This window comes from Pagrus major, chromosome 11, assembly GCF_040436345.1.
Source record: "Pagrus major chromosome 11, Pma_NU_1.0".
NCBI classification, from domain to species: domain Eukaryota; kingdom Metazoa; phylum Chordata; class Actinopteri; order Spariformes; family Sparidae; genus Pagrus; species Pagrus major.
The window spans coordinates 28,737,262-29,008,878 of record NC_133225.1 but is presented as its reverse complement, the minus strand read 5'-3'; the positions used below and the strand labels follow the sequence as shown (position 1 = coordinate 29,008,878).

Genomic DNA, 271,617 nt, shown 5'->3' with positions numbered 1-271,617 from the left:
AAATTTTGCCATGACAGAAAGCCCATATTCAGCCCATAGTAGTGAACTTGAGGTCAGGTGTGTGTGTGTGTGTGTGTGTGTGTGTGTGTGTGTGTGTGTGTGTGTGTGTGTGTGTGTGTGTGTGTGTGTGTGTTTTGATGGTGTAATGACCCGCCCGTCTTGCCAGTAAAAGCTTTAGTTGACTGGAAGTGACATGAGCTGGCGGGACAAACATGTAAATGATTAACCAGAGGAAAGAGGTAAACAAATACTGTAGAACAGTTCGCCATCAATCATCTGTCCTCAGTTCAGAGTTGTCATATGTGACAGTTTGAATCAAACTTACAGTAAATTAACTGTTTTCTGCTTTCTCAAATGGATTTCATTGTCTCTGCAAACATTTATATTTTTCCTCTTTAACAATACATCTAAAGACTTTCTGGATATATATTATATATTCTGGCAGCAGGTGGGTTATATAAATAAATACTGTGAAACAACAGAAAATAACAGTAATTGTCTGTAATTAAAGTCAAAACTGGTATGACAGTTTTTAGCTTTACTTTCAGGGGAAATCTTGGCCTTTTAATGTTTTATTAGGGATATTTTTGCTTGGTCAGGCATTTAAAATCAAATTACAGAAGGGGTTGTTATTCGTTTTATTGAAAAGTTCCATGTGTAAAACCTAAATTTAATTCACATTTAATGTAATGAAATTATATATCTTGAAATCTGGAGTAATTACAACTTTGCGCTGGTACTCAGCAAACTTTACAGCCAATATTAGCATGTCATCAACACATCAGTATTATGGTACGTGTCCACAGGATCCGTCGTTTCCACACTTTCCATTCATTGTCTATGTAAGCAGCCGTGCAAAGCATTCTTTCAAGAGACAGGGTGTGTGTGTGTGTGTGTGTGTGTGTGTGGTAAAGGGAGGATTTGCCCCATGTTCCCAAAACTGTTTTCACTGCCCATGTGTGCATTAGCACTGCACAGGAAGATTTTGATCCGTAGAAGTCAAGGCAAAAAACACTTTAGTGAAACAAAGTGATTATTATTCCTAAAACCAGCAGTTCCCGGATCTTCATAATGAGACTCTTTCACCTTCTTTGGCTTTTTATCCTGTGGCTGAAAATGGAAAAGTCTTCACAGAGGGACGGTAAGATTGCCACATTTCAGGCCCATTTTCTCGGCTGTTTCACTGCAGTTAGAAAACAAAACAATCATTTATTGATTTTGTCAGTTAATGCTTTGGGCCATTTGAGAAGGAAAAATGTTTTTTTATTGCAAAACTAACTTAAGCCTGCTGTTTGCTATATTCTACTCCGGCAAAACGGTTAATGCTCCCTTCAGCTCTGGCAAAACAGTCTTTGCTGGTTGCAGCACAGGAAAGTTGCCACCATGAATGTAAAACAACAAACTGTCTCCATCACTCAGAATCTCGATAATTAAGCTTTGATCACTGCTAGACGCTCAAGAGAGTAGTGTGTGTCATATAGTAGGCTGACTGAAATACTCACATGGTGGAAAATATTTCATTGGCATAAGGAATTGTTGAAGCCCACATTTGTCAAGCATGAATTTGGCATATTTGGCATATTTTTCCTTGGTTGTTCCATGTGGAATCAGCCCTAACTAATCATTTAATGTACATTAAATGGGCAGAAAGTTTTTTACATCACTGAAACTGCTCCGTCTGTCCATCCATCACTTTTCTTGTGCTCCAGGTCGTATAACACAGCTCACTCACTTTGAAATACTGAAAAAATTGAAATAGTACATCTGTATGTACTAATAATTTTACATTAATTACAAAAATGGCAAAGAAAATTGTTGAATATAAAACAAATAGTGAGACAATGGCAGTCTTTCTATATAACTTTCTGTATTTTTACAGCAGTAAAGGGCTACAGATGAACTCAAGGACAGACAGTTACAGACAAAGACAATCATGAGATAAGATACAACTTTATTTATTATCCTTATTTTATTATGGTCATATGCCATTATATCATTATAGTATCCACTACACACTGTTGTTGCTTGCTTTGTTGTGTTTTTATATATATAAATGCACTTACATTTAACATGATAATAAGCCTGATTGGTTTGGCCTAACTCTCAGTTTTTTCTATAAACAATCACAAAGATTACTCCAGATAATTATTATTAAGTACCTGTCATTTCTGATATTTAATCTGTTCAATGTTCAAACTTGGCACTGCAGCCACTGAAGGAACAAAGGTATGAACCGGCTTTCAGAACAGATCTTTTTTATGAACATTGTAGTTATTCATGTTTCTGTGTTTTTGTCAACAGCAATAAAATGCACAGTACCTGTGATTGAAAATGGTAATGTGCCTGGAGACACCCAAGAGTACAATGAACATGAAGTCCTGTATTTTGAGTGCAATCCTAACTATATACCCACTGATCACAGACCTACAACGTGCACAAAACAAAGAGGTAGAGCCGAGTGGATCCCCACACCTTACTGTGAAAGTAAGCATAAACTGAGTAATCAGGTACATTGGCAGGTGATTGGTGAAAATGAATACTGGATGGATGTAGTGAAGTCTGTGTTGTTACAATAAACTAAACTTATGTTTAATTTCCCAACAAACGCAGCCACAAAATGTAGACTGACACTGCCGCCACTCGAAGGGACCATCTATGAACCTGCTTACAGAAATGTGTTTAAACCTGGTGACACAGTAAGAGTCATTTGTGGAGAGAGGTACGGGATTTCTAACACTCAGAACACCTCAGCAACAGTTACATGTAATGATGATGGAGACTGGACTGTCAGACCGCTATGCAAAGGTAAAAACCTACATGAGCTTTAGTACCAGAGACAGATTACAAGATCTTCTCTACTGTGACGATGATGATGATTATTCTCAATTAGCTTAAAAGTCTTTCTCTCATTCTAGAGGTTACGTGCAGTGTTCGACGAGACCCTCTTGTGGGTAATTGGAATGTGCAACGACTAACACTGAATGGTACCGCAAGATATACTTGTAGGTCAGGCTACCGGAGTAAGGATGGCACCAACCTGGCCACATGCACCAGAGATGGATGGAGACCAAAACCACTTTGTCAAGGTATTGTGAAGTTAATCTTGTGTTTATGACATTAATGGGTTTTTCTATTTAGGGCCCGAGCAGGGAACCTGCGAGGACCCTATTGTTTTTCGAATGATTATTATTATTAGGGCCCGAGCAGGAAACCTGCGAGGTCCCTATTGTTTTTCGAGTGATTATTTTTTTTTTTTTTCTTTGTCCCAAATGATCGCATTTTTCACTGCCTGAACATACCCCAAAACTCACCAAACTTGGAATATATGTCACACCTGGCGAAAAATTTTATAATCTGTTGTCGTTGTGAATTTTCACCACTAGGTGGCGCTACAATCAAGGAAAGTGCTTTTTGGCTAATAACTCCCACATACTTTGTCCCACATTCAAAAACCTCATATCCACACGTTCAGTGAATTGTGCTGAATCTTTTGATATAGGCCACGCCCATTTCCGCCTACCGTTTTTTTTCGCTAGCTCGCAAAATGTCGCAACCCTACTTTTTCGAACTCCTCCCAGGCAATTTCACCAATTTGCACCAAACTTTGCACACAGCATCTGTGGACCCTCCTGACAAAAAGTTATTAAAAGAATTTTGCTATTCCAAACAATACTCAAGTTATTAAATAACAACTTCCTGTAGATTTGGGTCAAAACAGGAAGTGTTGCATATCTCCACATTGGTGTGTCCAAATGACATGAAACTCATGATACTACTTCCCTATGAGCCCCTAAGGCTCTGTGCAAAATCTTGGCCCATGACCACTAGGTGGCGCTATTTAAATTCAAGTATTTTATATCTCCACATCGGTTGGTTGGATTAACACAAAATTTGGTACAGTCATTGCCAATGACCTCCTGAGGACAACTGACAAAGGTGTTACTGATCTGACACTAGGTGGCGCTCTGGTGGCAGTTTCTTTTTATATTTGGCACTGTGCCCACACCATAACACTTATGGATATGAAATTCATAGGGGTGGTATAGACTGGCCCCTGTAACTCACACACCAAAAATGACCAGCAGGTGGCGCTATTATCAAGAAAAAACGTTTTTTGCTAATTACTCCCACATTATATGGTGCACATTGTTAAACATTATATCTACGTGTTCCCTGAACACAGCCGAACAGTGTGATGTAGGCCACGCCCACGTTCACACTGAATTTCCATTAGCATATTCGCCAAATGTCTCAAACCTACTTTTTCGAACTCCTCCCAGGCAATTTTTCCAATTTGCACCAAACTTTGCACGCAGCATCTCTGGACCCTCCTGACAAAAAGTTATTAAAAGAAATGTGCTAGTCCACAGAACGCCCAAAATATAAAACAACAATTTCCTGCACATTGTGGTCAAACAGACATTCTTGTGTATCTTGATGAAATACAATCCGATTAACACAAAACTTTTGCCAATTGTGTTCCATGGCACAATGAGCATTTCTCCAAAATTTCGTGCAAATCGACCAATAGGTGGCGCTATTATCAAGAAAAAACGTTTTTTGCTAATTACTCCCACATAATATGGTGCACATTGTTAAACATTATATCTATATGTTCCCTGAATACAGCCGAACCGTGTGATGTAGGCCACGCCCACGTTCGCACTGAATTTCCATTCGCAAATTCGCCAAATGTCGCAAACCTACTTTTTCGAACTCCTCCCAGGCAATTTTTCCGATTTGCACCAAACTTTGCACGCAGCATCTGTGGACTCTCCTGACAAAAAGTTATTAAAAGAAATGTGCTAGTCCACAGAACGCCCAAAATATAAAACAACAATTTCCTGCACATTGTGGTCAAACAGACATTCTTGTGTATCTTGATGAAATACAGTCCAATTAACACAAAACTTTTACCTGTTGTGTTCCATGGCCACATGACAATTTCTGACAAATTTGGTGCAAATCGGCCAATAGAGGGCGCTCTTATTGCTAAATGACTAAATAACAACTTGACTGCCTTCACTTTTGATTCCTCAACGGAAGTTGTTGCATGAACAAGCACCGACAGCAGCATGTAACGACGGCAGCATGCCGCGACAGCAGCATGCCCCGACGCGCGTGGACTGCGAGGGCCCGTTCATCGCTGCTTGCAGCTTTAATTAGGGCCCGAGCAGGAAACCTGCGAGGTCCCTATTGTTTTTCTAGTGATTATTATTAGGGCCCGAGCAGGAAACCTGCGAGGTCCCTATTGTTTTTCGAGTGATTATTTTTTTTTTTTTTCTTTGTCCCAAATGATCGCATTTTTCACTGCCTGAACATACCCCAAAACTCACCAAACTTGGAATATATGTCACACCTGGCGAAAAATTTTATAATCTGTTGTCGTTGTGAATTTTCACCACTAGGTGGCGCTACAATCAAGGAAAGTGCTTTTTGGCTAATAACTCCCACATACTTTGTCCCACATTCAAAAACCTCATATCCACACGTTCAGTGAATTGTGCTGAATCTTTTGATATAGGCCACGCCCATTTCCGCCTACCGTTTTTTTTCGCTAGCTCGCAAAATGTCGCAACCCTACTTTTTCGAACTCCTCCCAGGCAATTTCACCAATTTGCACCAAACTTTGCACACAGCATCTGTGGACCCTCCTGACAAAAAGTTATTAAAAGAATTTTGCTATTCCAAACAATACTCAAGTTATTAAATAACAACTTCCTGTAGATTTGGGTCAAAACAGGAAGTGTTGCATATCTCCACATTGGTGTGTCCAAATGACATGAAACTCATGATACTACTTCCCTATGAGCCCCTAAGGCTCTGTGCAAAATCTTGGCCCATGACCACTAGGTGGCGCTATTTAAATTCAAGTATTTTATATCTCCACATCGGTTGGTTGGATTAACACAAAATTTGGTACAGTCATTGCCAATGACCTCCTGAGGACAACTGACAAAGGTGTTACTGATCTGACACTAGGTGGCGCTCTGGTGGCAGTTTCTTTTTATATTTGGCACTGTGCCCACACCATAACACTTATGGATATGAAATTCATAGGGGTGGTATAGACTGGCCCCTGTAACTCACACACCAAAAATGACCAGCAGGTGGCGCTATTATCAAGAAAAAACGTTTTTTGCTAATTACTCCCACATTATATGGTGCACATTGTTAAACATTATATCTACGTGTTCCCTGAACACAGCCGAACAGTGTGATGTAGGCCACGCCCACGTTCACACTGAATTTCCATTAGCATATTCGCCAAATGTCTCAAACCTACTTTTTCGAACTCCTCCCAGGCAATTTTTCCAATTTGCACCAAACTTTGCACGCAGCATCTCTGGACCCTCCTGACAAAAAGTTATTAAAAGAAATGTGCTAGTCCACAGAACGCCCAAAATATAAAACAACAATTTCCTGCACATTGTGGTCAAACAGACATTCTTGTGTATCTTGATGAAATACAATCCGATTAACACAAAACTTTTGCCAATTGTGTTCCATGGCACAATGAGCATTTCTCCAAAATTTCGTGCAAATCGACCAATAGGTGGCGCTATTATCAAGAAAAAACGTTTTTTGCTAATTACTCCCACATAATATGGTGCACATTGTTAAACATTATATCTATATGTTCCCTGAATACAGCCGAACCGTGTGATGTAGGCCACGCCCACGTTCGCACTGAATTTCCATTCGCAAATTCGCCAAATGTCGCAAACCTACTTTTTCGAACTCCTCCCAGGCAATTTTTCCGATTTGCACCAAACTTTGCACGCAGCATCTGTGGACTCTCCTGACAAAAAGTTATTAAAAGAAATGTGCTAGTCCACAGAACGCCCAAAATATAAAACAACAATTTCCTGCACATTGTGGTCAAACAGACATTCTTGTGTATCTTGATGAAATACAGTCCAATTAACACAAAACTTTTACCTGTTGTGTTCCATGGCCACATGACAATTTCTGACAAATTTGGTGCAAATCGGCCAATAGAGGGCGCTCTTATTGCTAAATGACTAAATAACAACTTGACTGCCTTCACTTTTGATTCCTCAACGGAAGTTGTTGCATGAACAAGCACCGACAGCAGCATGTAACGACGGCAGCATGCCGCGACAGCAGCATGCCCCGACGCGCGTGGACTGCGAGGGCCCGTTCATCGCTGCTTGCAGCTTTAATTCTTCTTTGTTATTTGTTTTTCTTTGTCCAAAATGATTGCATTTTTCACTGCCTGAACATACCCCAAAACTCATCAAACTTGGAATATAGATCAGACCTGGCGAAAAATTTTATAATCTGTTGTCGTTGTGAATTTTCACCAGTAGGTGGCGCTATAATCAAGGAAAGTGTTTTTTGGCTAATAACTCCCACAAACTTGGTCGCACATTCAAAAAACTTATATGCACGCGTTCAGTGAATCTAGTTGAATCTCCTGATCTAGGCCACGCCCATTTCCGCCTAGCGTTTTTTTTCGCTAGCTCGCGAAATGTCGAAAACCTACTTTTTCGAACTCCTCCCGGGCAATGTCACCGATTTTCACCAAACTTTGCACACACCATCTGTGGAGTCCCCTGACAAAAAGTTATTAAAAGAATTTTGATACGCCAAAGAATACTCAAGTTATTAAATAACAACTTCCTGTGGATTCGGGTCACAACAGGAAGTGTTGCATATCTCCACATTGGTGTGTCCAAATGACGTGAAACTCAGGATAATACTTCCCCATGAGCCCCTAAGGCTCTGTGCAAAATCTTGGGCCATGACCACTAGGTGGCGCTCTTTTAATTGAAGTATTTTATATCTCGACATTGGTTGGTTGGATTAACACGAAACTTGTTACAGTCTTTGCCAATGCCCTCCTGAGGACAACTGACGAAGGTGTTACCGATCTGACACTAGGTGGCGCTCTGGTGGCAGTTTCATTTTATATTTGGCACTGTGCCCACACCATAACACTTATGGATATGAAACTGATTGGGGTGGTATAGACTGGCTTCTGTAACTCACACACCAAAAATCACCAGCAGGTGGCGCTATTATCAAGAAAAAACGTTTTTTGCTAATTACTCCCACATAATATGGTGCACATCGTTAAACATTATATCTATATGTTCCCTGAATACAGCCGAACCGTGTGATGTAGGCCATGCCCACGTTCGCACTGAATTTCCATTCGCAAATTCGCCAAATGTCGCAAACCTACTTTTTCGAACTCCTCCCAGGCAATTTTTCCAATTTGCACCAAACTTTGCACACAGCATCTGTGGACTCTCCTGACAAAAAGTTATTAAAAGAATTGTGATAGTCTAAAGCACGGCCAAAATATAAAACAACAATTTCCTGCGCATTGTGGTCAAACAGACATTCTTGTGTATCTTGATGAAATACAGTCGGATGAACACAAAACTTTTGGCAATTGTGTTCCATGGCACGATGAGCATTTCTACTAAATTTCGTGCAAATCGACCAATAGGTGGCGCTTTTATTGCTAAATGACGAAACAGCAGCTTCACTGCCTTCAGTTTTGTTTCCTCTACAGAAGTTGTTGCATGAACAAGCCTCGACAGCAGCATGCCCGGACAGCAGCATGTCACGACAGCAGCATGCCCCGACAGCAGCACGCCCCGACGGCAGCACGCCCCGACCCGCGTGGACTGCGAGGGCCCGTTCATCGCTGCTTGCAGCTTTAATTAGGGCCCGAGCACGGAACTCCGTGCGAGGACCTATTGAAATCGTAAGAATTCTTATTATTATTATTAGGGCCCGAGCAGTGAAACTGCGAGGACCCTATTGTTTTTGTAGTGATTATTATTATTTGTTTTTTTTTTTTTTTTTCTGCCAAAATGATCGCATTTTTCACTGCCTGAACATACCCCAAAACGCATCAAACTTGGAATATATGTCACACCTGGTGAAAAATTTTATAATCTGTTGTCATTCTGAATTTTCACCACTAGGTGGCGCTACAATCAAGCTAAGTGTGTTTTGGCTAATAACGTCCACATACTTTGTCGCACATTCAAAAACCTTACATCCACGCGTTCAGTGAATTGTGCTGAATCTACTGATATAGGCCACGCCCATTTCCGCCTACCGTTTTTTTTCGCTAGCTTGCGAAATGTAGAAAACCTACTTTTTCGAACTCCTCCCAGGCAATTTCACCGATTTGCACCAAACTTTGCACACAGCATCTGTGGACACTTCTGACAAAAAGTTATTAAAAGAATTTTGATACACCAAAGAAGACTCAAGTTATTAAATAACAACTTCCTGCAGATTTCGTTCCAAACAGGAAGTGTTGCATATCTCCACATTGGTGTGTCCAAATGACGTCACTCTCAGGATCCTACTTCCCCATGAGCCCCTAAGGCTCTGTGCAAAATCTTGGCCCATGACCACTAGGTGGCGCTCTTTAAATTTAAGTATTTTATATCTCCACATCGGTTGGTCGGATTGACGCCAAACTTGGTACACTCATTGCCACTGCCCTCCTGAGGACAGCTGATAAAGGGGTTACCGATCTGACACTAGGTGGCGCTCTGGTGGCAGTTTCATTTTATATTTGGCACTGTGCCCACACCATAACACTTATGGATATGAAATTCATAGGGGTTGTATAGACTGGCCCCTGTAAGTCACACACCAAAAATGACCAGCAGGTGGCGCTATTATCAAGAAAAAACGTTTTTTGCTAATTACTCCCACATAATATGGTGCACATTGTTAAACATTATATCTATACGTACCCTGAATACAGCCGAACCGCATGATGTAGGCCACGCCCACGTTCGCACTGAATTTCCATTCGCAAATTTGCCAAATGTCGCAAACCTACTTTTTCGAACTCCTCCCAGGCAATTTCTCCAATTTGCACCAAACTTTGCACGCAGCATCTGTGGACCCTCCTGACAAAAAGTTATTAAAAGACATGTGCTAGTCCACAGAACGGCCAAAATATAAAACAACAATTTCCTGCGCATTGTGGTCAAACAGATATTCTTGTGTATCTTGATGAAATACAGTCAGATGAACACAAAACTTTTGGCAATTGTGTTCCATGGCACGATGAGCATTTCTACAAAATTTCGTGCAAATCGGCCAATAGGTGGCGCTTTTATTGCTAAATGACAAAACAGCAGCTTCACTGCCTTCAGTTTTGTTTCCTCTACGGAAGTTGTTGCATGAACAAGCCTCGACAGCAGCATGCCCGGACAGCAGCATGTAATGACAGCAGCATGCCCCGACAGCAGCATGTCCCGACAGCAGCACGCCCCGACAGCAGCACGCCCCGACCCGCGTGGACTGCGAGGGCCCGTTCATCGCTGCTTGCAGCTTTAATTATTATTATTCTCCTTCTTCCTCACAAAGGATCGCATATTTGGCGGCCGCAACATACCCCAAAACTCACCAAACTTGGAATATAGATCAGACCTGGCGAAAAATTTTATAATCTGTTGTCGTTGTGAATTTTCACCACTAGGTGGCGCTATAATCAAGGACAGTGCGTTTTGGCTAATAACTCCCATATACTTTGTCGCACATTCAAAAACCTTACATCCACGCATTCAGTGAATTCTGCTGAGTCTTCTGATATAGGCCACGCCCATTTCCGCCCCAGGTTTTTTTTCCGCAAATTCGCAAAATGTCGAAAACCTACTTTTTCGAACTCCTCCCAGGAAATTTCACCGATTTGCATGAAACTTTGCACACAACATCTGTGGACCCTTCTGACAAAAAGTTATTAAAAGAATTTTGGAATTTCAAGTAATACTCAAGTTATTACATAACAACTTCCTGCAGATTTCGTTCCAAACAGGAAGTGTTGCATATCTCCACATTGGTGTGTCCAAATGACATGAAACTCAGGATACTACTTCCCCATGAGCCCATAAGGCTCTGTGCAAAATTTTGGTGGATGACCACTAGGTGGCGCTCTTTAAATTGAAGTATTTTATATCTCCACATCGGTGGGTCGAATTAACACAAAACTTGGTACACTCATTGCCAATGCCCTCCTGAGGATAGCTGACAAAGGGGTTACCGATCTGACACTAGATGGCGCTCTGGTGGCAGTTTCTTTTTATATTTGGCACTGTGCCCACACCATAACACTTATGGACATGAAATTCATAGGCGTGGTATAGACTGGCCCCTGTAACTCACACACCAAAAATGTTCCATGGCACGATGAGCATTTCTTCGACGTTTTTCAAACATCTCCTAGCTCTGGCCTACGTTCACCTAGAAACACCATTCAAACTTTAAAATGTAGGCACGGGTCTTGTCTATTTAAGTCGTATTTGAACTTTTTTCCCACAATGTTTCGTTTTTGAACTGTGACCCTTTAATGATGCTGAGTGAATTTTAAAGAATTTTGAAAATTTTAGTTTTTCAATGATTGTGTATTGCGGAATGTTCGTGCAGAACCAACTGCCAGAGTGTGGGAGACTCAAAAAAAACTCTCAGAAATTCTCTTTCTCTGACGATCCCAGCCACAAATTACACAGTAGAAATGTGATTTTTTCACAGAGTTGTAGCCACACTTGTCTTCTTTCTCCCAATGTGTCTTCTTTATCAGTAGGATTTACGGTTTTTGATTTATCTGCCCCTAACCAACAAGAGTAGCTCTCAACTGTTCCATTTACTCCAATGTTAATCGGGAGGAGGATTTTCCAGGATTTTCCAAACTGCACCTGTTTTGAACTCGCTCCTATTACCACATTTTAGAAGCTAGGACCACAAAAAATTATGGCTGTGTTCTTTAAGGCCTTTCTGGCTTGACGGTGAAGAAATTTTGCCGATATCATGTTTGGTTTTGAAGATATAGCAGTAGTTTGAAGTCCTACTTCTGAGCCAGAAATCACTCTCAGATCAGCTCTGTCACAGACAGCAGCTGTGGTCACAGGCCATTGCTAGGGAGTTCCGACAACCCTCGCCGTAGCAACCGAGATCAACTGGGCCAACAGAGACACACAATTAATATTCCCCCTGTCTTGGAATATAGATCAGACCTGGCGAAAAATTTTATAATCTGTTGTCATTGTGAACTTTCACCAGTTAAGACATGCGCGCACAATAACGGGGCAATGGGTTCGGGTAAGGAGCACGCCCCGACAGCAGCACGCCCCGACCCGCGTGGACTGCGAGGGCCCGTTCATCGCTGCTTGCAGCTTTAATTATTATTATTCTCCTTCTTCCTCACAAAGGATCGCATATTTGGCAGCCGCAACATACCCCAAAACTCACCAAACTTGGAATATAGATCAGACCTGGCGAAAAATTTTATAATCTGTTGTCGTTGTGAATTTTCACCACTAGGTGGCGCTATAATCAAGGACAGTGCGTTTTGGCTAATAACTCCCATATACTTTGTCGCACATTCAAAAACCTTACATCCACGCGTTCAGTGAATTCTGCTGAGTCTTCTGATATAGGCCACGCCCATTTCCGCCCCAGGTTTTTTTCCCGCAAATTCGCAAAATGTCGAAAACCTACTTTTTAGAACTCCTCCCAGGAAATTTCACCGATTTGCATGAAACTTTGCACACAACATCTGTGGACCCTTCTGACAAAAAGTTATTAAAAGAATTTTGGAATTTCAAATAATACTCAAGTTATTACATAACAACTTCCTGCAGATTTCGTTCCAAACAGGAAGTGTTGCATATTTCCACATTGGTGTGTCCAAATGACATGAAACTCAGGATACTACTTCCCCATGAGCCCGTAAGGCTCTGTGCAAAATTTTGGTGGATGACCACTAGGTGGCGCTCTTTAAATTGAAGTATTTTATATCTCCACATCGGTGGGTCGAATTAACACAAAACTTGGTACACTCATTGCCAATGCCCTCCTGAGGATAGCTGACAAAGGGGTTATCGATCTGACACTAGATGGCGCTCTGGTGGCAGTTTCTTTTTATATTTGGCACTGTGCCCACACCATAACACTTATGGACATGAAATTCATAGGCGTGGTATAGACTGGCCCCTGTAACTCACACACCAAAAATGTTCCATGGCACGATGAGCATTTCTTCGACGTTTTTCAAACATCTCCTAGCTCTGGCCTACGTTCACCTAGAAACACCATTCAAACTTTAAAATGTAGGCACGGGTCTTGTCTATTTAAGTCATATTTGAACTTTTTTCCCACAATGTTTCGTTTTTGAACTGTGACCCTTTAATGATGCTGAGTGAATTTTAAAGAATTTTGAAAATTTTAGTTTTTTCAATGATTGTGTATTGCGGAATGTTCGTGCAGAACCAACTGCCAGAGTGTGGGAGACTCAAAAAAACTCTCAGAAATTCTCTCTTTCTCTGACGACCCCAGCCACAAATTACACAGTAGAAATGTGATTTTTTCACAGAGTTGTAGCCACACTTGTCTTCTTTCTCCCAATGTGTCTTCTTTATCAGTAGGATTTACGGTTTTTGATTTATCTGCCCCTAACCGACAAGAGTAGCTCTCAACTGCTCCATTTACTCCAATGTTAATCGGGAGGAGGATTTTCCAGGATTTTTCAAACTGCACCTGTTTTGAACTCGCTCCTATTACCACATTTTAGAAGCTAGGACCACAAAAAATTATGGCTGTGTTCTTTAAGGCCTTTCTGGCTTGACGGTGAAGAAATTTTGCCGATATCATGTTTGGTTTTGAAGATATAGCAGTAGTTTGAAGTCCTACTTCTGAGCCAAAAGTCACTCTCAGATCAGTTCTGTCACAGACAGCAGCTGTGGTCACAGGCCATTGCTAGGGAGTTCCGACAACCATCACCGTAGCAACCGAGATCAACTGGGCCAACAGAGACACACAATTAATATTCCCCCTGTCTTGGAATATAGATCAGACCTGGCGAAAAATTTTATAATCTGTTGTCATTGTGAACTTTCACCAGTTAAGACATGCGCGCACAATAACGGGGCAATGGGTCCGGGTAAGGAGCACGCCCCGACAGCAGCACGCCCCGACCCGCGTGGACTGCGAGGGCCCGTTCATCGCTGCTTGCAGCTTTAATTATTATTAGGGCCCGAGCAGGAAACCTGCGAGGTCCCTATTGTTTTTCTAGTGATTATTATTAGGGCCCGAGCAGGGAACCTGCGAGGTCCCTATTGTTTTTCGAATGATTATTTATTTTTTGTTATTTTTCTTCTTCCCAAATGATCGCATTTTTCACTGCCTGAACATACCCCAAAACTCATCAAACTTGGAATATAGATCAGACCTGGCGAAAAATTTTATAATCTGTTGTCGTTGTGAATTTTCACCACTAGGTGGCGCTACAATCAAGGAAAGTGCGTTTTGGCTAATAACTCCCACATACTTTGTCGCACATTCAAAAACCTTATATCCACACGTTCAGTGAATTGTGCTGAATCTCCTGATATAGGCCACGCCCATTTCCGCCTACCGTTTTTTTTCGTTAGCTCGCGAAATGTCAAAAACCTACTTTTTCGAACTCCTCCCAGGCAATTTCACCGATTTGCCCCAAACTTTGCACACAGCATCTGTGGACCCTTCTGACAAAAAGTTATTAAAAGAATTTTGATATTCCAAAGAATACTCAAGTTATTAAATAACAACTTCCTGTGGAATCGGGTCACAACAGGAAGTGTTGCATATCTCCACATTGGTGCGTCCAAATGACGTGAAACTCAGGATACTACTTGCGCATGAGCCCCAAAGGCTTTGTGCGAAATTTTGGCCGACGACCACTAGGTGGCGCTATTTAAATTGAAGTATTTTATATCTCAACATTGGTTGGTCGGATGAACACAAAACTTGGTACACTCATTGCCAATGCCCTCCTGAGGATAGCTGACAAAGGGGTTACCGATCTGACACTAGGTGGCGCTCTGGTGGCAGTTTCATTTTATAATTGGCACTGTGCCCACACCATAACACTTATGGACATGAAACTGATTGGGGTGGTATAGACTGGCATCTGTAACTCACACACCAAAAATCACCAGCAGGTGGCGCTATTATCAAGAAAAAACGTTTTTTGCTAATTACTCCCACATAATATGGTGCACATCGTTAAACATTATATCTATATGTTCCCTGAACACAGCCGAACCGTGTGATGTAGGCTACGCCCACATTCGCACTGAATTTCCATTCGCAAATTCGCCAAATGTCGCAAACCTACTTTTTCGAACTCCTCCCAGGCAATTTTTCCAATTTGCACCAAACTTTGCACGCAGCACCTGTGGACCCTCCTGACAAAAAGTTATTAAAAGAAATGTGCTAGTCCACAGAACGCCCAAAATATAAAACAACAATTTCCTGCACACTGTCGTCAAACAGACATTCTTGTGTATCTTGATGAAATACAGTCCGATTAACACAAAACGTTTCCCAGTTGTGTTCCATGGCAAGATGAGCATTTCTACAAAATTTCGTGCAAATCGACCAATAGGTGGCGCTTTTATTGCTAAATGACGAAACAGCAGCTTCACTGCCTTCAGTTCTGTTTCCTCTATGGAAGTTGTTGCATGAACAAGCCTCGACAGCAGCATGTAACGACAACAGCATGACCCGACGGCAGCACGCCCTGACGCGCGTGGACTGCGAGGGCCCGTTCATCGCTGCTTGCAGCTTTAATTAGGGCCCGAGCAGTGAAACTGCGAGGACCCTATTGTTTTTCGAATGATTATTATTAGGGCCCGAGCAGGGAACCTGCGAGGTCCCTATTGTTTTTCTCGTGATTATTTTTATTATTTTTTTTCTGACGAAATGATCGCATTTTTCACTGCCTGAACATACCCCAAAACTCACCAAACTTGGAATATAGATCAGACGTGGCGAAAAATTTTATAATCTGTTGTTGTTTTGAATTTTCACCACTAGGTGGCGCTACTATCAAGGAAAGTGTGTTTTGCCTAATAACTCCCACATACTTTGTCGCACGTTCAAAAACCTTATATCCACGCATTCAGTGAATCCTGCTGAATCTCCTGATATAGGCCACGCCCATATCCGCCTGGCGTTTTTTTTCGCTAGCTCGCAAAATGTCGAAAACCTACTTTTTCGAACTCCTCCCAGGCAATTTCAGTGATTTGCACCAAACTTTGCACACAGCATCTGTGGATGCTCCTGACAAAATGTTATTAAAAGAATTTTGATACACCAAAGAACACTCAACTTATTAAATAACAACTTCCTGTAGATTACAGTCAAAACAGGCAGTGTTGCATATCTCCACATTGGTTTGTCCGAATGACGTGAAACTCAGGATACTACTTCCCCATGAGCCCCTAAGGCTCTGTGCGAAATATTGGCCGATGACCACTAGGTGGCGCTATTTAAATTGAAGTATTTTATATCTCAACATCGGTTGGTGGGATGAACACAAAACTTGGTACACTCATTGCCATTGCCCTCCTGAGGACAGCTGACAAAGGGGTTACCGATCTGACACTAGGTGGCGCTCTGGTGGCAGTTTCATTTTATATTTGGCACTGTGCCCACACCATAACACTTATGGATATGAAATTCATAGGGGTGGTATAGACTGGCCCCTGTAACTCACACACCAAAAATGACCAGCAGGTGGCGCTATTATCAAGAAAAAAGGTTTTTTGCTAATTACTCCCACATAATATGGTGCACATTGTTAAACATTATATCTATATGTTCCCTGAATACAGCCGAACCGTCTGATGTAGGCCACGCCCACGTTCGCACTGAATTTCCATTCGCAAATTCGCCAAATGTCGCAAACCTACTTTTTCGAACTCCTCCCAGGCAATTTGTCCAATTTGCACCAAACTTTGCACACAGCATCTGTGGACTCTCCTGACAAAAAGTTATTAAAAGAATTGTGATAGCCTAAAGAACGACCAAAATATAAAACAACAATTTCCTGCACGTTGTGGTAAACCACACAGTCTTGCATATCTTGATGAAATACAGTCCGATTAACACAAAACTTTTTTGATTTGTCTTCCATCCCCACATGAAGGTTTGTGCCAAATTCGGTGCATATCCACCAATAGGTGGCGCTTTTATTGCTAAATGACGAAATGACAGCTTGACTGCCTTCACTTTCATTTCCTCAATGGAAGTTGTTGCAAGTAGAAGCCCCGACAGCAGCATGTCACGACAGCAGCATGCCCCGACAGCAGCGCGCCCCGACAGCAGCACGCCCCGACGCGCGTGGACTGCGAGGGCCCGTTCATCGCTGCTTGCAGCTTTAATTTTTTGTTATTTTTCTTCTGACGAAATGATCGCATTTTTCACCACCTGAATGTGAATGAAAACGCGATTTTATTTGGCAAAGTCATTAGGCTTGGCGAAAAATTTGATAATATGTTGTCGTTGTGAATTTTCACCACTAGGTGGCGCTATACTCAAGGAAAGTGTGTTTTGGCTAATAACTCCCACATACTTTGTCGCACATTCAAAAACCTTATATCCACGCGTTCAGTGAATCTTGCTGAATCTCCTGATATAAGCCACGCCCATTTTCGCCTACCGTTTTTTTTCGCTAGCGCGCGAAATGTCGCAAACCTACTTTTTCGAACTCCTCCCAGGCAATTTCACCGATTTTCACCAAACTTTGCACACAGCATCTGTGGACGCTCCTGACAAAAAGTTATTAAAAGAATTTTGATATTCCAAAGAATACTCAAGTTATTAAATAACAACTTCCTGTGGATTTGGGTCACAACAGGAAGTCCTGCATATCTCCACATTGGTTTGTCCAAATGACGTCACACTCAGGATACTACTTCCCCATGAGCCCCTAAGGCTCTGTGCAAAATCTTGGCCCATGACTGCTAGGTGGCGCTATTTAAATTGAAGTATTTTATATCTCGACATTGGTTGGTCGGATTAACACAAAACTTGGTACACTGATTGCCAATGGCCTCCTGAGGAGAACTGACAAAGGTGTTACCGATCGGACACTAGGTGGCGCTCTGGTGGCAGTTTCATTTTAGAATTGGCACTGTGCCCACACCATAACACTTATGGATATGAAATTCATAGGGGTGGTATAGACTGGCCCCTGTAACTCACACACCAAAAATCACCAGCAGGTGGCGCTATTATCAAGAAAAAATGTTTTTTGCTAATTACTCCCACATAATATGGTGCACATTGTTAAACATTATATCTATATGTTCCCTGAATACAGCCGAACCGTGTGATGTAGGCCACGCCCACGTTCGCACTGAATTTCCATTCGCAAATTCGCCAAATGTCGCAAACCTACTTTTTCGAACTCCTCCCAGGCAATTTCTCCGATTTGCACCAAACTTTGCACGCAGCATCTGTAGACCCTCCTGACAAAAAGTTATTAAAAGAAATGTGCTAGTCCACACAACGCCCAAAATATAAAACAACAATTTCCTGCGCATTGTAGTCAAACAGACATTCTTGTGTATCTTGATGAAATACAGTCCGATGAACACAAAACTTTTGGCAATTGTGTTCCATGACACGATGAGCATTTCTACAAAATTTCGTGCAAATCGACCAATAGGTGGCGCTTTTATTGCTAAATGACGAAATGATAACTGGACTGCCATCAGTTTTGATTCCTCTATGGAAGTTGTTGCATGAACAAGCCCCAACAGCAGCATGTAACAGCAGCAGCATGTAACGACGGCTATCAGTTAAGACATGCGCGCACAATAACGGGGCATTGGGTCCGGGTAAGGAGCACGCCCCGACGGCAGCACGCCCCGACCCGCGTGGACTGCGAGGGCCCGTTCATCGCTGCTTGCAGCTTTAATTAGGGCCCGAGCAGTGAAACTGCGAGGACCCTATTGTAATTGTAATGATTATTATTATTATTATTATTATTATTATTATTATTATTTTCCTTTGTCCGTAATGATCGCATTTTTCACTGCCTGAACATACCCCAAAAGTCACCAAACTTGGAATATAGATCAGACCTGGCGAAAAATTTTATAATCTGTTGTCGTTCAGAATTTTCACCACTAGGTGGCGCTACAATCAAGGAAAGTGTGTTTTGGCTAATAACTCCCATATACTTTGTCGCACATTCAAAAACCTTATATCCACGCGTTCTGTGAATTCTGCTGAATCTCCTGATAGAGGCCACGCCCATTTGCGCTGGCGTTTTTTTTCGCTAGCTCGCGAAATGTCGCAAACCTACTTTTTCGAACTCCTCCCAGGCAATTTCACCAATTTGCACAAAACTTTGCACACAGCATCTGTGGACCCTTTGGACAAAAAGTTATTAAAAGAATTTTGATATGCCAAAGAATACTCAAGTTATTAAATAACAACTTCCTGTGGATTCGAGTCAAAACAGGAAGTGTTGCATATCTCCACATTGGTGTGTCCAAATGATGTGAATCTCAGGATACTACTTCCCCATGAGCCTCTAAGGCTCTGTGCAAAATCTTGGCCCATGACCACTAGGTGGCGCTATTTAAATTGAAGTATTTTATATCTCGACATTGGTTGGTCGGATTAACACAAAACTTGGTACACTCATTGCCAATGGCCTCCTGAGGACAGCTGACGAAGGTGTTACCGATCTCACAATAGGTGGCGCTCTGGTGGCAGTTTCATTTCATAAGTGGCACTGTGCCCACACCATAACACTTATGGATATGAAACTGATTGGGGTGGTATAGACTGGCATCTGTAACTCACACACCAAAAACCACCAGCAGGTGGCGCTATTATCAACACAAAACCGTTTTTGGCTATCAGTTAAGACATGCGCGCACAATAACGGGGCAATGGGTCCGGGTAAGGAGCACGCCCCGACAGCAGCACGCCCCGACCCGCGTGGACTGCGAGGGCCCGTTCATCGCTGCTTGCAGCTTTAATTATTATTATTATTTTCCTTTGTCCGTAATGATCGCATTTTTCACTGCCTGAACATACCCCAAAAGTCACCAAACTTGGAATATAGATCAGACCTGGCGAAAAATTTTATAATCTGTTGTCGTTCAGAATTTTCACCACTAGGTGGCGCTACAATCAAGGAAAGTGTGTTTTGGTTAATAACTCCCATATACTTTGTCGCACATTCAAAAACCTTATATCCACGCGTTCTGTGAATTCTGCTGAATCTCCTGATAGAGGCCACGCCCATTTGCGCTGGCGTTTTTTTTCGCTAGCTCGCGAAATGTCGCAAACCTACTTTTTCGAACTCCTCCCAGGCAATTTCACCAATTTGCACAAAACTTTGCACACAGCATCTGTGGACCCTTTGGACAAAAAGTTATTAAAAGAATTTTGATATGCCAAAGAATACTCAAGTTATTAAATAACAACTTCCTGTGGATTCGAGTCAAAACAGGAAGTGTTGCATATCTCCACATTGGTGTGTCCAAATGATGTGAATCTCAGGATACTACTTCCCCATGAGCCTCTAAGGCTCTGTGCAAAATCTTGGCCCATGACCACTAGGTGGCGCTATTTAAATTGAAGTATTTTATATCTCGACATTGGTTGGTCGGATTAACACAAAACTTGGTACACTCATTGCCAATGGCCTCCTGAGGACAGCTGATGAAGGTGTTACCGATCTCACAATAGGTGGCGCTCTGGTGGCAGTTTCATTTCATAAGTGGCACTGTGCCCACACCATAACACTTATGGATATGAAACTGATTGGGGTGGTATAGACTGGCATCTGTAACTCACACACCAAAAACCACCAGCAGGTGGCGCTATTATCAACACAAAACCGTTTTTGGCTATCAGTTAAGACATGCGCGCACAATAACGGGGCAATGGGTCCGGGTAAGGAGCACGCCCCGACAGCAGCACGCCCCGACCCGCGTGGACTGCGAGGGCCCGTTCATCGCTGCTTGCAGCTTTAATTAGGGCCCGAGCAGGGAAACCTGCGAGGTCCCTATTGTAATCGTCGTGATTCTTATTATTATTTTTCTGCCAAAATGATCGCATTTTTCACTGCCTGAACATACCCCAAAACTCATCAAACTTGGAATATAGATCAGACCTGGCGAAAAATTTTATAATCTGTTGTCATTGTGAATTTTCAGCACTAGGTGGCGCTATAATCAAGGAAAGTGTGTTTTGGCTAATAACTCCCACATACTTAGTCGCACATTGAAAAAACTTATATCCACGCGTTCAGTGAATCTTGCTGAATCTCCTGATATAGGCCACGCCCATTTCCGCCTAACGTTTTTTTTCGCTAGCGCGCGAAATGTCGAAAACCTACTTTTTCGAACTCCTCCCAGGCAATTTCACCGATTTGCACCAAACTTTGCAAACAGCATCTGTGGACACTCCTGACAAAAAGTTATTAAAAGAATTTTGATATGCCAAAGAATACTCAAGTTATTAAATAACAACTTCCTGTGGATTCGGGTCACAACAGGAAGTGCTGCATATCTCCACATTGGTTTGTCCGAACGACGTGAAACTCAGGATACTACTTGCTCATGAGCCCCAAAGGCTCTGTGTCAAACTTTGGGCGACGGCCACTAGGTGGCGCTATTTAAATTGAAGTATTTTATATCTCAACATCGGTTGGTCGGATTACCACAAAACTTGGTACACTTATTGCCAATGCCCTCCTGAGGACAGCTGACAAAGGAGTTACCGATCTGACACTAGGTGGCGCTCTGGTGGCAGTTTCATTTTATATTTGGCACTGTGCCCACACCATAACACTTATGGATATGAAATTCATAGGGGTGGTATAGACTGGCCCCTGTAACTCACACACCAAAAATGACCAGCAGGTGGCGCTATTATCAAGAAAAAACTTTTTTTGCTAATTACTCCCACATAATATGGTGCACATTGTTTAACATTATATCTATATGTTCCCTGAATACAGCCGAACCGTGTGATGTAGGCCACGCCCACGTTCGCACTGAATTTCCATTTGCAAATTCGCCAAATGTCGCAAACCTACTTTTTCGAACTCCTCCCAGGCAATTTCTCCGATTTGCACCAAACTTTGCACGCAGCATCTGTGGACGCTCCTGACAAAAAGTTATTAAAAGAAATGTGCTAGTCCACAGAACTCCCAAAATATAAAACAACAATTTCCTGCACATTGTGGTCAAACAGACATTCTTGTGTATCTTGATGAAATACAGTCCGATTAACACAAAACTTTTGGCAATTGTGTTCCATGACACGATGAGCATTTCTACTAAATTTCGTGCAAATCGACCAATAGGTGGCGCTTTTATTGCTAAATAACGAAACAGCAGCTTCACTGCCTTCAGTTTTGTTTCCTCTACGGAAGTTGTTGCATGAACAAGCCTCGACAGCAGCATGTAACGACAGCAGCTTGCCCCGACAGCAGCATGTACGACGGCAGCATCCCGCGACAGCAGCACGCCCCGACCCGCGTGGACTGCGAGGGCCCGTTCATCGCTGCTTGCAGCTTTAATTATTATTATTTTTCTTTGTCCTTAATGATCGCATTTTTCACTGCCTGAACATGTATGAAAACGCGATTTTATTTGGCAAGATCATTAGGCTTGGCGAAAAATTTGATAATCTGTTGTCGTTGTGAACTTCCACCACTAGGTGGCGCAATAATTAAGGAAAGTGCGTTTTGCCTAATAACTCCCACATGCTTTGTCGCACATTCAAAAACCTTATATCCACGCGTTCAGTGAATTGTGCTGAATCTCCTGATATAGGCCACGCCCATTTCCGCCTAACGTTTTTTTTCGCTAGCGCGCGAAATGTCGAAAACCTACTTTTTCGAACTCCTCCCAGGCAATTTCACCAATTTGCACCAAACTTTGCACACAGCATCTGTGGACACTCCTGACAAAAAGTTATTAAAAGAATTTTGATATTCCACAAAATACTCAAGTTATTAAATAACAACTTCCTGCAGATTTTGTTCCAAACAGGAAGTGTTTCACATCTCCACATTGGTTTGTCCGAATGACGTGAAACTCAGGATACTACTTGCTCATGAGCCCCAAAGGCTCTGTGTGAAATTTTGGGCGACGGCCACTAGGTGGCGCTATTTAAATTGAAGTATTTTATATCTCAACATCGGTTGGTCGGATTACCACAAAACTTGGTACACTTATTGCCAATGCCCTCCTGAGGACAGCTGACAAAGGAGTTACCGATCTGACACTAGGTGGCGCTCTGGTGGCAGTTTCATTTCCATATTTGGCACTGTGCCCACACCATAACACTTATGGACATGAAATTCATAGGGGTGGTATAGACTGGCCCCTGTAACTCACACACCAAAAATGACCAGCAGGTGGCGCTATTATCAAGAAAAAACGTTTTTTGCTAATTACTCCCACATAATATGGTGCACATTGTTAAACATTATATCTATATGTTCCCTGAATACAGCCGAACCGTGTGATGTAGGCCACGCCCACGTTCGCACTGAATTTCCATTTGCAAATTCGCCAAATGTCGCAAAAACCTACTTTTTCGAACTCCTCCCAGGCAATTTTTCCAATTTGCACCAAACTTTGCACGCAGCATCTCTGGACCCTCCTGACAAAAAGTTATTAAAAGAAATGTGCTAGTCCACAGAACGGCCAAAATATAAAACAACAATTTCCTGCGCATTGTGGTCAAACAGACATTCTTGTGTATCTTGATGAAATACAGTCCGATGAACACAAAACTTTTGGCAATTGTGTTCCATGGCACGATCAGCATTTCTACAAAATTTCGTGCAAATCGACCAATAGGTGGCGCTTTTATTGCTAAATGACGAAATGACAGCTTCACTGCCTTCAGTTTTGATTCCTCTATGGAAGTTGTTGCATGAACAAGCCTCGACAGCAGCATGCCCCGACAGCAGCACGTAATGACAGCAGCATGCCCCGACAGCAGCATGTCACGACAGCAGCATGCCCCGACAGCAGCATGTCACGACAGCAGCACGCCCCGACGCGCGTGGACTGCGAGGGCCCGTTCATCGCTGCTTGCAGCTTTAATTAGGGCCCGAGCAGTGAAACTGCGAGGACCCTATTGTAATTGTAATGATTATTATTATTATTATTATTATTATTATTATTATTATTATTTTCCTTTGTCCGTAATGATCGCATTTTTCACTGCCTGAACATACCCCAAAAGTCACCAAACTTGGAATATAGATCAGACCTGGCGAAAAATTTTATAATCTGTTGTCGTTCAGAATTTTCACCACTAGGTGGCGCTACAATCAAGGAAAGTGTGTTTTGGCTAATAACTCCCATATACTTTGTCGCACATTCAAAAACCTTATATCCACGCGTTCTGTGAATTCTGCTGAATCTCCTGATAGAGGCCACGCCCATTTGCGCTGGCGTTTTTTTTCGCTAGCTCGCGAAATGTCGCAAACCTACTTTTTCGAACTCCTCCCAGGCAATTTCACCAATTTGCACAAAACTTTGCACACAGCATCTGTGGACCCTTTGGACAAAAAGTTATTAAAAGAATTTTGATATGCCAAAGAATACTCAAGTTATTAAATAACAACTTCCTGTGGATTCGAGTCAAAACAGGAAGTGTTGCATATCTCCACATTGGTGTGTCCAAATGATGTGAATCTCAGGATACTACTTCCCCATGAGCCTCTAAGGCTCTGTGCAAAATCTTGGCCCATGACCACTAGGTGGCGCTATTTAAATTGAAGTATTTTATATCTCGACATTGGTTGGTCGGATTAACACAAAACTTGGTACACTCATTGCCAATGGCCTCCTGAGGACAGCTGACGAAGGTGTTACCGATCTCACAATAGGTGGCGCTCTGGTGGCAGTTTCATTTCATAAGTGGCACTGTGCCCACACCATAACACTTATGGATATGAAACTGATTGGGGTGGTATAGACTGGCATCTGTAACTCACACACCAAAAACCACCAGCAGGTGGCGCTATTATCAACACAAAACCGTTTTTGGCTATCAGTTAAGACATGCGCGCACAATAACGGGGCAATGGGTCCGGGTAAGGAGCACGCCCCGACAGCAGCACGCCCCGACCCGCGTGGACTGCGAGGGCCCGTTCATCGCTGCTTGCAGCTTTAATTATTAGGGCCCGAGCAGTGAAACTGCGAGGACCCTATTGTAATTGTAATGATTCTTATTATTATTTTTATTTTTATTGTTCCCAAATGATCGCATTTTTCACTGCCTGAACATACCCCAAAACTCACCAAACTTGGAATATAAATCAGACCTGGCGAAAAATTTTATAATCTCTTGTCGTTGTGAATTTTCACCACTAGGTGGCGCTACAATCAAGGAAAGTGTGTTTTGGCTAATAACTCCCACATACTTTGTCGCACATTCAAAAACCTTATATCCACGCGTTCAGTGAATCTTGCTGAATCTCCTGATATAGGCCACGCCCATTTCCGCCTACCGTTTTTTTTTTGCTAGCGCGCGAAATGTCGCAAACCTACTTTTTCGAACTCCTCCCAGGCAATTTCACCGATTTGGACCAAACTTTGCACACAGCATCTGTGGACCCTCCTGACAAAAAGTTATTAAAAGAATTTTGCTATTCCAAACAATAATCAAGTTATTAAATAACAACTTCCTGTAGATTTGGGTCAAAACAGGAAGTGTTGCATATCTCCACATTGGTGTGTCCAAATGACATGAAACTCAGGAAACTACTTCCCCATGAGACCATAAGGCTCTGTGCAAAATGTTGGCCGATGACCACTAGGTGGCGCTCTTTAAATTGAAGTATTTTATATCTCAACATCGGTTGGTCGGATTAACACAAAACTTGAAACAGTCATTGCCAATGCCCTCCTGAGGAAAGCTGACGAAGGGGTTACCGATCTGACACTAGGTGGCGCTCTGGTGGCAGTTTCATATTATATTTGCCACTGTGCCCACACCATAACACTTATGGATATGAAATTCATAGGGGTGGTATAGACTGGCCCCTGTAACTCACACACCAAAAATGACCAGCAGGTGGCGCTATTATCAACATAAAGCAGTTCTTGGCCAATAACTCCCACATAATTTGTCACACATTGTTAAACCTTATATTTACCTCTTCCCTGAATTCAGCTGAACTGTATGATGTGGGCCACGCCCATGTTCGCACTGAATTTCCATTCGCAAATTCGCCAAATGTCGCAAACCTACTTTTTCGAACTCCTCCCAGGCAATTTCTACGATTTGCACCAAACTTTGCACGCAGCATCTGTGGACCCTCCTGACAAAAAGTTATTAAAAGAAATGTGCTAGTCCACAGAACGCCCAAAATATAAAACAACAATTTCCTGCACATTGTGGTCAAACAGACATTCTTGTGTATCTTGATGAAATACAGTCCGATTAACACAAAACTTTTGGCAATTGTGTTCCATGGCACGAAGAGCATTTCTACCAAATTTCGTGCAAATCGACCAATAGGTGGCGCTTTTATTGCTACATGACGAAACAGCAGCTTCACTGCCTTCAGTTTTGTTTCCTCTACGGAAGTTGTTGCATGAACAAGCCTCGACAGCAGCATGCCCGGACAGCGGCATGTAACGACAGCAGCATGCCCCGACAGCAGCATGTAACGACAGCAGCATGTAACGACGGCAGCATGCCGCGACAGCAGCACGCCCCGACGTGCGTGGACTGCGAGGGCCCGTTCATCGCTGCTTGCAGCTTTAATTATTATTATTTTCCTTTGTCCGTAATGATCGCATTTTTCACTGCCTGAACATACCCCAAAAGTCACCAAACTTGGAATATAGATCAGACCTGGCGAAAAATTTTATAATCTGTTGTCGTTCAGAATTTTCACCACTAGGTGGCGCTACAATCAAGGAAAGTGTGTTTTGGTTAATAACTCCCATATACTTTGTCGCACATTCAAAAACCTTATATCCACGCGTTCTGTGAATTCTGCTGAATCTCCTGATAGAGGCCACGCCCATTTGCGCTGGCGTTTTTTTTCGCTAGCTCGCGAAATGTCGCAAACCTACTTTTTCGAACTCCTCCCAGGCAATTTCACCAATTTGCACAAAACTTTGCACACAGCATCTGTGGACCCTTTGGACAAAAAGTTATTAAAAGAATTTTGATATGCCAAAGAATACTCAAGTTATTAAATAACAACTTCCTGTGGATTCGAGTCAAAACAGGAAGTGTTGCATATCTCCACATTGGTGTGTCCAAATGATGTGAATCTCAGGATACTACTTCCCCATGAGCCTCTAAGGCTCTGTGCAAAATCTTGGCCCATGACCACTAGGTGGCGCTATTTAAATTGAAGTATTTTATATCTCGACATTGGTTGGTCGGATTAACACAAAACTTGGTACACTCATTGCCAATGGCCTCCTGAGGACAGCTGATGAAGGTGTTACCGATCTCACAATAGGTGGCGCTCTGGTGGCAGTTTCATTTCATAAGTGGCACTGTGCCCACACCATAACACTTATGGATATGAAACTGATTGGGGTGGTATAGACTGGCATCTGTAACTCACACACCAAAAACCACCAGCAGGTGGCGCTATTATCAACACAAAACCGTTTTTGGCTATCAGTTAAGACATGCGCGCACAATAACGGGGCAATGGGTCCGGGTAAGGAGCACGCCCCGACAGCAGCACGCCCCGACCCGCGTGGACTGCGAGGGCCCGTTCATCGCTGCTTGCAGCTTTAATTAGGGCCCGAGCAGTGAAACTGCGAGGACCCTATTGTAATTGTAATGATTATTATTATTTTTTTTCTTCTGCCAAAATGATCGCATTTTTCACTGCCTGAACATACCCCAAAACTCATCAAACTTGGAATATATGTCACACCTGGTGAAAAATTTTATAATCTGTTGTCGTTGTGAATTTTCACCACTAGGTGGCGCTATAATCAAGGAAAGTGTGTTTTGGCTAATAACTCCCACATACTTTGGCCCACATTCAAAAACCTTATATCCACGCGTTCAGTGAATCTTGCTGAATCTCCTGATATAGGCCACGCCCATTTCCGCCTACCGTTTTTTTTCGCTAGCTCGCAAAATGTCGAAAACCTACTTTTTCGAACTCCTCCCAGGCAATTTCATCGATTTGCACGAAACTTTGCACACAGCATCTGTGGACCCTCCTGACAAAAAGTTATTAAAAGAATTTTGATATTCCAAAGAATACTCAAGTTATTAAATAACAACTTCCTGTGGAATCGGGTCACAACAGGAAGTGTTGCATATCTCCACATTGGTGTGTCCAAATGACGTGAAACTCAGGATCCTACTTCCCCATGAGCCCCTAAGGCTCTGTGCAAAATCTTGGCCCATGACCACTAGGTGGCGCTATTTAAATTGAAGTATTTTATATCTTGACATCGGTTGGTCGGATTAACACAAAACTTGGTACACTGATTGCCAATGCCCTCCTGAGGATAGCTGAGAAAGGGGTTACCGATCTGACACTAGGTGGCGCTCTGGTGGCAGTTTCTTTTTATATTTGGCACTGTGCCCACACCATAACACTTATGGATAAGAAATTCATAGGGGTGGTATAGACTGGCCCCTGTAACTCACACACCAAAAATAACCAGCAGGTGGCGCTATTATCAAGAAAAAACGTTTTTTGCTAATTACTCCCACATAATATGGTGCACATTGTTAAACATTATATCTACGTGTTTCCCTGAATACTGCCGAACAGTGTGATGTAGGCCACGCCCACGTTCACACTGAATTTCCATTTGCAAATTCGCCAAATGTTGCAAACCTACTTTTTCGAACTCCTCCCAGGCAATTTTTCCAATTTGCACCAAACTTTGCACGCAGCATCTGTGGACCCTCCTGACAAAAAGTTATTAAAAGAAATGTGCTAGTCCACAGAACGCCCAAAATATAAAACAACTATTTCCTGCGCATTGTGGTCAAACAGACATTCTTGTGTATCTTGATGAAATACAGTCCGATCAACACAAAACTTTTGGCAATTGTGTTCCATGGCACGATGAGCATTTCTCCAAAATTTCGTGCAAATCGACCAATAGGTGGCGCTTTTATTGCTAAATGACGAAATGACAGCTTCACTGCCTTCACTTTCATTTCCTCAATGGAAGTTGTTGCAAGTACAAGCCCCGACAGCAGCATGTCACGACGGCAGCATGTAACGACGGCAGCATGCCGCGACGGCAGCACGCCCCGACCCGCGTGGACTGCGAGGGCCCGTTCATCGCTGCTTGCAGCTTTAATTCTTCTTTGTTATTTGTTTTTCTTTGTCCAAAATGATTGCATTTTTCACTGCCTGAACATACCCCAAAACTCATCAAACTTGGAATATAGATCAGACCTGGCGAAAAATTTTATAATCTGTTGTCGTTGTGAATTTTCACCAGTAGGTGGCGCTATAATCAAGGAAAGTGTGTTTTGGCTAATAACTCCCACAAACTTGGTCGCACATTCAAAAAACTTATATGCACGCGTTCAGGGAATCTTGTTGAATCTCCTGAAATAGGCCACGCCCATTTCCGCCTAGCGTTTTTTTTCGCTAGCTCGCGAAATGTCGAAAACCTACTTTTTCGAACTCCTCCCGGGCAATGTCACCGATTTTCACCAAACTTTGCACACACCATCTGTGGAGTCCCCTGACAAAAAGTTATTAAAAGAATTTTGATACGCCAAAGAATACTCAAGTTATTAAATAACAACTTCCTGTGGATTCGGGTCACAACAGGAAGTGTTGCATATCTCCACATTGGTGTGTCCAAATGACGTGAAACTCAGGATAATACTTCCCCATGAGCCCCTAAGGCTCTGTGCAAAATCTTGGCCCATGACTACTAGGTGGCGCTATTTAAATTGAAGTATTTTATATCTCCACATCGGTTGGTCAGATTGACGCCAAACTTGGTATACTCATTGCCACTGCCCTTCTGAGGATAGCTGACAAAGCTGTTACCGATCTGACACTAGGTGGCGCTCTGGCGGCAGTTTCATTTTATAATTTGGCACTGTGCCCACACCATAACACTTATGGACATGAAACTGATTGGGGTGGTACAGACTGGCATCTGTAACTCACACACCAAAAACCACCAGCAGGTGGCGCTATTATCAACACAAAACCGTTTTTGGCTATCAGTTAAGACATGCGCGCACAATAACAGGGCAATGGGTCCGGGTAAGGAGCACGCCCCGACAGCAGCACGCCCCGACCCGCGTGGACTGCGAGGGCCCGTTCATCGCTGCTTGCAGCTTTAATTAGGGCCCGAGCAGTGAAACTGCGAGGACCCTATTGTAATTGTAATGATTATTATTATTTTTTTTCTTCTGCCAAAATGATCGCATTTTTCACTGCCTGAACATACCCCAAAACTCATCAAACTTGGAATATATGTCACACCTGGTGAAAAATTTTATAATCTGTTGTCGTTGTGAATTTTCACCACTAGGTGGCGCTATAATCAAGGAAAGTGTGTTTTGGCTAATAACTCCCACATACTTTGGCCCACATTCAAAAACCTTATATCCACGCGTTCAGTGAATCTTGCTGAATCTCCTGATATAGGCCACGCCCATTTCCGCCTACCGTTTTTTTTCGCTAGCTCGCAAAATGTCGAAAACCTACTTTTTCGAACTCCTCCCAGGCAATTTCATCGATTTGCACGAAACTTTGCACACAGCATCTGTGGACCCTCCTGACAAAAAGTTATTAAAAGAATTTTGATATTCCAAAGAATACTCAAGTTATTAAATAACAACTTCCTGTGGAATCGGGTCACAACAGGAAGTGTTGCATATCTCCACATTGGTGTGTCCAAATGACGTGAAACTCAGGATCCTACTTCCCCATGAGCCCCTAAGGCTCTGTGCAAAATCTTGGCCCATGACCACTAGGTGGCGCTATTTAAATTGAAGTATTTTATATCTTGACATCGGTTGGTCGGATTAACACAAAACTTGGTACACTGATTGCCAATGCCCTCCTGAGGATAGCTGAGAAAGGGGTTACCGATCTGACACTAGGTGGCGCTCTGGTGGCAGTTTCTTTTTATATTTGGCACTGTGCCCACACCATAACACTTATGGATAAGAAATTCATAGGGGTGGTATAGACTGGCCCCTGTAACTCACACACCAAAAATAACCAGCAGGTGGCGCTATTATCAAGAAAAAACGTTTTTTGCTAATTACTCCCACATAATATGGTGCACATTGTTAAACATTATATCTACGTGTTTCCCTGAATACTGCCGAACAGTGTGATGTAGGCCACGCCCACGTTCACACTGAATTTCCATTTGCAAATTCGCCAAATGTTGCAAACCTACTTTTTCGAACTCCTCCCAGGCAATTTTTCCAATTTGCACCAAACTTTGCACGCAGCATCTGTGGACCCTCCTGACAAAAAGTTATTAAAAGAAATGTGCTAGTCCACAGAACGCCCAAAATATAAAACAACTATTTCCTGCGCATTGTGGTCAAACAGACATTCTTGTGTATCTTGATGAAATACAGTCCGATCAACACAAAACTTTTGGCAATTGTGTTCCATGGCACGATGAGCATTTCTCCAAAATTTCGTGCAAATCGACCAATAGGTGGCGCTTTTATTGCTAAATGACGAAATGACAGCTTCACTGCCTTCACTTTCATTTCCTCAATGGAAGTTGTTGCAAGTACAAGCCCCGACAGCAGCATGTCACGACGGCAGCATGTAACGACGGCAGCATGCCGCGACGGCAGCACGCCCCGACCCGCGTGGACTGCGAGGGCCCGTTCATCGCTGCTTGCAGCTTTAATTATTATTATTTTTCGGCCAAAATGATCGCATTTTTCACTGCCTGAACATACCCCAAAAGTCACCAAACTTGGAATATAGATCAAACCTGGCGAAAAATTTTATAATCTGTTGTCGTTGTGGATTTTCACCGCTAGGTGGCGCTGTAATAAGGAAAGTGCGTTTTGGCTAATAACTCCCACATACTTTGTCGCACATTCAAAAACGTTGTATCCACGCGTTCAGTGAATTGCGCTGAATCTCCTGATATAGGCCACGCCCATTTCCGCCTACCGTTTTTATGCTAGCTCGCGAAATGTCGAAAACCTACTTTTTCGAACTCCTCACAGGCAATTTCACCAATTTGCACCAAACTTTGCACACATCATCTGTGGACCCTCCTGACAAAAAGTTATTAAAAGAATTTTGATATTCCAAAAAATACTCAAGTTATTAAATAACAACTTCCTGCAGATTTCGTTCCAAACAGGAAGTGTTGCATATCTCCACATTGGTTTGTCCAAATGACGTCAAACTCAGGATCCTACTTCCTCATGATGCTCTAAGGCTCTGTGCTAAATTTTGGCCGATGACCACTAGGTGGCGCTCTTTAAATTGAAGTATTTAATATCTCGACATCGGTTGGTCGGATTAACACAAAACTTGGTACACTCATTGCCAATGGCCTCCTGAGGACAGGTGACAAAGGGGTTACCGATATGACACTAGGTGGCGCTCTGGTGGCAGTTTCATTTTAGATTTGCCACTGTGCCCACACCATAACACTTATGGATATGAAATTCATAGGGATGGTATAGACCGGCCCCTGTAACTCACACACCAAAAATGACCAGTAGGTGGCGCTATTATCAAGAAAAAACGTTTTTTGCTAATTACTCCCACATAATATGGTGCACATTGTTAAACCTTATATCTACGTGTTCCCTGAATACAGCCGAACAGTGTGATGTAGGCCACGCCCACGTTCGCACTGAATTTCCATTTGCAAATTCGCCAAATGTCGCAAACCTACTTTTTCGAACTCCTCCCAGGCAGTTTTTCCAATTTGCACCAAACTTTGCACGCAGCATCTTTGGACCCTCCTGACAAAAAGTTATTAAAAGAAATGTGCTAGTCCACAGAACGGCCAAAATATAAAACAACAATTTCCTGCGCATTGTGGTCAAACAGACATTCTTGTGTATCTTGATGAAATACAGTCCGATGAACACAAAACTTTTGGCAATTGTGTTCCATGGCATGATGAGCATTTCTACAAAATTTCGTGCAAATCGACCAATAGGTGGCGCTTTGATTGCTAAATGACGAAATGACAGCTTCACTGCCTTCACTTTCATTTCCTCAATGGAAGTTGTTGCAAGTACAAGCCCCGACAGCAGCATGTCACAACAGCAGCATGTAACGACGGCAGCATGTAACGACGGCAGCATGCCGCGACCCGCGTGGACTGCGAGGGCCCGTTCATCGCTGCTTGCAGCTTTAATTATTATTTCATTTTGTGAAATTGGTTGAGGAGATTTTTGTCCTGTTAGGATCAAAATGTTTTTGACCAAAAAGTCCCAGGAACTTCATTTCCATTATATACAGCCACTGAAAAAGAGTTCCAGTTTGTTAAATGTGAGGAGTTGCTGATTTTGTCCTCATTTCTGACAGTAAACGTAGAATCTTTGGGTTTTGGACTGTTGGTTGGACAAAAGAAGCTGAAGACTCTAGGAAACTGCAATGAGCATTTTTCATAATTTTTTTTACATTTTACAGTCCAAAATATTAATCAATTAATTAATCAATCATGAAACTAATCTGCAAATGAATAGATAATGACAATAACTGTCTGCGGTTGTGTTGCAGCAGTTCTCAGCAGAAAACAACCTGTAGACAGTCGTATGGACATCATGCCAGCATTTTACTACAGTTTTAATGTCTGTATGTGTAGAATATGTCACAGACATGAAGAGAATACACACAACAGGTGAGGGACAGTGTTTTCCTCTTTTTCTGTCTCTCCCTCCCTTCTTCTCTTTCCCCCCTCTGGCTGATAATAGAACTGATAAGGCCCCTTGAATGAGAATCGTGGCCATCCTTAAACATTTTAAAAAGCAATAGTTTGACATTTCAAAATTGATGTCAAGCTGCTCAGGTCCAAGCTAACACAACGAGCCACATCCATCCATCATCATGACACACAGAGGGAAATGTCACTCTGTGTTAATGTCTTTGTTACTTCTCTGCTTATAGGTCAATACATGTTAGTCTTTTGGTTATCTAATTTATTTATTCATCATGTTTTTCCTTCCAGCTCAACAGTGCCCAGTGATTCGTGTCGATGATAATGTCCAGGTGAATGGGGACCCAGAAGAAGCAACCTATGGCAATGTAGTTCGCTTTAGCTGCAAATCTAACACTGAAATCCTGCTCGGGCCAACGGAGATCTATTGTGATGAAAGTGGATTATGGAGTGGCGAAGCTCCAAAATGCAAAGGTAAAGCAAGCTTTATAAACAGAAGGAAAACAATGAAGCACAGGAATGTCTTCCTTTCAGAAAAGAAAGGATGATAAAAACAGCAAAGGGAAAGAAACCAATACAGACATGCATAAAACACCATATCAACTACAGTGTAATCACCCAGCAACTAATGAGTAACCCCATAAACAACTACTGACCACCTAGTAGCCACCATGTAACAACATAACAGTCAACAGAATTCAGTCAAGTAAACCCCAGGTTTCCCCGAGTTAAAAACTGTTTTCACACCACAGCCTGTTGAACTGTAATCCTGCTAAAACAAACAAACCAACAAACAAATGGACAGGGGCAAAAACAAAACCACCTCCTTGGTGGAAGCAATGACATAAATTTCCATTTGTACATAACAGAATTTTTTTTAAGATAAACATATATCAGAAAAAAAATATGCAGAAAAAGTGGAACTAAAAGGAAAAGCTGGTTCTAACAAACAATTCCACCTGTTTTCTGAGTTTTCTGGTATAAAAGCATAACTTTGATTTTGCTACGATTTGCTGTGATGCAAACTCAACACTCTGTTTTACACTTTAAAATGTTAATAGTGGTCCAGGAGGGATAATCGCTTTTTTAGGCATTCTTGGCTTAACTTCAACAGCAGAGATGTGACAGGAAATGATAGAGATGACATGCATCAAACGTCCCCAGCTCAAGCCGGGGACGTTGCCAACACAATGTTCAGCGTCTTAAATACAGTCAGATTTTCAGCAGGTTAAGTTCAATTACTCAGAATAAATCAATATGTTAGTGAATCAGAACAGTCGTTTGTTTTCAGGAATTCATTTTATAAAAGTGAAATGTTTGTAAATGGGAAATGTCATGTCATTCATGACTTTTACTTCTGTATTTAATCCTATACTACTCCATAATATTTGTCTTCCAATGGACACATGTTGTAATTCTGTTCATGCTCGCTTGTTTTTTTCAACAGCGATAAAATGCAGGGTTTCCTCTACATGTAATTGATTGTGGCGCACCGCCACGGCAAAATAAAAGCCACCACACCTTCAGAATGGGGTTTTTTTACCTTGTTTTTATGTTGTTTTATGTTTATGTTAATGTAAATTATTCTATGAAATGTGAATTTTGGCACAAAACATGGTGTTTTTCATGAAATGTGACGCTACGCTGCAAATACCCTTATTTTGAAAAACCAACACCGGAGTCACCACCTGCCTGTCTGGCTGCGGCACGTGAAAGACAAAGAGAGTAGAGACGACAGTCCGACGTGGAGGGAGAGAAAAGGGTGAAAGAAAGGTACCTAAGCTAGGTTATATTTGATATAGTTTTGTTCAAACCCGTGAAAATGACCCTAATGTTATAGATGGATTAGGCTACAGAAAAAACCCTGAGTCGGGATAAATGTGTTATTGATTGGTTGATACAGGATACGCATTATTTCTATCATTATTTCAGAGAGATTCTTATTTTTATTTTATTTTTGTACCATTGACACTTGTTAAAGAGAGATTACTTTAGGCCTAATAAAGCATGTTGAGTCTTTGGTTATACAGTAGAGAGAGATATTATTTTGTTGTAGATTATTTTTTAACTGTAAAACTTAATTTTCTATTGATAGAGGAAACCTGTTACGTTTCAGATGTACGTTTTGAACAGCACGACATAATGTTAGCTTAGGTAATGCCCAGGTAATTTTCTGCCATGACTCTTTTGTGGTTACATTTTCAGATGAGTATATTAAACTATTTTCAAAAGAAGAGAAAGGTTCCAGAGGAAGAGAGTCAGGTAACATAAGGAGAGGCTCAAAGTTCTTGATTTATTATCGTGATGTTATTCCCTCAAGTCAATAGAAATGATAATGATGTGTACCGTGAATTCTATGCAGGAAGAGATGTTTATTTGACTGTATTCAGTATAGACTAGTTTAGTTATTTAACTTTGAAATATATCTTTAATTTGTTGTTGTTGTGTTTGTTGTTTTGGCCTAGTGATACTGCAAGATCCTATTTTCAATTATTATTTTCAATTCATGTACCGGAAACCCTATAGTAAATAATGGATTTAGAAAAATATTCAGTTTGAAATAGTCATAATTTCACATTTCAAAATTCATGTTGTCGTCGTCGTTGTCACCCCCCCTCTTCCACCGGGGCAGACCTCCCCCACGGTTTAAAAAATTCTGGAGGAAACCCTGAAATGCAATGCACCCGAAATTGAAAATGGTATTGTGCATGGAAATATCCGTGAGTACAACGAACATGAAGTCCTGCATTTTGAGTGCAAACCCAAATATAAACGCACTGAAGACAGACCTTCAAAATGCACAAAAATCGGAATAAGAGCAGAGTAGAGCCCAACACCTATGGGTGAACGTAAGCACGAACTGAGTAACCCAATTAATTGGTTATATCACACTGCTTCTGAAAATAAGTGCTGGATGGCTGACATAGTACTACTTTGTGTCTTGGTACAACAAACTGACAGATTGTGTTTAATTTCCCAACAAATGCAGCCTTAAAATGTAGACTGACACTGCCGCCACTTGAAGGAACCAGCTATGAACCTGCTTTCAGAAATGTGTTTACACCTGATGAACAAGTTACAGTCACTTGTGGAGAGAAGTACTGGATTTCTAACCCTCGGGACACCTCAGCAGTGACTACATGCACTGCCACTGGAGACTGGACTGTCAGACCTGTATGCAAAGGTAAAAAACTACATGAGCTTTAGTGCTGCTGATGATTATTAATCTTATGTCAATTGACTTAAAATGCAAAGTTTCATTCCAGAGGTTACATGCAGAAATCAACGCGAGCGAAATGTGAATTATTGGGATGTCTACTGGGGGCAACGAATAACACTTGGTGATACTGCAAGATATAGGTGTAGGTCAGGCTACAAGAGCACAGATGGCACCAACCTGGCCACATGCACCAGAGATGGGTGGAGACCAAATCCACTTTGTCAAGGTATTGTGAATTTAACCTTGTGATTATGACATTAATATTATTTTATTTTATTATTTAATTTTATGACATTGGGTGAGGAGATTTTTGTCCTGTTAGGATCAAAATGTTTTTTACCAAAAAGCCACTGAAAAAGAAGCAGCATCAGGGAGTGAACTTATCAAGCATCGTACAGCTGTTTATTCAAGTTCATCACAGACCTGATCCTTGTCCCAGGAGTAATTGAAGGCCCAGACACTGTCAGGGGAGAGTTTGATGTCCTGAATGTCTCTGACTTGTTGAACTACGACTGAAGAGCAGTCATTCACACAGTTAGCAGTTACTGGGAGCCAGCAGTGTAAATATTGCAACGATGAGAAAGAAAGTTAAAAGTCAGCTTCTAACATCTAATCTTTACCACCAAATTACCACAAAGTAGTCAGCTGATCATTACTGTTTTGTACACAGCTGTGTCACGACTCTAGCCTTTCAGGTCTGCATTTCTAACCTGTAATTCTACCACTACTACCAGCCTGTTGCTTACAAGTTCATACTCTCCTCACGGCCAACGAATGTGAAACAAATGTGTATGGTGGTATATAAATCAGGGCTCCAGACAATCTTTTTCTACTGGGAGCACAGTAATTTAGGGGCGCACACCGTAAATCAACATGCAAAGAATATATTGACATTTCCTCTCATTTTTACTGTATTACTGATAAATACTTTGATAATGAATGCAGAAATTACAATGTCTTGTTTTTAAATTCTGTCACATTTTATTGTGATCTTTTGAAGAAGCAACGTAAGAGAAATAAGGTATACAGACAGTACCATTACTGTCATTACAGTTCAATATTAACGAACATACATTCAGAGTCATAAATGCAAAGCTATGTTCAGAAATTTAAAAAGTATGTGCTCAGTAAACTTCCTATCCTTTCACAGTACACAGACCACAACTTAACAAATACTTTAAATGTATGTAAACATTTGGGGCACTGGTCAATAACTTTAATGCCACTACAGAACAAGTAGGCCTAAACAGGGGTAAAAGAGGGTAGTTCTACCTTGGCAATGGAAAAAGGCCGTGTTAAACTTAAATATTAATTTGGCCTCCTCAGCACACTGACTAACAGCCTCTTGGCTTCTAAATGCAACTGACAGTGGAGTTGCATTTCCATTGGAGTACAGGTCAAGGCATATTTTATGCCTTAGACTAGCACTGTGTTTATTTAATGTGTTATGTTTTAACTGTGTAGTGCCGGCATTACCTGCACACCTCCATACTTTCCATTCATTGTCTATGTAAGCAGCCGTGCAATGCATTCTTTCAAGAGACAGGGTGTTGTGTTTCCTGCTCCTCATTTGCATAAAGTTGAATTCTGGCTACTTTTGCAAATCAGAGGTGTCCGGTGTGACACGCCGTCTCTGGAGTCCACAGGAAAACTATATAAACTAAGTACTGTGGAGTTAAAATTAGGACACATTCAGAAACTGGGAGCCAGCAGTGTGAATATTGCAAAATTTGATTTAACTATGTAGCCCACTCACCCACGGTAGAAGCACAAATATCAAGGAAAATTGACCAAATGAAGACAATCTGAGCGGGCTTAACACTTCACTTCTGAAACGCTCCTGGTAGGATATGAACCCAGAACAACAGAATAGAATAGGACAGAATAAAACAGGGTCGCACACACCAGGTAACAGAGACATGCCCTGTGGGATCAAGGTGTAATACTGTACATGTTTTTGTCTCTTGCAGATATTGCCTACTGCAATTCACCACCAAGAGTTGAGAACGCATTTCTTTTCACTGCATATAAGAATAAATACTTGTCTGACTCTGAAGTGACTTATCAGTGCCATGATGGCTACACAATGGATGGAGAAAACACACTTCGATGCAGAGAGGGGGAATGGGAGAAGAAGAATATTAATTGCACAAGTATGTACATCAAAAGCATCTCACAACAGATACAGTTCCAGGATAACTATAGTGTGATTGGAGTCTGTGTGTTTTAATAGCTAAAAATATGTGGTATATAAATATATAAGGTGACAGTAAATTTTAAACTGCATTATTAGGTTAATTACATGTTTACAACTATAACTATCTTAGTTAAGCATGTTAGCATGCGAACATTTGTGTTCATGCCAATCTATCAGATAGCCATAGATATGTGACATCAAACTTGATGAAAACATAAAATTCAAATTTTCAAATTGAAAAGTAATCTATCGATAAATAAAAAAATTGACAAATTATTGAGAATTATTATATTATGACAGAGCCTTTCCATTTTAATTGGTGCAGCTTTTCCAGCCTTTACGGTACTGGTCAGGCAGGCCCCAGGAAACTTACCGACAAATTGCACGCGTTGCAGGGAAGTTACATTAAAACCTGGACACAGTGTTGCAAGCAGAGCCCCATTCATTCCTATGAAAGACTTCCTGGCTATAAAATGACCTTAACTCCCAGTTAAGTGCACGGCTAACTTGAAAAGAGATAAAATTATTTAATCTTGTCTTCCAGACTTTTCAAATTTTATTGGACCGAATGACTCATTATGATTTTTCGCGAGGTTGTGATGCTCAAAACGCTGAATCCACCATTTTAAAGCTGCTTCTTTCATAAAGGTCTTTTTGGGCCCCAGTGCATCACATGACATTGTAATTACACATTTTGAAAGTAAAAAATGTGTAATTACATCCCACCCCCCTCCCTCCAGAGCCACTCCTCAAAATACTAATACTGTACATGTTTCTGTGTCTTTGCAGCTATTGCCAGATACTGTCATCGCCCTCCTAGAATTGAGAATGCATTTGTCGTGACTTCATACCAGGAAAAATACTTGTTTGACTCTGAAGTAACTTATCAATGCCATGATGACTACACAATGGTTGGAGAAAACACGCTTCGATGCAGAGAGGGTGGATGGGAGAAGAAGAATATTAAGTGCACAAGTAAGTACATCAAAACGCATCTCAACCATTTTTTAGGAAACATTTTACACGTGAATTCAATAATCCTAGAACTTTAAAATATTTGTTGTATGTCAGAGGTTTAGGAATGGATAAATCAGCGTCTTGAGATCATCAGCATGTAAATTACATGTAACACTTTTGGTAATTCCTACTTTCTACTCTTAAGGTGATAAATAAATGGTTTAATCGCTTAGTCAAAGAGAAAAGGGGGCAAGAGCCAATCCTGTCTGGTTCTTTAAAAAAACTTTCCTGCATTTCTTTAATGTTATATTTTCTTTTTCCTTTTCACCATTTTTCAGATTCACATTTTCCATGACTTATGCAGCTGAATTAGCAGAATATATCATTGTGATGCGGCCAAACTTTTAAATTATTTCACAATTTATTGTTATCTCTGCTTATAAGTGTCATTCAATTTTGTTCATTTTAATAACCTGCATTTAATTACAGATTCACATTTTTTAATGCCCAAGTTTAGTGCTCATACTGTCGTGTCTCGACTTCTTCTTCTTTGTTTGTTCGAAAAGGTTTTTTCAGAGTTTCAAAAAGACACCAATTAAAAAGGAAATAATCTCCAGGAGTCCTCAAAAGCTGAGTGCAGTTGAGCTTTTATTGCCGGCAGTAAGAGCTGAGATCATACACAGACAATGTCCATGAACAACTGATCTGATCTAATACATTTGATATCTTCCCTTTAAGCCTAAAAACTGGGCATGGCCTTTTGGTCTCAACCAATCATTACTCTTCCTCACTTCTGCTGACACGGGTATTTTTCCCTGGAAAGTCCCGAGCTTTCCAATGCACCTGCCCATGCCCTGCCGTTCCTGACACCAATAGCTATACACCATTAGCTCTGATCACTCTTTATCACTCAATCAACTTTTCTTACAAATAGCACCTTTAAACTGTTATTCCACTGTATAGACAATCAATATAGATTATATTCATCATAAAGTTTTTGAATAAGTATTTCTATAGAAAGTAAGTATAAGAAATCCCTAAACAGGGAAAGAACTTCCTAAATTAAGACCAACTTAAAAGCAACTATATGTTTGAACTATAATAGTATCATACGTAACACTAAATCTTGTGTATTTATCAAGTCGTAGGTTAATATTTAGCATTTTATTGCTCTTCACTCTACAAACAACAAATATACAGTAGGTAATATTATCCTTCAGGGAAAAACATGAGTTGTCCTAAATAGGTGGTACAAATATGCCTTTACAATAAACTCTGTGAACTTTTTTGTCCTTTTAGCAACCAAGCTAAGTTGACAGAGCTTCATTTTAGCCAATTTTTTCCTGAATAATTTACAATCATGAAAATAAAGTTACATTTTTCGGCTTGTTCTTGGTCAGTCCTGCCATTGACAAAATGTTCTTTGTCTTTTGTCTCTTGCAGAACCCTGAGTTGTAAATGCAGATGACATTAGACAACACAATATTATTTTAAAATCTAGAGCCAGTAACTGAGTTGAGATTTGCCAGAGGAATACTGCCAGTACAGTGGTGATGCATCAGAGGGGTAACAGCAGTGTCATTCTCCTGCCTACTTGCCAATGGGAGTTTTTGTCAACTGAAATATAAAGAGCAAAGAGGTAATGTAATTTTAGTACAGTTACACATCTCAACTTTAATGTTGTCAACTGTGAACATTTTTAATAAAAACAAATATGACAAATATGGTCTCTCAGTCTGTTTTCTGCCTCCACATACAGTATAACCCTGTTTTACCAGATGAGTTAAATTCAGCATTTCTCTTTTAAGCACAAACTAAATAGATGTATTATTACTATGTTTATTATTATTATTATGTTTGAAAAATCACTTTATTTAAATTCATGGAGTTTAACTAATACTGCAGAAATACTTTGTCAATTTGTTTTTAATGAAATTCATAATTGCCCATATAAAGGATTATGTTCATATACTTTGCATTAAACAGCCTCTTTTCTGCAAAGTTTGTGTTTCGTAACAGCTTCCAGTGTTTGGTGTGTGGTTATGATCTTAGTTCACAGTTGAGGACCCAGACACAGAACACAGTGTACGGTATAATGAACCAAAGTTTTGTTTACTTGAACACAGGGAGACACGCAGGACAAGGGAGCCAATGCAGATGAACTAACAATAGGGGAACACATGTGGGAGCAAGTTGTTTCCTATTTTATTGCTCAGACTGTTTAAACAACACTATGACAGCTGTTTCCAGTATTTGAGTGATAAGGAAGAGCAAAGGAAACAATACAATTGTGGAGCCATTTTTGTAATGTGTTCATTAGTATGTATATGGTGTGGTGTGTGTGTGTATGTTCACTGGCTGTAATTCCCTCTTTACACAGTGAGTGGTATGTGGAGTATGGGAAAAGGTACAAGTTGGTGAGGCAGTAATTACAGAGCAGGTGGGTTGTTTACCAGAGAAGAACACAGTTTTTGGATGTTTCATGCCATGCAGTCATTTGGTTGTTTCGCGCAAGTCAAACTGATATAAGTGCATGTGGACACCGTGTACACTGGGTGGACCTGATGGTGTACAAATAAATACACTCAAGTATGGCTCTGGAGATTTGCAAATGTGAATTTTTTAAGAGACACACATGGGCGATGTGTCAACCAGGCAAGTACCGGTATAACAGCCCCTCAGTGGCCTGTAGGTTTTTTGTTTTGTCAAGTAAAGCCATTATAACAATGTCTATAGAATCTATGACTTTGGCAAAGGTTTCTTAACATCAACACAATGTTTATTTTTGTCCGCCATGTTTCAGCATCATATGACATCAACTCTGCAACTAGTGTTCCAAAATTGCATGGTAGTGAATGGAGAGAGACAAATATTTTTTTGATCCCACTGGAATTGTGACATGAATCACACATATGATGTTTGTCAATTTAAAAGACAATTTTCCAAGTCATGAAAGTCACAGCTTGTGGTAATTAAACTAAAATATCATATAGTTTTGTGTAAAACCGATCAGTGAACTACATCATCTCACTCAACATGTATCACCAATGCCAACATGGCCGCCAACTCAGCACAGAAAAGTAATGTTTTAGTCACTAAAAAAGATATAGAATAGAATAGAATAGAATATAGAATATCACAATTAAACTGGTCATATTGACAACTGCAGTTATGTGCAGTTTGTGTTTTTTGAGCTGCTAAAGTACATGACCAGTTCTACAATGTTTAAGTTACAGGTTTTGGTTATCTGTCTCTCTTCATTCACCACCATACACACCATAATTTTTTCTGAAATTAGGTCCAATGGGGCAAACCAGAAAGGCCATGATTTCGGCTCTCTATGAAACACAGGTGAACAGGAAAAATTCAGGAAAGGGACAATGACAAGGAGTGTAGAGCAAAACATGCCACAGGAAGAGAGTATTTCAACATGAAACGGGAAAAAGAAACAAAGTCTCAAAAACTAAATAACATAACTAGAATGACAGCATTGGGCCCAAAGCTACCAATGGCACCCTAAAATGGTTAGGAACATTTTCTTTAACTTTGTGCTTTTTAATAATGTTTTTCTAAAAATCCATGGGCTGAAATGTCATCACAGTGCTTCATCTGTTATGAGTGTCTCTGGGCCCCCCTTCAGTCCCACTACATTGAACTATTCCATCTTACGGCGCATGTGCAGAAATGACTCAGGAAGACCGTAACAAAACAAACTTGGCACGATGTACAAGCGAAAATTAAGCGAAGTTACCCCAACAAGGCAGAAAGACTGATGAAACCCTCATGCAACTGGTAAAAAAGAAAAAAAATACTCTACTAAAAATACTATATATTAATTTAATTTTCAACTTTCCCTGGGTTGTTTTGTAACAATCCTGATAATAACTACCAAATGTCATTAATTTACAGGATTTTAACCTTACAAGCTCTACTTGCTGGACTTTTTGTTGTACACCTTGCTGACCTGGCCTAAGAGAAAAGAGTTCCATCATCTCTGCAGAAATTATAATAATTACAGAAAACTGAACAAGGATGGAGAACTAAATGTGTTTGTAGGACATTAAAGTTACATCTGAATGTGTTTATGGGGCATAACAATGTTAGCGATTCTCTTAAAGACAACACAGGACTGTTGCTATGTAAAAAAAAAAAAAAAAAGCTTATGTGATGGGTGGCAAGCAATTATTTATAGGGATTGTTAGGTGCATTCTGTTTCCCACATTCTACTGTGGCCAGCTGACAGCCAGATCGTGAATTGACAAGCAAAGTCTATTTTCTTAAAAAATGTCTAATATAACTAATATGCAATAGTCTCAAGCAGTAGGCTAACATGTGACTGCTAGGACCAGTACTTGAAGCATTTTCCTGGTGCAGCTAAAGAAATGATGCCATTTCTTTTTGTATTGTATCCCTGCTAAGAAGCACATTCTTGCACATAAAGCAAACCAACTTGATATGTAAGAAGGACACATGTATATATGAAATGTATCCATCAAAGAGACATACTACATGAATAACAGTGGTCTGATCCATGTTGCTATCAGCATCAAGTTACACTCACCTGTCAGAGAGAGAGAAACTGCAGAAATAGTGGAAACATCAGGGCATAGTTCTGTCAGAACTGACGCTTCAAGGCTGGAAGTTGATGCTTCCCTCTCATAACTATAGGACACAGAAATAGGCAACATCAGCACATTTGTAAAACATCCAGTTCAAAGTCTATATGAATGAACGTCACACAAATACCACCTAATGACATCTGCTTACAAATACAATGCAAACTATATTCACAGATATATGTAATCTTCCCAGGACCTCTGAACGGTGGACTTGGCCTTTCACACGTGTAGCACACAAGAAGTAGTCCGCCTCTCACATACAGCTCGTCTGGCTAATGTCCAAACAGCCCAGGGTAGCAGTGAATGTGAACACTGCTATATAGATCAGATCCACAGTACGTGTAAATGTTAGCCTGCGTGTAAACAGTGACGTTATATGTAAATATGTCTCAAACAGCAGCAGTCCATCATAGCTAGCTAGCTAACGTCAGCTACAAACTGCTAACGTTAGTGTTGGGTGAATACATACAACAGCGACATAAGGAGCTAACGTTAGTTACGTTAACTACATAATGCACAGTAATAATACATTTCCCCAACAAAACAAACCAGCTCATTACCTGTCCAGCAGAGACACAGCTACCATGGAGTCCTTCCTCAGGTCTTCGACTGCTTCAGTTGTCGCCATCGCTGAAAAGCCACTCCAATGTTGACTCTCGTTTAACTTCTTTTTCGGTAGCCTTCTCGACTTCAGCCTTTCTTTTCTTTCTTTGTTCAGCAGTGTAGGCTGCTGTAGGTACCGCTGGTGATGAGAAGTGTGGCTGTAGTTTCTCTGCCATTCTTGTCGTATACAGTCCGCCTCAGTAGCTCCAGCAGTGTGTTTAATGACCCCGGTCACGCGTAATGAGGGATGGGCGGAGTCAGCACAGGGTGATCAGGTAAGGGCAGACTGATTGACAGGTAGTCTGTCCATACAAAATCTTCGGGCGCTAAAATTGATTGGATGAAGTTATTACAGCCCTGTTGCTGCCAGACATTATGGATTTTTTTCATTTTTTTTATTTTGATTGCTGTCTGGATGTTAAGACATTTTATATGATAAAAAATACTTTTGAACAGAATTACCTACCCCAGCTTTAATGGCTCATAATATGTAAAACATTTTTAGCTGTCTGTCTGTAATATACACAGTGTATTACAGACACATTATATGAGCTGAGGTTGAAATTTAAAAGAAAAATAAATGACAAACACCTTTGCCAAAATGTATGCTATATGTATTAATATAGCCAAAATGATCCAAAAATTAAATTTAAAAAAACATAAAATGTATTAACACTTGCACGTCAACTTTCCAGTGTCAGTAAAACAGCCTGTTTCCATCTTTGTGACTATGCAGTTTTCAGCTAATCCGAGAGGGATTTTATCCTTCAGTTTATCATAAACATTCATATTCAAATCATCATTTGGAAATACATGGCTTTCACTGGAAAGGAAGGAGTAAAAAGTACAGTATTTGCCTCTGAGATGTAGTGGAGGAGAAGTTTAAAGTTGCATAAAATGGAAATATTCAAGTAAAGTACAAGTATGTCAAATTTGCACTTAAGATCAGTACTTGAGGAAATGTACTTACACTACTGGGTACAAGACTTGCACTGTGTTCTGTGTGTGTGTAGAAGATAGAAGGTAACTCAACTTTATGTATCACATATGCAGTCATACAAGTACAACTTTAACAGTAACATGAGTTCTCCATGTTTTACCCATCCCATCCTAAGTATTCTATCAAGCAACCAAATTAAATGATGACCGCCAATGACAGATCTGTCATGTGAATGGACAATGAAGTATAGTCTTACCATACAGAGGCCATGTTATTTATGAAAATAAGATTCTACCATGGGTCCATCTGTTAAAATGAATGTGTTTTGTTGTTTTCAGGAATGCAATTGCAGATGTCTGGACATGATTGTCGTGTAGGTGAGGGTGAAGAGAAGATCAAGCTTGAAGAGAAGACATTACAAGTGGGTGTTAATAAGGATACAAAAACAGGGAGAAATTAGGATGTGGAGGGCCCCAATGCCTATTTTTGTGTCAGGCCCCCAAATGACTAAATCCAACCCTGGTTACTTGTAATGAGTAACTTAATGTGTTAGTTTTGCAACTGAAGTCATCAGGTTTTTTTGTTTTTTTTCAAATAAGCAATTTGTTGCTGTTAACATTTTACCCTATTGACCGGTTCCCTTTGTCGCTACAAAAATACAAAAAAGAAAATCCCACATTTGCTGACACATTCACACATTCACATCTTTTTCTTTTCTGCTTCTGGGGCGTAGCTGTGTACTAATGATAATTAGCCAATTCTGTGGTTGTCAGTGTGCGTCAGCCTCCATGTTGTGAAAGTATTCTCATTATTTTGAATTTGTGAGTGAAAGGGACAAGGACATTACAGTGAAATGCAAATTATGCCTGGGTGAATTGTGTCTGTCGGCTGCGAAGCACAACTCCTCAACACTCAAGTACCCTCCGTTTGATTTACTTTCATGTACTTAAAATAATTCAACTTTTTTCATTGCCGTTGTATGAACTTGTTGGCTATATGCAGTGAGCCTTAACATTGATTTGGCTTTTGTGTGTGTGTGTGTGTGTGTGTGTGTGTGTGTGTGTGTGTGTGTGTGTGTGTCACTGTTGTCATTGTAAATATGTTTATTCTTCCCTCCCCCGAGAGACTTTGATCTGTAAAAGTCTAAGGGTAAAAACCTTTACTCAGCCACAAAGGGATTATTCCTAAATCCAACAGTTCGTAGATCTTCACCATGAGACTCTTTTACTGTCTTTGGCTCTTTGTCCTCTGGATGAACACGGAAAAATCTTTTCAACAGAACGGTAAGAATGTCAGATTTCAGGTTCATTTTCTCTGTTGTTTTACTGCACTTAGAAAACAAAACAATCATACTGACATATTTGTCACTTAATGCTGTGGGCCATCTGTAAAGAAAAGCTATGTCTTTTATTCCAAAAGTAAAAGTCCACAATGCATATTTCTCCAAGAAGCATATTTCTCCGCCTGTTTTTGTATTGATTAACATTTGCAATATTTCACACATCTATGAAGCATGGGAGAAGATTTGAAATTCTATTGCTTTAGTGGATAAAACCTTTTGCTCACAGTTGTGATTTGTCCGTTTTTGTTGCTTCCTCAAAATCCTTTCCCCACATACGAACATGGAAAAAGAGCAGCTGTAAAGAATTTTATGAGCAACACAAAGAACCCAAAATGACTTTATCTGTCAGAATTTGATCAATTTGGCTTAATAACATGACAGTTAATGAAGACTGTGAACAGAGTATAAATAGTGATATCCAGCCCATGGTATAGCTCACGCTGAATAATTAAAGTTTGAAACTAGAATGCCACTCAGTAGAGTGCATACATCCACCTGGGACAGTCTAATCCAATATCAAACATTTAAATCAGCTAGAACTGGATTTTTATTAGGATCCACATCAAAGTGTATGTGCATAGATACCAGTCACCTAAATAAGCCAGATTTTTTCATTAGGTCCATGCATTATTCCCTGAGAAATTAACAAAAATGTGGAATCTCACAATGTTCTACAAAAGAGTGAAAAAATTCTGGATCCGTCCCTTTATCTGGATCTGTACCAGAAATGAATGGGGTCTATTCTGGGCTGAAATCCATCCTCCATCCAAGTTTCATGGGAATCAATTGAGTAGTTTTTGTGTAATCCTGCTGACAATCCAACCAACAAACAAAAACAAATGGACATGGGTGTGAACATAACCTCTTTAGTGGAGGTAATTAGATAGATAAATAGATGTCAGAGTGTTGTATGCTGTGTGCTAACAGTTGATATGTTTAATTCCCCAACAAATGCAGAAGTAAGATGCAGACTGACACTGCCGCCACTCGAAGGAACAATGTATGAACCTGCTTACAGAAGTGTATTTTCCTCTGGTGACACAGTAAGAGTCACTTGTGGATCGGGGCACTGGATTTCTAACCCTCAGGACACCTCAGCAGTAATTACATGCAATGATGATGGAGAATGGAGTGTCGGACCAGAATGCCAAGGTATAAAATATATGAGACAGGTCACCTTACTGTGTGTGTCTTGGTCATTAAAGGGACACTATGTAGTGTTGGAGGAGAAATTAAAACTCAGAATTTGAATATTTATAATATTAATGAGGTAATAACACAAACACAGAAATATTTATCTTTTACATAACTGAATAAACAAGCTGTTCTCAGAGGAAAATAAGGTCCACAGATCGCTGTTTGAAGCTAGAAAGGTGGCAGGGTCCGCCACATATAAACAAAGTAAAACAGAATGAAACTGTGTTGTCCTTTAAGCTCAGTTTGTTTATTCAGTCATGAAAACAAAGAGAGTTTGTTTATGTAGTTTGTTAAGGCATAAAAAAGTCAATGAAGCTCTTTCTCTTCTGATTAAAATGTCTTCCCCAAAACTGCATAGTGCACCTTTGAACCCAAGATACAGATATTTAATTCTATCTTAATTTACTTAAGATACAAAAGTCTTTCTTTTATTCTAGATTTTTTATGCAGCAATCCACAAGACCCACTTGTGCATTTTTGGTATGTTGAATTGGGGCAATTTCGAAAATTTGGCGAGTATGCAAATTATAGGTGCAAGTCAGGCTACAAGAGGACAAATGGCATCACCCGGGCCATATGCACAAGAGATGGTTGGAGGCCAAACCCACTTTGTCAAGGTATTGTGAAGTTAATCTTGTGTTTATGACATTATTGTTAATTAAAAGTTAGTTAAAGTTAAAACATTTTTTTTTGTACTTTTTTCCACTAAAAAGTCTTGGAACTAAAAGTCTGCTTTCCACTATATACAGATACTTGATCAAACTACTGTAGGGTTCTCTAAAAATGGGTAAAAACATTCATTTTTATTTTACTGTGTTTCTGTAATCTTAGTGATAGCAAAAACATGCAGTCTCTTCCTTTATACTGCTTCTAGAACACAGAGTAGAATAGGACTCAATTTCCCAGAATCCTCTGTTTTCCTGGTCGTACAAGAGTCGTGTTTAAATTAATATTGTTTTATATTAACTCTGTAATTCATGTCTTATATTGTTTAAAAGTATTCTATTGTCTTTTAAAACTTGATAAAGGTTAAGTTTTTTTGTTTAATACTAACTATGGTTTTTTCCGCGGGAGGAAGTATCCCAGAGTTCCCCGGGACACAGGAGAGCTGGCGGTGTTTTTTTCCTCGGCAGAGAGAGAAAAAGTCAATGTTTGGAGACTTGAACTTAATGTTGGCCCAGATATTAGACTGCCCAGAGAGACTTAATCGTGCAGAGTATTCTTTTTCACGTATCTCAGTCGACTGTGTTTAGTGTGGACGACGGCAAAGTTTTCTTTTCTCGAGCCAGGACTGCGTGGTCTCCGCCATTAGCTCCTACATTAGCTCTGTTAGGAGTTAGCTCGGTGGCAAAGAACCAGCCTGCTGCGCAACACGGACTTGAGGACGTTTCCAGTCGACATTCGTGAGGGTCGAGAGGACGGAGCGGACGGCGGACGAGGTGACGCAGATAACGAGGACGTGTCGGACGGTAGCCTGGGCTACGGGAGTCGTCACGGGGCTGTCTGGACATCGCTCTGCTACCTAGCTGGCTAACGCCATTTTGCATCTACAACGGGAGGTTGCGTGAGTACTTGACATTGGAAACGAGTGCAGGATAGCGGCACGGGACTGTGTTAAAGCAGACTGTGAACTGTCCCGGTTTCTAAGTTTAACTTCTCATGACTGGATAACAATTTTCATGTGCACCAACGCTACGAATGGGCCCCAACGGTTAGGAAAATTATCCAAGCGCTTGGGTTAGACTTTTCATGGTAACATTATCATTTGTTTTATTTCTATGTGAACTGTGAAAATACTCTGGTACAGGTGTGGGTACTATTACTGTGTTTTGAGTACACGAAAGCACTCTCTTCTGATTTTTCTGATATTTCTATTCATTCAGGTGATTGATATTATATGTTGCACATTCAATAGGTGTGAATACGGTTAAAATATTAGGAACACATCTAATTATTTCATAAGTGAATGGTTTATTAAAGGAGAACCACAATTTGATTTAGTTTACAAATAAGCTAAAAACCTCATAGGTTTATTTTCATTAAAAAGGTTGAGTTTGAGCTCAAAGTAAAACATTTCAATTCATTGATGTGAGAGAACAGTAAGGGTTAAAAGTGTACTCTTGAGTAAAAATTACATCTTTTGAGTAAGAATTATATCTACCTACATATTTCATTATTGGTGTGTTGAAGAAAACTTAAACTGTTCTATTGATCTAAAAGGGTAAGAGGATGAGCATTTTAATGCTTCAGGTAATAACTGCCTTGATTTAAAGCATACAAGCATTTTGTTTGTTATTTTCTATTTACTATCCATCTCTGAAGCATTTCTACTTTAAAGGTATTATTCCAAAGATCTAGAAGGGTTTAAAGAAAATAAATGTTTGTGTTCTACCTTTACATATTGTGGTTTAACATTCTTTTAGAGTAAACTATGTTTACATGAGTTCTGAGGGCTTACATGATTTTTGCTAGAACATAGCATAGTAAGTTTTCAGTGGAGGCACCGCGTTATTTACATGATATTTTCCCTTTCTTTTTCCACTCAAGTGATAAAGTCCCTTGCTTAATTCAGTAGAGAAGAACCACAGCAAATTCACCATCTTTAGCTGAGCACCTAGGACCTGTTTTATTCTTATTGGGTGTGACCTCAGTGTAGAATTATAAACACTAAGGAAAAAGGGGTTACACTACTAATACTAAACTACTAGTAATCCATCACATTCATACACCACTCACCCAGAGACATAAATACATTAAAAAAAACTTGTAGTTCAAATTCAAAAAGGAGCATTATCAGGTGCCATATTCAACAAGCATTTAATAGCCCTTTTTTTGTTGCAGGAACTTATTAAATGACCCAAGAATATTTTCAGGAACTTAAGTAATTTAAGTAATTTAAGCGGCTACAAGGAACTTTAGTTTGTTGTTGATTCTGGCGGGCCCTGTGGACAAAAGCAGTATGGGCATCACAGCCTTGTGTTGTAAAGATCTTGATCCTACTTGTGGGTTAATTTGTTTTGGAAGCCAGTTCTGTATTTATTGGAGCCTGTTTTTGCAGGATGCATAGTGATGAAGTGATTCATCTGTTTGTGGCAAGATATATTATAAGGGGCTCCATTTATCCATTTGATCTATTAATCACTTTCTTATTGACCATATGTGAGCATATTGTAACATGACAGCAAAAATTAGACCTTCCCTGTCTATCTCAGTTGTCCTGTGGATGATCTGTTGAAGTTGTTTAATGCTGCTGGACTGTGGATTTCTTTGAAATTGGATTTTCCGCAACAGTCCAAAACATGGAACTTTGTGCACGTTCTCGAGTGCCTTGTCTCAGTGGCTCTCTTTGCTCCAGTAACATAGACAACAGCGGTTGCTAATGTTTAGAAATTTAGAGCAATGAGATATAGCTTGGTAGTGAGGCTAACATACAATGTTAAGTTACAAGCCAGAAGTACAGTAGTCACTGCCGTTCCACCAGAGTACAAAGCAGCTTCTTTCCTTAAACTGAATGACTCCTCAGTTCTCCACCATCAAAAATAGTTTAAAAATTTCATAATCGGACCAGCTGACAGGCATAAAGAATAACAATAACAACAATGTAGAAGCAACCATTCTTACTGCTGACAGTAACAGAGTTGACATGTACAGTAATGTATAATTGCATTGTTCATTTGTTTTTGTTTTGTTTGTTTGTTCAGAAATAACATGTGACAGACAGGATATCCAGAATGCACATATTGTCACCAATAACAAGCTGAAATACAAATACAGCGAACGGGTCAATTATGTCTGCCGTGATGGTTATCAAGGAAGTGTTACTCGAACCTGTGGGGAAAATGGTTGGATCGGGGATTCACAATGTACAGGTGAGGAAGTACAGAACAAAGCATGTTTTTTTAATTTTATTCAGTCGCTTATCCATTTTTTTTCCTGTCTTTCCATCAGAGTGATCGAGCAGTTTTGTTAATGCTAGAGGGCCAAGTAGACCATCTGAATAATTTGTTTTTATGGCAAAAGAAAAAGTTGCTAGTTTGTGACAGACATGATTTCCAGACTGTAGACACTGTCCACAATATGAAGCAGCAATACAGATCCACTGACCAAGGATGTTGTAGACTCATGGTCAGCATCTGTACTGTCAGATTTATACTGTGAAAATTCAACAGTAGTTTACCTCTCAGGAATTCTTTCCATGAAAGTAAATAGTAACAAATAGAAATATTCAATCTGACCTGTGGTATGCTCTCATCATGGTTACAACCTTTGCATTTACTCCTATACTGTTCCACAATGTTTGCTTATTCATGAACACGTAAGTGACAACGGAGTTAAATTCATGCTCACTTGTTTTCATCAACAGATACAAAATGCAGAGTACCTCTCATTGAAAATGGTATTGTGATTGGAAATATCCGTGAGTACGACACTGACATCCTGCATTTTGAGTGTAATGTCAAATATAAACGCACTGAAAACAGACCGTCAGTATGCACAGAAATTGGAATAAGAGCAGAGTGGAGCCCAACACCTATGTGTGAACGTAAGCATGAACGGAGTAACCCAATTAATTGATTATATTACAGTAACTAGTGAATATTAGTGCTGGATGGAAGGATGTCATAGCATTATAGTGTGTCTTGTTACAATAAACAAACAGATAATGTGTTTAATTTCCCAACAAATGCAGCCGTAAAATGTAGACTGACACTGCCACCACTTGAAGGAACCAGCTATGAACCTGCTTACAGAAATGTGTTTACACCTGATGAACAAGTTACAGTCACTTGTGGAGAGAAGTACTGGATTTCTAACCCTCGGGACACCTCAGCAGTAACTACATGCACTGCCACTGGAGACTGGACTGTCAGACCTGTATGCAAAGGTAAAAAACTACATGAGCTTTAGTGCTGCTGATGATTATTAATCTTATGTCAATTGACTTAAAATGCAAAGTTTCATTCCAGAGGTTACATGCAGAAATCAACGCGAGCGAAATGTGAATTCTTGGGATGTCTACTGGGGTCAACGAATAACACTTGGTGATACTGCAAGATATAGGTGTAGGTCAGGCTACAAGAGCACAGATGGCACCAACCTGGCCACATGCACCAGAGATGGGTGGAGACCAAATCCTCTTTGTCAAGGTATTGTGAAGTTAACCTTGTGATTATGACATTAATATTATTTTATTTTATTATTTAATTTTGTGACATTGGGTGAGGAGATTTTTGTCCTGTTAGGATCAAAATGTTTTTTACCAAAAAGTCCCAGGAACTTAATTTCCACAATATACAGCCACTGAAAAAGAAGCAGCATCAGGGAGTGAACTTATCAAGCATTGTACAGCTGTTGATCCTCTGCAGGAAGTTCACCACGGACCCTAGAATCTTTTTAGGGACTCTAGAGGACTAAGGGACCCAGCATCCTCTTTCAGTTTCTCAACCAATAGTTTCTACCCACTAAAAATCCTTGTCCCAGGAGTAATTGAAGGCCCAGACACTGTCAGGGGAGAGTTTGATGTCCTGAATGTCTCTGACTTGTTGAACTACAACTGAAGAGCAGTCATTCACACAGTTAGCAGTTACTGGGAGCCAGCAGTGTAAATATTGCAACGATGAGAAAGAACATTAAGTGTCAGCTATTTCAATAATGGATTCATTGTTTCAGTTATTTTTCAAGCAAAAATGTCAAACATTTGCTTGTTCCAGTTTGTTAAATGTGCAGATTTGCTGATTTTGTCCTCATTTCTGACAGTAAATGTAGAATCTTTGGGGTTTGGACTGTTGGTTGGACAAAAGAGGCAATTTAAAGACATCACTTTAGGCTCTGGGAAATTGCAATGAACATTTTTCATATTTTTATGTTTTATAGACCAAATGATTATTCAATTAATCATGAAACTCATCTGCAAATAAATAGATAATGACAATAAGTGTTGTGTCGTCCATAGTTGTGTTGGTATTCTAACCTTTTTAGTCTCCTGTTCTACCTTTTAGTAATGATACTACTAACATCACTCAAGTCACTCTATGTATATTTCGATCAATCGATAGATAGATAATTCTCTCTGCATAAAATAGTAAATAAATAACTGCATTTGTTTTTAGAAATCATTTGCGAAACAGAGGATATCCCAAATGCAAATATTGTCAACCCCAAGTGGAGATACAGAAACAATGAACAGGCCAATTATGAGTGCAAGGAAGGTTATGAAGGACGTCCAACTCGAATCTGTGGGGAAAATGGTTGGACCGGGGATTCACAATGTACAGGTGAGGAAGTACAGAACAACAAATTCATTGTTGGCATGTTTTTTTAAATTTTATTCAGTCGCTTATCCATTTTTTTTCCTGTCTTTCCATCAGAGTGATCGAGCAGTTTTGTTAATGCTAGAGGGCCAAGTAGACCATCTGAATAATTTGTTTTTATGGCAAAAGAAAAAGTTGCTAGTTTGTGACAGACATGATTTCCAGACTGTAGACACTGTCCACAATATGAAGCAGCAATACAGATCCACTGAACAAGGATGTTGTAGACTCATGGTCAGCATCTGTACTGTCAGATTTATACTGTGAAAATTCAACAGTAGTTTACCTCTCAGGAATTCTTTCCATGAAAGTAAATAGTAAAATATAGATGGAAATATTCAATCTGACCTTTGGTATGCTCTCATCATGGTTATAACCTTTGCATTTACTCCTATACTGTTCCACAATGTTTGCTTATTCATGAACACGCAAGTGACAACGGAGTTAAATTCATGCTCACTTATGCTATGAACACCAGCCAGCTATGAACCTGCTTTCAGAAATGTGTTTACACCTGATAAACAAGTTACAGTCTATTGTGGAGAGAAGTACTGGATTTCTAACACTCGGGACACCTCAGACACATTAATGTCAATTTTGTATTGATTATTGTGAACAGGAGGCATAGCACTATAGTGTGTCTTGTTACAATAAACTAACAGATAATGTGTTTAGGTGCTTGTTTGGAAACATTCTCTTATTACAAAAATAGCTAAACACAATGTGTTTCCGTATGCATTTTAGGTGAGAAATAACAGCCACAACAGAGGCAAGACGACGTCGGTGTGTAAGGGTAAGCCAGAAGCGTGGAACAGTGTTGTGACGGTCTGATGGCGATGCCGACAACTAAACAGATCCTTCACTCATCAAATAGGAGAAATGTCCCACACTTCGACCCACTAAAGCAACATTACAAGACCCAACAACAGTAATGTAGTAGCAGCCAATGTCCTTGGCAAACTGAGGAAAAAAATACTGAATTTATACTTTGAAAAGTCACTTTCATCCCGTCTGTCCTACCGACTCTTCGTCACACTTCCATACTGGAATGATCGTTGAAAAACATGAAGAGCTTTCTGTGAGTGACTTCTTGAATCAAGTCGTTATTTTTGTTTTGTTTTTTTGCTTTCCTCACTGTTTCTCTTCTTGTGCATCAATTTGCTGAGCTGAACAACCAGTCAGAGATTTCTCTCACCATGCTCATTCAGCTGTAAAGCTGACAACAAGGGTCACACCGCAAAAAAACTAGGGCCACAGACGCTCATCAAAGGCCACTGGCTGACAGCAGACTGTCCACCTGGTGTGTCAGGGCCCTTAGTGGTGTTACTTGGGAGCCACACATGAGAAATGATTTATTTTTTTAAATTACTGGCTTTACCTGGCTTCCATCTGCCAAACTCCACACACAGATTTTTGGCCAATGAAAATTATGCTGACACATTAGAAAGACACATGAAACTGGCCCATGTTAAAGAAACAAATCCATTTTAATATATACACAGGAAAAAATGGAAATGTGCTGGTAAAAAAAAGACGACTTTAAACAATACATAAAAGAATACTTTTTGAAGCAAAAAGATGAGATGACAAATAAAAGCTGGTCTATTTACAACAAAATGGAGAGTGTGTTTGCCACCATTTGAATCGCCCTGAGAGGGTCCACAATATCTTTTAGCTTGTCCTTTCTGAGAACCCAGTCCGGTGCAAACCTGAAAATCAAAAACAGGATATCAATTACCACTGCGAACACACACATGATTCTGTATATCCCAAACACATACAGTACTGTATTTATTTATGAATATACTTACTTCGGCACAGGGCGGGTTTTGCGAGGCGTAGCTTGAACGAAGAAGCTCCCGTTGATTGATGCGTTCATCTTCTGTTTGACAACAGTTCTTTCTGCGTCCATCTTGTGTTTGCGAGCGGTGAGCCGGTAAATACTGTGGATCCTATCCAAGACCTTGGGTAGCTTCATAACCTCCTAAAAGAAAATTCAAATTACAAACACATTTAGAAAACTACAACAGCTGTCTTTTTTATAAAATGAGACTTTGATATCAGTATTTCAATTTTATTAAACTACTGGAATAATATATTTCAAAAGTCTGTATGTTAGAGTAGCTACGAACCACAGCACGGTGTTTGTCTTGCAGGAGCAGAGCAAGAAGGAAGCAGGCCTTGGTGAAGATGCTGCCGCCCTTTTCTGCCACTTTATCCCCTGCCTTCTCCCGATATCTCTGCAGCAGGTCCAGCAGCGTTTCCACAGAGTTTTCCACCAAATACACTGCCTCGATCGTCTTGTGGTACTGAGGGAGGAAACCAAGAGGCAGTGGGTAAAGGAGAGGGAATGAAAGAGGGACGAAACTACAAACTTTGACTTGAAATTAATTTTGAAAACTGCCTTTGATGCTTATATTACATCATGCCTGAATGACTGCAACACTTTGTTTAAATCAATGTAATCTGCTGGCATTTTGCTGTTTTATAAACATGACATTTCTTGTTGTCCTTTTCTCTTTTGCTCTTCTTGCAAAAATAAAAGCTCTCAGGCCAAACTCGAGCAATTTCCTTTTCCTTTACAGCTGGAGGACAAATGGCCGATTGTGGTGCAGTAGCAATTGTCATACAATAAACAAAGCACACAATTAATATATCCAATATCTTTGTGCGATGTAGATCAAATCCAGTTATCTTTTGTAGTCATTTTTTAATAGAACTCATAGAATCACTTTGCTTTAAATATAAATAGTATGATGCATTTCTCTAATCCGGATTTTGCACTTCCGAAAAAAAAAAAAAAAAATCTTTCATTTCTTCATTTCTTTGTCTTCTCATGAATAAAAATGCAGACTATGCAGAATGTTCGAGCGTTAACCACAGTGATGTGCACCAAATTGTGGGAACAGGAAACACTAAGCGAAGAACACAGTCAGACAGATGTTGGCCTTGGGTCTGAACTTGGTTTTGCAGAAGAGAAACTGAGGAACAGTTAGTTTATATTAAGGAACAGAAAGTCTGTGGGGAAGTGAGATCAGAGCTCCTGAGGAAACGCTCTGACCTCTTCTGTCCATCCTCAGTGGCACTAAACACATAAACTTTACTTGTGTCACACAAGTTACTTGTTGTGAACTTGTTACTCAGCACCATGTGCAGGATTTCTACTGTAACATGAACTTATCAATCGGATTAATATATAGATAAAGGAAAAGTTTGACATTGTGGGAACACATTAGAATTACAGCAGGCAATCAATACCAGTCTCGTGTGTGCTAAACATTAAAGTACAGACTGGAGACAGTTAGCTTAGCTTGGCCTGTCTTTGTCCATTTACCAGCACCTTAACTTAAACTTTAACATGTTGTATTTATTTTGTTTAATCCCCCCAAAAAAATATATGTCAACTGTAAACACAACAAGTTAACAAAATGTCACTGCACACAGCCAAGATATACTGTAGCTCTGCACAAAATCCTCTAAAAACTGCTACTTGCTGTTTTGGATATTAAAGGCGCTCTATCTAAAATGTATTAAATCACTTTCTTGAAAAAGATTGAAACGTAACTGAAAAATGAGACCTTCCCCATCTCTTTCAGTTGCCTATAAAAAAAAAAAGCCTGTGGACGATTTGTTTGAGTCCTTCACAAAGGATGTGACTTTATGCACATTCCCTTAGATTTAAAAAAAATGTATTTTTAAAAATTCTGGAAGAGAGGGTTCTAGCAGAATCTGAGGTTGCAGAGATAAGGGATGATGTGACAATACCGGTGTTACCTTATACAGCATTTACATTTATTTGGGGGGAATACAATGTGCAAGCCATGCTTCAACCAGGCTGAGGTAGTTACAGTTACTGCAACTTGACCTGACGTTCAAGGACAGCAGAACAAACAATACCTTCCTGTTTTCAGGCGACAGGAAAAGCCCTCTACAAAGTCGACTAATCATTATATTTCCCACCATCTTCAAGTTTGACACCCTGAACATGACCGATGCATGATTTCTTTAAATGGTTTTGTACCTTGGAGAGGTTGAGGAGGATCTGGACGGAGAAGGTGATGACGTCCATGCAGGGGACGCTCCGGTTGCAGCAGCGGATGAGTGTAAAGATGACGTTGGTGGCTCCGCTCTCTACCAGCCGCTCACAGCACTCTGGGGACAGCCTGGTGGCGGTCTCTGCACGCGCACACACAGACACACACAGACACACACAGGTAAGAACAAAAGCAACACACGGGTTCTCCTGTTAGTGCTCAGGACAACCTGCACAACTGAAAAGGCAGAAAACATCTGAGATCATGCTCACACAAAAAGTAGTTTGGATTTTAGATTCCATACATCGGATTTTGGGGACACACAGAAACCACCTTTATATGTTATGAACTCTGTCTTATCTGGACAACGCAGGCATTTAGCTATAACAACACACAACCATAACCAGCAGAAGAAGAGGAACTTTTTCCCCCCACACCTGCTAAAAGTCTTGGCATTTCTCTTGTTCAACTCTATTATAGAAAGCAGAATGACGGTGGGTACAGGTCAGGGTCAAGTTTTCTTTCAGAGGTTCAGGGACTAAATAATCAACATCATTAGCTTTCCTGCTAAACTGTGTATGTAGCAGGGAGCTGTAGTTTTTTCATATGGGTGAATAACCAGAATTGGCAAAGCCTTACCAAGGTTTTTCAGGGCCTCTAGAATGTAGGAGAAGTGTTTATATCGAAGGAGGTAGTCCAGGGCAGATGACGTCTTGTTGCACAGTTTGTCCTCCTCCCGGACCTCAGCTGAGACTTTTCGTAAGCGGTGTCTCAACTTCAACACCTTGGGATTGTCATTCAGTCGGCGGGAGCGATGTCCTCTCCACAGAGCCTGGAGGAAGATGGTGTGGAGAAAAATTAAATAAATAAAAAAAAGCTCTAATGAGTTGCTAATCCCTGATGCATGAGATCACAGGATGATTACCATTTTATGAGAAAGTCAAAAAGTGTATACCATCAACGCCAATGAATGATTTTGTTCTAATAAATCATGGCAATGATAATATTCAAGCAACGGCAAAATGAAAATAAATACACAGAATCATTTACACTGAAAGAACAACAGGAAGGAATCTCCTAATGGTCAATACGAACAGAAGGAATTGTTTAAAACCTGACTATCTTTTTTTCTTTTTTTTAAGCACACTTAGAAATTTTTCTTTGATCTGTCTCAAATTCATCAGTAAATCTAGTACCTGAGCTTTGACAATGCCCTTTTGAACCCTCTCCTGGCGCCTGCGAAGGAGGAATTCCCGGACGGTCTGCTGGATGACAGTTGCAGCCCTGTGACGACGGGCTAACCAGCGCTTGCCCGCTCTCTGGGCTATAACCACCTTCCTCCTGTCCTCCAGATACCGTCTCCTCTGCTGCCTCGCTCTCACCCATCGCTAAGATAAAAAAGAGGAATCATTTTAAGAAATGTTGTGCTCATCACTGATTGATTTAAAATAAATGCATTAGATCAATAAAGTGCTTTTCAGTGACAGATTTTGTTTTGAAAAATGGCACTGTGGGACACTGTACCTGTATAGAGATGACAGAATGGATCTGTCTTTTGGCCGACTCCAAAGCCCAGTGGGCTCTTAGCGCTCTTTGGATCTTTATGGCACTGAGATGGTGGAAGACTGCTGACGTAAAACGGAGCCTTCGCTCTGATTTGGCTTCCTCTAATACCTGAAACACAAAAGCATGCAAAGGATAATGAGCTTTGTTGTTCAGCAGTTTTTAGCCTGTTTACTTCCATATTTTTTTTGTTTCTTCGTAAACAGACATGAAGTCTGCTGCGATGGATCACCATACACAAATTTCAAGTTTCTAAAAAGGTTGGTGGATACTAACCAAAAGCTGTCTGGTAGGCAGGAAAAAACATTCAGCGAGTATGAGCTTTAAAGGTGTAATTTGTAAAATATGGTCAGAATTCAAAAGGTAGCTCCAAAAACATAGGGGGCAGCATATCACCAGAATAACCGGCAACTGTTCTTTGCTTGCAATCCTTTGCTGTACCTAACAACCATCAGTTAATTAGCGAGTTGCAGCAGTGAGCAGTGGAGCCAGTGACCCTATTAGTTGACTGGAGTTTGCAGCCTCAGATGGGGGTGGAATCATCGCGGTTAAAGGGCTCAGCTTAACACGGCTGGACACCTGGGACTGAACACAGCTTCCGAGACCAACAAATGCCAGTCTGACGGCAGGAAGTACAGAGGCGATTTAACGCTTCTCTGATCAAGACTATGACTGAGGACGAAAAGACACAGCAGGCGGGGACAGGAGAGAGGTGAAACGGCAGAGACGTGAGAGAGTCGGGTATCATTAGAAGGCTAAAACAGCGTGTAGAGCCAGAATATTTTCACATCTTACTCAGTGAATTGTGCATTTTTCAAAACTCTTGGTTCTTACATTATGTTGTTAATGAATGTTTTAGGCAAAAATTCTGAACACATCTTACAAATAGTCCCTTTAATTAAATTGCCATTTAAAGCATTACCTGTCGTCTTGCAATCCAGGCTCGGCAGTGCCTCTGAAGTATGACAGCCGCTTGCCTCATCTGGGTGTAGTTGTTCCTCTCCAACCTGCTCAGCTGCACTGCCCGAACCCTCCGCTGAAGTTTCACGGCTGCCTCCCTCTTTCTTTGGAAGACACGCCTATGCACTGAGCATCTCCAGCGCGACTGGATCACAATGACAGCTCGATTTTGTCGGCTAATGTCCCTCCTGACACACCAGCCTCTAAGTGCTGCCTGAAGGAAGACGGTGGATTTTTTCATTTTCAGGAACCTTTCTCTGTCTCGTCTCTGAAGTACACAAGAGCGATAGTATCTCTGGATAATAATGGCAGACAGACGCATGGCGTGGAATTTGACTTCCTCTCTGTGCCCTCTGAATGCAGACTGGATCACAGTGGCAGCCTGCTGTCGACGAGCAACCTCTCTCCTGACCTGCTGGCCTCTGTATGCTGCCTGAATCATGATGGCTGCGCTGCGCATTTCCAGGTATTGTGTTCTTTGGGCTTTGGCTGCTACATTAGCACGATACTTTTGCTGAATGGTAAGGATGGATGATTTCAATTTCAGATACTGCTTGCGTTCAGAGTAGGCTCTGTAAGCTCTCTGGATAACACTGGCAGCCTGATGCCTTTGTTTGATGATTCTTCTGGATTTCATTCCACGAAATGCAGCTTGTAGATTAATGACAGCTTTCCTAACCTCTTTATATTGTTGTTTTTCAACATTTCTCTGTCTCTGAGCTCTAAACCTCCGCTGTAAGACACATGCTGCCCAGTGTTGTCTCCTGAAGGCTGATTGTTGTTTATGCCTCTTGAAGTTTGCTTGTATGACAGTAGCTGCCCTGTGCATTTTGCCGATGTTGGTCCGCACACGATGACCTCTGAAAGCTGCCTGAAGAACGATGGCAGAAAGTCTCACTTTCAGGAACTTCTCCCTTTCTTGTCTCTGAAGGAGACACGCCCGATAGTATCTCTGGATGATGATGGCAGACAGACGCATGGCCTGGAATTTGACTTCCTCTCTGTGCCCTCTGAATGCAGACTGGATCACTGTGGCAGCTTGATGCCAACCAGCAACTTCCTTTCTGACCTGCTTCCCTCTGTATGCTGCCTGAAGGATGACTGCGGCTCTGCGCAGTTTTTGGTATTCTTGCATTTGTTCCTTTGCTACTACAGTGGCCCGATATCTCCGCTGAATGGTGAGGATGGAGGATTTCAAGGTAAGATACTGTTTGCGCTCACAGTGTGTTCTGTAAGCTCTCTGGATAACACTGGCAGCCTGCTGACTTTGTTTGATGATTCTTCTGAATTTCATTCCACGATATGCAGCCTGTAACACAACAGTGGCTTTTCTGCACTGTTGGTAATGTTTTATCTCAACATTTCTCTGTCTCTGAGCTCTAAACCTCTGCTGTAAGACACATGCTGCCCAGTGTTGTCTCCTGAAGGCTGACTGTTGTTTATGCTTCTTGAAGTTTGCTTGTATGACAGTAGCTGCCCTGTGCATCTTTGCAAGGTTGGTCCGCACACGATGACCTCTGAAAGCTGCCTGAAGAATGATGGCACAATGTCTCACTTTCAGGAACTTCTCCCTTTCTTGTCTCTGAAGGAGACACGCCCGATAGTATCTCTGGATGATGATGGCAGACAGACGTATGGCTTGATATTTGACTTCCTCTCTGTGCCTTCTAAATGCAGACTGGATCACTGTGGCAGCTTGATGCCAACCAGCAACTTCCTTTCTGACCTGCTGCCCTCTGTATGCTGCCTGAAGGACAATAGCAGAGTGCCTCATTTTAAGGAAGTTTTCTCTGTCTCTTCTTTGTAGCACACAGGCCCGATAGCTCCTCTGAATGATGATGGCAGACAGACGTATGGCTTGATATTTGACTTCCTCTCTGTGCCCTCTGAATGCAGACTGGATCACTGTGGCAGCTTGATGCCAACCAGCAACTTCCTTTCTGACCTGCTTCCCTCTGTAGGCTGCCTGAAGGATGACTGCGGCTCTGCGCAGTTTTTGGTATTCTTGCATTTGTTCCTTTGCTACTACAGTGGCCCGATACCTCCGCTGAATGGTGAGGATGGAGGATTTCAGGGTAAGATACTGTTTGCGCTCACAGTGTGTTCTGTAAGCTCTCTGGATAACATTGGCAGCCTGCTGACTTTGTTTGATGGTTCTTCTGAATTTCATTCCACGATATGCAGCCTGTAACACAACAGCAGCTTTTCTGCACTGTTGGTAATGTTTTATCTCAACATTTCTCTGTCTCTGAGCTCTAAACCTCTGCTGTAAGACACATGCTGCCCAGTGTTGTCTCCTGAAGGCTGATTGTTGTTTATGCCTCTTGAAGTTTGCTTGAATGACAGTTGCTGCCCTGTGCATTTTGGCAATGTTGGTCCGCACACAATGACCTCTGAAAGCTGCCTGAAGAACGATGGCAGAAAGTCTCGTTTTCAGGAACTTCTCCCTTTCTTGTCTCTGAAGAACACAAGAGCGGTAGTATCTCTGGATGATGATGGCAGACAGACGCATGGCCTGGAATTTGACTTCCTCTCTGTGCCCTCTGAATGCAGACTGGATCACTGTGGCAGCTTGATGCCAACCAGCAACTTCCTTTCTGACCTGCTGCCCTCTGTAGGCTGCCTGAAGGATGACTGCGGCTCTGCGCAGTTTTTGGTATTCTTGCATTTGTTGCTTTGCTACTACAGTGGCCCGATATCTCCGCTGAATGGTGAGGATGGAGGATTTTATGGTGAGATACTGTTTGCGCTCACAGTGTGTTCTGTAAGCTCTCTGGATAAGACTGGCAGCCTGCTGACTTTGTTTGAGGATTCTTCTGGATTTCATTCCACGATATGCAGCTTGTAAGACAACAGCAGCATTCTTCTTGGCACTCAGGGCATGCATCTCCTCTCTCATTTCCTTGTTAGCTCTGTAACATGTTTGCAATACATTGGCAGCCCAATTCAGCTTCTTGTAGTAGGTTCTCTGCTGGTACATTCGGAAGTGAGCCTGAATTGTTACAGCTGCTGCATGTTGGATACGCAACTGTTTTCTGACCTCATATCCTCTGTAGGCTGCCTGCAGAATAATGACTGCCCTGCGCTTTGACAGGTAGTCCAAGCGGTCTTTTCTTGCCAGGAAGACTTGTCTGTACCTCTGCTGACAAACCAAAGCTGCTGCCTTGATAGCTAGGAAATCTTTCCTTTCATGAAAGGTGAGAAACTTTCTCTGAATGATTGTGGCAGCTTGGTGCATCTCTGCGATCTTCTTCCTGGCCCTGTGGCCACGATATGATGCCTGGATATAAACAGCTGCAGATTTCATTGTTCTGTACCGCTGCATCTGTTGATCCCTGAGCATTTTGGCCCTGTAGCGCTCCTGAATAATGATGGCCGCACACTTGGTGGCAAGATAAGCCACACGTATTCTGTGCATCCTGAATTGAGCTTGGATTGCTCTGGCAGCACTGTGCCTCTTCTTTAGGTCTTCTCTCACTCTAAATCCTCGGTAGACAGCTTGTATCTGTATGGCAGCCTGCTTTAGCCCTCTGTATTCATTTTGCTGTGCCCTGCAGACCACAAGAGCTCTGTATCGGCTTTGGATAACAATCACAGCACTTTGTAGGAGAAAATATCTTTTCCTACATAAAAACATCCTAACTGTAGACTGGATGACAGTTGCTGCCCAGTGTTTTTTCTTCAGCTCTGTCCTAACCCTCATGCCTCTGAATCCAGCTTGGAGAGTAACACAGGCTTTTCTCATGTGCAGGTATGTTCTCCTCATCTCCTTTCCAATCACATAAGATCTGTAGTGATGCTGTATGACTATAGCAGCCGCCTTCTTTAACCTGTACTCTGTTTGCGCTTTGTGCCGGCGGTAGTAAGCCTGTATCAGTGCTGCACACTGATGCCACTTCTCTATCCTCTTCCTGTCAGCTCTGCCTCTCCAGTTAGCTTGTATAATGAGTGCAGCATTCCTAAGAGCATCGTAATCCTTCTTTGTCTTACGAGCCAAAATCGTGGCTCTGTGCTTGTGCTGAATCACAGCTGCTGCTTTTCTCAAGAGAAGGTAGCGCCTCTGGGCAGCACACTTCCTAAATGCTGCCTGGATCACTGTGGCTGCCTTGTGCTGTTTCTCCAGGGATTTCCGAGCCACTTTTCCACGATAAGCTGCCTGTATGGTAATGGCAGCACATCTTGTCCTCACAAACATTTGCCTTTCCACGTCTCTTTCCAGAGATGCCCTAAACCAGCGCTGGATTATGACAGCAGCACATCTCATCTTTTCCACCTGTTTTCTGACAGCATGCCCTCTGAAGGCACTCTGAATGGCAACAGCTGAGTGATTCTGAAGCTTCAACATCTGAAAGCAGCGCCTCTGTGCGTGACCTCTGTACTGGGCTTGAATGAGCACAGCACTTGTTTTGATTATTCTGTATTGATGTAGGCACCTCTGCATTCTATACCAAGACTGAATCCTTAAAGCAGCCGCAGTTTTTTCAGCCATTTTTACCTCATACCATTTCCTAAATGCAGCTTGTATCACTTTGGCAGCACTGTTTTCCTTTATTGTTTTCTGGGTTTTCCATCTTCTGAACCCTCTTTGTATTTTCACCACTGCAGCTCTAAGTGAGAGGTAATGCTCCCTATCTCTTCTTACAAGAACCCTGGCTCGCAAGTGCCTCTGAATGACGGTTGCCGCCCAGTAGATTCTTCCATAGGCAGAGGCCGCCCTCCTCATTCGCCATTGTGCTTGGACTACAATGGCGTAGTATCTGAGGCGTTGGTAAGCTCTCATGCTCGAAAACATCCTCCATTGAGCCTGTGAGGACAAGATAAGAACCATCTATTCAAAGACCAATTACACAAGAGGGTTACAAAATGGCCAGACATTGAAATTGTCGACAAAGAAAAAAAAAAAAAAACACATCTTGATGACACATGTTGTAAATTCAGGACCAACATCAGTGTCTCTCTTTTACAATTAAGATCACTGTCTGAGGTAGGTGAAACTAAATCAGATCAACAAGTCAGAACCATCAACGATGAGGATGATGAAACTTTAAACTCTTATGTCTACTGTTGCTTCTGTTATGTGATATTTTTCATTTAGCATCAATTCTAGATAGTTACTCAAAAACTTTGTCATTGATGTTTTTGTTAACAGCCCATTTCATCCTTACATATGTAACAAACACCTACCTGGATGAGAGTTGCCGCTTCATGCTGCAGAGCCCTAAGTTGAGCCGCTTTTTTCAGCCTCAGCCTGTTGCGGGCTGCGTAACCCCTCCAGACTGACTGGATGATAACGGCAGCATGATTCTGTCTCTTAGCTCTGCGCTTCTGGAGAAAACTCCTCACAAGTGACTGGATTTTCGCAGCAGCCATGTTCCTTTCCTGTATCCAAAAAAACCCCCCATAAATTAAAGCAACAGGGAGAACTTGGTCAGCAAAGAAAACTAACAATGAAACCCAATAAAAGAGAAAAAAACAAAAAAATGAAAGAAGAGCACAAAACACTGACACAGAACCAAAACTGCAGTTGCAGATTATTATTTTTATTTTTTTTAAGTCGCTGTACACTGTGACACCAATTAATTTTGGATTAATCTAATAGATCGGATCCATAAAACCATCCCTTTGCAGTTGTACCTAACATTGAACCAACCTTGTAGAGCTGTAGATCTTTCTTTAATCTGTATTTCCTCCAGGCGCCCTGTATGACCCGAGCTGCTCTGGTTTCATTTCGCAGGTCCAGAAGACGAACACACAGGAAGGACAGGTACGACATCACAACCTGTAAATAAACAGATGTGGATGAGGGAAGAGGTTCAGCATTTCTCTCTGGTCTTGACACTTGTTGGGGAGTTGTGTTTATTTTTTAATCATTCATTCATCATCAAAAATCCCCCAAAATATTAAGTGAACATTTTTTAATTTAGTTGAAAAGACAGATACAAAAAATGTTACTGGGTCGGGTCTCAGATTTGACTTTACCATGAACAGTGAATTTTTCAAATTACAAAAACAAAGGGAGCTGTTAAATCCATAACCAACTTGACCTCTTGGATGAATTGCTGCTGAGGGTAAAGAAAACACCTCCATGTCTGGTCTCACCTTCTCATTGGGGATGGTGTTGGACATGTCGGCCGGGTTGATCATGGCAGGAACTCCGCCCAGGAAAGACACAGCAGTGTTGACCAGCCTGAAGTTGTTCTTCTCATTCTCCAGTAGCACTTTAAATTCCACTGATGGAGAATCTGGGCCTGTTCACAAAAATAAGACAGATACCATCATCACAAGCCAGTTACAGTCTCTTCATAATCTCTTTTAAAAAGGTGTCATTTGGAAGAAGTGGCCAGAAGGTAGCTCGAAACTATAGGGGGCAGCATAACTCAGAACTGTTGCTCACTATACTCTTTGTTGTTGCCATCTTTGGCTGTAGCAACAACTAGCTGCCATTAGCCGTGGAGATAAGTAGCCCTATTAGCTAATGGCAGTCTGCTTGGATCGCAAGGCCAGTATGGAGGCGATTTACAGCAGCTCTGACCAGGGCTATGACTCCAGGGACGAGAAGACATGGCAGGCGGCAATAGAAGAGGCATGAAGTGGCAGAGGAGCAAGAGTTGGGGGCAATTGAGCTCGTCTTAGTTCAGTTAAAAGAGAGAGGCTGAAGTTCAGGCAGTGTACGGTTGTATTTTTTTGTTTAGTAAGATAAATGGGTGTAAAAAATAATTCCTTTCTGTCAGTTTTTTTTGTTTGTTTTTTAACTTTGACTAAGTAGCAAACTCACTGCTGCATAAATCTCCCAGTCGAAACTCAGGGTCACCTCTTGTGGTACAAAGTGGTATTACGAGACAGGACAGGCTGTGGCTAGCTATTTAGCATGCTAACTTCAGTAGACATCTCTGCAAAACATTACATAGCCGTTGTTCCTCCACTCTGTTGCTAATGTAAGTTTTTTTTGTTTGTTTTTTAACTTTGACTTAGTAGCAAACTCACTGCTGCATAAATCTCCCAGTCGAAACTCAGGGTCACCTCTTGTGGTACAAAGTGGTATTACGAGACAGGACAGGCTGTGGCTAGCTATTTAGCATGCTAACTTCAGTAGACATCTCTGCAAAACATTACATAGCCGTTGTTCCTCCACTCTGTTGCTAATGTAAGTTTTTTTTTTTTTAACGTTTTAAACAAAATCTGGCCATATCTTACAAGTTGTACACGCAAGTTTACAAACATACATTTGGCTTCACACGCTGCCAATCACTTTCTGCCAAAAACTTCTGTCACTATAATAAAAAAAAAAATCTCGAAAAAACAGGTAGATAGGATGTTGAGTTAATTGTTTTTAACATTTCGATGAATTTTCAGTTATGTCAATGTACTTGAATAACTTCTAAGACTCTCCTCTTTAATGTTTGTTTCCGATAGACAGTCTAGATTTCACAACTGATGGGTTTACTGTGGATAAAGCCAGCTGAAAATCCCCAGCTAATGCGATGATTGTATGTTGGACAAATATTCTGGTTTATTCCTGCATCAGCATTCATAAATTTCACTGAATTCCTCATTTTCCTCTAAATGCCTCAGACGTCTTTATAAAGTTCCTTGTATTCCACACTCTAATGCACCACAAACGTCTTTGTGATGAATAAAACATTCACTAGGACATTTTTTTAAAAAGTGCATCCAAACAGACAAGTGCACAGAGCCAATGAGTACCATTCAGGCCTGTTGGCCAGGAGTCAAAGGAGTTGTCAGAGTCGCTGGCTGAGCAGTTGAGCTCCAGGCGGCCCCTCGGTGAGCACTCGACAGTCTGAGTGGTGCCATGACTGACAGCCTCCTCTGGCAGGAGACTGGGGTGGTAGTGGTGGATAAGGTAGCAGAGGACACGGCCATCGGAGAACGCCACGGTGAAGTTCTCCACCTGCAGACAGACAACACACTTCAGTTACAGTTTTTTTTTAAACTTGTGGGGACTTTTGAAAAGTGACAGTGATTCAGGGCTATAAAAATAAGCACCACCATAGTGAAACTATTGTTTGTTGTGCTTTGTTGATATAGACGCCAAAGGTTAAACTGTGTTGATGTTTGGTCTCGTGTCTCATGAGTTAATTAATGTTGATTGCAAACTGGACGACTTGTTGTGAGTGACTACATGATTTGACAAAGGCTGATGTTTAGTTTGAGGGACATTTTTGGTTCACCAACCTCAATACAAGTTATGCCATTAGATTTGGTACAGACATTTATTTTCCCCACAGGATGAATCCTAATGACCAGGGCTGCAACCAACAATTACTTTCATTGTCGATTAATCTGTTGTTCATTTTCTTGATTAAAAGCACAGTATGTCATTTCTGTAAGTGTGAAAGTAGTGTGCCGATGAAAATCTATCTAGTTGACTGTTCATGGACATGGTAATGTTTTAAAGATGTATTCACCTTATGTTCAGTTACATTCACACACTTCCTTCCTCACTCTCTAACTCTCTCCCTGAAGTTATAGTGGCAGTTTGAATAAAATTACAGATTTCTCCTGGTTCCAGCATTGATGGAAACATTTGGGCTACTGCATTACTCAACTGAACAAAATATATAACAAAGGTCTAGTTGTATTTAGACATTTAAATGCAGAAATGATAGATATTATATCAGAAAATGGTGTTGACAACCAATCGATTAATCATTGCAGCTCTAATAATGACTTTGATGACTGATAAATTGTAGTTTTGAATGAAAAGTCGACTTTCTTTTAATGGTTAATAAAATCTGGTTCACGCAATCATGTTCCACCCACAGTCCAGGGAAATTTGGCTGCCTATATGCATTTGACATGTCAAGACAATGTGAACACGGTGGAGTGTACGTTTCCAATATCAGTGATGTTTTGTTTAGCAACCTGGCATGAAGTTTATTTTTCCTCTTTTTCAGATCACCCCACCAAAGGCTACAACAATTATACATCATAGATACATTTTCCCCTTTTCAAGGATGTATTAGAGTAAAGTGCTGTAATTATCTGAGCTTACCAGACCGTTCTACTTGTTCCAATATTTGCCTTTATCCACTTAGTCATTATATCAACATTACTGATGCCTATTCATGAAAAATATCATTTTTAATAAGTACAAATAGTCATCCTTACAATATTGTTCCAATATTGATAGAGGTAACCGTTTAAAAATATTGTGACATTTGGTTTTGTCATCCAGTATGAGCATTTATGAAGTGATTTTGAGGAGATTTCTAAAAATCGATGTATATATCGCCCAGCGCTGATTCATCAAATGACAAAGTACAGAAGGTGAACGAATTAACGACGCATACCTACCTAAAAAGACTAAATAAAACCCTAATCAATACAATCACTTCAACTCCAAACATCAAAAGCATTTTCCCTGTAGGCTCAAATCATTTTCAAACTCACCTTCAGATTGTAGAAGTCACACACAGCTCGGACCCAGTCCAGCAGCAGGGTAATCTTAGTGCTGCTGTGTTCATATGGCACCCTGGTCTTTGCAGGACTCTGCTGAAGGCCCCGATCTGCCCTCAGCGACGCCAGCCTCCGTTTGGTCTTCAAGGTTCTCTTCAGAAAGCCAATTTCCTCTCTCAGCTGATCCTCGTCCAAAATCACTTCCAACTAAACCAATTATTTGATAACAACACATCAATCAACAAATCTTTCCACAGTTTAATAAATGACGAGAATGTTCTGAACTACCAGTGACAGGCAAGTTGGGATACGCACATGAAAGGCAAAGATGATTTTCCACAAGAGGCTCAGGGTCTTCTCTCTGTGTCCATCCACAATGTCTCTGGAATCAATGACGGAGCCTGAAAATAAAGACACATTTAGTGATGCAGGATAAACACTGGCCAGATATTTGGGAATTTATGTTATCGGTTATGGAAAAATTATAGCCGATACATTTTATCAAAATTATGAAGCTGGATTTCTTTCATTGACATAACAAGTGCAGTATGTACACCTTCTGATAGAGTAGGTGGCAGTATGCTCTTCTGAAGTTAGTTTGCAGTGTGTCAAACACAGAGAGGACGAAGACAGGACTGAACGATGTGCAAAAACAACAACAAAAAAAAAAAAGACAGACATAGACGTTGTAATTGCGATATGTGTCACAATTTTAGGGGGAAATGTAACTTTTGCATTACATTCTTACCTGCTAACCACCAATAATAATTGATAAATTGACTTGTTAGTTAATAAAAGGTATTACCCGTTTAGATATTAAAACACTTAAGGCATTTCAAGATTTAAAAAAGCCAATTTAAAGCATCAGGTCTTGTTTTTGTGATCTATTTGTTAAATCAGGGAAAGCGATTGCATTGACATCTATGCGTTGAAACATCGAGACATAAAAGAAATCCTGGTTCGGCTTCATTCTGGCTTACTTAGTCACTCTGACACATGTTCACTGCACAGGCACAAACAATCATATTGTCACATGAAGTTCACACACATCCAACACAGCGTCATAAAGGGCAAAGCAATCAGTTATGTCGCTTTGCAGCCATTTGTGATCCAACACAAAAGGTGTGCAGTGAAAAGACAGGTGTTCATGCTCAAGTGAAGCGGCACAAAATTGCCACAGTGGTGAAAAATACAGCCCAGTATGAAAACACAATCAATATGTAACACTTCTGTGAAAGAAAACACTTCACAGAACATTCAAAAAATATGATCTCATTCTGTGAAGGGCAAACACTTTTTCAGGTTGAGCGTCACCTCGTTTTACTGTTAGTTCGGGGATAAAAATCATAATTACCGCGTTCATCCTTGAGGTCGACCCCTTTGCTTTTGAGCACTTGCAAAGCAATGTCAACATTGTGGACCTTTTGCAGGCGGCTGATGGCTGGCAGGCGGAGCTTGGCCGACAAACTCCATTCCTGGATGAGGAGCTCCATCACGCGCCTGGAAGCAAACCCCACATGAGAATCATATTTAAAAACATACATCTATAAAAGGTGATACAATAGCATCTTTCTTTGTTGCTGTAGCACTTACAAATACTCAAATTACAAATGACAGGGTTCAGACAGATTTTTAAGAGTAAAATCCACTTTTCTCCTCTAATTTCATCCATTGCAACTCCCTGTACACATGGCTCTCACATGTCTCAACTCATACAAAATGCAGCAGCGCATTGCACTGGAGAAGAGGTTTGCTCTGCAAGCATTTGCTGGATCCATTTACATGGTTACATTTTTCAACCTGTAATTCTGTACATCAAAGGAAGGAAAAACTTGAACAGACACAGTCACAAGATTGAACTCTGACCAGCAAGCAGCAGAGCTGTCAGAGGGAGCATCCTTCACTGAGAATCCCAGAAAGGAAATCCCCAGAGTGATGCTACTCCTAAACACTAAAGCTGCAGGGATTCTGCTGTGTGGCTGAGCCTAACCTCTGAGAAAAACGATCCCAGCGGAGGATCACAGCATCACATTGAAATTCATGACGTCTCACTCACACTAGACGAATGCCGCATTTCAAGTCAACTGCCAAATTCTTCACAGCGAAGTTGAACTCGTCCAGGGGCGTCTGCACGTGGGAGACGGGTAACCCGAGATAGCCAAGGTGCCGAGGGAGGATCCCCTCTCCGCTCAGGAAGTCCCTGGAGAAGGCCAGGAGCAGGTCTTTACTCGTCTGTAGAAAAAAAACAAAACAAGAAGAGCACAGTACAGAAGAGGTTAACACACCCCGAAAAGATGTAGATGTGGTTCAAACAGCCTGACCGAGACCTCTTGAAAAGGTGGTTCTGCTTCCGAGCAGACACTGGTGCAGTTTATTTGTGGTATGAAAGCAAACAGATCCACCACAGGATTTTTGGATATTAGTGATGTGATTTTAGCATCTGTGTGTATAAATAAGGGGTGTAATGCTACATGTATTCATCCTAAATCTGGTTGGTACGGAGGTCACAGTTCGGTGCACGCAGTCGTGCGACGAATACGTCTGACTGTCATTTGGGGGGCGGGATTATAACTGTTCTGATCCCGATCCAATCCAGTAAGTGGCGCTAATATGCCATGGCTAATTCACAAGAGACAGCGGAGCTCGAGGACCTGCCGGCTGCTTTCAAATCAGCTGTGTGAGAGCGTTTCAGAGAGCGCGTGGTGGATTAGACGAGGACGGTGTGTTGGTGATGTGCGTTAATACGTCAAACACGCCAACACATATTAGACGGCATCACTCAGGTGTGTCCATCACTGGAGCAAGGCAAAAATTAAATTAATAAATTAATAAATAAATAAATAAAACACAGCAACGTCCATGCTGTTTTCAGGGTAGGGTCGGCTCATTTAGCCTAAATCAGGGCTTAAAACATTTACTGTGACTTTCTAATAACTTAAATACATAAACTCTTTATAATCCATTCACTTGCTTTTGTTATCGTCTTTTAAAAAAGGCAATTTCTTTAAACTTAAACCATTTATTTGCTGAATTTTGCTTTGTTTTATCTTCTTTTTAAATGCAATTTTAAAAAAATATTATGTCTAGGTTGAATAAACTATAGCTGCACTATGATCAGTTGAAAATTAATGAAAAGAAACCTGGTCATAGCTTTTTTCTGCTTTACATTGTAATTATTGTTTAATAAAAATAAGTCTAACTCCTCCTAAACACAGCATGTGTTGTTGTCTTCACTTAAACAGCCACCACTGCTGATCACTTCTACTCAGGCAGAAATGTTCATGGATAAGGTAATGTTTTAAAGATTTATTCACATCATGTTAGTTGGCTTCCTTCCTCACTCTCCGACTCTCTCTCAGAAGTTGAAACACACCATTATCTTAAGTATAATTATGGCTATCTCTGGTTTGAACATTGTTCAAGGATCTTGATAAGTACACAACTCAACAAAATATATCACCAAGGTCTGGTCATTTTTAAACAATTTAATGCAGCAATGTTACATATTATATCTTTAATTTGGTAAAAAAAATAATGACATCCTGATAGATCTGAGACAAGAGATCAAAACTTTTTTTTTTAAATAGATGAAAGTGTGTGTTTATTTTGACATTCACCAAGTGTATGATTGTTATGGTTGTACTTGAGAGAGGGATTTAATATTTTAATGCATTTAATGATGACAGAGTCCTTGTACGTCTTCGCCTACCTTGAACTCTGCATCCAAGCAGAACAGACAGGGGTTGTGCTCGATCAGCCGGGACTCTTTGGCTTTGTCCAGGAAACACACCAGCAGGAGCAGCTTCTTCAGAGTAAAGCGAGACAGCGCCTCCTCGTGGCCTAACCAAGACAGGGTAAAGAGATGTTTAAACATCTGTTTTGTTATGGTATAGTATGATGTACAATGCAGTTAATTTTAATTTTCCAACTAAGGACCACAATAACCATCCTGTATAGATTGTGCTCATAACTTGCCAGTGGGATTCAAAGAATTCCAAACTAACAGAAAACCTGAAAAATGCTGACCATTATCTTCTGATCTACAGGAAAGGAGGATATTTGGGAGGTTAGAAACTTCACAGTATAGTCGAGAAGAGTCTCGGATAAAATTACCCAAATGAAAAGCTTTGATTTTTTTCTCAAAAAGGACCCAATGGTGACCTTAATCTCTTTTGCAAAATGTTGCAATGATTAGCTGATTAATCGATCAGTCAGTCAAAAGAAAATTAAATGGCAGCTACTTTGATGATTGATTAATGGTTAAATTATTTTTTTAGACAACAAATTATTTGGTTCCAGCTTCTTAAAGATGAAGATTTGCTGTGTTATATAATCATAAATTTTAACACTTTTGGATTTTGACTGCTGATGTAATGAAACAAGACGTTTGAACACGTCCTCTCAGGCGCTGGGAAATTGTGATCTTCATGCTTTTCTGACAGGATCCAAAAGAATAATGGCTAAACAAACAAAACATTATCAAATAATGACAATAATCTTAAACTGCAGCTTTAAATTTCAGACAATTCCAGACATACCATTAATGGAAGATCAGTATATCTGCAACCGATTGCACACACTGCATTCTGCCTTTAGTTGGCAAAACTTTTATCGTATATTTACAGACACACCGATCCACTGACTAATAAAGTATATGACTGACAGATTCCATACTCCCACTGTTGTTTTGTCCGCAGGAAATGAAAAGGTTTTGTTTACATCAGTGCAAAAAAGATGTCGAGTCATTTAATTAAAGTTCAGCTCCTACCCACATTGTTAAGTTTTAATTTGCATCGTAATGGTTTGTATTTCTGCCTGGTTATGATATGGTACAACAGGCTTATGTTTCTCAAATGGGAAATACAACCTGAGCTGATAACACGCTCAAATATCCCTTTATTAATTTGGATTCATATAAACTACATGCAGCTTCCAGGGAAAGTTTCCACCTCAGAATATTGCTGATTTTTGTTTTTGTTTTCAGCCCTGACAGTAACACCACAGACAACACAATAACCGATGCTCTTAAATTACCGTCTTTATAAAGGTGAGGCACTTTGGCGTGTCTGTACTCAGCGGCGATGTCTGGGTTCCAGAGCAGTCTCTGGAGGATGAACATAGCCAGTCCCACAGCGTCACTGTTGCTCTCCAGTGAGATCATCTCCCCGTAGATTGTCTGAGAATTAGAAACGTGTTTAGCAAGCACAGCATGGTTGGTGAGGAAGCTAACAACAATGTTTGAAAAGACAAATGTTAAAACACAGAAGAAAACACTGTTGTTTTAGAATACCTCAAGCCCAATCCGTAACCACAGCGGATTGTATGAAAGAAGCCAGTTGAGGACTTTTCGGCGCTCACCTAAAAGACGACAAAAAATACTGTTACTTTCAGGCTTATTCAGGGTACGAGAGGAATACCTACAGGGCTCCAGGCTAACTTTTTCCCCTAGTGTCCCGAAAAATGCTTGTAACCATCCTAAAAATCAAAATGTTGATTCTTTACCCTTTTTTTATATCATCTAACCCTACAAACTGTTTTTTTCCTTTCTATTTACTGTAAACAATTCATAGAATAGGCAAGCATCTTAATGGACTATGCAGACATTGTGTCAAACATGTGCCGATAGATTACAACAGGTATGACGAAGAAAGAAGGAAATTAATATCAAATGATGGAAAAGACAATTGGTTCACATTTGGTTTTAGCATCAGTCCCGAGTGATCCGATCACAAGTAGGCAGCTTCAAGTCCATCAGTTCACACCTGGTATTATATGCATCTTGAGTGACCTCTTGTGATCAGATCTCACTTCCCCACTCTATATGCAAATGTACACACATATCACTAGAACAAAAACCTATTTTTTCATCAAAATTGAGCGTTTTTTTAAGGGAGTCTGGTGACTTTCTCCACAGACGACAAAGAAGTAGCCTGTATTAATGATGGTGAACTGTATTTGTAATGTTTGACATGTTTACCATCGATAGGTTATATTCTTTGATACATTTGGTGTAAATGGTGAAATCAGTTGAAACTGTATTAAACAGAGCCCTGATCACCTCCATACAGATTCCATAACACAATGTTCATTTACCGATGTCCTTCCAAAGATGGCGGTCTTTTCGGACGAGCAGCCTCTTGGCCTCCACCTCCAGTTCGAGCCTCTGAATAGCCTTGACCATGGCATCAGATGTGAAGAGCTGGCAGGCAGAACGTCGGAGGCGATTTAGCTTCCGGCGGGCCGTGTAGGTGCTGAAAGACATTTCCTCTTTGGTGGGAGCTTTGGGCACACTGAACTTGTCGTCGCTGCCCATGACAATGGACACTGCATTCACTACACAAGAAACAAATTAAATGGGAATGTTTTAGACTTTTGCAGACTCATAAAAAGATACTGTAGCAGTTGTAATGTGTTCAGACTCAACAAATGATCTCCTGCCTCCTATTAATACAGAGCCTGCTGAACGTCTGAATGTCTGTTACCTTTAGCCACTTCCGTGTTCACTTTAAAGTCATCTGGGGTGAGGACGTAGTTGATCCACCATGTAAATCCCCGCTCCTGCTTCTCAATCCACCTCTCATCATAGAACATGTTCTTTGCAGCAAACGGCATCGGGTGTCTCGGTATGGCTGGAAGAAAAGAGCAGATGCACAAAATTAAATAAAATTTCAGGATAAACAAAAGCAAAATGCCTTTTCACACACCACAGAAGTTGGTTTGACAATAATCTGCCATCAGATACCTGTTTGCACTGGCTTAATAAAGGTCAGCTTTGACTGCGCTACAGCGACAATTCTTGCCGTCTTCATAGATGGAGCACCAGATGACTTAAGAGACTGGGCACCTGTGAACAATGGATAAAGAGTCATTTCAATTCTCACCATTAATTAGGCAAATTGGCAAAGATCTGATATAAGCAGCAGCTTATACATTTTACCCCTCATTCACCAACAAACCCAAACTACAAGTACAGCAATTAACTCTTACTTGAGCAATTATACATCATTTAATACCTCGAGAGGTGAGTTTGGAGCTCGACTGCTTTGCCTGGGCAGGAACCACAGACCGTGCAGGCTTTACAGATGATCTAGCCATGGAGCGCACCGAGCCTACCGAGCCTGGGGAGCAAAAGCATTAAAGTAAATACAGAGGGTCCAAACACAAGGCAGATATTTAACACAGTTTTGGACAATGATATTGAAGATTTCTCATTGAATTACCCACAACCATCAGTTTGGACATGCACACTCAGAAAACTACTTGCACCTTTAAACTGTACTTCTGCAGCCCAGTTTGAACTTGGCACAGGCCTAGTTAGGGTAAATAAAATTAAGTATTTTCCATGGCCTTAGCTTTTAAAATGCTCCAAACTCTTAACCTTTGTGTTGTGATGCTTAAAGTGATAGTTTGGGTCTTTTGATGAGGGGTTGTATGAGGTTACTATCCCTAGTCAGTGTATTTCTTGCAGTAGATGTGTCAGAAGAAATATCCATGGCCAATAAAAGAAAATAATCTACAGAGTAATGGTTGTTTTTGGCAAGTAAATGGACAATGTGAAACTCAACCCAGCAGAAACAACATCTGCTGTACTTTTTAAGTTCTCCTATAAAGCTACATGAAGTATTTCACATCTTCTTACATACAACATGAACATTCTTCCGATTGGCTCACCTGCTGCTCTCGTCTGTTGCCTCTGTGATGCACTTCTCCTCTCCTGGACTGTTCTTGAGGCCTCGGTTTTTCCAGCTACCACCCTGCTCCTTTTGACACGCTCTGTCTTCCCAGCTCCCTCAACCTTCACGTCACTTTTCAAAAACTCCTCACTCTTCCTCTTCTTGCTCTTCACCGCCATTTGAATAGGGAATGAGTCTTGTTGAGGGGACAGCGGTGCGGACACAGCCGGAGACAGCTCCCACACATTTGGTTCTGATGTGAGGCTGAGGCGAAGAGAAGATGAGCCCGCGGGTGATAGAGAGGTGAACGTAAAAGCGATGGGAGCAGCGCCTGCAGGAGGCGGGGGAGTGGCTGAGAAAGAGAAGCGACCCGAAGCCACAGATGGAAGGGAGGTGACAGGGAAGGTGATGGGTGTAGGTGAGCCGCTGAGTCGTGGAGCCGGGCTGGAGGAGATAAACTCCTGGGCTTGATGTCCGTCCCCGCACAGGGAGTTGGCAGCCTCAGAGTTTTGCCATCCCTTGGTTGCTGTGTCTGGGTCTATAACGGGAAGGATTGGAGTGCCCGGAGCAGACTCACACTGACTGTTGCCATCAGACAGCTCAAGTGTTTTATCTAAGAGCCTCCGCCTTGACTTCTTTATTTTCCTTCCACTCAAACATTTTGCCTCCACTGGTGCTTTGGTCTTGGTCACCGTGGCAGATGTAAAAGAGGCCTTTTTTACCCTCTCCATCGCCTTATCAGACTCTGAATCAACAACATTTTTGCTGACAAAGAAAGTAAGTCTGGGTAAGTCATTTTCCTCAGGTCCACAGCCATGATTCCCACTCTTGGATTCCAGTGAATCTGAAAAGCCACAGCTTGAACTAGTGTCTCCAGGACTGGTGGTAATGTGGGACAGATCAGAGTCAATGATGGCCAGTGCATCTTTCAAGGATAGAACTGGGGTTCCAGGTAACACACTGTCTGCACCATCGGCAACGGCTTCAGACTTTACAGCCGCAGAAAGTGGGCTATCTGACTGAATATGAGGCATGAGCTTTTTAAATCTCTCTGGTGTCCCGATGGGCGACAGCGTCCTGTTGAGCAGTTTGGTAAGATTCCCGTTTTCAGGTTTGTTCACCAAAGCATCTGGGCTACCAGACATGTTGCCAGAGTCCATCAGCTTTCCGGCGGGGACGAGTAGAACAAGAGGAGAATTCTTCTGAACATGATGGAGATTCTCCTGCTCCGACCAGGCCAGAGACAGTTTGCTCTGGGTGGAGCTCAAGTTCTTCTGCTCTTCTGATGTCCGGATAGAATCTTCAGTGGGACTGTGCTTGGTGAGGGACCTCTCTCTGACAGTTTTGCCCTCGTTGAGAGAAGCAAGCGGACTGCGAGGCTTTTCCCGTTTGTACTGCTGCTTTCGGGACACTTGGAAGGTTTTATTGGCTGCCATCTTCAGCGGTTGATCCGTTTTGTTTCTCCTGGGTGCAGTAACTCTTTCACCCTCCCTTTTGTTTTTGATTGTGTCCCATAAGCTTTTCTGTAAGAAAAAAGAAGAACATACAAGATATATTCCATGTCAAAATCACGATCTTAGATGTAGTTGTTAAGGTCCCTAATTATGCTTGAATGAGAACTGTGTGATCAAAGGTTTTCTAGAGAATTTAGGAAAATTTGTCCAAGTCTCAAGCAATTCCCAAAGTCATTTTACTTGAGCATGTCAAGTCACAGGTTGTGTCAAGTCAAGTGGAATCCTTATTTAAGGAAAGTCAAGATAGTTCTAGAGAGGCAAAGTCAAGCCCCTTCCAGTGGACTACCATGGGACCTTATCTCAGAAAAAATATGTATGCTAGTGAATTGTGCCGTGAATTACACATATAATGTTGCAGTTTGTCATAAAACTAAGGAAATATGAGATGAAAATAGGTAATAAAAGACACAACAGATGTGTAAGGGATGTCGTCTAGTTTAACGCTCAACAAAGCCCCTAACGATGATGATGATGTAGTTCACTGAGCGGTTTTACACAAAACTAAATATTTTACTATCTTTATGACAAACTGCGACTTTCTTGACTTGCAAAATTATCTTTTAAATTCACCATGTGGGATTTATAGAACAATTCAAACAGGACCAAATGTCCCATGGGGCACACCAGAACAGGCAGGACTTATAACTTATAATAGGAGAAATAACAAAGTATTAGTACAGACAGGTGTTATAATATTTTTAACCTGTTTGAAAAGCATGTCAAGAAATTGAAATTGTATTAGAATTAATGATATTCAGTGAAATTAATTAAACAAATAACTTCATTAAAGCGTATTTTGGTCTTAATTTTCTCTCACTCAGAAACACTTGTAATGTCAGTGTTGACCATTTTTTAAAATGTCCACATAATTAAACATAAAATGAATACAGACGAGTCATTGGAGTCTTCATGTCTCCAGTCAAGCCACAACTCTGTAACTTCCAAGTCGAGTCTCAAGTCATTTATTTTCAGTCGCGTTCACAAGTCATCATAACAGTGACTTGAGTCGACCAGAGAGTCCAAGGCAAAGTCTTAAACATCTCTTTTTGGCCGACAAATAGTCCAAAATCTTCTAATATTCAATTTGCTATAATGTTAAGACAAGAAAACGCAGCACCTTTTCTCACTGAGAAACAAGATAGTTTTTACATTTTTTACTTAAAATAACTACAACACTAAATTGATTATCAAACTAGTCGCAGACTATATTTTCGGTCAGTCAACTTGACTATTAAAAGGTGAAATATGTAGTTTTGTGGAAGAAATTGTAGTCAGAGAAGAAAGATCTTCATTGACTGATTTTGTTATGCCAAAACAAACTAAGGTCAATTTGTCTATATACTTTATTCAGTCCTGAAAACAGAGTTTGATTACTTAAAGGACAACACAATTTCATTCTGTTTTACTCTGTTTATATGTGGCGGACCCTGCCATCTTTTCTAGCTTCAAACAGTGTTCTGGGGACCTTATTTTCCTCTGAGAACAGCTTGTCTAGATCCATTTGAGTGCATTGAAGCTGTAACAGCTTCTGCATTAGGCTCAGAATATTCACCTTTTTCTTCTTCGGTGCTTCTGCTCTCCCCAGCATGACAGCCTGGTGCTTGAGGACTCCATTGGCATTGAAGATGATGAGCTCTCTAATTCCTCCTTCTTCTGTTGGAGTCCAGGTCACTGTTAGACTGAATGAACCCTCAGGCTGCAACACAAGGCACAAGACAAGACGTGGACCAAATGCAACAGGAGGACAAAACACAAACCATTAAGGGCATACTGATGTGTGTTTCAGCTTAATACTGCTCCTAAACATGACTACAGCTTCCACAGGCTCGGTGGGACGTGAACTGTGTCCATTTCAGCAGAGAAAAGCCGATAGCTAGGTGAGGACATACCTGAATAGTGAACGTGCCGTGGTCCACAGAAAAGCCTTTACTTGAGGGGATCTTTTCAACAGTAACCTCCGCGTCTGCGTCCTCTGTAGGGTTCTCAATTAGCAAAACAGCCGACTTGGAAGTTCCCAACTTCACTGTTCCAAATGTCATGAAAGGAGCCTTAGAGAACTGGATCAAACTCAACGTCGGAACATCATTCTCCTTGTTGTTGCCGTCGTCTCCCCTCACCGGACTAAAGTCCAGAAATCCTCTCCGTGTTGACGCTATCGTTTCCGACATCTTAATTTTTTTAAAAGAGCCGCAGTTTAACAGACGACATCACTTACATGTTATTTAAACGTTCAGTTATTCACCTCAGCTACTACTGCTGACTGCTCACTGCTACTGGCTCTGTCCTAATGCTAGCCAACTAGCAAACGTTAACACACGCTTCCTTCAACAACATGAGGACCGTTTGAAATTCGGTGTGTTGTTTAATCAGCCAATGGTGAGCGAGTTATGGTTCCGTCTTGTCCAATGGGTAAAGAGAGTAGATTGAAACCGTATGAATACACCGCTATTGACCAATAATTTGTCGACTGGATTTTTAAACTGCCATAAGCCACGCCCATAGTCGAAGATACAGTAAAATGAAGGCGTATCACTCTGATGTTATTTTCTGACAGCACCAAAGAAAAAGGACTAATTTGTTCTTTTACTTATTTAGATCGAATTCTACACAGGCTGAAATTAATGACAAAAACATAATTAAAATGTATCAATTGAGAATTTCCGTAGAATACAATCTTTGCTTATTCGGGTTTTTAGCTGAAAGTGTTTGACACACATAATACAATAACTCCATTTTGTGCCTGATTTATTCGCGTTAATGTATAAAAGGGTATTTTAATCACAACATGTCACAAAACAAAAGTTGTTCACTATTAGAAGACTGATTTTGATCTGTGGAAATCCTGGCAGACTCGTCCGACGGACAGCTCGCCGTGATCGTATAGTGGTTAGTACTCTGCGTTGTGGCCGCAGCAACCCCGGTTCGAATCCGGGTCACGGCAGTTTTTTGAAGAGACATGCGGGTTTCCCCTGAGAGCCCCGATAAGTTTTGACAAAACAAAACAGAAATCTATATGCAAACACGTCCACAATGTAAAATGACATTGCTAGTAAGAGCGCAGCCTGTCTCCTTTTTCTGCTGCTTCTACTCCACCACAATTGAGGGAAACGTTGTACTTTTATTCCACTATATTTGTAACCGTTGTCACTTTGCAGATTAAGATTAATAATACAAAAAAATATCAACAGAGCATTTCAATATCATATTAGGTTGATGAGATAAGACTTTATTAATCCCTGCAGGGTTAATAAAGTGTATAAAATTAGCTCCAACTTTACCACCTGCAACACTGGTGTAAGTATTAAAGCGTCAATCATTTTAGCAGTGATAGAATGTAACGAATTCTTAAGTACAAATTAGAGAGATACTAGTAGAATTTCAATTTTCTGCTACCTAAAGCTGTACCCCTTTTCCACTGGTCCAAAATCCCACTTAAACCCAAAGATCAGGCTTTTGTGTGCAATGGGAATGCATACACTCGGCATTTACACCGGGTCAATTGACTCTGCGGTAGACATGGGTTTCTATCACCTTGGCTCGGTTTTGATTGAAACGTAAGACCCGGGTGAACATGCTAAATTCCCACAAAAGTGATGACGCATTATCAACATCCAGTGGTGGTGCATAAATAAATTTGGGATGCGGTCTATTAATGACTTTTTATTACTGGACACAGTGTTGGAGGTGGAGCCCCGTTCATTCCTATGAAAGCTGCTCAGTGGTGTTTTGAAGCCAAATAAGCTCGACTTCATGGCTATGAAAATACCTGGATCACCGGCCGAGCCGGCTAACTTCCGGTTTAGGGCCCAGCTAACTTGCAGGGGGATAAAATAATTTAATCGTGCGGTTTTTCTAGACTTTCCAAATGTTATTGGACTGAATGGCTCAAATTATGAGAGTGAAACGAGTCATTTCTTAAATAATTAATGCACCGTTTTACAGACACTTCTTTCACAATGGGTCTGTTGTTGTTTTCTCTTCTGTTACAACTGTTTCCGGCGCAGTCGTGACGTCAAACGTGACGTCAGTGATGTACAATGCTTCACAGACAGGCTGTCTTCCCTGTGGGAAGTGGGAATGGGGTAAATAGGCAATTTTAAGTGTGTGTACCCGCATTTGAAATACCCGTGTAGACCTGCTAATTTTGGTGGAAAAGCTGTATTGGTTGGTTGGTTGGTTTGTTGGTTTGTCAGCAGGATTACACAAAAACTACACAACGTATTTCTACAAAACTCGGGTGGAGGAAAGGTCTTGACCCAGAATAGACCCTGTTAACTTTTGGTGTGGGTCGGGACAAAGGGACAAATACAGAGATTTTTAAAATCATTTTCTTTGAAATTGTCCGAGAGGTGGGTTGTTTTTTTTTTTGTTTTTTTTTTTTTTACATTTTTGTTCATTTCTCAAGGAATAATGCATGGATTTATTGAAAAAGAAAATCAGGTATATTGAAGTGGCTGGTTTCTATGAGTGAGTGCGTTTTACTGCATAAAGGGGACTGCTTGGCCCTGGCAGAGTTATGCACTATACTAAAAAATATATATGCTTAAAAAAACACGAAAAAAACAAGATTCTAAAACTCAACAAAAGTCAGTAGATCCATAGTATACAGTATAAACTACTATACATGTAAATATAGTATAATTACAAATCTTGATTTTGTATTTTTGAATGTAGAACATCATTTAATTAAAAAAAATAGTACTAAAATGTATTTATAGAGCACTTTCTCAAAGGCAAAAGGACCTTTTCATGAACAGTAAGAGCAGGTTGATACATAAATAAAATCCACACTGTTAAATATTCAATGGGATCATAACTTTCTAGACAGGACTCAGTTTTATCCTCCCAAAATATTACACATGGAGTGGCTGAAGTTCTAAACTAAAGTACCCACAATGACCAGCTGGGGGCAGCCATGCTCAGGAGTTCAGTATAAGCTTGCACAGTGCATTGATCCAAAGTGTGTAATGGTCTTTCAATGACTTAGAACTGATTCTAGAAATATTGATTAAGCATTGAGCCACTGAGAGAAGAGACAATTTCCCTTGAAAAAACATGTAACTCAAACATGACTTAAACACATGGGATAAAATGGCACAAAGACAACACAAGAAAAACTGTTATTATCACTCAAATAACTAAAGTGTTTTATGCTGCTTCGGTTCAAATGAGTTAATGTGTCAGACACGCCTGTTGGACATCGCAAGTCACATCAAAATAACACACACTAGATTGACAAATGTTTTCTTTCTATTAGCTGTTTACATGCATTTGCAAAGAAAAGAACAAACTTTCAGGTCTGCATACTGAGAGACAATACACACTACATGATGTTTTTAAGAACCCTTCATTTGTACACATTCCCCACAGTCCAACGAGTGAGAATGTTTGTGATAACAGCTTCATTCATCCAAACTATGTCCAATTCTGACAACGCATTCACATGTCTCTCCATAACCACACACATACTCTGTGCATCTTGTGTCTCTGTTGTTGCCTCTCTGCTTTAGTCGTGATGAGCAGTAAACTACCACAGCTACTCAGGTGAGTGTGAATTCAAGTGAATATCACTCTAAAATCATTTATCCATGTCATATTTAACTTTTACTGTGCAGAAAGAAGGACGTGCAGAGTTTGAGGTAAGAGGGAAGGTTTCTCTGCATTGTTTTCACAACTAGCTGGGACACTATTTCAGGATGCAACTAAAACATTCCCTAAGAATAGACTTTAGAGTGAAGTAAGAGGCATCTTGCACCCAGTAGTTACATTTTTGAAGTGAACATGTTATTTGCATGTTTAAAGCTTGTAGATTTATCAACGGAAAAGAAGGACAACGGGATAGTTAGTTGGACTTGGAAGAAAACCCATCTTAGAAAAAAGTTTAAACATATCTGGAGAAAGCTGGATTTAAAGCAGAAAGATGGATTTATTTTGTTAGTGTAGTGTTTGCAGTCATTAGCATGTCTATAGCAGTGGCTTGAGTTAAACCCATCCTCCCAGTATCTATCCCTTTGGAAATGTCTCTAACCTCCACTGTCTTTTTGTCAGACCCCCCACCACATTCTCTCTTTGCCTTTAACTGATGATCGCCACATGAGACCTGTTAAGAAATGCTAATGTAAATTCCTTGTGAGTGAGAGTCAGAAACTCCATACTTGCTGACACTGCAGCCCCTTGACTGTTCCCCATAGATGCATTATGTGCCATTAGGCAAATTTATGAAGGCCCATTTCTGCCAAAGTGATCAGGGAAAAGCCAAACCCTCATTATTTTGAAATAACACAAAGTCATTACTTTGAGAAAGTTTCTGTTTATTTTCAGATACTAACTTCTTATTTTCAGATACTAAGTCATTATTTTAAGATGAGTGAGTCATTATTTTGAGTTTGTCATTGTTTTGAGATACCAGCTCATTATTTTTGAGATATTAAGTCATTATTTTGGGGAAATATCTCCTTGAGATGCCAAGTTATTATTTTAAGTTCTCATTATCTTGAGAAAGTTTCATTCATTTGAGAAGTCATTATTTTGAGATACAAACTTCTTATTTTGAGATATTGACCTTCAACATTTACATTTTATGAACATTTCTCATTATGACTACAGGATTATCTTTTACTTTTTTCATCAAAATTGGTCGAAATGAGCTTCCATACAAACTAGAGCACAGCAGACGGCGTCAAAGAAGGGGTGTGCAGCATAGACATATATACGTATATGTCTATGGTGTGCAGTAGCTGAGAGCAGAAGGGTGTATACTGAATAAATAACAGACTTCGTACAGTTTGCTAGAACACACTCTGCTTCCGTCCATTTGTTTTGATTCTCCACCCTCCTCAAGTCGAGGCTGCCCACGTGACCGGGCGCCGTCCAATCCCGTGCCAGAAGAGCACGGCTCGTAATTTTGAACAGACGGAGTGCAGCCAGGCAGAGCCGAGTCTCATCGATGCTGCCATTCACGGGCTGGTAGCAAAACATCCGTGAATACTTAACCAACATAAGGATATTTGCACTTCTTACATCTGATGAAGTCTAAACTTTAGCGCTGTCTTTTTTGGGATGAATATGAGTTCTCATGTTATCACCCCTGGACCCTACCGAGCCACAAAACTGGTAAGTTAACGTCGGCTGATCGGGTCTTTAGCTAGCTAGAGCTTGCTAACAGCTAGCTTAATTAGTTAATGCGAAAAGTTATGGTCAACGGCACCGCTGTAGTTTACTGTCAGCCGTGTTTAAACAAACTTTACACTTTATCGTGAAGATGTCGAAAAGAAATCAGGACATTAAAACAACTGTTAGTTTGTTAAACTACTTTTATTATTGAAATACCGTTAACTTAGCTACGTTTCTATCCAGTAAAGTTACGTGGCTGTTCCTCTAAAATGGCCCTAAAATGTTTTTGAAACTGCAACTAACGATTATTTTTATTATCTTGAATTCACTACGCAGCGTTGTTCTCTCGATTAATATCTTAGTCTTTTGGTCTTAAAATGTTTTGTCAAGCCATATTGTCCAAAACCTAACAAATATTAGCTAAATTTGGCTAACAAACGTTACTGTCATAGAGGACCAAACAAATCGTAACTGACAGGGTAACCTTTCAGTCATTTTTCCTTACTAAAATTAAAGCTCCTTAATGAAAGCCAGTAGTCATCAAAATTGTTAGTAACACTAAATACGTTTCCATCAGTCAACAAACCGATTTCATGCAATTGTATCAGCCCAAGCTAAGTTTAATTCCCCAAATTAGACTTTTTTCTAAGCAGTTAAAGTCAGACAACTAAATACTGAACAGTGAGTCAGAATGTGAACTGAGGCAGGCACTGATCACACATACAGTACATGGGTCAGATGTGTCTTGCTCCTAGGGCTGCAACTAGCATAATTTCCATTGTCGATCAATTTTTGCATCAATCTTTTAATCTGTGTAATATCCTAAGATGATGGGAAAGTTTCACAGGTCAGGTATTCAACCTCATGTACTTCCAGGTTGCATAGAAGTGGAAAAAGTCTTTAAATGGTCAAAATTCCACTTGTAGTAGGAGGACAAACTTTACAATGATCTTTGACCTGTGGCTCCTGGATGACCCTGAGAAAGGCCACAAACCAAGACTGTTAGTCTCACAATAATGTGTTCTTTATCCTACAAGTGTTGCTGGAGTTTTGACCCTTTTGGACCTCTACTCAACGAATTGACTAATAATACCAGCACTGCTTATTTGTCACTATTTTGCTTGTCTTCATTGTTTGTTAACTTGTTTATCCAAGAGTTAGAGCTGGACAATATATCTATCATATTGTGATGAGAGACTATATATCATCTTAGATTTTGGATATCGTCATATGTCGTAAGTGTTGTCTTTTACTGGTTTTAAATGGTTTTAAAAGTGATGTAATTTTCTGAACTTTTCAGACTGTTTTACTTGTTTTAATACTTGCCTTTACCCACTTAGTCATTAACAATCTGAATCTGCAAATAAATATAGTGGAGTGAAAAAGGACAGCATTTGTCTTTTAAAATGTTGTGGAATTGAAGTATAAAGTAGCAGAAAATGGAAATACTCAAGTGAAGTACAAGTACCTCAAAATTGTACTTGTGTAAATTATATGTATTTTAATTCCATCACAGATTATTTTGATTATTACTTTTCACTAAGATTTTCATTTTTACTGCAAATGCAGACCTTTATCAGTTCCAAATATCAGCTTGATTACTAATAATCTGTGTCAGCCCTGAATAAAACCATGTCAGTTGATACCTAATTATCATAAACCCTTTTGCTAAAGTGCACCAAATTAAATTGGACAGTGTCATACATTATGTACTAAACTATCTGTCCTGTTTCAGTGGAATGAGGTGACTCGCTTGTTTCGGGCTGGTATGCCCCTCAGGAAACACCGCCAGAACTTCCGCCACTATGCCTCCTGTTTCACAGCCTCTGCCGCTGTAGATTGGCTTCACCAGCTGCTCTGCAGCAACAGCAATTTTGGCCCCGATGTCACCAGGCAGCAGACGGTTCAGCTCCTGAAGAAATTTCTAAAGAACCATGTGATCGAAGACGTGAAGGGTCGCTGGGGCAGGGAGGATCTGGAGGACAACACCACGCTGTACAGGTGAGCGTTTCGGAAAAAAAATGTTCTTTTTAGTTATTTAAATAAACATTTTAAAGCATCCAAAACATTTATAAAGATTGATGTTGATTATGCTCTCATCCACAAAATTAAAGTCCATTTCATCTCCTTTCCTCCAGATTCCCCTCCACTTCTCCTCTGAAGCCCATTCCTTGTCCAGCTCAAGCCTCGGCCCCTGGTTCTATTAAGAAAAGGCCTTCATTCAGGGACAAAGAAGGTTTCTTCAAGTTTAGGAGTTTCAAGAAGGAGAAGGAGACGCAGGTGAGTTAGATTGGACATAGAGTATTGTATCTATATTGTGTGTCTATAAAACGAATCTTAAAAGTGAGATGTATACTGACGTAAATACTTCCCCAATCAGTCGAATGGATGTGTGTAAAGAAAGAAAAGAAAAAAAACAAAAAAACTGTGTGGTGGTTCATGCTCTCTTTATGACTTCCAGGAAAATGTAGATCCTGCCCTCCAAGCAGGGGGAGAGAATCGGCCAATAGAAGAGCAACAGGGGCAACGACGAGTGATGACTGTGGAGGATGAACAGGAGATCTGGAGAGATATCACCCTGACCCAGTATAAACACACACATTGAACTGAAAAACCTTTTTGTGTCAGACATTTACAGCATGTCTTATTATATTATGATTAGATTGAAACGCAGGTTTTTCACAGAGCAAATGTTTTCTTGCGTAGAATCAGTAAAGAGAGGATATCTGATGCATGAAGTCCAGAAAGCAGATACCACGAGAATCTTTGTGAGTCACTAAATCTTGTGTGTTGTGTTTCAGCCTGCAGAGGATTCTGGGTTGTGCAACTCTTGATGAAGTTTTAGACCAACGATATGTAAACCCCCAGAACATCATCCATAATATGACCAAAGTCAACAAGCATGGAGTGGTCACACTGGACGACAAGACAAGTGGGTTTATACATCAACAATAAACTAGCATTGAATATGAGCACAAAAATCCTCATAAACTACAAGTGGTATTCAGGTTTGTCCTATTCAGCTCCCCTAACCCGCAGATTCCATCAGACCTGTGTGCGGCACATTACGGCCGCAAAAACTGCCAGAGCTGACCGCAGCATTCGTAGGCAGTGATTCTGTCTCCACCAGCTGCGCCACAGCACATTTTTCAGCAGTGTCCCAGAAGCAGCTCTCTGCTCTGGTATGAGATTACGCGTCGAGTCTATTTTTTCGACGGAAGCAGACAGCAGTTGTGTCAAACTGCACAGAGCAGATCGAGCCAGACAGGAAGTTAGACTGCAGAACAGCATAGAGCATCCAGTCAGTTTTCAAAATAAAACACCCTGTGCAGACTCTGGAGTCGGAAAGATTAATATTAATAATAATAAAAACTCCTAAAACAACAAAACAATCTAACTACATAGTCTACTCACCCATGGTAGAAGCAAAAAAATTACGAAATAAACACAATTTAAGCAAATCAACATCATGAGACATGAACCAGAGCAGCCTTAAATCGAGGCTGGATTAGCATGGTTCTTATCCAGGCTGTCTTCCCTCTCCTCCCTGAACGGTCCTGCTGGTCAGGTTGAAAGGTCCAAAGATGCCGTGGGCAGTGAATGTCTCAAATTCTGCTACTCTTAATCCAAAGCCTGTGCTTCCAATGCTGATGAATGTAATGGACGGGTCCGCCATCCACTAAAATACGAGCATAGACTATATTACTTACAATCCACAAGGAGTAAGATGTACCGTAACTGGCAGCCAGTTTAACATGTTAATTATCTCTTCAGATGACCTTCCACACTGGGTTTTGTCTGCCATGAAGAGCCTGGCCAACTGTGAGTACCAACGAGCTTCTTAGACATTTCTGTCCTGTCTGAATACTGCTAAGAATTGGGCACTTCATTTTCACCTTCCAAAGCTTGACAAAAATTACGGAATTCCTTTATGTACCACATATTCACAGTAATTTCATCGGGTTTTAATATAATTTGATTCTGTGCAACATTTAGTAAAGTAAACACTTGAACAGTATTTGTTTATTTAGGATTCTATGTAAAATTAGAGGATTGAAACTCATACCTAAGTCTGTGTTAGGATTATGAATGTAGTTTGAAGTGTGTAAGCTGTTTAACATCCTTCACTCTCATGAACGCTGCAGTAACCGGCTGTTTGTTTTAGGGCCAAAGTACGACAACGCACAGCCGTCCTATCCCGGCTTTGAGAGAGATGTCTTCAAAACAGTGTCTGATTACTTCTACAGCCTTCTGCAGCCACTACTCACATACGAACTGTATGAACTATTTATCAACGTCCTGGGTAGGTATTGTGGGCTGATTCCATTAGGCTAAAACCTGGAATTGTTGTTCGGAGGCTTAGTTGTAGTGTTACAAGAAAAAGATGCTCAAACTCACAGGGTTGTCTGCAGGATCTTGTTGCTCATGATAACATGCTGTCCCCACAGTGGGGTTCCAAGCTTTGACCTCTAACGGTGCCTTTTGACTGCTAACAGAGGTTTTGGTTGTTGTCTCTTGTTTGTGGAGTCCTAACAGCAGTATGAGCAGCTGTACTCTCTGTGTATGCCTGTTACGTGTTTGTTTCTGACCAGCTGATGGTTCTGTATGAACAGTATATGTTTAAAGTAACTAAACCCTCTCCCTCCCCTTCACTGTCTGCTTGCACTGACCCTCTGCCTGCACCACTTTGCTCTCTCTGTCTCTGCATCCGCTCTCAGTGTTTTGTGGGTACGTTGCAGCGCCCACGATACACCAACGTGGGAAACGCAAGAAGTCCGACCTCCCTTCAGCTCCCCCTCCAGCCAAGGCATCTTTCCGCTCCACAGAGTGTCTCCTTCTGTCGCTAATCAGACAGGGGACATGTGATGAGACAGAGTCGCCGATGAGAGAGGTGCTTGGCGGGAAGCTTCAGTCGCGGCTGGCAGCGCTGAAAGGAGGCATGACCAATGAAGGCGATGGTCAGTTTGGAGGCAGCTGCATGAGCCTGAGTACAGCTGGTTCAATGAGGCCTCAAACCAGGAGTTGCTCACTGGAAACTATGTTAGATGACTCTGCCCCTCTCACCCGGCAACAGCTGTTCCTGTCCAATGACAGCCTGGCATCCTATAGCAACAGGAGCCAAGATGACGGCCCTGCCATCACAACACTCCACAGTCGTACAGACTTTACATCTGCATCCAAAGCAAACCCCATTACGTATGAAAATGCTCAAGGAGGTACATCTAGAAATAGGCTGTCTGTAGCTTCTGTAGCAGGACTGTCAGTCACACGGAGGTCACGCGCCTTCCGGCCACGCAGCGTAGGCAGCTGTCTGGACATTGTCGTAGAAACCAGGGAGGAGGATGTCAAGGAGACCAAGTGGCGGGGCCGAGCAACCAGCTGTCTTAACGTGAACACTCCTGCAGAGCCGCATCACTCCTCAGCTTTACTTCCTCCCCCGTTGCCTTCCCGTCATCCCCCCTCTTCCTCCTATCATCCTTTTCTCTCCTCTTCATATGCTATGGCCAAAGTACAAGGGTCTCAGGCTACTACAGCGTTCAGTGGGCCCAGACCTGCCTCCAGTACCTCTAATCTTTGGACGCTTCCTCCACCTGCTGTTGTACGACGCTGCCTCAGCTCTCTGGATGTGTCGAAGCAGTCTCGACCTGCTTCACTGTTCAAACCGCCTGTCTGTGTGCCCACCAGCAGCTCCAAGCCCCCACAACCCAAACCTGAGCACAGTAAGACCCCTCCCCTCTAGCTGTCTGTGTGTCTGCTTGTCTATCCATGTCTAATCAAACTAACTCCATCTAACATCTAACCATTACTGCTATGCAAGATGTTTTATTAGAAATGTAGTTGCTGTTAGTGAAAGAGTGAACCCGAGATGATTTACTCTTTGGTCTTCATTATTTAACATTTCCAAGGTTCCAGTGACCGAGAACAAAGGAATCAGTGAAAGTAATGGTTTAAGGATCATAGAGCTTGTGTGCAAGCTTGATTGGACCATTTAAGATATGCAGCTTATTATAAGTTGCTTGCTTTTGTTACATTCTGTCATTTTTCCTTTCTGGTTCTTTTGATTTTCCTTTATTATGTGCTCTGCCACATCTTCCTTGATTTACGCGAAATAATTTTCAAACTCCTAAAGAAAAAGGTCTCCATATTTTTCTCCAAAAGATTTGGATTTGGATTCCAAAAGATCTCCCCACAAGTAGAGATTCTATCATGCAAATACTAAAGCATAGTCAAGTAAAAGTGGTTGAAAAAGAGGATAACTAACTTGTTTGCACCATGCAACTTTATAAAGCTTAAAACAGGGAATATCAATGGTGAAAAAAAAAAAAGCTTTTAGAAACAATGGCTGTAGCGACACACATAAAAAGAACCTGAGGGTTTCAAAGCCATTCAGTGATTTTTTTAAAGGAATAGATACTCTATCTTTTAAACAAGCCATGCAGCTGGAAAAAAATAAGCCTCTGACCATGAGATGTTAGTGTTGTTCTGTATTAAAGGCAATGAACCAGATAGCCCTGATCCATTACTACATACTCTGTGCATGTCTGTAGCCTGGGACCTGTAGGCCATTTGCAAATTTTTTACAGAGACCAATTCATTCTCTACCTGCAAACGTCCAGAACATCATATTTTCTAACATATTACATTTTATTTCCTGTGCCCTCAGGCCAGATTTGAGCGGGTATGTTCTCTGCTGCCTAGCATTACATTGCTGCTTTTAATAACCACCGTGGTCGCAGATATGAGACGTACTGTTTTTTAAACTGCAAGTGTACTGAATGTCCATTTTTGGTTAAAAGCTCTGTTTTTCTCGACTATTCTCGCCGACTGTTGTCTCTGGTTCCATTGTAGGTTAGGATAGGGTGGCATCTGGGTCCGGATTTAGACAGCGGTTCACGTATAAGTGATCTCGGGAGGGATGGAGAGGGTTAGCAGGTTAACAAGGGAGACACATTCTGGTCATTTTGCTAACAAGGGGGATGTTGCCCCCCATTCCTCCCTTTACAGACTGTATGAATGGATCTGTTCCAGGTGAATCCTTGTATGCACAGATACTTTCTTGGATCAGGGCTATGAAATGGTATGCTTTTTAAGAGCATACTATAACATATAACACAGTTTGTAAGTCTTACCTTACTCATGTCGCTCTATAGCTGTAATATTAGTTGATTAATCTTCCATCCATCCATCCATCCATCCATCCATTCATCCATTCATCCATTCATTTGTCTAATCTAGTGAATGTGATGTAGCAGTGATGGATGAATGTGGCCACAGAGTGATTCTACCGCTTTTTGTTTCTGTACTGTTTGCACTAAAGAGCTCATCTGTTTCCATCATCATTACTGTGTGACCGTATGTGTATATAGGCCTCCTGCAGCCTCAGTGTGAGCGTGTCGCCATCGAGGCCCTGCAGCTTTGCACCCTCCTCCTCCCCCCCGCCTCCCGCAGAAAGCTGCAGCTCCTCATGAGGATGATGTCACGCATCAGCCAGAACGTGGACATGCCCCGCCTCCACCCCGCCATCGGCACCAGAACACTGGTGAGGAACAAAACTGATGTGATGGAACTAACAAACAAACTACATATTTGTTTTTGTCTGTTCCCCTGTAAGACTAATTTCCTTCCAGGGGACCAATGACATTTCATCCTCATCTTTCATTTCCTCTTTGCATTTCTTTTGTTTGTCTTAGTGTTTATTTACCTGTGCCCCTCTCTCGCTCTGTTTTTTGTGGTTCTCCGTCAGATGGTTCACACGTTTTCAGGCTGTGTCCTGGGCAGCGCTGTGGAGTGTGATCTGGACGAGCTGTTGGCTACCAGACTGGTGTCATTTCTAATGGACCATCACCAAAGCATCCTGTCAGTCCCGGAGTACCTGCTCAATGCTATCAATGACCATATACAGTACCTGCGCACAGTACAGGTACACCCGTAAACTGTTACAGTGCATACACTACTCAAAAGTAGTTGTTGGATATTGTGATATGGGTGCATATATACAGTACATGTGCATGGAAATGCAATAAAAGTCAAATGAAGTGGGTCCAAAAATATCCACAAAACACAAAATAAAAATTCAGGTATGTCCTAGAATAAACAATCAAGTGAAACACTAAAATATCCCTAACTAATTTTAAGTAGTTTACATCAGCATCCAGCGTGCATATGGACAATTAGAACCAATTAAACCATATACACAGATAACTCATGCAGTAGTAGAATATGTAAGACAGTATATTTGTAGAAAGGCACCTCAGTTAGATTGTTTGGTGTAGAAATACAGTGTAAAAAAAAGTAGATACTCAGCATAGTTTTGAGTTTGTTTATCTACTGTAAGTGATTTTATGTTTGTTTTGTAAACCTAAATGTTGTGAAATGTTGTATAAAATGTGTACATATGTAGCTGAAAGTATTGCAGACCATGTAATTTGTCATCAGTTGCCTGTGCCAAAATGTGAGTGATGTAAAGGCTTGAATAGCTTCATGAAAACAAAGCTTCAACTGCTTTGAATATATGGTAAATCAGTGCAGACAAAGATGCTCTTTTCACTCTCCTGACCCCAGGTTCCCCTCGACGGTGTTTCTAATGTTCATGGCAGCGATCCGGTTTGTGTTCCGATGCCCATCTACGCGTTCTGCCATCAGATTAGCGGCGCAGAGTTTGAACAGCAAAAGCTGGAAGCTTCCCAGAAGGCGATGGAAGAGCTGCTGGAGATGCTGCTGACAGACCAAAACATAAGTGAGAAGGACAGACGCAAGAAACTGAAGCAGGTAACAAAGTAGTCCTTTAATGTTCAGTCAGAAACGAGTATTTCACATTATGTTCAGTTTAAAAGATATGAAAGATATGGATGTTATCTGTCTTTTGTTAAAATAATGTGGCAGCTCTCGCTGCACTTATTCCAGGTCCTATTTTAACCAGTGTTGCACATGTTTACTGCATCTGGAAGTGACCCTTTTTAAATGAATTTTTGAGCAGCATAGCTTTCCCTGACATATCAAATCATAAATGACAACTTTTTGTTGGCCATATACGAAAGGCGGGATGAAAAGATGGTCTTTACAGAGAGGGCTGGAGATGTGATTTTGTTTAAATACGGAAATAATGGCATGTTCAGACCGTCTCTCCTGGAACACATTCCATAGTTTTGGACTCACAAATGAAAAGTGACAAATAATTGAGTCAAGACTGAAAAAGCTACGTGTAGAGAAGTTAAAACCCAGCTCACTTTATTACCTCCACTCAGCTGGCCAATCGCAGCCTGAAGTTGGTGTGAATTTCAGATTGTTGGATTTGGAAAGTTACAGAAATGGTCAGCACAGCCCCGTAGAAACTGACAGTTTATCTTGTAACTTCATGCTGTGATGAAAAGGGAACATCACTTTTGGGTGTTATAGGTGGGCTGGAGGGGCAGTGAAACTCTGCTGTTCAGCTCGGTGTGAAGTTACTCTTTAAAGCCCTGCTATACAGTACTTAAAAGAGTGGGCGCAGTTGTGGTTCTGTTCATACCAAATTGGGTGTCTGTATAAATGTCTTCACACATGCAGTCATTGAAGACCAACCTCTGCATTGTCTGTGTTGTTTTGCATGCTGCTCTGGTAGTAGCAGCATGTATTCTGCTCAGCAGCACCGAGCCACACGGATGCCTCTCTGGATTTGACGTCGCCGCTGTGTCACAAAAAACGCGTTGAAATCCGATATGAGCGTCCAGACTGAGACGCATCTGTAGAAATCAGATTTGAATCGCATTTCACTCGACCTCCAAATGTGGTTTGGATCTGATATGTAAAAAATCACATGCCATAAATTGGCCACTCTGTGAACCCGCATGGAGGTGGGTGTGAAAAGTCAGTCACTCAGTCATAAGTTTCTTGTGTTTGCTTTAGTTTCAGAAGCAGTACCCAGACATCTACAGTCGTCGGTTCCCCTCCTCAGACAGAGAAAGCAACAAACCAAAGATTAAACCTCCCCTCCTCAACATCAAGAAGACCAAAACTTTCAGCATCAGGAACTAAACTAACCTTACCAGTGTCACTGTTGTAGAAGTCACAGTCTTCACCTTGTTTTTGCTGCACTATTACTGCACTGATACTAAGAGATTTGGAAAATTCACTTCTCTTTCAGCCGTCAACTTTTTCTTGTTACATTTGATTTGCAGTTATTCCTGTTGTGTCTCATTCATGTGCCAACATGAGTCAATTCAGGCGTGAAGACTTCTACAATGGTTAATGTGTGTGTATACATTTGTGATTTGTGTTGACAGCAGAGCAGTTCACATTAGTTAATGTGTTCAAGTATAAAGTGTTTATATGAAGCAGGGTGTCTTGTAAAATGTTGTGTATTTAGTAACATCTGTGTTCATTTGGATCAGTCATCTTTACCTGTTTTATGTTCCTCTGACCTGTCATCTCTATTGCTACTACTGACGTCTGTGCGTGTGCGTGTGTGTGTGAACAAGCTTCATGTTGGGAGATAAAATAAGGCTCAGTTCTCAGATCACTGATCCATATGGGAATGATTAGATTATAGATTTCTTAATTTATATGAATGATGACATTGGGAGAAGTGCTAGATATTGTCTTGAAGTGTTTTTGTCATGTTAACTGTTTTTTATAGACTTTACTAAACATTTTACGTCATAGAATCTCAAGTTTTATTTAAAGTGATGTGTAGACATTTCATTCTTGTCCCTTCACTTTTTTTTCTTTAGCTTGCTTTTATTTGTGTGGTACGTTTTTACTTTTAAAAGCATTTTACAGTCATGTTTTAGGTTTTCTCATAAACTTTTCTTTTCAGGAGCTCAGCTTTTCCAGATACGACTCGATTATCTTCAACTCATCCCTGCTTAGTTTTCTGGAATTGGAAATGTTGTGCACTAGATGGAGGTATTGTGAATGGCCAGTAAGCTTATTCCAATCATCAGAATTGTTAATTTATACATATTTAATGCATATTAGACTTCCTAAAGAAGGTTTCACCAGACACCGGTCATGTTTTGGGTAAACAGTTGCTACTGCTATTGATCGAAGTCCTCATAAAGTGTGAACAACTACAGCACTAACCATTTGAAAGCAATGAAGCAGCGATTGGCTGTAACAATGAGGTGCAATACAAAGCCCATCTTATGTCAAGTGTCTGAGGGAAATGTAACAAGCTTGACTCAAAAGATCAAGTTGTCCTTTTTTTTTTTTATCTTATATGAAGAATTAGTTCTACCCTAATATGTTTGTCTATACCTCAGATCAGATGATGTTTGTGTGTGTGTGTGCGTGTGTGTCTAACCATAAATGCACTCATTAACAGTGTTTTTGGCAAAGACTTACAGAGGAGTGGGTATTGTACTCAGTTCAACTCCTCCTCTACATTGTTTACTATGCAAAGCCCTGGGAAATAAACCTTTTCAGCTGTTCTATTTATATTCCTCAGTCATGTGTCTGTCTGTGTGTGAAATGAACTGCAATGTGCCCTAAATAATGTACATATATATATTAAGTATTCCAGGCTTGTCAGACTGGCACATATATAACTTGTATATATATTATAGAGACTATACTCATATTAAGCTGATACCCTTAACAGTGGCACCTTCAATTGTGATATACTGAAAGTGACTAGTCCACTCTTAATACTCAGCCTCAGGTGCAGGAAGTTTGGTCGAAAGGTTGGCAGGGTGTTTTTGTATTTATCAGCTTAATTGTGGAGGTATGAGGCCAGTTTAAGCCCAGTTTAATCAAATTATCCAGGTTGCTTGTTTCAAGAGAAATAATAATGCTTAACACCCAAAATGACAATGTCAAACGGGCTGCATTGTAAGAAGAGTTGGTCAAATTGAACGAAAAGTAGATTTGCAGAATATAAAGTTGATGTTTAAATGGGTGTTATGTTTACTTAATTAAAAAAAAATGAACTGACATCAACAGAGTGTGAAGAAACAACAGTGTTGACATGTCAAAGATGTCTTTGTAGTGTGTTGCAGAGTTATCTCCTGAGGTTAGCATGCTAGTCTGATGGTATATCCCTGTAGTTTTAGCCGTGAGATGTATGCGAGTGGCAAGTTCACTACTTAGTCTAATAAGCAAAACAAAATAAACTCACAAAATGTAAAGAAAGCAAACATCTTTACACCTTTTTTCCTGGCTAAACAGAAAGAATAGGCCACAACCGTACACCTTGTGAATTCAAGTTTCTCTCTTTTACCAAACTAAGATGAGCTTAATAGCCTTGTTAATTCATCATAAAACACACTTTTTCCGAATAAATATCCAGTGTAGAACGGCATAGTGACAGTGAACTATGGCATCGAAAATTTAATTTGTCATTGAAAACTAAACCTCAACTAACAAAGGACACGTTGGTCTTCAAACATTTGTATTTGAAAAAGTTGTTTAGTCACTAAAACAAATATTTCACACTGAAGAAAATGACATTAAAAAATAAAACAGACATTAAAAAAAAAATCATTTTATTTTGATATTTTTTGGATTTTGATGTGTTTTCAATTACAATCATCGTAAAAATCTTGTCACTGAAAAAAGACAGGTGTGAAGGAAAAATCATAAGGTTGTCATTGAAAAACACATCAAAATCCAATTAATTATCAAAATATTTTTTTCAGTGCCAAAAATAGATACAACTTTTCAAACACAAATGTTTCAATGCCAATGTTACTTTGTTGGTTCAGGTTTTGTTTTCAATGACATGTTTTTATTTTTGATGCCAGCAGTAGATGTCACTGCTCTGGCTTCATAGCTCAGTGGCTAAGCTGCATCTTGGGTAATGTAGGCTCCAGGTTTTGAAAAGGAAGAGGAATGTGTGGAATAAGAAAGGTGATACCTCTGGTTCTGCTGGATCGATTTTGATCCTCTGGAGCTACAAAAGGCTTTTTACTACTTTTCCACATATGCAGTACTCCTTAAGACCTGTAAACACACTTTAATGTGTCAAATTGTGGAGTTACCCAGTGGAGTTAAGAGGTCAAAGTTAGAACATTTAATCCAGCTGGAAACATGAACATCTGCACCAGATTTAATGGAAACCAACCAAATAGTTGATTTTTTCACTCAGAACCACTTGGTGACTTTAGATGAGTCAGTTGATTTAGGAATCATCCTCTGGGAACCATAAATTAAAATACAAAAGTTAATGGAAATGTATTGAATAGTTGTTGCAGTAGTCATTATGTTTCCCTTTCTTTGTTGTTTATTTACTTCCAGGCAGGCACCAACCTGCACTCTACAATAGATTACATACTACTGCTCCTTTAGACCCTCATTAATGCAATTTTTTATTTTTATTCTTCTACTCAGCTTCATTTATCAAAAGGACAAAATGGTTAATCATTCACTCTTTTTTTTCTCTTCTTCCTCCCCCTCCAGACCCAGCCTATTAAAATAGTCTGAGTGTTTCTCGAGGCTGTCTGGAACTAATTAGACAGGGTACTTTCTACACGCATGTCCATGTACAAACAACAAATCCCACTACACTGCCTTTAAAAGCGAATTTTATTAGGTTGACCCACATCATCGGTAGGTGAGAGAGTGGTCGACAAAGACCTTGTTTTAGGGCCTGGAGAACATTCTGCGTGGAGCCGAGGGCCAGACGGCTGAAAGGAGAGGAGACAAAGCTGGCTTGTTTAGGAGAAGGAAGAAAGGGGGGAGCAGGGCAGTGAAAGGCATGAACGAAAAGCAGGACTAGAGAAAAAGGAGGTGAGGGAGATGCCGAGGAAAGGAGGAAGGACTGGGGGAAGCAAGGAAGGACGGAGAAGGGGAGGAGAAAATGAGAGAAGGGGGTGGATGAGAGGTAAAGAGAGGAGGGAGGAGGGGGCCCAGTTTCCATCTTTCGCCACAGGAAGTCTGTGGTTTAAATGCAAGTCTGACAATCCTTTCATAGGTTGCTGGTGTGTGAGTGTGTGCAGAACATACAGCAGCATGGTCAGCTGGTGAGTAAAGCTTTCTTTTCTCTGCACGTTTGAGGTTTAAAAGTGTTAAGACAGAACTTATTTCTAAAAAAAAAACTTTTAAGGTTTAAATGTATTGGTTTCTCAGTAATGACTGAAGAGAAAGCAACTTGTAGACGCCTCTCAGAGAACTTTGTTGTTTTTCTTGTGAGAGAAAAGATTTGGTGGTGAGTCAGCGATGTAGAGTTTCAGTGCAGCAGAGTTTTCCACTAGATTTTTTATTGTAAATGGGAGAAAAACTGAGCGAGACACTGATTTTCAACATGAGATTAAAGACAAATGTGATTGCGGCAGCTGTGAAATATAACACCTTGAAAAGATTATATCTATACCCTGAGGAAACGTTGCAGCCTTTGCACTCCTCAAAAGTCCCATAACTGATTATTATTTGGATTGGCATTAAATGTTAAAGGTAGTTAAAGGTGCACTATGTAGATTTTGGAAAGATTTTTTAATCAGAAGAGAAAATTATCAATGATTGATTTTCATGCCACAAAACAAACAAAATAAACTCTCTTTGTTTTCATGACTGAATAAACAAACTGATCTTGAAGGACAACACAGTTTATATTGTTTTACTTTGTTTATATGTGGCGGACCCTGCCACCTTTCTAGCTTCAAACAGTGTTCTGGGGACCTTATTTTACTCTGAGAACAGCTTGTTTATTCAGTTATGGAAAACAAATATTTCTAAGTTTGTATTATTACCTCATTAATATTGTAAATATTAAAATTCTCATTTTGAATTCCTTCCCCAAAACTACATTGTGCCCCTTTCACAACTTTAATTCCGTAAAAAACTGAGCAAACTCCATCTGTTCAGGAAAATCTTGTGATGTAATCAAAAGCTCCAAAACAGCTGTGAAATGGACTTTAGGGTAATGTTGTTTTGTCAACTCCATGGTCAAGAATGAACTTGTAATCTCAGTTAAGTAATTAGTCCCTGTGCATTTGAAATGTATAAATGTTTTTAGACAAAGTCTTGATTTAAAGTTTTCATACAGCGCAAAAGAAAAACAGGTTTATAGAACCATCTTTCTGACTTGATCATGTTATAGAAATGTTCCTATAGGGGGCACTGTGTCGTTTTGGAGAAGAAATTCAAACTCACACTAGCTGTTCTCAGAGGAAAATAAGGTCCCAGAACACTGTTTGAAGCTAGAAAGGTGGCAGGGTCTGCCACATATAAACAAAGTAAAACAGTATGACACTGTGTTGTTCTTTAAGGTCAGTTTGTTTATTCAGTCATGAAAACAAAGAGTTTGTTTATTTAGTTTGTTAAGGCAGAAAAAAATCAGTCAATGAAGATCTTTCTCTTCTGATTAAAATGTCCTCCCCAAAACTACATAGTGCACCTTTAAATTTAGTTTTAATTTTCCTCTCCAGTGTGGAGCATCCGGCTGGAGGCTACAGGAAGCTCTTTGAGACGGTGGAGGAGCTGAACGAACCGATACCTGCTCAGATAACTGGTAGGAAAAAGAGCAGGCTATTCAAGTTTGTTTTGGTTGGTTTTTTGGCATCTTGCTTTTATTTCTAAGCTGTCAAGTCTCTACTTACACTAACATGGCAATTCCATAGTATCTACTTTAGATCACCAGGCTGTGGGGATGCCTTTTAAGCTATTTTGCAGGATAACCTCCACATAGGTTTTCTTAAAGGAGTAGTTGACTGTAACAACTTCTTGGACATAGTAGCTGTGATAATATTACCAAAATCTTTTTAAAAAACTGAGACCTTTTTATTTTTCTGTGTGTGCTTGCAGGTGTCATACCGTCATGGCTGGGCGGCAGTCTTCTCAGGATGGGTCCAGGTCTTTTCGAGGTGGGAGCTGAGCCTTTCCACCACCTGTTTGATGGGCAGGCTATCTTGCACAAGTTTGACCTGAAGGACAGTCAGGTGACCTACTACAGGAAGTAAGAATACTAGTCATTACAATACAACTTCTTAAAACTTGGTAAAACACACTTTCATGATGGGCATACAGTGCTGCAGGAATGAGTCATGAAACCTGGAAATAGGTTATTTTTGCACGTTCCCTCGTCCGAAGTCAATGGGCTATTGGTTGGATGCCTGAAATAAGATAAAGGATAAGTTCACCCAGAAATAAAAATTCAGTCATTATCTCCTCCCCCCATACTGTTAAGTAAAGTTTTGTAGTCCATAGAACATTTCTGGAGCTTCACAGCGAAACAGCGTTGCAGCATTCTGCTATACACCTGAAATAGACGGGGACTTGTTTTAAAACATTCATAAAACTACAAAAATAAAACATAAAATGGTTCCATACAGCTCCTCAGCCATAAGTTTCAGGAAGCCCCCACATCCCAAACTGATGTAAAAAAAGATGTTATTTACACCCTGTTTTAAGCTGAAATCTGTAGCTGCTAAGCTAAAAGCGTTAGCGTGCACCTCCCCTGAAGTGGATGCACGAGCTCACCTGCCAGCTGAGGGTGTAAATAACATCTTTTCAAATCAATTTGGGATCTCAGGGCTTCTGGAGACTTATGGCGGACGAGCTGTATGGAACCATTTTCTGTGTTGTTGTTGTTGTTGTTTTTTAACTTCTTTAAAGAAGTCCCCATCCACTTCAGTTGTTTAGGAGAATGCTGCAACGCTGTTTTGCTGTGACGCTTCAGAAATGCTTCGCGGACTACAGAACTTCATCTGACTTTCCTGCGGTGTCTGAACTGTTCCTTTAAGAGATTTTCTGGTTTGTTCTTCATCATAACATACGTCAGTAAATACCCCACGTTGGAACTGAAAAGCTGAGCTTATATCTCCCCTCTGCTTTTTGTCCTGGGAACCAAAACAATGCAATCTTGCAGGCAGCCTACAAAAAAAGGGCATCCCTGCAGCATGTTGTCTTATCTGTTTGTTTGATGTTGTAGCTCTCTCTTTTCTTTTGTCTGTTTCCATGAATCACTATTTTTATTTTTAAAAAAAAGGTCCTTTCTTATGTTCTCCTGTGTTTTTCTTGATCTGGATCTGGGCATGGATCCCGGAATTTTTAAGGAATAGCTTAACATTGCCATGAAGTGCATTTTTGAGCATGAAAAACAAAACTGGCACACGTATCCTATCGTTTGGCACTTTTATTATCACTTTTGATGCAGATCCAAATCCTGCTGCAGACCTTTTTTATGACATCTGATATTTGTTAGTGCAGAGAGGGATGTAGTTCTGTGCAGCTGGAATGCTGCAAGAGAGTAGAGAAAAACAACGGAGACACAGACACAGCAGCTGCAAACCACAAGAATCCTTCATCCAGCTCCTTTTGAAAAGAAGTTTTGCCTATGGGGCAGAAATAGTAATGTGTCTTATGGAATTCAAAAGAACATTGACAGTTTGATTACTATTAATATAGATGATAATCTCTATGCTTAGGTTTATCAGGACGGATACATATGTTCGTGCCATGACAGAGAACAGAGTGGTCATCACTGAGTTTGGAACAGCAGCCTACCCAGACCCCTGCAAAAACATCTTCTCCAGGTAACTCCAAACACCGACTTATTCAGCATCATTGAAGCTCACAGCTGAGGTTTGATTGGTCGGATATCAAGTCGTGTGTTAAAGTAATATAGTTGTTGACATTTTGGGAAACACATGTATTTAATCATGATCAGTGTAACGTGCAGACTGGAAGCCCTGGAGTTATGTGTTGGAAGTATTTCTTGTCCAGGCTCAAAAAACACAAATTGTCGTGTTAATATTTTGGTTTTCGTGCATTAATGTGGAAATAAACAACCTCACAACCCCCCACCTTTTACAATAAAAGTCCTATCAGGGGGGAAAAGACAGATCCAGAAGATTAATCAGCTACTGTTTTGATAGATGAGGAATCATTTAGAGGTCTGATTTGTAAGAAAAGTTGATTTTTTCCTCCTCCTCCTCCCCCTTGTCAAACGCTGGTGCTTTGGAATGGTAGGTCGGGGCGGACAGCACTCCAAAGAGTCAGTATTTGACGAGTTAGGAATGAGACTCAAAAATCAACTTTTCTTACAAATAGGACCCTTAAAGCTATTTTTAAGATCTTTAATATGTTGATTTAAATAGACAGATTTTTACATATTAAGCACAAATACCAACAATTGAATATTTGCTTGTTGTCTTAGTTTTTTGAGATTTTAAACTGAATATGTTCGAAGCTACAAGCTATTTTAAAATCTCAGCTTGATCTCTGGTCATTTATGATGTGAATTTCTTTTCTAATGTTTTAATGACCAAAAATATATCAGTTAATCAATAAAGCGACTGGCAGATTAATCAACAATGAAAATAACTGTTGCAGCCCTAAACTTAACTGCACTGAAATAGAAAGGTTGAGTTAATCCCAATGTGTGTCTGTTTAATGATGATGTTACCTACAACAGCATCCACTGCCCCACAGCATTAATATAACCGTAATATTATTATTACTCATATCAAACCATATAAAAGACGTTGGGTTGGATATAAACTGTCAGTTTTCCTTGTTTCTGTGTAGATTCTTTACCTACTTCAGAGGGGTTGAGGTGACCGATAACTGCATAGTGAACATCTATCCAATCGGCGAAGACTTCTACGCTGTCACAGAGACCAATTACATCACTAAGGTTGATCCTGATTCACTGGAGACTTTGAAGAAGGTGAGAGCTGACTGGTTTACATCAGGCCAACTCTTTGGATGTGATAATGATCATATCTTTAAGCTGTTTTTTTTGTTAGGATTACTTTTAAGACGTAACATGTAACATTTTAACTTCAGAATGAGGCTGTTCACACTTGATGTTAACATCCGTCCTGAGTGATCCGATCACAAGCGGACAGCTTTAAGCCCGTCGGTTCACACCTGGCATTAAATGTGTCTCCACATACGTCTCAAGTGACTTCTTGTGATCAGACCTCACTTCCCCACTCCATATGCAAATAAACAAGTACATCACTGAACAAATGGATACTTTTTTTATACAAAGAAAGAAATATCTTCATGTATAACGTATGCCAAATTAATAAGCAGGTCCAAATAGTTCAGAATATGTTGTAGACAGCATTTCACAAAGTTTATAAAGTTACTCCTAATGCAACAAGTCTCAAAATTGAGCGTTTTTTTAAGGGAGTCTGGTTACTTGCTGTTTTTTTCTTTGTGACAACAGGAAGTATGTTCAGTCTGGGTTCCTGTCATCTCCACCATGGTTTGATTTACAGGAATTATGTATTCAGGTTTTTCTTGTAATTGCCTATATAATTAAAAATAATGTGTTCTTATAGAAGCTTTCTACACTTTCACGATAGATGCATGTTTTTTGTCTTAATTCTCAGTGTTCTATGCATATCTTTATATCAGGTGGACCTGTGTAAGTACCTCTCAGTGAATGGGGTGACTGCCCACCCCCACACCGACACAGATGGTACAGTCTATAACATCGGCAACTGCTTTGGCAAAAACATGAGTCTGGCTTATAATGTCGTCAAGATCCCACCTGCTGAGAAAGGTTAGTTTTGTTCAAAGTTTATTTCAGAACTTTCCCAGATTTGTTTATTATAAGTGATGAATGTTGAGAGTGTTGTTTTTCTGCTGGAATTTGGGAAGTTTCAAACTGAAGGAGCTGAGTTTATTTGCGTTTATTTTAACACAGATTAGGCTTGGACACACATTTTCTTGGACTTTAATACAGTCTTTGCCTATTCAAAAGCACATCTTGAGTTAGTGTGAAAGATGTATCGAGGATAAAAAGATAAATGACACAAGTTTGAAAAAAAGGAGGAAGAGTTTTGGAGGAAACCAAAGGAAGAAGAAAAAGAAGAAAAAAGAAAGAAACATGGATATTTTAAGTAAAATGAGAGACAAAAATAGAGATAAGATTAAATAGAGAAAGAAAGAAAGAAAGAAAGAAAGAAAGAAAGAAAGAAAGAAAGAAAGAAAGAAAGAAAGAAAGAAAGAAAGAAAGAAAATGAGAGAAAAACAATCAATTAATAGGTGAATAGACCAACACAAAGACAAAAAGAGACAAAAATAACAAGACAGACAGACAGAAAGAAACGGGTAAAAAAAAGAGTTTTGCATTGATGCGACACGGATAAAAAGACACCACTAATATCACTCTGCACTCTCTGTTTTAAAGTTTATGCTTCCACTCCCATGCTGTCTCTGTGTTTCCAGACAAGTCAGATCCCCTCGAGAAATCACAGGTTGTAGTTCAATTCCCCAGCAGTGAGAGGTTAAAACCCTCCTACGTCCACAGGTACCCAGTTAGTTCTTCAATTTCTCACAATGAATACAGAGTACAATGAATTCAGCAGAAAATATGCTTTGCATCTGAACTTGTTTGCAAAAAGCTGCTAATGTATCTGTGTCTGTTTGTCTCTCTGCTTGTCTGTCTGCAGTTTCGGTATGACAGATAATTATTTTGTGTTTGTGGAGCAGCCGGTGAAGATCAATCTGCTGAAGTTCCTGTCGGGTTGGAGCATCAGAGGAGCCACATACATGGACTGCTTTGAATCCAATGAGACTATGGGGGTAGGCCAGGGGTGGGGCCGGGTGGTGACAGGGGTCGCACAGGCCCATCCTGTGATCCCCCTTACAGAGTCAGAGGGTGGTAGGTAGATGACTCATAGATGGATTACAGACACCAGGGCCTCTGGACGTGAACCTCTGGATAACATTTCTTATTGGAAAATCAATCAAACACAATCACATAGAGATGCAAAACAACCAAAAAGAGACACGAAAAATAACCACAACGAGACATAATGACCACAAAGAGACAAAACAAATATAGACAGATACAAAATGACCACAAAGAGAAGCTCAAAGACCACAAAGAAACACAAAATGGGCTCAAAGAGACATTAATCAGCCACAAAATGACCATGAAGAGACACCGACCAACCACAGAGACACACAAAATGGCCACAAAGACATATAAGACAATCACATGGGGGCCGCCAAGGGGCATTGGGGGGGAAGATAAGAAAAAAATGCATTTTTTAATTTTATTTTTTAATAACTATTTGTCCTGAACCGCACAACACGTAAACTGCCGTAATTGTTTTGACAACAAATAGACCGAAGGAGCAGCCCAACAGCCCTGCTGTGGAGGACTCTGCTGCAAAAAAACCTAAGAACTCATGGCCAACTAAAATCCGAAAATATGAGGCAGCAAACATTAAGTATGGCTTTACAGCCATACAGAAAAATGGCCATGATTGCCCGAAATGCATCCTCTGTCTGGAGACCCTCTCAAACGATAGTAATAGTGAATAAAAGTAAGAAAATACATTATAAAAGTTGATGTTTCTTTACATATTTTGTCGCATTGTCTGTGGGTTTGGGGGTCCCCAGCCAGAAGCTAATGCTGTTTTGGGGGCCTTGGCACGGAAAAGTTTGGGAACCCCTGGTCTAGGTTACATATAGCATCTTTTTATTGATATTATTACCCCCCTTTGAACCCGTGGCAGGTCTACCCCCCTCATTTAGATGTTTCTAAACCTGCCCCTGGGGGTGGGAGGGAAAGTGTGTGTTTGACTGATTACATATGAGTGCCTGTACATTTCTGTTCATACAGTCTGTGTGTTTGTGTCGTAGACATGGTTCCACTTGGCCACTAAGGACTCGGGAGATTATCTGAGCAGCCACAAGTTCAGAACGTCAGCTTTCAACGTCTTTCACCACATCAACACCTATGAGGATCAGGGCTTCATCGTTGTAGACCTCTGCACCTGGAAAGGGTGAGTGTGACCGTGTGTGTGTCGTATGATCAGTATAATTGCTTCATCCTGACATCGCTCTCTCTTTCTCTGCAGGCATGACTTTGTGTATAACTACCTGTACCTCGCCAACATGAGGGAGGAGTGGGAGGAAGTGAAGAAAGCAGCGATGAGAGCTCCTCAGCCCGAGGTCAGACGATACGTCCTGCCGCTGGATATACACAGGGTGAGTCCAAACGCACACAAACACCACTTTTCTAACACTCCTGTGTAAAGAGCTTGTGTATTTATCCATGACTGTACTTGTGTGTGTTTCCAGGAGGAGCAGGGAAAGAACCTGGTGTCTCTGTCCTACACTACAGCAACCGCTGTTCTTCACACTGACGGCACCATTTGGCTGGAACCTGAAGTCCTCTTTTCTGCACCAAGACAGGGTAACACACACCCACACATCCAAAATGACAGCATGTTATCTCATAAAGGTCTCCAATTACATCAATCTATGTGCAGAAAGTGCACAAATTGTATTGTCTTCTGCGTATTTTATGTTATAATGGCCACTTTAATGTCATGCAAAATTATTCATATCGTAACAGTACAATATGAACAATATCAGCTAAAATGTAAAATGTACATTTCACTTTAATGTTACATTTAAAGATACGATATGTCTGAATCCTGAACGTTTAAAATTAATCTCTGAGCTCCCCTCCCGTCCTAAAACGGCTCTGGATCGAAGCAGAATGCAATACGACTCCAGGTGTTTATTCTTGGAGAAGGTCTGGCTCTGCACTCGACCCCCGCTGCTCTGCCCGGCCCTGACCACACAACGCTCAGCAAACGTCTTCTGTTTTGTTTTGATAGATATGGAAGCCCTAAAGGGCCATGCATTCATACATTTTATTTCCTCCGTTTTCCCGTGATAACGAGTTAATTTCATTTGTTTTCTCGAGATCTCGAGTTATTATCTCGAAATAACAACTGCCGTTTTCCCAAGATAATGGGATAATTTTCTCGAGATCTCGGTATTATCTTGAAATAACAACTGCCGTTTTCCCGAGATAACGATATGATTAATTCGAGATCTCGAGATAATGACTGCGATATGATAGGCCTGAGATTATGGAGATGCCCGGGACCTCGTAACTGGTCAGCTATGTAGTTAACGACGACATCAGGCTCACTTAGATTGCGCCGCCGATATAGCTGAAGCCTTGCTAACCGTCTTTTTAGATTACGCACACTAATGTGTATATTATCTGTAATAGCAAGGCATAATGCTATTTCAGCCTGTGTCAGGCCTTGATTGAAAAGATATGTGACGCGGTGATAGATACGCTCCTGCTCCTCTGACTTTGCTACACTGAATGATGTTTCCTGCAATGATTTAATATACTACACTATACTCTCGAATTAATTATATCGTTATCTCGGGAAAACAAAGTTTCGTTATCTCGAGATCTCGAGAAAATTATCCCGTTATCTCGGGAAAACGGCAGTTGTTATTTCGAGATAATAAAATGATCCCGTTATCTCGGGAAAACGGCAGTTGTTATTTCGAGATAATAACTCGAGATCTCGAGAAAACAAATGAAATTAACTCGTTATCGCGGGAAAACTGAGGAAATAAAATGTATGAATGCATGGCCCTTTAGGGCTTCCGTAGATAGAGCCCCCTAGTGACAGAAGTTAGATATTGTCTGTTTACTTCTTTCTTCAAAAAGAAGTGCCTGGACGCTTTCTTAAATACTTGAGTTATGTATTGATTTAACCCCCTTAAAGTTTTTTTTTTTTTCAGTTTTATCTCTATTATAAGGCTTTCTTTACTGTTGTTCTTATTTATTTGATTGTTTGTTTTTATTTTCTTCTTGCTAAATATGCTGCTTGGAGGTGTGTTTAACAATGATAATGCCTATTTGTTATTTAAAGACTATAATAATACATCATAATTTATTCGTTGATCATATTTTTTTAATTTGTAACTAAAGTTGTCAAATAAAAAGTACAATATTTGCCTCCAAAATGTTGTAGAGTAGCAGTATATAATACTTAAGTAAGGATAGGAGTCTCTTTGTTTAATATCTTTCTCTCTCTCAGCCTTTGAGTTTCCACAGATTAACTACTCTCTGTGTCGTGGAAAGAAGTATTCCTTTGCCTACGGCCTCGGACTCAACCACTTCATCCCTGACAAGGTATGAGCACTTTTATCTCCCCAGAGGAAAGAAATCCAGAAAGTCTTTGGTGACACGGATGTTTATAATAATGAGGACTGTCTGACTGACTGCTTTCTTGTTGACTTGCTGTAGATTGTCAAGCTGAACGTACAGAACAAACAGACCTGGGTGTGGCAGGAGGAAGAGTGTTACCCATCAGAGCCTCTGTTTGTCCCAACACCTGGAGCTACAGCGGAGGACGATGGTAGGACACACACATAATTACACGTGAAATATAGAGCAATACTCTTCCCCCCCGAGCTGAGCCTGAGGAAGCTGTCACACCGGACAAGTTTACATCTTAAGAAACATAAGAATTACAGTAGATTTTAGTTCATTTACCAAGGACTATCTTTAAGGGAGCAGTTGCAGCATTCTCCTAAACAACTGAAGTCTTGTTTTAAGACATTAAAAACAACCAGAAAGGATCTTTATTTTATTTTAAATATATTAAAGTAATTCTTATTAAAAAAAATGTATAAGTGTAATAATCTCACAATTGTAAGTACCAAAAATGTTCCTGAGAAAAATTAAAAGATTTAAATTTTAACCACACATGTATTTTGGTTGCACATATTGTGTATCGCTCACCTTGATTACTAATTCATACTGATTACTGATAACTATCTGATTACTGTTTCCTTTCAGCCCTGAAGAAAACAGTCAATCTCTAATACTTGTTCAATGTTCAATGTTCCTCATCATGTCATACTGACCCCGTCTGTGTGGCTGTTGCAGGTGTGCTGCTGAGTATCGTGGTGAAGCCGGGTGCAGAGAGACCAGGCTTCCTGCTGGTGCTGGATGCCATGAAACTGACGGAGCTGGCCCGGGCAGAGGTCGACACCATCATCCCTGTGACACTACACGGAACCTATAAACCATGAGCCTCAGAAAATACAACACGCTCACTCTCCCGCAAGCTGACTAGACTTAGTCTCCAAATAGTGTCGTAGTCTTTTAGTAGTGGGAAAGAGACGTGACATTGTTTTACAGGCAGAACACATGACTGGATTGTCATATAACAAATGCAAAGAATTTTTTGGTTTTGTTAAAATGTATTGTTAAATAGATGCACAATGTGACTAAAATGGTTCATTTCAGTTGGACTTAAAGGGGAATTGAACAGTATCTCGTAGCTGGTGGAGAAAAACATTAGATGTTGACAGATAAATGACCTGCTGCTTGAGTTTACTTCATACAGTTTATTCTGCTTTTGTTAAAACATTCACTGCAGGGAAAATGTTTGGTTTCATTATCAAAATAGCACCTGCACATTTGTTAAATCGTCCTAGTTAAGCAAAGGGCAACAATAAAATAAAAACAATATTTTTGCAACAGACATTTTATTTTCAAAGGTATTTACTAGGTTTAATCCACAATAAAAAAGCTATTTTTTCTTCTTTTATACAAATAAATCAGTTAAATAACAGTGATCATTTGACATTTTGTGATTATTACTTGTTAAAGTGTTACAGTTGGCATTACTGTAAAACAAACGTGACACATCAACGCTCCCATGAGCTGCTTTTAGAGAGAAAATTGTAATCTTCCATCTCTTGACTGTTGACTGTTTCTGACAGGGGAACTAGAAGAGCGGTGACTTCTGTTTGACTGCTGCCCCCTAGTGGCAAAAAAAACAATTACTGCAGCTTTGAGTTTAAACCTATAAGCATTATTTTTCTCGCCAGGTTTATTTGATCAATATTATTTAACATGCTACATTTAGTCTTTAGCTGTCATACAATTTCCATTTTTCCATGTAATGAATTTAAAGGGGCGCTGTGTAGTTTTGGAGATTACATTTAAAGTTAGAATTCGAATATTTACAATATTAATGAGGTAATAATACAAACTCAGAAATTTCATAACTGAATAAACAAGCTGTTCTCAGAAGAAAATAAGGTCCGCAGAACACTGTTTGAAGCTAGAAAGGTGGCAGGGTCCGCCACATATAAACAAAGTAAAACAGTATGAAATTGTATTGTCCTTTAAGGTCAGTTTGTTTATTCAGTCATGAAAACAGAGTTTGTTTGTTTCATTTGTTTAATAGGCATAAAAAAGAATCAATTCATTTAAAATTTCTTCCTCAAAACTACACAGTGCACCTTTAACAATAGGATGCTAGCTTCAACCAAACAGCACTTTACTTTTTATTAGTATAACCATCGGGAGTTACCGCTGTGATTTAAAAAAAAGAAATCTGAATTAAAACATCGCCAGCATATTTGCAAAATCATCCACAAAGCAATTAAAACAACACATTAGTTTTGCAATTGAAACATTTATTTACATTTTTTTCTATTATTTTATACAAAACAATACATTACAATGGTTCATTTACATTTATAATTACAGAAAATCATGAGTTGAAATGTATTTTTTGATGACAACAACTAAAGTAATTTAAAAAAATATTCCACTACATGGTAAAGCTCCACTGACGTTCAAATAAATTTTACTCATTCAAGCTCGAAGGCTAAAACACACCACTGGGCTGCAGGAGGTCATACCCCAATGAGAAGACACTTTTCTCCAGCACCTGTAATTTGCCATCAAAAGAAATCTTCCAGCAGTGTATTAATGACAATCTTTCTCTTCTTCTTCATCTTGAATTGTAGCCCTGGGTGCTGGTCAAGGTGTAGAAACCTTTATGTACCTGAGGCGCGATGGCAAAACCTGATAATGAGGCACTTTTTCATGATTAACCAGAACTCTCTCTGGAGTGTCAGGTTTTATTAAGCCAACATAAGGTTTGTATTCCTAAAGTAATTACATTCCTGTGAGTGCAAGTCTTAATATCAGAGACCCTTAAGTTTTTTAGAACTAGAAGAACACTTCATCAAGTCCATCATGTGTTCGTAAAGGCAGCATCATACAGTGTTATGTGGTAGTATTACAAAAGCCTTTTTAATCATCAGATAGAAAACAGATGAGTGTGGACGGAGGTAGCTATTATTGTTTTAGATAAAAACACACTAACATTACAAATGTACCTATTTGTTCTCATGGTTATAACTGCTCATGAAGACCCAAGATTTCCTAATTTTGCTGCTTCCTAATAAAAACTTTTCAATAACTAATTAATGGATGACTTTTATTATGAAGAATTTAAAGGAAACGCAGGGAGGAAGAGTGTTTTCAGCCGCTCTGTTAACCACTAATTAATATTTAAAGACATGCTTTTATGCAGGTAGCCCTGTTGTAAAGGAAATGCATTTCCCTGACGCACAGGGCTGACAGTTGCAAGTCAAACCATGTCAAGCTAACTGAGAGCAAATTCATTATTGTGGGTCAACACTTGAAACAAGAAAAAATATAAATTTTTGCAAACTATGCACCCTTTCACAAAGTCTGATCCATCAGTCACCAAATGTGAGAAGAGGACGGCAATGAAGTCATCTCTCCCTTAAAATCTGGTATTCAATATGTCCAACAATTAAAATTATTATTATTGTTAAAGTAAGAAGATTTTCTCTGTTTTCAGTCATAGGATGATCATGGTCATCATCACCCACAGGTATCTATTACACTGAATGCAGGCCAGAGCTTTCTGTGAGTAATCTTGGAAAATCTTGTGACCAGTGGGCTACAGCAACCAGACTGCATTACAAACAGCAGTTTAATTGCAGAGATGGAACAGATGTTTCCAGATGTAGTTTCCAGACAATGTGAGGACAAGAAAGATAGAAGCCTCTACACACGCAGAAGTGTTGATTGAAGTTTCTCTGTGGAAAGTTGATACTGCTGCTGTTTGATGATGTCCAGGCAGTCTCTCAGAACCTGCAGACAGAAACAGAGAAACAGCTTTTAGACCAGGTCAAAACCTCGGCCGGACCGTGACTGGTCAAGGTGCAGAAACATGGCCAGTTCATTACCGAGATCAGTAGAGTTTATTATTTGAATTTTGGGATATTAAATGCTCTTGTGCAACTTTGTGTAGTCCCAGTAATATTTGTTGTTAGCGTGCACTGAAGAAGCAGATCACATCACATTATAATGCATTTAGTCAAAAAAGGTTATATTGCAGACATGTCAGACTTAGAGCAAAAGATGATCCCAAACTGATTTAAAAAGACACCTTTATTTACACCTTTTAAAAAGCTGAAATCTTCACTGTAGCTGCTGAGCTAAAAGCATTTAGCATGCACCCCATCTGAAGTGGGTGCACGAGCTTGACTGCATGTCAAATGTGTAAATAATGCCTTTTTAATTCAGTTTAGGATGTTGTTGTTTTTTAACATTTTGAAACAAGTCCCCATCTACTTCAGTTGTTTAGGAGGATGCTGTTTGATGATGATAATGATGTTTAGCTGTGAAGCTTCAGAAACGCTTTGTGGACTTTAAAACTTCCCCCAACTTTCCATCAGCATGGGGGATGAATAAATAATGACTATATTTTTATTTTTGGGTGAACTTTTCCTTTAAACGAAATGTTGTTACTTTACCTTCCTGGTGTCCTGAGGCAGAATGACTCCATCGTCCCAGAGCCTGCCAGAGGAGAAGAAAGCCGAGCTCTCCTCTGTTAACCTCCTGTTGAGGTCGTCCTCCTGCTTCTTCTTCTTCTCTTCCTCCTGCTCACTGTCAGAGGGAAGCAAAGAGCCGCAGTGACCCGGAGCCACCACTGACACTCTGGCGTTTGGCCACAGGAACAGGAAGTTAGGGTCAAAAGCCCGTCCACACTAGAGACAATCAGGAAACAAAGTTCAAATTATTGTGGAACTGACCTCTTGTCCTAAACCCAACATGAGTATGGGTAAAATCTCTCTAGCTTTCTTTATTAAGCTGTTTATATTTGTTGTTCACATCCAACTTAAACTGACGAAAAATGAAGGACGGACTACAGCACAAAGGAAGTTGCTATCACTGAGTAGTGCATGCGGGAGTACATCTGGCATCTTCAGCATCTTCATCTTCAGCTAAGGGCAACATCACTTGGACCAACCACACACAGAACTGCAGTAAAACTTAAATATGTTAGGTTAGTTCATGATAAGAATTACATTTGTTAATAATGAATGTTTCAGATGGCAGTATGTGGTTGTCCGTCATAGCATAGCATATTTTTTGTTGTTCATTTTGTTGTTTACTTTACTTTCAAAAATATTTGGACAAATTCAACTTTTATGCTGCGTCAATATTGTTCTCATAATTCTCATGTCAAAAATCAATACTGAAGCTCAAACAAATGGAAAGGCACACATATGTTATACTTTTAATGGTACCAAAGGCCGTCAGTAATGTTTGCTGAGTCTCTCACCATGGCGTAGCTGTCAGCACCATGGCAACCACCAATCACCACAGTGATTTTGGGGACGGAGGCGCACGCTATTGCTGACATCATAGAGCCCTGAGCCTTCAGGCGGTTACTGTTCACCTCCGCCTAGAAGAAAGAGAAACAGAGAGAGAAAACACAGGCATGAGACCACAAAATGTCACTTTGGCTGACAGATTTTCCTTCATCCTGCCTTTAGTTGCATCATTCACAATTTTCTTATATTCAGGAGGTACAACTTCAGCATGATGTCCCAAAACTGTCTGTTTTTTAAATGAATGCTATTGGAAACATAAATACAAGAAAAGGCAGAAGAACTATTTTTGAGTTAGATGATGTATTTTGAAACGTGCATTTAAACAAGCCTGTGTGTGTTTTACTGGGGGTGAATACCTGTGCTGTGGAGAGTGTCAGAGCTGCTGTGGGTGCTGTGTTCTGGAGGAAGAGGAGGGGGACGTCTCTCTGGTCACACAACTGGACAAAATGGCTGCCTTTCAGCGCGGCCTCATACGACAGCTCTCCGTTGTTGGCTACTATTCCCATCAGGTGGCTAAAGATTTGTGAAAACAAATACACATAATTACCAAATAAAAGAAACAATGACAGCTGGTAGATAGGCTGCTATGCCGACAAACCATACATACTGTATGAATGTGGTAGGATTTGTTCAGGTTCAGCAGTGCTCCAAGTGCTGCTGTTTAGTAGATTATTATTTAAAATGTCTATTTGTGGTCACACGTAGGTGTGGAAATATACAGTATCTTGGCATGATAATGTGCAATATATGACAAATATGCTACGTGGAGCTAAAAATTAGTCGCAACATTTATTTAATTTATCAGTTACGATCCTCAGTGTAAGTGCTACTTTTTGTTCTCAACATTAAATATCAGAGGATGCAATTCAAAATCATTACCCGTGTGAACTGTCAGAGGTCCCATCTGCTGTCTGAAGCTTGTGTATGAGGGATGATGGATAAGTTAGGAGGTGACTGATGCAGCTCTCGTTTCATCCATGTGTAGTTCAACTCTTTGAGTGATTATGCAGAAAGTTTGAAGTTAATAACTTTTGGGGTATTTTTGAAATATATGTGAGATGATTGCTTGATACCAGTAGATTCAGAGGGACAGTCTAGGCTACTTTTAGCAGCTTGTGTGTTACAGGCGCCTTCCTGTGGTGACCGGATGAGAATGCACTGAAGGACAACACAGCGTTGTAAATAAGAAATCCACAAATTCTTTCCATTTAATTTATATATTTAGCTAGCTAGTGCCAATGCCAGTGTTTCCCACACATACATTTTACTGGAGCAGACCGCCCAGCCCAGGTATACTAACTGCAGCCCAAGTATATTTAGCAACCCCTATAAGCATTTTATAGGATACTTTTATTCTTTTAATCCATCTGCAAGAACGACACCATCCGCGATTGTTTATCTGACAATCTATCCTCACTCTTCCACTCATGCCTACTGTCAACCACACATGCTCTGCAGAAAGAGAGATGCTCTCTGGTACTACATCCCTCCTGTAAACGCACTGATTGTGATGCGACCCTTTCTTATTTCACATAGGCCTACTAATGCCATTGTTTTGTACAAACATATGGATGCATTAAGGTGTACAACTAAAGCAACACTATGTAGGACTTATGTAGGCAAACTCAAACTATTCTGAAGAAAGTTAATTTTTGAAGTCTTCAGTTTCACTGGAACTACTTGAGTAATATGTGTCTGTTTATCAGGACTTTACTGACACCCTGCTGCAATCAAAATTGATTATTCACAGACCATGGTGTAATAATAATTTTTCTAACAGCATATAAGAATAAGAATCTATGAGTGTGTGTGTTTGTATTTTACCCATGTATCTTTGCAAAGCCAGTGATGAGTGTGGTTCCATATCGAGCTTTAAACTCCTGGAAGCGGCTCCCATCTGTCAGCCGGCTGACTACCTGGACAGACAGACAGACAGACAGAAACAACCATTAGCATGATATTAATTCTGGACTCCTTGAGACATTAATATGACAGGTGTGACATCAAACCAACCAAGTCATGATTTACCAAGAAGTTTGTAGTGATAATATCAACCTTCCTAATTTCTGATTTGTCTTCTTTTGATGCCGATCGCTCATCATTGTTGTGTTTTTGCAAAACAATCGTTAAACTGCTGTGTGTGCTTCTTTTCCCTGACTGTTAGACCAGAAGGACTATATTAACTCCTCGTGCTAACTAACACTCTACAGAGCAAATAGCTTTGTTTATTTGTGTTATTGCATACTTTACCATTCTAACATCCAGACTGTAGTTATAACTTCTGGGAGCGAGCCCCGGAAGCTCCTCTAAACTATGCAGAGGCTCCTCCTCTGCTTTCCTCTTCTTCGTCTCCACCTCATCCTGCTCTTCTTCTTCAGGTAGGTGGAAGTTGAGGGTGGATATGATGTTTCTGGTGTATTCATACGCCTCCTTCTCTTCCCACGCAAAATGGTCCACACAGCCACTCACCCTGAAATCAGAAGATAAATTGACAGACTGGACAATGTTTATTTCTTTAATAACTTTATATTAAAGGATGGGTCCGTTTGGTGTGTTTTTGTAATGTTTAAATCATTCTGTGGCTACCAAGTAGTGTTCCTTATGTATTCAAATCAGAACATTCTAATTTTGGTCCAAGTATGTATGTTTTCAAGTCAAAATGACATATTCTGTGATATTCTGCATGAACTGCAACAGAACGTCACTCAAACTCGCAATTCCTACTTGTAAATGCGGGGCACATCCATCCATCCCGACTTCACGAGGGATCAGTTTTCTGACCTCACACAAGGATGCATTTGTAGACGACAGTATTTGCATTAGGGGAGTGAATGGAATATTCAGATACTTTTCCAGGTATAAAAGTGTAGAAAAGAAAACATATAATGGCGAACCCCCGGAAAGCAGCAGGCCCTGATAACTTCCCGGGCCGTGCACTGAGGGTCTGTTCAGCGGAGCTGGCTGAGGTGCTAACAGATATTTATGATCTGTCCCTCTCACAATCTTCTGTGCCCACCTGCTTCAAGACCACCACCATTGTGCCCCTCCCTAAGAAAAACAACATAACCTGCTTAAATGACTACCGTCCCATCACACTCACTTCAATCGTGATGAAGTGTTTTGAAAGGATAATCATGGCCCACATTAAAAAGACCATCCCGGACACGCTGGACCCCCTACAGTTTGCGTACTGTCGGAACCGGTCCACTGACAATGCAGTTAACACCACCATCCACACAGCTCTCACACATCTGGTGAACAAGGACACGTATGTTCGAATGCTATTTATCGACTACAGCTCAGCATTCAACACGGTCCTCCCAACCAGACTAGCTGAGAAGCTCCTCATCCTCGGACTGACACCTTCCCTCTGCAGCTGGGTTCTGGATTTCCTCACAGACAGACCCCAGACAGTCAGAGTTGGTACCCGGACATCGGGCACAAGGACGGTGAGCACAGGGACCCCCCAGGGCTGTGTGCTGAGTCCTCTTCTGTACACCCTCTTCACCTACGGCTGTGCCTCCACCCAGCGCACCACCATCATCAAGTTTGCGGATGACACAGCAGTCATCGGACTGATCACTTATGGGTTGGAGACAGACTACAGGGAGGAGGTGGCTCAGCTGGTGTCCTGGTGCCACACAAATAATCTCTCCTTAAACACAGAGAAGACTAAGGAGATGATTATCGACCCGAGGAAGAGGAGAGACCAGCACAGCCCACTTCACATCCGTGAGACTCAGGTAGAGAGGGTGAAAACCTTTAAATTCCTCGGCACCCACATCAGCGAGGACCTCTCCTGGTCTCACAACACCCAGCAGATTGCCAGGAAGTCTCAGCAGCGGCTGTACTTCTTAAGAAAGCTGAGGAAATTTGGACTGTCCCCAAAACTCCTCAGCAACTTCTACAGATGTACAGTGGAGAGCATCCTGACCAACTCCATCACAGTGTGGTTTGGGAACTGCACAGTACAGGAAAGGAGGGCTCTCCAACGTGTGATTAAAACTGCACAATACATCTGTGGAGCAACCTTCCCATCACTTCAGGACATTTACACCACCCGGGTCACAAAGAGGGCACACAACATCACCAAGGACAATAAACACCCCCAGCACACACTGTTCACACTGCTACCATCTGGCAGACGCTACAGGAGCGTGAAAGCCAGAACAACCAGACTTAAAAACAGTTTGTATCCACAGGCCATCAGGCTGCTGAATGACTCTGTAACACACTCATGACAACGCTGTATACACAACTATTCAACACTTGGAACTATATTTGCACTATATTCAATACTGTGAACTATATTCACCTGTGAACTACATTTGTACTATGTACATATCCAATGCATATATTATATACATATCCAATAATAATACTCATGTCCAATGTATATATTCAATATTCTTATATTTCAATGTCTTTCAGTGCCTTCTGCTATATGCGAACATTGCACATGCTAACATGCTTTTTTTTCCTTTTTTTTTCTTTATAATTTAGATTATTTTTCAATTTTTTTTCTTTTAAGTATGTTTTGTGTGAAGGGAAACTAGCAAATTAAGAATTTCATTGCCTGGTGCAAACTATGTTTCCACTGTGTATATGACAATAAACATCTTGAATCTTGAATTTTGAATCTGTTAACTCATGTGTTATTTTTCCTCCTCTTTTTTGTTTATATATGCAAGGAGGCTGCATTGCTGAGGGTTCGATTGTACGCTCACTCGCCAAAGACACATCATTTTGTTACAGACAGCCACGTTTTTGTTAACTTCTGGGATCTTGCATCTGGAATGCTTGGAGGTTGGAAGTTGGAAGGTGAAAACCACAGGATTGTTTTTGTGCTTTAGAACTGATAAACTGCTTTGTCTGCGCTTCCGCTCTCACTCTCTTCATTCACTCTGTACTCCACCAAATTCTACTCAGTTCATCATTGAGTCATAGTGGACATTTGTACCAGATTTGAAGAAATTCCTCAAGGTGTTTCAGAGATTTTGTGTTCACAAGAATGGGAGGGACGGGCAGACTGACAGACAACCCGAAAACATAAAAAACAAACAAAAAAAACCAAAACATAAAAAGCATCATCTTCCACCTCCACCTCGCTGCCTTTACCAATAGTGGAGTGTCCATTTTAAAAACCCAGAAGAAAACAAGGATAAACATTTTATTTATGGACCTACTCAGCATGAAGCCTGGCTCCTCCCAGGTCCTCTGGTGTCACTTCCTCTCCCGTGGCAGCCTTGACAAGCGGCGGTCCTCCCAAAAATATGGTCCCTATCCGGTGCACCATCACTGCCTCTTCTGCCATAGTGGGGATGTAAGCTCCGCCCGCCGTGCACGACCCGCACACCACCGACACCTTGATTGACAGGAAGTTTCAAATAACACGCAACCTGGCTGCTAAAGTCTTAAAGCATAAACTGCATGCATTTCTACTTTCAATAGGCTAAACACTGATTTAATATGATGTTGTCAGAAAGGTCATTTATACACCCAACTTTAAAACAGGCTACAAAGAACAAAAGCACTTGAAAACAGTATCATACAGTTCATTAAAATATATTGTATAAATGTTTAATCATTGTGTTTTGTCTGGTTTGTGTTTTGCATGGCGTTAATGTTAATCACAACAAATCAACTCATTCACAGCCCTTTTTTTTATCTGTTAAAGCAGACCTGTTCTACTTTATATGTCTTTACCTGTGGGATCTTCATGGCAGACATGATGGCTTCATTATAGAACGTCCTTCCTCCCTGGTTCTTATCAGGAAAGATCTCCGACTGGATAATTAAACACACAGAGAAGTAAAGTAAACATTCAGATGAAACACCCTAAGCACTTATTATGGAGGTGGAAAGACGTTTTTTTTCACTGCAGGTTATGGCTCAACACAACTCGCCTATTTCCCTTTTCCATTGTGGATTTTTTTGTATCACCTTGATCAAGCTTCCAAGAGAGCTGAGCAGATACTAAAAGGTGATCTGAAAACACTGCCGACCACTGATTGGTCAATTCATATCCTGTTATTAGAATACCTTAGGTCCCTGGTGTGCGCTGAGTGAGTGTGTGGTTGAGTAAGGGCCCTGACACACCAGGCTGACAGTCAGCCAATGTTGGGGCTGTCGGTGAGCATCTCTGGCCCTCGTTTTTTGTAGTGTGTCCCACATTGTTAGCACTAATCATTCTTTGTCAGCAGAAGAATCAGCGGTGGAGCCCATTGGTGAGAGAAATCACTCCAATTGGCTTTTTAGCTAAGCGAATCAGATGAGAGCAGAAACTGGGAAAAGAAAGGGAAATCCCCATGAGCCTGTCGCGTTAGTATCCATGATTTCACCTATTAAGTGCGGTTTCTCCTTCTTTTCAGCCTTCGCCTCCTACGCCAGTGCCACTTTGCCATGCAAGTGGAGAAGTTGATGTAAAATGTACAGTGTAGGTTACAGTTTGTCGGTGAATAAGGCTGCAGCTTCCCAAGATTAAAGTAAAGCTCCCGAGTGTTATTTCCCAACTACTGGAAAAGTGAAGAGGACACTGCTCCACTATTTAAAAAAAAGCAGCTAAGAATTCCACCTACACTGAGGGGTAGTACCAGCAGTGGAAAATGGCATACTAGTGTGTGCTCGAACCTGCAGTGGCAGAAAAGCTCCTCCAGAGTCGACCAGGTAAACACAAGGCAGGCGGTTCTGAATTGCTACTTCCTGTGCCCGCAGCTGCTTCTTCACTGTGATTGGATACGCTGTGCCGCCTTTCACTGTGGCATCATTGGCAATAAACACACACCACAGGCCATTGATCCTGCCGATGCCTGGATGGATACATTTACACACACAGATAGCACATAGGGGGATAAGTCAGTGGCACGCATGTGTGCCACAATTACATTGTCATTAGGTGGGAAATAAATTGCTGAACTAAAAAAAAAAAGACAAGAATCTGAGACACTTTACTATGGTCAAACTAGTCAGATCATACAGTCTATAGTTAGTACCAAAGTTACAGGATTGCAGCGAGTGGTTTCTGACCAGTCAGGCAGCCAGCTGAAGGGATGTCACCATACGGCAGACCCAGACCAGCCAATGGTGACAGCTCCAGGAAGTCCTCGTCATCCAGCAGAAGGCGCAGCCGATCCCTGACCAGTAACTTCCTGTTTCTCTGAGTGTGTCTGGTGATGGCATTCTCCCCTCCACCTATCCTTACCTTCTCACTCAACTCCACATACCTTAGAGAGTGAGAGAGTTCATGAATGGCATGCATTAAAAAATATATTTCGATAATTAACCTGAGTAGAACCTACTTCTTATGGCAGGCATTGCTGTTTCGGAGGTTAGCTTCATACACGTGTTGGTGGATGGGCTGGAGGGGCTGCTCCAGCACCGGGAAGGCACTGCGCAGAGCTCTCCTCTGCCTGGCTGCAGAGCTCATACAGCGGGCTGAACAATGCCAACGCTGCTCAGCCAGTCTGCAACATAAGATTCATACAGTACATGAACAGTGTTAAATCTGATATCAATAGTCAACTGTTAGTCAGAAAAACTGTAGGATAAAAAGGTACAAGTAAAGAGCATGTTTATGGCCATCACACCCACTTTTCATAGCATTAAGCAAGTTCTAACTAATTGAACCAAACGTAACACAATAATGAACGAGGACCAGGGTTCATGATCTACACTAGCAGGGGGTGAAACTATCAATTGATGATAACATGATGAGCGAACATTCCAAGCATGTCTCCAGTATATCATCAGCTCTTGTGCTCCATGCTAACAATTTAACATTTGCCGCATTAAAGGATAGTATGTCCATAACATTGTCAAAAAAGTAAGCAGACTTTGTAGAAGTGAAAATGTCCTGTTCTTATATCACATATCACATTCACATATCTTTTCATTCGCAAAATTTTAAATCAAAATTATTACCTTACATGACTAGTGTAGCCGCGGTTATTTTTTTTAAACTGTTCCTGGAGAACAAACAGGCGTTCATCCACCTTGCATTGATTTTTAGCAGTGTAACAGGGCTGACCAATTAATTGATTTTACTGTATATAAAAATCACATGAGTGATTGTAAACTACATAATTGACAGTGTGCTAACAAGCTGTGAAGTAAAAGATTAAGCTAAGGATTTCAGAGGTTATAACATCTTCAAAGCCACTCAGCTGTAACTATTTAACATTATTTTTATTATTGAATATATATTTAGCCAATAGTCCAGCAAATCACAGGAGTCCAGGTGATGTACTCACCTGTGATGTCTCTCCTTTGTCGTGTTTCTCAATGTCCATGATGGAGGTACGAAGGCAGGAGACACTCTTCCTCCGCTACACACACTCCTTTTATGCACAGAGAGAGAAATTAGAATCTGAAATAAGTTTGGAGAAGTTTGACATTGTGAAATAATGTGTAGCTAGGTATGGGTCAAATGCAGAGGACAAATACAAAATAAAGATTAAAAAAAAAAAAAATTGATCAAAGGAACTAAGATTAATATTTTGTCCAGACACATAGAACAAGATGGCATCATCTAGTTACAACATACCAACACTCTCACATAAAAAATCTACAGTATGAATATGTTAAAAGGTGGGGTTTTCAGCTCTGAAGCTATATTTAGCTAGATGTGTGGCACAGTTTTGTATGCAGGACCAAACAACTGCTGGATGTGATCGAACTATATTAATACTACACAGGATCGTTTGGTTGCAAGAAAGTAAAAACTAGTGGAGATCTGACTTTTTGAAAATGACATGGTCCTTTGTTGAGGTAAAAATGATATATTGTTATTGATATTTTTCCCTTAGAGGTCAAAAACTGAAACTGTATAGTGGGCCCCAAGCAAAATGTAAACACCTATTGTATTGTATTGAAAATACTAGGGTCCCAGCTTCCCTGAATTGACCCACTTCCTACACATGCTCATTTTTTTTTTAACCTTCCTGTTGTCTCCCTGTCAACGATGCAACTTTTGTCTTCCCGGGTCAAAACTGACCCAGTTGGGTTTGACCGTTCATAAAGCACAAGTAATAAATTATCACTTAATTCTCTGTTACACCTTTTTAACCAACTCATTACCACAAGTTTTCTTCATGGAACCATCAATGTGAATTTTACGGTCATCGCATGAAAGAAACCCACATTTCTGAGGGGATTCATGATTCATGACATGAACTGGGAAAAGTTCTGAGTTCTGGGTGAGTTGACCTGGAATGATCCATCCCAGAGATTCATGTCAGAGATTCATGTCAGTGCCTTGAAGTTCAACCATAACTATTCACCTCTTGTCCCTTTGAGGTCGCTTTCACCTACATACTCACCTGAGCCGCTCTTTTACGTTAAGGCTGCATCACTGGCTACTCAAAGTTTCAACATAGCATGACAGGAAACACATTCGTGCACATATATAAACATAGCCTCAGTCAACAACAACAACAATGTACAGACACATTTTTGCGGATATTTCGTCTATTTAAACACACGAAAGTAAGTGAAATATTTTGTGGTATTGTATGGGCAGCCTTTGACAGGTGTATAAATCGTTAGCTAACGTTAGCCGCAAGCAGTATATACAAAAACAAATGTATGCCAAAGGTCGTGAAGACGTCTGAGTGTCATGTGAGAAATAAATGTATGGGAAGATGTAAAGTCTCTTACCTGGCCATGCAGCGGTACATGTCTGTGTGTGTCTGCTGTAATACAGCTAATTATAAAACTTTACCCGCTCACAATAACCCAAAAACAGCACTTTAACAGCTTTCAGTGGATCGGGATGGAGAAGTATTCTTCTTCGAATACAATTCCGGCAGGCTACACGCTACGAGGCGTACTGCTGCCCCCCATCGTTAGGACAGAGTCACTGCAGTTCATATTCAAGTGTAGGAGCCGGTTTAGGGCAGGCCTATTAACTACTTTACTAGAAGGACCAGGTTTAAAAGAAGTGTAGTGCCAAGGGGTCGGACTTTAAAATCTTTTTAGTTTTTTAACAATGAGTAAATACAAAACAGACAGAACAAATTATAAAGAGCTAGATAAACATATTGAAACAAAACAAGGGCGTTTCGGGGGAAATATACATTTTCCACTCTTCCAAATTTGTTTTCCTGGAGCCTCATTGAAAAGGTCATTCTTTGCATTGCAAAGATTTCATGAATAATATCGTAACAGTTCTCTATAGATCTGGCTGGAGCCCTTTCTTTGTAATTGCTTTTCCAGCAGCAACACTTAACAAGTGTTTTGTTTTAATATTTGTAGATGTTGAACATAGAAGTCTATAGAGGAGTTCATCCCACTTGAATATCATTTTCGTCCCAAATATAGTCACTAATTCTGTGTAAATCTTATGCCAAAAAGCATGAACTTTTGGACAGGCCCAAAACAAGTGGTAGCTTCCTGGGAGCCAAATTCCTCCAGCAACTGGAACTGCCTGAGTGATGAGATTTCTGAGCAGGTGTCCACAAAGCCTCCTCCAGCCAAACACTCTCCATGCAGTTGAGCTTGATACCCTCCACTGAAATTCACAATACTCTTTCCAAACTTCTTCTGAGATACAACTGTTAGTTTCCCTCTCCCATTTCTGTTTTATAAAGCTAGTAATGTAAATGTCTTAAAACATTTTCACAACTGAAAAAGAAACACTGCATGTACGAAAGTACAGGGGGAAAAACAGTGCATCTTTTTAATCTTAGAAGTAGGTTGTCAGTTTGATTCTCGTAAATTCCCCCTGCTTAAACAGCCTGGGTTAAAACATTTTAATGAAATTACAGTTTTTTTTAGTTTGTTTTTTTGCTTGGCAACGGGCACAACTAATAAATGGGCTTATTTGCCTACTAAGAACAAACTATCTATCTATCTATCTATCTATCTGACTACATCTGTAATGATACGTCTTGGCCACTAGAGGGAACTGTTTATTCATCAATTAATGTGATGGGTCTCCGTCCAAAGATCAGTCATCATCAGAATAACAATTTAAAGTGTTTATAACATAAAACAAAACCCAAACTAGACCATGACCCAGTGAATTAATGTAAGTAACTCACGGCAGGTAGATTCTTATGGCAATAATATGACCCATAGAGTCTGTTTAGCCTCACAAAGAGATGCAATTTAGCTGAAATAAAGCTTCATTTAAAAAGAACAAAAAACATGCCTTTAGTGTCAATTTTGGTTGTTGTGCTTTATTCATATCAGGAGATATCTGAAAACGTTCTGTAGGTGCTGCTGACCTTAATCAAAAGTCCCTGATGATTCCTGAATTATTACTGCAAGGCACAGAGTACAGTCTAATGTTTCAGATCACTTGTTATAAATATTGTAATAATGTCATATGAGATTGAAAAACAAGCACCCTATTATAATTTCATAAGAGTAATAAGATGCTACAACAGACCACAGACCAACTCTGTCGGTATAAAGGCTCCCCTGACAGCAAATTTATACTATATAATTTAACATCTATTCTTTCCATGATCTTCATGGATCATATCTGTTTATTTTGCTGTTTGTAGGGTTTGTTTCATGACTTGTCAAGTGGCACAAACTGTAAGTGTTATGGGCCTGTGGTTGTAAAAAATATATGTACTTTAAAGGGGCTCTATGTAACAATTTGTAGCAATTTACATGTATTAATCACTTTTTTATTGGCCATATGTGAGTGAAATGTAACGTGACGTGAAATATGAGACCATCCCTGTCTCTCTCTGTTGCCTATTCAAGCCTGTGGACGATTTGTTTAAGTTGTTTGATGCCGCTGGACTGTGGATTTTCCATGACAGTCCAAAGGATGTGACTTTATGGACGTTCTCGAGCGCCTCGTCTCAGTTCCTCTCTCCGCTCCACCAACAAGAGAGCAACAATAGTTAAAGTTAGTTGAGAAATGGAGTCCACGAACATTAACAACCGGCTTCCAGCACAACACAGTAGTTCTACAGAGCCTCTTTAAAAAGAAGTTCATAACTGTAATTTATACATACCTTCAAGTGGATATAGAGCAGGAGGAGGATGTTGGACCTGCCATTCACATTATCCATTCAGGTTTTCTTCCCTTTTTTTCTTCCCATGAGTAGAAAATAATCAGCAGAGTCAGTTTGTGTTCCTAGACAGCCAGATGGAGAGACTGGCTAGTTAACATCGGTTTAAAACTGGAAGATACACTTTTTTTTTTTTTACTGATTAGATATTATTGAGCCTGTTTCTGAAGGTGTGAATGTGGTTTCAGATAATTTCTTTATCTAAGGTCTAAGGCTTTTTGGCAAGAAAGTTTCAAGAAAGTAAATATGTATATATATGTAGATAGTCTTATATATATGTAGATAGTCCGCCCTCTGGTGTGGTCAGAACAATTTGGAGCTGAACACGCTCAAAACTGTGGAGATGACAGTGGACTTCAGGAGTAGCCCCCCTACACTGCTCCCCATCACCATTTTCAATAACTCTGTGTCTGCTGTGGAAACCTTCTGGGATCTTCCATCTCCCAGGACCTAAAGTGGACTCCCAACGTAGACTCCATAATCAAAAAGGCCCAGCAGAGGATGTACTTTCTGCGTCAGCTCAGTAAGTTCAACCTGCGCCAGGAGCTGCTGATCCAGTTCTACACGGCAATAGTCCAGTCTGTTCTCTGCACCTCCATCATCGTCTGGTTTGGATCAGCCACCAAACAGGACAGGAACAGACTGACACGGACAATCAGGACTGCAGAAAAAATCATTGGTGCTAAACTGAGTCAGGAAATGGGCACGAAACATCTCTGCAGACCCATCACACCCCGGACACAATCTGTTTGAACTTCTCCCCTCCGGCAGGCGCTACAGAACACTGTACGCCAAAACAACCAGACACAAGAACAGTTTCTTCCCCCAGGTCGTCACACTGATGAACACTTGATCAGTCACCCAGTGTCAGTAACCCCGTGACTCCAAAATCATCCACTCACAGTCTTTACATTTACAGACTAAATTGCACTTTATATGTACATAAATCCTCACTGTAAATGATATAATATATATACTTAAATATATTTATAATAGACATGACCTCTGAACACTTTTTTAACTTACTGTTCTTTGTTGTTCTTGTTCTTTCTAGTTGAATGTTTGTTATGTTATATTTATGTTCATGTTTATGTCTATGTACATCGGGTGCTAAGAAAAAAACGAAGTCAAATTCCTTGTATGTGTTTCACATACTTGGCCAATAAAGCTGATTCTGATTCTAATTAATTTTCATTTTTATTTACAATAGTATTTTATTCTATATTTCTATTATTCTATTGTGTATTCTGTCTTCGCTTTATCTTTTTATCGTTTTATTTTGTTCAATTTGCTTATCTTTCACTCAGTCTGTAAGCTGCTTTAACAGCTGAATTTCCTGGTGAGGGATCAATAAAGTCAATCTAAGAAACTATTTTTCCGAAGCATGAAGGTACAAATATTAAGGCAATACATTAAAAAAACAGGCATATAAGCAATGAGTAAATTAAAAAGAAATCATTAGAAAAATGTCTAATTCACATAACAAACTGAACAATATTTTTGGGGCCACTGTGGTCCAGGGCCCCTGGTTTGAGCGGCCCTGTTAATCCCGGCGGATAGGGAGCAGCAGCAGCAGCAGCAGCAGGAGGAGGAGGAGGAGGAGGAGTGTGTTTGTCGGCAGACAGGCAGTCAGAAGGACCGGAGTCCCAGCGGCAGTTTGGGAGAGTCTGAGCGGGGAAAACTGCGTCCAATACGGGAGAAGTCACAAGGGGGATACCGCAATGAGTTGGGGAACGGAACTCTGGGTATGTTTAAACTCTTTATCGTGTGTTTCTGACTGAATGCTCGGCCTGTTCGCGTTGTGTTTGGACGCGGTCAACCCACCGACTCGTGGAAGAAAGGTGCCGTGTTACCTTTTAGCTTTGTGTGGAAAAGGGCGAGCGGCTAACGCTAGCTGGCCGGCTGTGGCTGTTAGCCGGCGAGGCTAATGAAGCTAAAGCTAATCCGCGGTGCACCTTAACGGCTGTGACAGCGGCGGAACAATAGGCAAGTCTGCAGGCAGCCGGGGCGGGGGTCACGCCGCCTTCTCCGCCACATTACACGTCAATTTGTATAAAACCCGTGCTGTTCAGTGGATGTTTTTGTTCGACTGGCAAGTTACGAAGTTGTATGTTGACGTTTTTTTGTGTGTCACACCCTGTTTCAAAGAGAAGCAGGCAGGGAGTCCCGGTAGCAGGGTGGAGAAACGGTGTGAGACCACCATCCGGCTCCATCTGCTTCAAATGAACCTCAACTTCACAGCCGGTTGTTTCACTCTCTGATTGGCTTTGGGTGCCTCTTTGTTGCCTGCTGTCCAGTCTTTTGTCTTAACTTCCATGTGAAGTGAATGGGAACTGAAGACGAAATAAAAGCCTACACCTCCTGTCTTTTTCTTAGCTGTTATAACACAACGGTTCGTTGAACACAAACCAGTCACATTGGATTTTATTCCTTAAGTCACTCAAATATGAGCTGCTGCTGCTTTTTGTCAAGTACAGTAGAAATGAGAGTGGGTGAGTGTCTCCTTCTGCATCAGCCCCATGTCTCAAATTGGTTATTATGATGTGGTGTAATTGTTTGTTTCAGCATGGGGTTAATTTATTGAATATTTGACAGGGTGGTGAGCTCCAGCCTGCATGGTTTTGGGGTGTTGGCCATCATGGCAAGCTGTTGTAACCAGATGCAACCAGCAGCATCCCCTCTGACTGTGTGTGTGTGTGTGTGTGTGTGCGTGTGCGTGTGTGTGTGCAGAGAGGAGGGGGTACTTGAGCTCCCTGAGATGATACTCCTCCAGCTGACCTCAGTGGTTATTATCTGCAGTTTAATATAAGCTAATTTTTTGCCTGCTCAGCCCTCAAATGTAACATGACCGTGCTGCCACAGACAAAGAAATAACTGTGTGCTTGTCTGTGATTCCAAAAGGATTGTGAAATAGTGGACACGTGAACGCAGATTTTTCTTTCTCGGATATCTGTATTTTTTTTTGGTTCTCCAGTTCATGTTATCCATTCAGTTTTCTTTCCCTTTTTTTCCTCCTATGAATAGAAAATAATCAGCCGAGTCTGTTTGTGTTCCTCGATAAGCAGATGGAGAGACTGGTTAGTTAACATGGGTTTAAAATTGGAAGAGAAATTTTATTTTTTTTACTGATTAAATTTGTTTGAGTCTATTTCTGAAGGTGTGAATTTGTTTTCAGGTCATTTCTTTATTGGAAAAAGATTAGATAACCATAATCCATTAGATAGCTGCAACAGGGAATCACTTAATCTATCGGTCAATGAAAGAAAATTCATCTGCAGTTTCAGTAATTTTGCTGCTTTTCTTTGTCATTTATAATACTAAATGAAGAGTCTTTGGGTTTTTGACTATTGCTTGGCCAAAGAAGCAATTTGAAAATGTAACTCTGGGCTTTGGGAAACTGGTTGAGATTTTTTTTTTTTTTTTTTTTACGTTTTTGGACATTTTATAGACTAAACAATCATTAAATTAATTGTGAAATAATCCGCGTATTAATCAATTAGAAAAAATAATTATTTTCAGCCCTAACAGTCATATAACGTGTACAAATCTGTCAGAATTCTTTCGAAAAATCAATCATTTACACTAAAGGAAACGGTTGAATTACCAATCACAAGCCATTGTTTTCTGTTGAACAACTAATCAGTTAATCGACCTCAGTATCAGTATTGACAATTTGTGCAGAGCTGTATCTTTAAAAATATCATGCTAATGATACTCGCTAATTAAAAACCTGTTTCCTTCACCTCTGCATCGTCTTCTTGTCAGCGCTGAAGCAAAGCAAAGCACGCTATGATCTGCTGAGTGGAGACACTGGTTGACGGACTGTCATAATCCCCTGATGAGATTAATATGTTGGCTGTCTGATGTCAGATTACACTTGATTGGCTGTCTGATGTCAGATTACGGATTATTGTCCGGAAAATAAGATGTTAAACAGCTGATTGGCTGTTGTGTTTTACGAATGACTGACTAGTGAGCAGGTGTTTGGCTGTCTGATGTCTAATGAAACATCATTGGCTGTCCAACGTGTTGGCCAGATACCATTAATATAACCACTTGTGCAATTGGTTGACTCATGTATGACTATGATGGCTGCATTGAATCAGATGACATTCAATAGCTGTGCATAACTGCAACACATAGTCAATTAACCAATTAGGTCGAAACCCGACTGTTTTGATAATCGATTAATTGTTTCAGTTTTTTTCAAGCAAAAGCGTCAAATATTCACTGGTTCCAGCTTCTTAAATGTGAGGATTTGCTGCTTTTCTTTGTCATTAATTAGTCCTTGTGTTTTTTGACTGTTGGCTGGACAAATAAGCTATTTTAATATGTATCTTTGGGCTCTGGAAAATGCATTTTTTATCCATTTCTTTTGTAACTTTTTGTATGACTAGACAATTAATCATGAAAAATTTGTCAGATTAATTGATGATAGAAATAATTGCTACTTGCAGTCCTAGTGTCTATCTGTTCTGATTTCCTCAGAGCTAAAACTATTATTTTCACAATCAAACAATTAATTAATTGTTTTCTTGATTAATTCTATAAAAATACAGAAAATATTGTTAGAGGCCCATCAAGTTTTCAGTTGCCTGTTTCATATCAAAACTCAAAGATATTTAAATCTTTATTTTATTTAAGGTAACGGCAAGCATCCTGTCTTTACTTTTTCAAAGCTGGAACCAGCTAATTTTTGGCATTTCTCCTTGAAATATTAATGAAATGATTGCTCTTTTATCAAAATAGCTCCTAATTTTCTGTTGAATGATTAAACCAGTGATTTCTAATCTTTGTGGACTGTGACCTCTTAAAACTCAAAGCTATGTCTACTTGTAATAATGTTTTAAGGCTTGTAGAAGGTAAGTGTTGCAGAAATGTTTTTCTTTCTGCTTTCCTATCCGTTTGATTATCTTTTAAGCCCCTCAGATTTTTGTTGTGGATGTACTAGCTAAATTCAATCAATAGGTCTCTTTTACAAATAGCAATATTACTATAAAAAACCCATCTAGCACTCAAGTTAGCATTAGTATATTCATTGAGGCTTGGCGCCTCTGCTTTTGCCCTGTATTTTGGCTCTAACCCAGGTCTTTGAGACTCAACAAAGCAAGCGAGGAACATCCTATTACCGCGCTGGCTTCCTGCCCTTCGAGACACACACATAAAGTAGGAAGTGTTTGTCTGAATTAAAGCTCTGTGTGCCTTGTGTGTGTGCGCTTAGTGCCAGGATGCTGCCATGCTGTGCTCGGGTCTGTCTGGTTGAGGTGAGCCGGAGGCCAGCAGAGTGGAGCGGCCAAGTCTGGCTGAAGGACAAGAGGCTGACAGGCAGTCGTCTCTACTGATCAGCCAAACTGAAAGACAAGGATAAGGGGATAAAGGCCGTAAAGGTGGAGAAGAAGAGGACAGGCACTAAACGGCTGGCTAGACACTTGATTTTTATTTTGAAGCCTGTTGAATGAATTGGAGACTTTAGACCAATTCACAGTGAGCTGGTTTTTTACCCTCCTGCAGATCAAGAGTTCACAAGAGTTTGCTTTTCTTTCCTTGATGTGTTGTGTGGATTTCGAAAAGGCTTATTATTGTGTTCCCTCAGGTGTCCTATGGGAGGTGTTGTTGGAGTACGGGGTACCCGGGTTACATGTGGATCATTTGATACTTGGAGCAAGAGGCGTGTTTTTATTCTTGGCATCAGGTGGCCATCGGACTCAGACAAGGGTGCTCGATTGCCTCTCTCTTGTTTGTGATATTTATAGACAGTAGCCTTTAGTATATCAAAGCCTGGACTGATTCCAGTTTACTGACTGTAGGGTAGCATCTCCACTGCTTTGTAATTGTGTTTTCTTACTTTATGGGCCTGTCTTCTGAGATTTGGATGAGGATTGGGCAATAAATTGAATATTAAAGATACATTTGCAATGTTTTTGTTGGTGATTCAAAAGTCTCAATGTGTTCTTAATTGTGTTTAATGAAGACTGGGTCAGTTCTATTGGTCACACAACACAAATAGAGCACCAACTAACAATTACTTTCACTGTTGATTATTTTCAGGATTAAATGATTAATCATTTAGTCTAAAAAATTGTAAAAAAAAAAAAATGCTCATTATAATTTTGCAGAGCCCAAAGTGACATCTTCAAATTGCTTCTTTTGTCCAACCAAATAGAGCCTGACTGATATATCAGTTGGCCAGTATTACTGGGTGATACTGCCCTATAAGATATGTTGGTATTGCCGTATATGATGTTCGATATGCACCCACATGAAAACTTTGTTTTTTAGCGATGATTTTAGATGCTGAACCTTGCCTCCCCTCTCACATCTACAGCATATAAAAGTAATGTCTAAATGTTCGCCCACAACTCAATGCAAGAGAGCGACGTTGCAACAGAACTTAACAACTTAATTGTCCAGCTACTGAGTGAAAGATTTAGACTGATTTAGAGATGGCTTCGCTTTTAGAGATGAGATGCAGAACACTGCGCTATGTGGCACAGAGCGAGTCTTGATCCACTATTGTTGAACCTTCTCACTGGCTTGTGGATGTGTGACAGTAGAAGCTCTGATAAAAGAAGTTCCTGTTGTTTAGTAAGCCAGGAGTCTGCGTCTTAGCAGGTCACAGTGGGTGTGAATGAAGTCATGTCGAAGCTGAGGGCACTGGCCTGGACACGACAAGCTGTTATATCCAGTCAAGCCAAGCGTTTCAACACATTATGTGTATGTGGAGGGGGGTGTTTTTGTAGGTGTGAGTCGATGTGTGGCAGTAATAGTTGAATCCCACGTTACTTTGTGTGTGAGGGTGGATGTCTTTCTTAATTAACAAAATTGTGCTAACACACATCTGCAGGAGACAGTGAGGGAGATGAAAAGGGAGGGAGGGGGTGTGAGAGATGATTGAAGGAGAACAAAGCCCATAAAGAGGAAGCGAGGGAGGAGGTTTAATGATGGAAGAGATGTTTTCATATGGTGGGAGAAGGCCAGTGGACTGAGAGATGAGTAGAGTTTATAGACATAATGGATTAGATGAAACTTTAATGTTCCCAGTGGGGAAATCAGCTGCTGCAACAGTAAGTAGTAACAGCATACATCGAGAATGAATAGGCTGTCAGTCAGAAGAGAGAAAAAACTGTTTGCATCGTAGAAACAGATCCAAACACTAACAAATACAGCAAAATGTCAGAGTGAGTAACTGAAGTACTTCATCTACATCTTTCTTTTCTTTGCAGTGAAAATCTCATTTTGTTTTTGTGCGTCTGTGTCCATTTACAGTATTAATTATCAACTGAAACATCTGATTGGATCGTGATAATGACCCACACAGGTGACTTAACTTGTGTTGGTTGTTTAGGCCACATTTAGACAAACAGCCCCCTGATTGATCAGGATAATTGAATGATTAAATGGAGGATGGTTTTCTCACTTGCAGATACACACATCACATTCAGTTTGGTAAACTCACGTAATACCTAGCATAGCTTTGTGCTTCAAAGTGAGCAGAGGTCTAATCAGAATACCTGAAAACACCTGAAGTGAAGTAATAGTACAGTAACAGAGCTCATAAATCAATTATTAGTATTTTTTTTGTTTTTTTTGTTTAGGCAAGTGTAGCATACTCAAAAGCCAGGGTGTAATTTTTGAGATGTTTTTTTGTAATGGTGAGATGCATAAATTCTCAAGATTTTAAAAATATAATATGTAAGATATCTGCATACAAATGTTTGACCTGTGTACTTACATTATCCCAAATATTTCCAATAACAAACCCAGAGAAATCCAGTCTGAAGTTTACTCAAGGTGAAGTACGTTTCATTTGGTAGCCTGTTGCTATAGCTTCTGGGAAAGAGATCCAGAGAGTGAGGATTGAAGTTGTTGAAATGTAACGTGAATTAACTTTAAAGCATTACCTCGTCCTCGAACATTTTTCCCTGAGTCAAGTCATAGTATGGTAGATTTGCATTAACAATGGTGGTTGTTTAATGGTGTGTTCACCACCAGCAAAACACCAGCAAAAGTTTGAGCGCTGTTTTTATTTGCCCCGAACAGCCAGATTACTATATTGTGAATTAGCCCTAAACTAGAGCAACAACACACACAGAAGGTGTGTTTGTTTGTGTGTTTGCTTTCAGGTCAATCACTAAACTCATTACTCACCAGACACTCTGGTTCTCGCTCTTCTTTTTCCCCTCTCCTCTCTGTAACGTTACGCTCATTAAACATAACAGAACATTAACACTGGAAAATGCAGATCTCCTCAGTGGATCACTGCTGCTGATGAATGGGAGTAAGGATAAATCCAGTTTTGAATCCCAAAAAATAAAAACTGTCCCCAAGCTCCTCCTGTTTGTAAAGGCTCTGGATGCAAGCCGAATCCGATTGTGACTCTGGGTGTTTATTCTTCCAGAATGTTTTCCTCTGCACCCAACTCTCTGCTTCAGAGCTCGATGGCTACGAACAGCTGAGCAGCGGTCTTTTGCAGTGTATTATGTTTCATTTTGATAGAGAGACTAGCAGAAGTGACTTATTGTACATTAAACGAGAATCTGATTAATGTGTCTATCCCCGATGACATATGGACAACAAAAGGAAGGCAGCGACAAACTGCTACCAAAAGGAAGAAAAAATTGATAGCATGACCAATCCATAGTCATCTAAACCTAATGTAATTCTGGGGGGGACTAGCACTGAAACACACAAACACAGAGCTGCAGACTCCTTCCTCTGTCCCCACTGCTCCTCTCTTCCCTCCCTCTCTCCCTTCCTCTCATCCTCCCTGTCGACCCTCTGGAAGCGGTCATAGCTGTATCCACCCAGCCAGCTGTTTGGCAGTCAAGCTCTTCCTGGATTCAGACACCATTACACCTGTACTCCTTTCAGACCGATCCAGTGTCCCTGGATAAACCCGTTTGCCGTCAGTCTAAATAGGTCAACACGTGTTACATGACCTGACTTTGTGACCCCCTTCCCAATCATTGTCAGTGTGATACTGCTTTTCTTTGGTATAAAAAGGGTGAACAGGGGTATCTATAACTCTAGGATTACTATGGCCTCCATTTGTACCTGCAAGGTTACTGTCAGTTTGTGTTATGAAACTTTGCAAAGCATCTGGTGAAAGTGGCATTTTTTTCCCCTATTCTTGAGAGTGAATGAAGTCTGACCTATTCTGAAATATTTGACTCGTGGCAGATATCTGCTGCATGTATTTTTACTTTTGGTTCATTGTTTTTCACACCAGTACTGAAGATAAATTATTATCATTTTTTTAAAAATTATATCTATTTTTGAAACATCAGTGTTTATTAAAATTTCTTTCCAGGAAGTAAAAACTGAATCAGCAGAGACAGAAACTGTTCCAGACGTCTCAGAGTCACGACTTGTTTAGATGCAGGGCTTTGGTCAGAGCTGCAGCTGAGTACACTGTTGTGCTGTCTTCCAGGAGTCAGTCTGTCTGTCAACTGTTTATTAGTCAGTTTCTTTATTAGCCAGCGGATAAAAATGCAGGCTCTAGGACACGTGGAAAATTGGAAGATGTGGGGAATTTTTCTGGTGAATTTTCCCTAGATCTCCAACCCAGTCATTACCCTAAGCCTCTGCTGGATGGCTGGCTGCTGTCAATCTGAGGCCTGCTTGTGTAACATGCTCACAGTTATAAAATGGAACTGTATGTATACCTTTAAAATCTCAGGTTTTATTAGGCTGTTGTGGGTAATGTTGCAAGTCAATGATCAGAACTCCTTTTAAAAATATTGGATTTTATTATCTTTTTGCATCAATAATAAGATGAACCTTAAAAGATCCAGTGTGTAGGGTTTAGTTGCATCTAGCAGTGTGGCTGCAGATAGCAACCAGCTGAACACTCCTCATCTCACCCTCCCACACCAGACCTTTAAATTTTCAAATACTAAATTAACTGGATTAGCCAAAAACGGAAACCTGTCTGGCCATTTTCATCAATCAAAAATCTCTCAGTAGATTTCACAGAAAATGTACTACATCATGGTATACATTAACTTTGTAGGTTTCCTTAAGCCAATAAGTTAGGCCTATTTTATTTGCGTTTTACACATTTTTAAAAACACTCACAAACATTAGGCTTTAGGAAACTGGAATGGACATTTTTCTATAGACAAGACAGATAGATAATCCCTGGTTTCCCTTATATGGCTTTGCATAAAATAGATACAGTACATTTGGGGCTGCATTATATGGTAAAAAAAATAATATAGCAATTCTTTTTGAGAGATATTACTATTGCAATATGATTCATGATCATTTTTGTATCACGATTTTCATTTTCTCTGAAATAACAAACATGATTTCTTACAACAACTTTTCAAGTTGGTGACGTAGAAGCAAGATGTCCTCCAGCTGATGCCCTTTGGTTGCTGTGTACAAAACAAATCAGCTGCCTGTTAAACCTGCTCACCCCTGCTACTCTGATGCTATCTACTCTGTGGATGGACACAATACCAAAGTACTGAGTGACATACAGGGATAACATAACAGTCAAGATGAAGCTCTTATTGTGCAGCAGTGTCCACCTATTGTTGGTTCAGTTCCATGTTTTGTGATCTGGTTCTCTGTCTCTACGGCACCATTACTTCCCTTAGCTACCAATGTTAGAGCATGCAGAATAAATCAAGCATGAATGAATCAGGCACCTTTTTGTTCTCTGTTTCTGTGTGTGTGTTCATGTGAGCAGCGACCAGCGGGTGTGTGTTTGCCATGTGACGATGGACCATTAGCTCCTCTTATCCCATCATGGAGTTGATAAGTGCACGTCTCCCTTCCACTCCATCCTTACGCCAACTCTCTTCATCTTCTCCTCATCTTCCCCCTTAAAAACGCTGCCTCTTGTCCCTCGAGATCAGGCAGAATTCTCCAGAACACACTTTTATATATGGGTTTCCCACAGACCAAAATAAAATGTGCAGTGTTTTAAAAGGGTTTAATGTCACAGACCCTGAAATAGACTTCAGTGATGTGGAGCTGCTATTTGAAAAAATGTTTTTCTCAGGGGCCACATTTGGATTCAAACTGGATATGATAGTGGTCGGAGTGAAACTGTACAAAACTGAAGAATGTTTGTGAAACCTCATGGTTCAATTCACCCGTCACATCCATTCTTCAATTTGAGACTCAAAGTCAATTTAGTAGCTTTTTAGTGGAACTTCTTGTAGCCTTCATAATGTGTCGAATATTTTTGCATCCCAAATGTTACCTTCGATTTTTTTGGTTTGGTTTGACCAAAAAACCAAAACCGAAAGATATTCAGTTTACAATGATATTGTTAAGAAAAAAGAAGCAAATATTCATACTTTACAGGCAGGAACCAGCTATTGTATGGCATTTTTGCTTTATCAAGAACGATGATGCAAATTTCAAAATTGTTGTCAATACATTTAATGTCGATCTACTTTGCATGAGATTATATGAAAATTTCTCATGATTATCCTGGTCAACAAAAAAACAAACAGTATTAAATAAGGTAATTATAAATCATAAGGTCCCTCTGCATGAATAAAGGATAAATAAATGGTGGGTCCCTTACTTCCACACATTTGATTTAAGGATTTAGGTTTAGGATTTTGGAATAACTGAAAAGATGCGGGCTCCCAGTTGTGGCAATTCAAAATGAATCAGGAAATCAATATAGACTTGTAGGTTATCGAGTTAAACAGCTTTCTTTAAGTCACTCGTGAGGATATTCATGATTAATCCAACTCACGATTATACAGGTGATGGAAATTCACCACGATATAAAAACTTATATCCTAGCATCCACAAGAAATCAGTCAACAGATTTAGTGTCACCAGCTCAATTTGACCCATAACTCACTTGTTCATCAAAAGCACAAAAATGAAAACCAGAAATCTTCCCATATGACTCCAGCTGTATATCTTGGTTATTATTCATCATTTGATTATTGACTTACAGGAACGTTCTCAAGGGTTCTTGTTGGTCCTCCTTGTGTGACGTAGCAGTTGACGTAAACAATACAAAAGCACTTTTATGATGCTGCCTTATCAGCCAGCAGAATCTATTTGTGGTGCACTTTTCTGCCATTGTGGTTGATAAGTGTATGTATGGGAAACACTGGCTTTTGTCAGGAATTTGCCACAATGCACATACCATAAAGACAGACATCATGGTGCAAAAGTGTGTGTATATATATACATGGGATAAGCATAACTAGGACAGCCCCACCCCCTCTCCTCTTACTCGCCTTTCCTCTCCTCTTTCTCTGCCCCCATTTGCAAACGATGAAACAATGTTAATTCAAGCAACAGAGGAGTTTTCCCAGGCTGTTTATTTGGCCAGTGAAGTTTCAGAGCCCAATAAAAATACTCTGTGTGCTGCTCATTTGCACACACACAAACACATGCACTCACACACATACTCAGTAGCTGCTCAGCATGGAGGGTTTCTGGTTACCGAGGTAACCTGTCCATGAAGTACACAGCGTACCCCCTGGTTACCGTGGGGACCCTTGACTGTAATATGTCAGGTAGTCAGAGTGCAGAATAAAGGATGTTAACACACTGAGCAGCAGACTGACTCTGAACTGTTTTTTTTAATTTTTATTTTTATCTCTCTTGTTTATCAGAAACAAGGAAAGATATGTGTCTTTTTTTAAAATGAAAGATATAGAAGCAAAAAGGATTTGTCATTTTCTTTGGAAAAGAAGTCATTTTTTCCCATAAACCAGAGACTTGGATCAGCCAAGTAGAAAAGACTTGAGGGAGGAAATCTTTCAGGATTCAGATTTCTACAGTCATTTGTAAACTAATTTGAAACCACTATTGTCTCCCGCAGCCTTTAACAAACACTACTTTGTGTTTTTCTAGCCTAGACTTGCCATTGTTCATTTAAACCCTCCAAATGTTGTGACTCTCAAGTTCACAACAGAAACACATGGCTGAAGATATCCCGCAGAGCTGTAGAAGCAGCAGAAACTGATATCAATGCTAGTTTAGGTACTAGCAACCTGCTGCTTTGGGTAAGCAATGTTGCTGTAAGCAGGCTTTGTGCCATTGCAACAATGACCTGCTTTGATCTAGACTGAAATATCTGAACAACTATTGAGTGGATTGCCATGCAACTTTCTAAATATATTCATTGTCTCCAAAGGAGGAATCCTAATGACTTTGATGGTCTGCAGAGATTTACCTTTAGCACTATCATCAATTTAAAATTAAAAAAATACTTTGATAGACTTTTGGACTGCTTGCTGGAGTTTGTTAGAGGTGCTATTTGGATAGAGATAAATGAAGATTTAAAAAATCACAGGAAAACTCCAAGGCACTGTCTTTTAAACTATCAAAATACCTTTATTGTCACGGCATGGTCATGTGAGACCTTTTACAGAAGCACAATAGAAAGCATTCTGACTGGAAACATCAAAAACTGGCATGGTTCATGCACAGCGTAGGACAGGAAGGCTCTACATCAGGTGATTAAAAAAGCACAAAACATCATTGTCACCCATTTACCGAGCACCAATGTTATTTGTGAGGTGAGATGTCTGGCCTCCGCAGAGGTCCTTGTTGTCAAACTGTACTCAGTTGATCTTGGGGGCTGTCTTCAGTCCCACTTCGGTGTCCAGCCAGGTTCACACTGAGCCGGGCCCTGACGCCCGTGTTGACTCCCCCTGTGATCCGAGGTCCCAGTCTAGGCAAATGGTAGGACCACTGGCTCCAAGGCTAACTGATCCAAAGAGCCACAGCTGTTGGTTACTCTGGTGATATGCTGCCCCCTATATTTTTGTAGCTACCTTCAAATTTTAGCCATATTCTGCAAATTACACCTCTAAGACCATATACTTGCAACTAGAATGTTGAACATTTTATCTGCTTCAACAGCAAGTTAACATTGTCATTGTGAGCATGTCAGCATGCAGACAAAAGCATCTAGCTGAAAGCACTGCTGTACCAGTGAACAGCCTCACACAGCTGCTTGCATGGCTGTCTGCCTTCAGTGTTGATAGGTTGTTGTGTGTGTATGTTGTATGTAGACTACCATGGCAACAGTTGAAGTAAGTATTCAGGTTAGCCCAATTAATTTTACTATATTTTTAATTCAATAAAATTCTCATTTGTTTGCTGTGATAGAACAAGATACATTTTATTTGTCTAATTTTAATTCTATTAATTTTTTAAACAGTATTATTCATTTTCCCTCTTGGATGAAATGGTGACTCCCTGTAAAAAATACTTACGCGTTCATTTAATCCAGTTGCAGACAGTTCCGCCTCAAACACTGTGTAAAACTAAAGTTGAGCTAATATCAGCAACAGTTTCACTACACCCACGTTCTGCCCCCATCATACATTAGTCATATGATATGCAGTTAATGGTTAATCCATATGACACACACTCACAGGGAGGTACACAGTGGTGGCCAGTATGTGTTGTTCTCTGCTTTTAAACATGCAGACAATAAGGGAAAAAAAGAAACATGGTCAAGACTGAGATTTCTCTGTCAGCATGTCACATGATAAGGGCGGTCATGCTCAGTTGCTCCCTGCTGCAAGTAAAAGGGCATTTCTCTGAATTTACATGCTTATTTATACTGTGGTACAGATTGATCTGGGGAGATATTTCCACTGAATGCAGGCAGTTTTCGAGTTATGCAAGCTATTTAAAGGGAATTTCCGTGCTATGTAAGGGCACATTGTAGGGAATATTCCATTTACACAAAAGCTAACTGAGACAGTTTTTGCAGGGATAAAGGGAGTTTTTTCTAATTAAAGCAAAGATTTAAAACGAGATCTATAGGACATACAGTTATTTCTAAACTGTCATCTATTGAAAACTTACTGAGAGTCTATTAACTATAATGTTGGGAAAAACGCTTAATTGCTATCTTGCAGAGAATGTGATAAGAAAATTGATACCGCTCTCATATGTCAGTATGCAGCTGGTTAACTTAGCACAAAGACTAAAATGGGGAGAAACAACTTGCCTCTTTAATCTATATGCATATTTTTTCTGTATTAAGTTTGTTTATTCAGTCTTTTCTACACTTCAGTTTTGAATGTAGCCGTTTCCCCCTGTTTCCAGTCTTTATCCTAAGCAAAGCTAACCTGCTGCGGGCTATAGCTTCATATTTAGTGGGCACAAACAGAAGTGGTATAATTTTTTTTTATCTAACTCTTGCCAGTTCTTTTTGGAGATCACCAGCAAAAAGCTGCAGATCAGAGACAGATCCGTGCACGCTTTCTTGAGTGACGATTGCTATGTGAGAACTGTTCAAAGACGTGCTGGATATCTAGCAGGGTAAATATCTGGATGTGTCGCTGAAGGGCGGAGGAGCCATTATTGAGCTACAGCCAATGACAGCAGACACACCTCCAAGTACAATCCAGTTCCCAGTAGCTCTCTGAACCCAGTCTAATGGAGCGGGCACAATAAAAGCCTATAGTTTCTATCAGAATACATACACAAAAGTTTTTCTATAATTATAACTGAGTCTCACCCATATTCTTTTTTTATTCTCACCTGTTTATTTGCTGCAAATCAGTACACAAACAACTTGAATTGCTTGGACCACGTCATTCCTGTGTCACGTCTCGCATGTGTGATCTCGTAATGTATAACTCCCTCTTGCCCATCAGTCATGTAGTGTTGAAACCACAACAAGATTCCCGATTACAAGGCAGAAAGCTGTGTTGTGTGAACAGTACAGCGACAACTTTGAAAGTCATGTAGTCTCGAGGCATAACTGTTTTTGCCAATATTATATATATATTCCCTTAACCCACACATCTCGGCCACGCTTTAGTGCCGCGTATCGAAGCAGTGGTATGATTAATCTGTGACTGGAGTGCTGTCCATATTTGAATAAAAATGTGCTCATTTGAATGTGGTTTTTCCAACACTTGTTGTTTGTGCTACTCAAAACTTAGGCTGTCAGAATTTATTAAATAGACTTTTGTTTTTTTTTATTTTTGATTGTCTTGATAGCACTGAATGGACTAAAACTGATGTGATGTGTTCATTGCCTAAAAATAGTGCCAGCTGTCAGCACGTTAACCAAAAGTGTCATAGCCTAGAGTCAACCGCACAAACCAGCATGAACACTGTGAGGAGAAGGTGTCAGGGTCAACACTCACACACACTCACACAGCTGGAAGCCTCATGCCAAACCCTGACTGTGATTAAGGCACTTGAGTCAGCGGTAAGATAAATCAAGGATCCTGTGGCTTTTTTTCTGAGATGAATGAGCTGTGTGTGTGTGTGTGTGTGTCTGTATCAGTGTCTGTGTGTGTGTGTGTCTGTGTCAGTGTCTGTGTGTGTGTCTCTGTGTGTGTCTGTGTGAGTGTGTGTTTGTACACAGGCATGCACATATGGTCTGATGACAGAGCTCAATGGATTGTAGAACAGATACAGTATTAATCACATCCTGTTCTTTCATATTGGACGCACACACAGGAAACGCTGTGGTTGATGGTGTGGACAACCACTGGAACTGATTGTGCTCAAATTAGCCATCCATGTGTCTGTATATGAGTGTGTCTGTCTCTGTGTAGCCACTTGCCGTTGCTCCATCCCAGCAGGTTGCATGATGAGATTTCTATGGTACGATAAACATCTCAAAAATATCAAGGTTTAACTATATCACAATAATTTTATAATTATCATAAACTTAATATTAACGAATTAAATTTTACTCCTAACATCAAAACAGTGACAGTAGTTTAAGAATGTAGATCATAGTTGTTACTCTATTCTTTCCTCAGTCATCTGTGTACTTTAGCACTGTTCTGTTGATGTAGATTCACTGCCTGTTAGGTCCCACTGGTTAGCGAGTGGTTAATTATGCTAAACTGTGCCAGCTAGGGTCAACTTTTGTTTTAGGCCAAGCTTTTTCATAACATTTTACAACAATCATGCTATATTTGTGGATGGGACTGTGGGCAGAGTAGTTGAAATTATTAATTCATGCTTGTTGAACAGATGTTTTCCCTAGAAAAATAACTAAAAAAATATTTTTAGAGCCTAATGAACTGATATTCTGAACTTTGAGAGGTTTTGAACTTGCTGCTGATGGAGATGTGTTGTTTTGTTGTTGAGAAGCTGAGGCTCTTTCTGATGCACTGAACTAACCTGAAGCTACCATAAAACATCCATCCCTGTTCTCAGCATTCCAACAGCTGACCACGGCCGGTGTTTATTAAACACGAAGGCTCGGGCTATTCATCCTGTTGACTCAAATAGTTGTGTGGTTAATGTTGAGTCAATGTGGAAATAACACTGGTAGTGTAACTGTATATCCTTATTGCTTGTGTCTGAGAAAGCTCAGATAGCAGAGTTTCAGAGTGACAAGGAACAAGGAACAAGGATTCCTGTGTTTCACCATTTTAGATCAGATATGAACCCAGGAAATCCGCTAGTCGACCTTCAGTGTCACGGGGTTGACCCCACTAACTGATCCCGGTCAGGATCAGGGTTGAGACAAAGCGGGTCAGACCCGGCTGAGGCAAGCTAGTGGATCCTTATCAAAGTCACTAACTGACATTTACAAACAAAGCAGAGTAAAGTCTGCTGGAGCATTCAGCTTTTTTTTTAAATTGTAGAATTGCAACAATAAGTCGTAAAGTTGACAACTGTTGAATTAATCGGTAACTATTTTAATAATCTATTAAACTGAAGTATTTTCAAAGGAAAAAAAACCTGATTCCAGCTCCTTCAATGTGAATATTTCTGGTTTCTTCATTCCTCTATAACAGTAAACTGAATGTATTTGGCTTTTGGACAAAACAACACTTTTGAGTGTGTCATCTTGGGCTTTTGGAAACACTGATCATCATTTTCCCCTATTTTCATACATCTTACAGACCACAGATCTACAAAGAAAATTATTGTTAGTTGCAACCATATTGTTAAGATAACTGTAGTCATGTGAGACACATTACTTACAGTCTTTACCAGTCATGTGAACTATTAGTGTTTAACTAAAGCTTAATTAATGTGTGTAACTTGAAGCTACTGCATAGAATTAATCGCAGCATTTTCTATTTTTATTTTTTAAATAAAGGTTGGTAGGTGGTATTAATCTGCTGATTAATCATTTATTCAATAACTTTGAGATTGTAACGTTCTCAATCAATCAATTGATGGAGCACAAATTAATATCTTCAAATTGCTTGTTTTGTCTAACCAACAGTTCAAAATCCAAGAATGTTGTATTTGCTATAGAAAATAACAAGCACTATTAAAGAAAATAATCAAATCTTTTCATCTGAAAAGCAGAAACCAGATAATTTTTGCTTAATGAATGATGAATTCACTATCAAAATTAACAATTAGTGTTTTGTTGGTTGACTAATTCATTAACTAATTCATTGTTTCAGTACATTTTAAATTTAATCTATCACAAGGAACTTTCATTCCCGCCCCCTCTCTAATTAGTCTTTGATAACGGGACAACAGTTGGATGTTTTCATCCAAGTACTCTCTCTATGTATTTTGTTTATGTTCCGGTTTGTTGTTAGCAATACATTTTTGTTGGCACTATGTATCCCTCTTAGAACTAAATGATTTAGCTCACTTGTCTTCAATTACCAACTCATTTTGGTGATATTTTGCTGCCTAACACTGGCTAATACTTGAGAGCTCTCAAATGTCACTGACTTGCAAATCAAGGTTGAGGCTGAGGTTGACTGGGTGGATAATTTTGTTTGCCTTTGATCCAGAGTCAGACATTTGCATTTGAGGTGGTTGAGACTGTTGGAGAATTTTTTTTCCCGGTACTAGAAAGAGATAGAGACACACTGTGCTGACTTACTGTACTAAAACAGACATGTGTTACAATGACGACAGGTGGAGATCCTACTCAGAAACTGGTAGGCTAAATGCTGGACTATAGGACATTTTTTGGGGCTTTCCTTTGTGTGAACACAACCTGGTGACACACTCCTGATCAGAGTAGATCTGCACATAACAGTTATTTTTGTTCCTGATTAGGCCTGTCACGATAATCAATAAATCAATTAATCATACGATAAATTAAAATGAGCTCGATAATTTTGCGGCCTCGATAATTTCCATTTGCATGCTTGTTTGTTTTCCTCGTGTCTCTCACTAGAACCATCTTGTCAGTCACTAGCCCCATTCACGCAGCCGTTTGCATGCGGGGATACTGCGCCAATTCTCCGCATCCGCCTTTGTGTGAACGTTTCAGATGCGGTGAGGGGTGAAATTTCGCTGCGCCTCCGGAGGTAGTATCAGAGGCGAACCGAGCCGGCGGCGCGGAGCGAGGGCGTGTTGATCTGATGGTGTTGGTGTCTGATAACTCTACAGATCCTTCACTCAACAAAATAAAAATAAATGTCCCACAAAGCAACGTTACAGGACCAAACAACAGGAACGTAGTAACTGGTCGTGTCTTTGGCAACTTATGTGAGGAAAAAAATACCGCAGTTATTCGTGGAGAAGTGTCTGTCAGTTGACTGACAATATGTTTGCAATGTGACAGACTAGGTGACCAAGTGAGTTCAGGACAAGTGTGCAGATCTATTGCAAAGCAGAGGGATCAATACTGTTACTTCTTTTCTGAAAAAAGGAATTTTTCCCGAACATCATCTTGTCAACACGCCACTTTTCAGCTGCCAGAAGAACATGTATAATGTCAAACAAGTCATGGAGCAAGCATGTGCCGGTATCCTGGTTAAGTGAGGAGAATATGTCGGTATCCGGTGCTCACTATGTCTGATTATTTGGTTTCTGGATCTAAATAGAAATCCAATCATCTGTCTCTCTCTCGCCTAACCGGTCTGTCAGGGTGTGTGTGAAGAGGCAGGAGAGCAAGACAATAGAGGGTATCGGATTACTATGAAACCTGACTTGCTAGGAGTGCTCAGGTGTGTGTGTACTTGTTTTCCTCAGACTGGTAGTAAATATAGCGGAAATGGCCGGGAGTGAAGCCCTCATGTTTTTGGGAACGGGTGTCAGTGGACTAGGATTGCCTGACCAGTTATTGGAGCTGTCTGGAAATCTTTGAAAGACTTTTATCCTGAATTATCCTGACTAAAGGCCAGCATGTCTTCAGTATAGTTAAATGTTGCCTCATGGATGCAAAATATCGAAAACAACTTCTGATCTTTTCAATTGGGCTCAGTCCCATTTCCATTTTTTCCCCTAGACCCTTGTTTTTTTAGTGGTCCTTTGCACCTCAGAACAGAGTTGCAAAGGGAAGTGATTCAAATTTCCCTGTATGAAATGGGAAGACCTGTCAAGATCCCCATCAGTAGGCGTTGATGGCGCTTACATGAACAGACATTACCACTATGCCATCTTCAGCTGTGTTTTTTTTTCTTCCTCCGATACTGTGGCAATATTATTATCACAGTGTACTGTAACACATTACTTCTGAAAAAACCCTGTTTGGAGGGCCATGTAGTCCAAACACTCCACCCTACCACTCTATCCCAACAAGAATCGAAACACCCTAACCTAAGGCATGAATGCAAAGGTATGGCTAAGTGGTAGGGGTAAAGGGTGCATTTGAACAAATGTGAAGAGGAAATTCTTGACAAGTTTCATGCAAAGCTGCAAAATGCTTGATCTTTTACACATTGACAAGAATTTCTTGGCTTTTAATGAAAAATAACATAATTGACCAGTAGAAATAGGTTACATTGGTGGACCAATGGGAAAGATGTTCACTGCTAAGGAATTGCCAATTAACATGTCAGCTTAATTTTTACAGGCACCTTTTACTGTATTCTACCATTCTTTATAAAAATGCAGTGTTAAAATGTCAACAAAGAGACTATTTCTACAAAAGTTGCACCCATGACATACCAGAGATCGCTGTCAAGGCTAAGGTGAAGGGCTAAGGATAAAGGAGAAAAGGTAGATTGTAGTTAAAGCAAAAATAAAATGTCATTATCAGGTGTTTTTGTCTTTCAACTTTATTAAGCACATTGGCCTATACATACATAATTGTTTATTGTTTGTATAAAAGAAAGACTGTTTGCATGGCTAGCTGCAGCAACAGTGTTTATTGTGGTAAAGGAGGTCAGATGATGGAGGCATCCATGTTTATTTTCAACACATGACACACATGTGCACTGTGTGTCTCTTTCTGCTCCCCTTTTATGCTAACCAGGCGTAATTTTTTCCAGTCAGTCAGCAAAAAGCTTGTTAAGCATCGGTGGGTTAAAGTGTGACTGTCACTGATTTATGGCTGTGTTGTCGAGGCCAAAGTGGCACTTTGCTTTCTTGTCCTCCCCTTTTACCTGCACATATTTTTTCACCTGTGAACCAACACAGAATTATCAAAAAGTTCTGTTTTATTTATTTGATATCATTATATGAGTACAGCAGTGCCATAAGGCAATGTTGGTTTGATGACTCTTGCAGAGATAATAGGCCCACTGTAGTGGCTATTTAGTGGAACGGAGTCCACTGTGGCAGGCTTGAGTTAATGTTTGACTGACCTGTCTCAGACTCAGACACAGAAGCCTCCTGATGGGTGTTGTCTGTGTAAAAAAAACTGCACCGCAGCCAGATATAATTTGTTAAAACTTGCCTAAAACAGACATGTGTTACAATGACGACAGGTGGAGATCCTACTCAGAAACTGGTAGGCTAAATGCTGGACTATAGGACATTTTTTGGGGCTTTCCTTTGTGTGAACACAACCTGGTGACACACTCCTGATCAGAGTAGATCTGCACATAACAGTTATTTTTGTTCCTGATTAGGCCTGTCACGATATCAATAAATCAATTAATCATACGATAAATTAAAATGAGCTCGATAATTTTGCGGCCTCGATAATTCCCATTTGCATGCTTGTTTGTTTTCCTCGTGTCTCTCACTAGAACCATCTTGTCAGTCACTAGCCCCATTCACGCAGCCGTTTGCATGCGGGGATACTGCGCCAATTCTCCGCATCCGCCTTTGTGTGAACGTTTCAGATGCGGTGAGGGGTGAAATTTCGCTGCGCCTCCGGAGGTAGTATCAGAGGCGAACCGAGCCGGCGGCGCGGAGCGAGGGCGTGTTGATCTGATGGTGTTGGTGTCTGATAACTCTACAGATCCTTCACTCAACAAAATAAAAATAAATGTCCCACAAAGCAACGTTACAGGACCAAACAACAGGAACGTAGTAACTGGTCGTGTCTTTGGTAACTTATGTGAGGAAAAAAATACCCTAGTTATTCGTGGAGAAGTGTCTGTCAGCCTGTCGGTCTGACCGACTCTTCGTCACATTTCTGCCCGAAAAACAGCATCTGTCCCCGGCAAAAAACTTTAACTCACCAAGTGTTTGTCACGCGACGGTCAGTTACTGTTGTCATGGTGACGGTCAGCCCTCCCGACAAGACTCAGTGAACTTAGTGAACCCCGAGAGTGAAATAGTCAGACAGCGTCCAGTTTACTGATGGCGATTATGTAATTATGTAAATTATAGAAAAACGTAACTTTGTCACTTTCCAGGATGTTTGGTGGGTCAGGATCTCAATTACAACACATTATAACAGCATCCATATGATTATAAACAGACAGCTGGTACATGTTTAGATTAACAGGAGGACACCGGGGAAACACCTTGAAAAAAAACACATACGTCATCATCATCACGTGTACCGTCACGCCTCCGCATCACTACAGACAATGGTGCTAACATTGTTGCTGCAGTAAGGAACCGTGGCTGGCCATGGCTCAATTGCTTTGGCCACAGCCTCCATCTTTATTTATTTTGGATATTTAAAATGTCTTTTTCACATTCCAATGTTAAATATTCTTTAGAAATAAAGGTTTATTGATCTTTGAAAGGGTGTACTTGCATTATTATGCCATTATCATTATATTAGTTGAAAAATGGTCTCAAAGCGACAATATTATCGTTTATCGCAATAATTTCTAGGACAATTTATCGTCCAGCAAAATTTGTTATCTTGACAGGCCTATTCCTGATTAAAATAAATGGTGAAAACGCACAATTTTCTAAAGCCTGAGTCTTCAAATTGACTACAACTTAAAGATAATCAGATGTTTTCAGTGACATAAAGTCAGAAAAAAAGAGCAAATCCTCAAATTTAAGCAAAAACTAAAAGTCAAATATAATCATGACCTCCAATTCCAACACTAGATTTGCCTTTCAGTTGTAAGATTTATGACACCACTAATGTATAAAGAAATCTTTTTTTTCCCCCGGAAGAATTTGTATTGCGAAAGTAAAAATGGTATTGGTATATCTCCAGTTACAAAAGTGAAAACATGAAGTTAACCGTCATTGACATTTTCAGCCAAACATCTGTTACAACTCTCCCGCTGCCAGTCAGTTCAGTGTTGTAACGTCTGTGTTTAAGGTATTTATTAGCAGTTGCAATGCTTTTTCCTTCTGCTTTCCTTTTGTTTTTTCGGAAAAAGTTGGTCTTTTTTATGTTTTTCTCCTGAGCTGTGTTTGCTGGCACAAGGCGAACACCGGTTCCTGTTAAAACATCTCCTGGGTGAAAGGACATGGAGTTTGATGGGACCACCCATTTTATAAAATGAAAGCACACATTCCAGTGGAGAGTTTGTCAAGAGATGTTACAATAATACAAGATTGCTAACTCTTCGACTTTTTCTTTCTTTTTCTTTTTCGTTTCTGTGACTGTGACCTGAAACAGATGAATAGTTTTCCTCTGTAACATCTGCATAGCCTTTGGCAAGGTGTGAATCCATGCTAATAATAATCATGTATCTCAACAACAAACAATACACAGACTGGGAAACAAAAGCTCCAGTGATTACATAAGAGGAAGGAACACCCATTTCTTCTCCTGAACTGAACCGCTTGAACTGAAGTAAACAAATGCATTGCCTGATTTGATTTTAGCTGAAACACCGCACAGGAACCCATTTGACTCCATTGGTGTATTCTGGGATGCACACATAACCAAAGGAAGTACGATTAAGTTTTAATATTTAATGTGAATGGAGCCAAACATGGAGTCATAGAGTGACTGCAGGAGTGAAGCAGCTCACTGACTCAGAGCTGACTGTGATCCCTGAGACTCACTCTCTGATTCATTTTTAATCCACTAGAATTATCTTTAATTTGAACAACTATGAATCACATATTTCCGCAGTAGTTGCAGTAGTTTCTATTTCTGCAGGGTAGAGAAAACACATTAAAGTAGATCCTGCAATGCAGAACAAATAGTGATAGAGGGTTTTGTGTGTGTCTTTTTACATGCCATAGATAAGATTAGTTTGGAACTAGCTGTTAACACTGTTTTTAACACTGACGTTATTCAATTACCAACAGTGCCACAATGTCGGGCTGTGTTTGTTTGAGTGCCAATTAGCAACATTTAAAAGCTATTAAACAGGCTATCAGCACTTCAGTGACTTTTCTGAGCAACGTGAGACATTTAACAGAGCCACAGAGAAATGAGCATGATATTGTCGCTTCTTTATCTCTTGTTTTACACATTGTTCAGCAGCGCTTTTTATCAGTTCTTGAAATTGTGGTATAAACATCTTAGGTGGTCAAAAGAACTAGAGTTTAACACTTCCTGTGTGTGTTTTCAACAGAAGAAGTCTTTAAGCAATTGGAAATGTTAATGGCTTTTATTCTATACTAACACACATATGTGTCATACAACAACCATCTCTGGCGTTACGGACTGATCTATTCAAAATGCTTTAAGTGGTTTGTTTGCTCGCTTATAACATCTCTGATGATTTTCACTGACACATTATTATTGATCCCACTGCCCTACTCTGCCTCTGATTGATTGCTTTCTTTGGTTGTGTTGGTTAGGCATGACTGAGTTTAAAGTTTGAATCTTGCATAAAAGCTGTATTATGTGTAGCGCTGGTTGTGTCTGTTTTTTCTTGTGGCTTGTAAAACAAACAGCCAGCTCATGGAGAGGCAGCTCGGTGACAGCCTCCCCTCGCCAAAACCAAGTAACATTAGTTCTGATTCAGTCCTTCATTTCTCCACACTTGGTGTGTGTCAAGGGGCAGCCCGATCTGCAGATATCCAGCCTGTCCACTCTCCCGAGTCCAGAGACACAGCTGCGGCACCTGTAGAAGTCGGTCTGTTTACTGGGCAAGCTACAGTTCATAATCCTCTGTATCAGCACAGTTGCTGCCTTTTCTTTTACAAACCAAACAGAAGAAAAACACAGACACAACCAGAGAATATGGCATCCATGCATGACTCAAAACGGTAACTCAAGTCCTTCAGAATTAACATTTAACAGAAACGTTAAATTCATCGTGGTGTCATCTAAACCGGCTTAGCATAAGAATATCAGAGGATGAGTAGGGTGGGCCCTTTCAAGAAAAGCAGTGTGATCCATAATAAAACTTAACTGACAGTAGTTTAACCCTGCTTAATTAGGTTTCAGTTCAGGTTAAGTGGATCTTAAGCTATATTTGTACATGTTACCTGCTTTATTGTTGGTTTTACACCAGGGAACTGTTGTGAAGGAAGATGAGCTGCCAGTGTTTAAGAGTTTGAGTATTCATCAACCCTACAACACACAGAGTCAAGCTAATGGGATAGGAGAGCTCTCTATTAAAAAGTCTGTGTAATACAGTAATCTTGATGCTAAAAACCTTTTAGCGGAGCGTTTGTAAACCGGTCCAAAAAGCTGCTGACTGTTCCTCCTGCCCTCAGAGCAGTGAGGGGGGTGAAGTCAACAGCATGCCAGTGCTACTGACTGTTTTGGCCATAGATGGCAATTGGAGACTTTTCAACACAACAACCTTTTAGCAACAAATCCAAGTCTATTCAAATCCAGATGCTCTCAGCAAGGAAAAAGGTGTGTGTGTGTGTGTGTGTGTGTGTGTGTGTGTGTGTGTGTGTTATACACAGGTATAAACTATGTGTTCTTACCGCCTGGTGCTTTGTTTTCTACTCACAGGTCAACTCTTTCAGCTGCAACTAAAATCATTTTTTTGTCCAACCAAAAGTCGAAAAAATAAGATTGGCATTTAATCAATGAATTAAGTGTTGATAATTTGATATGAGATCAAAATAATGTTTATCACACAGAAATGCAGCAGCAGGCCTGCTCTCCATATCCAATATTCCTCCTACTTTCCTTTTGTTTTTCTTACCTCCCCTCTCAAAATCCCTCTCCAAATGCCACTGTTCTCCTCCCTCCGACCCCCCCTTCAATATCCAGCACACAAACACACACATGCACGCACGCAGGCATGCGTGCACACACACACACACACACACACAAAGACACACACACACACACAAATCCTTTCTCCTCTCCCCCATCACATTCTTGGAAGAAGCCTTCTTTTTTCTGCTTGTTTTCGAGGAAGATGAACAGAGATAGATACAGTAAACACACGGGCATGCTCGCACACACACACACACACACACACACACAGACACACAGCACAGACAGAGCCTTGGGGTCTTCAGAGTGATGCCAGTGTTTCAGACAAGTTGACATTTCCCACCCAGTCTCTGCCGTGTGTGTCTGTGTGTGTGTGTGTGTGTGTGTGTGTGTGTGTGTGTGTGTGTCTGTGTGTGTGTGTGTGTCTACTCTGCTCTGGAATGCCTCAGTAATTAGTCTTTTGTCCTAGCAGCATTTTCAATGCTAATTAACCCCTCTCCCATGGAATGTGCACAGGCTGTGTGACTCCCTGATTGGCTGGGGTGGGTCTGTCTAGCTGTCTGATTGGTTATCAGGGTATATAGAAGACTTTCCACTGGGTGTCTTCAGCCCTCCTTGTCTGGAAGCTAAATGACTAATTTATTCTCTCACCCTGAGATTGAAGCTCATTAAAGCGGGGCAGTGGCTCTGTCAATGAGAAACGCAGCAGAAGTAGGCCTTTGACCCATTTATGTGTTTTGAATGTGAAAAGAAAACAAATATTATTGTTCACCAGTCACAGTGGCATGTGTCCAATTAGGCATGTGCCCACATAAAGATTGTATTGTCTTATAAACTTATGTTCAGGAGGTCAGGAGGAATCAGGCCCAGTAAGTTCCCCCTGGACCCCAAAAGCCCCTTTCTGTGACCAAGATCAGCTGAAAGATAGGATTTCATTGGCCAAAATGTCTGAATATTTTTTTCCCTCGCGCAAATTTCCGCAGCAGTGTGCATCCGTTATTAAGAACCCATAAAAAGTTTTTATAGTGCTTGTTAGGAAAAGGCTTTAAGACTCGATCTGTAAACCATTGTACCATTGATCAATAATGGTACCAACTGAGATCCAAGACCAGATTTCTCCTCCAATTGGAGATAATTAAGATTAAATTGGCTCTATACTCCTGTAGTCTGAGCCCGGCCTTAGTTCTTACAAACTGCTATTCTTTTAATTAAGAGCGGTCTGTCTCTGTTTGTTTATAGACCTGTAAAAAAATTGCAAAGTGCACCTTTAAGAAGGAAAAAAAATTAAAAAGTATGTGTTTGTTGACTTCAAATAGGAATAAAGATAAGATTTAGGCCTACATGTGTTTTGGGAGGAGTGGCCTCCCAAAGCATCCAAAAAGATGGTTATTAATGAAAGTTACATTATGACCTATTGAGGAGGTAACTATTATATTTTTTGTTTTTAATCATCTGTACCCTTAGTTTTAAACTTGCGTCATAAACCTATTAATTACATATCATCATTAGTAGGTTAGCAGCTACTGACCTCATGATATTTTACCAGAGAAGGAGGCCTGAATGCCTCTGATACTGGATTCTCTGAATAAAGAGGATCCGTTAAAGTGCAGGTGCTGCAGCAGCAGTCAGTCATGCTTAAATCATCCTCATTATTTTCATCCTCCTCCTACTTTTCCTGCAAGCTGAGAGACCTGGAGCCCAAAGATGTTGTCATTTCCCCAGTGAGCCACTCCGTGAACAGCTTGCCACAAACTACAGGATGAGCTCATACTCTATTACTTATTCATAGACACCGTCCGCAGGCTGACGCAACCACAGACAGACACGCTGGCTAAAAGGAGGTGGACGGGCATGTTTGCAGGCCAGGCCTGTAACAGACGGGCTGGTAGGCATTTACTCAATGGCAACAGGACGGCAGGATGCAGATGACAAACAGCCATTCTAATGTTTCTGTGTAACATCCTGCAGTGCAGCTGATTATCTTTGTTGCTGTCTGTTGTTTGTCACATCTTGGCTGCATCTTTGGGGCTAAATCTGTGTTTGAACTACAAAATATGCTTGAAATTGGCAGCTAGACACGTGGCACTTGTTTGCACCACTGAGATCTTTTTTAACTTCTTTCTCACTGATGAAAACTGGCATTAAGCCTAGCAGAAACCAATGGATGCCGTTAACTCTGCCAGTCCATGTTTCACACAGTCACTGATTTGTTTTAACATGCTGGGGTCTGTTTGTTTGTCTCAGTGGTTTCATTTATTCAGTCTGTTCTTCTCTGATGGCTGCCTTCTCACTGCTGGTGTTTTCTTGTTTTCTGTTTGTGAATCAGTCAAATTTTCTCTTTAGATGACAGGGGACATATTCCCCCAGTTACAGGCTTCAGTGATTCACTTACAGCGAACCTCAGTGTACTGTGGACAAACAAAACCACAGGAAAATATGAGCGTGACGATCAAACTGAATTGCAACAACATATAAAGCTGTGTCCATCCCATCCACCCTTTTTTTTTTTTCATCCACTATTTTTCATGTATGTAGCTAGATGGCAATGCAATTATGGCACTGATTAGAAAGTAAATGCAAACAGCCATTGATAATTTCTGGGGCATTTTCAACACTGAGCTGAGGGCAGTTGTGCATGACAGCTAGACTGACACATTGGCTAGGCTGATGCAGGATCATATAGGGATTGTTTATTATGTCCTCATGTCTTCAATTGTCTGGTCACTATAAATAGATTTCTGCATGTTAGGGCTGGGTGATACAGCCTTAAAATAGCATTGCAATATTTTAAGGCTATATCACAATACACAATTTAATCTTGATATTTTGATATCTCCTCAAAAGCACTTCATAGAGGCTAGGACTGGTGAGAACATCAAATACGATTAGAAATATGCTTTTGACATAATACTGCTATCGATATTGTGGCAATATTCTGGGAATGACTATTGGTACTTTCACAAAATATTAACACAATGATTTATTTTATAATCACCAGCAATGTGTTTATAATGACAAATGAGTAAAGGCAAGTATTAGAACAAGTAGAACAGTCTGGTAAGTTTTAGTCTGCCAACTCCCAACTTAAACCAGGGGGGCTATCAGAATATCGGCTCCTGCAGTAAGAAATGGTATTATGAGACAGGATGGTGGTTAGCTGGTTAGCATGCTAACTTCAGTGAACATCTCTGCAACACAGTACATAGAAGCTGTAGACTTAACGTCAACACTGTTCCTTCTTCACACTACACTTTGTTCTTTTGAATGTTAAAATTCTGACCATACCTCGCATATAATCGTGTATCAGCTAGGCTATATTTAGCAAATTTTTGATTGTGAATTATAGTAAAGTATTCTATAATATGAATATTACACAACACAACTTTTTAGTGTGACAGAAACCAATGCAATGGCAACTAATGCCTCTAAAACTTGACCTGTGTTGTCTTTCTCAAAGACACCAGGACAAGCGCTACACAGTTTGATGGTTTTGGCCATCAAAAGTGACACAATGCTCCTCGGCCTTGCTGTTTGAACACCTCCCTGCTGTCTTTGTATTTAAAGAAAATGATAACTGAAAACACAAGGAGGTCAGCTGTCTCGTATTCCCTTGGCGACCCTTATTTGCTCCCGTCGAGGTCTTGGTTTTAGTTTACACACACACAGAAAAGGCAGAGCTAAGCACATAGTGGTAGCTATGGCAGCACACTTAATGGGTATCATGATTTTCGCTTATCTCCACATTTAGATTGTCCTTAGAAGTTTCTGGAGTTCAAAACAGTCAAATTATTGATTTATCATACGATGTACTGCATGTTTGTCACAATGCTGATTTAGATTAAGATCAAGTTGTTGTTTTCATATCATAGTTGTGAAACTCTATACATTATCTGGAGTAGACAGGTTTTCTGTAACTTTTTTAAGTTTAGTTGTCTCTTGCTGGACAGCAGTGTCCCAAAGATCAGTGTGTGGGCTTGAAAGGTGCAGATTTGATCTCCAGTCTGGCTGGAGAAGTCAGGGTTAAGAAGTAAATTAGCAGCCCCTCCCTTATTGCCACCATTGTGGTGCCCTTAACCAAAGAAACCATAAACAACCACAGTGGGTGACAGATAAGATGGTGTTTGTACTGGCTAGGTTCCCTGTGTGAATGAGTGCTGCTGAAAAAGACATTGTGTGCGCTGTAAAGCAACCCTGAGTTAACAAAGGTTTAAAAGAAAATCTCCTCTGTCTGTCTTAGGCCTGATAAAACTCATGTTTCTATACTTGTGAGGACACTGCAGTGACATTGGATCTGTCCTTGGGGATCATAACTTCTTGAATGCTTTACTGTATTCACAATATTGCAGACTGAATGCAGACTTTGTATCAGAGCCAATAAATTCCAAAGCAAACTGGTTTCACTGGAGATTATGAATATTATCCAGAAACTTGCTGAGGTTAGTTAAGTTATCATCCTATAATAACACTGATTTGTCTTGAACACGTCACCACTGATGCCAGAGAACAATGCACTGATGAGTTAGAGAATCAAATCTAGATGACTAACAAAACGTATGAATATTGTAAAAACAATTCATTTCAAATTGGATGAAAAAAGGCTGCTGTACAACAACAAAGTCTCCGATGTTGAGTGGCCTTGTCTCATAACATAACATGCGAGAAATGAGAAATAAATAAAGATAATGAATTGTGAAATGTAATGGACTAATTAAGCAAGCAAAATGAAAGTTCCAAGATGATATACATAACATTCAAAAATCTAGCAGTTCACTTTGAAAATACTTTCACAGTAATTTAAAATATTTTTTGTTAATAAAAAATATTCAAGGCGGGTTTGAGATTTGGGTGACTTCATTGTGAATATGTCCTGTACAATAACATAACAGGAAACTAAATAATGTTAAGACCAGTGATAGAATGCAACTGAACACATTAACTCAAGAACTGTACTTAAATACAGTTTGGAGTTACTTGTACTTTGATTGAGTATTTCCATTTTCTGCTACTTTATACTTCCACTCCACTGCATTTTGAAGACGAATAATGTTCTTTTTGCTCACTGCATGTTTTTTTTTTTTAACTAGTTGTACTTAATATTGGATCTGATAATCGGCCAGGCTGACCCATAGTATAAAATACAAACATGTAAATATATGTATAGTTTACTTATACATGTACTTTTAATACTTTAATACATTTATAACCAGAAAATCGATTTCCATAGTTTGATATCAGATACTTTAAGACTTTCACTCCAGTGCTACTTGTATGGGTGACTGTCACTTTTACCAAAATAACTTTTTAACACAATATCTTTACTTTACTCAAGTATGACTTTTAGGTACTTTTTTACAACACCGGTTAAGACTCTTTAATCTGTAATCTAGACTCTATACCCTTAACTACATCCACACACACACACACACACACACACACACACACACACACACACACACACACACACACACACACACACACACACACACACACACACACACAGAGCATGGTGGGAAGAGGGTGGAGATGTTTATTGTCAGTACAAATAGACATCTGACAACAAACCAGCTGTTATAATCCCTGTGTGTGTGTGTATGTTGTGAGTGTGTGTGTTCAAGGTCTGTGAATGATTGTGTTTCTTCAGTTGAGCAGCACTATTGTTGCCTGTCTGTCCTCGAGAAACACACGCAAACAACTGACACAAACAAAGTAGAGGCTTCTTGTTGACATCACATATATACAACTGATTCACTAAATGTGAAGGGGTCATAATGTTACAGAATGTCTTGCTGTTATTCGATTAATCAAGTAGACGATTGAAAGAAAACTATGATGATAATTGATTCACTGTTTCATTGCTTGTTCCAGCCTCTTAAATCTGAGGATTTGCTGCGTTTCTTTGTCGTTTATGACAGTAAATGAAGAATCTTTGCGTTTTGTTTCCAGTTTTTTCTTTATCTTTTGGCTTTCTTGTGTAATTTGCTTGGATCATGGACTTTAGTGGAGAAGCTCATTTTTCATCTTGGCAACACTTGATCCTCATATTGATCATAAATCTGGCTCCGTGTAATGATTGTTATGCATGAATCTAATTTAATCTGGATTGCAGTCTTTGCCACATGTTGGATTTAGATGTGTGTATGTATACACGGCAGACAAACAAAACTCTTACCGCTGAGTCACTGGCAGGAGGACATGTGTGTTTTATTTGTGTGAATAAGAACTGACTTATATTTATGCAGGCAGACTGCTGAGTCACCCTGAATTTTAACCCCACGTGTCGGAAAAGATGAAGAGTTTTCCATCCAGTAGTCAAGGCACCTCCATTTGACTTTGTATTCATTCATCTTTAAGATTCTTTGAAATGTTTTTTGACATGTGAAAAAATGTTTCTGTTGATTTGCTGACTCAGTCATTAATCTGAATTGTTTTCTTTCTTGTTTTCCTCCTCTTTCATCTTCAGGACCAGTTTGATAATCTGGACAAACACACTCAGTGGGGGATCGACTTTCTTGAGCGATACGCAAAGTTTGTCAAGGAGAGGCTGGACATAGAGCAAAACTACGCCAAGCAGCTACGGTACAAACACACACACACTGAAGACACACATTCAGTAGTACATTCCAGTATGTAAAACAAATCATATCACTGAATAGTTTGGCTTGAAAACAGGCTAGCCTGCCCCACAGTTTTCATAAATAACTCCTATATATTTTTGTATAGTGACCTAGAAAGAATTTTTTTTGCAGGTGACTGTTTCAGATTAGGCAATCGTAGAACCTTTCAATTAGGCTGCCACACATCCAACATGTCAGGCCTTTATTGGTGTTTTTAATGTGCTGCCTTAACGCTTGTTGAGACGACTCGACAGGCACAAACCCAGTAAAACCCAGTAATCCTCATCAAAAACCAGTAGAGTCCCAGTGATTTCAAAGAGGGGAAATCCCCTCAGAATACACCTACACACACACACACACACACTCTCCTCTGCTCTCTAGTTAAATCATTAACTCACTGCTCGACTGCAGTCTGTACCGTCAATGCCTGAAGCAACACACAGGCAGAGACTTTGATGTTTAAATTTTTGATTCATCTTTAATAAAATACCAAGAACCTCTCTCTTTCTGAACGCTTGTGTGTGTGTGTGTGTGTGTGTGTGTGTGTGTGTGTGTGTGTGTGTGTGTGTGTGTGTGTGTGTGTGTGTGTGTGTGTGTGTGTGTGTGTCTATCTGTCTGACTGCCTGGGTCTGTGTCTGCCTCTCTACCAGGCTTAAATAGCATACAGCAATTCTATGCCTCTGCGCCGGCGAGAGCAGTGGCCAGAGGCATGATGTTCTCAGGTTGTCTGTATGTGTAAGTCCCGTTTTTGTGAACGCAATAGCTCAGGAACACCTAGAAGGAATTTCTTCAAATTTTGTGTAAATGTCCACTTGGACTCAGGGATTACCTTTTTTTAAATTTTGGTGGTCGATTGTCACTTTGACCTCACAAACATGTTTTTATGCCTCTGCACCAGCATTATGTTGTCCATCCAGCCGTCCCATTCTAGTGGACGCGATATCTTAAGAACGCCTTCTGGGAATTTCTTCAAATTTGTTAAAAATGTCCACTACGACTCAAGGATGCACTGCTGGTGGCAAAAGGTCAGAGGTCAAGCTCACTGTGACCTCACAAAACACATTTTTGGCCATAACTCAAGAATTAATCCAGTGATCATGATAAAATTTGACATACAAATGTCTCGTAGGGAAAATTATGAAGTTATGACATTTAATAATGAAAAGGTCAGAGGTTAAATGCACTGTTTTAATATTCAGTAAAAAAATGTTCTGGTCATCAGTTAATGCCACAGCTCTGAAACAGCAATGGTGCACTGAGGCATACAGTTGCAATACAGTAATTCTAGTTTGGTCATAACTCAATAATTCATCCGCTAATTATGAATGTCACACAAATGTGTAATAGGATAAAATCATGAAAATCCAAAAGGTCAAAAGTCCACTTCACTGTGAGATTCATAATATTCTACTATAAACAAGTACTCTGGACATTATTCAATACCACAACTCAGAAACTGCAACGTGACTTGTATGTGGAGGCATACAAGGTGGTAATTCTTGTTAATGTCTCTGTCTGCTTCTTTCTGTTTCCTATCAGGAACTTGGTGAAGAAATACTGTCCAAAGCGCTCTAAAGATGAGGAGCCGAGGTGAGTAAACTTGCAGGATTTGTTTATGCTTTTATTTATTGACTGTCTGCACGCTGTAAGAGTGTAAAAGGCCTGCTAGACAGTATATTTTTTATCCTTCTGGTGTTGGAAATAATACTTGACTGTTCATCTGTAGGATTCAGACTCAGGGTTTGATGTGGTTTTGCAAATTCTGTGTCTGCAAACATTTAATAGGTCAAATAACAACAGTGTACTGAGCAAGTGTTTCAGGCCATTTAAGGAACATTTTATCTCGAAAGCAGACACACTCTTTCACACTACAGAAACAATGTTTAGGATGTTGTTGGACTGTTTTTGTTGTAAAAATGGCACATTATAACAACACCGTAAATATATTTCATATGGTGCAGAGAGTAATGACACTGAATTTACATTGAAGTGAATGAAAGTAATTATTGTTGGCAATCCTGGTATTTTAAGCCACAAGCAGCACTGATTCTACAAATAAATTTTACTGTCTATAAAATGTTCTACTCATTTATGAATCGTTCTTACTCGCCTGTGAATATTTCGCTTCAAAACTATTCACATAGGCAAACTGCACATTTTTGTGATATATGCTCCAATAGATGAATTTGCGACACAAGTATATTACTATTACTTAATGCAGATCAAGCAGGATTGGCAGAAAAATGACGGCAGCTTGCACAGCTCAGAGAGACCCCCGGGGGTGTCTGGGGTAGCAGCACCACAGCACTGTCCGGCTTGCTGACAGGTAGAGAGAGATCACATTCACTGGGTTCATCTCACCTGCCTGTCTCGGGGATCCAGTCCAGTCCAATTTGTTAAGATATATTACTACACCCAAGTTACAAACAAACTAACCAATCAAGGCAGCTGTAGAGCAGCAACTCCTGTGTTTTCCTGCGAGGCGAAATTACCATTCCTATCAAAGTAGTCTGGTGGATTAGAAGAGAGCACAGTTGGGTATAACAGCTTCAGTCACCTTTGTCACATTGACTTGATAATTTAGGTTTCTTTTGTCATATAGTACAGGCTGCTGACTAACATAAACGTCTGTTTTGCACAACATGACATCATTCAGGATGCGAAAAGCTCAAATTGACCTTGTATCATTTGAAAAATGTTGCATTATTGCCACATAATATTCACGTTCAGGGTGAAAATACTCACGACACAATCTGTGTGTGAATTAATTGCACAAAAAAACAACAACAAAAAACACTCCTAGTGTGTAAAGGCCTTTACTGTGCAGTGAGCCATTGAATTGCAATATGGAACATATATGGTAGTTAAGCTTTGTTGTCTTGATGGAGATAAAAACAGAAATATAAATTCGCTATTCAAAGTTAGCTGCAAAAATTAAACATGATATGGTTTGCAATGTCTGTCCTGTCATGACTGACATACAAAAATGAATTCCTGGAATTTGTGAATTGATTCAGAATCTCTGAAGAAATTAATTGCAATTCTAATGTGAATCTGTTTTGTTCTTGTTGTTGCTTCTTAGTACAAAAAGAATATTTATTTTTAGCAATAAAACATGGTAAATTTGAGGATGTGTACAGTCACTGCAAGGCTAAAGTAATGCAGGAGACTCATGCAATAATGTAAAATATCTCATCCTACACCACACTAATCAATCCACATGTTGTACTTTAGATATTAGTTTATATTTAGGTTCCTGTTTAAACTCATAATTGACACAGTATGACTGCAGATGCATCTGGGATCAGACCAGAGAGGATGCTTGGTGCATGCAGGTTTAATCCCATGTTCAATGTGTGTTTGCAGGTTCACGTCATGTCTGTCCTTCTACTCTATACTGAATGAACTCAACGACTATGCTGGTCAGAGGGAGGTGGTGGCGGAGGAGATGGCTCATAAGGTGTATGGAGAGCTGATGAGGTACAGCCAAGACCTCAAAGCTGAGAGGAAGCACGTGAGTACACACACAAGTTCAGACTTCAAGGTTCTCAGTTTACTCAGCAGTTTCTCAGCAAACCTGTTGCCCTCCGCCATAAAACGGATGTTGCTGTTTTCCCTCAGTATCCTGTGATGCCTTGTACTTTTTGATTTCTGTGTGGCTTTTTTCAAGACGATAAAGATGTTTAAAGCCATTTGTCTTTACCCTCTGCCACCTTCTGCTGAAAATTTGAGATCAATGTGCTTTGGAAGAACAGCGCCCTCTTCCTGATATGCAATACATTTCACTCAATGACACATTATAAGACAATGTACATGCTATTGTTCCAAATTATGGTCTTGCTTGTTTCTGCTTATCATATTGATGTCTTAAAATAAATGAAATGGTAGAACAATCCCGCAGGCAACAATCTACATGCTAAAGCGGAAATTAGAAGTTGTCTTGATTCATTAAAGTTGCTAATATTTGCTTTAAGGCTGGCAGTGCAGTGTCTCTTTTTCTTTGTATTTGGAAGCAAAGATGGTTTTCCTTTTACCAAAAAAGTATTTTGAGTTGATTTAAAAGTAGGTAAAACGTCTTATGTATGTGAGTGTTTCCATGTTAAATGTTAGCTGAACATCAACGTATGATTGGGGCTGCAACCAAATAATATTTTCATGAGTGATCGATCTGCCGATTATTTACATGATTAATTGTTTAGTGAAAAGTACTTATTGCAGTCTCCCAGAGCATAAAGTCGCGTCTTCAAATTGCTTCTCTTGTCCAACCAACATTTCAAAGCACAAAGGCTTTTCAATAAGAATTCTTTAAGAATGAAAAAAACATCCATGAATGCAAAACGTTCATAGCGACTGGCTTTTGTAATAAGTAACTAGTTTTCAGTGCAGTTTCTTATTTTACTACTTTAGTCACAAGACTGCGGCTGCAGCCTCAGCTCATTTCTCCACACAGGATTGTTATTGTGTATGTAACTGTGAAGTCCAGTCATTTTGTGTATGTGCATATGAATGTGTTCTTATACACATTATTTTTATATATTTTCCTGTGGTTCTGTCTAAATGTCTCTTGTGTGTATGTTTGTGTGTGTGTGTGTGTGTGTGTGTGTGTGTGTGTGTGTGTGTGTGTGTGTGTGTGTGTGTGTGTGTGTGTGTGTGTGTGTGTGTGTGTGTGTGTGTGTGTGTGTGTGTGTGTGTGTGTGTGTGTGTGTGTGTGTGTGTGTGTGTGTGTGTGTGTGTGTGTGTGTGTGTGTGTGTGTGTGTGTGTGTGTGTGTGTGTGTGTGTGTGTGTGTGTGTGTGTGTGTGTGTGTGTGTGTGTGTGTGTGTGTGTGTGTGTGTGTGTGTGTGTGTGTGTGTGTGTGTGTGTGTGTGAGAGCAGCATCTACAGGAGGGCAGGAAGGCCCAGCAGTATTTGGATCATAGCTGGAAGCAGATGGACAACGTAAGTGTGGAAGGAGGGAGAAGGAGGAGGGATGGAGAGAAAAAAATCAAGTGTTCAGTGTAAATATTCTCTGTTAGCGAAGGCCAGCTGTACTCTTCTCATACTTGTTTGCATGAGGAATGCAAGAAATGCAAACAAAGGTAACTGTAGGACAAATGGGGATCCATTTTTTTGCCCCCATAATTCCACACATACCATTGTTTAGTGAAGTGACAAATGTTGTATTTCTGGTGATTGTATATGTTTTTAAATTAACATTAATGTTAGAGGCTCCTCTGTAATGTTTTTTTTCCTTCAAATTAATAGAAAATATAACATTGGATTGTTTGTTTCCGCCTGTGAAAAGACAGCAGTGTCTTTTCTTCTTCCTGGCAAACTTCCCAGTCCATGGGGACCAAGGACAGGGGCCAGGACACACACACACACACACACACACACACACACAGGCCTCAGTGTAGACCAGCCCCCCCCCCCCCCAAATCAATCCAAAGCAAAGGCCCATGTGCCACATTTGGACCTTGACAACCTTCTTTTTGGCTCCTAAAAACCTCCAGAGAGAGAGATTCCATTCGGTCACTTCTGAGGTCATTTAATTGCATTTGTGGAGTTATATTCTAACAATCTCATTAAAAAAACTTATAATTAACCACCACAATTCCATAAGAGCTGAAAAGCTAATTGCTGCTTGTTAAATTTATAAATAATACGTGTCTAGTCACATTTTTTGGCCCGTTGCCCGTTAGTTGAGTTACTTTACTGTGGCACATGTGATAGGGAGTGTTTTAGTGTGTGGTCTGTGTGACTTTAATAGTGACTACTTAGTGACTGGACTGTAACGTCTCAGCTATTCACTGTGTTTTTTTCACTACTAATCTGACCCAGATGGGCTGGCAGGAAGTAAACCATCTCTTTCTGTCTGATTCATCTCCCTTGTTGGCTTTTTTTCTTCTTTTTTACATCTCATTCACATATTTTTGTAGTTTTATTGGCTAAGAGCTCTTTGAAAATGACAGGAAATATGGTCAAATGTGAGAAAAAGGTTAAGACTCCTCATGTCAACATCTATAGCAATGAAGACTGCATATAACATCGACTTTCTACCATCCAAATTAGAAGCAGGGTTCTGAAAATGGGATCACAAATGTTTAATCATGTTGGATCAGTTATTTGAAGGGGGAGCTCTGATCTTTTTCGGCACTATAATGTCTAAAAAGAAAGTTTTCATATCAGCGCATATCGTAAAAATAATAAAAATAAAAAGTGGTTTAAAACCAGAAAATGACAGGAAATAGGGGCTGCATGAAAATGAAGAGGTTAAACAGTATGCCCTTTATGTCTAACAATGTGCTCTCTTTCTTTTTCTTTGTCTCTCTTTCTGGCAGAGTAAAAGGAAGTTTGAAAGAGAGTGTAAAGAAGCAGAGAAATCCCAGATTAACTTCGATCGGTTAGATAATGACATCAATGCCACCAAATCGGAGGTGGAGAAGGTAGGAAGAGCACACCTGCAACTCACGTGCTGTCAATCATTTTTGTTCATTTGTTCCCAGCTCCTCCTTTTTCATTATCAGTGACAGTACCAGCATGTTTATCCTCAGTCTATAGTGGGCAGATGACTCAACACTGTAAATTATTGCATGAGCCACCGCTAAATTTCTAACATGGTAGACAATAAACACACACTTCTTTCATCTTTTAAGATTAAAATCCATATTTAAAGTTCCACAGTTCAATAACAGAAAAACTAACTTCATGATATCTAGTACTTTGTTTTACTTAAAGTTAGCAGTGTATAATTGATGCCTATGAAATTATACAGTAGCTCTCTTTCCCCTACACTTACTGTATAATTAGACTATGTGGATTAAGTAAAAGCTTGAAGGAAAATAAACCTTTCCGTATAGAGGTTAAAGCACAGCCCAGCAGGCCTTGTTTTAGATGAGCCACTGTCTGTATAACAGTTTTTAACAGAGGAAAATAACAGGAAACATAATCCTATAAAAATCAAAAAAGTTATTTTATGAACAGTGTTGAGAGCAATAGAAATCCCTGAGAATTAATGGGTATTTGTGGTTTGTTTGAACCCTTAAGACTCCGATTAAAACATAAGTTTCCATTCTTTAAGGGGAAAATGCAAAAAAAAATTTCAGCAGCAGCTGTCCCATTTGTTCGGGAGTATAATTAAATGTGTGCATTTTTCTTTTGTGACCATGTTGGACAGTTTGTTGAAGTTTCAGCTGATGTGGCTCTAATGTTTGCACTGATTTGTTCAGGCCAAAGCCCAGCTCTACCTGCGCACTCACATGGCTGATGAGAGTAAGAATGAGTATGCTGCTCAGCTACAGAACTTCAACGCAGAGCAGTGGAAACATTTCAACAACGCCATACCGCACATCTTCAAGGTAAACATGTTATTTTCACAAGAAAAGTTTTAACAGACATTGAATTTGAGTCACAAGTTTGTCGCTTCCATTAAAGAACAACTTTGATACATTTTTTCTGACACTTAAATTTTGTAAATTCCAATTCCTATATAGACTCGTTATCAGTACTGCACAGGGAGAGGATCTGATAACTTTGGGGTTGTTAACTGCCAAGAGGCTTGTTGAAGTATCAGCACTGCACCATATTTCTACTGTTTATTCCATCACAGAACCTGCAGGACATGGACGAACGTCGGACAGTGAAGCTCGGAGAGACGTACCGGAGCTTCGCAGAGGCAGAGCGGAGAGTCATTCCCATTGTCTCCAAATGTCTCGAAGGAATGGTTTCTGCTGCCAAAGCTGTTGATGAGCGAAGGGTATGTAGTAGACTGGAGGACAGATGTACTGTAAGAAAAGTATCTTGAAGAAATAAACTCTTACTTAATATATTGGAGGCATGGAGAGGGGCAAAAAGGAACGTTAATGTTGATAAGAGAACTTATTTTCACTTGCTTGGTATCTCCTCTCTCTCTATCCTTCTGTTTTTATTGTCCCTTCATCCCAGGATGCATCTATCGTCGTGGAGTCGTTTAAGTCTGGATTTGATCCTCCAGGCGACTTCCCCTTTGAGGACTTCAGTCAGAATCTTAGCAGAACGGGTTCAGACGGGACCATCAGCGGCACACCGAAAGGAGAAAGAGAGAAAGAAGGGGCCCCGGGGCCACGACCTGACCCTAAACACACGAGCAGAACCAAGAACAAGCTGTGGCTGTTTGGGAAGAAACCAAAGGTATAAACACTGAGGGGTGCTTGTAGTTTTGAGTCAGATGCTCAGAGTTCATGTGCTTAACACTTTTCTAAATAAGAATCTTAACCCTGTTATGTGATCATGACAGACTACTTCCCCCAGACAGCTTATTCGTAGTTGAGTCGTAGGTTTTTGTCACCTTTCCAGTGTTCATAACAACACTCTCAAATCTTTTCTGTGATACACTTGGACCTTGGCCTGCTCTATAAAGACCATGTTGGTTAATCATTGACTACCTGCTGTTGGTTTATGTTAACGTCATCAGCTGCCTCACAGTAACAGGAACCTGTGTGATGGATAAGGGTGTGTGTTTGTGTATATGAGTTAGTTTAATTGTTTAACACACCTTGCCCTAAATTATCAGGTGTGTTCCATACAAGTTGGGATTTTAAAACCCCTGAAAACTTGGCTACATTTTATCTGCCTCATCAGTTATATGAGAGTGATTTGAGATTCTGATTCTAAGATGACTAAATCTTGAATGGCATGTGGAAGTAAATTACTTCACTTTTTTCCAGTGGCGCCCCTCCCACTTCAACCACATGAAAAGAGCATAGACACAAAAGGAAATATAGCAATACCTCATGTGAAATAACTAAAACTGTTCTAACTCCTCGTCCTTGGCAGGAAATACTATGTTCATGTGGGATTCAGTTGCTCGAAAAGCTGTCTGAAAACACACATTTTCAGGTCCTTTCAGACAGTCATAAATGGCATGAAATAATTAACAGACACAGCTCTCAGAGACTTGGATAAAGAGTCATCTTGAGACATCAAAAAATATGAATTCACTGTTTCATGTAATCCTATAACACCAACATCCCCTCGCCTCCTGTTCTTTGGGGCTAATGTTTAAAAAGCTTGAATGAGTCAGTTTGAAGTCATCAAAGTGCTTTGATTCAGTGAGGAAAAGTCATACAAGAGTCATGCTTTTGACTCTTTCATGGCTGAGTGGGAGTCCTGAATTTTTTAATCATAAATTCTGTTTCATCTGCAGTTCCAAAGAAGTAATTAAAAAAAGGGGAAACTTTCACTTGTGTTCATACAGTGTTTCTGCGGGTCCTTAAAACGTTTAAATACTATTTCGACAGGTCTTAAAAATTTATAAGATCATGAAATTAATATTATTTTCATTAAGTTGCATTTACTTCAGTCTTGCTTTAAGATGTGTGTTTTTTTTGGGGGGGGGGGGTGGAATTGTATAGATCAGGCTGGAACAAAACTAAAAAACAAAACAAACATGGAACAGATACATATTTAAGGATCAGAGCACACACAGCTAGCAGTGATAAAAGTAGCTAAGTACATTTACTCAAGTACTGTATTTAAGTAAAATTTTGAGGTTTGTGTACTTTACTTGAGTATTCCCTTTTTATGCTACTTTATACTTCCACTCCACAACATTTCGAGGCTTGTACTTTTTTACCCTCTACAGTTATATGATAACTGTAGTTAGTTTGCAGATTTTATGGTGCGTCAGAGCCAAAGCAGCAACTTTTTTTTAAAATTAATTTATTTTATCTGCAATTAGATTTAAAAAACAGTGATTCCAAATGTCAGAATAATTCTGAATATCAGTTCTGATAATCGATCAGGTCAGTAATCAGTCAACCCATAGTATACAGAATATAATGTACATGCATGTAAATAAATGTATGATTTACTTTACTTATACTTTTGATACTTAAGTACATATATATCAGTTATCAGTCTCCTTGATTTCTAACAACCAATATCGGTATCGACCCTGAAAAAGCCATATCAGTTGACCTCTTCTTCTTACAACACTGCTAGCTAGTGTGTTGCAATGTGGTGTGTGGGCTAACACGGGGGAAAAAAGATAGCTACTTCTAGAATTAATACATTAAAATTGTTTATGTTAACGTCACACTCATCTATTATGGGTAAGTGCATGTTCAATGAGATCTGGCTCGAGAGAAGCCCCTTTATTGCTTTGTTGATTATAATTAATCTGAAGCCTGCTTCACGTTTTAAAATTAGGAGTTAAAAGCATCAGAGTCACATGGGAAGTTAGAAATATATAAAGCTATCTTAAAAGCCACCAGCAAACACCTGCCATTACCCAAGTCCAGCCCCAACACGACCTATTCTGCGCTATAAAACATTAAGTCCTGCAACTCCAGACAGCCGGTTAGGGTTAGGGGATGATTTTTTTTTATCAATGTTGATGTGAAATAGGTGTAAAAATGCTTTAATAATGGTCTTTAAAGGGACCATGACGGACTCCTTCCCCCAGAACCGAAAACCATCATCAGATGAGAAATACTTTTCACAAAGTAAAGTGTCATCCTGACCTCTGGCTTTGTCCTCTCTTCCTGCTGCCCCACCAGTCCCCTTCCTCCTCTCCTCCTCCTCCTCCACCTTCCTCCTCTCGTCCCCGTTCCACCTCCCACCTTTTTCCTTCCTCCCGGTTCAGCTCTGACCTAGTGAGCCACTATCTGTCTGAGATAAAGACTACAGTACCCAGAATCCCCCAGAATTTGAGGGGCCTGAGGAGAGGGGTGAGACAGGAAGTAGTGTTTAAGTGTGTTTGATTAAGACAAGTTGACATCAGTGTGTTTTTTTTTTGTTTTTTTATTTCTTCCACAGGGTGTCTGCCATTCCTTGAAAACAACAGAAAACATACTGAGTTCCGTTAAACTCGAGACCTCATTTTTATCTAAAAATGGTTTAGATGTTATGAAAGTGTCGTATTTTCATTTGATTGATATTTTCAGAACTCTTAACTTGATGAAACCTGCAGACATCCTGTTGTACTGTGTCTGTCACTCATTTGGTCTTTTTTTCTTTGTTTGTCTTTCTTGGTTTGTTTCCTTGTTCTTCCTTTCCCTTTTTTATTCCATTTATTTCTCTTGTTTTTGTGTGATTTTTTTCTTTTTTCTTAATCATTTCTTTGATTTATGAGACAGATTTTAGCTCGAATCACAAGATGGAGGATCCTTGGTGATTGATGGTGTGTGTGTGTGTGAGGGATTTGGGGGATTTTTGGCATTCTGGTTGCAGTGTTGTGTGGGGGAAAATGGCCAACATCATGTGTGGTGCTGTGATGTTGGTCTGGCATGTGTTTGCAGTGATCTGTGTGCGTGTGTGTGTCTGTGTGTGTTGGAGTGGCTCTGTTAACAGTATCATACAAACTAGTAAATAACACCCGCCTCAGTGCCAAGCCAACGCTTTGATTGGCTTTCGCTCTCATCAGTTCTGTCAGGACCATCTGTGATTGGTTGCTTCTCATGCTGGCTACATCTGACAAGTGGCCGTCAGAAGGACAAGTGGATGAAGTGGCTGACTGACTGTTGGTTTGACCACTGATATACCCACTGGTTATGGAATATTGTCTAATTTGTGTCAGACAGGTGGAAACAGATTTGATAAACTGTGTAGGAAGTCAAGTTAAAAGTATCCTGTGGAGCTTTCTTGTAAACAGACACAAGTTTACATTCACACCAAAATGCATTGTGGGTATCCTTGAAGCCTTATAATCATGTTGAATTCAGTAAATAGTAGAATGACACTCAAGAAAGCACATGCCTTCAACAACACAGCTGCACACGCTGGTAGTTGCAGTTTTCTATCTCTATTTGTTTACTTATAATGGATGTAAAAATGACAACCCTTTATAAAAACATATTTAAATCTGCTAGATCCATATTCTTATTAGGATCTGCACCATATTGTACTCACACATAATTACCAGCCACCTAGATTTGCCTGAAGGTCAATAAGTCAATCCAACAGGGACTGTTGTTTATCGACAACTATTTCGATAATACACTAATTCTTATTTTTTGACTAACAATCAATCCATTAATCAAGAAGATAATCTTAAATAATCAATAATGAAAGTAGGTAAATGTTTGTACACGAACATATTTCCCCTCAGTATTGTTACGGCGCACTCACACTTGGCCCAGTTGCTTGGTACTGGACTATGGGGTCAAACATGCTCGGGTATGGTACGGCTTGCCTAGTGTGCGTGAGCCCTTCGACGCCTTGATACACTTATTTGTGCATCACTCCCGCCATCTGTCCATAAGTAGAATAGCAGGATAGGCAGCTTGATCTCAAAACAAACAAAAAGGGGACCCGCATTAAAAAACATAGCTATTTATCACTACGACTGGTTAGAAACTCCACAGGGTACTTTTAATTATTCATCTTAAAGATTATTAAGTAATATTTATGTACAAGAATGTATTTTCAACTTCTTCCACTCATTCAGCCCAACGTTTTTTTTTACTACCAGTTTTCCTTTTTGTCCCTATTTTTTAATCAATGAAGAAGAAAAAATCACAATTTAGTTTGCGGAGCAGGCTCTTATTTATTGAAGGTTTTGTAACTTAATGCCAAACAGAAATATGAATGCTGCCCCTGTTCACAGTGGATACTTTCTTAGTTGTTGATGAAATCAGAAGGGAATCATTGCGCAGCAGTGGGCCAATATAAATATTCAACTGTAAATAGTAGTTCATGTCCATTAAACAACATGTGTTATTTCATAAACATGAACTATGTGAGAATATTTACACTCGCCTACTGGTCTGTGACGGTTCATTTTAGATTTTTACCTTCTGGCCGCACTGGGAACACATATCGACCTAACTTGATTTTAAAGCTGACACGCTGGCATCATGGTGGCTGTTTGAAAACTAACCAGCATTTCATGTCGTTTGTCTCTTTTTACTTTAATGATTAATGCGTCAGTGGTCAGTCAAGACGGTAAGTGTGTGTGAGTTTTTAGAGTAGTTATGAGAAGACCCAGCAGTGTAGGTGCTCATGCACATAATCCTCACTGTGTAGGACTTCCTGTAGTGCCCAACACACAGTATAAACCCAGTAGTGATAGTAAATTTAGCTCCTAGTTAAAATAGATTTCCTGAGTTCCTCAGCTTTTGTCTGTTTTACTCCGTTTTAATGTCAGTTACTAATACTACTAAGTATAGTTAATTCAGCAGTAATGACACTTTCCCAGAGGGAAATTGGGTCACTTCTTAGAAAATTGTTATTTTTAATTAGTAAAAGTACCAACCTTGCAAACAAGTATATACATATCTAAATATTGAGTATTATTAAGCAGGATATTAATTGTAATTTAAATGTTTCCATTCAATCTCAACACAACTGCTGTTTATAAGATCACAAATTAACTTCCAACCTCAACATGTCTCAGTGTGTTTGGTGCATCAGGCAGTTTTAATGTCTCACATTTTGATATTTGCAACTACAGGATTACTGCCTTTTTTTTCCCTTTAACAATTCCTTTAGTTAAGTTGAATATAACAGCTACATGCTGATTTGGGTTCGGATTTGGGAAGTCTCATTCTGTGGAAAGTGTGTTAACAAGTGGAGGCAGCTGAGACAACATTTCAAAATACCAGTTTAACAGATCCCTCCACACATCAGAGAAACATGTAGATGAATTTCTATTCCATCTGTTGTATTTGTTGTATAACAGGATCACTCTTCCACATCACTGGCTTCATTCTAAATTTATAAGTAGTTTAAAATATGTGTCCATTTGTTTTTTTTACCTCCAGGCCCCATCTCTGGAGGATTTCAGCCACTTACCCCCCGAACAGAGGAGGAAGAGGCTGCAGCAGAGGATTGATGAGCTCAGCAAAGAGCTCCAGAAAGAGATGGATCAGAGGTAGGGCCTCCAAACAACTCCCTGTGCAGTCACAAACCATCATCACTCATCCAGAAAAATCAAGGAAAATAATAATAATAGATGAATCTGTTCTCACTTGTCCTATTTGAATCAATGTGGATGTGTTTATGTTGTTTGTCACTTTTATGACCTGTGAACTGTCAAGTCTTGTTTGTGTCTTTCAGAGACGCCCTGAACAAGATGAAGGATGTGTATGAGAAGAATCCACAGATGGGAGACCCCAGCAGCCTACAGCCCAAAATATCAGAGACGATATGTAACATGGAGAAGCTGCGCTCAGAAATCCACAAAAATGAGGTATGAGAGGGAGGAGATTTAGATTTGTTAGAGCAAATAAAGAGCTGACAGTAAGACCTTAGACTGAGATGAAGGGTAAGGGAAGAAAAAAGAAGAGTTTATACAGATTTATACAGCTTCTTGCTGATGTCAGTCAAAATATATTGTGTGTACTGTAAACTCCTCTCTCTCCCCCTGTCTCTCTCTCTGTTGACAGACTTGGTTATCTGAGGTGGAGGGAAAGCAGAGCTCCAGAGGAGACAGAAGACACAGCGCTGACAACCACCATCACACTCCTCAAGGCAGAGAGAGGTAAATGGTTACACACATGTGTACAAAATATCTGCAGAGAAAGATGTCCAGGGCAAATGTGTAAACATAAGGTACATTTGAATGACATGAAAAGAGTCACAGGCTATCATTGTGTTAGCTTCAGCAACAGCCTGTTGGAGAGGCTAGCTTAGCTCATCCTACAGTGTTAACTGTGTTAGCTTTTCCAGCTGGCTAACATCAATGTTAACTTCTCCGACAGTTATGGTTTGAGTAGCCTTTCAATCATTGTATTTCAGTATTCAGTGTTGGTCCCCATCTTCATTAAGGATAGGATCTATGCCATCCTACCTTAGCTAACCTAACTTTAGTAATTCCTCAGTTACCATTGGGACGGTTCTCTAATAGCTAAATTCCTTCCCTGAGATTAGATTGGATTTTTTCCTAAATGCAGTTAGGAAACATGTTTCTGGTTCACTGGTTCACCACTACTGCAATATTTCTGATAACATACATGTTTCTTCAAGAGAATAATTTACACGACGTTGGCTCTTTTGCCGTCATTTATAAACATGAGTAGTGATGTGTTGAAATCATGCAAATACAAATCTCTGCTGCCTGTTTCCCTTCAGTCCTGAGGGCAGTTACACAGATGACACCAGTCAAGAGCATCACACACCTCACCACCGCGCCGGGCCTCCACAGCCCGGAAACCCAAACCCTGACCCACACGAGTTTGATGACGAGTTTGACGATGACGACCCGCTGCCTGTCATAGGACACTGCAAAGCGCTGTACTCCTTTGATGGTGAGGACAAACAGCATGAAATGTTGAAAAATCTCCACAATGTCTGGCAATAACGAGGACTCCATAAAGAATCAAATAGAAAAGAGCTGGTCCAGGGAAAGTGAGAAGGCTATAATACAAATCCAATCAAGCTATAAAAAGAGCTTAAAAGTTGTGTTTTTAGGATGTGATTCATGAAGTTTAAGAATGTAGTAAATTGTTAGGAAACCAAAAGGTTTAATAAAACCTGACAGCCCTGATTAATCTTTATATATGTAGGTAAATATTATTCTATTAGATGTTTTCAGTGATCGTAATACACAAAATATAACACTTCTGTGTTCTAACATAAAAACCAACATTAATTAAAAGTAGCTTGAGGAAAACCAAAACCAATCTAAGTGTGTGTTTAACTCTTTGTTTGACTCTTAGGTCAGAACGAGGGGACGCTGGTGATGGCAGAAGACGAGGTAATGCTTCTTATTTGTTATTTTGTTATATTTGTGTTTTATTACAGGTTTAAAATCATCTGGCTGTGTGCAGACCAAAACCAACAATAAACTAATCCTTATTAGTTTGATAATTAACTCCTATTTAATCAGTTAATGCCTCATCTGCATATTTATTAACTGGGGAAGTTTCATGGTGATATCTGTTAGTTAACATTTTTAACCCATTCACTAGTTCTATCTAAAAATACATATGTTCAAAGGCCATTTTCTTAATATTTAATCAATAATCAATTGAGGAAGTTTCTCGTTATTTTTTTATCACCAGTTTTTTCACCAGTTTTTGTCAACAAAAGAATATCTTTAAAGGCTGTTTCCTTAAAATGACGGTTTTCTCAGACTCTGCCAGAAATCTCCACTTCAGCAGCACTTACGTATGCCAAAATTTCCATGTTCTGAGGGTCTTTACAAAAGAGTTTGTTCATATCTCATTCATAGCCTGATTTAAAGAACAATTTTATTCCTAAAAACAACAGTGTTAGCCTCTCGAGCAGGCTAACATCAATGCTAGCTGATTTCAGAATGCTTGTTATACAGAAACTAATAAAACTAATAATAATAACCACCAGAAGAAGCTCATTGTGTTCTTCTGACATCTCCTCCACTGCAGGTTTTGTACATCATTGAGGAGGATAAAGGCGACGGCTGGACAAGGGCGAGGAAGCAGAGTGGAGAGGAAGGCTACGTCCCCACCTCCTATGTAGAAATCACCATGGAGAAAAACAGCAAAGGTGCTGTCACCTACATCTGAAGCTACACTGTCCTCTGTCCTCTCATCCGTCTGTCACCCCCTCCTCCACCCCTGTTTTCTGTACATCCACATAACACTACAAATGAAAAAAAAGAACATCTGAACACTTGCATGGACATTCATTCATCTTGTTTCTGTCTGTCCTCCTCCTGTTTATTCCTCTAACTCTGTAATCATTCGTCCTCATCCTCACCTCATTTCTGTGGGACTGGTGTTTCAGAGGTGAGTGTCTGAGCTCAAAGACAAACAGGAAAAACATATTCGATGGTGTTTGAGAGATTTGTATGTTGTATATGAGGTGTTTCTTTGTGTGTGTGTGTGTATGTGTGTGTGTGTGTTGAGGTGTCTCCACTGCTGTTTTGAGCCTGACGTTGAGGCAACACCACTTCTTTATCGATCAAAGTGTTCAAGATCATTTTATGTAATATATTAGAAGCAATTTATTTTTTATTTTTACTTGTTCCTTTAATTATTTTGATGTTTCTTTTTTAACCTGGAGACGTTTAAAACTGATTTTAAGCTCTTTGGTTTCCTGTGTTGACATCATTTAAAGGTGTTTTTATTTGTCTGATTGCTGTGTGTGTGTGTGTGTGTGTGTGTGTGTGTGTGTGTGTGTGCGTGTGCGTGTGCGTGTGCGTGTGTGTGTGCGTGTGCGTGCATGCGTGAGTGAGTGTGTGTGTACCTGCACATTTGTTTTTCTGTGTTACTGTGCCATTATGCTTAAACTGGAAGATCCTGACAGAGGTCTGTTTGGTTTCAGCCTCTGTAGAGAGACCGTTTTCATCTGGACATTGTTACAGGAGTTCAGTCTTTTAGATTTTGTGTCCCTTCAGAGCAGAACTGGACATTTTAAAGGACAAAGCTGGTGTTATTCAGTATTTGTCTTTATTGTCAACAAAACCAATGTTTTAGTTTGTAAACACTTGATGTAAAGGACTTCAGTCTTTACTCAACACTCACTGAAACAGCTGGTCGCTGAAGTTTTTAGCAAACATTACTAAAACTGTAGTAAATAATAAATTTGTTGGGGAATATTTTCAGCTACAAGTGTCCAATCACAACAAGACGGTCACTCAAGATGCATGTAAATGCCAGGTGTGAACTGACGGGCTTTGTGCTGTCTCTCAGGACGGATGGTAATAACAGGCCTGAACGGGGTGTTTGGGGGGGTCCAGACTCTCAGGTTGGGAACAGGTTTTCTGGTGGGAATTTCTGGATAGCACAGAGGAATAAGAAATATTCAGTGCGCAGATAATAATTCATAGTTGGTTTTGGTTTGAAAGATTAAGAAAATATGGAATATCACCAGCTGTATTCTTTATCTAAATCTACATCGACCGATGTAAGAGACCTCAAGTTAGGAAATACAGTTAGTAACAAGTTATGAAAGTGACAGTCAAGTCCAGTGTGAAAATGATTTCACTTCAATTAAAGGAGGCTGTAAGAATAATTCTGATTATTCTCATTGACATATCATGTATTTGATGTCTCGGTCTCTGTCTTCTTCTTTGAGTCACTGATCAAACTTTACAGTTTCCACTGATGTCCATGAGAGTTTAATACTCTGCTGCTCCTGTTTCACAGTTACCATCTCAATATAGTCACGTTCAAAGGCTTATTAAAGCAGCCGACACCCTGTAGTGCAAACAAAAGTGCAGAATCATGGCACCCAAATATAGAGTGACCTATACAGACTGGAAAGTGTTAGCATAATGTTATCAGCTCTTACACAGTTACCGGGGAGGCTGCTGAGTGTAACCAAAGGTCATGAACCTGCTGCTGTATGGTTTCACAATAGACACTGAACACTGTGTTTGAGGATAATTCAGTTTCAATTCATTTACAACATGCTGAGCTGTACATTCAGTCTATTGTGGATACATGAAACACGAGATAGTGATGTCAGTCAGACTGTCACTCAGTCTAGACTTGAATTTCTTGATGATTGTTGGATGGATTGCCATGAAAAGTTTGTAAAGGCCCTGACACACTATACTGACATCAAAGAACATCAGCGATGAAAACCATGATAAAGCAGCGTTTTTTTGACACTCTCGCTAATATATTAACTTCTTATCGAGAAGATGTAACAAATATTCTTAAAACTTGCATTAAAACACACTGGAATCACTTTTTAACCTTAAATTTTGTCGATCGTCTGTATCACAGATGGGACATACATCTGCTTTTAGTGAAAAAGAATCAGTTAAAGAATCTTAAATAAGTAATCATGAATTCCTGCACAAACAAAGGATAAGTAAATGCTGGTACCCTCCTCTCCCTGTCAATGTGCAAGGTGAGCCTTCAGCCATGGTTACAGGCTGAGGTAATTCATAATAAATCATGAAATCAATCTTGGACTGTACGTAAGCGAGCCGGACAGCTTTGATGTTGCTTCATTCATGTAGGGAGATTAAACACGTTCACCTATCGTGAGTGTTTTTTAAATTTTTTTATTGTGATCCACGTGATCTTTTATCGGCCCAGAGATGCTTGGCGACATTGGCAGATGGCCGACCTGGTGTGTCAGGGCTGTTACGACCAGTTAGTTTGACAAAAGAAAGAGAGATAAGGATCCTCTCAGCAGCTCAGACTGTTGACAGAAGCAGCACGATACGTCTTCCTTTTTTTCCCAGTCGAATTTTAAAGTTTTATTCCTCAACCTCAATCATGTGTGCGCGTATGTGTGTCTAGTTAGTAACTGTCTCTCTCCTCTATGTGACTGCAGGTTCCTGAGGGCTGCAGGGTGGCCGGGCGATTTGATTGGCTGGTGGAGGGCTCACGCTGATCGCTGATTGTTGGTGGTGGGGGTGGTGATGGAGAAAGAGAGAGGTAGAGAGGGAAAGAGAGATAAAGTGGCAGGTTTGCATGTCTGCATGCTCACTTATCCATAATCACCAAAGCATTCTGGGATAGCAGAGGAAGACAGGAGGGTCATAAATAGAGAAGTAGACGACCTTAAAGCTGAAAACAGGCTTTGATGTTGTTAATATGTGGCAGCCAGTGGAGAAGTCCCGCCATTACCTGCAGGAGTTTTTAAATGTTTTTTCCTGGTGGTGAAACAGCCTGTAAAGATGATCACACTGCTGCCGGACTTGTAATAAAATAATCAGTGGCTGCAAGTTGCAACTTCCTGGTTTGTAAGGCTCTTAAAGGAACAGTTCACCCAAAAGTGAAAATTCAGTCACGATCTGTTGTGCAGTCCACAAAACATTTCTGGAGCTTCAAGGCAAAACAGCGTTGCAACATTCTCCTTAACAACTGAAGTAGATGGGGACTTGTTCTAAACGTTAAAAAAAACAACCGAAACTAGCACTACCTCCGCCACGGCCTAATCCAATATCAAGTAAAACATATTTAAATCAGCTTGATCTGCATTTCGTTTTAGGATCCACAGCGACCTAAAGACACCTGCTTTTTTTCATCAATATCCATGCGTTATTCCCTGAGTAATGAATGAAAATGTCTAAAAACACCCTATCTCACAATGTTAAAGAAAGTGAGAAAAACTTTCCAGATCTGTCCCTTTATCTGGATCCACACCAAAAGTAAACATCCTCCATCCAGGTTTCGTGAAAATCCTTTCAGTAGCATTTGTGTAATCCTGCTGACAAACCAACCATGGATGAAAATCTCCTTGTTGGAGGTAAAAGAAACAACAAAACTAACATAAAATGGCTCCATACTGCTCGTCCAGTGTAATACAAGTCTCTGGAAGCCCAGAGATCCCCATAGATTTGAAAAGATGTCACATACAGCTGCAGCTGAGCTCCTGCACCACTTTTAGCTAAGCAGCTAAAGGGAAGATTTTTGCTTAAAAAAGGGTGTAAATAATGTATTTTCAAATCATTCTGAGATTGTGGGACTTCTGGAGACTTGGATTACACCGGATGAGCTGTGAAGAGCTATTTTGTGCTTTCCTTGTGTTGTTTTTTAAACGTTTTAAAACAAGTCCCCAGTTTCTTAAGTTGTTTAGGAGAATGCTGCTTTTTGATTGAGGATTTTTGGACTTTGTCTGACTTTTACATCAACATGTGGGTGAGTAGATAATGACTGAATTTTCATCTTTTGGTGATATGTTCCTTTAAAATATGGCACTTCTGTGCTGGCTGCGCATGTTTAACGGCCTTGTTTAGGGGTAAAAACCTGCTGATGTTCTGCTCTCTGGGGTGATAACATTCAAGTATGTAACTCCTTCTGTACTACAATATCGAACAAATTGAAACGTGAAGCTGTGTTTGTTAACCGAAGAAAGCACGGCTGCACGTAAACTAGAATACATTTATTTTCATTAGTCGTATAAACAGCTTAGGAATCTTGTCTCTTTCCGAATAACTGGAATATTTTGTGCATGTAAACAGTCTCTGATTTTGCAGGAGTTGGTTTTACCTTCCATATGAGAGCAGTGCAACAGCAGGGTTTTTGCTCTGATAAGTGTTTAGTTATGATTTATCTCCCCACCTCACTGATTCACCGTCTGCTTTGTGCTTTAACAGGAGAGTGTGCCTGTCATGAATGAAATGAGTCTCCTCTGAGGGTGCCGCTCAAAGCGTTGGAGGAAAAGTGTCTCTAAGCCTTTTGTAGTGGCTTCTTTTTGGGTTTCACAAACCTTAAAATAGCATTTTGACAGGAAATTCTCATCACAAACGAGAGAGCAACTTCATCCTCTGAGGGATGCTGTGAGATGCAGCTGAAAGCTGCAGGAAATACCAAGTAAGTTTGTGATGAGCTATTTCTTGGTCAAACTGCTATTTTCAAGGTCAAAAATAAGGAAAAAATGTCACGATAGCTTCTATGAGCTATCTCAGTTTCCTTTTTATAGAAAACTAAAATATTTTCGAAGTTTTTTTCCACTTGGCAGTTTCTCTAAATCAGACTTTACCTCCAAAACTTTGGTCCAGCTCCTCGTGAGAGAAAATCAGTTAATTTCTAACGCAGAACATCAGGGTTTGTCACCTTATAATGGTTGCAGTATTTGCTGCCACTAACAAAGTCAGTCCAACTCATCCCTGTCATCATCATCATCATCATCATCTGTGCTCTGTTGGTGATGTCTGCCTGCCTGCCTGCCTGAGCCACCTTGCTCCTCATGCCTGCCTTCACCCTCATACAGTCGCATGTCCTTCATGTGTCCCGAACATGATCGAGCGTTTCATCAGTGACTTTAACTGCATTTCTATGAAAGTGTGTGTTTGTAACTTTGGCTGTGTCGTATGTTGAATGGAAGTCCAGCATGAGTTTGATTTATGTTCGTGTGTTAAATGTCTTCCAAAACAACAGCTGAGTAAAATGCGAGCTGCTCTCTCGGCAGATAGCAGAACTATCAGGTGAACACAGGACCTCTCTACCACCTTTCCTTTCCCACCTTTCCTCTCCTTTTCTTCCTGGGTTGTAATTCCACCAGTTGACCAGCAGGTGGGAGCCTTCCTTCACCAAACCACAGCTCAGCTTGAGCAGGACTGAACCACTGTCAGTTACACCAAACATCAAGAGGAGCTCTGGTGTCTTTACAGTCAGACTCTGCCTTAAAACTTCATGTTGTTTTACTGTGGAGGGATTATTCCACGCCTACACACACGGACACACACACACATCTGGGCGTGTGTGTGTTCTTCCGCCTGACTACATCTCCCATCAGCCACCTCAGTTCAGCCCCGCCTCCTCCGGGACTCTCTACTACATCTCCATGAAACGTGTTTTCCCCATTTAATCAATTGTATTTGTGAATGTGACGACACGCATGAATATATCAACTACATGTATGCACTGTATGGAAGGCCAAACGGGCCAAAAACACATTCATTTTGCGCGTTTGGCTTCTGTACACGTTAACGCGTAAATGTGCATACATGTTCTCGTGTTACATGTGTGACGTTTTACCATTGAATGATTTGTACATATTAACATCTTTTATGTCATGCTGAATGTGTTTCCATGGTGATTGTTTTTAGGTTTGTTTGATCGACACTCTTCATGAGAGACAACGCGGTTTGAATTGAACTGATGCACTTTGCCCTGAAGTACTACAGCATTTGAATCTGATTAAATGAATGAGTGAGTGAATAAATGAATGAAATAATGAATTAATCTGTTGTCTGCTGAAGGAGGTGTGAACTGCGTGAATGACCACTGTGTAGCAGCGAGAAAACAAAAACAGCTCTAGTTATTCTCTCCTCCTGATGGTTTTTATACTCTTTTGTAACTCTTGACGAGCATTGACCGACTTTCTTTGCATGATTTTCTGGATTCTTTGAACTCATCTCTTTTTCTGGTGATCGTTTTTTAACCATTCACTGTAACTCTTCAACAGACTAACAAAAAAAACTACACATCTGAAGTAAAGTTTGACTTCCTTTTGATGCTATTTAAGACAAAAATGCCACTAATTAATCCGCTCATGTCGATGTAAACAGCAGGTGGCAGCGCTTTCGTTGTAATCTGTTCCTTCGATGAAGCTGTGAAATGTACAGAACGATGCTGTAGGTGTTGTTACTTGAACTTGCGGTCACACTACTCCACATTTCCTCTCCTGTCTGTGAATCATTTTGCATCAGACATTCAAGAAACTCATTGTCATTGTGATGAATTAACTTTCCACAACTTGACGTTTTTGCACTTCATGCAGATTAAACAAACAAGATACATTTTTAACATTTGGACAGAGTACAGAAGCCCTTGAGGGACAAGTGAAGAATTATTTTTTTTACAGTGATCCATTTTCTTAGTCTGATCTGAACTGTTTTCTGTCCTGTGTTATGACTTCAGGACTAGTGGGGGGAAAGTTTGCCAAGTTCCTCATTTTTTAAAATAAATTTTCCCTCTGTGAAAATGTGTGGGGAAAAAATACAGGAGAAAGAAAAAAAATAAGTGTGAAATAGAGTGGGGGGGGGGGGGGGGGGAATTTCTTCATGAAAAAACTTTTTTTTTCTTCATGTTTTCACAGATGGGAAAAGAAAATAAAGGAACTTAGAAAGATTATCCTGACTGGATTACAAAATGAAAAAATTTCTTCACTTGCAGGCTAACGGGTTCCCTTGGTTTCTAGTCTTTATGCTAAGCTAACAGGCTGCTGGTTATAGCTTCATATTCACCGTACAGACGTGAGAGGTATCACTCTTCTCATTCAGCTCTGGGGGGGGGGGAAATGTTTTTCCCCCAAACGATTCTTGAAAAATGATGCAAATGAAAGTAAACAAATTCTGCTGTCTGCCAGTTTTTGCTTTTTATGTACACATATCCATCAACGCTTTTTGTTTTGTTCACATATCTAATGTCACGGCTCACGTTTTTGGCTGTTTGTTTTTTTTAAGCTATGATATTAGATGTGTGCAAAAAATGTGTTACTGTTAAATCCTGTTTCTGTTTTAAAGCAATTAAGGCTGAAATTTTTTTTTTTCATCATTGATGTGTTATTTTCGATTAAGTTTATTAAATTTTAAAAATAGTTAATAATTGAAAGTTTTAACAGCCCAAGGCGATGTCTTCCAGTGCTAGTTTTGTTCAACAAACCCCAAAGATTCAATTAAAAACTATATATAAAATGAAAATCCTCACACAAAATGTAGAAAATAGAAATAAGCTTCAACACTAAACCTGCTTGTTAATGTAAACGTGCACTCAGACTGCAACATAAAAGGTGATGGCCCTGTGTTCTGATAAATGAGTGTTTATTTTTACTAACTCTTAAACAGACAGACAGTCTGAATATTTCATTTTCTTCTGAAATGTCCTCTTTCAGGTTGAGTGCACTGTCCCTTTAATCAAAGCATTAACAATGTAGGCGATAACACAGCAGCTTTGAAACTTTACCAAAAGTCCCATTAACTGTTGATAATTATTTTCTAACCATTGATATACATATAAAAACTGAGCTGTGTATTGTAATAGCCGCTGTGCTTCTGAATATTATGCAAAACCCCATAATAACAAATGAGCTTTGAGATGCTAAATATGATAAAGTCTGCAGTAAGTTCGTGTACAAACAGTTTTTTGCCTAAACCTGCCAGGCTACTGTGAGCATGGTGCTGTTTACCACCCAGCAAGAACCAGACGTCTTCTTCTACATTCCTCTTCTTTTTTTAAAGTCTCATCATGTACAGATTCTCTCCTGCTGTTTAAGTCACGATGAAACCCTTTTTGTTTATCAACGTCAACATCAAATCACAGTAAATAAAACCAGCAGGCACAAAGTGATTCTGCAGGATCTTAACATCCATGTAAATGTGTTTTTACCATGTTGTATATGTTGTAATAACCAATGGCAGTACTTTCTCTTTCCATATCGATGTGCACATCTTTTACTTTGAATGTTGTCAGACACTTTGTGAACAAAATGCTTTTTGTTTTTCCTCTTCTTCTTCCAAGATATTGTTCTAATAAAATAAGCAGCAATGAGAAGTGGATTTGTTTTCTTTCATATTTTATCGGTGCAGAAGGTACGAAGTGATCTCCTGAACTCAGCTGTGACCTGCAACAGTGTTGTTCAAGTTCAAAGCTCAGTTCACACAAACCTGTTCACATATTATTCTGCATTCTGAACTAAGTTCACAGCCCAAAAATGAACTAGTTCATGTTCATTTGTTTTGTTTCTCTGTACTGACAACAGTCGTGGACGGAGGCATTATGTTTTAAGTTTGTCTGTCTGTGCGTACGTCCCATTCTCATGAAAGCAAAGAATTTTGTAAAATTTGGTAACAATGTCCACTATGACTCAATGATGAGCTGATTAGATTTTGTCAGAGGTCGAGCTCACTGTGACATCACACATGAATTTATACATATATTTATATATTACATTTGACAAACAAATGTCTAACAGGTGAAAATTAGGAAGTTATTACATTTGATATCCAAAAGGTCAGAGGTTAAACACACTGTGACACTTCTCCAAAATATGTTCTGGCCATTATTAAATGCCACAGCTCTGAAACAGCAACTTGACTAGTGCACTGAGGCATACAACCATGAGGCGGTAATTCTAGTTTTTCCTTTAAATGGCTGCACTGAGCTAAATCTCAAATCTTTGAGCACTTTTAGCAGTAACAAAGTGAGATTAATGCATGATCAAGAGGATTCTGGTAACATTATTACACTTCAAAACTAATCACCAGAATAAATAACTTAAAGTTAAACATTTTGGCCTCAGTCCTCACTTTTTCTCTGTTACAATGCTGTACTTATGCTGTGGTTAGGTTTAGACACAAAAGCCACTTGGTTAGGGCTAGGAAAAAAAAAATTCAGTTTAAAATACCTGTTTTGGTCACCACAAACAAAGCTGGTTATTGTCCTGAAGGACATGAAACATTGCCCTCTACCATTTTATAATGCCTGGTTGTATTTATGAGCCCTAATGTTCATTTGTTGCAAATAGTTCTGTCAAGTCATGCTCGTGCACACAACATCCGGCAGAAATAAAATAACTGAGTCTACGAATCACGTGACATAACTGTGTTTTTAAACGTTTGCGACACATGCAGACATTCAGTCCTCCTCAGATCGTACACCATATTTATTGAATCTTACAGTAGTTCATAACAATATAAACATATTAAAATCGTCATCTTTTTTTTTACAGTCAGTCTTCCACTTAAAATATGTACAGTCAAATTATTAACATGCCAACATTTCAAATATGTACAACTTTAGTCTCACATGTGAGCGCACTCGTGGCGTTTTTTTTAATCAATTCATTCGCGTTTTTGCTGAAACAAAAATATTTTCGGAATCACTCTGAGCTTCATTTACACATGTACAGAAAGTATCTCTGCTCCTGTGAATGCAGTTAAAAATATTTACCTTGGATCTTTGTCATCTGATGATCGGAGAAGAAAAATACCTTTTGGGAAGTGATATTTAATACATTTCCACGTTACTGAATATCTGAACTGTTTCTTGACCTTTTTCCGCTCGTTAAAAAAGCAACAAACTGATGTGAGGCGGTTTTATATCAAAACAACAGGCTGACACCTCGATCACTCATTGTAACAGTTAAATAAACATATTATTTCGATCAACTCAGTAGATAATTTCTCTTTTTCCTCTCTCTGCTGGTCTCAGGATTCAGAGCTCGAGGGACCATGTTCTCCATTAACTGGAATGTCAGTGTGAAAATCAAACAAGTGCCTGTTCAGGAAAAAGCAACACTTTCTAGACCAAAGTCTCCCTTTAAGCCTCTACTGTCGGCTCTGTTCTCACACGACTATCTGTCACTCCCTTTAAAAACCTAACCGAGCAGCAGTTCCACCATTTTCGGGGGATTTTTGTCACCAAAACATCAAGAAACTTTGTGACCTGTGGCCGCTGCATCCCCTGATCCTGGTGAGTGAAACGTAACTGACAGACATGATACCTGTCATCACAGTCCAGTGACACAACGATGTACAGTCTCTCCAATTCTGGGGATATTTATATTACAAGACAGGTTTAAGGATAACAGGCTCCTTAAAGGTGTCATTTGTGGCAAAAAATGGCAAGAAGTTGGCTCCAAAACTCTTGGTAGAGCTGTTATTCTAACTGATAAAAGTCAACATTTTATAGTTTGGTAGATGTTTTTTTTGTTAAAGCTGCTGAAAGCATCATCATTTAGCTAACTTCCTGTCTGTTTTGCTGTTAGGAATCCCCTCCCTCCTCCCGATGTCACCACACTTGCACGACTCCTTTCTTTTTTTTTGAGGCAGCTCTCTTTGCCTCTTTCTTTAGTTCAAGCATTTTTCATTTCATGGCCTGTTTGGTAATATGAGGGCCCGTGTCCACATTGTGTTTTTTTTTCGGGCAGAAAAGCGCTGGCTGTGCTCTCAGGCGTGAAAAGAGAGAAAAAAACGCTGCATGTACGTCTTGTCTCTATGGCAACAATATCTTGACAACCTGCTGCTGTACGATCCACACTGCCCCTCTGCAGCTTACTATCCGTTTGTTCTTTATTTGACATCGGGACCACAGAGCAAGGAGGATGTGGGTGCATGACATGATTCATAGGAGACAAAATACAGTAAATATTCTCACCGAGGCCAGGAAAAAGAAAAGAGCCATGGTGATGTCATCAGCACCTGCCTGAAAAATTGAGAGACTTTCAACTTGGAGCGGCCGCACAAAAAAGGCGGAGCGCTCTGGAAAAAGACACTGGGTGCTGTGCCTTTTCTCCGCTCACTCCTCATTGGAAACGATTAAAAAAAGACGCTGGCTTTCTGAAATAACTCTATGTGGACACAGGCCCTAAGCCTTCATCGGGAGCGCTGGAGTTGGTACGGTAGCTCTCTCTGTTTCAGGGATCCTGCTCTCTGCCTGTTCCCTGAGCAGGACCACCTCTTTATGGAGTTCTCTGTCCTGATTGGATAAAGTGGGCAGGGATAGCAGAAAATTAATTTTCTCTTTTACTGCATGAGCAGGGGGAGGAGAGATGAGTTACTAACCAAACACTCTCAAACAGTTTTTACAGATGGAATACAGAGAAATGTAAGGCTTATTTTAAACAGAAAATAATGCTTACAGATGCTTTAACATGTTTAGCTGCATGTCAGACTCTGGCTGTTTGTGTGGAGTCTTATAGTGACTCTGATACAACAGATGCCTTGTCCACGCTGATACGGATATTTTTTCAAAACACCCCCTAAAGTGATTATTTTTTTAAAACTCTGGTTTCTGTGTATCTGTGTGCACATATAAAACTGAGCTTTTGGGTAAACGATGACGTCATCCCTCAGTTCACTCTGCCTCATCCTCTGCCAAGCACCCTGTCAGTGTGCCAGAAAGATGTTTTTACAAAGGTAAGAAGATGTGTTAAATAACTGTAAGTAGCTTAATAATTAGCTTGAACTTTTTATTGTTTTAAGTCACTACAGCCAAAGGGGAAAAAGTTCACTGTGCATGCTCAGAATCATCTTCTCTGGTATTTTTGATGTATCAGTGACTTTATTGCCACCCACTGGCCGGCATGCGCGGTTCAGCGTTTGTAATCGTTTTTGCCGTCTCATGTGTACAGAGATATTTTATGAAATTAAGGTTTTGTAGACAGGACTTTTTAACTGAGTGGAAAATATCCTTATTAGTTTGGACAAGGCCTTAGATAAGCTGAAAGTTGCAGGTTTATATTGTTTTACTGGACATTGATGCTATGAGCCCTGAACGAATGTTGAACTGAAGGAGAAAAAAAATACAGACTTCTCCTTTAACTGATATTGTGAAAAGATAAAAGAGCAGAGTCCGAGTGTGACGTCTGATTCTGAAAGCAGCTCGTCCTCCTTCCTCATTAGAGTTTGTTTCTCTCCGTCACAGCTGTCTTCTGATCCACGTGATGTTCTGCTGAAGTCCAGACCGTGTCAGGATGAGATTAGCTGCTCAGGTGAAGTCAGATTAAGGTTTGTGTTTTTGGCGGCGGCTCCAGTTTCCTTGACAACGCGGTGAGGATGAGGTTGAATTTGCTGTAGCGATCTGATTGGTTGACTGAAGCTCCGCGGCTCCCCCACAGCAGCCGCAGCTGAAAGTCTGTTTTGAACACCTCCAGCAGCTCGTCGTCGCACTGGAACTCTGAAGTAGAAACACATGAAACGACTTTAAGATCCTGAGAAACATTTACTGACGATGGAGAAAAAGACGATGAGAAGGAAGTTATTTGTCTGTACCTTGTAAGATCTTCTGTGCGTTGGCTGTGTAGCTTGGCGCACGGTGTGCGACGTCGCGTGCGGCCTCCAGGTGGCGCAGCATTATGTCACAGCCCTGATCGCTGGTCTCCCAGAGCTCCGCCCCCTCTGGAGAGACTGATGGACGCTCCATTAAAGTAAGGAGGGGCAGCAGGAGGGGGACGCAGATCACCGGAGGAGAGGACGCTGCAGGAGGAGGAGGAGGAGGAGGAGGAGGAGGGTGAGTGCATTTGGAGCAGAAAGGTTTTTTTTTAATATAAAATTTGATCTATAGGATCTGTTATAATTCTTATTTTATTAAGTTCAGTCCCTTTTTGGGATATCAGACTTTCCTCAGAGTAAGTCATCACCTCATTATCTGTGTGTGTGTGTGTGTGTGTGTGTGTAGATGTGTTTGAATGTGTGCGTGTGTGTGTGTGTGTGTAGGTGTGTTTGAATGTGTGTGTGTGTGTGTGTGTGTGTGTGTAGGTGTGTTTGAATGTGTGTGTGTGTGTGTGTGTGTGTAGGTGTGTTTGAATGTGTGTGTGTGTGTAGGTGTGTTTGAATGTGTGTGTGTGTGTGTGTGTGTGTGTGTGTAGGTGTGTTTGAATGTGTGTGTGTTCAGTACCTGTGCCCTCATACAGATTCTTGTAGAAAGGTTTGAGTGTTTTCTCGTAGCTGATGGCGGTCTGTGTGTAGTTCCTTCGTAGAGTCGTCCATGTTTCCTCCAAACGACTGATCTGCAGAGAGATCGACAGAAATCAACTCTAATCCACACAACTACCTTATTGAATGTCTAGGTAACTTTTCTGTCATCTATCATCTTTTCTGTCGCTAAGACTCTTTATTTTTCTGTTTTATAACCTGTCCAATGTTACTTTATTGTAAACTAATTACAGCGCTGTGGTGTCTCTACTTTTCAGATCGTTTACTACGAGCTGAGCCGAGTAGGAAACAGGTCTGTTTTAGCTCCACTTCAGTTACTTTATTATGTTTACAAGGTGCATCATTTGAAGGTAGGTTAGCTCAATTTATGTGAATCATTAACATTAAAACACCCTCTGCTCCTGTCGAGTGGACAGACTGGTAAACCAAACTCCAAAAGCAGGTGGTTTATACAAAGGCTCTTTTTGGATTTGCATCGATCTACAGGCACAATTGGCGCAAATGTCATTTACTCAGTAACATCATTAACTAACCTGTGATGAGGTGTGTGTGTGTGTGTGTGTGTGTGTGTGTGTGTGTGTGTGTGTGTGTGTGTGTGTGTGTGTGTGTGTGGTGTGTTACCTGTGGCAGGTCCAGAGCTTTCATCAGGGCTGTGAAAGCGAACAGGTCGCCCACCGTGTCCTTCAGCTCCAACGCCACCAGAATGATGCGGTTCAAGGTGGACGCCCGCTCCTCCACACTGCCCGTGCATCCCAGAATATCCACGGCAACGCCTATCGCCATGGTGTGGTGCCTGGGAGACGGAAGATAGGTTGATTATTAGCACCAGCCAATGGCAATTTAACGTCTGTGTCTGTTTCTAATCTGATCGTTTGGAGGCTGTCTGGTCACAGAACAGAAGTGACTCTCTGAATAGCGATTTATTCTCGTTACAGGACCGCCTCAAACCGGACAGTACCATGAATCAGCAGGTATGAGTCACCACTGAGGTCATCCCAAATTTTTGTTTTTGTGCAGGCTGGTGTATCAGCTGTGGTTGAATAAAGACATGTTAGAGGTCTGAAGAGCTGAAGGTTCCCAGGATTTCACAAGAAAAAACAAAAATTACAACATCTCTGTGAAACACAAATGTCTTTGCGACAGTGTTAGCAGCAGTGGAAACATTAGGAGAGGAGAATTGAAAAGTTGTCTATTTCCACTGTAAGTGGCAGTAAGACTGTGTGTGAAATTAACCTTTCCATCAGGTCCAGCCTCAGCTGTCGACCGTGCGGCAGCGTCACCAGCTCCAGACCGGAGGACACGCCCATCCGACCTTTAAGCTCTGGAGTCACTCCGAGTATCCTAGCAACCTGGAGGGGACAATGTTTACAAGAGGCTGTCAGTTACATTTAGTTGTTTTTATCTTCCTCTCTTATTCTCTGCTGTGTGTTTGTATACCTGGCAGTCGGCCATCAGCAGATGTCTGGCTATACTGTGGTGATTGTGGCTGAGCAGCAGCTCCTTCGCTCTCTTCAGCACCACCATCTCCAGCGGTTTGTTTTCCGGCGGCAGAAGTCGAGATCCGAACTCTGCTGGCCGGAACGTCGACTCCGTCTCTACGACTGGCCGCTGGAAACTGCTCCTCTCTTTCTCCCTCCACTTATCTTCCTCCTCCTCCTCTTCCTCGCTGGTGTTCTCTAAGGCGGCGATGGCGTGATGGTAGGAGCTTCTGTCCAGTCCTCTCCTCGCTCCTGCCTCCTTCACCCCCCCCATCTCCTCCCCCTCTCTCCTCAGTCTCTCCACATAGCTGCAGAGCGTAGGCTGAAGTCCGAGGATGTCATCTGGGAGGGAGTTTGGTGAATCTGATTCCTCCCACTCGAGCGGGCTGCAGGACCTCAGGTCTGCAGGGCTCGGCTGCAGGCGTTCAGTCCGTCCTGTTGCCTCTGAATCAAGACACGGAACCATATCAGCCGGTGAAACTACAGAGCTGGAGGAGCTGAGAGAGTCTGCAGGCAGGAGCTGATGCTGGAACTTCAGGGGTTTGACTGGAGGTACTGGAGGGCCTGTGGTGGCTGAGGAACAACAACCACATCCATTTACTTAAAGTCACAGTATTAATAGTTGCATACTTCTAACTGCTTAACTACTTTTATTTATTGGAGTGAGTGCATTCACAGATATTACTGCAAATGTGCCCCCAACAGTCCATATAATAATAATAATAATAATAATAATAATAATAATAATAATAATGATAATAATAATAATAATTGTACAGTAATTCAAATAGAATATGAGCACACAGATCAAGTAAAAGGAAATGTTTATGTTAATAAGGACAATTAGTACTACACAGGTTAATTCAACTGGGTTGAAAGCAGCTTGTAAACTTAATTAAAATGAAAAAGCCAAGGAACTTCAGTCTGAAGGTTTCGTTTAAACAGAGGTGGCAAAATAAAAATCTTGTCAAAATTCTGAATTAAGTATAACTTATTACTGTAATGAAGTTCAAATTGGAGCTTTATTAAATCGGAGTATTTTCTGCTACTTTATACTTCCACTCCACTCATTTTTTGGGCTGAGTGATATGGCCTTTGAATAGTATTATTTATTTATATCCATATTTTGAAATCTGCTCCAAAGCATCTACTTCATAGTTGCTGGGACTAGTGGGGTAATGATTTATTGATGTATAAAATGCTTCTGGTGAAGCTCTATGTGACATTATAAGTGCCCAGTAAAGAAAAACAGCCGAGTGCACCTCCAGGTACATGTTTAAATTTCTACTACTTTAAATAACATTTGATGTGAATTCATTTCATGAAAGACAAAGTTACCTCCACTGCTCCATGTAGAACCAGGAGATTCCCCACATGTGGAGTCTAGCGGGGTCACAGTTAGCCTGGGGGAGGTGGAGGAGGAGTCTGTGAGGCTGGAGGAGCTGGAGGGGAGAACCAGTGGCTGAAGGCAGGGGGAGCGAGGCAGTCGAGCCAGCGGCACCTTGCTGGGTTTGGGAGGCGGTTTAGGACACAGCTGGCTATCAGAGCCCCGGATGGCCTGGCCTGAAAACATATGAACAAAACTGTCATAAGACACACCTATGTACACCTTCCAAAGGAAAATGTTGCAGGGCGCCTTATACCAAACATCTGTAGTAGAATGTGTATTTTTAGCAGAGACGTTATGAGAGCTAAAGCATTTTGAACAGAAAGTCTGTTACATCAGAGATGGTGGTTGTATGGCACATATCCTGCCCCACCTCCCAAAAGCCAACCCTTTGCTTTATCACAGCCGAAGTTAAGGCTCTCCTCTCCATTCATTTAGACGGAGGTCTGGTCTTGTTAACCTGAAATAACTGCTGGGAGGCAAGATGGCTGCCGAGTGACTAGACTTGCCAAACAAGCCCTCACACGGCGGACAGTCTGCACTGGACAGTCCTTGTCAGAGGCTTTTTGGCTGAAATGTAGAATTGGCAGCGGCACATCGGTGAGAGAATCACTCAGATTGGATGTTCAGGTAATGGGATCAGTGCAGAAAAGAGGAAAGGGAGAAAGAACGGGACGCCCCCTGAGTCTGTTGCTGTAGTATCAGTGATTTTACACCTATGTGCCGGGGTTTCTCCTTATTCTTCTCCTTTGCCTCTTCACCGGTGCCATTTGCAACTTTCTATGAGACGTATTCTTGATTAGAAGCGGCCATGTTAGTAAGAATGGTGTCAAAAATGCTGCTTAATCATAACAGCGGTTTGTGTATCCCCAAAGAGGTATTTCCTTTCACACAGACAGTATCTTCACTAAAATATTGTGTTTTTATTGTGTGAATTTTCATAGAAATGTTATAAATACTCAGTTTAATACTATATTGTAGCCTGTATTTCTATATTATGGAGTTTAGAGAATATTAAGATCCAAGACAAAACTGACAGAATCGTGGGACTGAGAGAAAAAGATGCAATTACAAAGTCTAACTTGCACAAACCTCAGACAGATAAAGGCTCAGTGGTCTACTGACCTGCCAGAAGCTCTGCGGATCTCCGTGGGACAGAGGGGCTCAGCGCTGGCTCACTGCCCGTCCGAAAGACTGGAGACTTGGGGTTAGGACTCGGGAGCAGAGGGTCAGGAGGCTGCTGGGGCTGAGGTTTGGATCCTGAAGAGACGACAGTAGATAACAGAAAACAAAGAGGACAAGTAAAGGTTACAGAGAGAAGAGAGCAGAGTAAAGAAAAAAAGGTGTGCAACCCGAGAAGAACACATAAAACAATACACAAAAAGGAGAAGACAAGAGGAACGGGCAGAAACCACATTTTTCTTTTTAGATTTTAATTTAAAAAAAAAAAGTCTTCAGTGTTCTTCAAACAGAGAAGCCTTGTATATAGCAGTTCAAAATAATTACCCTGCTGCCTGTGTGCCAGGAGTGATACATAATGAATCACACAAAGCGGTACACACCTTAGAACAAATCAAGTTTTGTGTAGAACAACTTGCTACCTTAGTTTTACACCTCCAAACACCTGGCCAACCACTGCATAATATGGGATTAGATTTTTGGATAGTTGTAAAAATGAGCATTTCCCTCATTAGAAAAGGGTTTCAGGAGCTGTTACAAGAATCTCACATTCACTGACCGAGAGGCAGGTAGCTTTCTGATTGGTGCGCCTTAAGCGGGCGTCGTCTCTCTTGGACCTGATTGAGACTCGCTGGTTGGCTGCCGCAGCGATCCTTCATCCTGAGTAAAAAGAGAGGACGGAAACTTAACATCGACAAATATATTGAAGATACAAAAATGCATAAAGGAGAAAAAAAAAATCAAACCTGTTACAAATAGTAATCAAAATGTTAAGACTGAAAGAATAAAAAGTACCAAAGAAAGAAGCCCTCTGCAGACCAGGACTTTTCTCAGTTTTTATTCTCCTTTATCTTACAAAGCCTCTTCTCCTTCCCTCTTTTCTTCTCTGTCTCTTTTGTTCTGGTCCACTCTGGACCACATATTTATCCTTCCTCGCTCCCGCTCTGTCTCTTTACCCCGACAGATATGGACTCCATACATTATGCTCCATGTGCAGCATGAAATTACACACGTCTGTTCTTGAAGCAGAAAAGTCATACACCATGTCTTTATTTATAGAGGCCTTAATGTTACATATGGAACATATCTGTATATACTGCACAGCCTACTGCCTGGATGATGAATGTTAACAGCTCGAGGCTACATGTTAAAAGCTTAAAAGCAGGAAGGGATTAAAAGGTGATTTAAGTCTTTCAGAGTGCGAGAGAAACAGAAACAAAGAGAGAGGCTGACTGAGTAAAGGTGAGTCTCCATCATTTTAATTATAGCAGACAGCATGTTATTTGGTCTGTGGCCCACTCACCACTTTCAGTAATAGGCTTGTGTCGCTTAGAACTAAAAAATACAACAGGTCTTTGTCAAATCTAACAAATTACACATACTCAATATGTGATTGTCTAGAAACAACAAACACACACATTACTCCGGCCACTGAGGAATATTGGTGCTTTTGCGTCATACAGTGTGTTTGTGTGGGTTTCTAGTTGTGTACCAACCTGAGCTGGCTGCCTCGGCCCACGCCGTTGTCCCGGCAGTGTGTGCTGTCATGCGCACCACGTGTGTTGTCATGTGTGTGTCCGTTGGTAATGTTGAGGCTGAGGCGTTTCTGACTGCGCCTCTCCTGCGCCATCAGCCGATCTCGATGATTGTTGGACAGCCCGTACTTTTCTTCCAAGCAGCGTAGTGGCAGCGCTCTGTTAATTGGCTGGAAGATGATGGCTCCGACCACCTTAGAGGCACAGGTAGAAGAAGAGATGAAACAAACCATAATAAAGTATTATCTGGGGACCTGTGATGGTGTGAATCTGCCACATCTGTAATTTGTAAGGTATAAATTCAACTATAAACTGTATTAATAATGTGGCTACTGAAGAACAGATGCTCCACTTCTACAACATTGATGTTAAGCAATGCAAATTGGAATTATTAAACATTGCCAGTAGAATAAAGGATATAACACTTACAAATTGTGTACTTGCTGAGTTAAGGAACAAATTAACATCAGCTAGGAATGCATTTTGGATGGCATTTGACATACAGTCCAACAGCAGAGGAAGGCCACTAATGAAACTATGAAGATGATTTTCATAAAAAATAAACAAACATAAAAATCTGACTGAACCCACCTGGGAGACAGGTTTTCTGTTGCCGACATAGTATCGGATAAGTGCAGGGACATTGTCAAACCCTTCCCTTTCCAGCCGGTACTCGACTCTGGTGTAGGCTTCATTCAACATCACTACCTGAAGGAGAAAGTTGTTCATCAGTAATCAAATGATAGTTCTGATATCACCATGTTGGTGTTGTTCCTACAACATTGACATTAGTATTGCTCCAGGACCGTCATTGACCAATCATGTTAGTCTAATGTCATAGCCATAGTTATCCTTTCCAACATGCGAGTAACGTTGTAAAAGGAGTCTCTTGGTACCCAAACCATGATATCGTTACACTGGTACAAGCTGCACTTTCTCACTTCTCCTTGACATTGAGTTGACAGACACACACACACACACACACACACAACTTTTCCAAGGCCTAATCTAAAGAGAAAAAAAATAATGTTTCTAAAAGAAAGTGTGATATTTTCTGTTGCTGTTCTTTGCTACTAGCCCAGAAAAGTTGTTTCTTAATAGCATAAAGCCTTCTTATATTCATTTTAATAAATGAAAAAATGATTTGATGTCTATGAATTCACACATGGTCTTACCTTCTTGTTGATTTTAAAGTGCTGTGCTGCATTTCGCCATTGGGAGGTCAGAACATAACTTCCTGGACTGGACAGCGAATCACGGATCAGGAAATCCCCGTCACGCTGCACCAAGTTTTCTGCAACCTGGAACAATAGAGAGGATTATATATGGGCGCACACACACACACACACACACACACACACACACACACACACACACACACACACACACACACACACACACACACACACAGGCACATCGTGTTTGTTTATAGTCCAAACATTTAATTAAATGGAATAATGGTTGGCTGTTACACTGCTACCTTCTTTATGAGCTCAGTGCTGTCTGGTTTGCAGCAGTTACGTAAGACATGAAGATATTTAAAGCCTCAACCTTTTACAGTATTTATCCAGCTAGAAGATCATCGGATAGATTTACATTCATGTTTTATCATTTATCCATGTATAATTTATTCATTTTAAACCCATATAGATGGTACGAGAAAAAAGGGAGATTTTATAATTTATACTTTGGGTCAGTGAGTTTCATCCATCTATCTGTTGTGTAATGTCACAAGATTTGGTCCAGAAAAAACCTAGTAAATCGACCTTGAGCTTAAACAATTGGTCGATTAATTAACTAATCAAAAAACGATTGTCGTGAATGATTCATTGTTTTTTCTTTTTTAAAAGCAAAACATTTGTTGCGTTTCAGATTCTAAAATGTGAAAATGTTCAGCTTACATGTGGTATTAATCTCAATATATTTGGGTTTTGGACTGTTGGTTAGATTAGATGTCGGACTGATCAGATCCAATATCAGATCAGTGGCTGCCGCTACTGACCCAATTCATGTAACGGATAATGTGCTGAGGCCACTGATCCAAGTACAGAACCAGATTCCACAGTCTGATTGATTGATAGTCAATCTCCTATTGCACCGTTTGAATTTCTCTTATTGCTTTTGAATTCATGCATCAAAATCTACTTATTAGCAGTTGCTAATGCATGCTAAGCACTTTTTTTGTTTTTCAAAACATTAAATGAGTTGCCAAAGCGAATTGTTCTCCCACACCTGATGTAAGTGAATCCTGCCTGATGTACAGCTCAAATAAATTGCTTTGGAATACATTTAAACGTTATGCAATTCTGTATATTTTTTGCTGTTTTAATTAACAAAAGTGATGTCTGCTACAGCCTCATATAACCTTACACATAATACAAACAAGATTCAAGAAAAAATAACTCTTAACAGTATCAGTATTGGTATCGGCAGATGGATCAGGAGTACATCATAATGTGTATTCTCACTATTACTACTGATATCTTGTAGGCAAAAAAAAAGGACAAAATTAACAATCGATGATGAAAATGATCTTTAGCTGCAGCCCTCCATAAAAACGTTAAATCTTAAACAAGTCTAACCGCAAAACTAATGAACTTTTAGTAGTTACAAACAGGAATAGATTATAAATATTAGGTTAAACAAAGCACTCACTTCACTGAATCAATGCACAGTTAAACATAAGGCCATGTGACGCCATGAGGATCAAATGAATCTGAATGTTGTTGAGAGGTTAAATAATGAAATAAGCTAATGGTTTTTTATTTTGTATGTATCACACTTGTGTTACATTTACTGCCTCTCCTCTCTGTCTTTCTCTCTCACACACAGGCGCACACACTCTCACACAGTGACAGACTTTAATTAAGCAAGTGTTTGTATAGTATATAATGGTAGTTTAGTTTAGCTAAAGGAAGCAGCTTATTAAAAATGATTACATCTCAGAGCTGGCGTTTAGAGGGAACACACAGTCTCTCTCTCTGTCTCCCACACACACACACATGTGCACACACACGCACACAACACAGAAAGAGCTTTTTACACACTGACCTTACATATAACCTCAGCTACGCTGCTGAGGCCACTATTTAAGCTGTAATCTTTCTGTAAGCTGTGTGTGTGCAGTATGGCAGTCTAATAATAGGTGATCTGGTTCAACAAGTTTTTAACCAGGCTTTTAAAGGGAGGGACTCATGACTCAGATTTATGTGTGTGTGTGGGAACACTTGTGTGCGTTACCTGTCTTGGTATTGCTCCGTGGTACCACGCGTGGCTTCTCGGCTCCTCGCAGTCCATCTTTAGCTCTTCCTCCAGCTCTCTGTGAAGTTTCTCTGACGGACAGTCCAGGATGAACTGGTCTCTGGAGAACTGTGATAAAAATGATACAAAAACAAGAGTTTAATACTGTGCCTGACCGACACCAGTGTCTTCATTTATGACAGCAAACTTCCTATACAAACCATTTTGCGGAGTCATTGAGGTGTAGCAGACTCTTCAACCACAAGAGTGACAATAATCATAAAAGTTACAACAGTTCCTGATTCCCTTAAACAAACAGGGATGAGGTCAAAGCTCAAAGGCACGGCTATTACAAATATTATCCTTCCAGAGTGACCATTGTAAATTAAAAAATGAAAGTACACATCAGGGTTGATGTCACTGCTTGAGGAAATGAAGCCTTTGGTGTGCTTCTTTATGATGTAGCACAGTGGTTTCCAACCTTCTGTTTTGTCTAAATAGGCAAAATTATCTAGTTGGTTTTTTTTAACAATTACAACACATTTATAATGTTATGATGAAAATGACATCTATGAACAAAAAGTACTTTTTTGTAGCGTTTTTGTCTATACTCAGATTTATCTTGCAACCCTTTGCGGTGCCCCAACCCTCAGGTTCTCCCCTCACTGACCACAGAGGAGCGACAACTAAACCGCAGCACTTTCAGATCTCAGTCACAAAGCTAATGCTAAAGCTACAGCTCATGTAGCATACTCTATCACGTGTATTTTTTTTATGATACCTCGCCATATAACTTCTGTGTATCATGCATTTATTAGAACTGAGGCTTCTACAACTGCTACCACTTCCACTACTACTACTACCAGTAACAGTAAACAATAGTAATAATAGTTCCATTTTTAACACAGATTCAATTAAAAATAAAATCTCAAATTGCTCCAATATATAATCAAAGTTGACACATTTAAAAACATGATAAGACACAATATATTTTACATAAAACAGGACATAAGGGCTTGATCGATTGAAAAGCTTTTTTAAGTGCCAACAACAGAAACAAAAACCCTTCCTAAACAAGGAGCCACAAGACTTTTTTGGACAAAATGAAGTTGAAGAAAGTAAGTTTTAGTTATGTAGCCTAAAATTAATTATTTGCCTTGTAGGACTTCAAACATCACATCACTTCAAACAACATCTTTCAAGACTTTAATAAAACTACATTGATTGAAGGTCATTTAAAACAAGGAAAGTTACGAAGTGAGGCACTGTGGCTGATGATGGAGAGAACCAGACAGGTGTATCTTATCCACACTGACAGATGAAATCATTGATCTCTTAGTTAAATCCAAAAAGCAAATGCAGACAGTTTATAAAAAGGAAAAAAGTGAAGGACAGACAGATCTGCTAACAACCTGACAGGATGCAGAGTCAGCACAAGCACCTGCATACCTTTAACACACACACACCCCCCCTCACACCTAAACACACACACTTACATGACAGCTGCTGGGTCTCTGCATCGCTCCCTCTTTCTCCATTCCTTAAATACACACTTCATAGCAAACACACACAAACTTAGGTTTTTATCGCTTTCAAACACACACAGCTTCTTTTCTCTGACTTCCTCTGAAGCAACATGCTCACTCACACACAAACACACACACACACACACACACTGTCTCTCTCTTTCTCTCTCTCACTGTCCCCTGTGATTTTCCTCTCTTGGCTTTTCACCTGGTGCCTCCTAATGTGATGTCATCAAACAGACACCACCCAACTGCCCGGACCTGCCTTCATACACACCCTCACCTGATGTACGCACACGCACATACACACACACGCATACACACACATGCACACACACACACACACACACACACACACTTATATGACGCAGACACTTCTCTGAACTTTCCCTGGAAGTTGACAGGTGAAACTTTTAGCTTAAGTTAGCTGCTAAAATCAGCTGCTCAGTGTAAAAAGACCTTTAAAAAGTGTCTGAGGACAGTGAATGTTAAAGCCTTGAAGACTCTCATGATCAACAGGGAAGAACTCTCTGAAGAACACTTTGATCCAAACCTGCATGGTCTGACTGGTTTGACAGACTGAGCTTACAGTGAGCTACAAGAGTACTTGCATTTACACACACACACACACACACACACACACACACACACACACACACACACACACACACACACACACACACAGGCACATACACACACACACACACAAACACACACACACACACACACAGGCACACTTATATGGAATTATTGAGCCATGAAAATGAAATTTGAAATATGTCTATAAGCGTCCCCATGAAACTGAAACCTTATGCATCCTTTCATCTCTATACTGCTTGTTCTCTCTCTAAAGTCATTAGAATAGACCCTTGTGCCCTCAGCCTCCATGTCTCCATACATGACAGGAAATCAGCGCATCCTATTACAGCTCATACACAGAAAACAACAGAGCAGAACACAACAGGCTCTGTGTCCTAATGCACAGGCACTGATTTTGTTTGTTTCTGGTTCGAAACAGAAACACCAACCAGTGCAGACATGTGTCGTATGACTGTGTGCGTGTGTGTTTGTGTGCGTGTGTTCGTGCAGCAGTGGAAAGTACTCGGGGCGGTAGAATTGACCTGTCATTGATTTTACTGTATAGAAATTAGATGCTATGTACAATATCATTGCCAAGTAGTTCGGCCATATTAAAAATCTGTTTTTTTCTACTTTAAACAAACGACTTGATGGATAAAAACTATCTATTATCTCTGATTCTCTGATGAATGCACTAATTGTATGTCGCTTTGGTTGAAACTGTCAGCTAAATGACAATGAAAATCTGAATTAAATTATGTTTGTTGTCCTCTTGCTCAGACATTGATCCCCTTTCATTTTATGAATTCTTCAATGGCTTCTGCGCCTCTGTAATCTTATGGCCATAGTATTATCTGTTCATTTATTTATTGCATTTAATCTGGAGAACGGAATATAAAAGAAAATTCCCTTTGCAGCAGGAAACAGAATAAAATTTGATGTGTAAAATCCAAGTGAAGTTATGAAAAATTGGGTTTTGTAGGGAAAAATAAACAGAAACGTTTGGCACTTGATTCCCAATCTTTTATCTTACATTTTTTCTATTATCATTCAGCTTTTTACCACTTCACTTTACCCACTTGGGTAATCATGCAGATTGATATCTATACAAGAACATATTGCATCAGTGTCTCCCTTCTATTGCTAAATATCACTGTCTGGAACACGTTAATATCAATTATGTATCATTTTAGGCCGAGGGAGGCAAAAGATAAAGGTAGATGTACTTAAAAGTTTAGAAGGGGAAGATATGGAGGTTGCATCACCATTATAAGTTTCACTTTTTGTTTTGTTTATCTTCATTTCTTTTCATTTTGTGTCACACAGCAGTCTAGCTGCAGCACGTTACACACATTAGCGCACTACCTGTGCAGCATGTTTTTCCTGTTGTACCGGCATTACAGAACTAATTAAACTGTAGAACTGAAAACATAGGAGCTGGCAGCTGTATTAACTTCAGTTTATTTGGCTTGTGCTGGAGCTCTAGTAAACTAAAGATGCAATAATAAATGTTTTGCTATCATTGATTTAGCCATGTCTGTGATTACATTCATCACAACAGTCACAATAAAATGCTTTTATGCAACCACACTGCCAACAGGAGCTGTGGAGAACAGGGATGCATGGAAGGAGGGATGAAGAGACATGTAAAAGGAGGGAGGGAATGGATTGTGTACATAAGGAAGGATGAGCAGAAGAGTGGAAGGGAACAGAGAGGGAGGACAAAGGGGTGGAGGGCGAGAGATGGAAGCAGAGGACTCGGAGGGAGAAATAAGAAGAGATGGAGATGGATGATGGGAGTGTTTTTTTATAGGCTGGCCTTTAATAAGACCCTGCAATATGATGTCATCGTCAGAGAGCAGCTGCATTTATATGTACAGTACCACCCTGTGAACATGGACCACAACACAGCAGTAGCAGTACAGAGGACTGCACTGACCTGCCTGACTTTCCAACATCCTTGTTTCCTTTCCTCCCTCACTTCTCCTCCTCTTCTTTTCTCAGCACTTACAATTTAAACAAGTTTATAGCTTCCTGATCGAGTCATAAAATCGGACACCTTCATAAGACGGTGAGCGATGGTGAAATATCTACCGTGACTCTGAGCACGAGTTGTTGAACCAGTTGTTTATCTATGATCGCTGTGATGCCAAGAAGACAGTTTCCCTTTGATACTGACTGACAGAATGACTCATAGAATGAAGACAACTCAGGTGTGGAGGTTGAGTAGTAGGCCTAGTCCACAAGTACACGGGTATTTTTGAAAATGGGGTTTTAAAACAAATAAAATCTGTCCAGACACGTTTTTAGCACCATTTTATAAATAATCTTCATCTTAAAAGGTGCAATATGTAAGAAATGGCCACCTCTCAAATTCATACTACAAACAACTAGAGTAGGGTTGTACCGATCCGATCACCTGACTCGGAAATCGGGGCCGATCACGCCACTGAAGACTCGATCGGGACTCGGACGTTACGACCCGATCAGAGATCGGTTTTATATATATTTATTTAGTCATTATTTGTATTAGATTGTTGATATATGGGCTATTGGTGATTCAAAATAAAAAAAAATAAAATGAGTATTTACTACCACCGTTTACGACATGCGCATGCGCAGAAGACCAGCACGCCAGTTTGTTTTGAAGCGGAGTGGCGAGTTGTGGCGCACCATGTCTGCTGTGTGGAAGTATTTTAAAGTGAGTGACGAGAACGATGCAGTTGCAAACTGTCAGATATGTAAATTTGGGATATCGAGGGGTGGTAAGGACAAAGCTTCGTTTAATACCACAAACTTAATTCGACACTTGAAAAACAAACACCTGGCTCATTTGTTTTATTTTATATTGTATTTATTTTTATTCTAGCACTTTAAGTTAAGATGCTGTTTGTTTTAATATGAGACTATTGAGTCTAAGTTGCACTACGTTCTAATGTGAAGAGTATTTTTTCTGTTTTGACTGGAGAATGTTCAAGCACTGCTTGCATGCAAAATTGTGTATGATGTGTTGTGTATGTTACTTATTAAAATATAATAAAAAATAAGGGACACCTTGGATAGTTTTCTTCGATCTTTTTAATTTTTTAAATGTATTATAAGAGTATCGGATCGGGACTCGGTATCGGCAGATACTCAAAAATCAAAGGACTCGGACTCGTATCGGGGGCAAAAAACCCTGATCGGAGCATCCCTAAACTAGAGGGCAGCATATTCCCAGAGCAACTGCTAACTGCTGCTAACTGTAGCTGCCGTTAGCTAGTTTGCTCATTTAGCTAACAGCTAGCCATCCGAACTTAGAGCTTACAGTGGTATTTTGAAATGAGACGCTAATTTCAGTAGATATCTGCAACACAACCCATAGACGTCTTCAATGTATCGTCAAAACTCTTATTTTTTCACTATCTGTAGATAATTTTGTTAATTTGGGCTATGATGTTTTATTCATACAATTCTAACATACTGCACCTTTAAACCACGTATTCCATGACCATTCACGTACACTGGGCATGTGCGAGCCAGTGTAAACAGTAAGCAGATTGTTTACTCCGTTCATTAGTTAATTCCAGAAAATAGTATAAACCATTTACTTATACTTAATCTTTATTTACTTACTGAGTTCTGCTCTTCAAAGAGTCCTGCTATATTTTTATTAAAACATTGTGGGTTTTTTTTCATAATTGTTTTCCAGTGTCCATTTCTGTCTCTTTAAATATAGACAAAATAACATCTATTCAGTCAATGTACAAACTCTAATACTCCAAAATGTCATAACAAAGACTCAAGTGTTTTCAGTGATCTAAAAACAATGGTTATGTGTGTACAAAAGGTCAAAACGCAGAGAAAAAGCTACGTTTTGTGCATGAAACCCACCGAGCCATGGACTCTAGCATTTTAACCTCCACGGCGTAGCATCTGCACTACATAAGACACTCAGATAATGTAATAACAAAGCTGACATGCCATAAAAAATCATTTCCTTCTCTGCATTAAAGTGCTGCGGTTTTTAGACCATCATAAAACAAAGGGCATTGTTCAAATAGATTTCAACATTTTTCTTTGGATTACCTGGATTTTACACAAGAACAGAGAGGTTTTTTTTTTTAAAACTCTTGAAAGGTTTTTGTGTGTCTGGGTGGAGATGACATGTGAGTTCAAACCCAGGTCTTTCTGTTGACAATCCAGTCTGAGCAGGCGGTGACCAATCAGACGCAGCGGACTACTCTGTAAGCTGCTTGTCCTTTGAGTTTGGTGAAGTGAAGAGAAATAACCTTATAGCATTATAACTCTGATTCCTCGTCATCTCACACACTAACGTACACATGCACATACTGGTTGACATTATAATCCTCATCTTACCCAAATCCTCTGCAGACTGTATGGATGTGAGAGATGACACCCCTGACCCACAGCTGAAGTCCAACATCCATTTAATCTGACAGTGTGCTAGATGATAAATAACAAAAGAGCCTCACAGCTGGTGAAAGTGATATAACATGGGTAGAAGCTCAATTTAAATCAAGTTAACAGAAACCACAGCAGTATTTGTCCAGTAAGATATGTTTGTTGTTTTTGTTTGTTTTTGCAACAATTGCAAAAAAAATAATTACTTAAATCCACAATAAGCCTGTTATAGCATTGTCACATCATTTTCCAAGCATTTACTGCACTCTTTCAAGTTGCACAATGATGTGTCATTGCCCTTATGGTGCAGTGATACATTACTATTGGGGTGAAATCAAGGTTTGCAGCTTTGCAGCTTTTTTTTTTTTTTACTTTTAGTTTAGTTTTACAACCATTTGGTCTAATTTTTAGTCTTCATATCTAATTATCTTAAAATTAAAAGTGTGACCAACACAAAGTGTGACTAATTTGTTGAATTCACAACAGAAGAAAAAGTTTATTAAATAATGCTCAGTGAGGCTCCTTATTGAAGCTGATATATAGACCAGCCCTCAGCAAAATTAATATTTTCTATTTCTGTAGTTATTTAGTTTGCCAACATGTTAGGTGTTTTGCGTCTGTGGATCTTAAGGTTCTTGGTTGACTGTCAAAAGTGATCAAATGCACCTCACTGGCCTATATTTTCTCAAAAAGATTCTAACACTTGGTACTTGAAACGTCTGTGATAGATATTTCTGTGATAACAATGTAAAATGATAATGTTGAAACAATATCATGATGTAAAAGGGGTTTCTAGAAGTGATGAACGTACAGAAAAAAATCATCTAAATCTGCAGCTCCCCTCTTTATGGAGCTTTTCAAGTGAGTTTCAGCTCATTGTTTATTTGTCTGGCCATCTTTACTGTTTTTTACTGTCTCTTACTGCTCTAATAGCATCATTTTGGCTGCAACAGCCAGTTGTTTTCAATTAAAAACCCTCTGTATGTACTCAGCAGCAAACAGCAGACAGACATAGTTAGCAACTAGCTGGTGTACTGAAGCATTTTGCAGCTAAAGAGCAAGATATTTAAGAATAGTAGTAGAATATTGGATACAAACACAACTCCTAATGAGAGATGATGTTGCTCTGTAAATAAGGAACTGTTTGCTATAATCTTAAAAGGTTCACAACTTGTTTACGGTACATGGTCATCATCATCATCATCCTCATCCTCATCATCATTAAACTTCCAACAGTTTGGTCTGCTTTTATCTGAGATTTCCTCTTATCTCTATGTGTCTCCTCCTTTCAGTTGCTGTCTCCCCTCTCCTTGTGCCACTTGATGTTTCTTGCCATCTCTACCTCTGTGTTGTTTGCATCCATCTGGCTGTCAAATCAACTCATATGAAGTTTTGAAAAGTTGAAACATGAATGCAAACTGTCAGTGGAGCAGCCACAGAAAATACACCAAAGACAAAGGTAAAGAAAAACTCTGGGATGCTGCATAAATATTCAGCGGAAACTTTTCATTATCTCCACCTTTAGATACCTATTTTAATACTGAGGCAATTCTATGAAATTTTTCAGTTCAGTGCAGTCTGACACTAACTGGGGGTGGGACTCAGAGTTTCTGTCTCTTACATTTATTTCCATGGACAGCTGAGGAAGGCTGATACGTAAAAAGCTAATAACTCTCACAACACTCTTGTTTTTCTCATTTTTCTTTCTTGATTTCGTTATCTTGGCTCCATAATCACAAGGTCCCACCTTTCCTGTTTACTCATAACTAAATAGATGCTTCTTCCTGTGTTTAGACCAGGAGGCATCTGACTGGTCAGTCTGGGACATCTACAGAGGGTTCATCATTAGTGCCATCTCTGAGATACTGCTGTATAGTGGGTATGTATGTGTGTGTCAGTCTCTCCACTAAATCTAGGATTTGATTTGGTTGTTTTTTGGGACCAGGGTCTCCCCTTGTTGACTGTTTTTACATTTTCTACATTTTTTTATTTAAACACTTGAAAAGCAGGTGTGAGGCCAGGAGGATGTTGATTTAAATTCCCAGACATGTAGAAGACCACTGCCAAAGGATGAGAGAGAAGCACACACTTTTCCAAATATATGATTCCCAAAACAGTCCTTGACCCTGCCTCGACAGCTGTGCAGGAAACAAATTTAACCTAAACTATCCATTCAAATCGTTTTTCTGAATAAACCTGAGGTAGGAACAAGCCACACAGCTACAAAAGCATGTCTCATTTAATACTTAGGCATTGTTGTTCATAAGCTTTAGAAAAATGTAAAAGGCATTATCATCTAGGAACCAACTATGCAAGCTCCCTCTAGTGGTACTCAGAGGAATCCCAGAAATATTTTTTGAAACTGAAAGTTAATTTAAAAAACACATAATACTGCTGAATTTTGAATAAAATACTTCAACAGAGTAGTTGTCTGTCTTAAAATATTTATGTCACTGTCAAATATTTGCATGTGCATCCATGATTAATTCCGAGCTAATCTCAAACTGTGATGGCAAGAAAGTAAACTGAGGTACAATGAAAGGTTCTAAAAACACTACAAATGTTGCTCCAAACGGACACTATCAGGAAAACTATCAGGATCAGGCTAGTGGCCACTAGCACTCAGTGACGTTCATAGCACCTGCTAACATTAGCAGCAAATGGCGCATAAGAGTAAGGACATAAGACTCAACAACAGTCATAACGGCGTTACTTGGGGAGTCTAATATTTTCTGAGGTGATACACCGTATAAAAGTTTCAGAAACCCTGATCTAGTTTGTTAGGTAGTGAGAACACTATATGGCCAAGAGCATGCAGACACCCTGAGTTTTTCCACATTTTTTAAAAGTTTGGTGGACAGGCTTGACTGGACTGACTGCAGAGAGCCCTGACCTCAATCCAATCCAACACCTTTGTGGTGAACTGGAATGCCAACTGCGAGCCAAATCTAATAGCGTGGCTGACCTCATTAATGCTCTTGTGAATGGGAGCAAATCCCTTCAGCACAGGTTCCAAAATCTGGTGGAAAGCCTTCACAAAAGAGTGGAGGCTGCTGTAGCTGCATATTGATACATATGATTTTGGAATTACATGTTCAACAAGCATATATAGGTGTTCAGATGTTCATGGTTCAACACACTTTATGTAATTAACAAGGCTGAATCAGATCTGGTTGTTTCTGGACATGGAGCAACTACTGAGCCTGGGAGATGAAGTTTGCTGTAGCTTTAGGTTTAGAGATTTATTTGAGATTTGGCACCAAAGAAAATGATGAAAATAAAAAAATAATGGAAAGGATTTACTCACAAAAGCTGTCCTAAAGGAAAGTTGGTGGGTTATTGACTGAAAGTGCTTGATGTGCTAAGAGCATGCTCTCAGTAAATTCATTTTCATCATACAAAAAGAGAAAAAGAAGCTTATATTGCAACAGAAGACAGTACAGTTTATTTGTGTGTTACAGATATGTCCCACTGGGAACATATGTAATCTGCATGTATACATTTACTGTGCTGCTAAGCTTTGGATAAATATGACATACTGTACAACATATATACATTCTGCTAAATCTCCTATGCTCTGTCTGTTGATAACTCTTATACTATGGTTAGATTTTTTAACCAGGTCAACAGAGTCTTTCACGACTGAGAATATAAGTTAGTTTTGAGACACAAAAACAAGAAGCTGGCTCTCTTTGGTTAAATGGCATCCTCCCAAACAGACATATGGAGGAGAAAAGGGAAAAGAGAATGGAATAAAACCCCGGGCTCTTTGGAATCAAAAGTACAGACATGGGGAAGACACAGATAGAGAGATAAAGAGATGAAGGATGGTGGAGAGGCAGCGCTCGAGGGAAGCAATTGTTGAGAGCAATTGTAGAGCAGGAGAGGATGATAGGAAAGCAGCACGGGTGGTACACTGATAACACATGCAGATGACAAGTTCAAGTCCCATCAGAGACACCCATTATAACAGAGTGACACTCTCCGTAAAAGAACCAATACCACACCCATACTCGCTGACAGCCCCAGTGACAGTGAGCCTTTGAGGACTTCGGTGGTTTATGTGAATTGTATGAAGTTTACACGCTGATCATGAGAAAGGAGGAAAAAGTTTGCTCTGAATTCATTGTTTTGAAAATGCTCACACACACGGTTTGTTTATTTGTCCTGGAACTAGATGTTCAAATGTCTATTTTTCTGAGAACTTTAAGTGCTTTTCATCCAATTCATAATGTTCATTAAAGTGAATATATGTATATGATTGAAAGCTCCAGAACAGCTACTTGATGGGTCTTGTGTTGCTGCTAGGAGATAAATCCTCATTTTTTTCTGTTATCCACAACATTAATAGTCTTCAATTTTCTTCCCATTTGTTTGGCAATCAGGTTGTGTTCTGACAATGTTTTAGTCTAATTGGTGCATTTTTACATTTTAGTTCTGATATTGCTTCCTTTATTAATGTCTCTGAATGGGAATTCAAATTAGGAGTGTCACGATTCCATTCTCAATCGAAAATCCATCGAAATGAGCTTTCAGTTTCGATTCTCAAATCAAAAGTAGGATTGGAGATTCTACGAGTATTTTTTTCTCTCCACCCCTGCCTTCTTGCGCACGTTGTAATAAAGAAATAAATAACACCTCAAAGACGACACAGCTAACTTACCTGTAGCTTCACTACCACACAATTACCCTGCGTGCACTAAGACAATCAGCCGAATGTTACTGGAGGTACCTCCGATAGTGTCAGAGATGTTGGGTTTATTTTCTTTTTCAGAGATCCTTTATTGATTTGTTTCCAAAGAGGGTTTGCCCGGGACAGATTTGAGAAAACAGAGTTTGTAACAAACTGAATTAATATCTTTTGTTACTTATTGCTGAATCACTGAAGGATGGCATTTTTGTTGAACTCTGAAATCTTTATTTTTGTTGAATTTTATTTGAACTTGCCAAACCTAAACGGCAAAAAAGCCAGCAGGATAAAACCAAGCTGTTTTTGTAAAAATAAATAAATAAATAAATAAATCAAGAAGAAGAATTTAAAAATGTAAATGACATTCAAATCCAGATGTGGTAGTCTAACAATACCATAGCCTTAAGTGATAAAAAAAAAAGTTTAAATCTAAAATCAAATTGAATTGTGAACTTAGAAGCAAAAGTCAAATCAAAATGTGAATTTAGAGAATCAACACCCCAAGTGTTGTCTGCCTATGAAATTGTAAAACACATCCACACTGGCAACTGCATATCTACATATCTTCTCTAGACTGCGTGACTCATGAGTGTGACAACAGTGTCTTTTCCTGCTTTTATGCTTATTAGCAGATCGCAAACTTTAACGGTGCAAACCTCCACCTACTGTATCAGAATGAGTAGATGCTACGCTTGTTAAGTCAATGATAGTAAAAATTCCTATTATGGATTTATTATTAATTGTGCATCCTAAATATTTAACTTTGAATGATGCCAGCAATGGTTACAGTGAAAGCTAACAGGCCTCCAAAATAAATAAACAAATCAAAACTACTAAACTCTCAACTGCAGATTGCATTTCATCTTTTTCACTGCGGATGAGATTTGATCACCTAAAACAGACCCTATCAACATCTTGCATGTGTTTCCCTTTTCCCAGGTGCAGTCTACGTTGTAACAGCAGATGTAAATGTGGTCCAGGAGACTCAAAACTGATCACCTCCTGGCTGATCCAGAGGGACAAACCACGTCACCTCAGCCCGCTGCACCGCCGCTTGCTCCATCCAATCAAGTTAATAGCATTCATACATTTCACTGACGTCATAAAGAAGACAAACTATCACAAGTTGGTAATTTATCACCCTCATGAGGACTATCACCCTTGTCCTGGTACCTCTCCGTCTGTCTCACCCTTGCCTTCACACACTGCCTTGTCTGTCTGCCACAACTAGTTATGGATGAACCCAGCTATATATCTCACACTCACACACAGTCACACAGTCGGTCATTTATGAGAGCGTCTGGTCTGAGTAATAAAAGCCCAGTGTTCAGCTCACAGAGAGAGTGAGGGAAAGAGGAGGACTATTCAGTGTGATTAGATTTTGCTCAGGCTGGAAGTGTTACCATGCACTTTTTAGATTGTTTTCCACTGTGCAGCGAAGGGTTATTTCTCTTTAATAATACCTTTTAATAATGTCTCCCTGTGGACAACAGCCAAGAGGAGCACTTAAAAGTACACAAATCTCCGAAGTGCTAAACAAAAAGTGTAAAACTCTAAAAACACACAATAAAATATGCTAAAGCAAAAAAAAGGCATGACATCATACATAACAAAAGGCTGCAGCAAACAAGAGTCAAACACAACTACAAACACTGACATTGACCGTCAATACCTGCACACATCCTCACACACACTCTCCCCTTTCTCTCACCTTTGCAGTGATGACAGAGTTCTTGTGGTAGAAGCAACACAGAGCTGCTGTCAGGGTCTTGAGGTTGCATCGCTCCGACATGCTTGTTAACTTTACTCAACTGGGTGACCGACTGTGTCTTCCAACACTTTACTTCAGCTGTAAATACCGTCTCCAATCAGCTTGACGGCACACCAACTTGATTGGCTTTAAAAACTGACAAGTCCATTAACGATTCCCTTTTGCCTCTTCCAGGAAAAAACTTCCATCACAGAGTTAGAAAAACTAAAGTGGAGTGAACAATCTGCAGCGTAGTCAGCTATGGTGTGAATGAACTAGAATACATCAGAATCTGCAGCCTGTAGCGTCACGTCCTTACATCCCCATCAGGATGACTACTGGATCTATCACTCTGTCATCTCTGTCTCTCTCCTCCACAGTCTCCTGCAGAGTGAACCCTCCACTGCTCACTCAGCTCTGGAGGTCCTTTCTCATACTGTTTCCCCCCTTTTGCCCCGCCCCAAGCTCCATATATGGCTTAAAGAAAGACTCATGTGATTTGATGTGAGCCAATGATGTGTGGACTGACAGGGAGTGGCCCAGAGGCAAAGTCTCTCTCTTGCTCTGGCTGAAAACACATGGATGATGGATGGAAGAATATATACAGTACTTAGACACATAGATGATGGTACATATTGTGCATCAACCACAGGGATGTATATTATCTCACACACACTAAACATCCCTCTGTGTTACTTTTGCTTTGCTTTCGTTAACAACAAAATGTCAGAAAATAGTTAAAACTGCCAAACACTGATATATTCAATTTGTTTGTTTTGTCCAACCAACAGTCCAGAACCAAAAGATATTCAATTAACTATCATGAAAACTAAGAAAACCAGCTTCTATTCCAGTGAATTTCAGGCGTTTTAAGTTAAAAAATGATCATTAATCAATGGCCAAATTATTTCCTGTCCTGACTAGCGGTGTCACAATTCTTCAAATTCATGATTAGATTTAACTTTCCATCACAAGGTCATGATTCGATTCAATTTTGATTTTTTATACAGAAATGAGGTGTATTTTACAACAACAGCTTGATTTTGCCTGGTGGCTTTTTGCAGGTTAGGATTTGGAAAGTTCAAACAATACTCACCAAAAATAAAGATTCCCGAGTTCAAGGAAAAATTATTTGAAAAAAAAGAAAAATTTGTTTTGTTACAAAGTCAGGTTTCTCAAATTTGTCCCATGTAAGATCTATTCCCAAACAACTCAACAGATAAGAAGAGTCTGAAAAAGAAAAGTACAACTTCCAGTAGGTGCAAGTGTAGAGAAATAAATACTGGGAGAATCACCAATTCTGCATTTGATTTTGAATCGAAATCAGGACACGCTTTTTCCTAACTTTTTCCTCATTTCATCCCTGTCTTTGATTTTGGCAAGTGCAGTGTAGAAACTCCACATTTTTTGTAGTAAATTATACACATTTCCATCTGCAAGGGTGGTTGTTTAACAATTAAGACAACAAATCCCATGATCCCACTAGTCTTTTGTTTTCATTGTTTTGACTGATGGACCCGTAACAGCGAAATTAACATTCTGTAGAATTCTGTAAGAGGTGGTGTTTTCTTCTGCTGTTCATCCATGCTTCTTTCACTGCTCTCCCAGAACTACTTAGTAGTTAATTACAAAACAAACTAAAAACAGAAAATACATCACTTCCTGTGTTGGCAAGATTTTTTGTCTGGAAATAGCTACCAGACACTGACAACAAGCATGTAAAAACATTTAATGGCAGGGGGCTGTAGGTTCAGTCACTGTTGTGTACTGAAAAGAATCTATAATACTGCTGCATGAGTGTCTAGACAAGTGAGGAGTGCACTAGGTGTGTGTATGTGTGTGTGTCCTGCAAAGTGACGCTGATAAATAGCTGGCCGTTGTGTTACTTAATGACCGTTGAGCAATTACACCCACACACAAGTTAAGTGCCACAACTTTCCCACCAATTCACACACACACACACACACACACACACACACACACACACACACACAGAAGTATTTCCGACACACACACATTCACATGGGTACTGAGAACAAATGGACACAACAACACGTATACAGACCATATAGAAGTGTGTATATACAAACACAGAAAGGGACAGAAAACAAGCATGTACCTATATACAGTACAGACACAGTCATGAATACACATGAGCAGCTACATACATCAACAAAGACATAAGCAGCGACCAGTTAAAGGAATATTCTGCCGCAGGAAATGTAGCCACTAATTACAGTGTGAACTCTCGGAGGATCCACGAAGGAAATACATGTAGAACGTTCCCTGGGGCACCACACAGCGGCACACACACTCACACACACACTACTTTCAACCACAGCAGCCACAAATCACCAGCTTGGCTAAATGTCCACCTTAAAATACACACATCCGTCGCTTAAGGAATGCTTTGGAAAAACAACGAGGGACAGAAATCATCGTGCTGACGTTCTATGTTTTCTATTTCTATCTAATTGTTGTTTCTGTCAAATGGAATAAGGAGAGCGGAGCTGTTTCAGCAACTTTAGCAAGTTATGGGAAAAAACCGGGGGATTCAAAATGTTGTTATGTAAAATGGTAAAACTGTTTTAAATAGGGCTGGGCAATAAATCAGCATTATATTGTTATTGTGATATGAGACTATATAGTGTCTTACATTTTGGATATCGTTATATTATGATTTGACATAAGTGTTGTCTTTTCCTGGTTTTAAAGGTTGCATTCAAGTACAGTACTGTAATTTTCTGAACTTACCAGACAGTTCTACTTGTTCTAATACCCATATTACTGGTGATTATTTATCAAAATTCTCATTGTGTTAATATTTTGTGAAAGCACCAATAGTCATCCATACAATATTATCACAATATTAACACAGAGGTGTTTGGTCACAAATATCGTGATTTTTGATTTTGTCACCCACAGTGATTTTTATTTTGATTTCAAAATATTGACATATATGTTTTCTTGCGATATAGCCAAAAAATATTGAGATATTATTTTAAGGCCATATTGCAAGCCCTCGTCATAAACACGTAGTATTATTTTTGATAAACCCTTTATGTTTATATGTCGAACCACCTACCTATTCTAAGTCCAATATTCACTCTCTTTTAGCTCTTTTTTGCTCTCTACCAACTCCTAAGGGAAATATCTGGCTCCTTAGCTGCTAAATGTTCCACTATGTTCTCCAGCTAGTTACCTACTGTGTCTGTCTGCTGTTTGGTGCTGAACAGGTAGTATACAGTGGTTTTTTTTTTTAGTTTTTTAGTTTTTTTTAAGAGATCTTAGCCATGGCCATGAGCGGTAAAAGTGAATAAAAATAGTAAAGTTGTGGGCTGGACAGCAGAAGACTCTTGTTGCATTGTTTTCATTTTGTCAACCGTAACATTGTCATTATAAAAATATCAGCTATAGCCATTTTAAGTTTGATGTTCGTGCTCAACAAACAAAGCTAGAATTTGAAGACTTTGGAACATTTACACTAAAGTTGGTGGCACCAGAGGAAAATACAGAGGATCACCAAAGTCATCAGGGTTCATCCTCTGGGGACCATTGGTACCACATTTTAACAGCATTATTGGTATTTTCAGTGCAGACTAAAGTGATGGAATGACTGATGGACATAGTAGCAATGTATGAAAATCAAAGTTAGTTACTTCTCTCTATTTTTCAAAACACAGTTAAAAACAATGGATATGAGAACTCTTTACACTGACATGTTTTCTTCCAGTCTTCATGCTATGCTATCAAAATCAAGTAAACATTCTACATGTAGGAGCTTAAAATACATCATTGGATTTCCTGACACTGGCTAGAAGTTTGGTTGACAGGAATGGAATTTTTATAGTTAATCAATAGTATGAAATCAGCCACAGTCTTGGCATCAGTGTCCTTCTGTACCAAGTTAGGCAGCTTACAGTGAAAACATGTCAGTGACAATGCTGTTCACACTCCTGGATGAGTCCGGATGTGTGTGTTTGTGCTTGTAATGGGTCATCGATCAGTATAGGACTGTGATCTTAGTGACGGTCATATTGATTCATGCAACGTGATGCCTACACTGTGTGTGCCCCGTAAAGCATCAATAACAATGTGTGCAGTCAGTGGGTACAATATATTTCATGTGGCTCCAGAGAAAGCAAATCCACAAGTTCAGTGTTTTCAGCCTCAAAGTCAGCTAAAATAGAGTACTGAAGGTGATAGTATAAAGTCAACACTGCATCTGAAAATGATTTCTAAAAAGTATTTTTAACTTAAGTGTACAGAAAATACAAAAACCTTTCATGACAGGGAAGATGAACCTATGGAAGCCCTGAGAGGCAAGTGAGATTTTTCTGGTGCTCCAAGTTCTAAAATGTTTTTTTTTTTTTTCATGTGTGTAACGGAGTGAAAATAAAATAAAAATAATTCATAAAGATTTTTTTTTTTCATGTGTGAAAGCACCCTCAAGGCTTCCATATGAACTCAAAATGGCTCTGAGGAACTTCTGTGTTGTGCTAGAAGCTGGTCGTTAGTTATGTTAGCGGACTCCATTTCTTAACTAACGTTAGCTACTGTTGCTCTCTGTTAGCGGAGCGGAGAGCGGCACCGAGACGAGGCACTCGAGAACTTGCATTAAGTCATATCCTTTGCAAATCTGATTCGAGTCCTTCACAAAGAAATTCACAGTCCAGCAGTATTAAACAACTTAAACAAATCACCCACAGGCTTGTATAGACAACCAAGAGAGACGAGGAAGGTCTCATTTTTCACGTCATGTTACAGTCCACTCACATATGGGCAATAAAAAAGTGAACACATGTAAATTGCTGCAAATTGTTACATGCATATATATATATATATATATACATATATATATATATATATATATATATATATATATATATATATATATACACACACTGTAAATGTCATATAAAATTATCCTCTTTTACAACGCAAAAAAGTATTGGCTGGTACTAAAACTAGGAAAAAACATATCAAGAATGTGCATTTTTTCAAATTTTGTTTTTGGTTTGATACACACCTACATTGTAGATATTATTCTTATAAAAATGTCTAGAAATATAAACTGCTCCTGCGCTGTGGAAGGCAATTGTCACCAAATCAAAAGACACAAGTCATGATTTATTAAAAGCATGTCAACATTCCTAAAACTTTAACATAGTTGATAACGAGACACGTGAGTAACATGTTTAACACTGAGTCATAATCTATAGAGTCTGACCCAAATCTAAACACTGTTCATTACCCAGAGTGACTCTGTCCTCTGTTCTAAACAGGGTTAGTATACAGTACACAATAAAGGAAAGTGGCTATCCGTGGATTCTTGGACTCTCGTTGGCACATTTTTTAAGATTGAAACTGAATTCAGCAGTGCTAAACACTGATTTGAAATTGAGGACACTTTCATTTTGCCCGAACACAAGTGTGCATTATTTTGATGCCTGAGACAAATTCAAAACAATACAAATTTCTCCTAAAACACAGTCAAGTTGCCACTGGGGTGACTGAAGACTCATCAGAATATCATTGTTCATCTACTGTAGCTGCTGTTGGGTCGCTGGCCAGCTGCCTGCTCTGCACGTAGGCTAACAAACTGAATGATTGATTGGCTGTCCAGACAGACACACCCTGAGGTTGACTAGTCGAGCTGAATGGTTGGTGAGCAGGGTGACCAGCTGTTTGGCTGTTTGCCTGATTGCTATTTGAAGTCATGCTGGCTCGCTGACAGACTGGTATGATGATCGTGATGAATGTCACACTGCCGTTTGGCTGACTGACTCCTGATCCATTTACAGTTCTGGGGTCTGACAGTGTCATATTGTAGTACTTTAATTTGACCAGTAGAGTGTACCAGAGTGTATCTTTATCTATAAGCACTAGTCTCGCACTTGAAGACACACTGTCAATCCTTTTAGAGATTAATTAATTAATGCCTTGATTGAATAAGTAAACATTTCAACTGATGTTTTATTCACTAAACTATGAATGTGTATGTGTGTATACTGTAAAGTGTCATCCACTTTGAGAGTTGAAAACTATTGCAACCTGAGACCACACACACACATATATGCACAGAGCATTACTGTCTCTTAAAGCTCTCTCATGAGGGCAGAGCGACTTGATGTTTTCAAGTCAAAGACAGAGTGGAGATGAAAGAAAAAGAGCAAAAGAGGGAGAGTCTTTTAGAAAAGGCTGAGTCAAAGAAGAGTTTTGTGGGAATAGTCTCTCTTTCTTTCTTTCTTTCTTTCTTTCTTTCTTCACATTCAGTCAATTAGTTAAAAGTTAAAAGAATTTGAAATGTTCATGTGTTCATGCAGAATCTTGTTGCTGATAGTAGGAAGCTGATTCAGAAAATAGGTTTTCAGGGCCTTTAAGACCTTAAGACTTACAATAAAGACCTTTGGCTCAACAAACCCTTCTCTGTAACATTTCCTAATTCCCTGCAGAGACTAGATTCTGCCTGTTTTCAATCTGGTTAAATTTCCCAACATTATACCAAGTCTAGCTACATGAGCCCCACTTCACTGCATGTATTTTTTACCGGTGAGTGTGAAGATGTGAGTAGCTAAAAGAACATGTATGTGCATGTGTTAACCTGACTAGTATAGTTATAGAGATGCAACAATTAGTTGATTGAGAGAAAATGTATCTTTTTCAAGCATAAATGTTCTAAATGTAAGAATTTGCTGCTTTTTTGTTGTCATTTATGATATCAAACAAGAAATTTGGAGTTTGTAGCTATTGGTTTGACAAAATAAGCTATTTCACTTTGGCATCTGGGAAATTTTGATAGTTTATAAACTAAACTATCAATTAGTTAATTACTGTCCTTTTCTGAACACCCTAATATCTGGTGACATTTTAGTATGTACATTTATTTTCTAAATGTTTTGTGTCTGTGCTGTGAATCCTACATTAACGTTCCTCTGCAGCCTTTACTGTATTATTGTACTTTTCTTCATGTCTACTCTAACTTTTTGTTTTAATTTCAGTATGTATGGTGCGATTGTTCTCCACAGACACTTCCTGCCCTGCATGCATCCATCCTACACACTTGTACTGCACATAATCGATGGCCTCATGGCACTAAACAATGCAAGGGTCACTGCACTGTTAATGTACTTTTGACCTTCCTCCTGGATATGACACAGAGCACCTGTACAGTCTGTACATGTGTGCGTGCATCAACATATGTGTTTTCCTGCACAGTGGAAATGCAAACACACCTGGAGTACCAGCGCTGACAGCTACACTTTCACATATACTGTATTATATAATACCTAGGATACAGAAGCTCCATTTGCGGTCAGCACACACACTCACACACACTGTTGACACTTGCACACAACGCTAATTTGACCAAATAAAACTACCCACAAGTACTGTTTGTGTATGTGTGCGTGTGCAGATTTGAGTGTGTGTGTATGGTTGGCTACCACATGTGCGACCTGCTCTCGTGGGAAGAACTGAGTTTGCTTTTCAGACTGAGGTGTTAGCATCCAAACATATGAGCTAATAGACAGAGGAAAGGGGTGATGGATGGGAAAGAGAGTGGGATGGATGGTTGGGGGGATGGGGAGGAGAAGAGATAAGGTGTTAAAGAGAGAAAAAACCCATGGTAAAGAAATGGGGAAGCGCTGTTTCATTACATATTTGTAGCTAGGACTGCTACTGCACTTAAATCTTATAATGTAATGTCATTTTGTTAGATTGTCGCTGATATCTGATATTTTCCAACTCCTTTTGGTTGATTGCTGATGCAGATACTGATATATGCACATATTTTAGTACACCTGATTGCAGAAAACATCAAGTCTCTCCCGCTGTGGAATTAACATGTTATTATGCCTCTACTCTTATTGTGATGGCCTAGATGAAGTCATAAAATGCTAAAGAAAGAGAAAACTACTTAGGGAATGTTTAGCATTGCATGCACATAATTAAAGCAGCATCTTATTGCCATGTCATATTGGCAGAAATTTTCATTTTGGCCCGATGGTGATATTCCATTTTAAATCCTAAACAGCAGATACTGATGATGTGCCAATATGATCATGAATCCCTTATTTTTAGAAAGAAAATAAAAATAAAACATTTGAAATAAGAAAGATTCTCTTAGATCAGTGTTAACACAAAAAGCTCAAGAATTAGGCTAAATGCAGTATTAAATAACGCAATCATGAATTAAACCTGGAATATCTGATTGAAGACTCAAGGTTGTGCAAAATGTTTTGATTGAATTCAAGAAGTGTTTAGATTTGGTACCTGGCCTTTGCTGTGCATGTGTTTAATGCCCCACAGAAGCTGTGCAGGGTAAGTGTAATAGGGACATAGACAGAAGGAGATAGAAACATAGACAGTAAAGCATATCATATGTCAGCTAAATGATATTGTGATAACAGAATGATCACCCCTCAGTCATCACCTCTCTTTGACTGAAGAAAGCTGGGACTCAGGTGGTGTTTATGTGAATATGATTTACAGCAGTGTGACAGCAAACACACAGTGGCAGATATATGATTTAGAGGTGTGTTATTCTTGTAGCCCAGGGCCAATTGGATTAACTTCTCTTATGAGTGATGTTTACATTGCAGCCAGCAGAAACAGGTGAATATAATTTCATATCAAGCTTAAGGCAATTAAAGACGCCGATGGTGATGGATTCAATCAATTTTCAAGATTTTTAATAAACATTTTAAATGTTATGTAACCCAGTAAATCTTTAAGAAGAGCTTGTGGTACTGTAGGCACCATCAATATTCCTTCCTACATAAAGAGCAGATTTGCTCTCACAACTTCATGGACAATTTACTAAATCAGTTTGAACTTAATGGCTGTGTTGCACATAACAGTTTGCTTATGTGTGTTTGTGCATCTTATATCTTTGTACCGTACATCCAGTCCCAGAGATACTTTAAGTGCAACTACTGAAAGTGAATGCAATGTTTTATGTATACATGTCCGCAGAGTGATACGAAAAAGTCAATTTCTGTGCAACATAAATCCTTCTTTCTGTGCACAGTCCCACAAGCAACATATCTTCAAAAAAAAACATATTCACAGTTAGCAGCTGTAGCAGTTTTGTTGTTCCTACCTTAACATAGTCCACCGTTGCGTCTAGGCCGGCAGCGGGCTCTCTGGGGAACACAGACAAAGACAAGGTCCGGTTTAGTGAACACATCTTCCTACTGGACCCAAACTGCTGCGTGTCACTCTTCAGTTACTGCTGAGTTGGTCGTGTTAATTCCAGGTGGGTCCTTGACTGGTGCTGATGCTGTTTCTTTAGGGACTCAGACACTGCTCAGCTTTTTTAGGAGATGATACAGTTCAGTAGATGTTTGGCAATTTTTTTTAAAGGTTTACATAGATGTCACTTGTCCAAACAAGCATCCATGTTAGCCATATGCTAGACCAAGAAGTACAGCTGCACTGTAAAGCTGGCATACAGAGGTAAGTGTAATCGTAATGCTGTCCCAAGTGTCCCGAGTTCCTCTGAAAGAAAAAAGTCAAGTAAAACCAAACCTCACACTGAGCTGCTTTAAATCAGAGTCTTTCTCTGTCTCATTCACTGTCTGTCTGTCTCTCACTCTTTCTTTCTTTCTCTCTCTCACTCAGTGGTAAACATGTTCACTCACTGCCTGCCTGACTTGGCCTCCCTCCCTCCCTCACTTTCTCTCTCTCCTCCCCCACCATAACACACATCACAGCCACACGCCTACCACTGAGAGTCCACTGACAAATTCACAGAGAGGTTAGAGCACACAAACAGCAACAGCAGCATTTTTTTTTCAATTTCTTGCTTTTTGGTTTTTCTCATATTTCTTCATTTATCCAAAAACCACATCAGACAGGAGATTGACAAATTCTATATATGTTTCCTTGACTCTCTCTCTTGAAGTTCTCTAAGCTGTTTTTATAGTGTTTATTAAAGATCAGAGAAAACAATTTCATGCATCGTCTCTTGTTTGTTTTACCCAGCCTTAGAAGGTCTTCATATAGCTTTCCCTCCAGAACATCTCACTAATGTAAACTCTATTATTTCTATTGCTTTCTATCTTTGCCTTCAGTATTGGTACATCAGGGTATTAATGTGGTACAGAGTCTCTCTCTACAGGAAGCTTACAGCCAGGGGCTCAGCAAAAGAGGTAATTAGCTGAAATCCTCAACTACGTTAGCAAGGTTGGTAGTTTAAATCCCTTAAGCCTACACTGGTGTTCCCACGGGAATATTAGCACAGTCCATTACTTACCAAACTAAATATGTTTAGCTCTAAGCCCTCTCAATTTAATATGGGCACAAATAATGAGTGGGATTTAGTTATGTAACTAAACAGAAGCCTCCATTCACAACAATGTATAGTCATTATTCATAGAAGGTGGAGTGCGCAGAACTCTCCATCACACTCAGCATCTACTGCAGAGCAATAGAGGATTCCGATCCTGTGTCAAGTCTACAGATCTCTAATCCAACATATCCTGACATCTACCCCACAGTATATGAACAAAAATCTACACTGAGCTGTCATCGCAACAGAGGGCACATCAGTTGTTGTTGCCTCAGCAACTGTATCCGATGGTAGCAGGAACACAGTGAAATACTGATCATCAAGGTTGACTGTTATTGCTTTATTATAGTATTAACTTCTGTGAGTGTTTTCTATATTAACAATAGAAAGTTGAGTGCTCAACAGTAGGCCTGTCACAATAATTATCGACTTAACTTACATATGTTATCTTATCAATTTATCGATGTATGTAAATGGCTTAGTTCATTTATGCTGAACTCAATATTGCATTTTTTTGTTTACAGAAAAATGTGATCAATTCATTATAAGGGCCATAACTGATGATTATTATTATTAAGCAGTCCCCTGATCTAGAATTGGACTCCTCTAACAGTGTTGGACTGAGAGACAGTTTATAAACAAATGGTCAAAATCAATGCAACAGAACCAGTGATATTACCTTCTTCGTTACAACCATTGTACTTTGTCGAAATCTGGCGCCTACTTAGCCACTGAGTGACATCACTGGAGGCAATTTATCAGATTGCATGCAGCTTCCTCTGGAGCCACAAAAGGCTACATTTCAGTGGCAAAAATTGTACTTTTTTACTTTACTTGTCACTCCATTTATCGGACAGCTGTAGTCACTAGTTACATTTCAAGACTTTATGCACAAACAATGATAACAAAACATCATGGTTTGAGTGTAAAATATATCAAACTACCCAGAACAGCATATAAAATACTTCAGGTCAACTCCACCTTTACAAACTATAGTAGTAAAATGTTAATTACACATGAATGCATCAGTAGTAACAATAATATAACATATAACAGTACTGGGCTCATTTTTCGACATTATGAGTACTGTTGATACTGTAGGTATATTTTACTTATAATACTTGTACATGACTAATATTTTCATTGCAGGACTTTTACTAGTTGTAAACACCTGGTTCACAGTCTCATTTCTGTTATAAATGCACATCATGGTAAAGAAGCATACATATCCTTAGATGAAAAGAAGGAGGAGTATTGAGGAAGAGGAATGCAGGAAATTTCTGTGTTCTCAAATGTAACTAAATTCAGATGTTCATTTTGATACTGACCACTCATTTTATTCGTACGTGTTGCTTCGTTGGAGACAGTGGTTTACTGGACCTCTGATTGGCCCCAAACCGTCACCACAGCAACCACCTGCCCCCCGTAACCCTGTCCTGGCTCACTAGTCTGAGGTGGGAGCGATGAGAATCGCCACATACCAGACAACACCCATATAAACCCTTCTGTAGTTGAAAGTGCTACAACTGAGGGAAATTCCCTTTTCTACTCAGGGAGGTCAAAGGTCAGGCACACAGACAGAGTGGGAGCCCTGGAGCTGATAGAAATAGAGTAAACCCAGGTGAAGGATGGTCTCTCCACCCTGCATCTTGATGGATGTTTTCCATCTTAATTCATCCCTGATAAGGTTTACTAAGCCTGACTGTAAATGAGCTGAAACAAAGTATGGTGAGAGTAAGAAGGCCAGGCATTCCAGACTACACAAGCTGACCACAGCTAACTTGGCCTTTTTCTGCCCATACTGCTGAAACAGCATCAGACAGTGGATTTTTCTGCATCTACAACCACAAAAGTGACCTGCAGCACAGACAAGAGACGGAGCAACGAAGACTGGAAGCGAGTGAGAGGAAAAAAATAACACGAGTGGGGAGGGGAGAAGCAGGCAACATTTGCCACAGTCTTTTTCTGGCTACTGTTGTTCTTTGCTCTTCACCACACAATACTCAGCACGACCACAACTGGTTTCACTGACGGACTACACCATATTTTTGTGTGTGGGAGAGAGTGAGAGAGAAGGACATAAAAGTGACGGACAGGCAGTAGGAAGAGTTCAGAGCAGCATGTAGAATCTACAGGCAGCCTACAGAGGTCAGTATGTTTTCAGAATAAAGATCAGCAGCTTCAGTGCAAAGTTAATAGCTGTGTTTCCTATCCACAACTCTAACTACTGTATATACACTAACCATTATAGTATACTGTTTCGGCAGTTGGTATGTAACAAATGAAATAAATACACAAAATTAATGTAAAGCATTAAATGTACAGTACTTAAATGGCATTATATAAGACAAGCACATCAATCAGTCTAAGTTTGGAAAGCAAACAAATAGAAAGTAAAACTAGATTCTTGTTTGTTTTCCAAAATGTTCCTGGAGCCATCGCACCACTTTCTAGAGATGTGTCCAAATTCCATAATAGATCCTAATTCTAGGGTTTTGACTATGACAGGACTCCACAAAGAAGTGACAAAAATATATTCAAAAAAAATATATTCAAAATGTCAGTATGAGTACTTAAACTGCAAAAAATTAAAACTACTCTCGGAACATCTTACTGTAGCAAGCAAAAGAAGGTTTTTATTAAAAATTGCTGTCAACACTTTACACTTTACTGTCTATGAAGTTTAATTGGTAGTGTCTTTTCAAAGACACAGTTTCATTCATGTTAGTCGGAGTTAGCAAGTCTTTTCTTGTTTGTTCTAAATGATAAAATGATACCGTTATTGACAATGATAATGTGTGTTTTGTATACAAACTGCAATAAATATATTTTATGACAATAATACTTGTACTGTGTACACGTTAGTATGTCATTTGAAATTGGGATGCAGCACAGGTGTGAGTGGCTCCTTTTTCCCTCTCTGCATCTCATTGTGGGACAATAGCTTCCAACAATAGCACAAGCCACTACAAAAAAACCTTGTTAGAACTAAGAGTGTTGTAGGAATTTTAGGCGCATCAGGTGACTCTCAAATCCGGTACCGATGTCAGGTTCTTACTTTCCACTACAGGTTTCATATACAAGGCAAAACGTTTTTCCAGTGCTTATCTTATTGACATTTTTAAATATTTCACTACAGCAAAAATTGAAATGTTTGCTTTAAATGGAAAATATATATACATTTTTTTACTAGATGTGAGTCTGATGAGACCCCATACCTTTTCATCTCACACCTGCCTTCTTATTTGCAAAATTAAGTCATCCCTCTATCACAACCTGATCTTTGTCTCCCTCAGTTTGTCAGGGTAATACTCAGATAACAAAACATCAGGTACACATTTGGATTTTTAGTTGATTAATATAACAATCTTTGCCATTTAAAGGAGAATATAGTGTATATATTCATAAATAGTGTAGTACAGTGTAGAAACTACAAATACATATATTGTAAAAAATTCGATTGCATATCGAACTGGGCCTACAATCATGTTTAGGGGTAGCCTATAGTGCCATGTATGAATAAGTCGGCAGCAGTTGTATCATGGCTAATGTCAAAATCTCTTGCTTCACAAGACTGTCCATAAACTCTGGACAATAATTCAGGTAACTGGCCATTATGTTTCGATAACAGTTATCTGACTAGTTTGCTTTTAGGGATAAGTGCCGCAGTGTGATTTAGTGTACAGTTAGGTTTGCTTGCTCACATGATTGCACCAGAAATCATGGGTAGACTATCATAATTGTTGGGTAAATTATTATTGTGTTTTTTGTTTTGTTGCTTATTTATCTTTGCTAATAATATGTTGGATTCATGTAAGTGTGTATTTTCAGACACATTACAATTTTTTTTTAACAAATAAAACTTATTATCAAACAATAATTTAGTGGCCCCTCTGCAGTAACTCTGAGGAGCCCTTCTGGGGTCCCAGACTCTCTGTTGAAGATCCTAAGGTTGAAGCTATCGGTCTGATTTGATCTAAAATAAATGAATCCATTCAGAAGGGTTTGAACTACAGCTTATTTATGTTGATGAAAGGAAGAGTTTAATGTGTCAACAGTCTGTCACCGTCCATCTCTTCTCAGTTCCCTCTCATCCCTCTCTTTGCCCTGCTCCTTTCTGCTGTCTCCCTCTACCTCCCCCTCCTCTGCTCCCGGTGGTCTGCTGACTGCCCACAGAGGTCAACAGAAAAGATAAACTGACCAATCAGAAGCTAGTGCAACATAAGGTCAGGGGTCATAGGTCAGATGACAGCATGAGCGATGGAAAGTCAAGACCGACTGGCCAGTGGTTACATTCCTTAGAGATATACACGCCTTTATCTTTTTATAGAAAACTCAACTGTGAACTGTGTGGAGCTTCAAAACCTCATAAGTCAGCTGGGAAGAAAGTCTGGAATTTTGTCACACTATAGGTTAAGTTTAAAAACATCAGTGAATGTAAATCTAACATTTTAAAACGTGGGATTTTCTTTCTTAACTATATAAAAATGTGCAGACAGTCTGTAAGGGTAGTTCTTTGAAAAAAACTTTAAGTGCTTGCACTTTTACCCCTGAAATGAGCTGAGATGTTACGAGTATTTTCAAGTAGATGACAGAATACCTTGCGAAATTACAAAACTTAATGGACTCAAAGTTTCAGTCCAAAACATTATACTTAAGGCGGGAGTTGATTGTCAGTGAGCAAAACAAGCTAACAAAGAGAGAAATAAATATAGACACAACCAAAATGTGTGCGTAAGATATCTGTCATACCTCCTTTGTAGTTGTGAAACCGTCAAATTACTACCAAGTGCTGTTCTTTGATTGTCAGACAGAAGTCAAGTGAGACCGACATTAGTTGATTATACAAAACAACACCAACCTACTAGAAATGACTCAGCTACAGAAACATATCTTCATCTCCGCTGATGCATTTGATGTCATTTTCAACTCACTAAGCTCATTTACAGATAAACAGAAACTAGGGGCTAGAAACAAACTTGACTCGTCTTATTTTGTTGGTATTTCAATAATAAGAAGTAGAAGGACTGAAGAAAAAAGAATGAAGAAAGGTCCAACAACAGACTGAGAGCATGATGCTGTTCATTATTTAGCCACCTGCACAGGTTGAATTTGACCTGGACAAATTGTCCTGCTGTATGTCAGCAGTCTATGAAATGTAACCCGCACAGAGGCAAAAAGATGGAGAGAGTAGACAAAGAGCTCACAGTAATCTCTGATCTGTCCTGCCACACCCTGACCTACAAAGGTAACCTAACTGCTGGGGGCTGCCACACGCACCCACAGACACACACACATGCGCGCAAAGCTGGCTACATCAGATACAGTCTGTTGTAACTCTACACTAGAGGTAGAAAGATGGGAGGACATGATGAGGGATGAGGTGTGTGTGTTCCTTCTGAAGTTGGGTTAACTGCTTCACCCCCCCAGGGCTCTTTACAGACTCGCCTTTCTCCATCCAAACTCTCTCTCTGAGTTCTTGCTCTAAAGAGGAACAGTTTGAGTGAATAAAGTGTTTCCTCGAGAGCATGGCGAGTCTCAGGTGATTAAAAGTGCCATAATGATGCTCAAACTGACAAGGTATGCCTTTTAAGAAATAATCCACCTAACGTCTAAAGCTGGGTATTAATGTTCACTGCCAACAGACTTGAAAAGTCTTGCTTCTTCGCAGCATAACTTCACAGCAGTTACAATGGATTCCAATGGTGACCCACAGTCACAACAGCAACAACCCTGTCAGAATATATCAAAAAGTTCATGGAAATTTCTCAGACCAACTCAATACTGAGCATGCAGGTCAACAGTGCAGATGTGGATCATGCTACAGAATTGGTTTGAGAAGTTTCTATGGAAATTGTCATTTGTCATTTAATTTCTTTTTCACATTTTTGTCTTTGTTAACTAAGACAGTACTAAACCCAATTTTATTGTTACTATTAGTATCCATACTAACTGCTGTAAAACTCAGCTGCTGTTCTCGACAGAGAAGCAAGCTTCAAAATCTTTTGAGAGCCACCTATCAAATCTATGCACGGTTTAAGGTGATATATTTGTCATTATACAACACAGCGCTGCATAAGGAAATGAAAGTTTGTAACTCCTTCATGCTACACAAACATAGAACAAACAACCACTTATATCAGGCTATGAACATAATAGACACGTATACACCCAAGAAATAATTCTGACACAGAGTAGTTGAATCTCCAAACATACATTTCGGTGGAGTGTTCCTTTGAATGTGTCACACCTTTTTTTTCTTCATAATAGGGTTGGGCAATATGGACTTAAAGTTGATGTTAATCACAAGAGAAGTACATTGTGACATTATATGTTTGTTTATGTGTTTACCTGTAACCATGGAAGTCATCAATGATATTTTGGACCAGTGGAGAGGTCATGGGTTGATGGATGTGTCCAGGAGCCAGTGACGTGTTCTGCTGTGTGTGATTGGCTCTGGGGTCCCAGGTATAGTTTCCATGGACGAGGTTGGCCCCTCCTCTCTTGCGTCGAGGCAGAGTTCCATGAATGGAGATTTGGTGGTATGCAGCGGCGGGCATCTCTGACAGGCTGCTGCCCTGTCCTGGAGGGAGACTGGGGGAAGGAAAAGGAAAGTACTGAAGCAAGCTCAACAGAATTAAACAGATTAAAACCTTTGTGAAGACTTTTTTTTTTAAATATCCACTTCCAGATGGGGTTTCGTCTTCTCAAACTCTTCTTTTGTCCTTTATGATTCCACACATGTACTTCAAGGTAAGAAAAACTTTACTTTGACAGCATCACAAGTATCGACTTGTTCCAGACTTCATTGAAGAGTTTTGATGCTGCTTACTGTACACACTATAAAATACTTAGATGTTTATGTCTGCTCAACATCAAATGGAAATATGTGATGTCTCGTATATCATTGTATGGATTTCCAATTCAGCCTTTCATATTTGTTTTTTTTTTGTTTTTTTTAAATTGGTGGTTTGTGGGTTTGGACAGGGTTTGTCCACACAACATACAGTTAGAATACTTGAAGAAAGCATAGACACAAAGGATAGAGAAGAGGAAGATGATTATTTTTGACATTTTCTTTCTTGGCAAATTGTTTTGTGTTGACCTGCTAACTATACTTATACTAGTATTTAAACAGCCATCTTCAATTTCTTAAAACTTGAAAAGAAAAGTCAGCATACATTACACAGGCTTGTTTAACTTGTTAATTCAGTCAGACCCTGAATTACTGCAGGGGTTCTTTGAAGACCAGTGTTTTTGTGCTGTGAGCCACTGTTGGTCACCCAACTCACCCAGGTCTGGAGCTGAGGAGGTCCATGGAAGAGGCGAGGGAGGCCTGGAGCCTCCTGGAGGAGCAGGTGCTGCTGCTAGGGACACCGAGGGAGTTGGAAGGGACTCCAGGATGTGCATTGCCTCCTCCGAGGGTGTGGTGTGCATGGAGGGACCTAGGCAGACTGGCAAAACGCCCCTCTGCCATCATCCTTAACTCTGGAAAGAAACACACATGGAAACACAAAGTCAGACAGAGAAGACTTGAATCCAGTATGTGGATTTAGCTTTGGATTTGTAAAGTTGAATAACTTTATGTATAAAGATTTTTAATAGCTATATTAAGGTGATAAATACATAGAGAAAAGCAAGTAATTAACCTCACAGAGGGAGTTCCTCCAGATGTGTTCTACCTTTACATGCTTTCAATACACAGTTATGTAACCATGGGATGAGATTTAATGCTACATTGCTGTAAAGACATATGATCTCAAACACACAAACACATACTGACATACAATACTTACTGAGATGTAATATTGTGATACATGATACACACATAACGAGAACCAGTACAACAGGTGCCTCCACTACCACCACCAGTACACTCGCATGGCTGACACACTCAAATTACCTCTCCCAACAACATACATACAAAATACACATGGGGGGATAAAGCTTGTAATTACATAACATCACGCCATAGTTTCAGCTAAGTTATGTGATTCTTACTCTGCCAAATTTGAATGACAGGTTTAGGGAATTTCCTGAGGTGGTTGTGGAGAGACAAACTAAGACTGAGATGGTGACTTTTATTTTAATTAAGTGTGTTTCATGAGGAATGAACGAGGCAATTAAGCCTGTCTTAGTTTGGTAGAAGAAAGAAACTTGACTTGGGAAGGTGTTTGGTTTTTTTCTGTTTGGTAAGGAAAATCTGTAGATTTAATGGGTTTATTTATAACACTGAAAGCTAAGAGAGACAGAGAGGGCTATCGGACAAAGTGGCATAACGTGACAGGACAGGCTGAGGCTAGCTGTTCAGCATGCTACCTTCAGTAGATATCTCTGCAATACAATACATAGATGTATTTGACATGACATGGAAACTGTTGTTTCTTCACATTCTGTTGATTACGTTTTATGTTTTAAGCTAAAATCCTGGCCATATCTTGCAGATCAGATCTAAAGGGCAGATCTAAAGGGAAACATTTTGAAGTTACATGAAGAGCACCTGAGCCTATCTAAACCAGCAGGATGGTCCAGTAGTTTGTAGTGGGTGCTGGTCGTGAAGCCAACCAGACTTCCACAGGCTTCCCACTGGTGGACGTGAGAAGAGAAGAGAATACTGACCTCTCTGCCTCAGTATTTTTTACCAACAAACTCTGAATGTCATGCTTAAAATTATTTTTATACCAGTGGGGCTTCTACTCCAAATTCTTCTCTAAAGATATAAAGAAGAACAAACTATTTTTCTTTGCTCATGCCTTGGATCTTGTCCAATGAAGGACAGTCAGGCAGCTATAAATACAGAGAATTGGACAGGACACATAGGTTGGCAGTGACAGAAAGCTTTAGACAGGTTCTTGATAAATTCCCCTGCCATGTGATGATGACTGGACAGCATGCTATCTTCTGCTCTGAATCACTCTCCATGCAGCAATTAGTCATACTGTACAAACTAAAATACCACCAGCTGACAGACATGTTGGCAGACCGGATGGTACGAGATTCTGAAATCCCTTTGGATACTAGATTCTCCTTACCTCCCCTTCTAGTCTAATCAAACCTAAGAATCTGAGTGGAATAGCTATGCTGGTGTTTGTTATTGTGTCTCCATTTGGACACCCTGATAAGGATCAGTGAAAGCAGGCTGCAGAGGAAACTGTTGGGCTTGGAAACGTAGTAGTCTTGCCAGATGCGGTCAGCCTGACAAAAAGGCGCTGAAGGCAATCAACATGGCTGCTGGTGAAAAATAACTTGATTTCAAGAGGATCAAGTGTAAAAGCTGTGACTTGATATCATTGTGTTCTGACTGGTTATAAGCGAAAATGTCACTGAACGTAGATTTTTTTTTTTTTTAATTATTGAAGTTAGATTTCATCAGTGATGTTACAGGGTTCCAACTCTTTTCTTGAGATGATTTTCAAGGACTTTTCCAGGACATTTTCAGTGACCATCTAGTTAGACAGACAGGGAACGCGCCCATATACTAATATGTTCCTCTCTGTAATTAATAAAGCCAACTTCTAACTGGTTTCCTTTAAAGAAAAATGTACAGTTTTATTATACTTACTTAGTATACTACTAATACTATACTGTATAGTATACTATAATAGATACAAGCGATGATTATATACCTATACACTCTGTAGTCTCTCTCAGTGTCCCACCCACACCACTAACTGATTGGTTACACTTGACGAGTAATAGTTAATCAACACTCAAGGCTATATCACAGACAGGCAGGTGGCTCCAATCAGTGAAGAGCATCACTAAACTTATAATAAACCTCACAATCTCATGATCTACTTCTGTGATCATATGGTGGTTTCCCAGTTACACCACTGAAAATGGCCAGAGTCATAACCTACGGGATTCCACTCAATGAAGGCAAGAGTGTTGGTTTTTAAATCAGTTGCTCTGTGTCACACAGTGTTGCACTTCAGAGTAAAACACAGAGTGCATCTGTCTCATCTTTTCACTGCAGCTCTGCATCGACATTAAGGGAATTAATAATAGAAAAGTAACAAAGATGGTAAAACTGTATTTCACTACATGATGGTTAAAAAACTTAAGTTAGACTCTAAATTACATACCTCTGTAGTCTGCAACTAACATGCTATCATCCACCCCCCTTTAAAACCTAACTGATTAGCCTAAATTATCTGGGATTGTGGTTAATTGCCATAAATTTAAAATGTTATGAAAATTACCTACCGCCATTGCCCTATTTGGTGCAAGGAAAAACCCAGAGTAACTAATAGTTACATTTTAAGCAGAATGTAACTTACATTATTAACATTACATCAATGTCATCCAGCCTGCAGGTGCTACTGTGTGATGTGACTTGGGGTGTGTTCACAGCATGCAGCCTACTCAAAATACTCTTGTCCACAAACCAAAACGTCACCATTTGAACATTAATATGATCCTTATTTTAACGTGTCATCCCTTCTGGAGCTCTGATAGAAATATAGGGAACTGTTTAAATATATTTCCAGGACAACACAAGAGGCCATTTTGCTTTTTCTCTCATTTTCCATGTGTTTTCCATGACTGGAAAATTGGTTAACTATTTTACAGGCTTTACAGGTTTTCCAGGACTTGGGGAACTCTGTGTAAGCAATAGTAGACTGTAAAGAGTTTTAACAACTGACTGAACTTTGCAGAAAAATGCAGTCACACAGCTTTTACTAGAGTATATGATAACAACAAAAGACTACCCATGATCAACAGTATAGACAGCATTCAAAAGAGTACTCACTTTGGAAATTCTGTTTGTTTGTTATTTCTGGGACTCAAATGGGAAAATTAATGTTTGGCCTATGAGTCCCTAAGACTGGGACCACAGGGAAGCTGCTACCCTCCCAGATTGTCATTTATTTATAATTATGGCATATTTGATAGGGACAGATACAATATGCATAGATAAACTCAAACAGCTGGCCAATGCAAATATAGTGGTGTTTATAGCAGATGCTGATTCACAACACCCTCCTTTGAGCAGCTTTTATAAGAATAAGGATTTAAACAATGAGATTAGTAAATTAGGCAGTACCAAAAGGACAAAACGCCTGTCAACAGTTCTAAAGTTGCCCTGTTTACTGTTGAAATACAATCTTTAGGCAGGGGACGATATGAAAATTTTATGTTTTGCTTAAAATTCTCAAAATGGCACTAAAACATACTGGAATCACTTTACCTTAGATTTTGTTAAGAAACATATTTTTATTGCATTACAAATAAGCCACACACTCTTTTCTGTGAACATCCTTTAAAGTGAAAAAAAAGAGATAATGTTAAATTCACCTGGGCAAATAAAGGATAAATAAAGAAATAAAGAAATCAAAATAAATAGTTGGCACGCATCTGTGATTCTTTAGTTTAGAATCCGTAGTACTCTCAAACAACCAAATTAACCGTTTCTTTGTGGGGGATACAACGGACAAGCCAAGCTTTCAGCCATGGTGACAGGCTTAGGATTTTGGATTGACTGGAAAAATGTAGACACAGTGTGGATTGAATAACTTGTGGCCATATTTCTGCTGTACAAGAGAACTCAACAAATTGCATAACTGGATAACAGAAAATCATATTACAAGATATGCAGAACTCAATGTTACAAGATGCATGGTGATACCCTGTGCGCAGGTAAGAGGGTTGTATTAGCTTTCATAGCTTTATATCAAATCAATTAACATGATAGTTTCACCAACAGTCCTTTGTATGACGTTGTTTTACAAGCAAAGAATCAGAACTCTGGTCAGAGGTGGTGTTAAACTGCAAAAACACAGTCATGTGATTTGAGAGTGATTTTAAAGGACGGTGTTTCTTTCTCTAACAAATTATCTTTATCTCTTTGAGTACAGAAACAAAGAACATTATTAACCAATCTGCTACCTCAGCATTTAGTACACTGCTTTTTTACTGATAAAAATGTCAAGGAGAAATAAATATTTGATAAAAGTTCAATGGGCATTGGAGCTTAGTGAATACAGGAAACCTGGAATCAAATATTAAAGGGGAACCTATCCCTACTTCAGCAGGGGGTCACTCAGTCTCCAGCTTGTGATGATGAATGTCAATAAAAATGCAAATATAGGTTTAGGGAGAGGAACAGCTGGCCCGTTTAAGACTTTTCAGCATGACAAGTAAAGTTTATACACACACTCACTAACACACACACAACCGCACTGTAAAAGTCCTGTTAAGGCATGCTGGGTCAGTGTGTGGATTCCTCTGAGGGGCAGAACGACTACAGGAGGAGGACCTATTATAAGACCCTCCGGGAGGGTCAGCTGTGTATTTGTGTGTGTGTATTTGTGTGTGTGTGGCCCTGACCATCTGCCAGACACACACCCTCCCCTGCAGAGGAGAAAGGACCAACTCTCACTGAGTAAAAACACAGACACACAGCACTTACGCACATGAATACTTTGTCCATTAATCTTAATAAATAAATTATTCATGCAAAGAGCAGAAGGAAGTCATTTCAACATGGAGGAAAGGTGTGAAAAAACTCACTCACACTCCTTCTATCTCTTTCTCCTTTTACCTCTCCTCATCTTCCTCATCCTTCAACACTCTTTATTTCACTTTTTTGCCTTATTTAAATCACTTGTCTCCCCTTTTCACTCAATCCCTACTCATCCATCTTTTCCGTTCTCTTTAAATCGTGAGCCCCCTCCACACAGACATCCCCTCCCTCCTTCTGTCTGTCCATCATGATGTCAGCTCTTCTTTTGCCTCCTCAGTTCGTCACCTTCTTTCTGTCCTTTGTCCTTCCACCTCTCGTAATAATAGACTTTTCCCTTTTTCCCCCTCCTCCTGCCTCATCCTCTCCTCCCTACAGCTGTTCAGCCCCCGGCTACATCAGCCTGCATTACACACACACAAACATACCACCACCAGGAATAAAAAGGGAAGCTAGTTTTAAAAGCTCATCCACTATTTAGTTCATTTGTAGTCAGTTTAACCCATGTTTAGGTTAGTTTCTACTGTGAGCTACTTGGTAACCTGGCTTGAGGCATGACTATTGTTGCTATGTTTATATGCAGTTTAATATTTAGAATGGCCGTTAAACTGTCAACTGGAACTATGTTCGAGATGTACCAAGATAGAGTTGCAAAGTGGACAGGGTTATTTTGGTGTCCAGTGTTACAGAAACAAAAGTCATTCTTCATTTTCTGCATAGATGAGTTGGTGTACAGGATCTGGATTACGGATGTTCCCATTACAATATCGGTATCAGAAATGCCTCTGATACTCCCTAAAATGCTGAAATTGAACAGTTGCACAGATCTGATACAACAAAATGTATTTATTAGGAACGGGACCCTCCTACTTCCCAGCAGCACACCTGTATGCAGTTTTTTGTAAAGCACTGGTATCGGCACTTGGTATCGGGGTAAGAAAATTGTATCAGTACATCTCTTATCTAGATGAGCATGAAAAAAAGCTCACAGATTTTCACCTAGAAGCGCTCAGGAGCAGCAGCACGAAAAGCTGGAGCACTCTAAAAAACGCTGAGTGCAGCACTTTCTCTATAGTCAGCAGCATGATGCTTACTTTGCGGCGTCATCATCTTCAATCCGAAGAGAAGATGTGGTAGCTGCTGCTCGGAACTGTTAACGTTTGTCATGTTGATCAAAGGCATATGTGATTTTGGAGTTATTCCTTTAAATCAACCTGTAAAGCTGCATTAATCTCATTGATAATTGTTATCAGAAATGTTCTACCTCTGGCACATGAAAAGAAAATCTTCCATTCTTAATCCTGCTCACAAAACCCTGACAGTGGGGACATACTCCAAAAAGCAGTGGTTCCCCCTACTTCGCAACTCTAACATTTAAATAGATATCTACTATCCAACAGAAGTGTTTGCCTTGACCATGGTATGAAAGACAAAATATTCTGAACTGAGGTCTGCTTTGTCACCAACACTAGTGAAGCCTTGGGTTAGGAACACCAGCACGCACACACTCACACAAACACACACAAACTCTTGGGTGGGAAACAAGTGCAGATTAACAGGAAGAGGAAATGGTAGTATAAACATTTAGACGACAAGCAGCTCATTATTAAGGGTTAGTAGCAATAAAACAAACATCTTTCTCACTTCCCTTCCTCCTTTTCACTACCCCTCTCATTCTTTCTATAATTCTATCTCACAGGGTTGAAGGACATAACTTTCCAAATAAATCTAGTTCAATTTAATGTAATCCCCCCTCCCCCGTCTCTCTAGCTAATCATACACATCAGTCAGGAGTCTGAAAGCTTTGTCTTTAATCCACTGAAGTAGTGGTTTTAAAAACTGGGCGTCTAAGGACCACCACTGGTTCTTCAGGTAGTTCAACAAGTCCCAGTTAATTCACTAATACCATGGCTCGCTGTGCGTGTTTGGGAATTCAGATTTGACCGAGGGAATTTTAAAAGTCATCTGGTTAATGCAATAAAACATGAGCACAAAAATATGATTTAAAAATTAAATGGAGTTATACAGCAACTGTCACATGCTGCACTACTGGTCTCTCATTACACATGCACACAATAGGGAGGTTAACACAAACATCAACATGCTTGGGAATGAGGGGTTTCCTCTAGCAGGCTCCAAGTGTCTTCCTGCTATGGCATGCGCACACACACACACACACACACCAGTGCATTAGCAAAACCACCCCTGGCCAGAAGTGAACAATAGGAACAACTGTCACATGACCGCTGTTTAGAGCCAGTCTTTGTTAGAGGGAGAGAGAGAGGTGTCCTACTGCGCTCTTCAGTGCGTAGGCCTACAAGTGTGTGTGTGACATATTAATGAGGCTGTTATTAAATCCCACAGCAGTAGCTGCCATTTAATACTTCTGAATCTCTCTCACACACCACCTACCCTCAGTATGTGTTCTCATTTTATATGTCTACTGTGAAATGTAGAGATGGACAGACTGGGAAAATATGTGTTGACCATGTACAGTCACTGAGCACCAAACTGTGAGCCAGTCAGTCACAGAGAGACAATGTCAGCTGAGAGAGCCAGTGGTGGAAGATTTAGCTTCTTAATTAAATCAACAATACTACAATGTAAAAGTCATCCAAAAGAAGTCAAATATGCAAGTACAAAAGTCAGCAAAAACCCAAATATCGTCAATAAACAACTTTACTATTTGAAATGATGTTCCAACTACATCAAAGACAGCAAAGGACTCAGAGTTGTCCTTGTGATGTCAAATGGGCTGGTTGATAACAACCTTTACAACGAGATTTAAAAATATTAAAACACTGCGACAATTACAACCAGATTTTATGAGATTAAGTGTTTGCCTTTATGCGTGATCTGTACATGATTGGGTACTGAGTTCCAAAACTGTGTCGCTCTGATAGAGAGGGCTGTTCTACCAAACCCATAGTATTAGTGCTGTATTTCAGAGTCAACTCTATCAGTCGTCCTAGTTGTCCTTATCTGACCGCAGTGTTATCAACTCATTGACCACTTTGTACTCCATATTATGATCAGCAAGAGACACAGATTGGTGGAGGTTTTACCTTTGGATGATGTTACAGCAATGCTAACTTGATGGTAGAAGTAATAAAAGTACATGCTAGACTGGCATGTGATGACGGTGATACAGCAGTTATATTCACAAGTGTGTCAGTCTTGACGTTTAACAACACTCCATCATGCAGATGAAAATAAATACAATACTTTAGAAGAAAAGGTTTGCCTTTTAGAAAATGTGCCTATTTGCTTTCTTGCCAAGACTTAGATGGGAAGATCAACACCACTCTTTTGTGTGTATGCTAAATGCGCAGCTAAGGTCAGCAGTTGTTGACAACAAGACCCAAGGAAGTCACTGACCTGGTGAAGTTATAGTTCCAGCACATAATTCCCGGTGAAATCAGAGTTTGTCCTGTTGGAATTTGGTTCTTGTATGAATTACACAACCAGGATATTCCACGTTAATTAGTATTATTTCACCTTTAAACAGTGGCAGACTAGCTATTTCCCCACAATTCCAGTCTTTATGCTTCACGAAGCTAAGCTACCCATTTCCTTGCTCTAGTTTCCTATTTAGCATACAGACGGTACAGACATGAGAATGCTATCTATCTTCCAACCTTGATGAGAACGCAATGACCACATTTACTAAAAAGTTGAACCATTCCTTTATCAAGAACAAGTTATAGATTCCAGCTTTAAGTATCCAAAGTTAACACACTAGTAATGCCCTCTTTCAGACTGCTTAACTATTGATGTTTATCATGTTGCAGTGGGTCCAACTGTACCACAAAAGTCTAACTACTTTATTTAATAACTTCTGGATGGTTTAATCTGCATATGTGCTTAACATACACTGTGTCTATGTAACATGTGTGTCTTCAAATTAACTGACAGCTACGTGGGCATCGGAGAAAGGAAGCAGAGTGAAAAGTAGACTATTTCCTTCAAAAAATATACAACAGTTTAAAGCTGCACAAAGTGGTACTGCTCAAGTGAACTACCAGTGTCCCAAAATTATAGTCCATTAAAGGTCTTGAAAATTAATATTTACATTTTTACTTTCAGCCTCTGCTCTGAGTCAGTCAGGCTTTGTGAAGACCACCAGTCACATAGTGTTGACGGCTGGCTGGAATACCAACCAACTCATCCCACTGGGGCATGGAACACAACACCACACACACAACAGCACCACTGCAAGCACACAAAGTTAAAGCTGATCTCTGTGAATCTGACACAGACACATTTCAGCATTAATTAAAGGCCCAATCTAATTTGCTCAGTTTAACGCAGCTACATGGTTAAGACATGCCACTGACTAATGTCTGAAACAACCTGCTGCATGTATGTGTTTAGCTGCACAACAAACAGAACATCAACACTACGCGCACACAGATGCGCACATATGTCTGCCTCTGTCATCATCTCATGGGTGGCTTGCTGTTTAAAGACGTGTTGTCATGACTGAAAGGTCAGAGTTTCAATCTGAGCAGCAGTCACTCAACTTGTTAAAGTGTTTCTGAGAACCTCAGAGCCTTTATAACCATATGCTCCAATAAATATTGATGACTCTAGCAAAATCAAAACCAATAATTTATCATATTAGTGTAGTCAACAACTCTTAAAATGAACTCCTTACACTGCTCAAGCAATACTGTCTCTGATAAGCAGCCAATTAAGTAGCTGAATCATTCATTGCATGTATACAGAAAAATAAAATTAAACATTAAAGTTATGAGCTCAACCTAAACCTTAAACAAGAAATCTCAAACAGTAGTTGAATGTAACTAAGTACACTTACTCAAGTACTATATTTCAGAACAAATTTAAGGTACTTGTACTTCACTTGCGTGATTTCATTTTGGTTGTACTTCTACTTCACTACATCTAAGAGTCAAATATTTTTACTCCATTATATTTTTCTGGTAGACCATCTAACTCCACATTTGGTGATTGTGAATTTGAATGTTTCTGATAAACTGTTGAAAATTCTCTGATTTCTGAAGCTAAATGAGGTATTTAAAACTGTCCTTCAAGTAGCTGGAAAATTGTATTGTCACAAAGCTGAGAACACATGAAAAGTCCAAGTCTTTTTTAAGAATACACAGGACAGCAACACTGAACATATGATGATCTTACAGAATATGTTGCACTGCTTTAGAGTAAATTACCCAACAGTATATGAAGTAATTGAAATGAGCTTAACTATTAACATCTACAGCAGTAAAATGCAACATACACATTAATACAGCAGTAATATTAATCCAAAAACACAACAGTTAACCTTAAAACACTAACAGAGACATTTTTTTAATATTGAGTACTTTTACTTTTGATTCTTTGAGAACATTTAGCTGGTAATGCTTACATATTTTTTACTTTACATGCAGGACAGTATTTTAACAGCGTGGTGTTGATACTTTAACATAAGTAAAGGATCTGAATACTTCTTCCATTACCGCTCAACAACCGCTTGATCTTATCTGTCATATTTCATGTAATCGTTTCCTGCTGGGCTTTCTCCACAGTTAGCACCACCAATCACAGCAACCACAGTTACACCCAGTGCCTTGGGAGGGCAACTTATTGCTCAAAAAGTCCCTGAGCAAATCTAACTCACTGCGAGCCGTAAACAATTCAACCAAAAGGGATGGAGAGATCAACTGCTGAGAGATGAAGAGGAGGCATAGGAGTGTAGGGAGATATACAGTAGCCACAGTCTATTTTTTATCTTCTAATCCACCTATTTAAATCTGCTTCAAATCTATGATCCATTAGTCCCCAACAACCTTTCTCCTTTTTCATTGTTGTTGTTTTTATAGTTATTTGTTATTTTCCTCTGTTGTTTCTGTTGTCTTTGTTGAACATGTAAAGTGCCTTTGAATACCTTTTAAAGTGATACACAAATAAAATCCATTATTGTCGTTATTGGTTTAGATGATGAAAAGCCTTAAAAACAAAGATGAATGAAAGAGCATCCACAGGAGAAGATGACCATCAAGATTACTGCCTCACTTCTGTCTGCTCCGCTATCACACATTCCAACACACACCTACTGTATATGGATGCACACGCATATAAACACACAGATTTTCTTTCCTACCTCTCAGTGTGACCTTGTCTCCTCTTTGTGATCTTTTGCTCTGAGTTATCTTCTACTTTTATATTCTTTTTATCAAAATTACTTCATTGCAGTTGGTTTGAATGACTGCTGACTAGCTGACCGGCTGGAAGACGATACACTCACGCTCCTTCAGACAGGCAACAACAAGTAGCGCTGCACAATCACAAGCCCTGCCCTCCTCTTTCTCTCTCAGGGGAGTGATTTGCGAGCACCCAGCCCCTCCTCCTGCTCTACTGTGTTTGGGAGGAGTTTTCTTTCTTTCTTTTTTAAGCCAAGTTGTCTCTTGTACCCCACCTCCCTACCCAACTCCTGCCCCCCAGCACCGAACAAAACTCTCCCTGCCCTCCTCTCCTCTCCTCCACTTCCACCTCCCCCACCTCCTCCTCCTCTCCTCTGTGTTCCCTGCACAGCCTCATATTTCATGCTCCAAGTCTTTTTGTTTGGGACCTTTTACACCAACACCACCAACTAGTCTGGCATTTAGAGGAGATTTAGATGTGACCTAATGTTGCTATTTGCAGAGTTGGGATGAAACAAAAAAAAAGCCTGATCTCAGCATGAATGTGAAGGTGCACTTGTGAGGTTTAACTACTTGACTTAGTGTTGACGGAAACGTAAATCAGCTCAGCATCAGAGTCTCACATCTTTTTGCAGTGTTCTCATAACAAATATGGAAGGAATGTTCTAAAAAAGAGTTAAGTTTCATCTGGTGAAGCAGATGAAACAAGAAGAAGAGCTCAGCTTGTGTCATTACATCAGGTATGAGGTCATGTTGAACGTGTTTGTGTGTGTGTGCTGGCTGGCCTTCAGGACAACACTCTCTCCTGTCTTTGTCCTCCTGTTCCTCTGTATTGTCTAGAGTTGATAACACCCAGACACGTGCACGTGTGTGCGTGTTTGTTAGTGTGTGTGTGTTTCCTTTTAGACAATACAAGGAGCCCATCCTGCCACTATGAAAGCCGAGATGATCAGATGGCCCATATTGGACTCACACACACACACACACACACACACACACACACACACACACACACACACACACACACACACACACAGACTCTGCCATGTACATGTAGGTCTTTTGATCTTGAGCTATTCACACCACATTTGTTAAGATTGAGAAGCCACTGAAGTGCATGCGGGTCAAAAATGTCCTCATGGTGGTAAAGGAACCTTGTTTATGGACTGAATCATAATGTTTGTTTATTAACTTCTGGGTAGAAAAACCCTTGCATGTTGCATTATAACAACATTTTTACTTAAGTTACACTGGAGACCTAATTTACCTGTTGGACCACAGACTTAGCAAAATAACAGCTTGAGTTTACCTCTAACCAGCAGTTAGACTGAGATGCGCTGTTGGGTAGATATCAAAGACGCTAGCAAAGCAACAGAGTACATAAAATAAGCATGGTAGAAACGTCTGTGAGAGGTTGGACCATTGTGTTTTACTATTTATCTTTAAATGTTACAGTTACGGCCGAAACAATTTAACAAGTTTACTGATTTCACATATCTTCACAATGCTAATCACCAGCCGGTTTTCTACCCAGAAGTAACTGTTAATGTTACTGCAACATTGCGGTGATTTGGTCTATAGTTATCAGTGTTCGGTTTAACACATTAATGTAATCAGATTACATTTGTTGCTAATGCAGTAATATAACATATTACTGCTCCTAAATTCAGTAATCTCATCACATATGTTGTTATTTGCATTACCTAAGTTATAAGTCCTTCAATTATCTGCAAATGTAAGGTTTAACTTTATATTCTTAACTTACAATTATGTGACAGTGCACCTCGAGCGATGTTGCGGAGTAACGGAAAAGTTATCTAAAGACATATATATATTATACTTTTTAAGAAGTACTCTACAATAGGGTAGCTAGATCACAGCAATGAATTTATGTTGGTAAGTAAAATGGCATCATAATCTCAAGGATATGAGATAAATGTAAGGGATAGCAGGAAATTTTAAAAAATAATCAGAAATCATACAATTTTTTTTTTTACCTTCTGTCATTGTTTTTATGGTGAAATACGGTATAGTTCTCTTCCCACAACTTAAAGTTATTGGAGTAGAGCATTTGAGATGGGAAAATTTGAGCATTTTTCCTTTTTATCACATACAGCAGAAGAGGTCGCGGACATTCACCAAAACTATACTGGACACCAGTGAAGGTGAAGAGACCCTTTGGAAGTGAAAATATCAAGCTACAGCAGAAATTCCTTTTTTTTCCTGAGTAAATCTTGGTACCTTTTCACAAAAGCATGTGGAAATTCTTGGTATCTTTCTGTGTGTGTGGGTGGTATTTCCAGGAAGGTATATAGTGAGTCAGGAGTGTAATCTGTAATCATCTCCTGAATCACCCAAACGGCCCCAAAAAATAGGGGTAGGAGAGAGGCGTTGTTTCAGGGGGGGCAGAGCAGGGGGTGTCATTACAGAAACATTTCTGATTGACTGTCCTATCCTAAGTTTCCTATTACAGAAGCAGTTACTGAACTCATGGCAGTGTCCTATCCTATCTCAGACCCTGCATCTTGATTTAAGGAATCATAACTAGAACTTTAAAGTAATTTATGTACAATAACATAATTTAGATATAACTTAGTTACCTCTATCTACAGAAGGAAAGTTCAGTGAATGACCCATCCAACCACCGTGAACACCTCCTGACTCTGACTTTTCTTGCTCTTTCTACTACTACACTAATAGTGCGTTCAAGAAGTGATGAGGCAACTACAGCATCAAACTTAGAAGTGTACGGCAGTGAGCAGGCTGTTGTATTTGACATGGTCCAGGAAAATTAAAGCATCACTTTAGCATTATTTCTGCTATTTTTGGCAGTTCTTTAGAATTTAGGATAGTGTCTATGCCATCCTAACTGAGGTTTCCTAACTTAGGAAATTCTTCAGTTAGTACGGTACTGTAAGAGCTACATTCCTATCCTGAGATAGGATTTTTCCTAGATGCAGTTTGGAAACAAGCTTCTATCATACCAAAAATCCTAAATATCATTCTAAACTGAAGATAAGATTTCAGATTTAGGAAGTTTGTTTACAGAATAACAAACCTTTCATGAAAGCAAGCACAGAGGCACATCCTCACTTTTAAATGATCTGATTCAAGTGGTGTTAACACCATAGAACGTAGTTCTGTTTGGACAAGACACATTGTTCTCACACAGAGCTAATCATATGTTCTGGTAATGCTCATTATCTGATGTAGTTTCAGCCGGAGAAAGACTGCTTTGTCCTCTGTCCTAGTGTTCTTTTGTTGTGGTGATAATACATTATGGCGTGTCCTTACATCCAAAAAATAATTTAGAAAAGGCAAAGAAGAATGCCCCAATGTTATATAAGATAGCAGTTCCTTCACTGAGCATTTAACGCATTGTTTTTACACGTGTCATTCTGTGTACATAATTGTGCAGCACAGGAAGCCTACGATATCAAGTCTTAATCTTAAACTTGAGAGAAGTCCGCAAATCAAAACACTTACTTTACCACAATTATACCACTATTATAGCCATTTCAGGCACTTCCCGTTAATGTGAGTCTTCAGGCCAAGCCCTGCTGGAGCACACTGGTGCACAGGCAGCACAGTGTGTTGGCACAACGCCTCACTGAGTCACCCATTTCTGAACACTGACCACCAAAACACCTCAGGGCACCAGAGTTTCTCAAACCATTAAATAAATGGGTTTGGTTTCCTCACCTACAGGAGATGACACCTGTACATAACTGGTTTTGAGTATTACTAGTTTATTATAGTTAGGATTAGCAAACATTCTGAGCTTTTTTCCTTCATTTTGGTTCCTTTGCGTGTAGAGTACTCTGGTATTTCTGTAACACCTCAGTGGGAAGATATGAACTGTGCAAGGCACATTCTCTTCCCAATTTCAACCTTTCCTCCTCCTTTCTCCCTCTTCTCTCCCCCTCATTCCATCATCTCCTCATCTCCCTCTTTCCTCCCCTGTTCTGTTCCTTCACTCCCCTTTTCTCTTATGGATCAGTATCTATACACATGCTCCCATGTGTGAGTTTTTCTGATCAGAGAAGTGTTAACAGTTCAATGTTTAAGGCCACTCCTCATTCCTCTGGTTGCAGCCTCAGGGTCTTGGTCCAAATCTGTTGTTCAGGTAGAATGAAATCTAGTAATTTTGTTGACTCATGTGATCACGGTTTCTGTGGAACATCAATGTCACCAGTTGATCAGAAGGATTCTTGTCAGTTATTTAAATCAATGTCACAAAAATGCAGAATTTGATAGGAGCATCACTTATGATTCATGGCAGCTTCTTTGTAAAATGAATCTCTAAAGGTTGCAACATGCAGCTGCCTAAAGCGATTATGAAGAAGTAATATAAATTCCAGGGTGGTTCTCTTGACGTAATCTATAAGGCGGCATACAATACTACTTGTAAATGATCCTATTTATTCATTTATGATGTATTATTTTGTACCAAATGTATCTAAGAACATCATTTTCTTGCTTGTTCTCACCAGACAAAGTAAAAGCATTGGTCATTTGTTCTAAAGCCTAAAACATTTGTTTAGATTTATCTGACAAGACCTCCAGTGGCAGTAAGAATGATGACTGTTGTCTCTCAGAAGCAATGGCCGAAGTAACTTGATGTTGTTATTGTGACACAAAGCCTCTTCGGAAGGTGGTTCGACGGTGGTATAAAACACATGGTGTTGGCATGGAAGACAGTTGTTTGCATCACCCTTCCTGCCAACAGTCAGTGTTGGTTTCTTTAAAGCATGACTATAACTATTCCTTCATCTTAGTAGTTTTTGTGCACTACAGCGACCAATTCCCAGCCAGGTTTATTGTTAAACTACAAATATGCTGCCTCCATTACTTATCTTTGTTTGATAACCACATATATGCTTATGAATATGAATATCAGCCAATATATATCTATACTGAAAATGTATTCCCCTAACACTAGTATTGGCATTTGCCCCAGAAAATCCAGTAACTGTCTGGCTCTAGCCTAAACCTAATCAAACTTTAACCATAGTAGAAGCACATCAAAAAACATTTGAATTTTAATCATTTTTTAAATGATCAAAAGCATTTTGGACAACAGTGACAATGTTCTCTTAATGTTTGCTCCAGATGATCAGATGCATCATTTTAGAAGGACATGATCTCTTTTGTCATTTATCATTTAGATTTAAATGATTTGTTTTAACAGTTTGTTTTTGTTTTAACGGTCCGTAGGATTTGTTGCAAGACTATTGTAATTACTTTAGGTGTACCCAACAAACTGGTGAATGAGTGTAGTTGACTGACAGCAGTGATGTGTTACCGTGCAGCAAGATACTTCTCACTGCAAATGTTTTCTTTTGGTATTTCTGTGTTTTATATGTTCCTATCTTAAATGAGCAAAATTCCAGGAACTGGATCTTCCCTGTTTTGACAAACAAAAGATAAGAGTTGACTGCACAGCTGGTGTTACTGACAGAGGAACATGTTTACAGTACACTTAGCATTAACTTCAGGTCATGTTGATTAGTCTGTCACCTTCACAAGAGAGATGATCCTGGTTCAGCCTGTACTTCTTGGTAGGATGCAACATAAATTATCTAACATGTAAAGGTTGTGAAAATCTCTGCATAATGAGGTAAATTCGAAACCAATGATTTTTTAATGTTTTTATGGTGGTTGTCAATGTGACATGAATTGTGATCCATCTGAACAGAGCTGCTACAGGGCATTTTTGAGTTATTGATCACAGTGAGGGGAAAAAGCTGACACAGCGAAAAATTGTATTTGATGTAATTTGATTTTGGCCCTCGCTTCATAAAGCAGCAGAACACTTTGTGCACAATGTCTTACATTCTATTAAAAAACACAGCTTCCTCCTCTAAGTTTTAAGTTGCAGTGCATTTTGTGCTTTGATTAATTTTGTGAGTGTTATTTTTCATTTCCTGGACACTGAGATAGATCTCACAACAATTGAGTTCTCTCAACATCTCTTTGTCACAAAATATAGCTCAGCTTTAAAAACTCTCAGATAACAAGATCCAAGACCTTGAAAAAAACAATGAAATCTGAACTGGATCAAAGCGCGTTGGGGCCGGTAAATAAGTGAATAAATGAATGAATCTCCACCCTCCTTCTGCAACGTCTGCTGTCATAAACACTGAAACACTGGCTGACAGTTCAAGCCAGTTGACAGCTATGAATGTGTGTAATTGTCAGTTTGAAAGTTCTATATTTGGTCCACAAAGTAACTCCCAACTGACCACTGTAAGTATTCCGTCACCATGGCAACATCACTGTCGCCTGTGGAAACAAACAAGCAAACAAAACTGTCCCGCGAACACCTGTTGACTCTCTCCCGCTCTCATATACACACACATACAATGTAAAACTTGTGTCAATCCATGTTTAGCATGGCACTGTATAACAGTGTGTTGTCTGTGTGTGTTCTGGTATTCACATTACTGACTTCCTCAACTCATATAGTTCAGGAAGGGACAGAACAGATCTAAATGTAGGAGAAAACAGCTGGAAGACTTTAGTTCAGCAGGGCAAGTTGAGTGTATGAATGAATGGATGCAGAGTGAACTGATGGTTGTTGTTTTTTTAAAGCACCAGGCTTCATTAAATTAAACTATCCTTGCCAGATGATGTGTGTGTTATTGTGCATGGCTTTGAAAGTGTACAGCACATGACCCAAATTAGAGGTTGCAAGAGGAAAGCACAGCCTGCTCTGCTGCTTTCAAATGACTACAGCAATCTAATTTACCTAGCAGCTGTAAATGACAGTGCTAGTAGGAATCATCCATTAATATGCTTGAGTGAAATTAAACTATTATTGATTTCAACTGTGCTTATGTGTGCTCCAGTGTTTCCCCTGTGGGCATCGGTAATGGAGCGAACTTGCAGCAAACAGCATCAGTGGTAATAAATGTGGTAATAACATTAATGTTAATAAACATAAGATTACAAACCACAATACAGCCGAGGTTGCAGTCCATCTTTTAAACATAATAATTATCAACTAGGGGTGTAAAAATGTTCATTTTAAAATGAAAATTGATCAAAATGAGCTTCCAATTTCAATCATCAAAATCAAAAGCAGGATTGGTGATTCTCCCAGTGTTTTTTCTTTTCTCCAACCGACCTACTTGCACACAGACAAAGATATTTAAAAAAAAACAACAAAAAACCCAACACTTCAAAGATGACACAGCTTGCTTACCAGTATCCTGCAGCTGCACTTCCAATCCAGACACTTTCCTGTGTGCACGAAGGCATTAAACTGACTGGTACTGGAGGTGATTCCTCAAGCACCCAAGATGTCAGATTTGTTTTCTTTTTTAGAGATCATTTTGGGTTGGGGCTGGGCAATATATACAATATATATTGTTATTGTAATATGAGACTTAGTCTTAGATTTTGGATATCATTATATCATGATATGGCATGAGTGTTGTCCTGTCCTGGTTTTAAAGGCTGCATTACAGTAAAGTGATGTCATTTCTGAACTTACCAGACTGTTCTACTTGTTCTAATGCTTACTCACTTAGTCATTGTATCCCCATTATTGATAACTGTTGATCAGAAATTTTATACTCTTGCCTTGATATTAGTTTAAGGCCATACCGCCCAGCCTTAGATCCTTCATTAATTTGTTTGGGAACAGAGTTTTGCTATAAAAGTCACCAGGATAAATGAATAGATGATAGATGAATTTGAAAATGTCCATCTTTATAAATCCAGATACGATAGCCTAACATGGATTTGGAAAAACTTGACAACCCAGGTATACACAGCCTCGGCACTACAGCAACAACTGTAACCAAACATAAACACCTGAAACCAAAATGCCGCAAATATGTGAAATATGAGCATGCATGTGTGTTTTACTGATGCTTCTGATTTCACCCTCTAATTGTTCTAATTGGAGATACTTTACTTCTCTCCTGCCAACGAGGAAAGTACCTGGCGCGCGCACACACACACACATACACATAGATCATAGATTGTTATTCCAGCCACGTAATCATATACTGTAGCCAAAAAACAGCAATATGATAAAATGAAAATGTGCCTGGATGCACTGTGTCAGTATGCATGTGTTTCATCCTGAAGGTGCTCTCCCCAGAATGCTCTTATCTGGGTCAAATGTTGAGTTAGCATTTTTGGAGGCTGCTGCATGTGTCTTTGGCTGCTGTGTGTATGTGTGTGTGTGTGTGTGTGTGAAGGATACCATTAGGTGGACAAATCTGGCCTTTGTGGTAATGATAGGGGTGGCAGGCTGCCAGGCAGACAGATAATACCACAGTAGTTGGTGACTGAGTGATTTCAACTAGAGGCTGTTTCACCTCAGCAACGGTCCTCAACGTGCACATTGGGGCTCCACGAGCAGTAACACTGTGATCTCAGGAATGTGAAGATTTGTGCTTTTAAAAGGGGTAATCTGTGACGTTCTCATCTCCTCTTTTGTATATGTCTATGGTCATGTCATGTCATGATCATCAGTTACATGTCATTCGCAGACTAATTGTCATTAAAAGTAATATCTTTATCTTTTGTTTGTTCTGTTAATCAAATTTAGGTTTGTTTTACTGTTTTTACTTTCATTGCTTTGATTAGTAATTTGACTTCTTCATACATTAGCTATAGGGCTACTAAAAATTGTTTACATCATCAATAAATCTGTTGATCATTTTCTCAATTGAACAATTGGTCAATAAAATGTTAGATAATGGTGAAAAACGTCAATCAACGTTTCCCAAAGCCAAGATGACGTCCTGAAATGTCTTGTTTTGTCCACTGTACAGATATTCAGTTTACCGACATAGGGGTGAAACCTATTTTTTCACATTTAATGAACTTGAATCATAAAATTATGATTTTTTTGGTTTGTTTTTTCCAAAAATTGCCAAACCGATTAATCAAATAGCTGTAGTAGTTAGTCGATTATTTCTCTCATCTCGTAAATTATCAGATCAGAGGGCAAGTTTTCATTTTTGTTTTCTTATATGTCTTTTTACCTAAGTTAATTCAGTGAGTACTTCCACAGATGTTTGGATGTCAGCCCTTGATGTAAATGCTACACAAGGCCAGCGAGGAATTAGCATAGAGACAATCAGAACTCAAGAATTCGTGAATTGTTGAAAATGTTCTAAAAAGAAGAAAAACTTAATATAAAGAAGAAGAAATGTCAGTTCAGTGTATCCAAGTTTGTAATGCATTGGCCCACACATTTTTTTCACCAGAAGCCCACTCCATTCATTTCTTCATCGAGAAAGAAGTCAGTCATCAGTCAGAAGTCAGTTATCAGTCAAACGGCTTGTTTGACTGATGTGGACATCAGAGATGTTGTGTCTTGTATTTTGGTGTTGTTGTTCTTGAGTCTAGCAGCTTTGTGGAAATGGTTAATATTTTACATGTTGATGAAGGTTCTCAGTCATCCCAGTCATGGTAATTCTAAGTGCTGTCTCGTAGCAAATGGATGTGTTTCAGTTTCTTGAAGACGTTTCACCTCTCAAAGAATCTATCTAAGTCAAACTGGAACGGCCATCTTTGAACAGAGGACGTGGCCTACGACATTACTTATCACCCACCTACAATGCTGTACTGAGTTCCCTCCCCAGACAGCTTAACAACCATTCACACCTGGGCTCACCTAGCCCTAGCAACCCACATAAAGGCTGGTTGGGTCAACGACCCACAAGTGGCCCTAACAACTCTGAAACTTAGAGCTCACACATGTCCTCAACGACTCTGTGAGGACACTCCCACACAGTTTTAAAAGCCTGCAACTCCCCTCCAGTTAGTTAGAACTGAAGAAGCCTCTTGGATGAGAGGTGAAACTTCTTCAAGAAACTCAAACACATCCAGTTGCCTATGATACAGCACTCAGAAGGTTTGTATTTAAGATAGGTCTATGGTTAAGTGCAGCATGATCTGTCTAGTAAATCTGACACTATAGTAAAACATGGCATTTTACTTTTATTGTGAGGGAGAAAGAGGGGACAAAGCCTATAAAAGTGATACAACGGTAGCTCTCCAACAATTACTTGTAAGTTAGTTTTAACATCATCTACAACAATCACTGACAAATAGTGTTGATTTCCATCTCCAGGCTTTTGATCTATTATACAGTATGTGCTGCATGTTTATGAGAAAAAACATTTTAAACTCATCTGATTTCTGAGACTTCCAACATTTTATCATTATTTACACATTTACATTTAGAGGACATGACTAGTAACAAAACTGAATTTGTACAAAACTTAACTTCTGTTAAACACAGAGCCATAATGTTTTTTATATTCACTGCTGGTCTCCCTTTTGGTGATTTGTTGTTTCTTTAAATAAACTCCATTTCATATGGGCAAGCAAACTAAGAGACGAGTAGACTATGTCTATATAGTCCTTACTTACTTTAACACCTTCAAAAATCTGGCTTCTGAAAAAATTCTAGTTAGCCAGAGAACTACATCCACACTATGGATTAAGGTGAGTGTGATGCATTGTTTAGGTTTTAAACTGCATATGTTGCCAGTGCAAACACATCACTTTCCGAGTGTATTTCTAGAAATATAGAACTATTTCTTCTTTGATAATGTAAAAACAATTCCCTAAAATAATTTCCTCACTTAATTTGACTCGTGCAGGACTCAGTCACCAAGACAACAGTTAGATTTCACAGTATAATGCATGGGAAACTGGGCAAACAAAGCAGTCCATCGTGCACACACATAGACCTGCACACACATCCATGTATGCAGACACGCACTTCTAGAAGTGATTAAACCCAGCAGGACTGCAGACCTCAGCACTCTTCTCCTTATTTACTGACAGCTTTGGAAGTGTTCATGTTTGTGTGTGTGTGTGTGTCTGGGTGCACATGTGTGTATGTGTGTGACACAGTATTGTCCTCCACCAGACAACCCCCTCCCCACCAGCAGACCCCCCAGGCATAAGCATGTCTTTACATGACACTAATGCTATCTGTCTTTGTCTTTCTGTCTACAACACAGGGAGAGAGCCAGAGAGATGCAAACTTGGAGACTGAAACATGGAGCCAGAATCAACAAGCTGATGGAACAGATAAGGAAACATAATGTTTGGTAAACTCTGTGTGTGTTAGAGTACCTCTCCTCCTCTCTCGCTCCTGGAGGAGGCATAGAGAAGTGAGAAGGTGCAGGCGGTGAAGGTGATTGTGGACTCCGAGCTCCAAGAGGTCATACTCTGAGAGGTGAAGCAGGTCCTGGAAAACATTAAAATACAAACATGTAGTTATTCTGTGTGAAGTGGTTGGTATTCTGTAGATAACGTAAACTTATCTGATAAATAGTTTAGATAACAACACACCAGACAATTAAAGATATGGCTTGTGAAAAAAGTTATACATTTTTTTAAAAAAAGAGATATTTTTCTAAGGAGTTGGTTAAGACCTGAATTTCAGATGTGGTGAAAATGACAACCACCCACTCATCCTATTTTCTGTCCCATTGTAGATTTGCTGTAGAGGACACTTTATCATTCTGGCTTATGCAAAAATTCTTAAAGCAGCACAAGGAACTTCCATTTGTTGTTGTTGAGTCTGGCGGCCCCTGTGGACAAAAGCTGTATTAGCACCACTGCCCTGTGTCATAAAGATCTTGATCTGGCTTGCGTGTGCATTAGTTTTGAAAGTCAGTAGAAGAAAGAAGCAACATATTTTGAATACTTTTTTAATACAGCTGTTTGCAGGATGCACAGCGATGAGGCAATGTTTCCGTTTGTGGCTACGTAAGATTAATAACTGTAATATGATGCTGTGAGACTCATCATATATCTATTTTTTCCTCAGCAGTCCAACATAAAAATTTCATAACTAGTTAAAAGTTCCTTGTTGTAAGTTTAATATAGATTTAAAACTTAAAAAGTTAGGTTTATTGATTCAGTTAAAGAAACTATGTTGTAGGGTCTTTATAGCTTGTTTATATGCTTTTAGCTGACACCTGCAGTACAGTTTCTCAGGGTTAAAAACAACACCTAGCTCCTTGACCCAGGCTACAAACTTCTACTGCATTAGCAAGAGCAGCTGATACCTTCAACCGTAGCTGTTCTGCCTCTGTCTGCCAACTCATTGTTTCTGATGGTTGACTCTGTTGTTGGTTGACTCTCACTTCAGCCAACAACATCAAGAATAGGATGAGAGGTGTAGCAGTATGTGAATGACTTCTGTGCATTCCACACTGACTGAATTTATGGTACTGAGAAGAAAGGGTATAATTTTTGAGAGAAAATGTGTGGCTCAGGTGCAAAAGGTTAAGGTCTTTACTAGGACTGTATGTGAGGTGTCACAATATGCCACTGAAAGGACGCTAGCCTGCCAATCACAAACAAGTAGTGATGTTGAACCTTTCAAGTTACAAAATCCTAAACGATTTTGAAATCAGGTTGCATTTAAATAAGGAGACACTTCACAGATGTTCTTCTCTCTAATCTCAAACATTCACACACTACAAGTTTGAAAATAATGACGAATCACACAAATTATAAAGGTAATCATCCTAGAGGTTATCATCCTAGAGGGATCACCTCACGTGATCTCATAGGGAAGCAGATGGACACAAAATGGTGACTGTCATGGTGCAACAATTTGCTGTAGACATGTTTTGCAGTTAGACAAACAAAAGCAGAAGGCTAAAAGAGTCTGGATGATAAAATGGTTGGAGGAGACTATAGTGGTTCCACTCGAAAAGTACTGATGTAATCATCCAGAATTAAATCCCATATATCTTAGACATGTTTGTAATAATGGAGGTGGTCCTGATGAGTCTGCAAGAAGTTTGGACATTTTAAGAGTGATCTGTAAATCTCTCACATTTCCAGATAATCTAGGCTCAACATCGGCACTAACAAATGTACCAGAACATGTTTCTCCTCCAACTGTCCGGGAGGGATGAATTGTGGATGAATCTGCCTAACACTCCTCTTGTCAAAGCCTTGTTTATCACACAGCTAACATTAATAGACAACAAATTATTGAGGTGTGTTCTATAGAGAAAACAAGTACAAACAACTGACTTAGATTTAGATTTTCTCACAGGGAAGATCTGTTTGTACTTGGTGGACGTTTGTGGCTCCAGGAGAGCAAAAGAAAAATAGCTGAGACCACTGGTGACCTCCTATCTTCCAGAAGTGTGGCATCTCCTCCCCTCATCCTGCTCCTATCATTACAGCATTGTCTTAAACACACACAAAAACACACATCCTGTCTCACTTCAACCCTCAGTATGGTATTAAAGTAAACGACCCCTGAAAAAGCCCAGTGAGGGGCAGCCACAGAGTCTTTGAACAAGAGCTCAACCTTGTACAGTAATGGAACAACACAAAGACACACACGTAAATAAGACACACTGTGTCATCACAGGACCCTCCCAGCTCAAACCAAGGCCTTGTTGTTTTGGTTTCCCAACAATACGACCATTCTCTTCAGTTCATCACAAACAAGGCTCTATTTAGACTACACACATGTACAGTGGGCAAAACCATGAATACATACACAGACACACACACACACTCACATACACACACACACACACACACACACCTAAGGCAAACACAGAGAAAAAGTGCACAATCAAATTACAGTCACTCTTAGTCACATACAGAGGGTTAGAAGTTATACACGCATCCACAACCACACACACATAACTGCATACCAAATTAGCCAAACTCAGTCACCCACTCACATGCAAACAAGTGTACACACACTCACACTGTGTAGCAGTAAAGCATCAGTTTTAAAAATAAACTTTCAAAAACAAATGTAGACAAACACACAAAAATGAAAACAACAAAACACTGCACATGGAAGGACACACACACACAGGCCGTCACTGCAGTCAACGTGTCTTGACAGCTCAGTAGTAACATGTTAGCAGGTTAAAGAAGAAGACACTGCTTTAGATCGGCTGATGTTACCATGAGTAACACACACCCCTAGACTCTGCGTGTGTGTGTGTGTGAAGCTGTAGGTGTGTGTTTTTATGAGACATGGCTGGCATATAACAAACTCCTAATCTATCTCAGAATCTCTCTCCCCCTCCCTCTGTCGCTCTCGTCTCACTCTGAGTCTACCAGCAAGTTGACATGTTTTCTTTTTTCTTTCTCTTTCAGATCCTGCATAGCTGAACAACAATATGAGCTCTCATACCAGTCCTCTGGAGAGTTGATATAGCAGTTGTCAGTGTTGGTTTTGCACGCGTGAATGTTGTTGCAGTGATGAAGGCGCAAGACCGAGCAGCGCCGTACAGATGGCACTGGGCAAGACCTCAACATCAACATTATGATATTAGAATGAATCAAATGAGCTTGTAAACTTGGATCAGCAGTGCTAAAGAGCTGTTTTACGATCTGTCACTGCTGTACATGCTGATTTTGCATGATTTTCAATGTTCACAGGACAAAATTCTACACGAAAGAAGAAGAAAACCCTTCTTAGCAATTTCACCTGCTGTGTGAGCGAAGCCTAAATCTTTAAGTGATGACTGCAACAGAATCTTAAGATGCTGTACATTCACTCCATTTATGCAAAGGATATTGTGGTAAAAATAAATATTGACAAAAAATTTGTACATCACACTTAAAAAAAAGAATTAGAAGATGCCCTTTGGATACTTTACGTGCTTGTAGCTGTTGGTATGTGATGAGTGTTGATGATGTTGGCTGAGTTGGTTGTACCGGTACGTTGTGTTAACGCGCAGCCTGGATGGCTCAGGGGCACTGAGCTGGATAATGTTGTTATAAAACCCAAAGAAAGGTTAGCAACGCTGAGCCGAACTCATTATGCATGGGGGATTGTCAAAGAGGAAACTTGTTCTCCCTATGACATTCTCTGTTCGGGGATGGTGTAAGAGGAGTGCCAGTAGCTTGAGTCATCAGCTTCATGCATTTATTTTTGACAACTCGTAGAGACTTTCTTCAAAATGAAGGAATTCCATTCAGAACAATGAGATTTGTTGGTTGTTTGTAGATTTAACATAACTGGATTTTTTAGAGGATTTTTCACACAGCTTTAATCTAAACTCAACTATGGTTAAATAAGACTAGAACAACACTTTATTTTCCTTCTTCGGCCTTGTTTTCTTCCAATCTCTCTACTTGCCCCTTTTGCTTTCTTTCTTATAAGCTTTCCCCATTATGCCTTCACTAATTACACCACTGCATTCCTGCTGAACATTAGCAGGAGGCACTGTAATGGAATAATTCATGTCTTATTGGCCAATCAATCTCATCTCCTAGCCAATGGCTGTAATGTTCAGATTTAACTTGGCTAATGGTGGGGAAGTTAAAACAGCCCCCACATCACTGTCCCTTCAGTCTAATAGGCCCGTGATGAAGTTTTATTAGGCTGCTTTATTAGACTGCTGTGGGAAACACTCTTAATAACAACAGCTGGTTTTACCAGAAGAGAAAGAGTCTCTTATACAACATGGTTTCATCAAAGACATGTTGAAAGATCAGTTCATCCAAATTTGCAAAAAACATTTTTCACTTACCCCTCATGAAGTCTGGCCATTCAGATAGTGTCAGTTTTATTTGTTGAATCTCAATCGGAGCCATTTCTTTGGTAGAAAGTAGTTCAGCTTTAAAATTGTTCACAGCAATGCTTTGAACACTGCAAAAGAAATCCCATTACAGCCCATTGTATTGGGGTACAGACAGGGGCCTTGGAAACAGATGTTGGGTAAAGTGACCATTTTGATGTGCTACATTAAATATACCAGTGGTATTTTTAATGTTGCAATTTCTGTACAGAGACTTGCCCCGTCAACTCTTACTGACATCAAAATGATTGCACTGTGGACAATGGCTGGGATGTGTTTTGGGTTTTGCATCAGGTTTTCTAACTGAAAACCATTGCTGCAGCAAAATCTGTTACCCAAAATAATTATGAGAAATTTGTCATACAAATTCTTAATCGTGCTTAAATTAAGATCCACAATGCCTTGTTAAGTAGTTCTTGGTGAGGATAGATAATTAGCAAATAGCTAGTTTCATCAATATTACTGAACCATAACCATAGAGGTAGCGAATCAGAAATTTTTTTTTCAATAACAAAAAAACATTTTTGTTATTTAGTTTGGGGGCTTAAAAGGCATATTATGTTCAAAAAGCATTGTCATCTAAACCAGTGACATATATGACAACTAGAATAGCACTCAGTACAACAGTCCACTTTTGTACTGAGTCATAGATACCAGCAACCTAAATAGAGAATACACAAAAATGACGACAAACTCCCTATTCCGCAAAGTTAAAGAAAGTGAGAAAAAATTCCTGGATATGTCCCTTTATCTGAATCCACACCAGAAGCTAATGGGGCCTATTCCAGGCTAAGACCCATCCTCTATCTTCCATCCAAAGTTTTGTGTAAATCTGTTTTTTTTTTGTGTAATCCTGCTGACAAACAATCAAAACAACCAACAAATCAACACAGGTGAAAACGTAGCCTCCTTGGTGGAGGTAAATATATTTCTGAGCATTAAACTGTTGCGAAGCTTTGCTGTATTTCCCACTAAATCTGACTCAAGGGCAATGAAATGCAGAGGCTGTCTCAAAATGTTTATGAACACGATTAACAGTGTCAACAGTAGCCAGTTAACACCTCTAAACAGCTTGCAGGGGTTTACCCATGTAAAATGAATTGTAATTTCTTATGAGGGCAAGGACATTTCTTGTTTACTTGCTCATCAAGATTTTCTCAGAAAGTTTTTATTTCCCTAGCCTTGTACAGTGGGTACTTTTAGTCTGCTGCAGGCTCAAGAGTTTTCTCAGACACAGGCAAGCATGCTTGAATCCATTATTTTATAAATAATATGATAAATCAATAGTTATGTGCATGTCTCTCCAGATGTCAGCAGGTTTGTTGATTCTGTGTGTACATGTGTTTTTTTTTACCTCTACACCATCATATTCCTGCTCCAATGCTATGCAGTATTGTGGCAGTCCCAGCTGGCTCAGCCATCTGGAGATAGACTGGTGCTTCATGGTGACACATATACACACACAGGCATGTACACAGATGCACAAACACACTCTCTTTTTCGTCTTTTAGATGGAACCTGAAACATAGAAAAGGAACAGAAGATCAATTTATTTTGGATGACGGGTGGAACAAACTCAAAGACAATAACATATCCAAAACGGTAATATATCTGGAATTTGCAATCTTGAGTCAAAACTATCCAGAAAATGAGCTGATTACAGTATTTCATCCTAAGGTTTTTGAAAAGAAATGTCAGAGGTGCATTTTCTGAAAACAAAAGACATTGTAGACCTGCATCCCCCTGTTTTACAGCCAAGAAGAAAGTAACATATGTGGAATTGTCATGGTTGAGTCAAAACAGCCCAGAAAATGAGCTGGTAACATTACCTTGAAGGGTCTGAAAGTTAACTTTGGTTTGTTTTATTTAGCATAGATGATTGCTTTTGGTTGGTTTTCTGTGTGTGTGTCCATACACGTCTGGACAAGACATGTGCTAAACGGCCCATTTATTTTACACAGCGAGGCAGTTCTGTAGCCAAGTCTTGTTCTTTATCAGCCTAATGGCCGATCAGCAGCAGCACAACGGACACTTCAATGCTGTAAACACCCCGGGGTGATGATGTCTCTGTCTCAACAGGAGCCTGATACTGAGCCTGAGAAATCAAACTCAGCGTCTGAATGTCCTGCCAGTCAAGATAGAGCCATAAAACACTACACAGGATGTTCAGCATATACTGGAACTGGATACTAAATGAGAGCTCATATCACGAAAACAAACTTGCTGATTACTGCCACAAATCACGTTTACTGAGAGGCATTGGGCTGCCGCTACAGCAACATACACACACATGAACACAAGGTGATAAAAAATAATAAATGATGACAGTGCTACATGTCAAGATAAATCCTAGTAAATCCAAGAATATAAGAAATTGGTGAAGGAAATGTGCTGAGTTAAAATCTTTAGAGAAGTTGGCAGGCAAAATGTCTACAGTATGTCTGCAGACGGAGAAGAATACAGGACAGAATAACACTGAATCCACCAGAAAAAAGTTGCCGTTAGTTATTACAAGGAATGTCCTGAATCGATTTTTCTTTGGTCCGAGTCCAAGTTACTATTGGGAATTACCAGTCCGATAATTTTATATATCTAAATGCTGATTAGATATGTATCGGACACACTGAAATAACAGCCTTCTAAATTTGATACGCCTTCATTTTCATGAGCTAAATGAGCTTATAAACTAAAATCATTGGTGTGATATGAATGAATGGAGAAAATGTGATTAGTAAAGTGGATGTGACATGATCAGCTAGAGCAGGGGTTCTCAAAGTGCAGCCCACGGGCCAATGGCGATCCTCAGTCACATTTTGTACGGCACCGAAACATGACAAGATATGCATGCATTATATTTTAAATTTACATTTAATACACTACTTGGCTACTGCGTCAAACCGCACCCCCTAACAAGCGCCTGTCTAGTTGCACTTTATGAGCATTGCAGGAATTACATGCTGTTATCAATGCTAGTGCTGTAATTTGGTGTAAGACTCGGTAGTGAGATGGAAAAGCCAACACACAAAAAAATGCTGTATGGTTAAGGAGAAGGTTTCAGGAAATATGGCTCAGCTCTTACTTCATCAGGGAACAGATAAAGTGAGCCACCTTACCTGCAAACAGGCAAATACAGTGCTCAAGGAATTATTAAAGCTAAATGCAATTATGTGACCAATCACAAATCCTACGACAGGGTCATGGGTTTTCCTGTGTGGCCCTCGATCAAATGGTGACTCCCTTGATTTATATTCAGTCAAAATTTTTGAAAAAACCTGAGCTAGAGAGAAAATGTATCAATCTGTTAGACAAGAAGCACTTGTAGAGTGGGGTTTCACACTGCAACAGCAAAGTTTAATTTTGGTCTGTCATCAAGATACTCTTGGATTTAATGTCAATTCAGTGGCGTTTGTCATTTTAACTGGTGACAGCAAAATATAACACAAACTGTAAATGAGCAGCTACCTGAATGATTTGTACATTGCTGTTTGCTAATGCTAATGTTTACTATTTATCAATAGCATTGTAGCTCCATGCATTTTGCCAACCTCAGTGCCTGAACTGAAGTCACTCATCAGTGCACCTAAATAATATTTCTCGTTTGCACGCTTAATTTTCAGTACTGCAGAGCCCTGCTGTGGTAAAGAAGGGCCACATTGAAGCAGTTTATTTTCGCTGATACTGATCCATTAAAATATGCCCAGATTGGCTTCAACATTGTTGTTCTGGATCAGCTCGGGTCATCTCTAGTGCTAACTATTAGAGCTCTCTGTCCTGATAGCTCACTTGGTAGAGCTGTCATCCCATGTACAACAGCTGAGTTAAATTTCCCTGCGGTTAATTTCCAACCTGCTGCCTTTTGCTAATCTGCATCCCCAGTCTCTCATCCCCCTTTCCTGTCATGATCTCCAGCTGTTCTGTCAAATAATAAAGGCACCAAAAAACAGATGGAGATGTCTGTTTTTGGCTAATCTAGCAAATGAAATACCTGATAAAGGAGGGCTCTTCATCACACAGATGCCAAAAATCTTATCAAAATCCACTGTTATCATAAATCCGTTTTGCTCCGTGAAATGTTGGATTTAGTGTATCATGCTGCATTGTGATTTGTCTGTGGTTCAGCTTTTTTGTATATGATAAGGATAAAATATATCATGCTTGTTTATGCCATATATATACTCATTTAGCTTGCCAGTATCATGTGTTTAAATCTATTAATATTTCATGCTGTACTTTCTCTGTCCTTAAGAGACACCTCGCACCCTGTTCTTTTAGGAAGTGACTCACTCAAGGCTCGAGAGTAAAACAGGAAGTGAGGAGGCGAGACGCTCTAACTGTAGTATCTGTTACAAGAGGAAAGTTAAGGTTGAGATAAAGGTCAGGAAGTTGTTTTTGTCTGATAAGAGGATCTAGACACTTGACCTTAAGCTGCCCCCTGAAAGAGGAACAGCGCTCCCATGTAAGCTTGACCTTAAGCTGATCTCTGAAAGAGGAACAGCGCTCTGTGTAAAAGTTAACACCCATTTTGCTTAATAAAAAGAGAGGAGACGGAAGGGACGAGCAGAGCGGTTTGGGGATATGTAACTCTGCACGTCTCCTGACGCTCTCCTTGCATGTAAGAAATTGAACGCCTTGTCTGACTCTCTTTTTGTGTGTTTTTAATAATGTTCTAGGTGATTAAACCTGACATTAACTTGGTCCTTCGAGCCGGATGCCAATAGACCTGAGGATTCCAGCGGGTGAGACGAACTCCAGGAAGACCGTGGCCACGGCGGGCTCCTAGGCGGGCTCTTGCAGACCTTTTGAAAGGACTGGACTTCGACCCGCCGGCTGGGATCCGACGGTTGACGGCAGTTCGGAGAGAGAAGACAACAGCGGTGAGAAAAAGCTTTTGTTAAAGAGAGAGCGAATGACTGAGGGTCATTGCGCGTACAAAACCCTGTAAATCCTAGGCACTGACAGGTAAAATAGAAGAAACAGAGAAGGTTTCTTAAGGACGCGCGGAGTCCTCTAATGAAAGTTAAATTCCGTAGAAGAAACAGAAGGTTTCTTAAGGGCGACGGAGTCCTCTAAAGAGTGCTTATAAAGAAGCAGTAGTTAAAGTCCGTGGTAAGGCGACGGAGCTTTCTAGGATACTAGTAATACTAGTAAGAGTCCGTAACAAGTGTGTAAACGTGAAAAAAGTGTGAGTGTTTGTGAGTGTGAAAGGAGGATAAAATACCATTAGGTATTTTTCCTCATGAAAACACAGTGGAGTTGTAAACAGTAAACCTTTTGTGGATGCAAAGGCAAGAATTCTCCACTCGAAAGAGTTGAAGTGAGAATTACCACATCTGAGTCTTTTCAATTGCTGTTCCACTGAAAGGAAAACCAGTCTATAGAGAACACCCTAGGTGTTAATAAAGACTGGACTAAAATTCCAAAAATGGGGGGAAATAGTACAAGCAAAGAAAAACCAAGAGATAAATTAGACAGTGAAGACTGGAAGTACGTTAAAAAACAGGATCCTGATAAAATAAAACATTTGGATAAATGGATTAAAAAACATGATTTTGACGGCCGTCTCAATACACAAAAAATAACAGCGCTGCAAGATTCGATAAAAAATAAAACTAAACAAAAACCAAAAAAGATGAAAAAAGAAGGTTACGAAGATACTAAAGTATGGATGAAAATCGCAACCAACAGGGAGACAGGTGAAAGGAAGAGACAGGAAGAGAATAACAGAAAGAAGGCAGAAGAAAGAGAAAAAACATGTCAGGAGAAAGAAAAAGAGTTGTTGTGGCAGAGGAAGGAGGATGATGAAACAGGAAGAATAATGAGAAGACAGACAGTACAGGCAGAAGGGCAGGGAGAAGCAGTAGAAGGTGCAACAGCACCCAATGCCTTATATCCCGGGATCAAAATTAAAGACCCTCCACCTTATACCCAAGCCTCTGTAAAAACCAGATCTCAGGGAGAAGTAGGAACATGGTCACAGGATTGGAATAAATTATTTGAACCAAAACCATCTGCTCCACTAGCCACCCTTGTGGTCTCAAATCAACCGACTTCCCCTAGTTTTCGTTCAGACATAACTGAAGCTTTCCCAATGATAGAAGTTGCTAATCCCAACACTGCAGACAATCAGCCTGCAGCTGTCCTAGTGTATCGAACATGGACAGCAGAAGATGTTAAAAAAGCTGTAGAAGGCGTCACCTCCCATAAAGAAGACGTAACACAGTTTAAACAAGATATGGAAAACCTGAGAAAATCATATCACTTGAATGGTCATGAGGTACAGCAAATTTGGATGACCATGTTAGGGCCTGATTGGCATCACGTCAGGGGGGATTGGAGCCCGGTAAAAGCAAATGGAGACGCTTTAAAACATACTGACCAAGCCCTGAACATAAGGGTTACTGCCCTTGCAGATAGAGTGGCCGAACGCTTTAAGCGCAGAGCAAATTACACCGAGATAGGGAGAGTAAAGCAGAAAGATGATGAGTCATTTGAGGAATATAAACTAAGAATGACTAAGGCTTTCAAAACACACAGTGGGTTGGAAGACAATAATGACGAGGATGGGCCATACAGACAGCAGTTAAAAAACGCATTACATGCTGGATCTAAAGACGCCATCCGCTGTTGGGTGACTAAACATTACATAGGATTGGCAACGGCAAAATTAGAAGACTACGTCAGCCATGCGTTACACGCAGAAAAGGTAGTGAAAGAGAAAAACAAGAAAAAGCCGACAGACACCTTCTACAGTGAGGATTCAGAAGTGTACTACCAAGATGGGGAAAATAATGGTAGAGGAAGAGGGACATACAGAGGACGATTTCAGAGGGGCAGAGGCAGGGGAGGAAGAGGGGGCCGTACATATTACTACAGGTTCCCAGACTCCCCCGGATGTTGGTGCTGTGGCAAAATGGGACACATCTCTAAATATTGTCATGACAGAATAAAACAGTCAGCATGACTAGAAAAGTCAAAGTGTGAACTTCAAACTGAACAAACAGTAAAACTAAGCCCAAAACCAGACCCAGAATCAGAAGATGAAGTTCTGTTAAATCTTCAAGAGCTATTAGCATTAGATGATGTGAAACCAGAAATTACTTTGTTTGTAAATGGGAAACCCATCACCTTCTTATGTGACACTGGAGCATGCAGAACCACCTGTAAAGAAACAATACCATGTTTAAGACAAAGCTGGCAAAAGGTTACTGTAAGGTCTGCAAATGGAAAGCTAACTGAAGTAAATGAATCAGAACCTGTATGGATCAGAGACCCTCAAGGTGAATCATGCCAGCTAGCAATCCTGCTGCTCCCAGAGTGTCCAGTAAATTTGCTAGGAAGAGATGGGCTCCTGAAACTTGGCCTAGGACTAATTCCCTCATCCACAGGCCAGATAGCTGTAAAACGGAGATTAGAACTCCAAAAAGGAGAAGTTTTTGTAGTACAGGCAACAGGCCAACCAAATTACTACTACTCCTTAGACATCTCAAATAAAGCACCTCATCAGACTGCAAGTGCCTTATTAGAAGAAGGACGGCATGCAATTCTTAGAGTCCAGGATCAAATGTCAGAAGAAGAACTGCATGCAACCCTTTGGTTCAAAACTACACCAGGTCCAGATAGAGAATATGAAAAGAAGCTACAAAGAGCTACACCAGCTAAAGTAACTATTACATATCTCTATGCTCACCTTGATAGTACTGCAGTAGCTGCAGTCAGTCTCCCAGACACATTAAAAGAGCTGAGCAGAATGTGGGTTCCTCCACACGTCTCATTGTATAAAGAAAAAACTGCAAAATGGCAAGATTTGGGAAAAATGGTACTAATGGGAGAAAAAGCAACCGACTGGGTGGCAACATCTGTAAACACATGGGCCAGTGCGTCCACAGGACTAACAAAAAAGGCTTTGTTCTGGTCTGTCCAGGTACAGGAAGGAATACATCTGCAGTCTAAAAAAGAATGATACATATTTCTCTCAGCCGAAGAGGAAGAATTGTTGAAAGGAATTCCTGAAAAACTATGGTCTAAAGGACCCACTGATGTAGGCCTTATTAAAGGAGCCTTACCTGTACAGATCAGACCCAAAACAGAACACAGGCCATGTGTGAGACAGTACCCACTCAAAATAGACGCTTGTGAAGGCATTAAACCAGTTATTGATGATTTGATAACCGCGGGGGTAATTATAACGTGCGAGGACTCGCCTTGTAATACTCCTATATTTCCAGTAAAAAAAGCAGCACCCTCTGTTGGGTGGAGAATGGTACAAGATTTACAGGCTGTAAATAATGCAGTAATTCAAAGAGCACCGTGTGTGCCTGACCCATACACCCTGCTGAACACATTAAGATTAGATGCAAGATTTTTTACTGTAGTTGACATTAGTAATGCATTCTTTTCTGTCCCGGTAGATAAAGACAGTCAATTTTGGTTTGCTTTTACCTTTGGAGGAAAAAGATATACATATACTAGATTACCACAGGGCTACTGTGAAAGCCCAACAATTTACTCACAGGTAATGAGTGCTAGTATGGCTAAATTCCATCCTCCAGGAGGAAGTCAAGTTTTGCTATACGTAGATGACATTTTACTAGCATCTCCTGATGAAGAAATCTGTAAACAAGACACATTGGCACTGCTACGACACTTAGCTGAACAAGGCCACAAAGCAAGCAAAAACAAATTACAAATGTGTAAAGAACAAGTGAAGTACTTAGGACACAATCTTAGTGCAGGAGGACGAACAATTTTTCCAGACAGAAAAACAGCAATCCTCCAAGCCCCAAAACCTGTGACAAAAAAGCAGATGATGTCATTTCTTGGGTTAACAAACTACTGTAGGACATGGGTTCCTAATTATGCAGAAATAACATCTCCATTGAGCAAGCTAATGTACCAAGAGGAACTGAAAATGAATTCTCAAATACAATGGACTGAAGAAGCAGAAGAAGCTTTCTGTAAAATAAAACAAGTATTAGTATCCAGCACAGCATTGGCATTGCCAGACTACAGCAAACCCTTTGTTCAAATGGTAGACTGTAAGGGACATTTTATGACCTCCGTCTTAGCCCAAAAACATGGTGATAAGCTGAAACCCATTGCTTATTTTTCGTCTAAACTAGACAGTGTTGCATGTGCACTTCCTCATTGTGTCAGAGCAGTAATTGCAGCATCAATGGCAGTGGAAACAAGCTCAACCATAGTGTTATTCCACCCATTGGTGTTAAAAGTGCCACATGCTGTGTCAGCCCTATTACTGCAAACAAATATGATGTTCTTATCACCAGCAAGACATTTGTCATGTATGTCCATACTGCTATCACAGCCACATTTGACTATAGAGAGATGCACAACGCTAAATCCTGCTACACTGTTACCACTCCCAGAAGATGGAGTCAAACATGATTGCCAGGAATTAGCGGAGAAAACAGCAAAAAGTAGAACAAGAAGTATATCATCTATGATGTTCTCATAAAAATGAATTTGTGGTCGAAAATCTGCGAAGAAGAGGCCAACGAAGGAATATGAGAAAATGAGCACATAAATGACATACAGGAGGGAAATGATAAGGATAAAATATATCATGCTTGTTTATGCCATATATATACTCATTTAGCTTGCCAGTATCATGTGTTTAAATCTATTAATATTTCATGCTGTACTTTCTCTGTCCTTAAGAGACACCTCGCACCCTGTTCTTTTAGGAAGTGACTCACTCAAGGCTCGAGAGTAAAACAGGAAGTGAGGAGGCGAGACGCTCTAACTGTAGTATCTGTTACAAGAGGAAAGTTAAGGTTGAGATAAAGGTCAGGAAGTTGTTTTTGTCTGATAAGAGGATCTAGACACTTGACCTTAAGCTGCCCCCTGAAAGAGGAACAGCGCTCCCATGTAAGCTTGACCTTAAGCTGATCTCTGAAAGAGGAACAGCGCTCTGTGTAAAAGTTAACACCCATTTTGCTTAATAAAAAGAGAGGAGACGGAAGGGACGAGCAGAGCGGTTTGGGGATATGTAACTCTGCACGTCTCCTGACGCTCTCCTTGCATGTAAGAAATTGAACGCCTTGTCTGACTCTCTTTTTGTGTGTTTTTAATAATGTTCTAGGTGATTAAACCTGACAGTATACATCACTGCAGCTATCGTAGATTGGAACATTGGTACATTTTTCTTTATAGGGCCATATTGCAAGAGCTACCTCCTTCAGTCATGCGGACAAATTTTGTATGTCATTCCTCAAACCCGTACCATCTTTGGTGAAAGCGCTTTTAAATTTTGCACCTTCATCCTGGTGTGAGTTACAGAGACACCTTAAACTTATATATATATACTTGATAAGTATAGAAGATTATAAGAATAGGATTAAGAGCTATTTGAGCACTGAATGCACATGTCCTGTTACTAAACATTGGTAACTTCATTGTCTTGATGTAATTTGCTGATTGTTGTGGGTCGTTTGCTTGTTTCTTTTATTGGAAACTATTTATGTTTCTGTCTTTGCCGGATTCCCTTATAAAAGAGATTCTGAATCTCAATGGAAATATTCATGGGTAAATAGAAGCTAAATAAAAAATAATAATAATAATAATTAAAGATTGCCCACAACTGCCTTGTACAAACAGATACATTAAAGGGGTTGCTGCTATAGTATAAAACATGGTGAGATCTTGCTGATGTTACACAAATGTATATTGTCCAGGGAATTTTTATGCAATAACACTGCAGTGTAACAAAAAACCAAAGCCTTGCAATTCTGTTTGAGTGGTAGGGAGACAGCTGCTATGACACAAAGCAGTGAAGATCAAGTGACCAAGATCAACTGATTTAGAACATTTGCATTATAGATTTTTGATATTCTCCTGAAGTATATGTGAATTAGTGCTGGGCGATATGACGATATGTATCGTGGGGATGATAGAAACGTGTCTATCGTGCCATTTGTCTTCTATCGTTTCTATCGTGATAAACACATTTTATCAATTATTTCAGAAAATATATCATTTAATAGCCTGCAACAGAGTTGCATTTTTTGGGTTATGACTATGCAGTTTCTAAACTTACATAACTGAAAATAAAGAGAAATAAAATAAATATTCTTCGCAAAGAAATGTGGTTTGCGACACGACGCTGCTTTACGTTCTTTGCGACATGTGTGCTGCACATGCGCGTTTCGTTGCTGAAGTCCGAAGGATGGATGATGGCGCAACCTGGAGAGGTTTTACAGACCGCTACACAGGCACAGGTAGAAGAACCACTTGTCCCGAAAAGAGGGGGCACATCTGTGATTTGGATGAGATTCGGATTTAAGACCTCTGACACGGAGCAAAAGGAGGCTATTTGTAAACTTTGCAACAAAATTATCCCTGCGCCAGATGCGAACACATCCAACCTTTTCTACCACCTGAAAAGGGTCCACGAACATGAATACACAACAATACAACAAATTCGATCAAAACAAAGTGGTGGAAGTTCTGAAAAGAAATACAGCCAGCCTAAGATTAAGCAGTCCTTAGCACAATGCTCGCCATATGAGAGAACGTCTCAACGCCACAAACAAATCACACGTGCCATCTCGAACTACATTTGTAAAGGCATGGCTCCAGTGTATATAGTTCAGAAGGACAGCTTCCGAGAACTTGTCAAAGTGCTTGATCCAAGGTACGTTATGCCCAGCCGGAAGCACTTCAGCAAAGTCGAGTTGCCCTGCTTATACGAAGTCTGTCGGGCCGAAGTGGAAAAAGATGTGTGTAGTGTGGTGCATTATGCCTTGACGACGGACCTGTGGACAAGCAGAGCTACGCAGCCCTACATGAGTATAACCATACATTTCATCAGGAGCGACTGGACCCTCTGCGCTCGCTGTTTACAGACTGCGTACTTCCCAGAGGACCACACAGGAGTCATGTTAGCCCAAGGTATGAGCCTACATGCCATTGCTACATATTTATTCTGTTGCTATTTATTTTACTAACATGCTTAAACAAATAATGCACACTGTACTGTGTAATATATTAGTATGTTATTTCAAAATTCCTATTAGTTTTGTCCATGGATCTCTTACTTCAAATTTACTTTAAAATTACTTAAAATCTAAAAACATACTTAATTGTGGTATATCGTGATATATATCGTTATCGTGATATAAAATAATCTATATCGTGATATATGATTTTTTCCATATCGCCCAGCACTAATGTGAATAATTTTGTTCTTGATCAATGGGAAACAAGTTACTATTGATGTAAACAGTCATGACTTTCTCCGCTGTATCTGAGTATCAGATGTGTGTTGTCAAGTAGCATCTTTATCTCTGTGTCGTTACTGTCATTGTGTCTTTTGTGGACTGTGTCATGGAAGTGGCAGGGGACACATGCATGTAGGGGGTTGGTCTGACATTACGTTTTATGCATGTATGAGTGTGTGTGTGTGTGTGTGTGTGTGTGTGTGTGTGTGTGTGTGTGTGTGTGTGTGTGTGTGTGTGTGTGTGTGTATGGTGTCATGTCATTGGTAAAAGACAGAACAACAAAAACCTTGTCAGGCAAAGAGGCGGAGACTGAGCACATGCAGTGAAGCCCCCACCCCACCCAATCACATTAAGTGATGTCACAGAGATGTACATGATGTCACTGACTGTCACCAGAGGTTGTAAGAGCCCACCACAGCCCACCACTCACCAGGATCCATCTCCAGGCACACACACACACACACACACTTACTCACACACACAACTGTCCCCCTCTTTCAATCATGTCAATCTAATCTATGAGTGTGTCATCATGTAGATTAGAGAAGAGGAGTCATTCATACAGTATATGTCAGTGTATAACACCATCTCCAGCTTAACCTAATGGAGAAATGGAGGTCGTTCAGGAGAATGAATGACCTCTATGTCCCACCTGCCATGAGCTTATACACAGAACATATACAGTACCAGGCATCAGAAGGAGCAGTCCCTGCCCTCTTCCATGATGCCAGTGTTAGCAGGTTAAACAAATGATTTACAACGATTTATACATTGCCTAGAGAATGAAAGCTGATGACTTACAGTAGATGAATAAAAAACAGAAAATGTAATGTGAGGAGTCTTTCGAAAAAGGCAAAAATATACAGTAACACTGCATAAAAAAACAGAATATTTGCCAATCACAACATTAGAAGTCAATGACAGGTTTAGTTTAGTTTTGTTTCATTAATACATCACTATTGTACTTCAGTTCAATCAGTTTGACAATCAGTTCAATTCACTCAAAGCAAAGCAACATGCATTTTTGTTTTCATGTATTCTTTTTATTTTAAATTACTGTCTATCTATCATATCACTATAACAGAAACATTTATCGGGATATTGATTTTCAGGCATATCTCTGAGTTGTACATTGACTACAGGAGGGTGACATGGATAACATCACTAGTCATTATATATGTCATTTTGTATCACAATGTTGATATTTGTCTTGATATAGTAAAGTTCAATCAACTGAGTAACTAATAAGTGGAAAGAAACGTCTGTTTTTGGCTTATCCAGCAGAGTTAAGCACTTGACAAATCATGGTGCACATATCATTTGTTCAAAAATCCAATATACTGTTTGTGTAGAACAATATTAGATATTTCTGCACACAAGACATTTCTCGAGCTCTACAGCAAGACAGAAGCAGATGGGAACACTAAGTAACCCTAACCCACTATGTCGAGCTTGTGTACCCACTTTAGATGGTGTGCGGGCTAACGCCTTCAGCTCAGCAGATACAGTGAAGATTTTGGCTTAAAAAATAGTGTTAATAACATCTTTTCAAAATAATTTGGGATCTCAGGTTTTCCAGAGACTTGGATTATTCTGGACAAGTCAATGGAGCCATTTCACTTGTTTTTAACAAACTTCATCTGACTTTCAATCTGAATGGGGGCTGGATTTTCATTTTTGGGGGTTTTATTCCTTCCGTTCAATTTGTGTTATTAAATGCTCTATACTGTCTCACTTCTATCATAAATGTTTCAAATGTACTTATTGGAAACACACTATGTCTTAATCACAAGGTTCAGAACTCAATACCACATTAACTGTGTCTGTGTGCGTGTTCTGCAGCTGTTCCTTGTGTGCGTCACCTCATAGTAAAAGCAGGACCACATCCATATACGGAAGAAATTACCTTCAGCTAGTTGTCCTATATACAAGTTATCTGTTTTTATTGTTTATCTATATGGTTCCTGATAAATAAATAAAAAAATAAATAACATGAAGTAAATACATGTTGACTGTGTGTGAGTTTGTTGAGAGTGGAACTGCTACTGTCTTACTGAGTGACTCAAAACGGCCAATTTTGGAGGTTTAACAAAAAAGCCTGAGACAACAAGTAGTTTAACAAGACAATGCTCCTATGGAGTTAAATGAGTAATACAATTGTTTT

The 271,617-nt window shown here is 39.9% G+C and overlaps 8 protein-coding genes and 1 non-coding gene across 13 annotated transcripts; 6 read left to right on the top strand and 3 right to left on the bottom strand.

Annotated features, from left to right (window-relative positions):
- Positions 1-941: 941 nt before the first annotated feature.
- On the top strand, positions 942-41,788 carry LOC141004497 (coagulation factor XIII B chain-like). The gene is made up of 10 exons (XM_073476010.1): positions 942-1,141; positions 2,302-2,484; positions 2,611-2,805; positions 2,916-3,086; positions 33,984-34,166; positions 36,682-36,876; positions 36,959-37,138; positions 38,883-39,065; positions 39,899-40,084; positions 41,510-41,788. Exons 1-10 carry the CDS (start codon positions 1,072-1,074, stop codon positions 41,515-41,517), a joined length of 1,554 nt encoding a protein of 517 aa, XP_073332111.1. The 5' UTR covers positions 942-1,071; the 3' UTR covers positions 41,518-41,788.
- Positions 41,789-47,398: 5,610 nt separating this feature from the next.
- On the top strand, positions 47,399-57,641 carry LOC141004498 (complement factor H-like). 3 transcript variants are annotated; one of them, XM_073476012.1, is made up of 10 exons: positions 47,399-47,511; positions 48,528-48,722; positions 49,205-49,384; positions 52,469-52,636; positions 53,131-53,310; positions 53,458-53,652; positions 53,735-53,914; positions 54,878-55,042; positions 55,823-55,871; positions 57,235-57,641. In XM_073476012.1, the coding sequence occupies exons 1-9, from the start codon at positions 47,442-47,444 to the stop codon at positions 55,831-55,833; spliced, it is 1,344 nt and encodes a 447-aa protein (XP_073332113.1). In that variant the 5' UTR covers positions 47,399-47,441; the 3' UTR covers positions 55,834-55,871; positions 57,235-57,641. The 3 variants fall into 3 exon arrangements, with proteins under 3 accessions (XP_073332113.1, XP_073332114.1, XP_073332112.1); XM_073476013.1 differs by lacking the exon at positions 55,823-55,871 and having other exon boundaries at positions 47,402-47,511; positions 53,131-53,184; XM_073476011.1 differs by lacking the exon at positions 55,823-55,871 and having other exon boundaries at positions 47,402-47,511.
- aspm (assembly factor for spindle microtubules) lies at positions 56,542-82,508 on the bottom strand. Its single transcript, XM_073476016.1, has 26 exons — positions 82,129-82,508; positions 81,792-81,935; positions 78,724-80,248; positions 78,066-78,170; positions 77,795-77,896; positions 77,535-77,681; positions 77,146-77,385; positions 76,343-76,410; positions 76,087-76,228; positions 74,762-74,892; positions 73,109-73,284; positions 72,407-72,552; positions 71,368-71,453; positions 71,047-71,259; positions 69,340-69,544; positions 67,735-67,883; positions 67,286-67,414; positions 66,820-67,014; positions 61,598-66,439; positions 60,637-60,786; positions 60,309-60,500; positions 59,752-59,944; positions 59,100-59,254; positions 57,211-57,387; positions 56,890-57,062; positions 56,542-56,787 (listed from the first exon to the last, which is right to left on the bottom strand). Exons 1-26 carry the CDS (start codon positions 82,405-82,407, stop codon positions 56,685-56,687), a joined length of 10,167 nt encoding a protein of 3,388 aa, XP_073332117.1. The 5' UTR covers positions 82,408-82,508; the 3' UTR covers positions 56,542-56,684.
- A 600-nt stretch (positions 82,509-83,108) lies between these two features.
- Positions 83,109-83,180, top strand: trnah-gug (transfer RNA histidin (anticodon GUG)). Its single transcript has one exon. It is a non-coding gene; the product is annotated as a tRNA-His (tRNA).
- A 3,942-nt stretch (positions 83,181-87,122) lies between these two features.
- Positions 87,123-98,776, top strand: depdc1a (DEP domain containing 1a). 2 transcript variants are annotated; one of them, XM_073475839.1, is made up of 12 exons: positions 87,197-87,352; positions 89,088-89,353; positions 89,491-89,632; positions 89,814-89,938; positions 90,154-90,284; positions 91,127-91,174; positions 91,518-91,655; positions 92,071-93,072; positions 94,720-94,892; positions 95,097-95,273; positions 95,915-96,121; positions 97,238-97,465. In XM_073475839.1, the coding sequence occupies exons 1-12, from the start codon at positions 87,299-87,301 to the stop codon at positions 97,364-97,366; spliced, it is 2,592 nt and encodes an 863-aa protein (XP_073331940.1). In that variant the 5' UTR covers positions 87,197-87,298; the 3' UTR covers positions 97,367-97,465. The 2 variants fall into 2 exon arrangements, with proteins under 2 accessions (XP_073331941.1, XP_073331940.1); XM_073475840.1 differs by lacking the exon at positions 92,071-93,072 and having other exon boundaries at positions 87,123-87,352; positions 97,238-98,776.
- A 4,299-nt stretch (positions 98,777-103,075) lies between these two features.
- Positions 103,076-112,637, top strand: LOC141005112 (retinal Mueller cells isomerohydrolase-like). Its single transcript, XM_073476873.1, has 12 exons — positions 103,076-103,220; positions 104,692-104,799; positions 105,794-105,935; positions 106,634-106,781; positions 107,450-107,531; positions 107,674-107,806; positions 108,875-109,017; positions 109,093-109,222; positions 109,316-109,430; positions 111,094-111,188; positions 111,303-111,414; positions 111,948-112,637. Exons 1-12 carry the CDS (start codon positions 103,108-103,110, stop codon positions 112,091-112,093), a joined length of 1,467 nt encoding a protein of 488 aa, XP_073332974.1. The 5' UTR covers positions 103,076-103,107; the 3' UTR covers positions 112,094-112,637.
- An 833-nt stretch (positions 112,638-113,470) lies between these two features.
- Positions 113,471-126,291, bottom strand: LOC141004805 (biotin-dependent 3-methylcrotonyl-coenzyme A carboxylase beta1 subunit). Its single transcript, XM_073476468.1, has 13 exons — positions 126,173-126,291; positions 124,768-124,854; positions 123,817-123,981; positions 123,545-123,741; positions 123,149-123,327; positions 122,225-122,305; positions 121,705-121,883; positions 118,769-118,988; positions 118,343-118,434; positions 116,875-117,031; positions 116,467-116,589; positions 115,655-115,888; positions 113,471-114,989 (listed from the first exon to the last, which is right to left on the bottom strand). The coding sequence occupies exons 1-13, from the start codon at positions 126,190-126,192 to the stop codon at positions 114,903-114,905; spliced, it is 1,821 nt and encodes a 606-aa protein (XP_073332569.1). The 5' UTR covers positions 126,193-126,291; the 3' UTR covers positions 113,471-114,902.
- Positions 126,292-130,177: 3,886 nt separating this feature from the next.
- fnbp1l (formin binding protein 1-like) lies at positions 130,178-186,085 on the top strand. Of its 2 annotated transcripts, XM_073475947.1 has the most exons (16): positions 130,178-130,292; positions 161,091-161,206; positions 162,784-162,834; positions 164,611-164,758; positions 166,119-166,181; positions 167,564-167,668; positions 168,452-168,580; positions 168,832-168,978; positions 169,167-169,391; positions 174,965-175,074; positions 175,260-175,392; positions 175,589-175,683; positions 176,274-176,449; positions 176,861-176,898; positions 177,548-177,668; positions 180,417-186,085. In XM_073475947.1, the coding sequence occupies exons 1-16, from the start codon at positions 130,269-130,271 to the stop codon at positions 180,422-180,424; spliced, it is 1,689 nt and encodes a 562-aa protein (XP_073332048.1). In that variant the 5' UTR covers positions 130,178-130,268; the 3' UTR covers positions 180,425-186,085. The 2 variants fall into 2 exon arrangements, with proteins under 2 accessions (XP_073332048.1, XP_073332047.1); XM_073475946.1 differs by having other exon boundaries at positions 177,548-186,085.
- Positions 186,086-189,634: 3,549 nt separating this feature from the next.
- On the bottom strand, positions 189,635-258,661 carry bcar3 (BCAR3 adaptor protein, NSP family member). Its single transcript, XM_073476482.1, has 18 exons — positions 258,572-258,661; positions 252,770-252,884; positions 230,323-230,518; positions 229,382-229,624; positions 221,840-221,882; positions 199,788-199,916; positions 197,723-197,848; positions 197,139-197,255; positions 196,509-196,741; positions 195,572-195,672; positions 194,959-195,093; positions 193,785-194,009; positions 192,406-193,019; positions 192,202-192,317; positions 191,590-191,761; positions 190,931-191,042; positions 190,306-190,509; positions 189,635-190,210 (listed from the first exon to the last, which is right to left on the bottom strand). The coding sequence occupies exons 1-18, from the start codon at positions 258,659-258,661 to the stop codon at positions 190,032-190,034; spliced, it is 3,150 nt and encodes a 1,049-aa protein (XP_073332583.1). The 3' UTR covers positions 189,635-190,031.
- Between the last annotated feature and the right edge of the window lie 12,956 nt (positions 258,662-271,617).

Bases quoted from the DNA above. Each gene is read 5' to 3' on its own strand.
- LOC141004498 (XM_073476011.1), top strand. From the start codon at position 47,442: ATGAGACTCTTTTACTGTCTTTGGCTCTTTGTCCTCTGGATGAACACG. The intron at 49,385-52,468 runs GTATTGTGAAGT...TTGTTTGTTCAG, and splicing joins GCCAAACCCACTTTGTCAAG to AAATAACATGTGACAGACAG. The intron at 53,915-54,877 runs GTATTGTGAAGT...ATTTGTTTTTAG, and splicing joins ACCAAATCCTCTTTGTCAAG to AAATCATTTGCGAAACAGAG.
- aspm (XM_073476016.1), bottom strand. From the start codon at position 82,407: ATGTCGGAAACGATAGCGTCAACACGGAGAGGATTTCTGGACTTTAGT. The intron at 77,386-77,534 runs GTAACAGACATT...TTTCTTGTGTAG, and splicing joins GAACACGGAAGTGGCTAAAG to TGAATGCAGTGTCCATTGTC. The intron at 71,454-72,406 runs GTAATTATGATT...CTTTATTTTCAG, and splicing joins CGACCTCAAGGATGAACGCG to GCTCCGTCATTGATTCCAGA.
- depdc1a (XM_073475839.1), top strand. From the start codon at position 87,299: ATGAATATGAGTTCTCATGTTATCACCCCTGGACCCTACCGAGCCACA. The intron at 87,353-89,087 runs GTAAGTTAACGT...GTCCTGTTTCAG, and splicing joins CCTACCGAGCCACAAAACTG to TGGAATGAGGTGACTCGCTT. The intron at 89,633-89,813 runs GTGAGTTAGATT...TATGACTTCCAG, and splicing joins AGAAGGAGAAGGAGACGCAG to GAAAATGTAGATCCTGCCCT.
- fnbp1l (XM_073475946.1), top strand. From the start codon at position 130,269: ATGAGTTGGGGAACGGAACTCTGG. The intron at 161,207-162,783 runs GTACAAACACAC...GTTTCCTATCAG, and splicing joins AACTACGCCAAGCAGCTACG to GAACTTGGTGAAGAAATACT. The intron at 176,450-176,860 runs GTGAGGACAAAC...TTTGACTCTTAG, and splicing joins AGCGCTGTACTCCTTTGATG to GTCAGAACGAGGGGACGCTG.
- bcar3 (XM_073476482.1), bottom strand. From the start codon at position 258,661: ATGAAGCACCAGTCTATCTCCAGATGGCTGAGCCAGCTGGGACTGCCA. The intron at 195,094-195,571 runs GTCAGTGAATGT...TCGTCTCTTCAG, and splicing joins AGAAAGCTACCTGCCTCTCG to GATCCAAACCTCAGCCCCAG. The intron at 191,043-191,589 runs GTAACACACCAC...ATCTCTCTGCAG, and splicing joins AAGCTCTGGACCTGCCACAG to ATCAGTCGTTTGGAGGAAAC.
- LOC141004805 (XM_073476468.1), bottom strand. From the start codon at position 126,192: ATGTACCGCTGCATGGCCAG. The intron at 123,328-123,544 runs GTCAGAAACCAC...GTATCCATCCAG, and splicing joins TTCAGCTGGCTGCCTGACTG to GCATCGGCAGGATCAATGGC. The intron at 121,884-122,224 runs GTAAAGACATAT...CTGTCAATCAAG, and splicing joins CTGCCATGAAGATCCCACAG to GTGTCGGTGGTGTGCGGGTC.
- LOC141005112 (XM_073476873.1), top strand. From the start codon at position 103,108: ATGGGTCCAGGTCTTTTCGAGGTGGGAGCTGAGCCTTTCCACCACCTG. The intron at 103,221-104,691 runs GTAAGAATACTA...CTCTATGCTTAG, and splicing joins CAGGTGACCTACTACAGGAA to GTTTATCAGGACGGATACAT. The intron at 107,532-107,673 runs GTACCCAGTTAG...GTCTGTCTGCAG, and splicing joins AAACCCTCCTACGTCCACAG to TTTCGGTATGACAGATAATT.
- LOC141004497 (XM_073476010.1), top strand. From the start codon at position 1,072: ATGAGACTCTTTCACCTTCTTTGGCTTTTTATCCTGTGGCTGAAAATG. The intron at 2,485-2,610 runs GTAAGCATAAAC...CAACAAACGCAG, and splicing joins CCCCACACCTTACTGTGAAA to CCACAAAATGTAGACTGACA. The intron at 36,877-36,958 runs GTAAAAAACTAC...GTTTCATTCCAG, and splicing joins TGTCAGACCTGTATGCAAAG to AGGTTACATGCAGAAATCAA.